Source organism: Anomaloglossus baeobatrachus, chromosome 5 (genome assembly GCF_048569485.1).
Source record: "Anomaloglossus baeobatrachus isolate aAnoBae1 chromosome 5, aAnoBae1.hap1, whole genome shotgun sequence".
NCBI lineage: Eukaryota > Metazoa > Chordata > Amphibia > Anura > Aromobatidae > Anomaloglossus > Anomaloglossus baeobatrachus.
The window spans coordinates 362,260,861-362,549,218 of NC_134357.1; positions in this window are offsets into that span (position 1 = coordinate 362,260,861).

Below are 288,358 nucleotides of genomic sequence, written 5' to 3' on the forward strand. Positions count from 1 at the left end.
GCTAAAATAGCCCAGAAAATCCCCTGATCTGAATTCAATAGAAAATTTATGGAAAAAACTAAAGCTCAGAGTTCAAGGAAGATGCCCATGGAACCTTCAGGATTGGAAGAGTGTGTGGAAGAATGAGCCAAGATCACACCTGAGCAATGCATGTGACTAGTTTTTGCCTACAGGAGGCATCTTGAAGCTGTCATCACCAACAAAGGCTTTTGTAAATAGTATTAAATACATTTCAGTAAGCGTGTTCAAAACTTTGTCCTTAAGTAATATCTCATTCTTAGACATCACTAAATTTATGGATATCCATGGGTTAATTTCTTTGTCTGTGCAGATTGTAGGGGTTGTTACCAACATCTGGTGAGAAAGCACCTTTAGAAACAGATTTACTTAGAAAAGTGGTGACGTGTTCAATATTTATTTCACCCTCTTTATAGCTAAGGGCTTTCCTTTATTATTCTTCCCTTTCCTTATTGACTTATTGTGCATATATTTTAAGTTTCCTCACCTCAGTCCCCGTCTAACTGCACACACCTTTCTCTATCTTGGTTAGTTGTGTGTAGCGATGTCCTCTATGATTCCTTAGGAGGAACAAGAAATCACTTGATGGCCTTTCAGGGATCCATTCCTGAGTTGTGGCTTTTAGTTGTGTGGCTAGAGAAATTATTGGCTACCAGTAAGGGGAACCAGTAAGCTGTTGACGTGGCTGCAGTGTTGTAGGCTTTATTTGTCCCTTTACCTGTGTTTGAGTATGTGCATAACAGTACTCCTTGATGCGGTGATCCAGTTTGGGGATGCAGCATTCAGATACCTGAGAACACATGGAGTGGGGGCAGAATCATTCCCTGGGGTAGGCATGGTGTCAGGGACATCTCCTGGAATCGGGGCTGTTCTGCAGTATGTAGTACAGCTCTTGGATTGTCTCTTCTACTCACATACCTTATACGCTGCTGGGCTGTCCGCACTCTCCAATGTTAGGTTCTCACTAGTCTTTAATGGAGAATCAAACACTAGTTTCTGTGCCCAACTAGCTCCTCCCTTCTTCACCAGCATGCTCAGACAGTCAGTCTCTTCATTGCTACTCCTCTTCTTTCAGGATGTAAAGAGGAGCAAAGGCTGCTGGGAATTATAGTCCAGGGTAGTGCAGGAAAAGAAGCATTAATGTCTGCTGCTGTGAATGTCTGTTTGTCCCCAGCTGTAGATCATATGCCACACTGCAGGGGCTTCTGTGGATTTACAATTGTATATATACTATAGTATTTATGTGATTTTTCTACTTATTTTGTATGTATAGTGTGATACCGGATATGGTATTTACACTCACTGTTGTCTTTTGTCTGTGTTTATCCTTTTAACATATTGAATAAAATGTACATATTTTTATGACATTTTTGTCCACTTTGTCCTCCATTTAACACTATAATAAGTATGTGGTCTTTGAACTTACTGTTGAGATAAGACCTGTCATACAAATGACCATCAGCGATCTAGGTTGGCTCCCCCATACATAGGAGCCCTTGTTTGTTCGAGTGCTTCTGTGTTCTCTATAAGAGGGCCACCACTAGACTTGTAAGACGGCGACTTATCTCAGGAAGAACAAAGCAGTTAGCAGTCTGAATTCAGACATGCCAGATCACTAACTTCCCCAATCAATTATCTGAAACCCATAAACTTTTCTACTATTGCCAAATTCATTGATATTGGTTTATCAAAAATGAATGTGTATGGAGGGCTTCACTTTCTTTGCTATTTCACGTTTTTTCCTGAAGTCTTATGGTCTTTATTGTTTGTACTATACATAGTCCTATTTCGGGGGTGAATCTGTGAGCTATACTTTTTGTCTGCCAGAAACTAGACTTAGGAAAGTATGTAAAACTGTAAAAATGTCTTTATGATGGAAGGGTGAGACCTCCTGCACTTCCATATGTACTTCAATGGAGATTGTTGGCCTATGAGTACAGTAGCAGGACAGTCTTGATTTAGAATATTGTGCTGACATCTGCTTCCTGCTTCTGACAGAGAGGCAGCCGGGCCGCAGCGTTTTAGAGCGTTATCGAATGTACATTTAATCCCACACACACCTGCCATCTCCCCAAGATAGCTATAATTTATCCATCTCCTCTGTTTGTGTCATGCTTCATTATAAGACTATTCAGCTAAGAATCTACGGCCTTACACAAGGCTTTATTGCCAAGACTCATTATGTAAGGAACAAGTCCGTCTGCACTGCCAGACCTTTCTCAGTTGATCAGAAGGCAAATATTGAAAGGAAAGCATTGTGGAGAAAGTTGTGTGTATTATATTATGCTTTTCTGGTATTTTAGACTACACATAACACCTGCACGTAGAGGAGGAGAGAGGTATTGGTTATTGGTGCAACCAGTTTAGTGCCTCCACCAACTGAGGAATCCCATAATTTACTTGATGATGATTTTGATTGATGGTGTCTATTACAGCCAGTGATTGGCTGCAGTGGTCACATGTCTGTATCCAAAGCGGGCTTTACACGCTACGATATCGTTAATGATTTATCGTCGGGGTCACGTTGTTTGTGACGCACATCCGGCGTCATTAACTATATCGCAGTGTGTGACACTTATGTGCAACCTAAAACGATCACAAAAGCGGCCAAAATCGTTTGGCACGGAAAGGTCGTCCTAAAACGAAAAATTGTTTTCTTCTGATTAGCAATGTTGTTCCTCATTCCTGCGGCAGCACACATCGCTGTGTATGACACTGCAGGAGCGGGGAACATCTTCTTACCTTTCTCCACCGCCAATGCGGAAGGAAGGAGGTGGGCGGGATGTTTACGTCCCGCTCATCTCCGCCCCTCTGCTTCTATTGGCCACCTGCCGTGTGACGTCGCTGTGACGCCGCACGACCGCCCCCTTAGAAAGGAGGCGGTTTGCCGGCCAGAGCGACTTTGCATGGCAGTTAAGTCCGTGTGACGGGTAAGCGAGGTTGTGCGCGACGGGCAGCGATTTGCCCGTGTCGCACAACCGACGGGGGCGGGTATGATCGCTTGCAATCTTGCTAGCGAGATCGCAGCGTGTAAAGCCCGCTTTAGTATCATCAATGTAGGACAGATAACAGGGGCCTGGGAAACAGCGATGTATCAGTAAATTGAGTAGAATACCTCATTCAAATGTGACTTTTCTCTTACGGAAAAAAATAGACCGACTTTTCTCTGTGGTTTGGATCAGATTTTCATCAGTGTTTCCATTTTTACCATCAGTATATGGGTACATGTTCTATCATTGGAAAAAAAAAAAGGTAGATCTCGTTTATGAAAAATGGACATCTGGATAGGTACATAATCCATTTTATATTGAGAGGCTAAACGATTCCATGTAGCCCCAGCCTTAAACCAATGGGAAGGGAATTTGAAGCTCTGTATCACAAAAACTGAATGTTGACCACTAAAAACCTTGTGACATCACACGCTGCTTCACACATGACTTTTCAACGGCCGGGACACCACCGGCCGGGGTGCTCCATTGTGTATCACGTTCCCCTTTGTCACCCGCTCCGCACAACTCACCGCTGGTGCAGTTAACCCTGCAACCTCACCGCTCCAGGGAACTCCCAACATCACCGTGAGTCACATGGACCACCTGCCGAATATATCTGCAGCCATGATCTGAGTAAGTAATACTCCAAAGGGTAGTTTACACGCTGCGACATCGCTACCGATATATCGTCGGGGTCACGTCGTTAGTGACGCACATCCGGCGCCGGTAGCGACATCGCAGCGTGTGACACAAATGAGCGACGATCAACGAGCACAAAAACGTGAAAAATCGTTGGCAGGTCGTTCATTTCCTTAATATCACTGCAGCCACCGGTAAGATGTTGTTCGTCGCTATGTGTGGGAGCGACGAACATCTCCTTACCTGCGTCCACTGGCAATGCGGAAGGAAGGAGGTGGGCGGGATGTTACGCCCTGCTCATCTCCGCCCCTCCGCTTCTATTGGCCGGCCGCTTAGTGACGCCGCAGTGACGTCGCTATGACGCCGAACGCCCCCCCCCCCTTGAAGGAGGGATTGTTCGGCGATCGCAGCGACGTCGCTGACAAGGTATGTGTGTGTGACGCTGCCGTAGCGATAATGTTCACTACGGCAGTGATCACCACATATCGCACACACGACGGGGGCAGGTGCTATCGCGCACGACATCGCTAGCAAATGCTAGCGATGTCGCAGCGTGTAAATCACCCTTTATTTTGTGGTCCAAATATTTTTGTGCAATCAAGGGGTTACGGAGGCAATATTACCATTAACACCTTTACCAACATCATATTTAAACACCCTTCTATTAAGGGCTTTCTGGTCTAGCATCATCACATATAGTATTTTGGACGCACAGTGTTCTATTTTTTATTACATTTTAAAGGTAGATCTCGTTTATGAAAAATTAACATCTGGATAGGTACATAATCCATTTTGGTAAATTATATTAAGTGGCTAAACGATGCCATGTAGACCCAGCCTTAAACCAACTGCAAGGGAATTTGAAGCTCTGTATCACAAAAACTGAATGTTGACCAGCAAAAAGATATAATTCAGTAAAGAGTTTTGTTACTTAAAATGACCTCATTATAAAAAATGGAGATTCACTTTGCTTTGTGTCTCCGCATTTCACAATTTTAAAGATCTTTATTTGCAGTGAGTGAATAGGAAGACTGTTGTTTATAGCTAAAGGCTGCATACATAACAATCTCTCACTTTTCTAAAAAGAAAAATAGTAGACAAACCAGCACTACATTTGTAGCATCTTCTCCAGTCTTCTACAGTTGTTAGTGTTTTTGTCATCTTAGTTTTTTACTGACAGTACACCGACAGATATCCTATGGAATAAGTTTTTTTTCTAGTTTGTTCCAATTTACTTAGCAAACTCCCATTAAAAATTTAGGGAAAACTGTCCGTTTTTTTTTTAAATGAATACCTAATATCACATTCTTTTTTAAAAGTAAAAGTTACAAATTTTGAACTTTTCACACCATACCTGCAACTGTTTACTTGTTAGACGCCAATATCAATCTTTTATAGCGGAATTAACAGCGCTCCAGCATGAGGATACATCATTATATGCCCCTGTCCGCCACTCTGGGATCACAGGATTGTGGGGTACCAATGGTTTGCTATATCAGCTCAAGGTCTGCTGAAGATCCCCATGCCCACCATCATGGAGCTCCATTATAACCTAAAGGAGTCTGCGATTTTTACTATATACAGCAATACCATGGTATTGCTGTATACAGTGTGTCCACCCATATCCTGTCCACCACCATTAACTTGAGAACGGCGGCAGCTATAGGCATAGAAGTGGTGTCTAGGTATAGTAAAGTATCTATGCGCTACGCAATGAAAACACCTATAGTATCACCTGGTAGAAAACAACGGAATTAGCATTTTTATCTCGAAAACGGAATGAGATAGAGAAAAAAAGTGAATTACAAAGTTGTAGGGCATCATCAATTCAATACGAATCGACACCTTTCATACAGAAATGCTATGATTAGAATGTGTAAAACTCACAAGGCTGCGGACGTGAAGCGATACCTCATGGAAACCTTCCTACAAGTCATTGGGTATGGTAGCTGCATGGAGTGGCCTCCACGCTCACCTGACCTGACCCCATTGGACTTCTTTCTGTGAGGTCACATCAAACAGCAGCTGTATGCGACCCCTCCACCAACATTGCAGGACCTTCAACGACGTATCACAGATGCTTGTGTAAATGTGTTACCTACCATATTGCACAACGTGCAGCAAGATATAGTATGCTGTCCAGAGTCCAGATGTGCATTGCAGCTGACGGTGGCCACTTTGAGCATCAAAGTTAAATGAGCGCCATATGTGGGACCAGCATTCAATGTTTTGGGGGGGTCATAGGTTTCTTATTCATAGCATTTCTGTATGCAAGGTGTCGATTCGTAATGAATTGATGATGCCCTACAATTTTTTAATTCACTTTTTTTCTCTATCTCGTTCCGTTTTCGAGATAAAAATGCTAACTCCGTTGTTTTCCACCAGGTGGTGCAATAGGTGGTTTCATTGCGTAGCGCATGTCTACTTTACTATACCTAGACACCACTTCTATGCCTATAGCTGCCGCTATTCTCAAGTTATTGGCGGTGGACAGGATATGGGTGGATGTGTTGAGGACAAGAATTGAGTATATAAAAATACTTAATTCAGCCATTTCATAGACTCCGGTATATAGTTTAGTAAATGTAAACTAACGCACATATTTATGAATGTCTTTGTTCCTTAACACAGTATATATCAGCATAAGTAATTTTAAAGATGGCTGCCATTTCCTGTCTACACCCGAGGCGATATACAAAATAAATTCCTGGAGCCTGGACTGACCGATCCAAGAAGGATGTGCAGATCTCTCTACGTCATGAAGCCCCGACCTACGATACTTGATTGGACTAAAACTTTTGTTTACACCGCTTTTACTTCGTGGTCTAGCTGTCCAAGAATAAAGATTTCAGTTTTGCCTCAGCTCCTGTCGTGAGAGGAAGAGTCATAATTGATTCCAATTAATTATTATTCTTTTTCGCTGTGCACAAACAACATTTTAATTGGGAACAACGGTCAGATCGAAAGGGATCACTTGTATCCCATCCTTAACACTTGGAGTCACTGCTGATATCCACCGTAAGAAAGATTGGCCGAACTTCTATCTCGGATCCAGGGGATCATTTCCTAGTACCCACAGGCCGCCGAAACAGGAGCTGATCACTCAAAATCGCAGGTAAGTGTCATATATAATGTATATGAGTACTACCTGTGATTTCGGCGATCTGTGGCGAGGGGTATGATCTCTGAACTGAGGAAGGGGTTGACGCTATTGACCCTTAGCGGGTCTGAATCTTTCACCGGTAGTTTAAGAACAAAGGGACGGACTCAGACCCCCTAGCGTCATAGGGTCCGTGGGTCATACGATCTGACCGTTTGGTTTTTTTTATTGCTAGTTGTGAACGGAGGTTTTAGTTTTATAGTAAAAGTGTAGATTCTACGCTCTGATTTACTTTTCAAAGAGTTAATTGTCTGTTGCTAGCTATAGAGTTGGTGGAGAGAAGCCCAGCGTGCCTGCAGTCTTTTACACAAAAAGCAGGGGGGTCAGTCCCCCACTGGCTACTTGAGCAGGGACAGACTGCAACTCTACGTCCCTGCATTTCTCCACTAAGAGGAAAGCAAGAAAAAGGTGGGGGTCACTCGCTCACACAGCTACATTCTTTAGCTGAGAGGGCAGCATTAAGGGGGGTCAGTGTGTGTTGGCCATTGCCCACCGGCTGCTTGAGATAGAGCGGAGATCGAATTACGCAGCCTACATTCTTTCGCTGAGAACAGAAGAGAGCAGGAAGCAAGGAAGAAGGGGGGTCATGTGCCCAGCAGAGAGGCAGAGGGAGAGGAAATGGAGCCCACACAGACACAGCTGCTGTCTTTGTTCTGTGGAGGAGAAGGGGGGTCAGTGTGTGTTAGCAATCCCCCACTGCCGTGGTCTTTGCATTGAAAGGAAGAAAGGAGGTGTCATATACCCATAGCTGCTTGCAGTGAGGAGAAAGGAGGGGTCAGTGGGCTAACATACAGGATGTAACAGCAGCCTTTGTGTAGCAAAAGCAAGCAAAGGAGTTATAATGATTTGAAAGAAAGACAAGTGTTATCTGGTTTGGATTGGAACAAAAACTAACGGGTTCATGCGTTTTTCAGTATTTACAATTGAGTTTCTTTTTGAACAGAAGTATGAGAACTAGCGATTCCCCTGTGTTGCAGATGACACATCCACTGTTTATTAAATATTAAATATTAAATATTGAATAGATAATAAACGAGGCGGGAAGGGTTCTGTTAACTTAAAGTGGAATTAGCGTATTCCCCTGCGTTTTAGACGCCGGACACTGTTTGCATTTTGATACACAAACGAGGCGGGAAAGGATTTCATTTTAGTTAAATTAAGGGTGCTGGAGTTAGCGGATTCTCCTGCGTATTAGACGCGAGTCACTGTCTGCGCTTTACAAACGCGGACGAGGCGAGAAAGAACTCTGTTGGAACCGGCCGGTCCAATTAGAGCACTGTATACTCTGTTCAAAAAGTAAATATGTTGTTTTTAGTAGGAGCTGAGAATGCTGTCGCCCTAGTTACAAAAAAAAAGAGCGGGAAAATATATAAAAGATTGTAAAAACTTGTGTAAAATCGTTGGACTACCACTAGATGGCAGGCTGCAACCCATGTACTGAAGTTCAGATTAAATCTCCAGTGAGGGTATACTGGAGGACAAAGACCCTATTCACTGTGTGTTGCTGTTTGTAGAATCACTAAATGTTTTTCTCTAGCTGTGCCTCATTGTTCTTCTCTAGAAGTCATTATATCTGGTATTAATCAAGTCTCTCTTTTTATGTTGGAATGCAAATTGGTTTACAGGCACTAAAAAAGTATCCCTGGTTCACTACGTAGTTCCATCCACTCCCAGTTCACCCAGGGAGTCACAACATGGATGCTACACCTGGAAGTCAGGTGCCTGGAACTTCCTGTGGCAGCCGTCTTGCTACACCCACTGATGGCAGTACACCTTATAAGCCACACCCCTCTCAATGACTCTTTGTTCAAAGCTCTCCACCCATCCCCGGTGGGAGGTGTTCTCTGGTATATATGACTAACACATTTGAATAAGTATAAATAGTATATTTGTTTACTCAGCTATCCAATACATGCAAGTCAAAGATAAGTAAGTGAAATTTTTACTGAATTGATAAATAGTCAGAGATAAGAATGGAATGTGTCTTTCCCCAATAGTGACGTAAGTTTGGTTTAACCCTTAGAGTTCAGGATTTCCCATTTTTAGTTTACTGTTTATACCTGAATAGGGAATATTAAATTTCATGGGATGTGCGATTTAATTTCTGTGTTGTTTTGTTTTTTAATGGCGATTTATTTGAACAATATATTTTTATTTTGTGACTCTATCACCTTTTCTGTTTTTATGATTATTTCTAAACAATTTATATATTTTTGCAGGTTAGTCGCCCAGTCACAGCTGTCATTTAATCATGTCACAGTTATTTCTACTATCAAAGGTTTTTCTTTTCTTTATGGATACAGTGTTGTTTATCGTAAGGTTTTAAAATTCCCCAGCAATGTATATTGTTGTAAGATATACGTTATTTTCAGTGTTTGTTCATTATAGGTTTTAGTATGTAGCTAATTTATTACCTGCTGTTTTATTTTTCTTATAGGGAATACCAGTATAAAAACTCTGAATTTTGCCATATTGGTAAATAAACAATTAAACAAGGGAGGAATAAGGTATTAATTATATTCTCCAGTTTCTTCGAGGGCGCAGGAGGCATATTAGATAGGTTTTGAAGCTGACCTTTTTCCCATAGGCTATGTTTATTAGATTACTATGAGGTATATCTGTTAACTGAAATGGGAAAAATCTTGTTTTATATGTTTATTTGTTTGTTTATTTATTTAGTATTTTCAGTCATGTGAAGTATAGATGACCACTAACTGTATTATGGTCAGAGTTAATGTTATAAGAATGATCTAATCTGTATTTCTTTTAGTTTTGTTTTTATAGATGGAACAAGATGTTGGTCGATTCTACACTGGATATGCTGCGGTTTGCACAACATGAGGTAGTCTAAATTCGACCACTCCCTCCAATCCTATCGATACAGGAGGCAGTGACGTATTAAATGCCTCTCTAGATGGGTAGAACAGGAGTGGGTAAGAGTATTTAGAGGTGTATGTAGGTTGTAGATTTTTTCCTGTTGTCAAATAAGCTAGGTACGCCAGAAAGAAAGTCTAGATCTGAGCTGATGGAATCGGATGGAGATCCCCGCACAGGTGCAGCTGACCAAGAAGCAGTGAACGGGCCTAGAGTTGAGGAGTCCTTTACCATGCATAAAGACCATGCCTCGGTGACACCGGTCACGTCCGTGACTTCTGTCACTCCTTGTGTTCTTAAATCCCTACAGGAACAAGCAAATCAACAAGGAATGGAGTGTGACATGCAGGGAGCCAGCTGACTGAGGAAGGTCTGTGGAAAAAGGGTGATAAGCTTTCTCTGCCATGAGAGCTCTTCTTAATGATGGCCCAGGTAACATCTGTGAAAGACAATTGTCAATGTGTGCTTTGGTGACACCAGGGTTCAGTACCCAGGTGGGTAGACTCACTTAGTCTTGTAAGACATGTGCCTAGAACGAAGTGAGGAGGAGAATTGTAAAGAGTCCACAGAAACACCCTGCACCTGCTCTACCCATTTTTTTAGGGACTGCAGACTGATTATAGATGTATATCATGAGCACGTTGTATGCAAGTCTGTGTGTGTTGTGTAAATTTCTCTCCAGGTTTGGTCAGAGGCATTCCAGTGCAGAAAATGACATTATTGCTGAGAAGCACATAAAGGTGGTATGTAAAAAAAAAATGTGTTTACAAAAAGTGTATATTTTATAGAAAAGTGGAAACTAGTAAATCATGTATAAAATGTATTTGTTTTGTTTTGTTTTCTTTTTGCAATAAGCAGGTCTTTATGTAAGATGTTGTCACGCTCCCCGGGTCCTCACCCCCGTTCCCCGGCTCACCTGCCACGCTCTCCGCTCCCCAGTCACCGGATTCCGTCCGTCCCAGGGCTCCGGGCCCCCGATCCCGGCGCCCGACAGCTTCCCTGGACCTGGCCGGCTCCCCTGCGTCCTCCTCGCAGCCTCCTTCCCTGGCTTCTGGCACCCGGGCGGCGCGCATGCGCATTAGGGCGCGCGCGCGGTCACTGACCCTTTCTTAAAGGGCCAGCGTCCATTAACAGGAAATGAGGTTGCACAGGTACAGGGTATATAGGGGGTCATTGTCCAAGGGGGCGGGGCCTGATCTTCGTGTTCCCTGAGCTAGGAGTCAGGTCTCTTGGTGTTTATGTGCCTGTACTCACCTATCTGTCTTTGTAGAGCCGTACCTGCCTCGCCATCCAGTCTGCCGTGTCCTGATCCCCGCACGCTGTCCGTCTGCCATCTGACAGTCCGTACCATCCCGGATCCCTGCGGTGACCCGTCATCTTGCTCCAGAGGTTCCGGACCCCGCCTGATATCACCTCGGCCTCCGAACCTGAGCTACGTCACCAAGACCACCTTCTGTGACTCCGTGGTCCCTGGGACTCCTCCGCTGCCTTCTCTTGCACGGACTGTTCTACTGCCCATCAGTGCTTCAGCTGCCGGACTCCCTACCACCATCTCAGCGAGTTCGGTCCAGTGGATCCACCTCCTGGGTCTGCCCGACCGCCCGGCCGTGACAGTAAGATCAGGCCATGGATCCCGCTGCAGCACTAATGGCTCTGCAAGAGGAACTCCAACGCCAGCGTGAAGTCCAGACCCGCATGCTGCAATTCATGACCTCCGTGGACACCCGCCTGTACACATTACAAGCATCAATGACGCCTGCGGCACCCAGGTCCCCCGCCAGGCAAGCCATGGCCCCCGCACCAGTGGCAACCTCGTCAGATGCTTCCCGACTCCGTTTGGCGTCACCTCCTCGTTATGCTGGAGATCCCAAGACCTGCAGGGGCTTCATAAATCAATGTTCCCTTCATTTCACGCAGCTGCCACATCTGTTCGCCTCCGACCAAGCCAAGGTCGCCTTTATAATGTCCCACCTAGAGGGCGAGGCGCTGGCGTGGATGAACCCCTTGTGGGAGAAGGAGGACCCCATGACCAAGGATCTTCAACAGTTCCTGCAGGCATTCCGCAGCACCTTTGACGAGCCGGGACGCGCTTCTGCCTCTGCTTCATCACTCCTCCGCCTACGTCAAGGAACACTGACGGTGGGCCAATACGCCATCCGTTTTCGCACTTTGGCTTCAGAACTCGGGTGGAATAATGAGGCCCTAACAGCCGCCTTCTGGGAGGGACTCTCGAGTCGCATCAAGGATGAGTTGGCGGGTCGGGACGTGCCCTCCACCCTAGATGCCCTGATTGCCCTAGCAACTCGTGTGGACATACGTTTTCAGGAGCGCTCCAAAGAGCTATCTCGTGAGAGACGCCCGTTACGGCATTCATCTCCTCCTCAGAAGCCCTCCGTACCTCAGTCATCAACAGCTGGGAGTCCCGTCCACGAGCCCATGCAGATTGACCGAGTGCGTCAGTCTGCACAACGTAGAGCAGAGCGGCTTGCCCAGGGTCTCTGCTTTTACTGCGGTGAGGGCACACACCTCCTCCGTTCCTGTCCGGAAAGGCCGGGAAACTCCAAAGCCTAGGGTTGGTAGGAGAGGCCACCCTAGGTGCTGGGACTCTCTCTGATCCGGTCACATGGACCGTGCAAGTGACAACGGGAGAGACGCGGTTCACGGCTGAGGCCTATCTTGATTCCGGGGCAGCAGGCAATTTCATCCAGCAAGCCACCGTGGACAAATACCAGGTGCCTGTTATCCCACTCAACAAGCCCCTGGTGATTGCCTCTGTGGATGGGAGACCCCTTTCTGACACCATCTCCTGGACCACCAGGCCGGTTGAACTGCGCATCGGTGCTCTCCACACCGAGAACATCGCCTTCTACGTCCTTCCGCACATGTCCCATCAGATCCTGCTGGGCCTTCCATGGTTACGGACTCACGAACCATCAGTCAGCTGGGGCACTGGCGAAATCACCCGCTGGGGTGCTTCGTGTCATGAGAGATGCCTAAAATCCACACAACCCATCCGACGACCTCCGGTTCCTGAGAACCTACCGGGGCTGCCCTCGGCTTATTGGTCCTTTGCTGATGTCTTTGATAAAAAAGAATCCGAGGTACTGCCGCCACATCGCCCCTACGATTGTGCCATCGACCTGCTCCCTGGAACAACGCCACCACGAGGACGGATATATCCTTTATCTCCAGCCGAAACAAGGGCTATGTCGACTTACATCTCAGAGAGCCTGGCTAGGGGATTCATTCGGAGATCCTCCTCTCCTGCTGGAGCAGGTTTCTTCTTTGTCAAGAAAAAAGAGGGCGATTTACGTCCCTGCATCGACTACCGGGGTCTGAATCAGATCACTGTTAAGAACAAGTACCCTCTGCCGCTCATCCCCGAATTGTTTGACCGGCTTAGAGGAGCTCGTCTGTTCACCAAGCTGGATCTTCGGGGTGCTTACAATCTGGTGCGCATCCGCTCTGGTGACGAATGGAAGACCGCGTTTAATACGCGCGATGGACATTATGAGTACTGCGTGATGCCCTTCGGCCTGTGTAACGCCCCTGCCGTCTTCCAAGAACTGGTGAACGACGTGTTCCGAGATCTCCTCTACACCTGTGTGGTAGTATATCTAGATGACATCCTTGTCTTCTCTCCGGACCTCCCAACCCACAGAGAGCACGTACAGCTGGTTCTACGACGACTAAGAGAGAACCGTCTGTACGCAAAGTATGAGAAGTGTGTCTTTGAGCAGTCTTCTCTCCCCTTTCTGGGGTACATCATCTCTGAGACTGGACTGCAGATGGATCCCAAGAAGGTCTCCGCCATTCTCAACTGGCCTCCCCCTTCTGGACTGAAGGCAATCCAACGCTTCCTGGGATTCGCCAACTACTACCGCCAATTCGTCCCTCACTTCTCTGCTCTGACTGCTCCACTTTCCGCTTTGACTAAGAAAGAGGCAAATCCAAAGGACTGGTCGCCTGCGGCCGACGCCGCGTTTGGCTCTTTGAAGCGGGCTTTTGCTTCCTCGCCTGTACTTCACCGTCCGGAGTTGAACCGCCAGTTCACCTTGGAGGTGGATGCCTCCTCCTCAGGAGCCGGAGCAGTGCTCATGCAGAAGTCCTCCTCCGGGAAGATGGTGACTTGCGGATTCTTCTCCAAGGGCTTCTCAGCGCCTGAACGCAACTATACCATCGGGGACCGAGAGCTCTTGGCAGTCAAACTGGCACTGGAGGAATGGCGCTACCTCCTGGAAGGTGCAGTGTATCCCGTGATCATCTACACGGACCACAAGAACCTAGAATACCTGCGGTCCGCTCAGCGACTGAACCCACGGCAAGCCAGGTGGTCCTTATTCTTTGCCAGGTTCGACTTTCAGCTTCACTTCCGACCCGCGGACAAGAATGTACGCGCTGATGCCTTGTCCAGGTCTTTCATGCCCATGGAGCAGGAGGAAGAGACTACCCAACCCATCATCTGTCCTAGCAACATCATTCCGGTGGCCCCTGTTACCCTAGCCCAGATACCGCCCGGGAAGACCTATGTCTCCGATACCGACAGGCAAAAAGTGTTACACTGGGGTCATGCCTCAAAAACAGCCGGGCATGCTGGTCAGAAGAGAACATGGGGTGCGATTGTACGCCATTACTGGTGGCCATCCCTTCGCACGGACGTCGCTGCTTTTGTCTCTGCCTGCTCCTCCTGTGCCAGGAACAAGACGCCCAAACACTTGCCCCATGGCCGTCTTCTGCCTTTACCGATACCCTCAGTCCCGTGGCAACACATAGCAATGGACTTTATTACGGACTTGCCATTATCCTCCGGGCACACAGTCATATGGGTCGTGGTTGATCGATTCTCCAAAATGGCCCACTTCGTTCCTATGGCCGGACTGCCCTCTGCTCAGGAACTCGCGGAAGCCTATATACATCACATCTTCCGCTTGCATGGCTTTCCATCCCACATAGTGTCCGACAGAGGAACTCAGTTCACCTCCCGCTTCTGGAGGGCGCTCTGCAAACATCTGGGAGTGACTCTGGACTTTTCTTCTTCTTACCATCCTCAGTCTAACGGCCAAGTGGAGAGGGTCAATCAAATCGTGACCTCATACCTACGTCACTATGTCAACGCCCATCACGACGACTGGTCCTCGCTTCTGCCTTGGGCTGAATTCTCCCATAACCACCACGTCAGTGAGTCATCCTCCGAATCTCCCTTCCATGTTGTTTATGGACTCCAGCCCGCCGTCCCATTGCCTATATCCCCTTCATCGGATGTTCCGGCTGCCGATACTGCAGTTCGTGACTTTGCTACCATTTGGGACTCTGTCAAAGCGTCCCTTGGGCGCGCTTCCCAGCGGATGAAGAAACACGCTGACAAGAGACGTCTGGATCCTCCGTGTTTCTCTCCTGGTGACCTGGTCTGGCTTGCTTCCCAGTACATCCGATTGAAGATACCTTCCTACAAGCTGGGTCCTCGCTACATCGGGCCGTTTAAGGTCCTCAGCAAGATCAATGAGGTATCCTACAAGCTACAGCTCCCGGCCACGATGAGGATACCCAACTCCTTCCACGTCTCTCTGCTCAAGCCGGTTGTCCTTGGTCCCTTCTCCGCTGCTGCCAGTCCGGCCCCTCCTCCTATTGCCGATGATGACATCTATGCGGTAAGGGATATCGTGGCCATGAAGACCGTACGAGGTCGACAGTTCTTCCTGGTGGACTGGGAAGGGTATGGTCCTGAGGATAGGTCTTGGGAGCCCAGGGAGAACGTGGGCACTCCTCTTATCCGTGCCTTCATGTCCCGGTTGCGGGGAGGGGGGCGTGGGGGGGGGGTACTGTCACGCTCCCCGGGTCCTCACCCCCGTTCCCCGGCTCACCTGCCACGCTCTCCGCTCCCCAGTCACCGGATTCCGTCCGTCCCAGGGCTCCGGGCCCCCGATCCCGGCGCCCGACAGCTTCCCTGGACCTGGCCGGCTCCCCTGCGTCCTCCTCGCAGCCTCCTTCCCTGGCTTCTGGCACCCGGGCGGCGCGCATGCGCATTAGGGCGCGCGCGCGGTCACTGACCCTTTCTTAAAGGGCCAGCGTCCATTAACAGGAAATGAGGTTGCACAGGTACAGGGTATATAGGGGGTCATTGTCCAAGGGGGCGGGGCCTGATCTTCGTGTTCCCTGAGCTAGGAGTCAGGTCTCTTGGTGTTTATGTGCCTGTACTCACCTATCTGTCTTTGTAGAGCCGTACCTGCCTCGCCATCCAGTCTGCCGTGTCCTGATCCCCGCACGCTGTCCGTCTGCCATCTGACAGTCCGTACCATCCCGGATCCCTGCGGTGACCCGTCATCTTGCTCCAGAGGTTCCGGACCCCGCCTGATATCACCTCGGCCTCCGAACCTGAGCTACGTCACCAAGACCACCTTCTGTGACTCCGTGGTCCCTGGGACTCCTCCGCTGCCTTCTCTTGCACGGACTGTTCTACTGCCCATCAGTGCTTCAGCTGCCGGACTCCCTACCACCATCTCAGAGAGTTCGGTCCAGTGGATCCACCTCCTGGGTCTGCCCGACCGCCCGGCCGTGACAGATGTTTTCTGGTTTAACACAGGCATGTACAATTTTTATATAATTGAATGAATAGTGTGATAAACAGGTGTATTTTCCAATTCCAGATCTTAAATCAGAACTATTAGCATATGGTCTCCAGTCAGGAGACTGATTGATCCTAAAGGACAAGCGAGAAAGATCCATGAGTCAACACTAGAGGAGCCGATCCAACCGCAGAAAAATCTATGGATCCACACCTCGCATTGCAGAAGGGTCGATCAACCAGAGCTGCACTGAGCGTTCTGCTCATACTTATCCTTTTCAGAAAACCCTGTACAGTTTCAGACCATTATTGCCAGAACAGTTAGAAGAGAGGACTTAGAGAACCTTGAGACATGGGAAAGTCCAACTACAAAGGGTGAGGACTCGCCTAGGAGTCTTTGGTCTCAAACCGGTGAAGAAAACCCCTTTCCCCTTTCCGCCCATGCCTCAACGTTCAGTTAGGCAGGTTTTTCCAACAGATCTTTCTACCTCTCTTCCTAAGGGAACACAGTACCCTTAGAATTCAGAAATGGCAGAAGTAAGTCTTTAGGGGGGACTGTTGAGGACAAGAATTGAGTATATAAAAATACTTAATTCAGCCATTTCATAGACTCCGGTATATAGTTTAGTAAATGTAAACTAACGCACATATTTATGAATGTCTTTGTTCCTTAACACAGTATATATCAGCATAAGTAATTTTAAAGATGGCTGCCATTTCCTGTCTACACCCGAGGTGATATACAAAATAAATTCCTGGAGCCTGGACTGACCAATCCAAGAAGGATGTGCAGATCTCTCTACGTCATGAAGCCCCGACCTACGATACTTGATTGGACTAAAACTTTTGTTTACACCCCTTTTACTTCGTGGTCTAGCTGTCCAAGAATAAAGATTTCAGTTTTGCCTCAGCTCCTGTCGTGAGAGGAAGAGTCATAATTGATTCCAATTAATTATTATTCTTTTTCGCTGTGCACAAACGACATTTTAATTGGGAACAACAGTCAGATCGAAAGGGATCACTTGTATCCCATCCTTAACAGATGCACTGTATAGTACAAGTAATCAGATAATCACAGGATCAAGTCAATTAAAATTACTCCAATACACTTAAGGCTATGTGCGCACATTGCAGTTTTAGACGCTGCGTTTTTGCCGCTTAAAACGCACAAAAACGCACTTGCGGCAAAAACGCAGGGGTGAAAACGCATGTGTTTTTACTGTGTTTTGGTGTGTTTTTGGCTGCGTTTTGCTGCGTTTTTGATCATTGCGTTTAGCGGCGTTTTTCCAATGCATTGCATGGGTGGAAAACGCAGTAAAATGCAGAAAAGAATTGACATGACCATTTTTTTTTCAGCTCAAAAACGCAGCTAAAAAAAAAAAGCTGTGTGAGGACAGCAAAAATGAAAACTCATAGACTTTGCTGGGGAAGCGAATACATGCAGTTTGGAGCACAAAAACGCTCCCAAAAAATGCGCAAGGACACCATGAAAAACGCACTGTGCGCACATAGCCTAAAAGTAAAAGAAAAGGTTTTCACAATAAAAAACAAAAAAATTTGAATTACCTCCCCCCTTTTCCCCTATTAAAAATAAGGGTATTAATAAAATACACATATGTAGCATCAAAGCGTCCATAAAAGTCAAATTTATAAAAAATATAAAATTAAAGGGAACCTGTCAGGCGCAAAATGCACCCAGAACCATGAACAGTTCTGTATACATATTACTAATCAATGCCTAGCCGTCCCTGTATACACTAACATAGCTAAGGGGATCTTTAAAAAAAGTATTTTTAAGGATTCTTTATAATATGCTAATGATGCCAGTGAGTAGTTGTGAGGGCGTTACTTAACCCAACTAGTCTGCCCTCTTAGCATGTTAGTACGCCCACAGGGGCGCCTTAACACTCATTAGCATATTATAAAAGATCTTTAGAAATCCTTTTTTTAAAGATCCCTTTATCTATGCTAGTGTATACAGGGACGGTTAGGCAGGGATTAGTAATATGCACCCAGAACTGCTCTACGATCTGGGTGCATATTACACCTGACAGGTTCCCTTTAAGCACTGTGAAGAGAAAAAAAATCAAGGCTCCACAGCCTAGTTTCTTTGGTCGCTGCAAGGCCACAAAAAACTGCAGCAAGAAGAAATAAAGAAAAATAATATATATTCCAAAATGGTATCAATAAAAACACTGTCTTCCTGAGCAAAAAACAAGCCCTCACACAGCTCCATTGACTGACACATGAAAACTTTATGGGTCTCGATAAATTTTCACACACTAAAAGAAGAATGTTTTTACAAATATCCATTTTTTTTCCAATAATAAAAAAAAATGGACGAGTTTGGTATCGCTGTAATCATAATGACCTGGACAATCATGATGTTAGGTTATTTTTTACCACACAATGTACATCTTAAAAACAATTCCCAAAAAACAATGTCACAATTGTGGAATTTTTTTGCAATTTCACCACATTTGGAATTTTTTTCCTTCTTTCCAGGATGAAAATTTAATTCAGCAAGAGGGTAAAATTAGTCCAGCGATAAATTTCCCGGTCTCTCTGAGAAGTCGCAGCTTCTCCCAGAGGATCAATCCTTCTCTCCTCAAGTTCTCAAACAGACTCCCTCATCCCCTCAGGTAAGCAAAAAGGTTGGGTGAATCCCAAGACCCTTCCCCCAGACTTAGGGCCAGGAACACTACAGGGGGTGATTACCTATAGACAATACAATTTACACACAAGCAATACAAATAATGGACAGTGAACCAAGCGTAAAATATGAACCTACACAACATGATACACAGTACACCATAACCCACCATCACATCCACTCCCTTACAACATCTTCTGTCACAGTTAGAAGATACGGCGGTGGTGGAGATGGAAGCAGAGAGCCGGTGCTGCACTCACATCTCCCATTGCCAAAGTTTCTACCACACGGTATCCAAGTCGTCTTCAGAGAGAGTAGCTATGTAAGAAGCTGGGTGGCACGGTGGCTCACTGGTTTGCACTGCAGTCTTGCAGCGCTGGGGTCCTGGGTTCAAATCCCACCAACAACACCATCTGCAAGGAGTTTGTATGTTCTCCCCGTGTTTGTGTGGGTTTCCTCTGGGTTCTTCGGTATCTTCCCACACTCTAAAGACCTACTGATAGGGACTTTAGATTGTGAGCTCCAATGGGGACAGTGTTCCTGATGTATGTAAAGCGCTGTGGAATATGTTAGCGCTATATAAAGATTTATTTATATTTATTAAACTGTAGTAAGTCACTGCAGTGTTGCCCCATGTGACAGAGCCTGTGACTGAGCAAAACAGTGCAAGCTGTAGAGATAGGCAACATAAATATACCCCTCAGTTTATTTAATGTATATGGATATATATTTAAAAACAACATTGTAAATACCCTTTTCAAAATAATACAGAAAAATTGAAATTATTTGGCTAATATTTCTTGTTTATATACATCCCCCTGACTGTTTTGACCCTGTGGGAAACAAAGGGATTGAGAAGGGTTACTATAGTAATGGATAACCCCCTTGTTAGAACTGAGACTTACCATTCACACAGGGATGAACAAACCAGGAGAGATGTAATACCTGGAATCAACAGGTCCCTGGTAATAATAGCAAAATACCTAAATCTGACCATGATTTGTCCCTTTGGCATGCAAAGACTACGAAATGGTACCACCACTCAAAGCCAGCTAGCTCTGAGTGACCTTATCTGTACCTTCAACTGTTAACAAAGTGTTACACTAAACAACAATAAAATAAATGAAGTGCACACAGGCAGATGGTGAGACACAGGGCTAAAAACGTGTTAACACAGTCATACAGATAAGACTGAGGAAAGCGAAGGAAACTCAAAAGACAAGGAATGTGTGGAAACCTCCCAAATCCCAAACATAAAAGAAAGCAGAAGAATGGTGGGAAGGAAAACACAAGCAAACTGGAGGTAAAAGCAATAGCAATTGTTCAGCAAGAGTATCCTTAAGGGGTACTTCTCACATAACGAGATCGCTAGCGAGATCGCTGCTGAGTCACATGTTTTGTGACGTAATAGGCGTCTCATCAGCGATCTCGTTATGTGTGACACTAAGCAGCGATCTGGCCCCTGCTGTGAAATCGCTGATCGTTACACACTGTTCTGGTTTATTTTCTTCAAAGGCGATGTCTTGCTGGGCAGGACACATCGCTATGTTTGACACTGTGTGACAGGATCCCAATGACAGCAGAGATCGTTATACAGGTCGCTACTGCGACCTGTATTGTTACTGAGTCGTTGGTAAGGTCTGACTGTGTGACATCTCACCAGCGACCTCCCAGTGACTTACCAGCAATCCTTATCAGGTTGCATCGTTTTCGGGATTGCTGGTAAGTCGCTAATGTGACGGGGGCTTAACTGAAGAGCTGGAACTCCAAACATCCATCTATCCAGGAATATAGCTAGCAGTGAGTGCATGAACATGATTAATATAAATAGCCCCTCCCAAAATGTGATAGGGCGAACCAAACAATGAAGTGAACACAACTGAATAGAAATAAAAAGGAAAGCAAAGGAAAGGAAATACAAAAGAACAATCAGCAATAAGACAGGAAAAACATGCTCACAACCAGAGTGTCCTGGATTCGAGCAATGACACCCCTTTAACAATGTTCTATTTTGTATATAGACAGCACAAGGTCCAACAATACACTTGTGTGCATTTATTCAAGTGTATTTTACAGTATCTGCAGCTATTTCAGCTCACGAGGCCCTCAGTCTATTTTAGAGATCTCTGTCAGATTGGGCACTGTAATTGTAACAAGGACCTTAGAATTTGGTCATGTAAATTCACTCCTTCACTCAGACTATTAGCTTCTGGATGCAAACAAGAAGGTTAGCATTTACTGACTGCAAACAGAGAGCTTCAGAATATATATATATATATATATATATATATATATATATATATATATTATAAAGTTGCGGAACTGTTCATTCTACAACGATTACAATTTATTTTTACAGCCCAGGTAACTCCATTTCATGGTTCTTTAATGCAAAATCTAAACAGGTAACTGAGCTCAAGAACAACAGCTTTCTGAGCACCACGCAATCATTAATTATTCACAGAACACATGTTCTAGTTTAGAATAACTCGTGTTTACCTGATTGAACATTTGGAAAGAGCCAATGCAAAGTAAAATTGGTAGATGGCATTAAAATCTGCTTTATTATGCTATATTCCTACAATGAGCTTTTGGTGAATTTTTGATATTGCAGACTTTATGAAGCATTTCCGCACCTATTAATTAAATTTACTTGCCTTTTTGATGCTGCGTTTTTAATCCTTGTTGGTATGTCCTGTTTTAAACAAAGCTGCTTTGTTTTTGTTACATCCTGATAATTGGCTTTGACAAAACTCTATTGATATACTTATGGACTGTTTATGTTTTTATGCATTTCCGTAGTGCAGATGCACTAAAAATGCATGAGCGTTTCCACATCTAAAGCAAGTCTGTGGGGGAAAAAGTGCACAGAAAACTCAGTGTATTCGCAAGAGAAATTGACATGTTGTGGATTTGAAACACACACCACAGGTCAGATTGTGCAGAGTAAAAAGAAGCAGAGTGGGCATGATATCTCTATAAATCCCATCCATTTTGCTGGAACTGTTAGATGCTGCATTTTTGATGTAGTAAAAATACATAGCATTAAAAATTCAACAAAAACTCATTGTGGCTCTCTGTATTGTAGTTATTGATGATGTAGTGGAGCTGGCAAGCTTGAAAATTTATATGCAGTACTGCAAGGTAACCTTGAACGAATGTTGTTCTGCCATGTATGGCAACCTGATAATCTCATTCATTGCAATTTCCATTACAACCCCTAGATGTCATTGTTACCCTTTGTATTGTTGGATTTCTCTTTAAGCGAAGTGTATTGTGGTTAAAGAAACGTCCCTTTGTACTCTGAGGAGAAGCCTGCAGCCATTTTTCTTCTTGGGTTTGTTAGGAGAAGACCTGTTGCATTGTTCTCTTATTTCTACATTCACCCCTGCCTTGTGTAATCCGGTGAGTCAGAGGCAAATCACATGTGTTATTGTGTTACAATATTAGATAGAAGACTGTGAATTCAATGCATTATACATTGTAATTCTACACCTTAGCGCTGTCCTTGCTCTGCTTATATAGATAAGATTCTGTCTGTGTGAGGTAGCTGCAGGTGGCCTTTGCCCTAGATTCTCAATACAACTGCATCTTATGTTAATGTTATGCTATGTTAACACCTTATTTAACCATATACTGACTGTACACTTTCTTGTTATAGTTTTTACCCATATTCACCTTGTATCTTGGATATTCTGTATGCACTGTATACTCCGTATATCCTGCAATCAAGTTCATGCTACCAGCTAATAAATCAAGACTACTGAACTCATACAGTCTGTGTATTGGAAATGTGAACGAGGGTTTAGCTGTATGCCAGAGATTCACACGGTTACGTGAAAGAAGGCAGAACAGTTGTTAAAAATTCCCACTGTATAATTACTTTACCATGTAAACAGACTGCCAATCACCCTATCAACAAGCAAAACTCTTATGCTTGTTTCTTAATTTAAACACTTGTAAAGGGTAAAATAGATTCTACAACACAACAGTTGGACATACACCCTACTATTACCTGTACAGACTAGAAGGCCCCTAGCCACATGACTAAAAACCATATTCGGACTTGGATCCCAGAAAGGCCTTTGAGCAGTTTTTCGTTCCTCTGGAGGAACCAAAAGGGAGGTCATTATGCACAACTAAACTTGAAAGAGAAAGTGTGAAGAGGTAGATGGGGACCCAAGGTGAGAAATTTATTGCATGTGCACAAGGGAGAAAAAAAGGAGAATTATAAATGAGAGTAAAGGAAACCTTCTACCAACCTAATTGAGGAAGAAGGAAAGGTGTAGGGAAAGTAAATGAGCAAACACCGAGCAGTAACACAACTAGGCTATGCCTAACAGGCAAAATCCTTTTGTTGCAGGGCTGTAACTCCTTACCTGAAATCCAGCTAGAAATATTGCCAGCAAAGAAGGCAGGTGCAAAGTGAGTACAAATAGCCTCACCCTGGATATGATACGACAGAGGCAAAATAGAAAAGTCAGAACACCTAACCAGCAGCAAAGCAAGGAAAGAAAAGAAAAGATATGGGGACAATGAGCCAGAGACTGAACCGGTTGTAGCTAGGCAGAGAAGGAAACCGACTCCATAGAAAAAAGTCACCGGATCGAGTCCTCAAACCCAGGTGTTAACCTTTGTCAGGCTGCATAATTTTACAACGTTAACAGCGACCCCTTATCTCGGAAAGGGGTGGAGATATTTTATTGAAATTTGGCCAATATATTCTGGACCAAAACTGCAGAGATGTCACGAAATTTCAGCCCTCTACGACTTTTGGAAAAAAAAATATATTGCAATTTTAAAACGGAATAGTTACAATTGTACCTACTCAGCCGGACGAAGGGTAAAGGGGAACTTCTACGCCATCTATTGGAGGGGAGTTCCTTATTATTAAAGTCAAAGTATTAATGTCAACTCTGACTATTAACAATTAATATACAATATTAATTACGCCTTAACGCTTTCTGTCTCTGTGCTATTAATATCTCTAATTGAGACTAATTCATGTAGTAATAAAGAATATTAATTACACACACCACAAGTCTATAGTTATTATTTTTCCTAGATAAAAATTCTAATAACATACCAATAGCACACAATTTAACCCACAATTACCTAATAATATTCCCACACACACACACACACACACACACAATTACAGCTCATCTGCCTTACACTTGCTATCCCAATATGGAACGAGGGGTTAAGGTTTAGTGTAGGGAGGGTTACTGCTACTGCTGGGGGACACGAGTGGAGAGGAAGCAAAGAATGGCTGACAGCGAAAGGTGAGCAGAGTGGGGAGAGAGAAGCTGAGAGAGAAGGCTGAGGCTGACAGGAAACAAAAAGAAGAGACTGAGTGCTGCCGCTGTCAGATATTTAAACCCAGCTGGTCATGCTCTTGTGTTATCCTGCATGAGTATCAGTGTGGTAAACTTTGATTTTTCTGGCAGCCTATTCATCTTTTGACATGGTATTTAGCCATGTCAGCAGTTGGGCTGTTAGCAGCAGATGGATGTTGTCCATCTCCTTTGATATGCCCAGACTAGAATTGCTGGTCCAGGGTATATCTAGACAGTAGGGGAGCATCAAAGGGATATTTTAATATATATTAAAATTGGAACACTTACCTTTACAATCCCTCTATTGTTGAGAGTGTGACAATTAAATTTGAGGGAAATGTGTTGGGATATACAGTGAGGAAAATAACTGTTTGATACACTGCCGATTGTGCAAGTTTTCCTACCTATGAATGGAGAGGCCTGTAATTTTTATTGTAGATACACTTCAACTGTGACAGCTAGAATAAGAAAAAAATCCGGAAAATCTCATTGCATGATTTTTAAATAATTAATTTGCATTTTATTGCATGTAATAAGTATTTGATATAATAGAAACAAATAATTTATAGAATATTTGGTACAGAAACTTTTGTTTGGAAGTACAGAGGTCAGATAATTCTTGTAGTACTTGACCAAGTTTGCACACAGTGCAGCAGGTATTTTGACCCACTCCTCCATAGAGATCTTCTCCAGATATTTCAGATTTTACGGCAGTCACGGAACAACATTGAGTTTCAGGTCCCTCTAAAGATTTTCTATTGGGTTCAGGTCTGGAGACTGGCGAGGCCACTCCAGGACCTTGAAATGCTTCTAACAGAGCAATTGCTTAGTTGCGCTTTGAGTGTTTCGGGTCATTGTCATGCTGGAAGACCCAGCCACGACCCATCTTCAATGCTCTTACTGAGGGAAGGATGTTGTTGGCCAGTATCTTGCAATACATGACCCCATCCATTCTCCCTATGGTGCAGTCATCCTGTCCTTTTTGCAGAAAAGCATCTCCAAAGTATGATGTTTCCACCCCCATGCTTCACAGTTGAACAGTGTTCTTGGGGTTGTACTTATCCTTCTTCGTCCTCCATGGTGAGTGGAGTTGATGCCAATAAGTTCTATTTTGGTTTCATCTGACCATGGTCATTGGCGAACTTCAAACGGGCCTGGACATGTACTGGGGGGACCTTGCGTGCCATGCAGGATTTTAAACCATGATGGCATAGTGTGTTACTAATGTTATTACTTGAAACTGTGGTCTTAGCTCTTTTCTGGTCATTGACCATGTCCTTCCATCTAATTCTGGGCTGATTCCTGACCTTACTAAGAATCATCCTTACACCACAAAGCGAGGTCTTACAATAAGCCCCAGATCAAGTAAGAGTGACACTCATCTTGTGTGTCTTTCAATTTCTAATAATTGCACCTGTGACGCCCTGGCCTATCAGGTCGTCACAGGGTATTGTGCAATGTGCCCTCCTGTGCAATATCAACCTCCTCCTTGGCTATGGGTCCCCAACTTATGGTGTTGCCAATATCAGCCAATCAAAATCCTAGGAACACTCTGCACCACACCCACCACACACACCAGTGGACGGCCTGTGTCACTTGGGGGGTTGGTAAGGGGAGATCAGGAGTATCAGGAGTAGGTCAGTGAAGTGTAGGAAGTGAAGGAGAGAGGAGGTCAGGAGCCGGGCTCCTTGGAAGTAACTAGGTGGCAGACGGTGGTCTGGGCCTAGTAGGAGCTGGACCCCCGTTCGCAGGGGATCGTGACAAGGGGCACGGAACTATTGAGGAGGACAGCCGGCGGCCTTGTACCATCACCGGGCTGGGACCTGGGCACGACGGGGTTCGTGCACCCTTGGTCAGGGAGTAGCTTCAGGCAACATGACAAGTTACCCGACGAGAACGGAGCCTTCAAGATCCACTCTCCACCCACTCCAAAATCGGGGTACTAGCACAACAAGGGGGATAGGACTTTCCACAAATACGGTCCAGGAAATTCCAAGCGTGAACCCTGAGAGCAAGCTCACACAGTTAGCCACACTGGGGAGCGAGACCCGACTAGTTTTATGCTACCGAGGCCAACCAAGAAGTGAACTAAGTGCCAGGAGGAAGGTCACAGATCACCAGGCAGCACCATTGGGGATGGGACTCAAATTAGCTCCTCTCAGCGGCAGCGGTGTCCAGAACTTTGGTTTACCAAGTTGTCGGTGTCAGCTTTATGGACTGAGTGAAAACGCAAGTGACCCTTTAACTCCCAACGGCACTCTACAACTCCATCACTGAGTCCCGGGGCATTCCCCCTACCCATGGAGGGGTTAAAACACTTAGCTGCCCACTTCATCGCCCACGGGTACTCCGAGCTGCAGCAGAGGTACTCCACCTTACCACGCACCACAGGTGGCGTTGCGAACTTTAAATATACAATCCCCTGTAAATACCCCCTTTATTTGAGTGGCTGCACGACCCCCGGGTCCGGACGCCCCTCGAGCCACCGTGGATCCGGATCCGAGCAGCCCGGCTGCTCACACGGGGGCGGCACACACCAACAGTTGTTGCCTTTTCACCAAGCTGCTTGCCTGTTGTCCTGTAGCCCATCCCAGCCTTGTACAGGTCTACAATTTTGTCCCTGGTTTCTTTAGACAGCTGTTCGGTCTTGGTCATGGTGGAGAGGTTGGAGTGTGAATTATTGAGTGTGTTGACAGGTGACTTTCATACAGGTAGCAGGTTCAAACTGGTGCAAATAATACAGGTAATGAGTGCAGAGTAGGATGGTTTCTTAAAGGAAAAAAAACAGGTCTATGAGAGCCACAATTCTTGCTGGTTGGTAGGTGATAACATGCTTATTTCATGCAATGAAAAGCAAATTAATTATTTAAAAATCATACTATGTGATTTTCTGGATTTTTGGGGGGATTCTGTCTGTCACAGTTGAAGTGTATCTATTGCAATAATTACAGACCTCTCCATTCTTCGTAGGTGGGAAAATTTGCAAAATCGGCAGTGTATCAAATACGTATTTTCCCCACTGTAGATTTACTGTATGTATCTGCATGAATGAGCATACATGGAAATATATATATATATACATGTACATTGTGGGATACTTCCATTTATAAGAGGCATACAAAGACACTGGTTTATCAGATGAAATACTTAAGTCATTGTTTTCAGCGGTACATTGTCCTGTGTAAACAGGACTTGCGCTGCCTAGAACAATGACAGCCTATACGCACTTGAGTGATCTAGTATAGATTGCTTAGACCACATCATTTACTTTGGTCTGTTTGTGTAAACGGGCATTCAAACGAATATTTGAACATTAAAAATTTACCGTTTGGAGGTTGTATCATGCCACCAGTTAGTCTGAGTAAAACAATTTTTAGTTGAATTTTATTTTAAAGAGATTCCACTACTTTAAAAAGTATTGTCAATGAGCTCAGGGTGGAGTAATAAACATAATATCCCCTAAAATCCTCTACTTTTTAGTGCTTGCTTCTTTCGTACATTTATGATACATACTTTAATTTTACATAAATTTTTCAGATAGTGACACCTCTTTCAGTTTTTTGGGGTTCTGGGCATTGGTTCAGTCTGACAGTATAGCCTTTAAGTTGCTCATACACTTTAAACAGCTCTCGGCCAAATAATCATTTGGCAGTTTGTTTGGTCAGCAGTTATCTCGCCCATCTTTACCATACACAAAAGAGCTCAGTCTGCTGACTGCACCTGTGTGCTGTATGGGAGCCAGTGCCAGACTCCTCAGGTTCTGACTTATCTCTTAGAGAAGAAATTGAACATGTTGGATCCTAATCCCCCCCAACATAATATGTCGGGTAAGAGTTGGGCCTCCATACACATTAGACTGTCGAACAAAACGATCGATATCAACGTGCATAGGCAATGTAAAAGCCCCGTTACACGCAACAACATCGCTAACGAGATGTCGTTGGGGTCACGGTATTCGTGACGCACATCCAGCCTCCTTAGAGACATCGTTGCCTGTGACACGTACGATCGACTGCTAACGATGCAAAATACTTACCAAATCATTGATTGTTGACATGTTGTTCATTTCCAAAATATCATTGCTGCTTTTAGACGCAGGTTGTTCGTCGTTCCTGAGGCAGCACACATCGCTATGTGTGACACCCTAGGAACGACGAACAATAACGTATATGCGTCCTCCGGCAACGAGGTAAGCGTGACTTTCTGCCCCTGCGCTTCTATTGGACACCTGCCGTGTGACATTGCTGTGACGCCGCATGAACCGCCCCCTTAGAAAAGAGGCTGTTCGCCGGCCACAGCGACATCGCTAGGAAGGTAAGTACGTGTGACGGGTACTAGCGATATTGTGCGCCACGGGCAGCGAATTGCCCGTGACTAGAGTTGAGCGATGTTCGAGGTTCGCCAATTTCATGTTGGAGTGATTTTGGGGGGTGCTCGAGATCGAACTCGAGCTTTTTGCTAAAAGCTCAACAGTTCGAGTTAGGTTCGAGTTAGGTTCGATCAACATAAACGTGGCTTTTCACAGTAAGGCTATGTGCACATGTTGCTGTCTGCATGCGTCCTGCGTCCCCAGCACAATCCCTCTCCCTTTCCTACTCACCGATGACGGGCGTCTCGCTGCACGGCTGTCACAAATCTGCGGTGTCTTTTCCTCTTTAGAAAATGGCTGCCGCTTCAATAGTCGATTAATTATTTCGGGCTTTCCTCGCCCACCGGCGCTCATGATTGGTTGCAGTCAGACACATCACAAGCTGATTGACAGCTGTCTCACTGCAACCAATCACAGCCGCCGGCGGGCGGGTCTATATCGTGTAGTAAAATAAATAAATAAATTAAAAAAAAATGCGGTTCTCCCCATATTTGATACCAGCCAGGATAAAGCCACACGGCTGGAGGATGGTATTGTCAGGATGAGGAGCACCACGTTATCGGGAGCCCACCACCCTAACAATATCACCCAGCAGCCGCCCGGAATAGCCGCATCCATTAGGTGCAACCGTCCCGGGGGACTCCACCCAGCTCATCCCGAATTGCCCTGGTGTGGTGGCAATCGGGGTAATAATTAGTTTAATCATGCCAGGCGTCTCCTTGAGACACCTTTCATGATAAAACTGAAAGTGAAATTAAAGATAAACACACGGCGAAAATTCCTTTATTTGGAATAAAGGACAAAAAACACCCTTTTAACCCCTTTATTAATCCCCAAATACCCCTCCAGGTCCGACGTAATCCACACGACACTGTCAGCTCTGCTACAGAACACGAGTGCTCTGTATGAGTTCCACGTAGCAATGAAGTGAATTGCGCAGTCAGCAGAGACTTCAGCAATTCAGAAGTCAAGATTATCAAATCTGCCTGTCTTTCTCATTAGAGGCAATAGACTGGTGGATAGAGTGCTCGCCTAAGAAGCATAATGTCACGAGTTCTGGTCCTAGTCCTGATAAAGAATTTAATTTTTTTTTTTAATTTTTTTATTTTTAATTTTAAATTATAATTATTATCTATTTATAAAGTGAAAGTAAATAAACACACACCGCGAAAAATCCTTTATTTGGAATAAAAGACAAAAAAAACACTGTTTCACCATTTTATTAAAATCCTCCAATACCACTCTAGGTCCGACGTAATCCACACGACACTGTCAGCTCTGCTACAGAACACGAGTGCTCTGTATGAGCTCCACGTAGCAATGACGTGAATCGCGTGGTCAGCTGAGACTTCAGCCATCCAGACTTCAAGATTACCAGATCTGCCTATCTTTATCATTAGAGGCAATAGCTGAGTGCATAGAGCCCTCGCCTAAAAAGCATAAGGTTGCGAGTTCTAGACCCAGTAAAGATTTTGTGCTGTACCTGGCTAGCATACAAAAACATGGCAAAGCCCACATAATTTTTGGGGGGCAAAAAACTCCTGCATACAGTCTTGGATGCAGTATGCTGAGCCTTGTAGTTCTGCAGCTGCTGTCTGTATGGAGGAGAGCAGACAGCAGCTGCAGACCGACAAGGCTCAGCATGCTTCATTCACTAGTGTATTATTTATTTATTATTATTATTTATTATTATTATTTATTTATAGAGCACCATTAATTCCATGGTGCTGTACATGAGAAGGGGGTTACATACAAAATACGTATACAAGTTACAGTAGACAGACTAGTACAGAGGGAAGAGGGCCCTACCCTTGCGGGCTTACATTCTATAGGATTATGGGGAGGAGACAATAGGTGGGGTGTAGGTCAGGCGGCGGCTCCGCACGGTGGTCGGGCGGCAGCTCCGCACGGTGGTCGGGCGGCAGCTCCGCACGGTGGTCGGGCGGCAGCTCCGCACGGTGGTCGGGCGGCAGCGAGTTCATTGTAGATTGTAGGCATTTCTGAACAGATGAGTTTTCAGGTTCCGTTTGAAGTTTGCAAGGGTAGGGGATAGTCTGACGTGTTGAGGCAGCGAGTTCCAGGAGACTGGGGATGCTCGGGAGAAGTCTTGGAGTCGGTTGCGTGAGGAGCGAATGAGAGAGGAGGAGAGGAGGAGATCTTGGGAGGACCGGAGGTGACGTGTTGGAGTGTAGTGGGAGAGTAGTTCGGAGATGTACGGAGGGGAAAGATTATGCACAGCTTTGTAGGTCAGTGTTAGAAGTTTGAATTGGATGCAGGAGAGCAGACAGCAGCTGCAGACTACAAGGCTCAGAATACTCCATCCAGAACTGTATGCAGGATTTTTTGTCCACCAAAAAAATTATGTGGGCTTCGCTGGGAAGTGGGCTGGGAACCAAAAATATAGGGAAGCCCGTTTTTTTAATTATTTCATGAATTTCATGAAATAATTAAAAAACAAAACGACGTGGGCTTCGCCATATTTTTGTAGGCTAGCCAGGTACAGCAGCCCCCAACCCCTAGCTGCCTATTTGTACCCGGCTGTGAACTAAAAAAATAGGGAAGTCTTTTTTTTAATTATTTCATGAATTTCATGAAATAATTAGAAAAAAAATCAACATGAGCTTTGCCCCATTTTTGTGTCCAGCCGGTTAAAACTAGGCAGCTGGGGAATGGAATCTGCAGCACAGGTTGGCCCGAGCTTTCTGGCCCCCTCTGCTGTGAATTGCAATCCGCAGCCGCTCCAAAAAATGGCGCTTTCATAGAAGCGCCATCATCTGGCGCTGTATCCAACTCTTCCAACAGCCCTGGAGCCGGGTGGCTTGCTGGGTAATAATGAGTTAATACTAGCTTTGTTTTACTAGTTAGTATTAAGCCAGAGATTCTTAATGTCAGGTAAGTTTCACCCGGCCATTAAGAATCTCCAATAAAGGGTTAAAAAAAGACACCACACAAATAAAAAATACTTTAATAGAAATAAATACACAGACACACTTAGAGACTCCATGTTTATTACTCCCTCTTATCCCTCCACGATCCATGCTCTTCTGTCTTCTTTCTCCTTCAACCCATGCAGTGCTGCTACATCAGCAGCGCTGCATGGGAGGAAGAATGCTGCTGTTCCCGTGCAGTGTATTCACTCAGTGAGTGAGAAGCAGCTGTGTGTTGTAAGCGGTGACGTCACCGCTGACAGACGCGTTGCTATAGCAACGGTGATCTTTGTTATTGACCGGCTGTGGCATCCGGTGAATAACGGAACGAGGAAGCAGAACGGGGAGCCGACCGTGTGCCAGAGCATGTCATCGGTACACGGATATACACAAACGATCACCGCGTACTGGAGAGATGCACTGACCGGACCTAGCATGATGTCAAAGCCATGTGACCAGTCTGTAGCCAATGAGACAATAGACACGTGACTGGTCACATGGCTATTTTGACGTCACGATAGGTCCTATGCTGGTGCTGGTTACCGGGAGGACGCAGCGATTATCGGAAGGAAAAGCGGCGGGAGACAGAGTGCAGGACGCATCGCGGGGACAGGTAAGTGTTATGGCAATGTTTATTAACTGTATGTGTACATTTATAATGTGTTTTTATGTGTTTGTGTTTGCCTCCCATTGGTTTCAATGGGGTTTGAGAGGTTCGTCGAACGACTCGCCGAACCGAACTCGAACGCGGCCTCCGTTCGATGAACCGAACTGAACTTGAGCCTCTAGAGGCTCACTCATCTCTACCCGTGACGCACAAATGACGGGGGCGGGTGCTTTCATGGGCCACATCGCTAGCGATGTCGCTGTGTGTAAAGTGCCCTTTAGTCTTATGTGTATGCAGGGCTTTAGACCAGAGAAGGTGTAAAATTTTTGAGCAACATTATTCACCTAATTTGTGGGTTATCTACATCTTCAGTCTGTTGTCTTACACATGATATGCATCCCCTCACGGTCGACATGGACAGCAATGATACACCACCCTTCTGCTTTGAATTGCTGTAGTCATTTAATTCCCACGATTCCAAGTATGGCGTCCTTCTCTTATAATCAGCAGAATCAAAAACCAATTACGCATACAGTGATATGCAGAACATTGTAAATTGGATCACGGAGCGCTAATGAATTTGCAATAAGTGACAATCTTACATTCATAGCATACCAACTTACCAAGCCAGTGGAACAAAATAGCTCATATTGAATTTCACAAAGAGAAACCTATCGAAATGGAACCATTAAACTGTACAAAGAATCACAGTCATGTAATGTAATCACTCTGACAGACAAATCGTATGCAACCAGCAAACTGAGAAAAAGAAAAGATATCGAACTAATGAGTATTTACCGATTCAAGTCCAGAGCTGTTTTATCCCCATCATAATAAGAAACATTCTGGCCTCGATTCATTATTGCTGGAGTAATTTGCTCCTTTTTAGTGGCTTTAGTATTCGTGCCTTATTCTCTGTACTTTTTGCATCACTTATTATGCTATCTTTCTTAAGACTTTAAATACTTTTCCTTCACAGCTTTGCTTATTCACATGTTCTAGATAGATTTGTGAAATGCTACTTTTTTCAAAAGTAGCAGTTTGGCGCATCTCACTACAGTTTCCCCATGATGTAAGGTTTCTGGTGGAGTTTTTAATTTGGCACATTTTTGAGAATTTTGCTGGTGATAAACTCACATATGCAGGGCTACTGATAAGTCTTTGGCTTTACCTAGAAAGAAACGAGATAGAATGATGAAACTCTTCATTCATTCCACATTCTCTCTACTGATGTCAATACACTTCTTTCCTCGGTATTCCAAGTTTTCTAAGCCTAGCAAAAAGAAGGATTTTGGTTGTGCCTCAAACCAGGCATCCATAGCAGCCATGGTATCAGAAATGGTGTGAAATTTGGTAGCCTTGAGGTGTTTCTTCAGGTTTGAAAACAGGTGTTAATTGGAGGGAGCTAGATCTGGTGAATAAAGTGGGTGGTCATCCAGATGGAAGCCCAGCTCTGCCAGTTTTGGTCGCTTGCGCAGTGTGAACGGTGGTGTTGTCTTGCAGGACCAAGATTCCTTTGGTCAGCTTGACCCACCTTTTGGCCTTCAGAGCTGCCTTCAATTGGTCCAAAAGTTCAATATAATTCCTTGCATTGATGGTGGAACCTTTTTGAAGGTAGTCCACTAGCAGCACGCCCTCCCTATCCCAGAACACAGATGCCATCACCTTGGTGGCTGATTTTTGCACCTTGAATGTCTTTGGACAAGGAAAACCACTGTGCCTCCACTCTTTTGACTGCTCTTTGTTTTCAGGGTCATAAAAATAAATCCAGGTCTCATCCATAGTGACCAGTCGATCCAGGAAGTTCTTATCAGTCCGCAAACACTGACAAATGAGATGGGAAGTTTTCACTCGTATGCTTCTCTGATCTGTTGTAAAACATTTGGGGACCCACTTTGCAGATAGCTTCCTAATGTCCAAATGAATGACACAAAGACATTCACAGGAAATCCCCATGATGTCAGCTATTGCTTTAGCTGAAATTTATCGATTCTCCAGTATGAGGTTGTGCACAGCATCGACGATCTCTGGAACAACCATTCTTAAGGCCCTGTCCACACACAGAGATAAATCTGCGGCAGATCTGTGGTTGCAGTGAAATTGGGGACAATCAGTGCCAGGTTTGTGGTTGTGTACAAATGGAACAATATGTCCATGATTTCACTGCAACTACAGATCTGCCAAAGATTTATCTCTGTGTGTGATGGGGCCTTTAGTCGTCCAGGACGTTCCTCAACATTGGTGCTGAAGTGTCCCATTTTAAATTTGGCAACCTAGTTCTTAACTGTGGAATATGAAGGGCATTGATCCCCCAATGTCTGTGACATATCACCATGAATATCCTTGAATATCCTTTGCGGACTTTCCTTGCAGAAACAAAAATTTTATCACTCCTCTGCTCTAAGTTGCTGCATTTTGTTTTCCCGCGTGCGTAGACCACTGTTGCCATAAGCAACAAGCACAACATTTTGAAAACATATATTAGACACATAAGGCTTTCATGTGATGTAACAGAACAACTACAAAAACTATTGAAACACTGAACAGTTTGACATGTGCATTCAAAAGTTTAGAGATGATCACATTAAGTTAACCTGAAAAAGTTAGAGTGCGTTATAGGATCAATATACAGTGGGGAAAATAAGTATTTTATACATTACCGATTTTGTACGTTTTCCCACCTACAAAGAATGGAGAGGTCTGTAATTTTTATCGTAGATACACTTCAGTTGAGACATACAGAATATAAAAATCCAGAAAATCACATTGTATGAATTTTAAATAATTAATTTGCATTGTACTGTATGAAATAAGTATTAGATCACCCACCTACCAACCAGTTAGAATTTTGGCTCTTACAGACCTGTTATTTTTTCTTTAAGAAGCCCTCCTACTCTGCACTCATGACCTGTATTAATTGCACCTGTTTGAACTCGTTACATGTATAAAAAAAACACCTGTCCACTCAATCAATCAAACTCTCCATCATGGCCAAGACAAAAGAGATGTCTAAGGACACCAGGGACAAAATTGTACACCTGTGCAAGACTGGGATGGGCTACAGCACAATAGGCAAGCAGCTTGGTGAGAATGAAGCAGTTTTGTTGCAAATATTAGATAAGGGAAGAAACACAAGATTGTCAACCTGTCAATCTTACTTGGGCTGGGGCTCCATGCAAGATCTTGCCTCATGGAGTAAGAATGATTCTGAGAAAGGTCAGGAATCAGCCCAGAACTTCAAGGGAGGACCTGGTAAATGACTTGAGGAAAGCTTGGACAACAGTCTCAAAGATTACTGTTATTAACACACTACTCTGCTCAAGCCAGCACATGTCCAGGCCCATTTGAAGGTTGCTAATGACCATCTGGTTGCTGAAGATAAGGCATGGGAGAAGGTCATGTAGTCAGATGAGACCAAAATAGAACTTTTTGGTATCATCTCCACTCAATGTCTTTGGAGGAAGAAGAAGGATTAGTACAACCCCAACAACACCGTGCCAACTGTAAACCATGGTGGTGGAAACATCATACTTTGGCATGCTTTTCTGCTAAGGGGACATGATGTCTCCACCGTATTGAAGGGCGAATGGACGGGGTCATGTATTTCAATATTTTGGCCAACAACCTCCTTCCCTCAGTAAGAACACTGAAGATGGGTCGTGGCTGAGTTTTTCAGCATGACAATGACCCGAAACACACAGCCAGTGCAACTAAGGAGTGGCTCCGTTAGAAGCATTTCAGGGTCCTGGATTGGCCTACCATTCTCCAGACCTAAACCCAATAGAAAATCTTTGGAGGGAGAGGAAACGCAATATTGCCCAGCAGCAACCCCGAAACCTAAAGGATCTGGAGAAGACCTGTATGAAGGAGTAGGCCAAAATCCCTGCTGCAGTGTGTGCAATCTTGGTCAAAAACTGCAGGAAATGTCCGACCTCTGTAACTGCAAACAAAGGTTTCTGTACCAAATATTAAGTTCTATTTTTCTAGCGTATCAAATACTTATTTTATGCAATTAAATACAAATTAATTATTTAAAAATCATACAATATGATTTTCTGGATTTTTTTGTTTATTGTGTCGGTCACAGTTGAAGTGTACCTACGATAATAATTACAGACCTCTCTATTCTTTGTAGGCAGGAAAACTTTCAAATCGGCAAGGGTATCAAATACTTATTTTCCCCACTGTACATGAGCAAGTATTTAAAGGGACTCTGTCAGCAGGTGTTTGCTACCTCATCTAAGAAGAGCACTGGATTGCAGAAATCTGCTGACAGAGTCCCTTTAAACCTGTCCAATTCCAATCTCATGGCAGCACTATCTATTATAACAACTGGCTCTACCAGTCCGATTCCCACACAGCCTCTTGATGGACCTGCATCCTTTGGAGGGAAACGCGTTGAAGCCATGCCTAAGAACCTCATTAAATGGAATTACCTTGCTTTATGTTTGTGTTTAGCCCCATATGTAACTTGTGGCTTTTAGTGCATTATACGAACCCATAGTGCTTTTTTCATTTTAAGCTATTGCACACATTATATATGCCTATCATGACGTTGCATTTTTGCTTAGGTATTTTACACATGTAAATATTATTTTACATGGTGTTATGTGTTACTATAGAGGTAGTTATCTTTTTTATTTTTATTGCTGTTGGGTTTGGTTTAGTGAATATAATATGTACAATTCATCAATCTGGATGGGTGCTTCAATATAGGGCTACAGGAACGAGGGAGAGTGGACGTTAAGTGGAGGGGGGGAGGCAAACTTACGTTTTTTATTTTGTGCCAAACCCTGGGTCAGTGAATATCACAATACAAAATAAAAGGGACTTGAATAAATTGAAAATGATGAATTGGGACTAGAGCTCTATGTTTGCATATTGGAATTTGTAGTAACAATATGTGCCGCCCCCGTGCCAGCAGCATGCCGCTGCTCAGGTCCGGACCTTCCGGTGGGTGGCTCGAGGGTCTCCGGACCCGGGGGATCCCGCGGACTCTCCGAATGAAAAGGGTCGGGGGGTGGTGGACGTATATGTACGGGCTGGGCCGTACTAGGTTCGTGATGCCACCCACGGTCTGTGGTGATATTGGACACCACCGCTGCAGTTACGGGGCACCCAGGGGAGATGTTGTGCAGCAAGTTGTTAAACCCTCCGTGGGCAGGGATGGTGGCCCCGGGACCCGTTGGGGTTGGTAGTGCAGGGAGATGGGCGACCGCAGATGGTGGTGTACTCACTATTAAGGAAACACACGAGTCTCTGGTAAACCAAGGTGATGGTGGTCGGTGCCCACAGCCGGCTGCGTTCTGGTTCCCCCACCCAGCTGGTGGTCTCTGTCTTTCTCCTGCATCTTTTTTAGAATGGTGGACTGCCTGTGCTTGCAACTTCAGGAGTCCGCTCTCGGCTGGTTGTCGCTTAAGGAGCCCTTGCCCGCAGACGCTGGCCCGTGGGATCTCTGAGCCGTGGCGGTGGCCTGTTATCCCCCTAGGTGGGCTGTTGCCCTCAATCGGGAATTTGGGTGGGGCAGGACCTCTAGTCATGGCCACAATCAGTTAATTAACCAGTTCCAGTCGCTTCTGGACCTAGCTTCAGGGTCTGAGTACCCCCTGTGTGCTCTGGTTTCCGAGTCGGTTCCCCGGGTCGGTACCGGCGGGCTACAACCCTGTCGCGGTCCACCTCGGTTCCACTGAGCCATCTTCCCAGCTCCTGCAGAGGGAGACCACCGTCTGCCTCCTAGCCAAAGGCACCAGGGCTCCTACCCTGGTACCTGTCAGTTTTCCTTCAGGCCTGAGACACAGGCCTGACCTCCACTCCTCACTCACTAACTGAATGAACTACTATGTTGTCTGTACTGAACTAAAACTGAACTGTCTGCTTTCCACCTTCAGGCTGTCTAGACTCCTTGGTGGGCGTCTTCCAACCACCTGGTTCCGCCCCCTGGTGTGTCTATCAAGTCCCGAGGGAGGTGACTAGGGTTTTGAGGTTGGCTGATGTCACCTGTGAGGGAAGGGTGTTGTGTTGGGCCCTATTTATGACTACCTGGCCTGGCCAGGGTGTCACACTCCCCCTTGGTTAAACACAGACCGTCCGCGGGCTGTCCGACCACAACCGGTTTATTTTGTTTAACTGCAAAAAGATAAAAGGATTTTTAAAACATATACAATTATAATAACATATTTACATTTATGAATATGCTGGTTTCTTCCCTTGACGGGAGGCAGGTTACTTAAACGTTGCATGAACACAATTTTATTAACCGGGATGGGACGGGACCGGGTCCTTTTCACCTTAACCCACCCAAGCAAATATAGCCTTGGTGCCACCGCTAAACACTGGTGCGCACCCTTTTTCCCCAGTCCAGGAAACGGGTTCGGGTCCGGGTGTTGCCCAAACGGTACGGGTAATAAGTTCCTTACCTGGCAGTCTCTCTCAGAGGCCCCACATCCAGGGAACCCCTGACCCGGAGGGTAGCAACCGGTTTCCATGGTGACGGGACCTCGGCCTACTCTGCCGCAGGCCCTTCCTCCAACCAGCCTCTCCGGAGACTGCGGCATGATGAAAAGGGTGGTCTGGGGCTATTTACAAGACCCAATAGTTTTTGGGTTGGCCTGCAAGTTCTCAGCCATGTCTATTTATGTTAACGGCAGTAAAACAACGGGGAACATCAACAGGGACTTGCAGAAAGGTAGCCGGAAACCGCTACCACTTAATATTCGGCATATTTGGGGTATTCGGGACTGGAAGGAGGCGGAGAGGGGTGGCCATACCGTGGGGCACTTCGGGCTACCCTCCTCCGGACATCTAGGGCAAACCACCCCCTCTCTCCGCAGTGCCGGGTGTATGTCACCAGCTCTCCGGGCTCCATGTCCCGGTCGGGATGGCCGATGGGGAGATGCGGGTACACGTCCCTCCGGGACACAAAGATCTCGGCCTCCATGCCCGGCTCAAAGATGAATCGCCATCCTCATCGGGGGTCAAAGTGCCGGACTTGGCCTTCATGTGTCGGGCCCCTCACCTGGTAGGTGGTGTTCCTAAGATTGTCCTTTTCCTGCATGGTTCTGGATAAGACTTCTGCCTTTCTTTTTTCACGGGCCACGATTTCTCGGCCTAGCTGCCGCTCCCAATATGGAGCGTCTGCGGCCTGCTCCAGAGTGACCTGTGCGGGGGCCGAGCCCAGCTGGAGCACCTCCGTGCTGGCTACGACCGGCACCTTCGGCAGTGGAGGGTCCCGCTGTGACATGGCTTGTACGGCTGCCCCGCAGGCACATTTCTGCTGCACCTCAGCCGAGGTTGGGAGTCTGGGAATGGCCAGCATTCTTTGTCACGCCGGCTTCCAGTCGGGGACCGCCTCTGCCTTGGCTGGGCGGACTGCTGGGCCATTAACGTCTCTGGCACGGCCTCCTCCAGGATTGGTGGCGGGTCCAGAGCAAGATGGGGCACCTTCTGGATGCTGGTGGTACGTGGAACCGGGGCCGGTGTCGGGACAGTGACGGGCTGGCTGTCGGCAGCTTCCTCGAGCTGGTCCTCGTGGGCCGGTGGGATGGACTCCACTGCCGGTGTTGGTGGCAGCGGACTGAGCGGGGGGTCGGCAGCAACTGGTACAGACGGCGAGGGAGGCAATGTAGAGGGCAGGGCAGACCGGGTCCCTCAGCCTGATCGGCCGGTCCCTCGGGGACATAGGGGTGTGGGTCACCCGCTCCTCTAAGGTTGCCTCTACTTTGCATGCCCGCACGGCCGCAGACAGCTCCTCCATCTCGGCCATCCACTGCTCCAGCATAATGCGCGCCTGTGCCTGGATCCGGCGATACATCCGTGCGGTCTGGGCTTCTACCCATGCTGCTGTCCCGGGCACGAGCTCCTGCACTCTTGGCTTGTTGGACGGGTCGGCCATGTTGCTCTCACGGGGTCCAGGAACCAGAAGGGTGGCAGGGTCCTGGAGTCCCTGCCCTTTATCTGCTCGGTCACATGTCGCAGAATCTTCACCCGCCCCCCCTTGGTCTTTTCCTGGCACTCCTCTTTTAGGCCGGTAAGTTTCGTTTTGCGACTTCCGGCTTTGCTTTTCAGCCGTGTTCCCAGGGGGCAGGGCTTCAGCTTTCGCGCCCTTTTCGTGGGGAAGAAGTCTCTGGGCGGGAATCTTTGCGCTAAAAGATGGCGGCAAGATTGCGGTTTCTGGAAATTTTTCAACGGGTCACCGCTGACTTCAATACAAGGCGCACTTCCACAAGGTAAGTGGATTGGTAAGTATCCTGTTCGTGACGCCAAGATTTCAGGGTGTGCCGCCCCCGTGCCAGCAGCCTGCCGCTGCTCGGGTCCGGACCTTCCGGTGGGTGGCTTGAGGATCTCCGGACCCGGGGGATCCCGCGGACACTCCAAATGAAAAGGGTCGAGGGGTGGTGGATGTATATGTACGGGCTGGGCCGTACTAGGTTCATGACGCCACCCACGGTATGTGGTTATATTGGACACCACCGCTGCAGTTACGGGGCACCCGGGGGAGATGTTGTGCAGCAAGTTGTTAACCCCTCCGTGGGCAGAGATGGTGGCCAGTTTTCCTTCAAGCCTGAGACATAGGCCTGACCTCCACTCCTCACTCACTGACTGAACGAACTACTCTGTACTCTGTACTGAACTAAAACTGAACTGTCTGCTTCCCGCCCTCGGGCTGTCTAGACTCCTTGGTGGGCGTCTTCCAACCACCTGGTTCCGCCCTCTGGTGTGTCTATCAAGCCCCGAGGGAGGTGACTAGGGTTTTGAGGTTGGCTGATGTCACCTGTAAGGGAAGGGTGTTGTGTTGGGCCCTATTTGTGACTACCTGGCCCGGCCAGGGCATGACAAATATATTGGAATAGGCAGTTTTAAATGGGGAAAAAAAGACCTACAGTTATTATCAACAAATCAGGTATCAAATTATTACAAAGTAATTTAAGTTATGGTGACAAGTCTTGACCATTTATGGTAATGTAGTACTAACTTTTTTGTGTTATTTACATGGTGTTTTTTTGCCACAGCTAACAATTAGGTAGTGGCACAATTAGCAGTAATGGTGGGATATTACTGCAAGATGCCGTTAAGAAAAGTAACTCAGTGAAATTCACACGTCACTTGTGGGGGTGGTCGTGGTCTCTGCACACCGAGTAGTCTTACAACGTGCACTAACAGTGAGTTCTCCTGCCGACTTGTTACTTCTGATCAGATCCAGGACAAAGTGCACTGCCACTGTGCATATATCGGAAAAGACAATCTATGCATGCTTAGTAGAGCAGGGACTAGCCCAGCCTCTGAAACGAGTGTCACTGATGATGCTTTGCTTCGCAGAAGGGGCAGAGGTTGCATCAATGACCACAGCCACTGCCCCCTGATGACAGTGAGTATCCCAGCATGCACTGGCATTATCGATTAAAGTGTCATCAATAATGATGAGCGAGCACTAAAATACTCGATTGCTCAGTACTCAAGTCAAACAGGTCAGATGCTCAGATGTACTTGATTAGGTTAACAAGGGTAACAAGTATAATGGAAGTAAATTGGAAACTCAAGCATTTTTTTTGTAAGACCTCTCCACACCAGTAGGAGTAGGGGCGCAAGAAAATCACTGAAATGGTCAGAAACAGTGCTCAAATGGAATGGAAATAGCATGGGGAAGATGCTGGGATGCATCTCTGATTCCCAGGTCTCTGAATATTGTCAGAATATTAGGCTGTGGGCCCAAGTAGCAAATTTAGCTGCATTTTTAAGTGCAGATTAGTCACAAAACCTGAAGGGAATCCTGATGCCAGCAAAGTTAATGAGACTCCTCAAGTGTCATGCACACGTTGGTTATTGCAAAATTTGGTACAGAAAATACTCTACTTTTACGGACTGGCAATAAAACATACAAACAGAAGATAAAATGGGTTTTACAGGAAAAAATGTTAGAAAACATTCTTTCATTTATGATGATTTGTATATATATATATATATACAGTTAGGTCCAGAAATATTTGGACAGTGACACAATTTTCGCGAGTTGGGCTCTGCATGCCACCACATTGGTTTTGAAATGAAACCTCTACAACATAATTCAAGTGCAGATTGTAACGTTTAATTTGAAGGTTTGAACAAAAATATCTGATAGAAATTGTAGGAATTGTACACATTTCTTTACAAACACTCCACATTTTAGGAGGTCAAAAGTAATTGGACAAATAAACCAAACTCAAACAAAATTTTTTTATTTTTAATATTTTGTTGCGAATCCTTTGGAGGCAATCACTTCCTTAAGTCTGGAACCCATGGACATCACCAAACGCTGGGTTTCCTCCTTCTTAATGCTTTGCGAGGCCTTTACAGCCGCAGCCTTCAGGTCTTGCTTGTTTGTGGGTCTTTCCGTCTTAAGTCTGCATTTGAGCAAGTGAAATGCATGCTCAATTGGGTTAAGATCTGGTGATTGACTTGGCCATTGCAGAATGTTCCACTTTTTTGCACTCATGAACTCCTGGGTAGCTTTGGCTGTATGCTTGGGGTCATTGTCCATCTGTACTATGAAGCGCCGTCCGATCAACTTTGCGGCATTTGGCTGAATCTGGGCTGAAAGTATATCCCGGTACACTTCAGAATTCATCCGGCTACTCTTGTCTGCTGTTATGTCATCAATAAACACAAGTGACCCAGTGCCATTGAAAGCCATGCATGCCCATGCCATCACGTTGCCTCCACCATGTTTTACAGAGGATGTGGTGTGCCTTGGATCATGTGCCGTTCCCTTTCTTCTCCAAACTTTTTTCTTCCCATCATTCTGGTACAGGTTGATCTTTGTCTCATCTGTCCATAGAATACTTTTCCACAACTGAGCTGGCTTCATGAGGTGTTTTTCAGCAAATTTAACTCTGGCCTGTCTATTTTTGGAATTGATGAATGGTTTTCATCTAGATGTGAACCCTTTGTATTTACTTTCATGGAGTCTTCTCTTTACAGTTGACTTAGAGACAGATACACCTACTTCACTGAGAGTGTTCTGGACTTCAGTTGATGTTGTGAACGGGTTCTTCTTCACCAAAGAAAGTATGCGGCGATCATCCACCACTGTTGTCATCCGTGGACGCCCAGGCCTTTTTCAGTTCCCAAGCTCACCAGTCAATTCCTTTTTTCTCAGAATGTACCCCACTGTTGATTTTGCTACTCCAAGCATGTCTGCTATCTCTCTGATGGATTTTTTCTTTTTTTTCAGCCTCAGGATGTTCTGCTTCACCTCAATTGAGAGTTCCTTAGACCGCATGTTGTCTGGTCACAGCAACAGCTTCCAAATGCAAAACCACACACCTGTAATCAACCCCAGACCTTTTAACTACTTCATTGATTACAGGTTAACTAGGGAGACGCCTTCAGAGTTAATTGCAGCCCTTAGAGTCCCTTGTCCAATTACTTTTGGTCCCTTGAAAAAGAAGAGGCTATGCATTACAGAGCTATGATTCCTAAACCTTTTCTCCGATTTGGATGTGAAAACTCTCATATTGCAGCTGGGAGAGTGCACTTTCAGCCCATATTATATATATAATTGTATTTCTGAACATGTTTTTGTAAACAGCTAAAATAACAAAACTTGTGTCACTGTCCAAATATTTCTGGACCTAACTGTAAGGCAAAATGAAAAAAAAAATGCTTTCTCCGCGCTTCAATATCTGAGCCATCTGTCAGCGTATTTCACTGTCACTTATGACTTCAGTAGATGATATAGTAGAGGGAAAAAAAAACTACACCCACCAATAGACATCGGTAAATTTCATTTGTAACATTTTACTACCTTATCTGGGAATGTGGTGTGTGACATGTAGATGGGATGCTGAAACTCATAAAGCCTATGCGGACAATGCAAGAACTACCAAAAATTACTTCAATACCCCCTTTATTAGACATAAAAAAGGGCCACATGAACATTTTGTTAAAATTGTTAGGTAGTAAGACTCCTGGACTCATAAAGCCTATACAGTAAATGCAAGGGCTGGCAAAGATTCAAAGGATGAACTGCAATACACCCTGAAAGACACATTATGGAGGGCTTCAGAAAATATTTTTTATTCACATTTTAAAGGAATGGGACGATTAGACTGAGAAAGCCTATGCAATAAATTAATGGTCTGCCAAAAATTAGTAAGAAGGACTGCAATACACCCTCCAATACACATAGAGGAGATCCTCAGAAACCTTTATCCATTTTTGATGGAGTGGAACGACTAGACTGGGAAAGCCTATGCAATAAATGCAAGGCCTGCCAAAAATTAGAAAGAAGGTTTGCAATACACCCTGAAAGACACATAAAGTATGTGTGGCGACCCTGAGGCTTCAGTCGCCACACATACTTAAGATAAGATACTTAAGATAAGTACACTAACCTTTTACCTAGTAACAATAGCCTTGAAACTTAGAATGCATAAATCACAAAGAAAAAAATTCTCAAAGTATTTGGCTAAAAAGTGTTTACTTTATTAAACAAATAGTTAATTAACATACAAACATAGAACTAGACAATATAAAATTCAAATGCAAAAGCTGCTAGTACCAGTACTGTGGTGGATTATTTAATATAATAAATACATTTCATAAATAGTATATAATGCAATGAATTTTTAAACAGCTGTAAATGTGCAAACACGCATTGTGCAAACTGCACAGCAGTAGTAGAAATATATTATAATCTGAGCACATAGATAGCAAATATCCAAGATAGAGACTACTTTACTTACAAAAGGAGTGCTTCCACCACGTCTGGTCACCTCAACATATGTTTTAAAAATGGTATCTTCGTCAGGAGGTGTGGTCTCAGTTCTAACATGGGAGGTTTATAAAGGGCAACCAGGTGTTACAGAGGGGCTTGACTTTCTCTCCATCCTCCCACTTAGATCGGTTCACGGCAGGGAAGGATCTCCATTTGTTTGCCAGAAAGCTTGTCTTTAAACGTCATTTTGAAGAAGAGACGGATACACTGGATACCATCTTTGAAACTGCAGAGGAAAGAGAGGCAGTCCACACGTTGGAGAGTCTAGCCAATGAGGAACAGGACTCAATGGTAAGAGAATTACCTATACTACTGGGCTTAAAATCCAAAAAATTTCCTAGTCTAAACGTATGCCCAGCAGTAGACATATTTGTTAAAACTGTCACTGCGGAAATTGAGAAATTGCCACATTTTCACATAAAGAAATCCAATCTATCCATGTTGGAGATAAAAGCATTGGAGGAATTAGCAACCTGGTCTGATGTCTTTAATCCTGCGGACAAGGGGGGGAACTTGGTCATCTGGCCGAGGTGCCTCTATGAGAAGCAGGCTTTTAGCCAACTATCGGACCAGGTATGCTATAGAAAACTGCATAGTGATCCATTACCGAAATTTCAACAGGATCTCAATAGGATCATGATTGAGGACTCCAATAAGGGGATCATCTACAAAAAAATCTGTGATGCTATTATCTCTATCAAACCAAGACTTCCAACTTTTTACCTGACACCCAAATTACATAAAAATATGCTAGATCCCCCAGGAAGCAATACTGTCAGGAAATGGTGGATTATGTGAAAATGTGTGTCAATTGATTGCGTACTATCTGAAGCCAATAGTGTCTAGCCTCCCTTCCTATATAAAGGGTACAACAGCAGCTCTTGCAAACTTTGACAACATATATCTGCAGGATGACATGATCATGGCCACTGCAGATATAGAGAGCTTATATACGTCATATAGATGGGTTAAAGGCTGTATCATGGTTCCTGAACAACAGTAATCTGGATCCATCATTCATAGAGCTTCTCTTGACCTTGCTTGAGTTCGTACTCACGCATAACTGCTTCACCTTCAAGGATCAGACCTATCTCCAGCTCCAAGGGACAGCAATGGGGGCGGCTTGTGCCCCCCTCATATGCTAATCTGTTCCTTGGAGCTTGGGAGAGGAATCAGTTTATCTCTAATCTCTCAGATCAGATAGGGCATGTCCATAATTGGATACGCTACATCGATGATGTTTGCTTCTTGTGGGAGGGTACATCATCGGAACTCCACATTTTTATGAATCAGCTCAATCAAAATAAGATTAATATCAAATTGACTTATCAGTTTGGTATCAGATTGAGCTTTCTTGATATAGATATTAAAAGAACTGAAAGGGGATACTTGGAAACATCAATCTTTAGACAGCCGACTGCGACCAACAGTTTATTGAGAGCTGATTCAGCACCTCCATCTAGTACCATCAGAGGGATCCCCTATAGTCAATTCCTTAGGGTGAGGCGGGTGTGCTCTACAGATGACGAACTCCGGCAACAGTCGAGAGAGCTCTATGAGAGATTTAGAGCCCGTGGATACAGCCAACGGATGATACAACATGGCTTTAACAAAGCAAAAAAAGCACCAAGGGATGACTTGTTGTATCGTGACAAGTCACACAAAGGGATGGCCAATGACTGTGTGAGACTAATTACCACCTTTAATCGTCAGTGGGAAGACTTTCGTTCCATTATTAACAAGCATTGGAACATACTCTTCACAGACCCCCATCTTGAAGAAAATTTTGTCTCCCAAACCTATGATTACAGTCAGGCGAGCTAAAAACTTCGGTGACATATTAGTCAAGAGTCACTATGTGGCTGCTCCAAAACACAAATTACCATCTGAAAATGAAGGCTTTTTTCCCTGCAGAACATGCAAGGCATGTCAGAATTTAATAAAAAGTAAGACATTTTCAAACTCTAATGGCACCCGGACCTACCAGATTCTCCATCACATGACCTGTGCCTCCAAAGGGGTCATATACTACGCGACATGCCCTTGCAAAAAAATCTCAGAGTTCGAGAGCACATACGTGACATAGAGAAGGCGAAGGCAGCACAAACTTTTGAGCAATTAAAAACTTTGGCAAAACATTTTAAAATCTGTCACAATTCTGATGCCTCCAAACCTTATATTATGGCCATTGACCAAGTCTCTCTGGGTAATAGAGATTGAGACATGTTTAAAGTCTTATCCCAGACAGAAAGTCAATGGATATACAGGTTAAACACAATCTCTCCCAAGGGGCTAAATGAGAATTTCGGATTTGCCTCTTTTCTGTGAATATTAAAAAATACTGTGAATATTTGCGATCAAATGCTTTTTTTCTAAATATTTTGCTCTAAATATTTTTTCTCCAAAAAACCACATAACATAGACCTATTATTCTATCTGTTTAACATAGATCTAATCCTATGTGAGATTGGGATGTTTTAACTTGTAGGTTTTTATCTGTATTGGTTTTAATTTTTCTTTTTCTATGTACAGTTAGGTCCAGAAATATTTGGACAGTGACACAAGTTTTGTTATTTTAGCTGTTTACAAAAACATGTTCAGAAATACAATTATATATATAATATGGGCTGAAAGTGCACACTCCCAGCTGCAATATGAGAGTTTTCACATCCAAATCGGAGAAAGGGTTTAGGAATCATAGCTCTGTAATGCATAGCCTCCTCTTTTTAAAGGGACCAAAAGTAATTGGACAAGGGACTCTAAGGGCTGCAATTAACTCTGAAGGCGTCTCCCTCGTTAACCTGTAATCAATGAAGTAGTTAAAAGGTCTGGGGTTGATTACAGGTGTGTGGTTTTGCATTTGGAAGCTGTTGCTGTGACCAGACAACATGCGGTCTAAGGAACTCTCAATTGAGGTGAAGCAGAACATCCTGAGGCTGAAAAAAAAGAAAAAATCCATCAGAGAGATAGCAGACATGCTTGGAGTAGCAAAATCAACAGTCGGGTACATTCTGAGAAAAAAGGAATTGACTGGTGAGCTTGGGAACTCAAAAAGGCCCGGGCGTCCACGGATGACAACAGTGGTGGATGATCGCCGCATACTTTCTTTGGTGAAGAAGAACCCGTTCACAACATCAACTGAAGTCCAGAACACTCTCAGTGAAGTAGGTGTATCTGTCTCTAAGTCAACAGTAAAGAGAAGACTCCATGAAAGTAAATACAAAGGGTTCACATCTAGATGCAAACCATTCATCAATTCCAAAAATAGACAGGCCAGAGTTAAATTTGCTGAAAAACACCTCATGAAGCCAGCTCAGTTGTGGAAAAGTATTCTATGGACAGATGAGACAAAGATCAACCTGTACCAGAATGATGGGAAGAAAAAAGTTTGGAGAAGAAAGGGAACGGCACATGATCCAAGGCACACCACATCCTCTGTAAAACATGGTGGAGGCAACGTGATGGCATGGGCATGCATGGCTTTCAATGGCACTGGGTCACTTGTGTTTATTGATGACATAACAGCAGACAAGAGTAGCCGGATGAATTCTGAAGTGTACCGGGATATACTTTCAGCCCAGATTCAGCCAAATGCCGCAAAGTTGATCGGACGGCGCTTCATAGTACAGATGGACAATGACCCCAAGCATACAGCCAAAGCTACCCAGGAGTTCATGAGTGCAAAAAAGTGGAACATTCTGCAATGGCCAAGTCAATCACCAGATCTTAACCCAATTGAGCATGCATTTCACTTGCTCAAATCCAGACTTAAGACGGAAAGACCCACAAACAAGCAAGACCTGAAGGCTGCGGTTGTAAAGGCCTGGCAAAGCATTAAGAAGGAGGAAACCCAGCGTTTGGTGAAGTCCATGGGTTCCAGACTTAAGGCAGTGATTGCCTCCAAAGGATTCGCAACAAAATATTGAAAATAAAAATATTTTGTTTGGGTTTGGTTTATTTGTCCAATTACTTTTGACCTCCTAAAATGTGGAGTGTTTGTAAAGAAATGTGTACAATTCCTACAATTTCTATCAGATATTTTTGTTCAAACATTCAAATTAAACGTTACAATTTGCACTTGAATTCTGTTGTAGAGATTTCATTTCAAATCCAATGTGGTGGCATGCAGAGCCCAATTCGCGAAAATTGTCACTGTCCAAATATTTCTGGACCTAACTGTATATATTTTTTCAGATCTTTTTGCTATATGCTGTTATAAAATCATTTGTCTCTCAGAATGAAATCTGTGAAAGTCGTGACGTCCTCTTCAAAAAAATCTTCAAAAAAATCTCATAATGCCAATATCTGTTTGTAATATGTTTATTGTAATCACAGTTTGTGACTAGTTTATATGCTCGCATTTTATTACTGCATGTGTATGATGACCATATATATATCATATTTACTAAATGTTTTTCTAATATACATGCAGTTTTCCTTTAAATCAACTATATTTCTAGCCAGCTTGATAAATGCTTGCTTTTAGCTAGTTCCATACTTAGATATTCATTGATTTATCATTATATATGTCGATATCTAATTAGCACTATTTGAGATCCATTGCGAGTGAGGAGAGCATCCCCTTGAGCCTGTCCTCTGGGAGGTGCCTTTGCTTCAGCATAATAGGAGCGGGTGCGTCTGCCTGGTCGCTAGGCGACGGGAGACACAAACCTCGGTCAGTCCGAAGCTTGGCACTTCACTACACGGAGCACGGCTCAACGCGCATGCGCCGTGCAAACTCCCTCACATGATCTTCTAGTACCGTAACTGATATACCACGTGTGCGCTCCACTCACTAATGGGGTGGAACGCAAGGTTTATCTGCGTTGCTAATAGGCTGGAAAGCTGTATCATTAGATATACGAACGTCACGCTGACACATTGTTCCAGCTGCTATGTTAATGAATGCAGCTGATTACATAGACACATGATCTAATCACATGACAATGAGTGGCTGGTTGCCCTTTATAAACCTCACATGTTAGAACTGAGATCACACCTCCTGACGAAGATACCATTTTTGAAACATGTTGAGGTGACCAGACGTGGTGGAAGCACTCCTTTTGTAAGTAAAGTAGTCTCTATCTTGGATATTTGCTATCTATGTGCTCAGATTATAATATATTAATGCTACTGCTGTGCAGTTTGCACAATGCGTGTTTGCACATTTACAGCTGTTTAAAACTTCATTGCATTATATACTATTTAATCTGTGCACATAGTTTTTGAATATAGCTACACATATTCTCTGTTTGCAGCTTGCACAATAAATGACTGCTATGTGCAGCTCATAATAATTGAAAGGTACAAACCTGCACTTCATCCAATATGCATACGTTGTTGTAGACTGCAACTACACATATATATATATATATAAATATAATCTTAACATTTCAATGAACATACTGATGCTGTGACTAGATCACGCTAATAATAATGAGATTTATTTATTATATTAAATAATCCACCACAGTACTGGTACTAGCTGCTTTTGCATTTGAATTTTATATTGTCTATTTCTATGTTTGTATGATAACTATTTGTTTAATAAAGTAAACACTTTTTAGCCAAATACTTTGAGAATTTTTTTCTTTGTGATTTATCGCCCTTAAGATGTAGTACTCATCCCTGGTCAGGAGAGGTTAATCGCTGGTGTTTCTCACAATCACACACAAAACACAGTTAGATGCTTTCCCACCAGGGGCTGGCCTGGGTTAGATAGGGGGTTGGCCATCACGAAGTAGGGGACTTTCCCGGTCACTGGGACAACCACCTGGTGGGCGGACACCACTTGGGGAAAAGGGAAGGAGCATCTTCACACACAGTCAGTCAACTCTGGGCCCAGCTTGGGGTGAGAGGCACACCTGAGACCTCGGTCTAATCTTCTTTTACCTCACACTTCTGGTAGCGCCATAGGACCTGCAGCTTGGAGCATACAGCTCAGCCCGGGTTCTCTGCAGCTACACGGGATTCCAGGGTCTGCAGCGAGTGCAGGAAACACCAGTGACCCATTCCATATTCCACCTACACTGGCATAGGAGGGACCCTGACCAGAAAGGACTCACAGTGGGAACACCAGCGGTGACCTCGAATTGCTCGGGATTGACTGGGGCCCATCACGGCGGTGATCAGCATCTTCCAGGTAAAACCAGGACTGTGAGTAAAGAAAACCTTGAACTAGAAGAGATTGTGTCTGCCTGTCCTTGCCGGCGCCCCGCACTTCGGCGACCGCCATTTCTGCTCCCCTGATCATCCTACCTGTGGCCCGCTTCACCTGTGGGGAGCAGAAACATCTTAGCTGCTACCATCTGCCCCGGAGGACAGCGACAGCAGCGGCGGCTAATTCCCTGGCCGCATAACGCAGGTGGCATCAACAAAACAACCTCCATCATCATCATCCCCCCACCTTTTTTATTGTACGCCTCGGGCCCATGAAACCGGGCGAAAGGGCCACCTGTGACATCCCCAGACTCGACATCACCAGGCCTGGCGACGTGTAATTTAACCCCTTGCCCGTGGGTGCTATATACGCCATTAGAAAATGTTTTTTTCCCAATTTTGAAGGAGTGGAACACCTAGACTTGGAAATCCTGTGCACTAAGTGCAAGGCCTGCAAAAATTAGAAGGTGGGACTGCAATAGACTGTAAAACACACGTTGAGTGGGCCTCAGAAACCTTTTTTTTTCCAATTATGAAAAAGTGGGCCTTTTAGACTTCAAAATCCTATGAACTAAGTGCTAGGGCTGAAAAACATTTATTGCGGGGGGCATATACGTACAGTGCCTTGCGAAAGTATTCGGCTCCCTTGAATTTTTCAAATAGTCTATAAACAATAGTTGATCAGCTCACCAGATCCAAACATCATTCAGCGTCCTGCAGGATAAGGTGTGGAGCTCGGACAAAGATCTCTGGGCCAACTCCCAGGTAACACAGACTAGTATACTTAACTCCCAAGTGTCCGGCATACAACTAGCATATGAGATGAAGAGGACTGTTCACACCATAGGGATATTTTTTGTAGCTTTTATTCACATTAAAAGCATCGCATTAATGTTAATAAAAGCTAAAAAAAAATATCCCTATGGCGTGAACAGTCCTTTTCATCTCATATTATTGTTGGATGCCGGACACTTGGGAGTTAAGTATACTAGTTTGATTTTTTCAACCTTTTCCCTCATTTCAGGCTTCAAACATAAAGATAAAAATTTTAATGTTATGGTGAAGAATCAACAACAAGTGGGACACAATTGTGAAGTGGAATGAAATGTATTGCTTATTTTAAACTTTAAAAAAAAAATAAAAAATAACAAAAGTGGGGCGTGCAATATTATTTGCTCCTTTTAAGTTAATACTTTGTAATGCCCCCTTTTGCTACGATTACAGCTGGGAGTCGCTTGGGGTATGTCCCTATCAGTTTTGCACATCAAGAGACTGAAATTCTTGCCCATTCTTCCTTTGCAAATAGCTCGAGCTGAGTGAGGTTGGATGGAGAGCATTTGTGAACAGCAGTTTTCAGCTCTTTCCACAGATTCTCGATTGGATTCGGGTCTGGACTTACTTGGCCATTCTAACACCTGGATACTTTATTTGTGAACTATTCCATTGTAGATTTTGCTTTATGTTTGGGATCATTGTCTTGTTGGAAGACAAATCTCCGTCCCAGTCTCAGGTCTTTAGCAGACTCCAACAAGTTTTCTTCAAGAATGGTCCTGTATTTGGCTCCATCCATCTTTCCATTAATTTTAACCATCTTCCCTGTCCCTGCTGAAGAAAAGCAGGCCAAAACCATGATGTTGCCACCACCATATTTGACAGTGGGGATGGTGTGCTCAGGGTGATGAGCTGTGTTGCTTTTATGCCAAATATATCGTTTGGCATTGTACCCAAATAGTTCAATTTTGGTTTAATCTGACCAGAGCACCTTCTTCCACATGCTTGGTGTGTCTCCCAGGTAGCTTATGGCAACCTTTAAACAACACTTTTTATTAATATCTTTGAGAAATGGCTTTCTTCTGGCCATTCTTCCATAAAGGCCAGATTTGTGCAGTGTACGACTGATTGTTGTCCTATGGACAGACTCCCTCACCTCAGGTCTAGATCTCTGCAGTTCATCCAGAGTGATCATGGGCCTCCTGGCTGCATCTCTGATCAGTCTTCCCCTTGTTTGAGATGAAAGTTTAGATGGATGGCCGGGTCTTGGTAGATTTGCAGTGGTATGATACTCCTTCTATTTTAATATGATCGCTTGCACACTGCTCCTTGGGATGTTTAAACTTTTGGAAATCTTTTTGTAACCAAATCCGGCTTTAAACTTCTCCACAACAGTATCATGGACCTGCCTATTGTATACCTTGGTCTTCATGATGCTCTCTGCGCTTTAAACAGAACAATGAGACTATCACAGATCAGGTGCATTTATACGGAGACTAGATTACACACAGGTGGCTTATATTTATCATCATCAATCATTTAGGACAAACATCATTTTGGAACAATGGCGGCAATCTGACATCCCACGGTGCGTTTTGGAGAAAGAAATCAGCTGTGAGCTCCCAGCATTACGAGTGCTTTGATACTCGGGACCCATCTGTCCTTGCTGGTTGAGCTCAAAATCGGGAAGGATTATTAGCTTTTTACATCCTGAATGATGGGTGATTGATTGATACACCATTAGGATGGGGAATATCCTTTTCCTTCTCCTTCTTTCCACAAGAAGGATTATAAGCTAGTTATATCCTGGGTGATTTATTGATACACTATTAGGATGAAAAAACATCCTTCTCCTTCCCCTTCTTTCCACAGGACTGCTGTAAGCCTGCACACTGTAACAAAGTGGAGATTGCTACAGGTAGTCATTTCTTCTTCATCTGTACCAGAAGTCAGAGTGGACCTAAAACACTATTCAAATTATCTATCTAGGAATTAAAGCCTTTTGCCGCCAATACAGTACTCTGATACATCTGAGAGCAGGAACTAGCCAATGGGAAACTATAACATCTGGCCGAACTAGAGTGAACATTTTTACCATTCCATATACCAATAAGGGAATAAGACTTTCCTCGTGACAGAAAATAGTAGTCCCCTTTTTGTGTCCTGTTTAAGGAGTGATTCTTATTTGATCCCCTGATGATCCCCTGTATTGCGTTAGGGGAGGAGAAACGCGTCGGGAGCGTTGAGGGTGTCCATAAGATAAGTGGACCTCTCGACTCTTACCAAACAATTCAGTGTTCCTATAATAGGGAAAGCATACCCAATCAAGTACATTTGACATCTAACACATATTTGTTAGTGTTGTATGTCTGTGTTTTTGTGTTGTATCACACTCTTCATCACATTTTTCTGGTGGTAGTTACCGCCGCTAGAGGCTAATTAGGGACAGTGAGGGTGAGTCATCTGGAGCGGGGATGTCCAAAACATTAAGACACCCTTCGCTGTCAGGAAGGGGAAACATAGTGTCTATATAGATTAGTCCCATCCTAATATATATTGAAAGACATCTAAACTTCCTTTCTTTCAATTGACCATATGTCCTGGGCTATCCTCTGGGGCGGGTATAGCACTATTTGACACCTGCACTTTTTATGTTTGTCCATATGTCTGTGGTTGTCATATGAGAGAACAGTATAGGTGTTCTTTTTAAATATTTATGAAATAAAAATATCTTTTATTAGGGTAGTTAATTGAGTGGTGTTTAAGGACAACATTGGATCATTCAGAGATCCTCAATGAACTTCTGGAGTGAGTTTGCTGCACTGAAAGTAAAGGGGCTGAATAATATTGCACACCCCAATTTTCAGTTATTTATTTTTTTAAAAAGTTTAAAATAAGTAATAAATTTTGTTCAACTTCACAATTGTGTCCCACTTGTTGATTCTTCACCATAACATTAAAATTTTTATCTTCATGTTTGAAGCCTGAAATGTGGGAAAAGGTTGAAAAATTCAAGGATGCCGAATACTTTCGCGAGGCACTGTATGTATATATGTAAAAAAATTGTAGAGTTATGCCTCATACACATCCAAAACATTATCAAGGAGAGCATCACACACACCCTGTAAAAATTAAAAGTGAGGGCCGCACTATGATATGGTGGAGGAAGATACAGAAAAAAAGGGGAAAAACGGGTTTTAGCCGCGCTAAAAAACCACTGATGTTGAGTTGATTAAAATTTCTTTTTATTTCAGCATTTCCAACGCGTTTCCGAGACAAAGTCAGCATTTCCAACGCGTACGGGGCCGCTGCTTAATACCACGCTGACACTCAAATGCGATTCAAGGGGTTGTGACTGGCACAACCGAAATAGGTGAGTGTTTTCCCTACTTTACATTCAATCAGAGTTATATCGGGTAAGACCCTATCTGCGCCTTCTCTCTCCCCCCACCTTTAGTACCCAAAAGCTCATGGTGGAGGAAGAGGAAGAAAAGAAAAAGAAGAAACCATGAACTTTATGCCATTTTTTGAGTGGAAAGGGGTGCATGGAAATACAACAGAAGAAAAAGGAACAATTAAATTGGCTTTAGGTTTCGCTGCTGTCATCCGGTGGGTTTGAGCAGTCGGGTCCAATCCAGGCCTTGTTCATTTTAATGAGTCAGTCTGTTAGCATTTCAGTTTACAGGTGGATTCACCAATTAGTTATTGTGCTCCCGGTGGCACTAACACTCGCTCTGACAAAATGCTAGCGGCAGAGAAAGGCCAGCACCTCCAAAGCGTAGAGTTCATTCCATGTGTCCATCTTGGAGAGCCAATAGTTGTACTACACAGAGGAATCACGGAGGACACTGGCACAGTCAGCCAGGTAAACCATCACCATCTTCCAAAACTTATCCCTCCTTGTGAGACTACCCTGCACATTAGGGCCTGGGCACTAAGAGGGTCTAATGAAATTGCCCCGGACGTTTAGCCCATATGCAAAGTGTCCTGTTTAAAAATGATAACCAAACATTTGAGTAGACACAGAAGAGGGATGGTTACTCTGATTATGGCATCATTGCCACTAACCGTTGCCGATAACCATCTTGGTTGATTCCTCAAAGTTTGGTAGAGCCTGGTAGTTAACTACTGACCTCTGCTTCTCACAAAACTTTGCTAAATTTGTAATGTGGAGTTTCAACATGTGGACATATCACACCCCAGTCAGTGAGATGGCACTTGCAAGCACTCATGCATCAGTCAGAGGTGAATCTGGCACCTGGGGAAAGAATTCTGTTTAGCGCTCCTCCTCCCACATGCTGTTTGAGTAGTCGACCTGTGACCACTCATTTATATGGGATTTGTACACTTAGTTATGTGCCGATGAGATGCACTTCATACTTCTCACTGCCGGCACCAGAGAATCTTGACAGCATGCACTGCACATGCTATGAGAATTCAGAAGTCTGCAGTCACATAAAAAGACTGCAGACTTTCATTACAAACTTGGACAACTTCTTTAATGCTCCTAAAATAAATAAAAACATAATAATCCTTAACTTGTCTTAACTTGTCAGATAGCACTATACTTCATTAACATAGCCATGTATAACATAATCTTACAAGATACAGATTGTTACATGTGTACATAAGAACAGAAACATAGCATCACAACCCTCATCAGTACATAAATACAGCACCAGAACCCCCTTGAGTGCAAGTGAATAAATATTATTGCAATGTCAGGCCAGACCCATATACATTTGTATTGCATGAGCCGACAATGCCCAGTCCAGTATGTCCTTAACAATGGTAAGGAGATATTGGGAGTTATCAGTCATCATCAGACTATGGACCATATTGGATTCTTAGTACTGATGAGAATTAAGGTACTGTCACACTAAGCGACGCTCCAGCGATCCCACCAGCAACCTGACCTGGCAGGGATCGCTGGAGCTTCGCTACACGGGTTGCTGGTGAGCTGTCACACAGGCAGATCTCACCAGCAACCAGTGACCAGCCCCCAGCCAGCAGCGACGCATGGAAGTGTCGCGGGCGGAGGGGACATGCTTGCCACGCTCGGGTCCGGGGCTTCTGCTGCTGCTGCTCGGTGGCTCGAGCGGTGGACCGGACCCGGGGACTCGAGCAGCGCTCCTCACCCGTGAGTGAAAAGGGGGTGGTATGTTTAGGGAGATTGTTCGTGACGCCACCCACGGGTCGTGGTGATAATGGCACCACTGCTGCTGGTAACGGGGATCCCGGGAGAGATGGTAGGGTGCAGCTGAGATGTTGTCCCCTCCGTGGGCAGGGGTTGGTGATCCCGGGGCCCGATGGTGTAACCGGGAGGCCGGATGGCTGGGGTGCAGGGACTGCGCGGCGTGGTGCCAGACGGCACTGGTGTACTCACTCAGACAATCACTGACAGAGTCGTAGGTAAACCAAAACGGCCGGATGGACAGGTCCCGCAGCCGGCTGCAGTGCTGTTGTTGTGCTCTCCCCGGACGGCTGATGGTGGCTGTCTTTCCCTGCACCTTTGAGAATGTTCTTGACTCCTGTGGTTACCCACCGGTAGTCCGCTTCCCGGTGTATAGGTGCTGTAGGAGCCCATTTTGCCTGCAGACACTGGCACTTGGATCTCTAGCCTGTGGCGGTGGCTGTATATCCTCTCTGGGTGGACGGTTGCCTTCAATCGGGACTTAGTAGTTGGGAAACCCCTGGGGTTCCTGTCACATTCGGATTTGACTATTTACGGTGGCTCCAAGCCTGGTCGGGGTCCGATGGCCCTGCCTGTGTGCTTAGCTTCACTCCGTTCCCCGGTCCTGTACCGGCGGACCGACGCCCGACCCCGGTCCTTAGGCTCTGCGGAGTTCCACCAACTCCTGCAGACGGCCACCATCATCTGCCAACCTTGCTGTCAGTGTCTGGGCTCCAACCCAGACACCTCAAGTGTTCACTCCTCTTACTTTCACCTCCAAGACTAAACTGACACTTTTCCTGCCTGCCTCCAGGCCTGTGAACTCCTCGGTGGGTGGGGCCAACCGCCTGGCTCCACCCCACCTGGTGTGGACATCAGACTCTGGCAGGAGGCAACAAGGGTTTTTGATTGACCGTTGTAACTGCCTAGGGTGGGGGTGTGTATGTTGGTATGTATGTGACTACCTGGCTAGTCCAGGGCATCACAGAAGCGATGCTGCGCTTGGTAACTAAGGTAAATATCGGGTAACCAACCCGATATTTACCTTGGTTACCAGCGCACACCGCTTAGCGCTGGCTCCCTGCACTCCTAGCCATAGTACACATCGGGTTAATTACCCGATGTGTAGTCTGGCTATGTGTGCAGGGAGCAGGGAGCTGGCACTGACAGCGTCACAGTGGCGGACACTGGTAACGAAGGTAAATATCGGGTAACCAAGGAAAGGGCTTAGTGGTTACCCGATATTTACATTGGTTTCCAGCGTCTGCAGAAGCCGGTTCCCTGCTCACTGCACATTTACTGTTGCTCTGTCGCTGTCACACACAGCGATGTGTGCTTCACAGCGGGAGAGCAACAACTAAAAAATGGTCCAGGACATTCAGCAACAACCAACGACCTCATAGCAAGTTGTGCCTCAGCAGCGATGTTGCTAGCGATGTTGCTTAGTGTGATGGTACCTTTAGTCAGTAATACAAATTAACATTTGATCTAGGTACCTCATAGATGACATTGTCTCTGATTGGAGTAGTTTTCTTTGTTTTCTTCATCTTCATACCATAATGACTTCTTATCCACAGGTCGTCTGCAGACTTCCATCTTCTCCACACTTCTGCAGCACATCCTGACACTGTGGCTGTAAAATTCAAAGAATGATTAAAATGTTCTTGAATAAAAAATATCTTCCCCCCTGCACAAAATATTTATGGTACAAGTACATTCCCTCCACACTGACCTCTCTGTTCCATACTGATCCTCCTCTTCACACTGTCTTCTACACTACCTCCATACTTTTCAGTCTTTATACTGTGCCGCATCATGAAACTCCCCCACCTTGACGTACTGTCCACTCTTGGCTGTGCCTTTACACTGTGCCCCCATTATATTCCCTCAATATATGTCCACCCCTACACACTCTATCCAGTTTCTAATCTGTGCCTTCTCACACTTCCCCCCCTTAGTGTCTCCTCTCACATCACTCGCTAACCATACTGTCTCCTCACATATTTACCACGTCACTCTTCATACTGTCTCCTCACTCATACACCTGCTCCCATATTGTGTGTGCACCCATCCCATCCTATCCCCCTTGCTCCAGATACTGTGTATGCACACATCCCTCCCTCTCAGGCCTGAAACACACATCCGTGCCGCCGGTAAGTGTTTGGTACGTTTTTGCACGTACCGGCGGCACGTGCACACGTGCACCAATGTTACCCTATGGCAACAGGCACACACACGTAAAGCCACACGGAACATGTGTCCGTGTGGTTTGTACATGTGTGCGGTTTTTTAGACGGATGACATGTCCGTGTTTTGCCAGCATCACGCAGACATGGACCCACTAAAGTCAATGGGTCTGTGTCTGCACATACGTGACACAGACCATGTACGTGTGCTTTCCGTATGGTCCGTGTGCAGTTTTTATTTTTTCAATGGTGAAACGGCTGAAGAAACACGGACTGCACACGGACATGACACATACGTATCTCACGCATACACGGACATTCCACACGCATGCACGGCAAGCATATGCCATCACAGTGATGTCATACGTACTGGAGAAACGGACATCCAACACGGAACATGGACCCGAAAAACGGACCGCAAGACATGCACATGTTTTCAACGGACGTGTGTTTCAAGCCTCATACTGTTTTCCCATACATGCCCCTCCTCACTTTACATACTGTCTACACTCATCTCTTCCTTGCTCACTTTTCATTCTGTGTCCTCAAATTTCTCCCTTCCCTCTCACTACCCATATTAAGTATGCATGCATCCCCCTCTCATATTCTTTCATTATAGTTCCCCCCTCGTTATCCATACTGCATCCACACTCATCCTTCCTCGCATCATGCTTTATCATACATCTCCCCTCACTCCTCATACTGTGTCCTTAAATTTCTTCTCCGCACTCACCATACTGTGTCTGCACCCATCCCAATCACTTCACTCCCCAATACTGTGTCCAAATAAATCCATCCTGCTCCCCATACTGTCTACATTCATCCCCCAATGATCCCCATATTGTATAGAAACAGGAGAATAGGAGTATTTGTGCAAAAATGGAAACTTTATTAAGACAAACACAACAAGAAGTTATTAAAAGTAGAATTCTACTATATCAAAAAGGGGGAGTAAAGTATGCAATGGGTCATAAAAATTACAACACATGATAACCCTCATATAAAGACAGAAATTAATGTACCTTTAATTAAAATGAGAGGGTAAATACTGTCTGAGGGAAAGGTATACCACACTAGACCCATACATGCTGCAACATACAGATACCAGGGACTGGGACTGGGCCTCAAATCACCATGGCCTCCCCAATCAATGGTAAGGGGGAGCCATGGTGACCAAAAGATCCCCATATTGTGTCTGCACCCATCATCCTTGCTCTCCATAATGTGTCTGGACCCATATCCCCCTTGCTCCCCATACTGGTCTCCACCCATGCCTCCCTCAATCACCATACCTAGTCCACACCCATCCCCCCTAACTCTTCATACTGTGTCTTAATGTCCCCCTTCACTCACCATACTGTCAGCACCCATCCCCCCTCACTCCCCCTACTTTGTGCTCAAATTGACCCTTCGCTGTCTATTCTGTATCAGCACCCATCATCCCATCACTCTTCATTCTTTTTCAGCATCCATGCCCCCTTGTTTGTCAAACTATGTAATCAAATAACTCCCCAATTACAATAAATCTTCAGTGTCATCATATTCACTGGAGCATTTACCACCAACGCTGTGTGTGCCTCAGTGGTGTTGGCGAGTGACATCAGCAGCATTATCAGATGAGCTGATCACGCTGCAGATGTCCTCCTGATTCAGAAGTGCCAATGGTCAGAGCTTCAATTGTATTCATGTCTGAAAGATGCAAGTACAATTGATGACTGGGAGTTGACGCGCTGCAATTTCTCTGAGATGCCTGTTAGCTTGAACGGCCAACTCCCACTATGGGGGCAGTAAAGTGCAGCCATTGGTGAGACACCTCAGACCTTTCCATCAGGTGGCCCGACGGAACAACCCCTGCAGGCTGCACCTGGGGAAAATACCCTGTTTGTTCCCCCTGGATACGCCACTGCCATCAGCTGAAAATCATCTTGTGGAGAACTTAAGAGTGTCAGGAAGGATAACCCCACACACACCCCACATGTTGCCAATGGAAAGCTGGGCAAAGTTGACCAGCCTTGGCACAAGGTTGACTTGGTGTTGATACTAATGCTGCTAAGAGCTGTATTCATACATGGTTTTTGAAGTTTTCCTCAACTGTCTTTCTGCATCAGTTTAGTGAGAATAGTAGTAATCAGTAAGCACTACCATACTCGAGTGCTCTGTACTCATAAAGAGCAGTTGGATGCTTTGATGGGTTCGATGTGTACCGAGTATAATAGAAATCAATGGGCAACTCAAGCATTTTTCTGGAAGATCACTCATCATTAGTGAAATGTGAGAAAATGGCAAATGTGAAACCACTTTTTATTCTATTTTGTTTAGAAATACCAAATATTTGATACAACAGTATTTTATTTGCAATAGTAGTATAAGAAAATATAGTAGTATAAGAATATATATATATATATATAAATAAAAAAAATTGTTATTGTTCTTTTTATATTATTAGTTTTATCTTATAGCCAATTTTTGTCCATTTTAATTGTTTTATGTATTTTTTATTTGCGCTTAAACAGCAGGAATTTTGCATCTATTCGTTTACTTTCCATGTTCAGTTTCTAAACCAATAAATCTTCCTTTTATTATGTGCCAATACATAATTTATTGCTATAAGCAAAAAGCTTCTGCTTGGTTTTGTGCAAATGTTTTCAGGAATAATCTGTTTGCCTGTGGAAAGATATATGTAGGCACATTCCTCTAGTGCCACTGAAATAAATCAAAGCAAGAAATATTATACTAGAGGATATAAATGTCTTTGATAAATCATAGCGGCATTTGTCGGCAGGATGTCTGTTTTGGGCGCCAGTAATTAAATGTTCAATCAATTCTAAATAAAATCCCAGTCACTACAGAATGAAACCTGCAAAAATGTGATGAATGCGAAGAGATGTTAGGGCAGTGAGTAGTCACTAACTAAGAACTTCCCAGCAGAGAGGATACAAGGTAATAAAATATAGAAATGTGTTCACACATGGTTGAAAATATCCTATTAAGCGTAACAGGATTGCATACACCTACAATAACAAATATTTATTTTTTTTACTTTTATGATACCAAGAACCTGATGTACTGAGATTGTTACAATTCATATCTGTACATATCCATATGGCGTTAATTCCAAAAGGAGGATCAATTTCATGGGAAGCCATTTCCCCTTTTTCATAGTTTTTGGGAGTGTGGGCAGAATCTCATGCAATCCCAGGGGAAACAAACAAAGCCATATTTATAACCATAACCACTGTTTTGTCTTTAGTTACTGTATAATATACAGTGTTAACAATTTACACTGTGTGTATACTTACAATTTACACTTTAATAGAAACACCTGTTCTTTCACATTTGGTGCAAACTTGTACAGTGGCATGTAAGAGGTTGGGCAGCCATTTTCAAAATGACTATTATTGTGAACATTTATACAAAAAGACTGACCCGCACATCCAACAGGTGTGAACAGGTGCTAGCTGAAAAACCCATTATAACTACGAAACATATACAGCTGCAAACTAAAATGCTAACAATGAAAAAGTGAACTCTGGTTTTGCATTACAACATAGGAATATTTGAATATTTGAAAAAAGAGATGTTCAGCTTATGTATTGGCCAATGCATGTGAGCCCGATTACCAATGGCAAGGTAACCTCTGTATATTGGGAACCTAACTTAAAATGCCACTATCTGGGTAAAAAACATCCATGTCTGGGCAAAATGCTGCTATCTGCGTTAAAACCTCTATATCTGGGCAGCTAGGCTCCTGCTAAAAGGGGAGTGAATACAGCCTGGTTATAGGGCGGAGTGCTCAATCAGAAAGAGATGCGCTACAATTATACAAAAAGACTGACCTGCACATCCAATAGGTGTAAACAGGTGCAAGCAGAAAAACATATTATAACTACGAAACTACAAAACCCTGTAACCAGGCTGTGTTCACTCCCCTTTTAGCAGGAGTCTAGCTGCCCAGACATGGAGGTTTTAATTTGAAATGCCACTATCTGGGTTAAGTTCCCAATATACAGAGATTACCTTGCCGTGGTGAAAGCCATAAAGTTAAAGATAAAGTGATTGCAGTGAGATCTTTTCAAGTGCTGTTACAGGATCATATTGAAATGGAGCAAAACTTTTTATTACTAACATACAACGCATTTCAAGCATGCTCTGTCCTCTTTATTAGGTTAGAGTGTTTGGAAAGATCGCACTGCAATGACTTTATGACTGGCCCCATGTTGGGAACTGCGATTTGAGCTGTGGCCAGGATCTTCCGCCTTCTTTCAGAGTTGTGCTTGAATGGTACAACTGAACCAGGTATCGGCTGGTGCAAATGTTTGGGCACCCTTATAGATTTGTGTGCTCAGATAACTTTGACTAAGGTTTCAGACCTTAATTAGTGTGTTAAGGTTATGGCTTGTTCACTATCATTGTAAGGAAAGGTCAGGTGATGCAAATTTCACAGCTTTATAAAAAGTCAACCTTCTCGAACCTTGTGCTAAAAACAGCAACCATGAGTTCTTTGAAGCAGCTGCCTAGCACTCTGAAAATGTAAATAGTGGAGGCCCAAAAAGCTAGTAAAGCATTTTCAAGTTTACCTTTCCTCATTTTGAAATATAATTAAGAAATGACAGTTAATTTGAACAGTGGAGGTCAAGATAAGGTCTGCAAGACCATGCAAAGTTTCTGTGAGAGCTGCTCTTAGGATGGCTAGAGAGGCAATTCAGAAACCCTCAGTTGACTGCAAAAGACCTTCAGGAAGATTTAGCAGTCCCTGAAGTTGTGGTACATTGTTCTACTGTTCAGAGACACCTGCAGAAATATGGCCTTCATGGAAGAGTCATCAGAGAAAAACCTTTTGTGCATCCTCACCATAAAATTCTACATCAGAAGTACGCAAAAGAACAGCTAAACAAGCCTGATGAATTTTGAAAACAAGTACTGTGGACCGATGAGGTTTAAATAGAACTCTTTGGTCACAATGATAAAATGTATGTATGTAGAAAAAAAAAGTACAGAATTTCAGGAAAAGAACATCTCACCCACCATTAGACATGGAGGAGGATCAATCATGTTTTGAGGTTGTGTTGCAGTCAATGGCAGATGGAATCTTTCACAGGTAGAGAGAAAAATGGATACAAATAATTTTCAATATATTCTTGATGCAAACATAACTCTATCTGTAGGCACAAGCTGAAGGTTTTACAATGGCCCTCACAGTCCTCTGATCTGAACATCATTGAAAATCTGTAGCAAGACCTCAAAAGAGCAGCACATGCAAGACAAACCAGGCATCTCACAGAACTGAAAGACTTTTCCAAGGAAGAATGGATGAAAATCCCTCAAACAAGAATTGAAAGACTCTTGGCTAAGCATTTACAAGCTGTGATATTTGCAAAAGGGGGTGCTACTAGCTGTGCAAGGCCCATTTTCCTTTTTTGCTAACTTTATAATGTAAAAAATTTAAATATATTATTTATTTTTGCCTAAAATACAAAGGAAAGTGTCATCTTTTACTTCATACTTTTTAGAAATCATTTCATCTTCAACTTGCTTAACTGTACACAATAACAGGATTTTGCCCAGTAGTGCCCAAACTTTTACACGCCACTGTATGAGTATAAGACATCCTGTAACGTGGCATTCAAAGTGAGTAGACAAGTTTTTCAAAGATGACTTTGAGTGTGGATTCACTTAGAATAGGAAAATTGAGTGACCTGAACAACTTCAGTGCTAGACTAGGCGCTTTCATGCTGTGACAATCAGGGTTCCACCAGGCACAGGGCAACACCCAATGAACACCGCCACAAACAGAGTACACCAGGAACATGGTACAATGGTGGGCCCTGGCATTAGGGATAAGGGAGCGGAGACACATCCTGCACTCACCTGCAGCTGATACCTGCACTTCCAAATGTCCCTATATGGGTTTTTTCATCCCGATTACATGCCCAGGCTCTCGCTTGCTCTGCTCTCACTCTGGCTAGTGAGAAGGCTGGCAACAGCACTAGTCCAATCACTGCACTAATAAAACATGAGGGTAGGTAGGCAGACAGGGGAACACTGACAAAAGGATATAACACAAAATACTCAGCTGCAGCCAGAGACCAAGGCTGCAGACAAACCTACTTCAAACAGCATTAGCTACAGCAGCTCCTAAATGCTTCCTTCATCCATTGTGCACAGAAAAGAAATATAAGATTCTATTTTGAGCATCAGGTGATGGATCATGTGACTATTTAAAGGTAATGGGAGTGGGCACAAAGTGGCCGCATATGAGGTGAATTAAGTCTTGCTACACCAATAGAAAGCAAATACATTTTTTTAGAAAGAGCCACACAAGTTAATGTCGAGCTCATATCCCAGAACTGTCAGAAATATCACATGGACAGAAGACATTCATGACAGGAGCAGACAGTATTTCGTAAACTGCCAACCTTGTAGTATTTTCTTTTGCAACAGTGTCAATAGTAATCAAAGAATGGTGAAATTGTAAAAAAAATCCAGTGAAAAAATATCCTGTAATTATAATAACTCTGTTAACCAGGTGAAGAGGATATTGAGAATTATTCTGAAGAACAGTCAATCGATGTACAGCTCCTTGCAAAGGTACTGCTGCTAAAAACAGTGTATCCAAATGCACAACTTGCCATTCCTTCGCGTGGATGGCCAAATTTGAGTGCCACTGTGGGATAAGGAAAACAGAAAGACATGACCCCTGTGGTTTAAAGAGTCCACAAATGGACTCATTTACCTAGTCAGATGAATCCAGATATTTGTTGCATCATGGTAATATGAGGATCTACTTTTTCCCCAAACAGCAGGAATCAGTGAACTTTTCCTGATAGGTGTTAACAGTTCAGGCTGGTGAAGGAGGTGTAATGGTATGGTGAATGTTTTCTTGGTACACTCTGGTTTCTCTGATACTTGTGAAAAAATGTTTGGATAGTAAGACTTATCTAAGAATTGCAGGTACCTATTAACACTGATCAAAAATTAAGAACATTCTAGATATTAAATATTTCTTTTTATGTAACACCCCTTTAAGCCACCTCCGTGGACAAGGTGTCTGATGGTTTTCACCTCAATCTGGTACAGTGCCTCTGTTATGAACATAAAGACTCTCACACACGAGTAACAGAAAAAGAGAAGACCTTCTACAGCGAGATGCCGCACCTGCACCTAACTGGTTTCTGTACTAGAAAGACCCTAGCCTCACAGCTCAAAATACCACCTCAGACATGTCTCCTTAAAAGGACATCAAGGGTTTTTTCTGTACCTCCTGAAGGACCAGAGAAGAGACCGTAAGACGCTGCCAACACGGGGACAAGAAGGTGTGCAGGATGATACAAAACACCAGAGTGAAAAAACTAAAACACATTCTTATAACATATCGATGGAAGGATAAAGAGAATCACAAATAAGTAGAAGAAGTAGAAAACTTCCAAGAAACCTAAGAGAAGTGAAAGAAAAGATGCTGAAAAGAAAGACAAAGCAGCTCACTGCAGGAGTTAAACTGGTGTTTACTCAACAAGGTAAACCCCTTAGATGTAGGACTGGAACTCCGAAACACAAGTCCACTTAGGGCAATGATGGCTAAACTTTTGAGCTTGGTATGTCAAAATTCATAAAAAAAACAAGCATAACTCGGGTGGTGTGTCACTCGTCAAAAAATCCATAATTTGATGATATTTGTAGCTCTAATAATAAAAAGTTAAGAAAACGTATATCTCCTCTCTCCCTCCTCCCCAGCAGTCATTATCATGACTTCTGGGGGAGGGGGAGAAAAGATAATTACTGCTGGGGGGAGGGGGGAGAGGAGATAATTATTTACTTTCCTCTTCCCCCCAGCATTCATTATCTCCTCTCCCCCTCCCCCCGGCAGTCATAATAATGTGCCCCTCTTTGTCCCCTGTAGTAATGTGCTCATCCATGTCCCCTGGAGTAATGTGCCCATCTTGTCTCCTGTAGTAATGTGCCCATCTTGTCCCCTGTAATAATGTGCCCATCTTGTCTCCTGTAGTAATGTGCCCATCCTGTCTCCTGTTGTAATGTGCCCATCTTGTCCTCATCCTGTAGTAATGTGCCCATCCTTGTCCTCTGTAGTAATGTGCCCATCTTTGTCCTCCATCCTGCAGTAATGTGCCCATCATTGTCCTCTTGTATTAATGTGCTCATCCATGTCCCTTGTAGTAATGTGCCTATCTTGTCTCCTGTAGTAATGTGCCCATCCTTGTCTTGTGTAATAATGTTCCCATCCTTGTTCCCCCTCCTGTAGTAATATGCCCATCCGTGTCCTCTGTAGTAATATGCACATACATTTCCCCATACTGTAATAATGTGCCCCATCCTCGTCCTCTGAAGTAATGTGTCCATCTTGTTCCCATCCTGTAATAATGTGCCCATCCTCATCCTCTGTAGTAATGTGCCCATCCTTGTCCCCTTCTTTTAGCAATGCCTCATCCTGTAGTAATGTCCCCTATTTATGCCACAAAAAAAAAAGATTCTTCTCACCTGTCTTGTGTTCCCTCAGTGTTCTCATTTCTGCTTTTGCAGCCTGCAGGTCACCTGATGATCACCAGCATAGGGATGCAGCCATCTGCACTTTACTTCAGATAATTTCCACCGCCGCACAGAGGAACTCTCTGCAAAGCATTACCTATAGCAGCCACCAGCCAATCAGCTGTGGCTGCCTTTGGTGAAGCTCTGACGAGAGGTCCTGTGAGCGGCAGTGGAAATCGCCTGAAGTAATAGGGCCGCGATCGTCAGGGGGCCTGCGGGCCGCAGGAAGGTTTTTCAGGGGCTGCTTGTGACCCTAGAGCCACATGTTTGAGACCTCTGGGTTAGGGAGAGACATGTTACGTACTGCGTGGTACGTAAGCACGCATCACTCAGGAACCTGATAAAGGTACAGAACACAAATCACCAGTGGACACATCCCGATCTATAAGACAAGCTGCATCCGCCAATGATTTAGTTAGGACTGCATATGTGCCTCCCATCCCCCTAGGACGGTTATTTCGGAATAGTTTAGCCGCACATTCTGTTCTAGTGTCATAGGTTAGCCATCACTGACCTAGAGGTATAGCCAAAAAGGAAGTGCAGTGAAAGGTAAACATATAAAATCAAACCCAGAATGCGATATGGCAGGCCATAATGGGAAAATATAAGAAAAAAGACAAAAAATGCGATCAACGCCCATCGATGAAATAGAGAAAATATCTTTATTTAAGAAAGGTGCAGGTGACAGCGTGTTTACACAGAAAAACATACAGGAGATGTGCATTCCAGCAAAAATTAATATATGACAGTTATAAAAGGACTGTACACAATAGTAAGGTACCCCAATAGATAACACCCAACCAAAATGAGCACATTAATGAGTGAGTCCACATAGGAGGAAATAGGAATGTCAAGGAATATACAGTAAGGACCAGTATGCATCATACAATTGAAGGCTGAATGGAAAAACCTCATGTGCTCTCCTATGCATCCAAAGTGAATACTATTATATGTATAGGGAGAAACAGAGATATACCCCTTAAAATTCAACTTTATTCCAATTACTTTAAAATTATCCATTAACCACAGTGCAAAGAAAAGGGAGGAGGGTAAAGATCACACTCTAATAGATACACCTCCCTCCTGTCTACTACCTGACGCGGAGGTCGGCACCCTAAATGGATACGAAAACGGCGCCCCCACTCTCCGGCGGCTATCCCTAAAAATTCCCTACCTTGCCCTCACAAAGTCATGAAAAAGTGATCAAAAATTAATTAATTAGGCCATTCTACACATCATGCTATCCTGCTGGCACAATTTCCATCTGGCCTCCTGATGACCCCTTTGGGAGAAACGCGTCGAGGCATTTTCTAGGATGCACATATGGCCTCTGCACGATAAGTGTTTATTTTGACTACCTCATTTATTAACCTGGTTGCCCAAAACCTGGTTGCACTTTATATTGTATTAGCACTTTATCCAAAGGCTGCTTTGTTGAGCATATGCACTTTATTAAGCATATGCACTTTATCTGTTAGCAACCCAGGATTGTAGCTATACTTTTTGTATAACCCCTGCTAGATCAATTTTGAATAAGGGTTTTGCACTTTATATTGCATTAACACTTTATTTTGTTGAGTATATGCACTTTATCAAGCATACGCATTTTTATGTCAGCAATGTAGCTATGCATTTTGATTGAATGTATTTTATGTGCACCTTAGTTATAGTATAGGCACCCCTTCTTTATCTTTAGGGTGTAGTAGGGCAACCTAGGGTTAGTCAAAACACAGTGGGGGCACCATATTATGTACCATTAGGGTTCCGCCCCGCCTTAGTCATACAGAGGATAGGAGGGATTTACAACTATCGCGATCCCACTCTATTTCATTTTCTTGTGTGATTATATTCCAAAAAACCTCCTATGTGAGTTGGAATGTTGTATATATGTGTGTCTTAATACTCTGTCCACTAGTACAAGTTATGTACACCTTGCCCATATATTTTTGATCACTTTTTCATGACTTTGTGAGGGCAAGGTAGGGAATTTTTAGGGATAGCCGCCGGAGAGTGGGGGCGCCATTTTCGTATCCATTTAGAATGCCGACCTCTGCGTCAGGTAGTGGACAGGAGGGAGGTGTATCTATTAGGGTGTGATCTTTACCCTCCTCCCTTTACTTTGCACTGTGGTTACTGGATAATTTTAAAGTAATTTGAATAAAGTTGAATTTTAAGGGGTATATTTTTGATTATGCAACACTTTCCCTTTGTTATAATTTTTGGAGAAGCAGAGATGTCAGAAGAAAACAGATACCAAAAATGATTGATCAAACAATTAAAGGTAATGTAAAATAGCCTATTGTGCTCACCTATGCAACCAAAATAGGTGATGTAATAAGCGGATGTGCATAGGAGAGAACGGGAGTATCAAGGAGATAAGAGGATCAAAACTGATTATACAATCAGAGACAGAGTGAAAAGACCAGTTAAGCTCACCTATGCAGAGTCAGGGTTGAAGGTGCATGCAGAAATGGCGTCCACCCTAACATCCATTTCGGCTGGAAAGCCTTCGTCGGGGGGGGCTATAATGGGAAAATGAAAAACACCTGGAGAGGAGTGAACCAAGAAAGAAATAAGGAATATAAAAATTTAATTAGAGCCAACACCATTTGCACAGGGAAGAAAAGTCAATAGTGCAGCAGACAGAGAACCCAACCATGCAGCAACAGGTCATGAGATCAAATCCCCAAACAGAGCCATGACAGTACCCACCTTCTCCTATGTGCCACTGGACTCTCAGAAGCCTGTACCATCTGATGACGTTGATGGACTCCCTCCCCAGGCGATATGCATGAAGGTACACCGTATCAACCCAGTAGTTATCCTCAGGACCATAACCTTCCCACTTAACAACATACCGTAGATGGTGCCTGACCTGCCTAGAATAAAGACTTTGCTCTTGCTCATACTCCCAATCCCCTTCCAAATCCACCTCAATTATGTCTTGTGGACCAGATTTCCTCTCAATTTTTGTTAAAAGGGAAGAATGGAAAGAATTATTAATTTGTCAAGCAATAGGAAGTTGTAACTTAACCATCACAGTATGTAAACATTAAATAACGACCTACAAATTTAGATACATTCTTCATGTCATGCCTCAGTTTCAGGACTTGATCCAGTGAATGCTTTGCGGCATAGTCAGATTCCTTGCCTGCTGAGCCACAGCCTGGTTATTCTCGGTCTGATTGCTGAGCATCCTCTCATTTTTGCTTTTCTTCATTTGCTTTCCTGCTAGACAGGTGTTTTTCACTTCCCATTTTGTCTTCGCTCTTACACGGCTTGGGTGGGGCTATTTATACTCACCTTGCACCAGCCTTGTTTGCTGTCTTTATTCCTAGATATATGGATGTTTTGAGTAACAGTTCTTCAGTTAATGGTAATCTTGCTAAATAATCACTTTTGCTTTTTCCTGGTTTTTTTGTGACTTTCCCTTCAAGGCATTCTTCCCTTTCTTTTACATTTGGGATTTGAAGGGTTTCCACGTATTCTGTAAGTCTTTTGAGTTTCCTCAATTTTCCTCCGTCTACCCTGTATGACTGTGTTAACATATTTTTAGCCCTGTGTCTCACCCACTGCCTGTGTACACTTTATTTATGTTAATAGTTGTTTTGTGCAACACTTTGTAGTTGAGGGTGCAGTTAAGGCCGCTTAGGATCAGCTGACGTTGAGTAAGGGCGCCATTTCACAATCTTAGGGTGCCAACCTATGCAGTGAAGCAAGAACAAATCAAGGTCAGATTTAGGGCTTATTGTAGTCTGACAAGGGACCTGTTGATTACAGGGTTTTCATCTCTTCTGGTATGTTCTTCCCCATGTGAATGGTATGTCTTAGTTGTAACACTTTCTAGACGTGACCTTTAAGAGTAGATCCTTTGAGAATAGCCATACAACTGCCCCCACTTTAAAGATGGGAGCCTTTCTACGTCTGTGGTTGGCACCTCTTTTGGCCTATTCAATAGTTGCTTCTAGCAGCTTCTAGTAGTCCTTGTAGAACTATATAAACCAGCCAGAGCTAGCGAGGTGCTGAGAGTGCGAGGTACTGAAGTAAAGGGAGGCGACTGAAGATAAGTGTGGCATAGTTTTAACACAATCTCATAGTGGTGATAACTGTAGCTGTTTAAGAAGAGAAGAGTCGCCGTAAGCTGATCGATTGCTGGGACTTGCCGGGTCTCGCTGTTTGAGGACATCGCAAAACCGCGCGCCTGACGGCGCGCGACTTTCGCCTGTCATACGCTACATCAGCATTATGGAAGAGAAGAAAATCCACATGGTCACCTGCAACACATGCTACATGTTTACGGATCTGCCGCACAAAAAATTCAACTTCACCTGTCAAAAGTGCAAACTTGTTGCCCTCTTAGAGGAAAAGGTGCGGGGACTGGAAGAAAGAATAGCAACTTTGAAGCTAATTAAAGAACATGAGGACTTCTTGGACGAGGCAGAAGCAACAATTCAGGATATGGAAAGTGAGAAAAGCTTCAGAACACATACAGAGGCTGAAAAGTGGACACATGTGACCAAAAGAAGCCAGCGGATCAAGTGGTCGGCACCACCCACACAGCTTAGCAACCAATATGAAGCCCTCATGCTGGAGAATGAAAATGGCACAGCTCAGGATGATACCGTCTCTACAGGAGAAGACACAGTATCATCAAAAGAAGTTACTTTGTCAACAAAAGCAGAAACAAAAGACACTCAAAAGCACTCAGGAGCAACAAGCAGTGCGTCCAGAAAGAAAATAAGAGTGGTAGTTATGGGCGACTCACTACTAAGAGGCACGGAGGCAACTATCTGCAGGCCGGACATAACCGCACGAGAAGTATGCTGCCTCCCTGGAGCAAAAATCAAGGATGTGGCCAACAGGATACCAACTATCCTCGGATCCAAGGATGAATACCCGTTCCTATTGATACATGTAGGAACAAACGACATGGCAAGAAATGATCTACCAACTATTTGTGAAGACTTTGAAATTCTGGGGAAGAAAATAAAGGAACGGAACGTACAGGTTGTTTTCTCATCAATCCTCCCAGTCGATGGCCATGGTGTCAGAAGATGGAATAGGATACTAGATTTGAACAACTGGCTACGACGGTGGTGCAGGCAGCAAGGATTTGGATTCTTAGACCATGGAGTGAATTACCTCTACGATGGACTTCTCGCAAGAGACGGGATACACCTCACAAAACCTGGGAAACACACGTTCGCCAGAAGGCTTGCCACACTCATCAGGAGGGCTTTAAACTAGAAGAAGAGGGGATGGGAGAAAAAACAGCAGACAAGAACATGCAGCAGTAGGACAAACTAATCAATGATACTAGATGCCGTAAAGAGGACCCAAGACAGGGTACTAAGAAGGAAGCTGAGAAAAGGGGAGCAAAACTTCTTTCCTGCATGCTGACCAATGCAAGAAGCCTGACCAATAAGATGGAGGAACTGGAGCTGGTAATGTATGAGGAGAAATACGACATAGTAGGAATAACTGAGACATGGTTAGATGATAGTTATGACTGGGCGGCTAACCTGCAAGGATATGAATTGTTTAGGAGGGATCGTAAAAAAAGGAAAGGGGGTGGAGTCTGTCTATATATAAAGTCCAGTTTAAAGCCCAGACTAAGAGAAGATATTCAAGAGGGAAATGAAGAGGTGTAGTCTCTATGGGTGGAGATACAAGGAGGGAAAACTAATAAAATCCTCATAGGGGTTTGTTATAAGCCACCAAATATAACAGAAACCACTGAAAATGTATTATTGAAACAAATAGACAAAGCAGCAAATCACAATGAGGTGATTATTATGGGGGACTTCAATTACCCCGATATAGACTGGGAAACTGAAACCTGCGTATCTCAGAAAGGAAACCGGTTTCTGTCAGTAACTAAGGATAATTATCTGTCCCAACTTGTGCCGGGCCCAACTAGAGGGGCAGCCCTTCTGGACTTAATTTTAAGCAACAGGCCAGATAGAATAACAGACGTACGAGTGGATGGGCACCTAGGGAATAGTGACCACAATATAATACAATTCCACTTGTCCATTAGTAAGGTGCCTTGGAGGGGGGTTACAAAAACGCTGAATTTCAGGAAAGCAAAGTTTGATCAACTTAGAGAAGACCTTCGCCAAATTGATTGGGACAATGTCCTCAAAAATGGGAGCACAGAAAATAAGTGGGAAATTTTTAAATCGGTATTAAACACCCACTGCGAGCTAGCCATACCATACAGAAATAAAAGGGCTAGGAACAGGAGAAAACCAATGTGGCTAAATAAGGATGTAAACGGGGCAATGAATAATAAGAAAAAGGCATTTAAAAAGCTAAAACAATAAGGCAGCGAGGAAGCATTAAAAATATATAGAGAAAAAAATAAAATGTGTAAAAAACAAATATATTTAGCAAAAGTAGAAACTGAGAGACTCATTGCTAAGGAAAGCAAAACAAATCCCAAACTATTCTTTAATTATATAAACAGAAAAAAGATTAAAATTGATGGTGTTGGCCCTTTAAAGAATAATGAGGGTAAAATCATAGAAAGCGATGTGGGAAAAGCAAATGTTTTAAATACTTTTTTCTCAACTGTGTTCACACAGGAAAAGCATATGCCAGGGGAAATGCAGAGTGATCATGTAAATGCCCCATTAAGTATGACCTGCCTAACCCAGGAAGAAGTGCAGAACCGACTTAGTAACATTAAAATTGACAAATCACCAGGCCCTGATGGCATTCACCCTCGGGTATTAAGGGAGTTAAGTAATGTGATAGACAGGCCTCTATTCCTTTTATTTAAAGACTCTATAGAAACTGGGTCTGTTCCACTGGATTGGCGGCTAGCAAATGTGGTACCAATATTCAAAAAAGGGTGCAAAAGGGAACCTGGAAACTATAGGCCGGTAAGCTTAACATCTGTTGTGGGTAAAATGTTTGAAGGGTTTTTAAGGGATACTATTATGGAATGTCTCAATGTTAATAACTGTTTAACTCCATATCAACATTGGATTTATGAAGGATCGCTCCTGTCAAACTAACCTGATCAGCTTCTATGAGGATGTAAGCTCTCACATGGACCGAGGAGAATCATTGGATGTCATTTATCTCGACTTCGGTAAAGCATTTGACACTGTCCCACATAAAAGACTGCTAAGTAAAATGAGAAAGCTTGGGCTAGGGGAAAATGTGTGTAGATGGGTAGGTAGCTGGCTTAGTGGTAGAAAACAAAGAGTGGTTATTAATGGTGCATACTCAGATTGGGCCAGGGTTACTAGTGGGGTGCCACAGGGGTGGGGTGCCACAGGGGTCTGTATTGGGCCCCCTACTATTTAATATATTTATTAATGATCTGGTGGATGGTTTACAGAGTAAAATATCAGTATTTGCAGATGATACAAAACTATGTAAGGTAGTTAACACAAAGGAGGACAGTTTGCAACTACAGATGGACTTGAGTAAATTGGAGAATTGGGCTGAAAAATGGCAAATGAGGTTTAACACAGATAAGTGTAAGGTTATGCACATGGGAAGGAGAAACAGATGCTACGATTACTTACTAAATGGGAAACTGCTGGGGAAATCAGACATGGAAAAAGACTTAGGCATCTTAGTGAATAAGAATCTAAATTGGAGTGCCCAGTGTCAGGCAGCAGCCACCAAAGCAAATAGGGTGATGGGATGCATTAGAAGAGGTCTGGGGGCACGAGATGAAAACATCATTCTCCCTCTGTACAAATCACTAGTCAGACCACACTTGGAGTATTGTGTGCAATTTTGGGCGCCGGTGCTGAAGAAAGACATTACTGAACTTGAAAGGGTTCAGAGGCGGGCTACTAAAATAATAAATGGAATGGGTGCATTACAATACACGGAAAGGTTATCAAAATTAGGTCTATTTACTCTAGAAAAGAGAAGACTTAGGGGAGACCTAATAAATATGTACAAATATATCAGAGGGCCATATAGAGATCTCTCCCATGATCTGTTTGTACCAAGGACTATGACAAGAACAAGGGGGCATTCTTTTCGATTGGAGGAAAGAAAATTCCTACATCAGCATAGAAGAGGGTTCTTCACGGTAAGAGCAGTGAGGCTCTGGAACTCTCTTCCTGAGGAAGTGGTGATGGCCAACTCACTGAATGAATTTAAGAGAGGAATGGATGCATTTCTTGTTAGCAAAAGTATAGAAGGTTATAAATAGCATAATCTTACAGGTAGATAGAAGAGCGACCAAGATTATTAGAGGAATGGGTGGGCTGCAATACCAAGACAGGTTATTAAACTTGGGGTTAATTAGGAAAAACAAAGGCTTAGGGGGATCTAATCACAATGTATAAATATATGAGGGGACAGTACAGAGACCTTTCCAAAGATCTCTTTACACCTAGGCCTGCGACTGGAACACGGGGGCATCCGCTACGTCTTGAGGAAAGAATGTTTAATCATAATCACAGATGAGGATTCTTTACTGTACGAGCAGTGAGACTATGGAGCTCTCTGCCGTATGATGTTGTATTGAGGGATTCACAAGTAAAATTTAAGCAGAGCCTGATCGCATTAATTGAAAAATATAATATTACCAGTTATGTATATTGGATTTTATGACAGGGTGTTGATCCAGGGAACTAGTCTGATTGCCGTATGTGGAGTCAGGAAGGAATTTTTTTCCCCATTGGAGCTTATTTGACACATTGGGGTTTTTTTGCCTTCCTCTGGATCAACATGTTAGGCTACGGGTTGAACTAGATGGACTTAGAGTCTCCCTTCAACCTTAAAAACTATGAAACTATGAAAAGACCCTTTTCGACCTCCTTCCAGACCCTAATTAATCGGGAAGAAAATCTCTCTTCTCTGACATGGAGAACTGTAACCTTTAAAAGTTCCCCAAAACTGGATGAAAAGCCCCATAGCAAAAATAAGTGAGTTTCTGGTAGCCGTAGAGATAGGATTATTTCACCCTGTCTTCCTGATTATAGGAAAAAAAAACATCTCAAATACAGCTCTACCTCTGGGTTCATCCATTCTCTTTGCCCATTAGTCTCGGGATAATAACCTGAGGGGAAAAAAAGCTTTATACCAAATCTGGAGCAAAACTATGCCAAAAGCTAGCCAAAAATTGAGCCCTTATATCAGAAATAATGCTTTTGGAAATGCCATGCAACTTAACGATATGAGAAATGAACAAAGTTGCTAACCTCTTAGCACCTCTTTGCCAACTTAGCAGTTGGCAACTTTTGAAGTGGACCAGGTGAACAATTTTGCTACAATGGTTTACCACCACTCATATAACTGTATCACCTCAACAGTTGGCAAGTCGGTGACAAAGTCCTTGGACAAGTGGGCCAGGGCTGTGATGAACATCATTAGGCAAGTAATAACTTGCTAGAGCTTGATGTGGGGCTTTAGCCCTGGCACAGACTTTGCATTCACTAAAATAGTCTTCAATGTCCCTACGAGCATTCTGCCATCTAAAGGTCCTAGATAGAAATCTCCAAGTGGCAGAAGAACCCAGATGCATAGCTAAAAGGAATTATGCACTTCATTAAATAGAACTTTTCATGGCCATAATGGTTCTGTGATGCTGATTTACTGGATACCTGCAATAAAGGAATCTGATCTCTGGATGCTGAATAATCTTCCTTTAAAGTTTTCATGATGACGTCATCCGTGAATAACTTGTGCATCGGTGAGGAACTTAGGGGGTAGGGTCTTCTTCTCCTTTTCTGCCCTCCTGCTTACCTCTATTTCTTCTGAATGTCACTGATTATATAAACAAAAAAGGAAAAGAAACTGACTCACTAGTCCAGTGTAATTAGTAAAATAATATTTTTTTAGTGCCACAAATGCAAGGTTAAAAATAGAAAAGAAAACCCGCATACACAATAATAAATAAAGAGGCGCCAATTATGGATGAGGATAATGTGAATAAATGACAAATAGCTATGTTACAAATACATGTGTAAATGTAAAACAACAAAGTTATGTATAAAAATGTGAGACCAATGATTAAGGTCATCATATAAAGTGCAAAAAGATTGAGGTATATAAGCTGAAGAACAAGCTATAAAGTACCTGTGGCAGAAAAAAACTGAGTTTTTCTGTCAGATTCAAGCATAATTTAGAAATAAAAAACAGTTGTGTGCGAGTTACCATACAAAAATGCACTGATGTAGTAACTGAGAACAATGTGGCAAAACTAACACTAGATAAAAACATGACAATTAGTGATGAGCGAACTCGAAATGTAAAGTTCGTTGTTCATACCGGACACCTAATGTCTGGTCCAGAACCCCCGAACACAGACTGTTTGGGCTCACCAGCCGAATAAAGATTGTTGAAAGACTACTGCGTGGCCAATCAACAAGCTTTTAGGCTGTGGGCACTTCCAGAGTCATCACAGAGTCATCACCGCCATGCCACTTGGTGCAATACGTGACCCTGAGTGTATTAGGTCAGATCACAGTCTGCCATTCTACTTTCTGATTCTGGTGCCGTGAAGACTACCCTAATACAATCAGGTTAAAACAGCTCTAATATAGCCTTGTGCAAATAGCTTGAATACCGCCTGGTACAAACTACTTGAATACCGCCTGATGCCAACAGCTGCAATACAGGCTGGTTTAATCAGCTCTAATACCGCCTGGTGCAAACACCTGAAATGATGCCTGGTGGAAACAGCTCTAATACTGGCTGGTGCAAAGAGCTCTAATATACTGTAACTTGGTGCAGTACTGCTCTAATGCCACTTGGTGGAAACAGCTCAAATACCAGCCGGTTTAATAAGCTATAATACCGCCTGGTGCAAACAGCTCTAATACTGCCTGATTTAATCAGCTCTAATACCGCCTGGTGCAAACAGCTCTAATACTGCCTGATTTAATCAGCTCTAATACCGCCTGGTGCAAACAGGTCTAATATCAGCTGGTTTATTCAGCTGTAATACTGCCTGGTGGAAACAGCTGTAATACCAACTGGTTTAATTAGCTCTGATACCGCCTGGTGCAAACAGCTCTAATATAGCCTGGTGCAATACTGCTCTTAGGCCATGTGCGCACGTTGTGTTTTTTAATGCGTTTCTGCAGCGTTTTAATGCAAAAATGCATGCGTTTTGATTTCCAAGCAAAGTTTATGGGGAATTGTGATTTCTTGTGCGCACGATGAATTTAAAAATGCAGCGTTTCAGTTGCAGAAAATTTGACAAAATCTCTGCGTTTAGAGAAGCAGCATGTCAATTGTTTTTGCCATTTTGGCTGCGTTTTCCTAATATTGGAGTCAATGAGATCTTTCAAAACGCATCCTAAATCAAAATCCTAGCGTTTTACATGCTTTTTTGATGCAGAATGCATGCTTTTTTGACCAAATAAACGCATGCGTTTTTGTCATTAAATTGAAGTCATGATATGTCCCTTTATACACACACATACAGTCCGACAATTAAATTAATGAAAAACAATATTTTAACGTTATTTTAAAACAAAAATAACAATATTTAAAACAATATTTTAGTTATAAATATTAGATCACAGTTATTTTATTAAAATTAGCTATTTTGTGTATGATTTTAATCATGATCTTTGTTTTCATTTTTTTACATTTTTTTCATAGTGTTTGACTGCTAAAACTTTATTTAGTCGTGTATTTGTAATGAAAACGCATGTGACTTTAAGCACTGAAAAAGCATGTAAATCGCGGTCAAAACGCGGTTAAAACGCATGCATATTTTAAGCGTTTTTATGCTCCAAACCAAATTTGACAGAGACAATTTCTGCCAGAGGATGCATTTACAACTGCCAGTAACTGGACGCAAAGTGCGCACGCAGCCTAATACCGCCTGGTGCAAACAGCTCTAATATAGTCTAGTGCCATACTGCTCTAATGCCGCCTGGTGTAAACTGTACTAATACCGCTTGGTGCAAACAGCTCTAATACCTTCTGGTTTAATCAGCTCCAATACTGCCTGGTACAAACAACACGAACAAAACAGCTCAAATAACTCATGGTGCAAACAGCTCTAAGGGTATGTGCGCACGTCGCTTTTTACCTGCTTTTTACCTGCTTTTTTGCTGCTTTTTCTTCTGCGCTGTTTAATGCCAAAATGGATGTGTTCTTCTATTCAAGCAAAGTCTATGGGAATTTGGGTTTCTTGTTCACACTATGTTGTTCAAAATGCTGCCTTTTTGAGGCAGAACTTTGGTCAAAAACTCAGCTTTTCAAAGAAGCAACATGTCAATTGTTTTTGCCATTTGCGTTTTGAACTGCAAAGCTGAGTTTTTGACCAAAGTTCTGCCACAAAAAGGCAGCATTCTGAACAACATAGTGTGAACAAGAAACCCAAATTCCCATAGACTTTGCTTGAATAGAAGAACACATCCATTTTGGCATTAAACAGCGCAGAAGAAAAAGCAGCAAAAAAGCAGGTAAAAAGCAGGTAAAAAGCAACGTGCGCACATACCCTAATACCGACTGGTTTAATGAGCTCTGATACTGCCTAAGGCCTGCGACACACATCCGTGCCTCCGGTATGTGTTTGTCATTTTTTACACGTACCGGCGGCACGGAGACACGTTAAGCAATGCTACCCTATTGTAGCAGGCACACACACGTAAAACCACACGGAACGTGTGTCCGTGTGCGTTTGTACGTGTGTGCGTTTTTCAAAGCGCTGACATGTCAGTGTTTTCTCCGGCAGCACGGGTGTCACACGGCCTGCACCCGTACCACACGGGTGTAGTGTGGATGCGGTCCCGTGTGACACGCGCCGGAGAAAACACACATGTCAGTGAAAAAACCCCAAAACATTAACTCACCTTCTCCAGCCCTCCTGTCTCTGCCGCTGCTGTCACTTTCTGCCGACCGCCGCTAATTATTCTCATTTAATATTCACTTCACTGCCTGGCAGTAGCAGCAGCGGGGAGACGGGAGTGCTGGAGACCGAGGATCAGCACCACGGACAGCACCGCGGACAGCAGGAAGGACCAGGTGAGTATGATAATTACCGGTTCTACGTGTGCTATCGCAGATAGCACACGTAGAACACACGTGGCCCGCACATACCAGAGACACGTACTTACCTGCACGCAACTCGCAGGGGAAATACGTGTCTCTCGGCACGTGCGTGAATTTCACGTGAGTGTGGCAGAGGCCTAATGCAAATAGCTCTAAGGGTATGTGCGCACGTTGCTTTTTACCTGCTTTTTACCTGCTTTTTTGCTGCTTTTTCTTCTGCGCTGTTTAATGCCAAAATGGATGTGTTCTTCTATTCAAGCAAAGTCTATGGGAATTTGGGTTTCTTGTTCACACTATGTTGTTCAAAATGCTGCCTTTTTGTGGCAGAACTTTGGTCAAAAACTCAGCTTTGCAGTGCAAAACCCAAATGGCAAAAACAATTGACATGTTGCTTCTTTGAAAAGCTGAGTTTTTGACCAAAGTTCTGCCACAAAAAGGCAGCATTTTGAACAACATAGTGTGAACAAGAAACCCAAATTCCCATAGACTTTGCTTGAATAGAAGAACACATCCATTTTGGCATTAAACAGCGCAGAAGAAAAAGCAGCAAAAAAGCAGGTAAAAAGCAACGTGCGCACATACCCTAATACTGCCAGATAAAAACAGCTCTAATATCTCCTGGTACAATACTTCTCTAATTCTGCCTGGTGCAAACAGCTCTAAAATAGCCTGGTGCAAACAGCTCTAATAAAGGCTGGTTTAATTAGCTGTAATATCTCCTGGTACAAAAAGCTTGAATGCCAGTTGCTTTAATCTGTTCTAATACTGCCTGGTGCAAACCGCTCAAATACCAGTTGGTTAAATCTGTCCTAATACTGGCTGGTGCAAAGAGCTCTAATATCAGCTGGTTTAATCAGCTCTAATACCGCCTGGTGCAAACAGCTCAAATAACATTTGGTGCAAACAGCTGTAATACCGCCTGGTTAAGGCTGCTTTCACACCTCCGGTTTCTGCAATGCGGCACAATCCGGCACTTTGCAGGAAAATCGCAACCGTTTTTTTTGCTGCCGGTTGTGTTTTTCCTGCATAGACTTTAATTAGTGCCGCATTGTGCTGCATGGCCTTGCGTTCGGTCCGTTTTTTGCCGCATGCGGCAGATTTAACCGATGCGGTGGCTGGATGGAACGTTGCCTGGCACGTTTTTTCGTGCGGCAAAAAAAACCGCATTGCGCCGTATCCGGCAGATGCGGCGCATTTTTCAATGCATGCGGTTTTTGCCACTGCGCATGCTCAGTAGCATGCCGCAAGCGGCAAAAACCGGACGGGCCGCATGGGAAAAACTTATGCAAAGGATGCGGTGTTTTCACCGCATCCGTTGCATAGCTTGCACAGCCGGATTGAGCCGCACAGCTCAAGCCGGATGTGTGAAAGCAGCCTTAATCAACTCTTATAGCACCTAGTGGAAACAGCTCTAATATAGCCTGGTTTAATACTGCTCTAATACTGTCTGGTGCAAACACCTCTATTATAGCCTGGTGCAATACTGCTCTTATACTGCCTGGTGCAAACAGCTCAAATACGGGCTGGTTTAATCTGCTCTAATACTGCCTGGCAAAACCAGGTAGTCACAAATGTGTACACCTTCCTTATTACCACCAGAAACCCATGACGTATCTATAAGGGATAAACGGGTCTCCAGTGACAAACTTCCCCTTAATTTAAACATATTAGTAACGACACAGACTCCAACTTTATTGCCGAATGGCCACAGCTTTATTCAACAGTATATATGTACCAAACTTGTGGCTCAACATGCCACCCCATTAACACCTGAACCTGTACATATATACATATTCTCCACAAAATGACACCTGATAGGTCCATCCGAGAGCCAAACCATCATTCCTATCCCCCGGCCGTAACCTCCAACCGGCCCAGGGGACCACCTCGGCCGTGACCAAACCGACCCGAGGTGTAGGGTAATTAACGTTCCATCGTTAATTACCCCTCCCCAGAACCTGCAGGACCTCCGCCTACAAGTTCCCATCCAACTCAAAGCCACTCCCCCTGAGTGGCTTCATACCAACAAACCTACTGTCGGTACACCAAACCTCTCTGAACGGACCTATCACCCCGCCACAGACCGGCCAAGTGACACCTTACTTGGCCCGGGCCCCCCACACCCCCAATGCTCGTTCCTTTCCATCCTTCAAACCCAACTTCCACAAATCCAACCGCCATCCGTGAGAATGGACCCCATCACGCCTCAAATACTGCTCGGTGTACTTCTCCAACTCCTCGAATCGAACCACCAACCTCCGTTCCACGCTCCAAACCTGCCCATCGCCCGGTTCCATTTTTCCCAGGCCCTGTTAATCCGGTCCACTCCTAAAACGCCACTGCCTTCGGGCTACCATATCGGACCTCACAATCACCATGCCATGGAACGCCCTCCACAAATGAAGTAAATCCACCTTGCTCTCACTTTTAACTCCCACACCATCCACGCTCCAAAGTCATTCCCCCCCCACCTGCAGCATTAAAACCACAGGTTCCTTGTCAATCCGGCTATAATACACCAATTCAGGGCGAACTCTACTCCAAGTCATGCCCCGAACTCCGAGCCATTTTTTACACGGGCTTCCTACATCGCCGCTCCGTACAAAGAGACTGCCCACCAAACCGTCCTCAATAAAGGACCCCCCCCTGTCACCAAACATCACCTAATCAGATGTGGTCTAATATACAAACTAAACCCGGAGGAATCCCAGCTCCCAATCCACCGGGTCCCATCCTCACTCAGCCCCCCCACTTAGCCGCTTCCGTCGCTGCCCCCATCCGAAAGGAGTGGGCCCATAACCCTTGGCGACTCCCCCGGCCTTTACTAAAGCCTTCTTCAACACTGCCATACTGGACTCACGATAAGGCATATCCATCCACATGTCTAAAGAAACACCGGGGTAGCCACCCCACACCTGCAAGAATTCCACCACCTGACCCACCGGGCATAGGTGGTGCCCTGGCAATTCAAACAATGTCACCAGACGTCCCCCACCTAATTGGTCTGTCTATCGAGAACCATACCGGCACTCACGCCATCCTTACCAAGCGTAACAACCTCTAATAACAGCCCGCCTACCGCATGCCTGGCAGGGCTACCAAATTCCCTGATGCAGAAAACCCCAAAATGCCAATACGAAGGCAACCTTAAACAGCCTCGTACCTAATCGGACGAGCATATATACCCCCAACCACATCACCAACCAATCAACGACGGAAACAATAGTGGCCGTCTCCTGTCTCGCGACCACGCGTCCTTTGAAAACCCTTTATCCCCCACCGCACCAGACAATCCTTTGCCACGTCCCGAACCCCATGCATTTTAACAAGAAGGCCAACACCGCCCAACTTGTAATCATCACCGAAACGGACCGGCCTGCTGAAAAATTCCCAGCTAATCAATGACAAAAACCCCCAGCACTCAGCCTGTCTAACCAAGCTCCATAAAAGCCGCCTTCTCCAATTCCTCCCATTCTCGCCACACAGCCTGACATCGGCACAAGTAGCCTCAGTCACCGGTCTCCTGATTCCCTCAAATGCTACCCGACGCCAGGTCACACAGCCATGCCGGGCATAGTTCTCCCACCTTGTCCGCTCCAGGCACCATTCGCCTGAACCTGTTGAACTGAAACCGAGAGCGCATCAGCCACTTCACTTTGCACTCCGGGCACATGCTGCGCCACCACGCGCCTGTTGGGTTCTAAACAACCCCAACCCAGATGTCTCAAGTAGCACACCACCGGGAGCGATTTTGAAGACCATGAATTGATCGAAATACACCACCACCATGTCAGTACACTGCACACCAAGCTTCTTGCCCGCAACTTCTGGGCCCCAAAACTCCAATACCACTATGCTGGGGGAACATTTCCACCAGCGCCAAATATGTCACAAACCCCTTTTTCCACCCAAAGCCGTGGCCATCAGCCCACACACCGATGCGTCCTAAAATTGCCCCAAAACGTGATGCCCCCGCCGCATCAATAAACAGCTCCGGCTGGCTATCTGATACTGCCCTGCTCACCCATAGCGTCCGTCCGTTGTATCATTCAAGGAATGCAGCCCCACACCAGCAAATCTTCTTTCATTGTCATTGACACTCTGACACATAATTTGTAGCAATCACCCCTGCCATTGCGCTCGCCAGACGCCTGCTAACTATTCGCCCCATAGGCCTAGTGCGACCGGCAAAATTCAACTTCCCAAGGACCGACTAAAATCCTGGAACCGCACCTTCTTAGCCCCAGTGCAACAACTGCACCGACACCTTCAAACACGCAGCTCGTCCTCCGACAATCGGCATACCATAGCCACCGTGTCAATTTCAAAGCCCAAGAAACACAAGGACGTCACTGGCCCTTCTGTCTTCCCCCCGTGCCACCGAATCCCCAGGCTTCCTGCAATGCGTTCTCATGTAAATAACAGCAAGGTACAAACCGAGGAGCCCACTGGGCCCACGCAAAAGAAATCATCCAAATAGTGTATCACTGAGTGGACACCCGCCACATCCCTGACTACCCATTCCACACACGAACTGACGCTTCAAACTAAGCGCACGAAATAGAACAACCCATGGGCAGGCACTGATCCACATAGTATTGCCCATCCCACCTGCACCCAAAGGTGCAAAAACTCTCCGGGTGCACCGGAAGTAACCGTAAAGCTGCTTCCACGTCCGCCTTGGTCATCGGGGCCCCTTGCCCACTACCCACACTAACTCCCACGCCTTGTCAAATGATACATAACAGACCGCCGGCACTCGGGTGAAATCCCGCCGTTCACCAACAACCCAGCCGGGTAAGAGAGATGATGAAGGAGCCGGTACTCGTTCGACTCCTTCTTGGGTACCACTCCCAGCAGCGCAAACCCTCAAGTTGGGGGGTGACGGGTCCTGGACCAGACCCGCCATCCATCCCGCTCCACCTCCTTCTGCAGCCTTTCCGTCACCACCTCCGGATGTCCTTTTTTGGACCCCGAATTACCCGGGCGAAACTCCGGCGCCCCAAAATCAAGCGGAACCCGGAAACCTACCATAAAACCCGTAGCAAACAGCTCCGCCGCCCGGTCATCCGGATATCTATTTAAATAGGGACGCATCCCTCGACCCTCACTAGCGTCCTTCCTGTTACCAAAAAACCTTCCCCCGACTTTTCATTCCCCCTTTGAAACACCTGTCCAAAGAGTGGGAAAAAATTCCACAACCGGAACACTCGTGTTTGAACCGACACGCTGCCCCCAAACTTACATTGCCCCTCACTAAATTTACAACACGCCCCTACACCCGGGCCCCCGTGCCCCTGCACCCGGGCCCCTGGCACCACCTCAAAAAGGGGGGTTCGCCGGAGCCGTTATCAAGCGCATCCCCAAACATATCTTTTTGTGTTCCCACCAGATGCCCGGCCGCGCAGCCTTCCAATGCCAGCTAGTAAGCGTCCTCGGGATCAACCTACACCTCCCCCTTTTTTTTTTTTTTTTTTTGAACCTCCTTATCTCTTAGATTCACTTGCCTTCACCGTATCCAAATTAAACTTTCCAAGGGAAGCAGTGAAAATATTTCCCCCTACTCCCTTTTTCTTATCTACTCCCTCACCTCCTTTTTTAAATGCCCCCCTAACGGACTCCCAAAGCACCCGTAACTTCGCTCCGTGCCCTATCATCCAAACGCACCACCTCATCATCCTTTTCCACTTCCTCGCTAACCCACGCCACGGCCGCCGCGCCGTCCGCCTGACCCGCAACGACCGCCGGCACAACCTCCTAAGTCTCTACCTCGCGCACCGGTACCACCGGCAGCCACCCTGACCGTGGGACCCACCCACGCCCCCCGCCAGGGACCCAGGCCCGCTGCGACCTGACCGCCCAGCCGACGATCCCTACAACACCCTTCGCAGCTGCCCCCAAAACTCCGCCCCGGGTAACCCCGACTGACCGACCGCACTAAACCCCCCGGCAAACCACTCCCCGCGGTGGAACCCCCCGTCCCCGCTAACACTACCCACAACATTAAACATATTGATTGTTCTCTCACCGGGCTGCCTCTGAACCGAATCCGGAGCAGCCGTACCGCGAACATCCTGCTGCCGTTCATCCGTCCTGCCGCCTCCTCCGGTCCTTCTTCCTCGCCCGAATAAGAGGAGCTGCTGAAGTCCGCTGGGGGGACCAGCGAGGGGACAGCCCGCACCTTGCGGCCGTCAACCCCCACGGTCACCGCACCCTGCTCCTCCGTGCACCTCCTATTTGTCCTCTGTTTCCTGCCGCGGAGCGGCGTCCTGCCGCCATCCTTCGTTGCTGCCCCCTCCTGCTGCACCGCTGTAATCTCTGTAGCCCCCGGTGGTCCCCCTCCCTGCCGACTGCAGGAAGGCCGTGCCTCTCCGTCCGGATGCCAGGAGCCCCCCCCAGCCTGATCCCTGCTGGGAGGTACCGTAATAACCGACCGCCGCAAGGGCCCTGACGACCGCAAGACCCTGCCACCAGCACCCTCCGACTACCGCTCCGATCCGTCCCTCCATCCATGCTCTCTCCCCTGCCGTCTGCAGGGAGTCTCCCCGTCCGCTCTGTGGTGCCGGGCGCCACCCCCAGCCCGCACCTCACTGGGGGCTGCCGCTGCTCTGGTCCGTGGCCGTGCAGGCCGCAGACCGGAAGTAGGCCTCGCCTAAGCTCCGCCCACCCCCGGCCCGCGGAATCTCCGACGAGGATTCCTCCAGGCGGCCGGAGACACGTCCAAAGGTGAGGTGCACTCCGCTGCCCCGGAGGGTCCCCGAAGGGGCTCCTAAATCTGTCTTCTCCCCCCCCGACGGGGGAGTAACGCTCCGGCGGTCGCGCCCGCCGAGCGTGCAGCGCAGCTCCGGGCGCAGGAGCAGAGAAGCCGCTCCAGCCCTGCAGACACGTCCTCGCCGATGTCCTCAGATGCTCCCCCCCCCCCCCAGCTCCAGCACCGCCACCATTCTTCAGTCAGGGAGGCAGCAGCGCAGGGGGGACACGCTGTCTGTAGGTCAAAAGGGGCAGTGACCTCTGCACAGCCCCCTTTATACCCACACACCAACCCTCCCATATCCTGTCCCTCACCCAATCCCTTTTCCCGACTCTCCCACCAATCAGGCAGCCCCTATGTGCCTCCAACCTTAGCACTTAACTCTTTCCTACCCTAACCCTCCCGATCGTCATGGGCCTGTTCACCCCTATGGGGCTCTCTGGCCGTCTCACTTAAGGCCACGTCTCACTAAGCAACATCGCTATCAACATCGCTGCTGGGTCACGAGTTTTGTGACCAAACAGCGATCTTGCTAGCGATGTTGCTGTGTGTGAAATCCAGCAACAACCTGGCCCCTGCTGTGAGGTCGCCGGTTGTTGCTGAATGTCCTGGACCATTTTTTAGTTGTTGCTCTCCCGCTGTGAAGCACACATCACTGTGTGTGACAGCAATAGAGCAACAACTGAATGTGCAGGAAGCAGGGAGCCGGCTTCTACGGACGCTGGTAACCAATGTAAATATCGGGTAACCAAGAAGCCCTTTGCTTGGTTACCCGATATTTACCTTAGTTACTAGTGTCCGCCGCTCCCAGGCTGCCAGTGCCGGCTCCCTGCTCCCTGCACACGTAGTCAGAGTACACATCGGGTAAATAAGCGAAGCGGTTTGCTTATTAACCCGATGTGTACTCTGGCTAGGAGTGTAGGGAGCCAGCGCCAAGCTCTTGGTTACCTGATATTTACCTTAGTTACCAAGCGCAGCATCGCTTCCACGCGTCGCTGCTGGCTGGGGGCTGGTCACTAGTCGCTGGTGAGATCTGCCTGATTGACAGCTCACCAGCAACCTGTGTAGCGACGCTCCAGCGATCCCTGCCAGGTCAGGTCACTGGTGCTTAGTGTGACGGTACCTTTAGGCATAACACACAGCCATTAAACCCTAGCCACCCCCCTCATGATAATAAGGACACACCAGTGGGCGGGATCAGGTGGATGAGAATGCCCACCTAGGGGTCCTGAGGTGTCAGAGGTGGGAACACGACAGATCAGATCAGTAGAGAGTGTGTAGAGAAGTGAAGTCCAAGTTGAAGTGCGGAGAGCTGACAGCAGTGTAGTCCGGGGTAGGAGCCCTTGGACTATCCGGCTAGGTGGCAGACAGTGAACAGGACCACAGGTGACGGAGATCCGGTCGCGGGAGACCTAAAGTGGACCAAGGCAGGGTTGTAGCCCGCCGGTACCGACAGCGGGAATCTGATCCGGAGGCCGTGCACAGTCGGGGTGCCTGGACCCTACGGCGAGGAAGGTTGCAAGCCCCTTTCCATTTGACCAGCTGGGGACAAGGTTCCAGATTTTGTCCCATTAACTGCCCAGATAGAGCGAAACGGAAGCCCAACACGGAACCAGAACCCACTGAAATCCCAAGGGTCAGCTTTCGCGGGCCACAGCTCCCAACACATACAGAACCGGGAGAGGACTTCTCCGTTCCATGTGAAGTCGTCCAGAAGGAAAGACAAACACAAAGTGCAGGAGGAAGGGATACCTGTTCATTAACCTGGGTGTGGGACCTGAATGCACACTCCTAAGGCAGCTGGCCACTGGCAACTTGATTTACTACTGGACTTGTGTGAAATTACTGAACTGTGAGTGTAAATCATTGTCCCCTGGCCCAGCCCGGCGTGCCACCTCCAGCTGCCATCAGTCCCGTGTTCCATCCTCGGGACCCGGGACTACACCTCCCCTACCCGTGGAGGGGATCCCATCTTGCTGCCCTGCTCCATCAGCCCCGGGGGTGCCCCATCACCAGGCAGCGGCAGTGCCACCATCCCTTACCGCAACCCATGGGTGGCGTCACAGACACAACACCTCCCTTGTAAATATCCCCTTTCCGACGGTTGTGAGGACGGGCGGCCGTGCGAGCCCGGGTCCGGTCACCACTCGAGTCCCAGCAGCGTACCTGTATCCGGGGAGGGCCCCCAGAGAAGCGGCAGCGGCCCCCACCCGCAACACTACCAGTTGTAATACTGTCTGGTTTAATCAGCTCTGGTGCAAACAGCGCTATCATAGCCTGATGAATAACTGCTCTAATACCGCCTGGTGCAGACAGCTTTAATATAGCCTGGTGCAATACTGCTCTAATACTGACCTGGTGAGAACAGCTCCAAAATAGCCTGGTCCAATACTGCTCTAATACCGCCTGGTGCAAGCAGCTCTAAAATAGGTTGGTGAATATGTGACGCCCTGGCAAAGTCAGGTTGTCACAGAAAGAGTTAATCCTCCTTGGTAATCTGATCTCACACTGGTGCAGCAGGGCAAACCACATCCCCCAGGGTAAGAGAAAAGCAGAGCAGAGGGGAGGGGCTGGAGCAGAGTGTGTGGAGAGACAGACGGAAGAGGAGTCTGGAGTTGTAGCTCCCAGGCTGATAGTGAAGCGTGCTCCGAAAGGGCCGGGACAGGCTGTTAGTGAGGAAGGGGCCAGAGGTAGCCGGAGCAGGGTAGTGGCCCGCCGGTACCTAGGGTGACCCGGATCACTGCAGGGGAGTGGATTCCCCGTTCCCGGCTGAGGAGAAAGAGGAAGAGAGGGGAGAGAAAGGCACCTGGCTGCAGGGAAAGAACAGGAGCTGCTGCACCGTGTGTGGGACACGAACACCCCCCGTACCGAAGGCTGCGGACACCGGCAATTCCTAGTTTACCAGTGACTCTGTGTGAAATACTTGTGAGTACGCCCGTGCCCTCGGGCACTGCACCGCAGCACTGCGCCCTGCTCCCTGCTTATGCCATCACCGGGCCCCAGGACAACCCACCCCCTGCCCACGGAGGGGAGAACTAACATCTAGCTGCTCCATACCATCACTCCCGGGATCCCCGTCCAGAGCAGCGGTGGTGTTCCAATCTCACCACAACCGTGGGTGGCGTCACGGACAATCTCCCTTACCAAATCCCTTTTTACTGTGGAGCCTGGGATCACAGACCGGGTCACGCCACCGTGATACCCACAGAAGTGACCTCGTGGCCCGGATCTGAGTACCCCTGATCCCCGGGCGACACAAATACTGTACTAATACAGCCTGGTGCACACTGGTGTAATCTAGGCTTGTACATTCAGTCCTAATACAGTCTCTCTTCTAATTTGAATATTTTGTGGGGAAAGCATTAAATAGGACACATGGATGTGGCCATGGTGCTACTGGTTGTTGTGATGGAGCCGCTACAGGGAGAGGTCGTGGTTGATCTATGCCTGCTACGCGCCCAAATTAAACACTTTCTGCAGATGACAAGATGTTCCTCAGCATGCCACAATATCCAGCAACACAATCTTAAATGCTTCATATTAGCAGGAGGCAGTGTTTCAACAACATGGTGGAAGAGTATCTGTCCACAAGTCTCCACATATTAATTGATCAGTTTTCCACATATAGTTCCAGTTCCTTCTCTTCAACCTCCACCAGCTCCCCTCTTAAACATTGCCCCAGTATCGACAACAAACAAAATAGAAACTAAGTTCTATTCCATTATTCCTAATTGTAGTATTCAGACATGGCGGTCTGCTGTGAACAATAATTCTGCAAACTAAATGCTTCGGGCCAAAGGGACACTGAGTCAACAGCATTTAGGAGCCACCTAAAGGGAAAGTGGCTGGGACTGGCGGTAGCAGGCTAGCTGGTGGACCACCAGCTCGATCCCAAATCCAACTATGAGCTTTTTAATTGCAGCAGCTGTAGTGTACGGTACTAGATTAGGAATTTAGGCTTTGTAGGGAGAATTGTAAAAACAGGCAATTAAGAATTATTGCTCTGAGGTGCAACTCTAAGGCGGGCTTTACACGTTGCAACATCGGTAATGATATATCGTCGGGGTCACGTCGTTAGTGACGCACATCCGGCACCGTTACCGACATCGCAGCATGTAAACCCTAGGAGCGACGATCACCGATCGCAAAAACGTCAAAAATCGTTGATCGTTGACACGTCGCTCCTTTTCATAATATCGCTGCTGCCGGTACGATGTTGTTTGTCGTTCCTGCAGCACCACACATTGCTATGTGTGACACCGCAGGAACGACAAACATCTCCTTACCTGCCTCCACCGACAATGCAGAAGGAAGGAGGTGGATGTTATGTCCCGCTCACCTCCGCCCCTCCGCTTCTATTGGCCGGCCGCTTAGTGACGTCGCGGCGACATCACTGTGACGCCGAACGCACCTCCCCCTTGAAGGAGATATTGTTCGGCGGTCATAGCGACGTCGCCGACCAGGTATGTGTGTGTGAAGCTGCCATAGCGATAATGTTCGCTACGGCAGCAATCACCATGTGCGACGGGGGCGGGTGCTATCGCGCTCGACATTGCTAGCAATTGCTAGCGATGTTGCAGCGTGTAAAGCCCGCCTAACAATCCTGGCTATGTAGTTGAAAACATACTATGTAGGGGAATCTTTGAGAATTGTGGCTCTGTGGGGTAACTCTAAGAATCTTGACTATGTGGGTGAACTTAGAAAACAGATTCTGGGTCATTTTTGAGAATTGTTGCTCTGTGGTGGAACTCTAATAATCCTGAATATCGGTGAAAAAAAGCTATGTAGGGGCATTTTTGAGAATTGTTGTTCGGTGGGGGAACTCTAACAATCTTGACTGTGTGGACTATGAGGAGTGCCTTATACTATATGGAAGACTTTGGGGTGTGCATAATTTTATATGGAGAACTATGGGGATGAATTATGCTATTTGAAAGACAATGGAGTACATTATATTATATGGAGAACTATGAGACATGCCTTCTTCTATATGGAGGGCTGTGGGGGCCCATTATACTATATAATATACTATATGGAAAGCTACGTGGAGGCCATTGCACTATTTGGAGGGCTATGAGAGAGCCTTCATAAATTATGGAGGGCTATATGAGGGCCATTACTTTATGCAAGCAATTATACAATGCGAAGGTTTGTGTGAGACTTCATCATACTGTATGGAGGGCTGTGTAGTGGCTATTTTACTGTTTGGAGGACTAGTGGGACCATTACTGTATGTAATCCCATGATACTGCATGTAGGGCAGTGTGAGGTCACAGTTGGGGTCACCTTACTTTGCCTGGTTAGTTGAGGGTGATTACTGTATTCTACAGGCTTCAGTAGGAGGGAAATTACTTTGTAAGGGCTGGAAAGTTTGGGGATATGCTCTTCTGTGACAGAGCCAAAAATTATTCTTAGTATTTTTGGGAGGTGGGGCAATTGGAACTTCTGCTGTGGGACCCCATGATTTCTATGTATGCTCCTGGGTCCCATGTATTAATCTATATATATAATTGCCTTATTCTGTCTGTCTGTCTGTCTATCTTGCTCCAAAATTGTGTCCTTACAGTGACAACCGTCGGATTGGCCGCTGGGCTCGGCCTGGCCCCGCCCCCAACACGGATTGGCTGCTCGGCTCGGCCTGGCCCCGCCCCCGCATGGATTAACCGTTTGGCCAGGCCCGCCCCCGCACGCGATGCCCGCTAGGCCACGCCCCCACACGCGATGCCCACTAGGCCACGCCCCCCGCACGCGATGCTCGCTAGGCCACGTCCTCCGCACGCGATGCCCGCTAGGCCACGCCCCCGCATGTGATGCCCGCTAGGCCACGCCCCCCGCACACAATGCACATTCGGCCACACCCCCCGCACACTATGCCCGCTCGGCCACGCCCCCCGCACACGTTGGGCACCTGTACACCACCCCCCAGGACTACTCCTCCCATTATACTCCTCTTTCCCCAGGACTACTCCTCCCATTATACTCCTCCTATTATACTCCTCCTATTATACTCCTCTCTGAGGGGTTCGCAGCATAGGGGATGGAGCACGATGGGGAGTGCAGCAAGGGGGATGGAGCACGATGGGGGGTGCAGCAAGGGGGGATGGACCACGATGGGGGGTGCAGCATGGGAGGTGGACCACGATGGGGGGTGCCCAGAATGGGGGAATGAAACACGATGGGGGGTGCACAGCATGGGGGATGGAGCATGATGGGGGGTGCAAAATTGGGGATAGAGTACGACAGGGGGTGCGCAGCATGGGGGATGGAGCATGATGGGAGGTGCGTAGCATGGGGGATGGAGCACGATGGGGGGTGTGTAGCATGGGGGATGGAGCACGATGGGGAGTGCAGCATGGGGGATGGTGCACGATGGGGGGGTGCAGCGTGGGGGATGGAGCACGATGGGGGGTGCACACCTCCCCCCAAAACACACACACCGCCACACACGCACTGCACAACACACCACACACACACTGGGAACCACAAACACTGCCCTACACAGACACCCACACACACAGACAACGCCACACACACACACAACACCCAACACACAAACACCACGGCACACACAAATATTCGCACATACCGCGCAACACACAAACTGCACAAAACATACCTCCCCCCAAAACACACACACGCACCTGTATTGCAAATATAAAAATGGCTATATTTTGAGTCTATACATTATGTTAAACTATAACATATTGATTAGTCAGACAGACAAAGTGTACATGGTTACAAAATCTTGTATATACTTAAGGATTTCTGTGTGTTTGTCTTGAATATACAGACAGACAATATACCATTGTAACAGAAACCTTATGATTTACTTACATCAAATATCTGATGGTTTTGTGTGTTTGCTATCCATTGAAATAGAAACTCTGATCTATTTAGTTCAACAATCTGATGTTTTATGTGTTTGCTATATACACAGACAGACAATATATCCATTTACCTAGCTCAAATACCTGATGTGTATTCTTAGGAGATTTGAATGTCTGTGGGTTTATTACCCCATTGTCTGATGTGTGGTGTATCTCTGATTCATCTATGCCCAATGACTGGCCATCAAAGGGCATGGATCAATAAGACTACAACACATTAACTTTAAGGCTTGTAATATTGTTCAAGCCTCTATAAGATCAGATGAAGTATAGCACAGACAGAAGCTCGTGTTACCTGTACCGAGACGTCCGGTCAGTGTTGGGGTTTTCCAGGAGTCCTCTGTTTATGTCATGCTTCTCTGATTCTTAATATTCCAGACAGATGATGTCCAAAGCTCCTTGGTGATGTAAGTATTTAACTGTACTTAACCTTTGTATGTTGATTATACAAAAGTGTACGCAATATCATACTTTTCCTTTAAGTTTGTATTTCATATTAACCTTTATAATAAAATTACTTATTTGCCTTCTTTAAAGCCGTATCTGAACCTTAGTGTTAAAAATATTAGCAAAACAGCACCCCACACCCACACAAACTGCGCAACACACACAGCACCACACACACACAACGGTACAGACACACAGTGCTCCACAAACAACGCAACACACACAACGCAACACACAAACAACACCGCTCTCACCCCCCGCCACACCCAGAAAACACCCAGAACATGTACAGCGCCCTACACAAACACTTGGCAACTACACACAACAACATCTATATATATAACAAAAATCATAGAATACCCGATGCGTAGAATCGGGCCACCTTCTAGTTATATAATAAAGTGGCCATTCAGTATACACCTTCAGCTACTGCCAACCTTAGGTTGTCAAGGAAGGCATATTTAAAGCTCTAAAAATCTTCAAGCGAAAATGTAGATGTTCACCATTCCATTGTTGAAGACCAACAACTGGAAGCATAATCACGGGCAATGAAGAAACTCAAGAGGGACCATTAAAAACATGGATGTGGTAACTATTTCCCTGTAAAGGGCAACCTGGCAGTGGCATGGAATTCCTCCACTGGTGTACATCAGTGCCCCATCCACACGAAACAGCACAAATGAAAATTGTAACTAGCCATGGATAAATAGAAGAGCCACTTTACACTCTCCCTCCAAGAGCTTCAAAGGGATCTAATCCAACCATTAAGTATCCTGGTTTGTACTGACAAGGGGCAAGTATTGCAGAACAACTGTCTGAGAGTCATGTTGCAAGGCTTGATAAAGGGTTTGACAGTGAGTGGGTTTGCCTGCGTAGCTATCTCCAGTAGATGATGCACGGGCATGCTGTTTTTCAGCCAAAGCCATAAGTGGAGCTTGGAGCAAGGAGAAGTATAAGTCCTACCTTTATATTTCCCATTAGTTTTGAATCCACTCCTTACATGGCCTCAAAAATTTCACCAAAGCTGGACCAAAAAGTGCCCCAAAAACTACTTGTGATTCCAATCTTAAGAGAACTTAGTGATGACTGACACCGCTATTTGCAATTCATTTCCATTTCCAAACTGACTTTTAATTACTTATCCAATGTGTGCAGAACTGAATTGACTAAATCCCCAGCAGAAGCCTACTAATTAACACTTCTGTCTGATATATGTGGCATTTGTTAGGACTAAATGCATGAAGCATCTTTTGCTAAGACTACAGTTTGTCTCCTCGGTTCACAAGCTGCTATACCCTTATTTCACAGTAATATTATTAGTGTGGGGTCTAATTATTCGTATTTATTATAGCGTCACCAACCTCAGTAGCACATTAGCCTTTATTCACATCTTGAACGTATTTTTAATCCCTAACTGTGACCATTAATTCCATCTGACGGGAAAACATTGTTATGAACACTTGAGAACACTTATCCTCTAAGGGATAGAACAAGGTACTCTTAGACCCAGAATAATAATAAAACAAACAAAAAAAATATTATGCAAGATTAAAATTCAAAAACATTAAAATATGCAATGTATCCTCAAAAGGGGACATCACCAACTCCAGGTGTGAATAATCCTATACACGGGCTGTTGAGGGAATAGCAGTGGTCAAATGTCTGTATAGCTAAAAAACGTCTATTTGACTTTGGCTGGATGAATGGTATATAGAAGGCTCAAACAAAATTTTCTTTAGTAGTCAGTTAAAATTAGATGGGTACAATAAAGATAGCACTGGCAAACAAAAACATCAGATTTGACTATAGTATTAATACATATGACTAGCATAGCACCTGCAATATAGAGAACAAGTTACAATATTACCACTAAGGTGCAATGACAGCATAATTTCTAGTGTTTCCAATGTATCTGTAGCCCATAAATGTATAGTAAAACCAGGTGACTGAACATGAAGGAATAAATAATCCCTGCAGTGGGGGGTAAATCGGACAGTCACTGATGGATATGTGCTACAATCTTAGACCAACAATGTTGTTAATATTATTATTATTATTATTAATAATAATAATATTTATTTATAGAGCACCATTGATTCAATGCTGCTGTACATAGGGTTACGTACAAAATACATGTACAAATTACAATAGACAGACTGGTACAAAGGGAAGAGGACCCTGCCCTTGCAGGCTTACATTCTATAGGATATTGGGAAGGATACAGTAGGTGGGGTGTTGGTCGGGTGGCAGTAGCTGTGGTGATGGTGGTGACGCAGTGGGGTCATCGGAGAATATAGGCATTTCTGAACAGATGAGTTTTCAAGTTCCGTTTGAAGTGAAGTGTAGCAGATAGTCTGATGTGTTAAGGCAGCAAATTCCAGAAGACAGGGGATGCTCGGGAGAAGTCTTGGAGACGATGGCATGAGGAGCGAATGAAAGAGGAGGAGAGAAGGAGATCTTGGGAGGATCGGAGGTTATGTGTTGGATTGTAGCGGGAAATTAGTTTGGAGGTATACGGAGGAGACAGATTATGGATGGCTTTGTACGTCAGTGTTAGTAGTTTGAATTGGATACGGTGGAGGATTGGGAGCCAATGGAAGGATTTACAGAGGTGAGAAATGGGGTGGTATTGAGGAGAAAGATGGATCATTTGGGCAGCAGAATTAAGGATGGACTGGAGAGGTGGGAGAGTGCTAGTGTGCCGCCCCCACGTCAGCAGCTGGGCTGCTCGGATCCGGATCCGCAGTGGCTCGAGGGTCTCCGGACCCGAGGGTCATGCGGCCACTCAAATAAAGGGGAATTATGTACAGGGGATGGTATAGACAGTTTGTGACGCCATCCACAGTGTGTGGTAAGGTGGAGGACCACTGCTGCTGTTGGGAGCACCTGGTGGCGATGGAATGGCAGCCAGGTGTTTAACCGATCCTGGGAGACACGGAGCAGAGAAATTCACAATCGGTAGTCGTGGTGCTGGATGAGGCTGTGCTGATTTGGTAGGTCAGTAAACACACAGACTGTGATTAAACCAAACGTCCTGCAGTACCGCTGCCGCTGAGGGGGAGCATGTCTAGGTGACCGTTCCCTGTGATGTTGCATGGTGTGTTCCAGTCTCTTCCAACCCTCCGGGAGCCTCTACCCTTCAGCCCCTCACTGTCTGACGGCTGCTTCCTCACGCTGTTCTGGGAGCTCCAACTCCACAGTCTGCTCTCCCCTGAGAGCTACCACTCTCCTTGCTCCCCAGCCGACGACTGACTAGTCACCTCCCACTCAGTCTGCTTAACCCTTCGGTGGGCGACCCTTTCCTCACTGGACCTGCGCCCTGATGTGTGTGTGGGATCTGCATGTTGGTCTTAGCAACATCACTGGGTGGCACCTGGAACCAAGGAGGAGATGGGTACTGCACGGAAAGGAAAATTGTGCAATACCCTGTGACGACCTGATAGGCCAGGGCGTCACATTCCCCCTTGGTTAAACATAGCTTGTCCCCGAGCTACAGGACACATCAGGTTTTATTTAAAACTGCTCCTGTAAGGAAGAAAAAAGGGATAACATGGTATAAACAGTTTCCATCCCTCACAGGGGAGGCACACTTCCCAAAACTGTAAAAAGACTCAGAGTCCACACTCCCAATGTCCCGGATCCCATTAACACACCACCCAAACAACCTTACCCTCTGCATACTATCCACGGGTCCCTGACCAGGTTAAGATCCCGGGTGTTGTAACAGACGACTCTGGTAATAGTCCTGAGCAACCTGGTAGCCGTTGCCCCTTGCGCCAACCCCCACCGGGGCCTCCTGGTGCCGTTTACCAGCACAGCACCGTCTAAGGCCCTGGCTGTCTTTCTCCTGTAACAACGGGTGGAAAAAGGTTCAACAAGGAGGGCGCAGTATACTTACAGCAGAACTTCCTGTCATACTCCACCTGGGGGACCAGATGGTCTTCTCCAAGGAACACGGGAAGGTTCAACAAGGGTGACAGTCCATACAAAACTTTTCAAACTTTTTATGAACTTGCGGGTAGATGTACCGACTGCTCCGCAGCCGGGGTTGCAGGGTCCGGGTGCTCCACCTCTGAGGACAGACCCGGTGAGGCGGCCGGGTCTGGTCTCGCCGGTGTCTGGATGACCGCTGCCGTGACTGGAAGCAGGATCGTGGTTGGGATCTCCACAGCTGGAACTTTTTTGTAGATGCACCAGGGGTTCCGCTGCCGAGGTTGGTGTAGGCAGCTCGGCGTCCGCCGAGGATGGGGTAGGTGATGGTGAAGTGCTCACCACGAGCGGGGGCGGTCCGGATCCCTCAGCCACTGTGGCCGGATTTGGACAATCTATAGGGACTGGGTAACTGCTTACCATCTCTTCAGGTGGGACTTCAATCTCACGGGCTCGCACCACCACTACCAGGCTCCTCATGTCTTCCCTCCAGTGGTTCAGTATAAACAGGTCCGCGTCCGCATTCTCCTGCACAGCTGCTCCATTTCCTCCTCTATCCATGTCGCGGTCCTAGGGACAGCACGTTCTGGTGACCAGTCTCGTTCCGCCATCTTGCCACTGCGTCTTCCAGGAATGTTGTCGCAGAGTCCTGGCGTCCCTGCTCCACTTCCATTCTCTTTACATTCCGGCACGACCCCTCGGTCTTTTCACAGCACTCTTTCAGGCACTGTGGCCCTCTGGGAACTTCTGGTTCCAGCCTCACCTACAAGATGAAGGGCGGGGCTTAGGCTTTGAGCACTTTATCGGGGAAGACAGCGCTCTGGCGCGAAAAGATGGCGGACAATTGCGGAATTGGCGGTAAAAGGACTCTTGACTCGCGGCCCTCGACTTTCAAGGCGCACATCACCCAGGTAAGTGGGTCCTGCTCGTATCCTGTTCGTGACACCAGAAATTGAGGTGTGCTGCCCCCACGTCAGCAGCCAGGCTGCTCGGATCCAGATCCGCGGTGGTTCGAGGGTCTCCGGACCCGGGAGTCGTGCGGCCACTCAAATAAAGGGGAATTATGTACAGGGGATGGTATAGACAGTTCGTGACGCCACCCACGGTGTGTGGTAAGGTGGAGGACCACCGCTGCTGTTGGGAGCGCCCGGTGGCGATAGAATGGCAGCCAGGTGTTTAACCCCTCCGTGGGTAGGAGGAATGCCCCGGGGCTCTGTGATGATAGGGGGAGCTGTGGGCTGTAGGCCTGGGAGACAAGAAGCAGAGAAACTCACAATTGGTAGTCGTGGTGCTGGATGAGGCTGTGCTGATTTGGTAGGTCAGTAAACACAGAGACCAGTGATGGCGAACCTATGGCATGCGGGCCACCAGGGGCATGCAGAGCCCATTCTGCTGGCATGCGTGCTGTCGCCTGATGCTGCCGCTTTGATCTGCTGGTGTGATCGCGCCGGCAGATCAAAGCTGTGTTGGAGCGGAGGAGACATTTCTCCTCGCTCTGACACTCCTCCTCCCCTGGCTGCAGGTCTGTTGCCTAGGAGATGGAGGAGCATCAGCGAGCGGCACCAGTGTAATGAGGTCTTCTGGCCACGTGGGAACTGAGGACCCAGCGGTGCGCAGCAGGTGAGCGTGTGCAGGAAGGTAAGTTGTGTGTTGCTTTTTTTTTATAACTCGTGTGCGGCTGTGCCAAGATGGGGATGGGGGGCCAGCGCCAGCATGGGGTGGGGGAGATCACACATGCCAGCATGGGGTGGGGGAGGGGGAGCACACATGCCAGCATGGGGTGGGGGTGGGGGAACACACATGCCAGCATGGGGTGGGGGAACGCACATGCGAGCATGGGGTGGGGGAGGGGGAATGCACATGCCAGCATGGGGTGGGGGAACGCACATGCCAGCATGGGGTGGGGGGGACACACATGCCAGCATGGGGGGGGGCACACATGCCAGCATGGGGGGGATGACATGCATGCCAAGATGGGGGGGAAATGCATGCCAGGATGGGGAATAATGTATGCCAGGATGGGGAAACATACATGCCAGGATGGGGAAACATGCATGCCAGGATGGGGAAAACATACATGCAAGGATGTGGAAACATGCATGGCAGGATGGAGGAAACATACATGCCAGGATGGGGAAACATGCATGCCAGGATGGGGAAAACATGCATGCCAGGATGGAGGAAACATGCATGCCAGGATGGGGAAACATGCATGCCAGGATGGGGAAAACATGCATGCCAGGATGGAGGAAACATGCATGCCAGGATGGAGGAAACATGCATGCCAAGATGGAGGAAACATGCATGCCAGGATGGAGGAAACATGCATGGCAAGATGGAGGAAACATGCATGCCAGGATGGAGGAAACATGCATGCCAGGATGGGGAAAATATGCATGCCAGGATGGAGGAAACATGCATGGCAGGATGGGGAAAACATACATGCCAACATGGAGGAAACATGCATTCCAGGATGAGGAAAACATACATGCCAGGATGTGGAAACATGCATGGCAGGATGTGGAAAATATACATGCCAAGATGGAGGAAACATACATGCCAGAATGGGGAAAACATGCATGGCAGGATGGAGTAAACATGCATGCCAGGATGGGGAAAACATGAATGCCAGGATGGGGAAACATGCATGCCAGGATGGAGGAAACATTCATGGCAGGATGGAGGAAACATGCATGGCAGGAAGGGTGAAAACATACATGCCAGGATGGGGAAAACATACATGCCAAGATGGAGGTAACATATGCCAGGATGGAGGAAACATGCATGGCAGGATGGAGGAAACATGCATGCCAGGATGGGGAAAACATACATGCCAAGATGGAGGAAACATGCATGCCAGGATGGGGAAAACATGCATGCCAGGATGGGGAAACATGCATGCCAGTATGGAGGAAACATGTATGGCAGGATGGGGAAAACATACATGCCAGGATGGGGAAACATGCATGCCAGGATGGAGGAAACATGCATACCAGGATGGAGGAAACATACCACGATAGGATACATTTACCAGGAAGGGGAACATTTACCAGGAAGGGGTACATGCTAGGAAGGGGGACATTTACCTGGATGGGGGTACATTTACCTGGATGGGGGTAAATTAACCAGGATTGGGAACATTTACCAGGATGGAGGACATTTACCAGGAATGGGGTACATGCCGGGATGGGGGAACATTTACAAGGATGGGCAATATGTCAGGATGGGGTACATTTACCAGCATGGGGGAACATGCCAGAATAAGGTACATTTACCAGGATGGAGGACATTTACCAGGATGAGGTATATTTACCAGGATGGGGCCATGATGGGGACAAATATACCAGAATGTAGGAAATATATATCAGGATGGGGGACATGTTTACCAAGAAGTGGCCCAGAAAGGGGACAGAACTACACAATGAAGGGGAGGAGAGCAACTTGCACGTCTTTATGGGATTTCAAGATGTTCAGACTTTGAAATGTAGATGTGGATTACAGGGTGGCATCTGATTGCATTCCATGCTAAAATCAATGTCTAATAGGCTGCAATTTTTTCCAGAAAGATCAACTGCTGTGTCTGGAAAGGGCAGGGGCTCAGCTTCAATGTGTGGTAAGCAGGCATGAGCGTGATGCCCCTGCTGAGGAGAAGAGAAGACGGCAAAGGTAAGGTTAAAATCAATTATTTACATGATAGGATTGGTTGGCACTTCAGAAAAAAAATTGGGTTTAGAGCTACAGTTTGGGCACTCGGCCTGTAAAAGGTTCGCCATGACTGACATAGACTGTGATTAAACCAAACGTCCTGCAGTACCGCTACCGCTGAAGGGGAGCACGTCCAGGTGACTGTTCCCTGTGATGTTGCCTCGTGTGTTCCAGTATCTTCCAACCCTCCGGGAGCCTCTACCCTTCAGCCCCTCACTCTCTGAGGGCTGCTCTCTCACGCTGTTCTGGGAGCTCCAACTCCCCAGACTGCTCTCCCCCTGAGAGCTACTTGAGAGTCACCACTCTCCTTGCTCCCCAGCCGACGACTGACCAGTCACCTCCCACCCAGTCTGCTTAACTCTTCGGTGGGCGGCCCTTTCCTCACTTGACCTGCCCCCTGATGTGTGTGTGTGGGATTTGCATGCTGGTCTTAACAACATCACTGGGTGGCACCTAGAACCAAGGAGGAGATGGGTACTGCGCGGAAAGGAAAATTGTGCAATACCCTGTGACGATCTGATAGGCCAGGGCGTCACACTAGCAGGGAGTCCACAGAGGAGGATGTTGCAGTAATCAAGGCTGGAGATTATGAGGGCATGTACTAGCATTTTTGTAGATTGAAGATTGAGGAAAGGACCGATTCTGGAAATATTTTCGAGATGAAGATGACAGGAGGTGGTGAGGGATTGGATATGTGGTATAAAGGGCAAGGCAGAGTTGAGGGTCACTCAGAGGCACCGAACTTGGGGTACTGGGGAAAGCGTGATGTTATTTATTGTAATAGATCAGTTAGGGAGTGTAGGTGAGATGGCGGAAATTTAATTAGTTCAGTTTTGGCCACATTGAGCCTTTGGAAGCAAGAGGAGAATAAGAAGGCTATGGCAATAGACACTCAGGGATTCTGGACAGCATAGATGTGACATCTGGGCCAGAAAGGTAGATCTGAGTGTCATCAGCATATAGGTAGTACTGAAAACCATGAGTTGTCTCAGGTCAAATGTATAGATGAAAAAAAGTAAGGGTCCCAGGACTGAGCCTTGAGGGCCTCCAACAGGGAGAGGATGGGACGAAGAGGTTGTATGGGAGTGGGAGACACTAAAAGTGCGGTGGAAAAGGTATGAACAGATCCAAGAGAGGGCAAGATCTCTGACGCTAACGGAAGAGAGGATCTTTAATAGGGAGTGGTTGACAGTGTCAAAGGCTGAGGACAGGTCTAGAATTAGCAGTATAGAAAAGTGATTGTTAGCTTTGGCAGTAAGTCATTTGTGATTTTAGTCAGGGCAGTTTCAGTAGAATGATGTGGACGGAAGCCATATTGTAGATTGTCAGAGAGTTAAGGGGGCTTTACACGCTACGACATCGCTAATGCGAACTCGTTGGGGTCACGGATTTGGTGACGCACATCCGGCCGCATTAGCGATGCCGTTGCGTGTGACACCGATGAGCGATTTTTCATCGTTGCAAAAACGTGCAAAATCGCTCATCGGTGACATGGGGGTCCATTCTCAAAAATTGTTACTGCAGCAGTAACGAGGTTGTTATTGCTCGTTCCTGCGGCAGCACACATCGCTCCATGTGACGCCGCAGGAACGAGGAAGCTCTCCTTACCTGCCTCCCGGCCGCAATGCGGAAGGAAGGAGGTGGGCGGGATGTTACGTCCCGCTCATCTCCGCCCCTCCGCTTCTATTGGGCGGCCACTCAGTGACGTTGCTGTGACGCCGCACAGACCGCCCCCTTAGAAAGGAGGCAGTTCGCCGGTCACAGCGACGTCGCCGGGCAGGTAAGTATGTGTGACGGGTCTGGGCAATGTTGTGCGCCACGGGCAGCGATTTGCCCGTGTCGCGCAACAGATGGGGGCGGGTACCCACACTAGCGATATCGGGACCGATATCGCAGTGTGTAAAGTCCGCTTTAGGCTGGAAACACATCTATGCGAGTAAAATTGGTCCGAGTTGGCTGAAAAAAACTCGGCTCATTTTAGTTCACATTAGGTCAGTGTGCAATGCAAGTGCGTTCCTTTTTTTTTTAAATTATTTCAAGGATAGCAGAGCGTGTGTAATGTGTGTTTGATGCGTATGGGATCCGTTTTTACTATGTCATCTGCCATTCAGCTCTGCTACATGGCCGCTGACAGCAGACACAGACAGCCATGTAGCAGAGCTGAATGGCAGATGACAGCAGACACAAACAGAGCCACACGATCAGAATGAACTCAGATGAACTTCACCCGACTTTATTGTCATGCCGCGGCTCTGTGTCGCGTCCTGATTAGTGGTCACCCGTGAAGGACTCACCGGTGACCGCTAATCACCTGAGTGATTGAATTGAGCAGCGCGATTAGCACTGCTGTCACTCAGGTTACCCCCGGCCAGCTGTATTCTCCCCCGTGACCGCAACTCACCTGTGACTTCATCGCTGTCACTCGGGTGACTTGTTGTCACTGTTGGAGGATCCAGCGGTGGCCGCGAGTAACCTGACTGACATCATCAGCTGATCGCGATACTCACCTCAGTTGCTGCGTGGAGCTGACAGGAGCGGCGGTGTCTTCTGCAGCTCCTGTCACCTTCATGTAGCAGAGCTGGAAGCGACGCGGGACCTCCGAGGATTACGTCGGACATGGATGGGTTTTTTAATAAAGTGGTGAACGAGGGTCTTTGTTATTGTTTATTATTTCAAATAAAGGATTTTTTACTGTGTGTGTTTATTAACTTTAATTTACAGGTTAATCATTGGGGGTGTCTCATAGACGCCTGCAATGATTAATCTAGGATTTAGCGCCAGCTATGGGCTGCCATTAACTCCTTATTACCCCGATTGCCAACGCACCAGGGCAAATCGGGAAGAGCCGGGTACAGTCCCAGAACAGTCGCATCTAATAGATGCGGCCATTCTGGGTGGCTGCTTGCTGATATTGTTAGGCCGGGGGGCTCCCCATAACATGGAGCTCCCCATCCTGAGAATACCAGCCTTGAGCCGTATGGCTTTATCTGGCTGGTATTAAAATTGGGGGGGACCACACGCCGTTTTTTAAATTTTTTTTAATTTATTTTACTGCACAGCATAGACACGCCCACCGGCTGCTGTGATTGGTTGCAGTGAGACAGCTGTCACTCAGCGTGGGGGCGTGTCTGACTGCAACCAATCATAGGCGCCAGTGGGCGGGGAAAGCAGGGAATACGAGATTGAATAATGAGCGGCCGGCTTTTTCAAAAGAGGAGAAACCGCCGGAGCAGTGGGAACGCCGTGCAGCACCGCGCTGGTGATCGGGGATCGGTGAGTATGAGAGAGGGAGTATGAGTTTAAAAAAGGGGGTAGAGGGATAGACCGAGTTGGACAGAGAGAGAGGGCCAGAGATAGTGACCGACCGACAGACCGATCGACAGAGAGAGAATAGAGACCGAGAGGGAGAGACCGACTGACAGAGAATAGAGATTGACAGACATTATGAGACCTCCCTCATTTCCAGTGTTTTAGGAAACATGCGAGAAATGTATTTAAAAAATCGGATGTCACTAGGATGGTGTGAGTGCCCGTCCAGTGATATCCGATTATTACACGCTCCCATAGACTTGCATTGGAGAGACTCGCAGGTGAAACTTGCCAAAACGCAGCATGCTGCGATTTTTTTCTCAGTCCGATTTGGACTGAGAAAAAAATCGCAGATGAGAGCTGAATCATTTACTAACATGTGTCCGAGTGCAATGTGAGATTTTCTCGCATTGCACTACTGCGAAAAACTCGCAAGTGAGAAGCCGGCCTTAGATGAGTGGTGGGAGGAAATTTTGAAGCGATGAGTTTTGAAGCGAACGGGAGCAGCGATATGGGGCGATAGCTAGTAGTAGAGGTTGGGTCGAGGGAAGGTTTCTTTAGGATGGGTGTGATTGTTGTGTGTTTAAAAGCAGAAGGGAAGGTTCCAGATGTTAAAGATAACTTGAAACGATGGGTTAAGGCTGGAATAAGCATAGTGGTGAGGTTTGGGAGGGGATGGGATGGGATGGGGTCAAGTACGCAGGTAGTAAGGTGCGCTTTTGAGAGAAAACGTGCAAGCTCTCTTTCGGTGATGTTGGGGAGGAAGTTTATGGGGGAGGGGCCACTAGTGGTCTGTTATATGAAGGGGTTGTGGTGATTGAGCAGAAAAGACCTGCTCATTGTTAGGCTCTTTCACACGTCCGTGCACAACACTGATGTGTGACATCACAGCCTCATCTGTAACTGTATGCCATCTTAGGTAATAATTCTTCTACGGAAGAGTCCTTCCAAAATTCAAGATATAGATTTACATAGAATAGACAAGCTATTATAATCACCGTTGTTACTTTTACCCTTTAGAAAGGTCCTGGTGCTGCCATTATCACCCAACTGGCAATGGAAATATTCATGCTGATTGCCAAGAAGATTACTCTTAAATCCACATCTCCCCATGTGCGTGGATAGCAAAGCAGTAAAGACACTAGTATCCTAATGGAACAAAGTAAAGGCAAAATTAAAATAATAAGTTGCATAATGCTTTTTTGTCAAGCTGAATAACTGCCTACAATGAAGATTTTCCTGACTGGTGTCACTTAACATCTCATATATTAACATGTCTTTACCACCCTGATTTTGTAAGATTATGCATGCACACTGTTCGCGTAAATGTGACTCCTGACTTTTAACAGGCATTATATTCTGATATGAATCCTTCACCCATTTGAAGAACTGATCCATTCGTCGGCGTAGGATGATAATTTCCAATGCAATTTTCTCTTCACTACAATGTCTTGTTAGGTGTTCCCAACTTATAAATCCCATCATCATCAGACAGCCAGCAGCTGGCAGGGCATAATGGCTACAAAAATCAAAATCCACAAAGAAAAATAGAAAAGCTACAATCACTCCTCAAGACTGTATGTAATCTCAAATTCTTATAAAGAATAAAGTAAGCGTATAGCGTGGATTTTTCTTGCAAAATATGCTTGATTTCTTTTCTTCTTCAAACAGCTTTGTGTGAACAAAGTCTATGGGTCCATAGTACAGATTGGTGGGGACTTCATGTACCCCTCTATAGGCTCTATGCACATGTAGAAGGTGGTCGAGCTCTGCAATGTAAAGTATATGGTTATGTACAGTGCAATGTATTTTGTTTATTTCTAAATATTTGTAATGACTATATGATATATGTGTTTCACTTTTTGTATTGAATTACTGAAATAAATTAGCTTTTTTATGATATTCTAATGTATCGAGATGCACTTGTATATTATATAGAGTCATTACAGAGTGATCTATTTCAAGTGTTTATTTCTGTTAATGTTTATTGCTTACAGTCAATGAAAACCCAAAAGTCAGTATCTCAGAAAATTAGAATACCGTAATTACCACAAAACACCTGCAAAGGCTTCCTAAGAGTTTAAAATGACCCTTTAGTTTGGTTCAGTAGCCTACACAATCATGGGGAAGACTGCTGACTTGATAGATATCCAGAATGCAGTCATTGACACACTCCACAAGAAGTGATCTATTTCAAGTGTTTATTTCTGTTACTGTTGATGATTATGGCTTACAGCCAATGAAAACCCAAAAGTCATTATCTCAGAAAATTAGAATAATTACCACAAAACACCTGCAAACGCTTCCTAAGCATTTGAAATGGTCCCTTAGTCTGGTTCAGTAGGCTACACAATCATGGGGAAGACTGCTGACTTGACAGATGTCCATGTCCAGAAGGCAGTCATTGACAGACTCAATAAGGAGGTTGAGCCACAAAAGGTCATTGCTAAAAAAGTTGGCTGCTCACAGAGTGCTGTATCCAAGCATATTAATGGAAAGTTAAATGGAAGAAAAAAGTGTGGCAGAAAAAGGTGCACAAACAACCGGGATAACCACAGCCTTGATAGGATTGTTATGAAAAGGCCATTCCCAAATTTGGAGGAGATTCCCAAGGAGTGGTTTGCTGCTGAATTCAGCGCTTCAAGAGCAACCACGTATCCAGGATATGGGCTATAACTGTCGCATTCCTTGTGTCAAGCCACTCATGACCAATAGACCACGCCAGAAGTGTCTTATCTGGGCCAAGGATAAAAAGAACTGGACTGTTCTCAGTGATCCAAGGTGTTTTCAGATGAAAATATATTTTGCATTTCATTTGTAAATAAAGGTCCCAGAGTCTGGAGGAAGAGTGGAGAGCCAACAATCCAAGCTGCTTGAGGTCTAATGCAAAGTTTCCACAATCAGTGATGGTTTGCGGAACCATGTCATCTGCTGGTGTAAGTCCACTGTGTTTTATCAAGACCAAAGTCAGCACAGCCGTCTACCAGGAAATTTTAGACGACTTCATGCTTCTCTTTGCCTTTTTGGAGATGGAAATTTCATTTTCCAGCAGGACTTGCTGGCATCTGTCCACACTGTCAAAAATACCAATAATAGTTTAATAACCACAGTATCTCTGTGCTTGATTGGCCAGCAAACTCCCCTGACCTAAACCCCATTGAGAATCTATGGAGTATTGTAAAGAGGAAGATAAGAGACACCAGACCCAGCAATGCAGACAAGCTGAAGGCTTCTAACAAAGCAATTTGTGCTTCCATAACACCTCAGCAGAGCCCCGGCTAAGTATTGAGTGGATTTACTGTACATACTTTTCCGTAGGCCAACATTTCTCAGTTTAAAATAATTTTTTCAGTTGATCTTATATACAGTAATATTTTAGTTTTCTGAGATAATGACTTTTGGGTTTTCATTGGCTGTAAGCCATGATCATCAACATTAACAGAAATACACACTTGAAATAGATCACTCTGTGTAATGACTCTATATAATATATGTGTTTCCCTTTTTTTATTGAATTAGTGAAATCAATTAACTTTTTGATGATATTCTAATTTATTAGGATGCAGTTGTAATATTGCAGCTAATTATATATATTTTACTAAAATTATTATTATTAATTCTCTGACCCCGATGACTAACTGATTGGTCCAAAAGAAGGAAACAAAAACACATCAGGATACCAATCTGTGTCATAGGGGAAACATTTCTTCTTGACCCCTAGAAAAAGTGATCAGTCCTTGAACTGTGGATCAAACCTGCTATTATAACCACTAATGTTACTATGTTTATTTTAATACTATTATTATTTTTTAACATTATTACTATGATAGCTATTATTACTATTATGCTTGCTACTTTTAATATACTGGTGCAATATTACTATTATGCTGAAATGATTAGTGCATTGTTCTTGTCTTTTCATACTTACTTTCCAGTATTTGTCAGATATGTTGATATCGCTTAATTGGTCCTAGTAGAATTGTCCAGATGATGTTCCTCTTTACTTACAAATAATGGTTGACATAATGACTACCTGGTCCTGCTTCTTGACACGTTTCTTCTGATGTTTCTTTTGCGGCTTCCTCTGGTGCTAATTGTGCTAATTTTAATTTTGATGTTCATTTTCATTTTCTTATTTACTTGCTTCTGTTCTTCTTGCTGAATTTCTTCACTTTTTTTTGTTCTAACCAACATTGGCTTTGCTTGTCTTTCCATGGTCTGAATATTTATGGATTGTGTGGGTTGTTCTTCATACTCATATCTTGGCACATACCGTATTTTTCAAATTATAAGATGCACTTTTCCTCCCAAAAATTTGGGAGGAAAGTGAGGGGTGCATCTTAAAATCCGAATGTAGCTTACTGGGGGGATGGTGGAGAGGGATAGCAGGAGTTAGGGGCAATGCTGCAGCAGCTGTGCAAAGTCTGCGGCGGCTGAGCAGGGTAGGGTAGGCGGCAACTGTGCATGGTCTGCGGCAGCTGGATCTACGGCAGCTATGCAGGGTCTGCGACAACTGTGCATGTCTGTGACAAAAACAAGTTCCAGCTCACCACTCCTCTGCATAGAATTCCATTTGGGTCGGTGCACGGTATCCGTGGTTGGCATCCACAGCTGACATAATCATTAGAAGGAAAAACAGGGAGGGAAACAAATCCAGCACTGTTGTCTTTAAAAATCTTGAAGTTTATTAGGTCACATTAAAAAAATGTTAATGGATCAACAAAATCGTTCCATATGCCTTTCCACGCCTTATGTGTTTCAGAGAAAAAACTCCTTAATCATAGGCAAATACCATGTGCATTTCTGTGGTGGCAGTGCATGGTCAGCGGTGGCTGTGCAAGGTAGTCGCCCCAGCACCAGCACAGCTGCCTCAGCACAGCCACCACCGCCAACAGTTTCTGGGACTGCATCTGGGACACCTGCTGGCTACACCACCCTCAGCATCGCCCTGCTCCACGATCGCCCCAGCCTCCTGTCACTCCGGTCCACCACCAATGCTGCCTCCCTTCGTGGGGTGCATCTTATAATCTGGTGCGCCTTATAAACCAAAAAATACGGTACTTCTTCTCGTCTTTTAGGCTGGCATGAGACACTAAGAAGACAGCAGATTAAAAGATAAAGAAGATTAATTATACAGTCATATGAAAAAGTTTGGGCACCCCTGTTAATGTTAACCTTTTTTCTTTATAACAATTTGGGTTTTTGCAACAGCTGTTTCAGTTTCATATATCTAATAACTGATGGACTCACTAATATTTCTGGATTGAAATGAGGTTTATTGTACGAACAGAAAATGTGCAATCCGCATTTAAACAAAATATGCAAAACGATTATTCCTGGCTCACCGCGTAATATATTAGGTGCTCAGAAAAAAACAGCAAGTCTAATAGAAAATAATTCCGGCACACTTGGAGAATATATGAAGAAGAGAAAATCTTGAAATGCTTAAATGGTTTTATTTTGTGCATAGATCAAAAAAGTGATGATAATTCATCCGTCCGACGTTTCGACCATTTGAAGGCCTTTATCAAGGACAAATTTATCTAATATAACAAGAACATACGCACCATTAGTGCATGAAAAATGTACAAATCAGCATAGCATGATTATGGCGTTCATTGTAACAACAATCTCTGATGACATCATGATAGCACATAACCAAACAAAGACATACATATGCTTATACAATCCATGTGTTGAAAAAAGTAAAATAAAAAATAAAAACCTAACAAAGGAACAACGCTCATGAAGAATACACTTGTTATTTGACCAATGAGGGCAACATCCCATATACAGGGACTCATTAAACACATTATCCATACCTACTTGGCCAATAATACCATAGACCAGAAACTAGCCGATTTTCTCATTAAAGCCCACCCCATCACACCGGTGTTTTATACCTTACCCAAGGTTCATAAAAACATGAGCCATCCTCCCGGTCGCCCGATTGTCGCTTCAACAGAGTCCGTTTTATCGCCCCTTGCCATCACGGTTGAGAGAATCCTTACTCCTCTTATACCCAACATCAAGTCGTACCTAAAGGATACTTCTGACTTCTTGACACAATTACAATCTGTTGGGTCGTTACCTCCTGAGTGCCTTCTGGTATCCTTTGATGTCAACAGTCTTTATACTAGCATTCAACATCTTGATGGCATACAGGCGGTAAAATGGTTCTTGAATAGACATAGTACTCACTCTTCGTCACAAAACCAATTCTGTATTGATCTTCTTCAACTGGTTCTAGAAAATAATTTCTTTCTGTTCCAAGACCAGTTTTATTTGCAGAAACGGGGGACCGCGATGGGTTCAAATTTGGCACCCCCGTATGCTAATATTTTTATGGCACATTTTGAAGAATTACACATATACAATCATCCACTATGGTTGGAACATGTAATTACATGGAAAAGGTATATTGACGACATCTTCCTCATTTGGCGGGGTGATGTCGCTTCTCTATCACAGTTTCACACTGAGATTAATTCTTTCACACAAGGTCTCACCTTTTCCATTCAATTTGATAGCCATAATATTAATTTCTTGGATACCATGGTGACATCGTCCGACGGCATCCTTAGCACTGATTTGTATGTGAAACCGACCGACCGTAACAGTCTTTTGCATTTTACAAGTTGCCATCCCCGTCACACTAAACAAAGTCTTCCCATTTCCCAACATCAGCGTGTGGCGCGTATTGTATCAGACCCAGCACAACGTGATTTAAGATCCTCAGAAATGAGTATGAAGTTTCTCCAGAGGGGATATCCTATTGACATTGCCAATAGGAGATCTTCTCAAAGACCCACTACTGGGAAGAACATCCCACGTATTCCTTGTATAAACACTTACCATCCTTTCTCTCCTCTTATTAAGAGCATAGTCTGCAAACATTGGCCGCTTCTGAATAAGGCTTATCCAGAAGTAAGCGAATTTAGTGTACCCCCTTTATTTTGCAACAAGAGGCCTCGTAATCTCCGGGATAGTTTCGTAAGGGCTGACATAGGTTCCAGTAAGACTGTACCGAGGCAAACTTTTCTCTGTACTCCCAAAAAAGGCAATTTTCCATGTCACCACTGTATACAGTGCAACAATCTCACCAGGGGTGACACCTTTACTCATCCCCTGTCAGGACGAATTTTTTCCATACAGGGGTTCTTTACATGTGAGTCCTCCTTTGTAGTTTACCTTATTAAGTGTCCATGCGGTCTCGGATATGTTGGGGAGACCACCCAACATGTCCGAGACCGGATTAGTAAACACAAATCCACTATAAGGTGCAAACAGATGATGCTCCCTATCCCGTACCATTTTATCACATATGGTCACACAATTGCGCAATTGAAGTACCAGGTGCTGGAACAGGTACCCATACCTAGAAGGGGTGGTAATAGAGTACGTACCCTGAAGGAGAGGGAATCTTATTGGATATTTACCCTGAATACGCTGGAACCAAGAGGTCTTAATAGGGAACACGACATGTGCATTTAATTTAGTACAGTATCCGATAGGTTTCATTTTTATGTTATTCTATATATTTACTTTATTAATTGAGTTCGGTCGACTTTTGTTGCTTTTCAGCCTCTGAATGGTCATTTACAATATGATTGTCAAAAACCCAGTATAAGGATAAGTGAGAATATTATTCTACTATACATAGTGACATGTATCTTTTTCTAATTATTTTTTCTTTGTTCCAGGCTCCACCTCCTACTTGATCCCTTCACCGTCCTTGCACCAATCCTGGGTCACCACAGCCACGGTCATCTATAAGGGACCATCACCATGCTTCACTGTTGTTGTGCACTCTCTATAATGTAGTCCATAGGTACGTCCTTACTGACATGTGCTCTGTACCTGGCTCATGCGTTAGTGTAAAAGGTCTAACACAGCGCACTTGCCATGCGCAATCCACAGGCCAGCACACCGTTATCCTTTATTTTAGGATCCCACACATTCACTTATTGTTACACATCGCATGTTTGTTTCCTCTGTTTGGTGTCTTGTGCCCTGCTGGCGCGCGGTGCCAATTAAGGGGCGCTGTGTGCGTGCTGGGCACAGCCTCTTGTCATGTTTACCTCCCTGTCACCCACTATTGGCCTGTGTTCCATGCTGGGCGCGCGTGCTGGGCCACTAGGTGGCGCTGTGCGCGCTCTCGGTGCGATTCACGGGCCAATCCCTGGTTTCCATACACTCCTCTGACACACTTCCTCCCATTGGGCTGGTGCTGCGCTCCGGGCGCATGCGCGGTGCGGCACGCCGCACTGCGCATGCGCGGCGTGCGCTCCACCGACTCACACTGCGTTCCACCATCCAGGAAGCAGGATGGTGGACGCTGCACTGCTCCCACTACATAAGGACACGCCACCACCGCACAGTGCACGTCTCCCTGGGGCCCATACCCTATATCACCAACGCAAGGTATGTGTATTTACCTCTTTGAGCCATAGCCTGATGGAACAGCATATTTATGTATTCTCCATATTTCATTTAGATACGTGACACCATATATGGCTCACTAGCCTTACCCTGTCTCTAATACTTCCAATACCTCAGGTATGTGTCTATATCAGCCCATTATTTACTTCACATATACTATTTTATACTTAAATTCATACATTTTCCATAGGGTCTCTTTGAGAACCCCACAAGGAGTCCTTTTCATTATATGATTCCATACACGTTCACCTTGTTGGAACAATATTAAGGTAATATTGATACATCTTTGATCCTACCACATGTACCTTATACTGGTTTTCCTATCCCTCTTGTAACTCCTGATGTTCATATATTTTGTCCATAGCACTGATGTTACCCTGAGGCCATTGTGAATTCCTCAGTGCAAGTATCAGTATACTATCTCTGCATTTTTCAGGTAGTTTTTTGCCTTCTCACCATTTGTTGTATAATACACAGAAGTCACTGTATATGTCTCTTTTCCCTACTTTATGCGGTAATGCAAGTATATGTGACTCTCTTGCCCAGAATATTCCTCTGTTTCTGAGGCAACTGAGAAACCATCAGTGAAGGAAACACGAAACTTTCCCCTATGCTCTCAGGTATCTACCTTTGACAGCGAAACAGTTTTTCCAGGTAGATTACTTTCCTTCAGGATGCATTATTTCACTTTAATTATATGGTTTAAATAATCCATGTATCATTCTAATGCGCATATTTATATCCACTTGCATTTAGAATTGTCTATATCCCATTCCCTCCGAAAAAGGTCACCACTACTGGTCATCAATTTACTTCAGTGCATAAGGTATAAGTGGGGAAAGACACACCTGTAGATAGTTATTGTGGAAGAATTCAACCCTTCTGATTTGCATGATTGTATGTCATGTATACGATATTCATTTGTTTTTGTCTCCTACATAGGATCACATCTTTGCCCATTTCTTTGACTGCATTATGATGTCTTCATAGTCTTGAACATATACCATACAGTTGTTCATATAGGTGGGTCATTACTGCCCTCATTGGTCAAATAACAAGTGTATTCTTCATGAGCGTTGTTCCTTTGTTAGGTTTTTATTTTTTATTTTACTTTTTTCAACACATGGATTGTATAAGCATATGTATGTCTTTGTTTGGTTATGTGCTATCATGATGTCATCAGAGATTGTTGTTACAATGAACGCCATAATCATGCTATGCTGATTTGTACATTTTTCATGCACTAATGGTGCGTATGTTCTTGTTATATTAGATAAATTTGTCCTTGATAAAGGCCTTCAAATGGTCGAAACGTCGGACGGATGAATTATCATCACTTTTTTGATCTATGCACAAAATAAAACCATTTAAGCATTTCAAGATTTTCTCTTCTTCATATATTCTCCAAGTGTGCCGGAATTATTTTCTTTTAAACAAAATATGACTGGTGCAAAAGTATGGGCAGCTCAACATAAAAGTGACATTAATATTTTGTAGATCCTCCTTTTGCAAAAAAACAGCCTCCAGTCGCTTCCTGTAGCTTTTAATGAGTTCCTGGATCCTGGATGAAGGTATATTTGACCATTCCTGTTTACAAAACAATTCCAGTTCAGTTAAGTTTGATGGTCGCCGAGCATGGACAGCACGCTTCACATCATCCCTCAGATTTTCAATGATATTCAGGTCTGGGGACTGGGATGGCCATTCCAGAACATTGTAATTGTTCCTCTGCATGAATGCCTGAGTAGATTTGGAGCGTTGTTTTGGATCATTGTCTTGCTGAAATATCCATCCCCTGCGTAACTTCAACTTCTTCACTGATTCTTGCACATTATTGTCAAGAATCTGCTGATACTGAGTTGAATCCATGCAACCCTCAACTTTAACAAGATTCCCAGTGCCGGCATTGGCCACACAGCCCCAAAGCATGATGGAACCTCCACCAAATTTTACTGTGGGTAGCAAGTGCTTTTCTTGGAATGCTGTGTTTTTTTGCCTCCATGCATAACGCCTTTTTGTATGACCAACTCAATCTTTGTTTCATCAGTCCACAGGACCTTCGTCCAAAATGTAACTGGCTTGTGCAAATGTGCTTTTGCATACCTCAGGCGACTCTGTTTGTGGCGTGCTTGAAGAAACGGCTTCTTTCGCATCACTCTCCCATACAGCTTCTCCTTGTGCAACGTGCGCTGTATTGTTGACCGATGCACATTGACACCATCTGCAGCAAGATGATGCTGCAGGTCTTTGGAGGTGGTCTGTGGATTGTCCTTGACTGTTCTCACCATTCTTCTTCTCTGCCTTTCTGATGTTTTTCCTGGCCTGCCACTTCTGGGCTTAACAAGAACTGTACCTGTGTTCTTCTATTTCCTTACTATGTTCCTCACAGTGGAAACTGACAGTTTAAATCTCTGAGACAACTTTTTGTATCCTTCCCCTGAACAACTATGTTGAATAATCTTTGTTTTCAGATCATTTGAGAGTTGTTTTGAGAAGCCCATGATGCCACACTTCATAGGAGATTCAAATAGGAGAACAACTTGCAAGTGGCACCTTAAATACCTTTTCTCATGATTAGATACACCTGCCTATGAAGTTCAAAGCTCAATGAGTTTACAAAACCAATTTAGTGCTTTAGTAAGTCAGTAAAAAGTAGTTAGGAGTGTTCAAATCAAGAAATTGATAAGGGTGCCCATCTTTTTGCACCTGTCAAATTTTCTTTAAATGCGGATTGCACATTTTCTGTTAGTCCAATAAACCTCATTTCAATCCAGAAATATTACTCAGTCCATCAGTTATTAGATATATGAAACTGAAATAGCTGTTGCAAAACCCCAAATTGTTATAAAGATAAAAGATTAACATTAATAGGGGTGCCCAAACTTTTTCATATGACTGTATTCTACTGGCCCTGCCCATATAACTTAAAAATATGAGATCCATAGTGCTGTGCCTCACCCTCACAGTACTTTTAAATCAGTGTAACGCTGAAGCTGCTCCTTGGTGCGTCTCCTCCCTTTTGAGATGCAATATCAGACATCAGGGGGTGTGGCCTGCTCCTTGCTGTTAGTATCAGCCAGCCCCCTAATAATAGATTCTGGTGTTCTATCTGAAACAAGGACCGTGGTGGACCGTGGTCTGCTCTATCCTCTTAGTAACAACTAGCCCCCTGATCAGGGCCGGATCCCGGTTTTTGTGGAGGCCGGGCGAAAAAGTCTCAGTCGCCCCAAAGCACACACTGACAATCACATACACAGATATGCACACATACAAGCATACATACATATACATAATTGAAGACAAATTCACAGAAATACATATAAACAGTCATAAATACATCACAGGAGGGACTTGGGGCTACAGTATATGCATCGCAGGAAAGGCTGGGGGATACAGTATATACATCACAGTGAGGGCATACATATTACTGAGGGGCATACACATTACTGAGGGGCATACACATTACCGGAGGCATCGACGTTACTGGGGGCATAGACGCTACTGGGGGGCATACATATTACTGGGTGCATAGAAGTTACTGGGGCATAGACATTACTGGGTCAAGGATGTTACTGGAGGGCATAGACATTACTGGGGGGCAAACACATTACTGAGGGGCATACACATTACTGGGGTGTGGGGCATACACCTCTGGGGGCCCATACAGCTCTTGGGGGATCCATACAGCTGTGGGAGGGGAACTTACAGCTCTGGGAGGGACACTTACAGCCTTAGGAAGGGCACTTATGTGGGGGGCTCATATAGCTCTTGGGGCACATTCAGCTCTGAGTACCCATACAGCCGAGGGTAATATACAGCTCTGGGGGGGTCCACACAGCTCTGGAGGCACATACAGCTAGGGGGAAGGGCACATATAGCTTAGTGATACTGCCTAGAGCTGCGGATCCTCTATCTCTTCATCAGTAGGATTGGAGCGCAGCACACCGAATGGTAGCTCCACCCACAGATGAACTTCTATACACATGCACCCAGAGTTCAGCAGGGAACGCTAGGTGCAGGTGCCAGGTTTAAAGGACCGGCAGCCAGGAAAGTGCGGCTGCCTGCTCGAACACTGCGGTACCTGGAACTCTGCAAGTGGGCTCCCCCTGGCTGTCAAGGGCCCCAGCACTTTCCACCAGCTTCCCTCACAATTATTTAATCATGTTCATGTTTCTATGCAAAGTTTTGTGGTAAAAACGAACATTTAGTCAATAGCAGATTTAACATAAAATATTAATTTATTATGTCTAAGCATGTGATGAATATTTAAAGGGCTTGTTTGGGACTTTAATAAAGATGACCTATCCCAAGGTTATGTGAAGTGTTTGCTACAGCTTCAGAGTCTAACATGTGATGTGTAGGCTGCAGTCCCAGCATCTCTGTTGTAATTTATAGTCTGCAGCCCCTGTATCTCTCATGGGATGTATAGGCCGCATCCACAGCATCTCCCATGTGATATATAGATTGTAGCCCCAGCATCTCCCATATGATGTATAGGCTGCAGGTTCAGCATCTACCATCTCCCATGTGTTGTAGAGGTTGCTACCCCAGCGTCTCCCATGTGATGTGTAGGCTGCAGGTACAATGTTTCCCATATGATGTAGGCTGCTGCCCCAGTGTCTTCCATGTGATGTATACACTGCAGGTCCAGCATATCCAATGTGATGTATAGGCTGCAGCCAAAGTGTCTCTCGTGTAGTATAGGCTGCAGGCTAGAAACTCCTATGTGATGTATTGGCTGCAGCCCTAACTTCTCCCATGTAATGTATAGGCTGCAGGCCTAGCATTAATGGCAGATCCAGTGGCTGCTATAGGGCCCAGTCGTGGGATGTCCGATGCCAGCAACGGCATTGGACCCCTTCTCGGCATCGCACTTTCAACTTTATCGACATCGCAGATGCCGATATAGTTGACAGCACTGATGGAAGAGGGTTTGAGAAAGGGAAGACGTGGCCACAGTCAAGGCCAGTTAGGGAACCCTGCACTAACCTTGAAAGGTACGGAGCATGCTGCTCACCCCGGGGGGGCTTAGAGAGTTGTACGATTAGAGAGCCATTGGGGCCCAAAAGCAGTTCAAGGTGTAAGGAAGAGGGGGGAACTGAGACACAGAGCAGTTCCAAAATAGCAGGGGACAAGTCGAGAAAGAGTACCCCAGAAACAGAATTAAAACCATGAGGATTGAGGCCATGTCTGTCATAACGGTGTGAAGAATAAACTGAAGAAGTTTGGTTGCCAAGTGAAATCTGGTGTTGCGTGGTGTCAGGGCCGGGCGGTCGGGCAGACCCAGGAGGTGGATCCACTGGACCGAACTCTAAGATGGTGGTAGGGAGTCCGGTAGCTGAAGCACTGATGGGCAGCAGAACAGTCCGTGCAAGTGAAGGTAGCGAAGGAGTCCCTGGGACCACGGAGTCACAGATGGTAGTCCGGGTGACGTAGCTCAGGTTCGGAGGCCGAGATGATGTCAGGCGGGGTCCGGAACCTTGGGAGCGAGATGACAGGTCACCGCAGGGATCCGAGATGGTACGGACTGTCAGATGGCAGACGGACAGCGTGCGGGGCTCGGGATTCAGCAGGACTGGATGGCGAGGCGGGATCAGCTCTAGAAGAGAGATACGTAAGTATGGCAGGAAAACACAAGGAGACCTGACTCCTAGCTCAGAAAACACGAAGATCAGGCCCCGCTCCCTTGGACAAGAACCCCCTTTATACCCCGTACCTGTCTAACCTCATTTCCTGTTAATGGGCGCTGGCCCTTTAAGAAAGGGTCAGTGACCGCGCGCGCGCCCTAATGCGCGTGCGCGCGGCCCGGGTGCCAGAAGCCAGGGAAGGAGGCTGAGAGGAGGACGCAGGGGAGCCGAGCAGGGCCTGGGAGGCCGTCGGGCGCCGGGATCGGCGGCCAGGAAGCCCAGGAAGGACGGGCACAAGGGACTGGGACGCGGGGAGCGTGGCAGGTGAGCCGGGGAGCGGGGCAGGGGACCCGGGAAGGGGAGCCGAGGACCCGGGGAGCGTGACAGTACCCCCCCCCCCCACGCCCCCCTCCCCGCAACCGAGACATGAAGGCACGGATCAGAGGAGTGCCCACATTCTCCCTGGGTTCCCAGGATCTATCCTCAGGACCATACCCCTCCCAGTCCACCAGGAAGAACTGCCGGCCACGAACAGTCTTCATGGCCACGATATCTCTTACCGCGTAGATGTCGTCCTCAGCAATAGGAGGAGGAGCCGGGCTGGCAGCAGCGGAGAAGGGACCAAGGAACACCGGCTTGAGGAGAGAGACGTGGAAGGAGTTGGGTATTCTCATCGTGGCCGGAAGCTTCAGTTTGTAGGAGACCTCATTGATCTTGCTGAGGACCTTAAACGGCCCGATGTAGCGAGGACCCAGCTTGTAGGAAGGAATCTTCAGTCGGATGTACTGGGAAGCAAGCCAGACCAGGTCACCAGGAGAGAAACACGGAGGGTCTAGACGCCTTTTGTCAGCGTGTTTCTTCATCCGCTGGGAAGCGCGCCCAAGGGACGCCTTGACAGAGTCCCAAATGGTAGCGAAGTCACGGGCTACAGTATCAGCAGCAGGGACATCCGAAGAAGGGGATATAGGCAACGGGACGGAAGGCTGTAGTCCGTAAACGACATGGAAGGGAGATTTGGAGGACGACTCACTGACGTGGTGGTTATGGGAGAACTCAGCCCAAGGCAGAAGCGTGGACCAGTCGTCGTGATGGGCGTTGACATAGTGACGTAAGAAGGATGTCAAGATTTGATTGACCCTCTCCACTTGGCCATTAGACTGAGGATGGTAAGCGGAAGAAAAGTCCAGAGTCACTCCCAGATGTTTGCAAAGAGCCCTCCAGAAGCGGGAGGTGAACTGAGTTCCTCTGTCGGACACGATGTGGGAAGGAAAGCCATGTAAGCGAAAGATGTGTTGTATATAGGCTTCCGCGAGTTCCTGAGCAGAGGGCAGTCCGGGCATAGGGACGAAGTGAGCCATTTTGGAGAACCGATCCACCACGACCCATATGACTGTGTGTCCGGAGGATACTGGCAAGTCCGTAATAAAGTCCATCGCTATGTGTTGCCATGGAACTGAGGGTATCGGCAGAGGCAGAAGACGGCCATAGGGCAGGTGTTTGGGCGTCTTGTTCCTGGCACAAGAGGGGCAGGCAGAGACAAAGGCGGCAACGTCCGTGCGAAGGGATGGCCACCAGTAATGGCGTACAATCGCACCCCATGTTCTCTTCTGGCCTGCATGGCCGGCTGTTTTCGAGGCATGACCCCAGTGTAACACTTTTTCCCTGTCGGTCTCAGAGACATAGGTCTTCCCGGGTGGTATCTGGGCCAGAGTGACAGGAGCCACCGGAACAATCTTGTTAGGAGAGATGATAGGTTGGATAGTCTCTTCCTCCTGCTCCAGGGGCATGAGAGACCTAGACAAGGCATCAGCGCGTATATTCTTGTCCGCGGGTCGGAAATGAAGCTGGAAGTCAAACCTGGCAAAGAATAAGGACCACCTGGCTTGCCGTGGGTTCAGTCGCTGAGCGGACCGCAGGTATTCCAGGTTCTTGTGGTCCGTGTAGATAATCACGGGGTACACTGCTCCTTCCAGGAGGTAGCGCCACTCCTCCAGAGCCAGTTTGACCGCTAATAGCTCTCGGTCACCGATGGTGTAATTACGTTCAGGTGCTGAGAAGCTTTTAGAGAAGAAACCGCAAGTCACCATCTTCCCGGAGGAGGATTTTTGCATGAGCACTGCTCCGGCTCCTGAGGAGGAAGCATCCACCTCTAAGGTGAACTGGCGGTTTAACTCTGGTCGGTGGAGTACAGGAGAGGAGGCGAATGCTCGCTTCAGGGAGCAAAATGCGGCGTCGGCCGCAGGTGACCAGTCCTTTGGATTAGCCTCCTTTTTGGTCAGAGCGGAGAGAGGAGCAGTCAGGGCGGAGAAGTGAGGAATAAACTGGCGGTAGTAGTTGGCAAATCCCAGGAACCGTTGGATTGCCTTCAGTCCAGAAGGAGGAGGCCAGTTGAGAATGGCGGAGACCTTCTTGGGATCCATCTGCAGCCCAGTCCCCGAGATGATGTATCCCAGGAAAGGAAGAGAAGACTGCTCAAAGACGCACTTCTCATATTTGGCGTAGAGACGATTCTCTCTCAGTCTTTGTAGAACCAGCTTTACGTTCTCTCTGTGGGTCTGGAGGTCCGGAGAGAAAACAAGAATGTCATCCAGATAAACTACTACACATACGTAGAGGAGGTCCCGGAAAATGTCGTTCACCAGTTCTTGGAATACGGCAGGAGCGTTACACAGACCGAAGGGCATCACACAGTATTCATAGTGCCCATCGCGAGTATTAAACGCGGTCTTCCATTCGTCCCCAGAGCGGATACGAACTAGGTTGTAGGCACCCCGAAGATCCAGTTTGGTGAACACACGGGCTCCTCTGAGCCGATCGAACAGTTCGGGGATGAGCGGTAGGGGGTACTTGTTTTTTATAGTAATCTGATTCAAGCCCCGGTAGTCAATGCATGGGCGAAGGTCACCCTCTTTCTTCTTAACGAAGAAGAAGCCTGCTCCCGCAGGAGAGGAGGATCTCCGGATGAATCCCTTTGCCAGGCTTTCCATGATGTAGGTGGACATGGCCCTGGTTTCGGCTGGAGACAACGGATATATCCGTCCTCGAGGTGGTGTTGTTCCTGGGAGCAGGTCGATGGCGCAATCGTAGGGACGGTGTGGCGGAAGTACCTCAGACTCCTTCTTGTCAAAAACGTCCGTGAAGGACCAATAGGCCGAGGGCAGACCCGGTAGGTTCTCAGGAACCGGAGGTCGTCGGACTGGTTGTATAGACTTTAGACATCTCTCATGACAGGCAGAGCCCCAACGGGTGATTTCGCCAGTACCCCAGTTGACTGAGGGTTCGTGTGTTCGCAACCAAGGAAGTCCCAGCAGGACTTGGTGGGACATGTGTGGAAGGACGTAGAGAGCGATGTTCTCGGTGTGCAGAGCACCGATACGCAGTTCCACCGGCTTCGTGATCCAGGAGATGGTATCAGAGAGGGGTCTCCCATCCACCGAGGCAATCAGTAGGGGCTTCTCGAGTAGAGTAACAGGCAGCTGGTATTTGTCCACCGTGGCCTGCTGGATAAAATTGCCTGCTGCTCCGGAGTCGAGGTATGCCTCAGCCGTGAAGCGCGTCTCTCCTGTTGATACTTGTACCGTCCACATAACTGGGTCGGAGAGAGTCCCAGCACCTAGGGTGGCCTCTCCTACCAACCCTAGGCTTTGGAGTTTCCCGGCCTTTCCGGACAGGAGCGTAGGAGATGTGTGTCCCCTCCGCAGTAAAAGCAGAGGCCCTTGGCGAGCCGCTCTGCTCGACGTTGGTCAGACTGTCGTACTCGATCAACCTGCATGGGTTCGTGGACAGGAATCCCAGCTGTAGATGACTGTGGCACAGAGGACTTCTGTGGCGGAGAGGAGTGCCGTACCGCACGTCGCTCACGAACCAGCTCTTTGGAGCGCTCCTGAAAACGAATGTCCACTCGCGTGGCTAGGGCAATCAGGGCATCTAGGGTGGAGGGCATGTCACGACCCGCCAACTCATCTTTGATGCGACTTGACAGTCCTTCCCAGAAGGCGGCTGTCAGGGCCTCATTATTCCACCCGAGTTCAGAAGCCAAAGTGCGGAAACGGATGGCGTATTGGCCCACCGTCAGTGTTCCTTGACGTAGGCGGAGAAGTGATGAAGCAGACGCAGAGGCGCGTCCCGGCTCGTCAAAGGTACTGCGAAAGGCCTGCAGGAACTCTTGAAGATCCTTGGTCATGGGGTCCTCCTTCTCCCACAAGGGGTTCATCCACGCCAGTGCCTCGCCCTCCAGGTGAGACATTATAAAGGCGACCTTGGCTTGGTCGGAGGCGAACAGATGGGGCAGCTGCGTGAAGTGAAGGGAGCATTGGTTTATGAAGCCCCTGCAGGTCTTGGGATCTCCAGCATAACGAGGAGGTGACGCCAAACGGAGTCGGGAAGCATCCGACGCGGCTGCCACTGGTGCGGGAGCCGTGGATTGCCTAGTGGGAGACCTGGGTGCTGCAGGCGTCATTGATGCTTGTAATGTGTACAGGCGAGTGTCCACGGAGGTCATAAATTGCAGCATGCGGGTCTGGACTTCACGCTGGCGTTGGAGTTCCTCTTGCAGGGCCAATAGTGCTGCAGCGGGATCCATGGCCTGATCTTACTGTCAGGGCCGGGCGGTCGGGCAGACCCAGGAGGTGGATCCACTGGACCGAACTCTAAGATGGTGGTAGGGAGTCCGGTAGCTGAAGCACTGATGGGCAGCAGAACAGTCCGTGCAAGTGAAGGTAGCGAAGGAGTCCCTGGGACCACGGAGTCACAGATGGTAGTCCGGGTGACGTAGCTCAGGTTCGGAGGCCGAGATGATGTCAGGCGGGGTCCGGAACCTTGGGAGCGAGATGACAGGTCACCGCAGGGATCCGAGATGGTACGGACTGTCAGATGGCAGACGGACAGCGTGCGGGGCTCGGGATTCAGCAGGACTGGATGGCGAGGCGGGATCAGCTCTAGAAGAGAGATACGTAAGTATGGCAGGAAAACACAAGGAGACCTGACTCCTAGCTCAGAAAACACGAAGATCAGGCCCCGCTCCCTTGGACAAGAACCCCCTTTATACCCCGTACCTGTCTAACCTCATTTCCTGTTAATGGGCGCTGGCCCTTTAAGAAAGGGTCAGTGACCGCGCGCGCGCGCCTAATGCGCGTGCGCGCGGCCCGGGTGCCAGAAGCCAGGGAAGGAGGCTGAGAGGAGGACGCAGGGGAGCCGAGCAGGGCCTGGGAGGCCGTCGGGCGCCGGGATCGGCGGCCAGGAAGCCCAGGAAGGACGGGCACAAGGGACTGGGACGCGGGGAGCGTGGCAGGTGAGCCGGGGAGCGGGGCAGGGGACCCGGGAAGGGGAGCCGAGGACCCGGGGAGCGTGACACGTGGGTTATGGACACCAGTGGGGTGATGGACCCCAGCCTGAAGAAACCAATAAGTGTCATGCACCCCACCCAAAGTCACACCCATATAAGGAGTCCCCTTGGCATGCCTTTCTTCACAGTGATTGCTCTTTTCAAATGATGTGTCCAAAGTAGGCAAGTCAAAGCTTAATGATCCTTGCTTCGAGTGACATGTCTTGCTTGATTTGTGCCAAAATAGATTTTTGTTCTTCTTGCCATCTATTACATTGCTAACATTTTTCTCCAGCACCACATTTCAAAGACAGTAATTCTTCTGTCTTGTTTGTTATTTGTCCATGTTTCACATTCAGGGCCGGCTCCAAGTTTCATGGGCCCTGGGCGAAAGAATCTTAGTGGGCCCCATGCACACACAGACACACATACACAGATATGTACACATACAGGCATAGGTACACATACATATTTAACCCCTTAACGACCCATGACGTACTGGGTACGTCATGGATCGTGTGCCGGTAAGCCCCGCCCCCTGCTGCCGGCAGGCGGCGGCGATCTGCCCACATATCAGCTCTTATCAACAGCTGACATGTGTGCCTGCTAGCCGCGGGTGGAATCGCTTACACCCGCGGCCATTAACCCCTTACATTTCGCTGCCAAAATCTGGCAGCGATATGTATATGGGCGCCGCCATGACAGTCAACTTACTCCGCCCCCACCGGAAGTCACGTGATATGATCACATGACTTTCGGTGGTTGCCATGGTAGCACAGGGTCATGTGATGACGCCTGTAGCTAACATGACTCACTTCCTCTCAATGCCGGAATATAGCCGGCATTGAAAGTAAAGCAGCAAATCTGCAGTTCTCAGCTCTGTAGCTGAGATCTGCAGATAGATAATAGCGATCGGATTGCTGATCGCTATAGCCCCCTAGGGGGACTAGTAAAATAAAAAAAAAAGTAAATAAAAAAGTTTTAAAAAATTAAAAAAAAATAAAAAAACCTAAAAGTTCAAATCACCCTCCTTTCACCCCATTGAAAATTAAAGGGTTAAAAAAATACACACATATTTGGTATCGCCGCGTTCAGAAATGCCCGATCTATCAAAATATAAAATCAATGAATCTGATCAGTAAACGGCGTAGCGTCAAAAAAATTCCAAATGCCAATATTACGTTTTTTGGTCGCCGCAAATTTTGCGCAAAATGCAATAACAGGCGATCAAAACGTAGCATCTGAGCAAAAATGGTACCATTAAAAACATCAGGTCGAGACGCAAAAAATAAGCTATCACTGAGCCTCAGATCCCGAAAAATGAGAACGCTACGGGTTTTGGAAAATGGCGCAAAATGTGCGCCACTTTTTTTGGACAAGCTTGTGAATTTTTTTAACCCCTTAGATACAAGTAAACCTATACATGTTTGGTGTCTACAAACTCGCACTGACCTGAGGCATCACATAGATACCTCAGTTTTACCATATAGTGAACACGGTGAATAAAATATCCCAAAAACTATTGTACGATCACACTTTTTTTGCAATTTTTCCGCACTTGGAATTTTTTTGCCGTTTTCCAGTACACTATATGGTAAAACTTATGGTTTCATTTAAAAGTACAACTCTTCCCACAAAAAACAAGCCCTCATATGGCAAGATTGATGGAAAAATAAAAAAGTTACGCCTCTCGGAAGAAGGGGAGCAAAAAACAAAAACGCAAAAACGGAAAGTGCCCGGGGGCTGAAGGGGTTAAAGACAAATTCATAAAAATACATATAAACAGACAAAAATATATACAGAGTCAGGTACACTGACATACTTAGATACACACATCATACATATAGACACGTTACAGATATTTTTTAATAAGGCTAAGGACACACGGCGAGTAAAACAAGGCCAGTAGAATGCGATAAAAAAAATCGCATTCCAATCGGACCCATGTTACTCTTTGGGGCCGCTCCCATGTGTGATTTTTTTTTATCAGCTCTAATTGGACCGAGAAAACAATCACAGCATGCTGTGGGTAGAATCCAATTAATTTTCTCTAGCACCCATACAAGCCTATGAGTGTGAGAGAAACATCGCACTGCACTCGCACTACAGCAAAGTGCAGTACGATAAACGCATCAGCTGACAATTGAAGAGTTGGGGAGCTTATTCCCTTCCTCTTTTCCGCATCACCTGCCCTCTCCTCCGCAGCTATGATGTGATCGCAAGATCATATTACAGTTGCATGACACTCGGTTTACACTCCAGCAGAGTGGAAGCCGAGTAGCATGCGATGCACTCGCAGTAGTGCTCGTGTGGCCCCAACCTAATCGGAAGCCAGCAGCTGCCTCACTCATCTCTTCCACGTGTCTCCCATCCAGCTTCTTCTGGGCATGCGGCTGTGTGGGACACTCTGCTTGATGGCCATCACCAACAGACACTAAAGGGAGCATTACACGCTGCGATATCGGTAACGATATATCGTCGGGGTCACGTCGTTAGTGACGCACATCCGGCACCATTACCAACATCGCAGCATTTAACACAAATGAGCGACGATCAACGAGCGCAAAAACATGAAAAATCGTTGCTCGTTGACACGTCACTCATTTCCTTATTATCGCTGCTGCTGCTGGTACGATGTTGTTCGTCGTTCCTGGGGCAGCACACATCGCTATGTATGACACCGCGGGAGCGATGAACATCTTCTTACCTGCCTCCACCAGCAATGCAGAAGGAAAGAGGTGGGCGGGATGTTACATCCCACTCATCTTCGCCCCTCCGCTTCTATTGGCCGGCCGCTTAGTGACGTCGCTGTGACGTCGAACGCACCTCCCCCTTGAGGGAGGGATTATTTGGCCGTCACAGCGACGTCGCTGCATAGGTATGTGCATGTGACACTGCCGTAGCGATAATGATCGCTACGGCAGCGGTCACCACATATCGTTACAACAATGGGGTCGGGTGCAATCGCATGCGACATCGCTAGTAATCGCTAGCGATGTCGCAGTGTGTAAAGCACCCTTAAGATGTGTCTTCGTTGCCTGTGAAATGTTCCTTGATTTGAAGACCCTGTCCAGTGACTTCATTGTTGATTTGTCCATAGCTATTCTCCTATTAACTCCCAGTATTGTTGCTGCATCTTCATTGATCATCGATACTAGTAGTCCTTCCAGTTCATCGCCGTACATCTCAAAAGTTTCCTGATCATACCTGACAGTAGTCAAAATCTTTGTCTTTTTTGTGTTGAATACAAAACCCATGATCGAGCTTTTCCATTTTCATACCCATAAGTCCTTCATTTCATTTAGGTTTGTTGCTATCAATGTTGTATCATCTGCATATTTACTTCTCTTGTGTAACTTTTTATTTAAGTAAATGAAAAAAATTCTTAAATTTGTAAAAAAAAATTGGTTTGTGTCACCATTTCTGAGACACGTAGCTTTCTATTTTCCTATGAATTGAGCTGTATGAAGAGTTTATTTTGTGCTGGGAGCTGACATTTTAATGGATAATATTTTGATGTAGATATAGTGTTTATCACTTATTACTGCATTTGTTAGCAAAGTGCCATGAACAAAACAACAAAAGTGCAATTTTGGTGTTGTGAGGTTTTTTTTTACCTTGTGTCATTTACTGTATAAGCTAAATACTTTTATGTTTTAATAGATCAAACTTTTAGGGATAAGACAATACTTAATATGTTCAATTTCGAAAATGTATTTCTAATTGGGGAAAGGAGGGTGATTTGAATATTTAAGTGCTTTGATAATGTTTTTGATATTTAATAAAAAATTCTTTTCACTCTTATCTTTATTTCACATATTGGACTTACCTACGATCATTCGATCGCTTGTTCTATATAACACAATAAAACTGCATTACAGTATTTACAGAAAATCACGGTCTCCTATGTTGCATTATGAGAGTGAACAATGGGCACATGAAATGACACCCCTGCAAGATCATGCTCTTTAAATGTTGTCGGTTAACGGGTTAACAGCTGTGTATGGTGCTAGGTCCAATGGCTGCTGTTAGAAACACATGCTGACTATGTAACAGAGAACCTGAGCCCCTTTCATACACCGGCACCCACTCTATAATGGAATAGTACCTCATGGGGTGGGATTGGTTTAAAATGTTTTCCTACACCTTTTCCTTAATGATACCAAAGTGTTGAGCCCTGGTGTCCATGACCATACAGAAATGGGTTGTCAAGTAGCTGCAAGGCAAAAAAAAAACTGCATTGAAAAGACATACGTAAGGAAGAATTAATGGAAAAATTGTTGCCAGATCACACTGACTGCTTTATGTGTAGATTGGCTGTACAGGGAGGTTTGACTAGTAGTGATGATAGAAAGTCTAGGGTCTTTATAATCTGATCATGTCAAAGGGACACATCACTATGATGCTATAGGTTAAAGGCACTAGATTATGTGATGGGGCGTTGATCCAGAGAACTAGTCTGATTGCTGAATGTGGAGTCGAGAAGAAATTTTTCAGGGAGATATTAGGCTAGTTTCACACATCCGGTGGTAGTGCGGCAACTTCCGGGTCACATGCTCTGGTCACATGACAGCATGGAACCAGAGCTTGTCGCGCTGCCATTGTACTGTATATGTGGTATCCCACAAAGTGGTCATCTTCTTGGGATACCAGAAATATAGAGTATTTCGCACAAATGTAATTTTCTATGTATATTATGTACTGTAGGATATTGTGAAAACCTGGTGACAGGCAGCACTCAAAGGGTTAAGTTTCCCCTGTGCAGTCATCCAATGACTGCAGTGGTAGGTGTCCCATGCAGGGGGGAGGAGCTAACTCTGACTACGCGTGGGAGGATAGGGTCGGCTGGGAGACAGGAGTTGAGGAGAAAAGTTGCCCCTCAGGGGTCTGCCTGTCTGGTGTGGTTGAATTTACCACAGTATGTGCGGAAAACACTGACCAGCTGTCATCTGTAAATACTTATCTAAATCACCAGTAATGAGACTGTTCATCACCGAAGCGGAGTTGTTTTATGATTAAATATTAACAACAACAATAACAACTATTACCACCATCAGACTCAACCGTGTCCCACACAAGGTTACCACATATACACTGTACTAGAGTTCGCCGAATCCGGCAAACCGGCTAAAAGCCGGATGTGTGAAACTAGCCTTAGTGTCTACCCCATGGGTCTTTTGTCTTCCTCCATATCAGCTTCCTCTAGATTTAGTTAGGCTATAGGTTGAACTTTATGGTCTTAACCCCTTCACGACCTAGGATACAACGGTTTGTCCTAAATCATGAAGTGGTGCTTCGGTGAACCAGCGGTGATCCCCACACATGTTTGCTGACTTGAGCAACAGACATGTGTGCCTCGCAAGCGTAGGTGGATTGCAGATTAACCCCTTAAATCGCGCTGTCAAAATGTGACAATGCGATTTAAATGGCGAAATTGCCTTTCACTGCCGCCATCAGAGGTCTTATGACGCGATCACGGGAAGCCAATGGTTGCCAAGGTAGTGACGGGTTATGTGATGTCTCCTGTCACTATCATGACGAAGTTCATGTTACAGCCGACAGAGCAGTGCAATAAGAATGCAGCAGTGCTGCTCTGATCATCGGAAATTAATCAGCGATCAGACTGCTGATCCTTATAGTCCCCTAGAGGGACTAATAAAATAAAAAAAAGTAAAAAAAGTTTTAACAAATTAAAAAACATAAAAGTTCAAAATTACCCTCCATTCGCCCCATTGAAAATGAAAGAGTTAAAAAAATAAAATTTATACACATATTCGATATTGCCGAGTTCAGAAATGCCCAATCTATCAAAATATAAAATCAATTAACCTGAATGGTAAATAGCGCAGTGGCAAAAAAATTCCAAACGCCAAAATTACGTTTTTTGATCATTGCAAATTTTGCGACAAAAATGCAATAACAGACGATTAAAATGTAGCATCTGCCCAAAAATGGTACTGTTAAAAATGTCAGCTCCAGACGCAAAAAATAAGCCATGCCAAAAAGAAAAAAAGGAAAAACCAGCAAAACATCCACAGATCAGGAAAAAAAAACAACAGGGGAAAAATAAGCCATCACTGAGCCCCATATCGCGAAAAATTAGATTGCTACAGGTCTTTGAAAACGGTGCAAAAAGTGCGCCACTGTTTTTGGATAAACTTCAGAATTTTTTTAACCCCTTGGATAAAAGTAAACCTATACATGGATGATGTCTACGAACTCGTACCAACTTGATGTATCACACTGAAAAGTCATTTTTACCATATAGTGAATATGGTGAATAAAATATCCCAAAAACAATCATGCAATCACACTTTTTTTCGCAATTTTTCTGCACTTGGAATTTTTTTGCCGTTTTCAAGTACACTATATGATAAAACTTATGGTTTCATTTAAAAGTACAACTCGACCCACAAAAAACAAGCCTTGACATGGCAAGATTGACAGAAAAATGAAAAAGTTACGGCACTTGGAAAAAGGGGAACAAACCCCCCACCGCCCCGAAAAATGGAGAATCTCCCGAGGTTGAAGGGGTTATAGGTGTTTTACTCACTAAAAGGGTTAATTTTACAGTTAACTTTAATCAATAGATCTTAGAATAGTAATAATTTCCACAATTGGATGTGTTTAAGAAAACAAATGTTCCTTTGCTGAGATAATCTTATATATGTCCATGCTCTCTGTGCTGTGTAATGGCCGTGTCTGGCCGTACAGGGGCATGGTGTGATGAAACCACAAGTCCAGGGCAGGGAAGGATGCAAAAGAGAGATTAAGGACATTACAGCTCTGAATCACAGCTGAATCTTTTTGTGAGGTAACGCATTTCTCTGCCTGTCTTTAAAAAATGTTTTACCTCAGAGAAAGAATCATTTGTGATCCCATGCTGTAATGTCTATATACTTTTTTATGTCCTCATGCTTAGGAGATGTGGTATGATCAGACATGTCCCTGTACGGTCAGACACGGCCATTGCACAGCACATAGCTATAGCAGGGACACATATATAAGATTATTTCAGCACAGGTACATTTTTTTTAATCACATCCAATTGTAGAAATTATTATTTTTCCAAGATCTATTGATTAAAATGAACTTTGTTCATGGGACAACTCCTTAAAGTCTACCTTCAACTTTAAAAGCTATGAAATAATAAAACTTTTTAGTGATCTGTGTGAGGGTCTTAGGCGGGCTTTACACGTTGCGACATCCCTACCAATATATCGTTGGGGTCACATCGTTAGTGACGCACACCCGGCGCCGGTAGCGACATCGCAATGTGTAAATCCTAGGTGCGACGGTGAACGAGCGCAAAAGCGTAACAAATCACTGATCTGTGTCACGTCGTTCGTTTCCATAATGTCGTTACTGCTGCAGATACGATGTTGTTCCTCGTTCCTCGTTCCTGCAGCACCACACATCACTGAGTGTGAAACCGCAGGAACGACAAACATCTCCTTACCTGCGTCCACCAGCAATGTGGAAGGAAGGAGGTGGAAGGAGATGTTATGTCCCGCTCATCTCCGCCTCTCCGCTTCTATTGGCCGGCTGCTTGGTGACGTCGCGGTGACATCGCTGTGATGCCGAACGCACCTCCCCCTTGAAGGAGGGATTGTTCAGCGGTCACAGCGACGTCGCCGACCAGGTATGTGCATGTAAAGCTGCCGTAGCGATAATGTTCGCTACGGCAGCAAGCACCATGTACGACGGGGTCGGGTGCTATCGCGCTCGACATCGCTAGCAATTGCTAGCGATGTCACAGCGTGTAAAGCCTGCCTTAGAACCCTAACCACACTGGAAAAACATCTTAGATCACACTATGACTTGTCAAAAATTTGTACAAAATGTACTATTACAAGTGCTGTTTTGGAGGATGCTGATATATGCGCACCAAATTTTGATTTGATTTAGATATCTCTTTTTTCATTCCATTTGCCTTTTGTTAAAGGGGTTGTCCTGGACCATAACATTGATGAACTATCCTTAGGATAGTCTAACAAATATACAGCTGTACTCTGAGATGCTTAGCATGCAAACATTGAATAAGGGAATTTGTATATTCATTACTACTGAGGAAATAAATGTGAAAATGTAGACACTTAGCTCATAAAAAAGACCTTTTTATGTGAGCCCAGCAGCTAGCATCAAGGCGTATCTCTTTGCTGGGTCACTGCCTGTATGCCTCTACCCAGGCTGAAAAGCATACAATTGTATGGGCGGCAGTAACCTGCTAAAAGAAAATGAAAACTTGCCTTAAGGTGGTGGGAAGGAGTGCTCACTAAGAAGGCATGACCCTATAACAAAAAATAAGAACACTTATGGCATTTCCTAACAGATACATGTAAACAGGTGCAAACTGAACACAAAATATACTCTAACAAATACACAGCTGCACTCTGAGATGCTAAGGAGTGCAAACATTGAATATAAGAACTTGGACATGCATTTCTGCTAAGGAAATATATTTAAAGATTGAGACACTTAAAGGGTACTTTACACGCTGCGACATTGCTAGCGATCTCGTTAGCGATGTAACACGCCAGATCGCACATACAATTTGCCGAGATCGCACATATGACCGGCACTAAAAAATGACCTATGTGCGATCTCGGCAAATCTTATCTGCGATCTGGCGTGTCACATCGCTAAAGAGATCGCTAGCAATTTCGCAGCGTGTAAAGCACCCTTTAGATTATAAAAAGGCCAGTTTTGCGTTCCACCAGTTAACATTTGTCTGCCATCAGTTTTCTCATTTTCTTAGGATAGGTCATCAATGTCTGATCGGTGAGAGTGTGACACCAAGCACTCCTGCAATCAACTGTTTCCAGTGCCACCACCGGCTAGTACTACTAATAATAATAATAATAATAATTTTATTCATTTATATAGCGCCATTAATTCCATAGCACTTTACATACATTGGCACTTGTAGAGCTGTACAGCACATCTTTGTCCACGGCATATCCACCCCTATTCAAATCAATTGGGGGTGGATGTGCAATAAACAGCGGTGGCCATTATTCCATGCAAAGACTGCTCTATTTATTCCTTAAGTGGCATCGAAGGGAAAACTATTAAGTTTTGCTCAAGCTGGTTTTATGGCTTCTGCTTTGTTTTTGACTTTATATGTGACATAACTGTCAACAAGATCTCTCAATGTCAGTTGGAGGAACAAAGCCCTACATTTACAAAAGTGAATAAAAATGATTTTTAATTTCTTTCTAATAAAATAAATAGATTTCTATAAATTGTAACTTGTTAATAAAAACACCAGTTGTTGCCCTGCCTTTCATTATTGGTAGGACTGGTGGAATTTGGTAGGCATCAATATATATTATTACATTACTGCACATTATTAGAAACTTATTGCATTTATTGTAATTACAGATGATTGCAGCTGGTATATCTGTCACAGGTGTGTCACGGGTGACAGACAGTCATGTGGTTTCTGGCAATAGAAGGTCACAGCAAAATGCTCCCTGACTTTCTATTGTTCTTCCTGTTAGTATTCATTGTAATAGGTAGCTTTCCTGCTGGATTCATCTCCTCACCTTTTGGACCTCACCTTCCACCCAGCTGCTGATCATCAGTATTTTCTTGGTGCTTAAATACCCCTTCTTCCATGGACTGGTGCTGATGGTAATATTCAGTTCATTCTAGCTCTGGTTTCAAGCAGGTTGCTTGCCCTCATCTGTAGTATCATTGCTGAAACTTTTCTGAACTTCTACCTGAGTCATCTGTGGATAAGTAGTTCATGTATTTTCCTCCTGTGTGTCCTCCTTGTGTTTTCCTTTAGCATTTAGTGGGGTTGACGAAGAGCTCATACCACCCGTCCTCTATTTAGGGTCCAGCACTAGGGACACCAAGGGTCACGTATCTGGCTCAGTGCATAGGTGCAGAACTTATCTAGGGTGGTGAGGGACCCTAGGGTCCAGCAGTAGGTTTGGTTAGGGGTCATCATCTCCTGCTTCCCTAAATGCAGGGTTCCCCTTGTCTTAACTTTTGCCGCTCGCTTGGTACTTCCCCGTACCTAGCGTGACATTGTCTTCATAAATGCCGGACAATCAGCTGTTACCACGTAAGTAGTGAATGGCTGACTACGAATACCTCGATAGACTATGCCAGAAGCTTCTGTTAAGCAGAACATTACATGTAGGGTAATTTAAAGTGTAAAGGGATTGCATGAGATTTAAATATTGTATTTATTTTAGAAACTGCGTCATTCATGTCCATGTAGAGCTAGCAATTCCTTTAGGAAAAAAACAAACCATAATCTCATGTTTCACACCATCCTTGTGAACGCTGTGATATATTATCTGTTCAGATAGCTTTACAAATTACATATTTGATACTAGGTATTCCATCATTGATCTTTTCATCTCATGGATGAAACCATATTTGTTCTGTGCTGTCAAATAACACATCTCTGCGTTTCATCTTTTGAGAATTGACATAAACCAAGCCCGACAACCCAATGCTTTGTTGAGGGCACCTCTTTGTGAACTTCAGAAAAACTTTAGTATCAAAGAGAATGAAAATTCACTACTTAGTGCGTATATCATTCACTAGATGAAAAGACTTCATAGCTTTTAGGGAAATGATGTGTACAAAAGATGGCTTCAGTCACTTCACTTCTGAGCATTTCGTAGTTTGGTCCACAAAGGGTGGGATTCGTTTTATCAAGGGTTCCCAACTTCCCTGTTTGTGTTAAGAAACCACACTCATGGTGTCAACCACACCTATTTTCACGCACTTTCCTCAACCATACAAAACAAGTAATGGCCGCTAAAAGTAAAAACAAAAAAAGTAAAAGTCTCATTGTCTCATGTCAGCTCCACATTGTTCCAGTCACTTCTAAATATGGTGAATAGAATTAAAGGGTCTCTACAAAATTTTTAAAATTAGCACTAAAAGAACCTGCTCAAATTGGAAAGGACGACCTCCTGTCCATCTGAGAACAAGGGGGTTTATTATCGAAATACAGAGGGTTGCAGACTAGGAATGAGGTCAGACAATGATGGGGATTACGTTTTTTTCTTTATAAATAGAGATGACCGGACTCATGGAAGAGTCGTTCAGCAGGTTTTGCCGGACTTTTGAAAAAATACGGTTTGGGACCTGAACTTGACCTGAACCCCAATGGAAGTCATTAGTTGGGCAGTTCGTTTGTGTCTCCTCCCAGATGTAGCCAACCATAAACAGATCACCTCCGTGGCGGGTGAGTGGGCTTTTTCTTTTTTTTTAGTGCACACATCAGATTATGCTGTTGTTACCTCCAGCCATTCAAACACTGCAAGCTGCTCGCAGTGGGCTGAGCACCGAGCGCACTGATACTTGAGTGGTTTGCATACGTAAAGCACCTGATCTCTGAATGCGAATTTTGTTTTTTTCTAAAGTCTGTGTTCGAACACTGAATCTAGGGTTTGCTCATCTCTATTTATAAGCAACTTGGATATGGATCAAGTAACACAAAATATCACACAGAGCTTACCACAAGAAAATGAAAATATACATACACCCAAGGTGAGGCTGAGATGAATATGCTGCCTCAGCAACACTTTCCAATGTATCAGGAGACAGCAGAAAATGTACCTAACAGAAAACCCAAACAACACTAGTATGAAATATCCAATCTAAGTAACAAGTGAAAATCATTGAGTGTACAGTAGGACCTGTTGCTGAATCAGCACAATGACTAACAAACTTAACTATATTACTATCCTCCCTTTTCTCTTCGCACACATACACAATAACAGGCTACCCAGTTGTCAAATGCTTTATACAACTGCAATCTTTGCATGAAATCAAGTTCAGTCCTGTATAAATGGCTGCAGCCTGCTTAAACCGCTTTGGCAGAAAAACTGAGGAATGTGTACACACTTCCCGCTAAAAAAACATATGCGCAGGGCCCAAGCTCAGGACTTACGGTACCACAAAAACAGTACAGGGGTATCAGATCAATGGAAGTTCTGGTAATTCCCAAAGGAGTGACGAGTTCTTTGGTGGCTGACAGTCACTCGAGAAAAGTAACGTCAGGAACAGGATAAGCAGTGAGGTTATGAGCCAGCAACAGCCGGGGATGTCATTTCAGTTACAAATCCATCCAGCAGCAATCTCTGCTCTCCCAATGTGAGATTTATACACCAACAAACTTAGCAGATAGTCTCTATCAATCCTAATACATTAGCCCAACGAAATGAGATCCAGCCACCACAGATCTGCACTCTGCTCTCTTCCACTTTCTGTTTCTTTCCACTCAGAGTCTTTTTCACAGTCTGATCAGAGACCCCTCTGGTGGACAGGAGGAACACTGCACTTGTATCACAATCACACTGTCACACATTTGCCACCTCATTGCTTCTGTTCCACCTAATTTTTGTTTTCAGCAGCCACAGGCTAAATATGTACAAAATATGGCCACACCATGACCAGATCACATATTAGTACCACACAATGACCATATAATACCATACACAAAGAAAGAATACTGCCACACGATGACTGGACCACATAATAACGAATTGTACAACATACAAGGTAGAAATACAACTACACCATGACCAGACCGTAGTGTCTAAATAATACCACATACAGGGGAAAAATACCAAGTGAAAACATTTTTATTTTTTCATCAATTATAGCAGTTTGAGGGCTTGTTTTTTGTGGAATGAGTTGAACTTTTAAATCATACCATTCATTTTACCATATAGTGTACTGGAAAATTGGAAATTAATTTCAAGTGTGGTGAAATTGCAAATCAAGTGCAATTCCACATTTATTATTATGTTTTCTTTAATTTAGCATGTTGACTATATGGTAAAACTGACCTGGTAGTATTATTCTCCAAGTCAGTAAAAGTATGTACAGTCATGACCAAAAGTTTTGAGAATGCTACAAATATTAATTTTTACAAAGTCTACTGCTTAAGTTTTTCTAATGGCAATTTGCATATACTCCAGAATGTCATAAAGAGTGATCAGCTTAACAGCAATTACTTGCAAAGTCAATATTGACTAAGAAAATGAACTTCAACCCCCAAAACACATTTCAACATCATTGCATTCCTGCCTTAAAAGGAGCAGCTAACATTGTTTTAGCGATTGTTCCATTAACACAGGTGTGGGTGTTGATGAGGACAGGGCTGGTGATCAATCAGTCATGATTAAGTAAGAATGACACCACTGGACACTTTAAAAGGAGGCTGGTGCTTGGTATCATTGTTTCTCTTCAGTTAACCATGGTTATCTCTAAAGAAACACGTGCAGCCATCATTGCTCTGCACAAAAATGGCCTAACAGGGAAGAGTATCGCAGCTACAAAGATTGCACCTCAGTCAACAATCTATCGCATCATCAAGAACTTCAAGGAGAGAGCTTCCATTGTTGCCAAAAAGGCTCCAGGGTGCCCAAGGAGGACCAGCAAACGCCAGGACCGTATCTTAAAACTGTTTCAGCTGCGGGATCGGACTACCAGCAGTGCCGAGCTAGCTCAGCAATGGCAGCAGGCTGGTGTGAGTGCTTCTGCACGCACTGTGAGGCGGAGACTGCTTGAGCAAGGCCTGGTTTCAAGGAGGGCAGCAAAGAAGCCAATTTTCTCCAGAAAAAACATCAGGGACCGACTGATATTCTGCAAAAGGTACAGGGAGTGGACTGCTGAGGACTGGGGTAAAGTCATTTTCTCAGATGAATCCCCTTTTCGATTGTTTGGCACATCTGGAAAACAGCTTATTAGGAGAAGAAGAGGTGAGCGCTACCACCAGTCTTGTCTCATGCCAACTGTTAAGCATTCTGAAGCGATTCATGTGTGGGGTTGCTTCTCAGCTAAGGGAATCGGCTCACTCATAGTCTTGCCTAAAAACACAGCCATGAATAAAGAATGGTCCCAGAATGTCCTCCAAGAGCAACTTCTCCCAACTGTCCAAGAGCAGTTTGGCGCCCAACAATGCTTTTTCCAGCATGATGGAGCACCTTGCCATAAAGTAAAGGTGATCACTAAATGGCTCATGGAACAAAACATAGAGATTTTGGGTCCATGGCCTGGAAACTCCCCAGATCTTAATCCCATTGAGAACTTGTGGGCAATCATCAAGAGACGGGTGGACAAACAAAAAACAACAAATTCTGGCAAAATGCAAGTATTGCTTATGCAAGAATGGACAGCTATCAGTCAGGATTTGATCCAGAAGTTGATTGAGAGCATGCCAGGGAGAATTGCAGAGGTCCTGAAGAAGAAGGGTCAACACTGCAAATATTGATTTGCTGCATTAACTCATTCTAACTGTCAATATATCCTTTTGGTACTCATAATATGATTGCAATTATATTCCTGTATGTGATGTAAACATCAGACAAACACAATTAAAAACCAGAGGGCAACAGATCATGTGAAAATATAATTTTGGTGTCATTCTCAAAACTTTTGGCCATGACTGTAGATACCAAATATGTATTTTATTATTTCGGTGGTGCAAAAAAAAAAATTTGTAAAACAAAATTGCTTTTGGTGTCATTTTCCAAAAATCTTAATGTTTTTATTTTTTCAAGATCTGGGGCTAAGTGATGGCAAATTTTACGTTTTTACTGATACCATTTTTGGGAAGATATAATGTTTTCATCACCTCTTATTGAATTTTCTTGCAATGTTGTGTTGGCCAAATTCTGCCGTTTTGATGTTTTTTTGTAACTCCATTTACTGAGCAGATCAATTTATTTTATATTTTGATAGATTGGATATTTCTGAACTCATTGGTATTAAATATTTGTATTTTTTATTTATTTTATTTTTAATGAGGCAAAAGGGGGATGATTTGAACTTTTGTTTTTTATTTTATTTTGTTCATGGTTTTAAAAACTTTTTTTTTGAGATTCTACCAAATCCACCCTGGCCTTCAGACGTCCTCACCTTCAGAGGTAATTCTGCAATTAGGGATAGGTAGGGTAGATAGGTGCCCTTATGCCCGTTACTTCCTTTCCGTTCTATGACATTAGCTAGGGTACCCCTAGCCTGAGGATCAGTCCAGGTGCCCATATTCCTCTTACCTCCTTTCTGTTCCGTGAAAATGCAGTGACCGTAGCGACTACGAGCAAAGAGCTCTTTGCTGGAGCTATGGTGACCCCCTTACCCCTATCTTGTTTGAGGAGGATAGGGCTTCCAGGGGAAGTGCTTGAGAAGCCAAGACTCAGTTTATCTGAGGGCCTGTGTCTTGATCCCTACCATAGTAAATGAACCCCTTGGAAATCCTCCAGCGAAAGTGAAAGCAAAGGAACTGAACTTAAAAGACTTTATTGCTGAGTATCTGAAACTGTATCAAGAAAATGTACTTAAGCAATGTATCCGCTTGCTCACATGTGAAGTTGAATGTTTTGAACTAAAGAAATGGTTGGTTGAGAACTGATGGCCTCCATGTCTGTCTGCATTGCGGGAGGGACCTGATTTGCCTGAGACACTAGCGATATGCAGCCGCTTGAAAGGTATTACCTTTGGAGCACCCCAAAGGGTCTTGAGGAATACTCGTCACCGGGCCGGTGAGGGTCAGGGGATGTCACGGGTGGCCCTGCCCTGTTTTGTGACCCCAAGGTGTCCACAAAAGGGGAATGGAGGATGGGATGGTGGGATGATGAGGAGAAGGGGTTGTAATTGTCTCGAGACGCCACCTGTGGTGTGCGGCCAGGGAATAGCCGCTGCTGCGGGTGCTGTCCTCTGGGGCGGATGGTGTCACAGCCAGGATAGTTCAGCTCCCCACAGGTAGAGCTAGGTCCCAGGGAGGATGATGGGGGTGGTAGTAGTGACTGTTGGCGCCGGAGCGCGGGGTGACGGTGCCTGGAATGAAGGGCTGACTCAGTAATTGCGGTTCAAGGTTTTTACTCACTATCCAGTTGTCACCCTTAGAGTGCCCGTCTCTGCCATGATGGGCCCCAGCCGATCCTGGATAATTCAGAGGTCACCGCCGGTGTTCTCACTGTGTGTCCTTTCTGGTTGGGGTCCCTCCAATTCCATGGATGGAATGTGGAACAGGCTGCGGGTGTTTCCTGCACTCTCCGCAGACCCTGGATTCCCCAGTTGCTGTAGAGAGCCCGGGCTGAGCTGCCTGCTCCAAGCCACGGGTCTTGCAGTGCTCCAGAAGTGTGAGGAAGAAAATGCCTGGACCGAGGTCTTGACTGTGCTCCTTACCCCAAGCTGTACCCGGTGCAAAACTCCTCAAGTCTGGAGACGCTCCTTTCTTTTCCCCAAGTGGTGCCCACCCCCCAGGTGGTTGTCCTAGTGACCGGGAAAGTCCCATGCCTTGTGATGGCCACCCCCCTATCTATCCTACGCCAACCCCCGATGGGAAAGCACCTAACTGTGCGTAGTTTGTGAATGTGAGAAATACCAGCAGTTAACCTCTTCCTTACTCGGGATGAGTACTGCGACTTAAGTGAGATGCAGTACCCTGTTGCGACTAAAGCCTCAGGGGCGCCACATCTGCACCACACAAACCCTCGCACCCAACCAGGTTCATCATGACACCCAGGGGCATGGTGGCCCTGTGAGCAGGTGGGCAATTGCCCCAAGGGCCGCTCTCCCAACTGCTGTACAAGGCCGACCACCTGCTGCATAATGTCATTATAACACATACATGACCGTGCACAGTGAACTGCGCACGGCAGTGTCACCTGTACTGTGATGCCGAGGGGCTGGCACTGACACATTTACAGGCGGAGACAGTGTCAGCCGGTTGCATTACAGTACAGGGGATACGGTCACGCATAGTTCACTACTACTTCGCGTGGACATGTGTGTTATAATCACGTCATGCCAGGGCCGCCATCAGGGCATTACTGCTCTCACTGGTGTATGGGTCCCGGTGAGCAGAAGCAAGGAGAGAGACACTGCCGCTCACAGTAAGCTGCCCTCCCCCTCCTGCTCTGCACTAATCTATGTGAGCAGTGCAGAGCAGGGGAGGAAGCTACCCGGGAGATGAACGAAGGCTGTTGGAGCCTAGCAGGTGAAGTGAGTAAATTCAGGACCTTTCAGGTCATGTACCTGACCACATGACACATGACCACATGCAGCTGTTCAACTGCTGCAGCCTCCGTGCAGGTCCCAGTGGTTCCTCTCCTGCTCTGCACCAATCAGGAACTGCAAGATGTGGTAATGTATAGTGCGTGTATAAGTAAATGTGCCTGTTGTAGGGCTGTGTGTCTAAATGTGCAGCATTTAACAGAGTTGTGTTTGATAATAGGTGCATGTAGTGTGCCTGTATCATAGCTGTGTATTTAGGTGCATCCAGTAGGGCTATGTGTTTGTATATGTGCATGTAGTAGAGCTGTGTGTGCCTATATTTCAATGAAGCAGAGCCATGTATGTTTATGGGCCTGTAGCAGAGGCATGTGTTATGATCTGGTAACCGTGGACGATTATGAAAAATCACATTAATAAGGAAAAAAAAAAAACCACAAGAGTATTTGGAAACTGAGCTGACCGCAATTCCCTATCTATCAGACAACAGTAGAAGTAGCAGTGGGATGTTCCTAACACACCTAGACACCTTGTCACTGCCTAAGAAACTTGCTACACCTCAAAGATACAAATGAGGAACCCTAACTTGCCTTGGAGTAGTCCCCAAAGAAATAGCAAGGCCCCAACATGCAACAATGGTGATGTAAGAAAACACAATGCACATGTAGAAAATATAGATCAGCAAAGGTGAGGCCCAACTTACTAGATAGAACAGGACAGATAACTGATTGCGGCCAGCAAAAAACCGTGAAAAAATACCAATCTTCTGATAATAAAAAATACTGAGACCACACGGACTCTCCCTTACTATATCAAGTACTCTTGTGCTTGACACTTTAAACAGAACTGCAGATATAATGGGAAGAAACTAAATCACAGAACAAGTAATTTTCTAAAGTTTGCACTTTAGAAAATTACTTGTTCCGTGATTTAGTTTCTTCCCATTATAATCCAAAACTGACCAGGGAGCAAGCTCCCTTTCTTGCTGGAGCAACTCACAAAAGCAGAAAGACAGATCCTCACATACAAGAAACCAAACACAGAACCAAATGGAATATGCAGAAACACTCTTAAGTGCAAATCCAGCAATTAAGCACAGAAACAGTAAACTTATCTGGAGTAGATTGAGGCACCAAATAAATGGGAAAATTAGAAGGGAAAACTCCCAGCCATCTTCAGAAGCAGGCAGGAACATTTAACACCGGCGACCACCAGGCACACAATGCTCTCCTAAATAAACTAGGCTGATCTGCAGTAGGATTTCCTTGATTCCCAATTAATTCCATCACCTGTCTGAATCACAGATTCCAACTCAGCTTCATTACCATTCCTGGCCACCAGAGGGAGCTCCACACCAGTACCCACTTGGATGACATTCACAATAGGCGTGTGAGTCTATTGGCCTGTAGAAGAGCCGTGTGTGTCTATGGGCCTGTAGCAGAGCAATGTGTGTCTATGGGCATGTAACGGAGCCATGTTCATCTATGAGCATGTAGCGGAGCCATGTGCGTCTATGTGTATGTAGCGGAGCCGTGTGCATTAGTGATGAGCGAGTACTAAAAAGCTCGGGTGCTCGAAGCTCGGGCCGAGCCTCCCAAGATACTCGTGTACTCGGGCCGAGCAACGAGCCCAATGTTATCCTATGGGAGACCCGAGTATTTTTGTGAAATGACCCCCCGGCAGCATGTAGAAACCCTAAAAATGTCACAAAAGTCTCAGAAGAGTGCTCAAATGACATGGCAACAGCATGGGGAAGACCCCTTGAAGCATTTATCACTCAAAAGTCACAGCTGTGAACAATTTTGTCCGCGTTTCACGCCATTTTTACGGACTCACCAGAAAACCTTCCAAAATGACCCCAAAATGATTTTTCATGGCAGAAATGTTAAGGGCACATACCCAATAGTGAGATAGAGCTGGTGTATGTTACTTTTTGAGATTAATACATGAAAGATTTTACGTGAAAACATTGTGTGGCACTCCGATGTCCCTGAGAAGAGACGTACATGAAGGCCTCTTGAGTCTAATGTGTCCATTTTAAGGAAGTGGGTGTATTATAGTATAGCCCTTAGGCAGGGCAGCCAAAAATTGGGAGGCTCCACGTTGTCCCTGGGTAGAGACGTGCATGAGGGCCTGTAAACCTGAAGTGCCCATTGTCAGGAAGTGGGTGTATTATAGTATAGCCCTTAGGCAGGGCAGCCAAAAATTGGGAGGCTCCACATTGTCCCTGGATAGAGACGTGCATGATGGCCTGTAAACCTGAAGTGCCCATTGTCAGGAAGTGGGTGTATTATAGTATAGCCCTTAGGCAGGGCAGCCAAAAATTGGGAGGCTCCACGTTGTCCCTGGATAGAGACGTGCATGAGGGCCTGTAAACCTGAAGTGCCCATTGTCAGGAAGTGGGTGTATTATAGTATAGCCCTTAGGCAGGGCAGCCAAAAATTGGGAGGCTCCACATTGTCCCTGGATAGAGACGTGCATGATGGCCTGTAAACCTGAAGTGCCCATTGGAAGGAAGTGGGTCTATTGTAGTATAGCCCTTAGGCAGGGCAGCCAAAAATTAGGAGGCTCCACGTTGTCCCTGGGTAGAGACGTGCATGAGGGCCTCAAAACATTAAGTGTCCATTTTAAGGAAGTGGGTGTATTATAGTATAGCCCTTAGGCAGGGCAGCCAAAAATTGGGAGGCTCCACGTTGTCCCTGGGTAGAGACGTGCATGAGGGCCTCAAAACATTAAGTGTCCATTTTAAGGAAGTGGGTGTATTATAGTATAGCCCTTAGGCAGGGCAGCCAAAAATTGGGAGGCTCCACGTTGTCCCTGGGTAGAGACGTGCATGAGGGCCTCAAAACATTAAGTGTCCATTTTAAGGAAGTGGGTGTATTATAGTATAGCCCTTAGGCAGGGCAGCCAAAAATTGGGAGGCTCCACGTTGTCCCTGGGTAGAGACGTGCATGAGGGCCTCAAAACATTGTTCCCATTGCAAAGGAGCGGGTCTCCTGTCGTTGTAATGTCCATTCTGCAAAGAATGGGCGAAAAAATTTACCACTGGGGGTATACCTGAAACAAAGGCCTAAGTATTGCAATTTGTAACGGTCATCATCATGGTGGCGCATGAGGAGAAGGAGGAGCAGTCCAGCGATTATCCAAAGTCCAGAAGTGTGTACCCATGGGTGAGTGGAGGTACATGGCAAACTTTAAATTCCGCTCTCATTTGCTGGTGGTGTGGTGAAGTCTGGCCCAATCCAACCCTTGTTCATCTTGATCAGAGTCAGCCTGTCAGCATTTTCAGTTGACAGGCGGGTGCGTTTATCTGTAATGATTCCACCTGCGGCACTAAAAACACGCTCTGACAAAACGCTAGCAGCAGGGCAGGCCAGGACTTCCAAGGCGTAGAGAGCCAATTCATGCCACGTGTCCAGCTTGGATACCCAATAATTGTAAGGCACAGAGGAATGTCGGAGTACAGTTCGATCTGCAAGGTACTCCTTCAGCATCTGGGCAAACTTAGGATTTCTTGTGGCACTACCCCGCACCTCAGGGGCTGTGGTACGTGAGGGGCTGAGAAAACTGTCCCACATCTTAAAGACTGTTCCCCTACCTCTGGCGGATTGGACTTGTGACTCTCTCGGCTGTACGCCTCGGTTGTCCACTGATTCCTGACCTATGCCGCTAGCGTTTTGTGAGGGGAATGCTTTGCCTACTTCCGTGAGTATGGCCTTCTGGAACTGCTGCATTTTGGTTGACCTCTCCTCCACGGGAATAAGAGACAAAAAGTTCTCCTTGTAGCGTGGGTCTAACAGTGTTACCAACCAGTAATGATTGTCGGCCAAGATGTTCTTAACGCGAGGGTCACGAGACAGGCAGCTTACCATAAAGTCAGCCATGTGCGCCAGACTCTTAACAGCCAGGACTTCAGTAGCCTGACCAACAAGATGACTGAACATGCTGTCCTCCTCCTCCTCCTCCTCCTCCTCCTCCTCCTCCTCATCTACCCTGTCCTCTGGCCAGCCACGCTGAACCGAGGATATGACTGGTGTGCATGTCATATCCTCAATTTGGCCGGAGAGTTGCTCCATGTCTTCATCCTCCTCCTCGTCATAGTCCTCCACTGCACGTTGTGATGAGACGAGGCTGGGCTGTGTGTTATCACCCACACCCACTACTGTTTCTTGCTGCAACTCATCGCGCTCCGCCTGCAATGCATCATGTTTGTTTTTCAGCAGAGACCGTTTTAGAAGGCAGAGTAGCGGTATGGTGACGCTAATAATGGCGTCATCACCACTCACCATCTTGGTGGAGTCCTCAAAGTTTTGGAGGATGGTACATAGGTCTGACATCCATCTCCACTCCTCAGGTGTTATGTGTGGAGTTTGACCCATTTCCCGACGGCTTAGGTGATGCAGGTACTCAACAACTGCCCTCTTCTGCTCACATATCCTGACCAACATGTGCAGAGTTGAATTCCAACGCGTGGGGACATCACACACCAGTCTGTGAGCCGGAAGATGCAAACTGCGCTGAAAGCCGGCAAGGCCGGCTGAAGCAGTAGGTGACTTTCGAAAATGTGCAGACAGGCGGCGAACTTTTACCAGCAGATCAGACAGCTCTGGGTATGACTTTAGAAACCGCTGAACCACGAGGTTGAGCACATGGGCCACGCATGGAACATGTGTCAGCTGGCCTCGCCTCAAAGCCGCCACCAGGTTCCGGCCATTGTCACACACGACCTTTCCTGGCTTTAGGTTCAGAGGTGTGAGCCAGTGATCTGCCTGCTGTTTCAGAGCTGTCCACAGCTCTTCTGCATTGTGGGGTTTGTCACCTATGCAGATTAGCTTCAGCACAGCCTGTTGCCGCTTCGCCGAGGCAGTGCTGCAGTGCTTCCAGCTTGTGACTGGTGTGGAGGGTACAGTGGATGAGGATGCGCAGGAGGAGGAGGAGGCTGAAGAGCATGACATTCCGGAGCTGTAGAGTGTGGGTGAAACACTGACTGAGGTAGGGCCTGCAAACCTTGGTGTGGGAAGGACGTGTTCCGTCCCTCGCTCAGACTGGGTCCCAGCTTCCACAATATTAACCCAGTGTGCCGTCAACGAGATGTAGCGGCCTTGCCCACAAGCACTTGTCCACGTGTCTGTGGTTAGGTGGACCTTGGGTGAAACAGCGTTGTTCAGGGCACGTGTGATGTTTTGTGACACGTGGTTATGCAACGCGGGGACGGCACACCGGGAAAAATAGTGGCGGCTGGGGACCGAGTAACGTGGGACAGCTGCCGCCATCAGGTCACGGAATGCTTCTGTCTCCACCAGCCTAAAAGGCAACATTTCCAGCGCAAGCAGTCGCAAAATGTTAGCATTTAGAACTGTGGCATGTGGGGTGTTGGCAGTGTATTTGCGCCTGCGTTCAAAGGTTTGCTGAATGGATAACTGAACGCTGCGCTGGGACAAGGACGTGCTTGATGATGGTGTTCTTTCTGCGTAGGCAACTGCAGGTGCAGGAGTGGAGGAGGCTTGTTCGCAGGCAGCATGGACAGGGGATTGGCTCGCATGCACAACCAGCGAAGACGTAGCAGTGACATCAGCAAGCACTGCTCCTCGACTCTGTTGTACTTCCCACAAAGTCGGGTGCTTGGCTGACATGTGCCTGATCATGCTGGTGGTGGTCAGGCTGCTAGTTTTGGTACCACTGCTGATGCTGGCACGGCAGGTGTTGCAAATGGCCTTTTTTTGAATCATCTGGATCCAACTTAAAAAACTGCCAGACTCGGGAAGACCTAACATTTGTACAGGCACCTTGTGTCGTCGTGTTGTTCCGGGGAACGGTTGCCTGACTTCTGCCTGGGGCCACCACCCTGCTTCTTACTGCCTGTTGTGATGCTACGCCTCCCTCCCCCTGTGCACTGCTGTCCTCGCTCTGCATATCCTCCTGCCAGGTTGGGTCACTTACTGGATCATCCACCACGTCGTCTTCCTCTTCCGCACCCTGCTCCTCCTCCTGACTTCCTGACAATTGTGTCTCATCATCGTCCACCACTTGTTGAGACACGTTGCCAACTTCGTGAGAACGTGGCTGCTCAAATATTTGGCCATCTGTACAGACGATCTCCTCATGACCCACTTCAATATGAGCTGGCGAGAGGCCAGAATGTGTGAATGGAAACGTGAACAGCTCTTCCGAGTGTCCAAGTGTGGGATCATTAATGTCCGAGGAGGACGTGTACTCAGCCTGGTGGTAGGAAGGAGGATCAGGTTCAGAAATGTGCGGTGCAGTATCACGGCTACTGACACTTGACCGTGTGGAAGACAGAGTGTTTGTGGTGGTGCCAATCTGACTGGAAGCATTATCTGCTATCCAACTAACAACCTGTTGACACTGGTCTTGGTTCAAGAGCGGTGTACTGCTGCGGTCCCCAAGAATTTGGGACAGGACGTGCGAGCGACTAGATGTGGCCCTTTGTTGTGGCGAAATTAGAGCTTGCCCACGACCTCGGCCTCTGCCTGCACCACCATCACGTCCACTTCCTTGTTCCTTGCCAATGCCCTTGCGCATTTTGCAATGCTGTGCACTGCTGACGTGTATATTCACTACTTGTGCGTTATATCAAAGTTTCTGGAAATTGCACACAAGTGCACCTGTACGCTGCCACCAACAGGCACACACGTGCGGTTTTAAAAACCAAGCACGGACGCAATAAGAACCTAACAGGTTTTTTTGGGGAGCGACAATTACAGACAAGTCAGACACTATCTGGACTGTTTTACACTGTGTACACCAGCCCCAGATATGATGAAGGCTGGTATACGGTCACCACTACCCTGCCTGCCTGCCTGCCTGTATACTGGTACAATAGTCCTGACAAGGACTCTTTTGGTCACTAGCCTGTATTCAGACCTGGCTATACCCTGCCTGTATATAGCAACAATAGTCCTGAGAAGGACTCTGCTACTGTACTCCGACCTGGCTATACCCTGCCTGCCTGTATACAACTAGAATAGTCCTGAGAAGGACTTTTGGTCACACTGTTTGCAGCCCTGCAACTGAAAAAGCTATAAAGGGCCGCAAAGCTTTCCCTGAATCAGCGACACTCTCCCTGCACTGACAGTCTGGATAGCTGTGAGCAGAGCACAGCGCGCCGGCCGATATAAAGGCTCGGTCACGCTGTGCAGGCCGGCCAATCACTGCAATTCCACAACTAACAGGGCTGTGGCATTGCAGTGGTCTGCCAGCCAATCCCTGCATGAGGGCTGGCTCTCAAAAGAGCGCCAACATTCAGAAATGAAGACCACGAGTACAGCACGAGTATCGCGAGATTACTCGGTCCCCGCCGAGCAGCCCGAGTACAGCGATACTCGTGCGAGTACCGAGTAGTTACAAGCATGCTCGCTCATCACTAGTGTGCATCTATGGACATGTAGCGGAGCTGTGTGCATCTAGGGGCATTTAGCAGAGCCGTGTGCGTTTATGGGCATGTTGCAGAGCTGTGGGCGTCTATAGGCATGTAGCAGAGCTGTATATGTCGATGGGCATGTAGTGGAGCTGTGTATATCTATGGGCATGTAGTGAAGCTGTGTATGTCTATGGGCATGTAGCAGAGCCGCGTAGGTATAATATATATACACTGCAGAAAGACACTAACAATAAATTTATTAGCTCCATATTCTACCCTAGTACATTTAAAATTAGTAATAATGACCCCTCCCCTTTACACCGCCAGAGTAGTTTTAATAGGAAAAATGTTTTTTTTCTATTCTCTGCTGTGTAAACCTGGGGTGTGTCTTATGGTACAAAGCATCTTATAGTCCAAAAAATAAGGTACTCATCTTTATTAAACCACGGGAACCCAGTAATAGCTGTAGCTACTTAAACATATGGCCTCAGCAGAAGTGGACAGCTGTGTGTGATATCATCAGTGATGTCTGATGCTGCCGGCTGCCCTCTGTTCCTCTGCCCATTATTGTGAAGTTTGTACTGTGCATGCCCTAAAAAGGCTGCTATGCGCAGTATATACGCAGGACCGTCCCGGAAGACGAAACATGTCCCCATGAGGAGAGAGGGTCCTCCGATCACTGCCGAGCACCAGGACTCCATTGAACCTTGTGTCTTCAGCGTCGGAGCCACTCATGGCTCGTGAGTATAATCTGTGTGTGTGTCTGTCTCTCGGCTCATACACAGCACTATACTGTATATACAGGTGCACACTACAGCCCGTATTACGTCAGTATATACTATATGTATATAGTGTGGATGTGGATGTGCAGTATAGTACTGTGTATATATTAAACACAGCCCCCAACCCCCATATTATATACAGTGGGTACGGCAATTATTCAGACCCCTTTAAATTTCTCACTCTTTGTTTCATTGCAGCCATTTGGCCTAATTCTGACGTATCGGGTAGTCTAGAATGTGTATGTAGGTTAGAAGATTGAATAATAAGGTAATGAATGGACTGGATGGGTTAAGTTTAATTTAGTATTCTTATAATTGTTTATTGGTTTTAAAATGACAAACAACAGAAGGAACAGTTTTAATAGATTAGTCTAATGTTTAATGATGTCCATGGCTTGTAATGAAAGAAGGCCATGAACAGTGTAAAGTTAAGTAAAAATATGCTAATGCTGTGATGTGGCCCAATGCTGGTATGTGCCCCCATCATGCGGGGTAATGTGTGCGGGGGGGTGGAGCCCAGCGGGGCCATGGCACTGAGGACGTCAATGCCGTGGGCTGCATGGCTAGGGACAGGTGACTATCCAGGTGTGTGTGTGTCAGAGCAGAGTAATGTGTGTGTGTGTATGTGTGTGTGGCGGAGCCGAGCGGGGTAATGTGTGTGTGTGTGCGTGTGTGTGTGGCGGAGCCGAGTGGGGTGGGTAATGTGTGTGTGTGTGTGTGTGTCGGAGCCGAGCGAGATAATGTGTGTGTGTGTGACGGCGCCAAGCGGGGTTATGTATGTGTGTGTGTGTCGGAGCCAAGCGGGGTAATGTGTGCGGGGGGTGGAGTGTGCGGGGGACGGACTGCAGGGGGGCGGAGCTGAGTGGAGTAATGTGTGCGGGGGCAGAGCCAAGCGGAGCCATAGCGCTGAGGACGCCAGTGCTGAGGACTGCATGGCTGGGGACAGGTGACTATTCGTGTGTTTGTGTGTTCAGTGTATACATGCGTAGGGCGGTGTGCGGGGGGGTGTAGCCAAGTTGGGTAATGTGTGCGGGGGGCGGAGGCGAGCGGTGGGTATGTGTTGGCTGGGTGTCATCATGATTGACTCCTGGCTCAGCTGGAGCTGAGCCTTTTTTTTAGTTTCACTTCTGATGCAGGTCACGTTAGGGGTTAATCCTTTCTGCCTCGTTCTGGAGGTCAGGCTGCTTTATTAGGGCACTGTTTCTCTTGGACTTCGCCAGTGATACTTCTGGCTCTGCTGTGTTCTGCTCTTGAGTGACCTGTTGTCTGCCCTGCCCCCGCCTGACCTCCGTGTTCACCTGACCTGTTAACCTCCTCTGTTCTCTGTTTCCATCAGTGTCTCTCCCGCTGTCTCCCTGTTCGTTCCTTATCTGTTTACCTTAATTCTGTCTTGTCTTCCCACTCCCTCTCGCTTCTAGGCTCTGATTTCCCGGCTACTGACTATTTACTTCCCTCTGACTATGTTTAGACTTTGCCCTTGTGTACTTACAAGACCTCATGTTGTGACACGGCTTTCTGACGATTCTACTGCCATCTGGTGGGCTTGACTAGTATTACCTCTGCTAGGGAATTCCCTGCTCATACGTTTCCTCCACTTTTACACCCCCTAGTGGTTTACTAGCTAACTACCTTCTCAGATAGTTTCAGGAATCCTCTCAGTCCCACATTACTGCGCTGTACTGCTATTGTACATCTTAGCGTACAGCGTGACATTATCACTGGCCATTACATTTTTACCCCTATGGATCCGTTACGTATCCTCATGGATCAGATGTCTAATTTGACTCAAATGATCCAGGACTTATCCATTGAGCATAGAGCCCTAGCCTCTTCCCATACTCAACTCCAGGGGGAGCTTGCTGCTGCAGTAAAGGCTTTCCAGGGTTCCATGACTCAATCACAGCCCGGTCCCGTAGATGTGTCATTCCATTCTCCAGAACCCACGGTCATGCTCCCGGATAAGTTTTCCGGAGAGAAGGAGAGGTTTCACACGTTTCGGGAGAGCTGTAAATTACATTTTTCTCTTAGACCCCGTTCCTCTGGGGATGATAGTCAGTGGGTGGGGATAATAATTTCCTTGCTTAGGGAGGGACCTCAGACTTGGGCCTTTTCTTTACCTCCGACAGCCCCTGAGCGTATGTCTGTGTGTGTCGCCCTGGGCTAGCCAGGGGACACAGATAACAACACCACTACACCCCACACTCCAGGTAGGCACACCTGCTAACCAGAAATCCTTGTTGCCTCCCTCCAGGAGTCTGTGATGCACACCAGGGGGTGGGCCAGGCGGTTGGCTCCGCCCACCAAGGAGCTCACAACTCTGGAGGCAGGAAGTAACCAGGCAGATAGCCCCGGGCAGGGGAAGAGTGAAGTCCAGTGAAGGGCTAGAGTAAACAACCAGAAGTGAAAGTGAAGGAAAGGAAAGTGGAAAAGGAGGAAGGCAAGAAGTGGTGACAGAGCAGAGAGAAGGAGAAGCCTGAGAGCCCCGCTGTGTGTAGGGCTAGAACAGCAAGGTCAGCGACGGCGGTGCCTGTCCGGAGGGGGACCGTTTGGAAGTTCCTGGAAGGACCCCGTTGGCTGTGTGCCCGGTGGTCTGGAGCAGTGTTCCGAAGGACAGTCAGCACCAGGGCAGGGGCCTCTCGGACCCCGGCAAGGCTAGGAGTCGCCCAATTTGCCGAATCCGTCAGCGAAGGGGACGCAGATCCCCCAGCAACAAAGTCCCGATTGACGGCAACAGCCCGACCATTACCGGGGAGACACCGCCACCGCCAAGGCACCAGTTTCCCCAGGGCCAGCGCCTGCGGGCAAAGTGTAGAGCTCCTCCGGCCCAGATTGCAGTCGGGGAGCGGGTAACCGGAGGGAATCCACCGCTACCATCAGTCAAACAGGTGCAAGGAAGAGAGACGTCACCGTCACCTACCGGGAGTGCAGGTGCAACCGTCTGTGGGACCGTCCTACCAGCCGTTGGTTTACCGTACAAACTGTGTCCGTGTCTCAGGCTGAGTGAGTACCACAGTGCCGCAAGGCATAGCGCTGCCCCCGCGTCCCTGCGCCCTCCAGGCCCTACACTTCACATCTCCTCACCGGGCCCCGGGATCACCAACCCCTACCCACGGAGGGGCAACACAACACCTGGCTGCTCCCATCACCATCCCCGGGACCCTCACACTGAGCAGCGGTGGTGCCATCACCACAACCGTGGGTGGCGTCACGAACTATAATCCCAACTAACACCCCCTTTTCACTCACGGGCGAGGAGCGTCGCTCGAGACACCCCGGGATCCGGCCCGCAGCTCGAGCCACCAGGAGCAACTGCCGGACCCGAGCAGAAGGGGTGAGCGCGGTGTGCTGACACCCTCCTCCCCGCCCGCGACAACTTGGCGCTGTGAACAGGATCTTACCGCTCTGCCGTCTGGTAGAGGTGCGCCTTGTTACCGCCGGAGGTATCCGGCAGAAAAATTTCAGAAGTCGCCATCTTTGGCGCGAAAAGTTCCCGCTCGAGCGTCTTCTCGAGCAGTGGAGGCGCGAAGGCCAAAACCCCGCCCCGAGAGAGGAGGGGCCGGAAAGAGCTAAGGTGGACGGAAACAAGATGTCTGCGCCCGACGAAGCCGCTGGAGGAGCGGTGGTCGCAGCCGCAGCGGCACCCGCGGATGGGAATGGGCCTGCCCAGGTCCCGGCCGTACTGGCGGGAGGTGCCGCGGCCCCCGCGCTTGCTCAGGTCATGCCGTTTTCCTTGCCCTATGCGCCCGGAGCTGCATGGCTACCGCAGTATGACGGGAAACCGGATGCCTTGCAGGCCTTCCGGAAAAAGCTTAACCCGTTGCTAGAGCTGTACCCCCTGACTGCAGCGATAGTGCTAGGCCAGCTAACCGGTGCGGCGGAGCAGGAAGCGGAGACCTGGGCCGAGGGGGACCGGCTCTCTGTAGCCACCATCTTCGAGAAGCTACAGACTGCCTTCGAGACCCGGACTGAAGCTGAGCTGAGGATGCAGTTTTACCAGTGCCGGCAACGAGCTGGGGATAGCATTCGGGACTATGCTCTACGTCTGCAGGCCGCCCTCCGCACGCTAAAGCGGGTGAACGCTATTAATGAGGCGGATAGCAATAAAATGTTAGTGGAGCAATTTGCGCAGGGGATGAGGTCCCCTGAGGATCGTAAACAACTCCGGCTGTGGGCCCTGGAACAACCTGATGTGGACTTCGCTGTGCTAAAGGAGCGGGCTATCAAAGCACTACAGCCCCCAGCTGCTGAAGCTCTGGAACCCGTCCTGTGGCCCGTCGAGACAGCTCCCGTTGTGGCAACCCCAGCCAAGCCAACCTCCTTACTACCCGCAGCCTCGAGCAGCACAGTGGAAGAACTGGCAGCCCAGGTCCGTCGCCTGGACGGAGACCTTGCCAAAATCCTTGCTGCGCTTCAACCTCTGACCAGATCTCAGCCCCCAGCGCAGATACAGCTTGCTGACAGTCCCGAAGATGTTCCCTGGATGCAGCAGAGAAGCGCTAACAACCCGCGGAGCAGACCTCCAATCTGCTACAAGTGCCGTAAGCCGGGCCATGTTTACCGACAGTGCCCGTTAAACGAGCAACCCCTGGGGCCCCGGGCCAATCCTCAGGAGTAGAACACCGTGGCCCCCCGGACTGGCGAGACCGATACGTCGGGGCCCGCCCTATCATCCCTGTGGCTGTGGACGGCATACCCGTGATGGCTCTCTTGGACACTGGATCACAGGTAACGACCATACCGTACACATTGTATCAGCGATATTGGGCCACAGACGAGCTAGCGCCTCCAGACAATAGTATAAATTTGATTGCCGCTAATGGACTTCCATTGACCCAGGTGGGGTATAAAGAGGTGGCTATGACAGTGGGGCAAGCTGAACTGCAACACCAGGGTATGATTGTGATCATGAATGAGCCTAGTGATCATAACCCGAAAATAGTGTTGGGAACCAATGTGATGGAACACTGCATGGCTGATGTGCTGAACCTTTTGCAGCAGCTAGCCGCCACGGCGGCGGGGAGCCGGCAGAGGGCTGTGCAGCGTGAGATCCGCGCCCTGATGTACCGCCAGCATGTAAGCTCAACCGGAGGGGAGATTGGTGGAGTGCGAGTGATGGATGTTGCTCCATTGACTGTGCCCCCTAGGAGTGAGATGATGATCTGGTGTAGGGCAGCAGTAGGGCCTCAGGGGCGTGACTACCCTGCGATGATGGAGCCCATGCCTTCCGAGCACTGGCCCACTGTAGTGGCCGCCCGAGGGGTGGTAGATGTGAAGAAAGGGAGAGTGCCTGTGAGAGTGTTGAACTGTGGGGAGGAAGAAGTCAGGCTCCCCCGGTATGCCACCATTGCCAAGCTGCTCACCCTGGACCCTCACACTATCCAGGAAGCCCGTCCACCCACACTCCCACCTACCACCAGCACTTCCCCACCCCAGGGGGACACCAAGGAGTGGCACCAACAGCTACATGTGGGCACTGATGATACCCCTACACATCACAGGGCAGGGGTACACAGGGTAGTGCAGGAGTACGAACAGGTTTTCAGTAAGCACCCCCTAGACTTTGGGCAGATCAAGGGGGTCCAACACCACATTCCCACGGGTGAACATCCCCCTATCAAAGAGAGGTACAGACCTATTCCCCCTGCACATTATCAGTGTGCCAAGGATATGTTGAAGAATATGAAGGAGGCAGGGGTTATTCGGGACAGTTGTAGTCCCTGGGCCGCTCCGTTGGTACTGGTCAAGAAGAAGGATGGTACCATGCGGATGTGTGTGGACTACCGGAAGATCAACCAGATAACCCATAAAGATGCCTATCCATTGCCTCGTATTGAAGAATCTTTGGCTGCACTGAGAACTGCAAACTACTTCTCGACCCTTGACCTCACCAGCGGATACTGGCAAGTGGCCGTGGCCCCCGAGGACCGGGAGAAGACCGCCTTCACCACCCCGATGGGGCTATGCGAATTCAATAGCATGCCGTTTGGGCTGTGCAATGCCCCCGGGACTTTCCAACGATTGATGGAGTGCTGTCTGGGACATTTAAACTTCGAGACCGTCCTGCTGTATTTGGATGATGTGATTGTTTATTCCCAGACGTATGAGGCCCATCTGGAGCACCTGGCCGAGGTGTTCGCGTCCCTTGCCAAGTTCGGGATGAAGTTGAAGCCCTCGAAGTGCCATCTGCTGAAACCCAGGGTGCAGTATCTAGGACACGTGGTGAGTGCGGATGGTGTCGCCCCCGACCCTGAGAAGATCACTGCCATCCAGAGCTGGCCGAGACCAACCACAGTGAGGGAAGTAAGGCAGTTCCTGGGTCTGGTGGGGTACTATCGGTGCTTTATAAAGGGGTACACGAAGATGGCTGCCCCCATGCAAGATCTCCTCGTGGGACAGACCAAAGGTGGTAGACCTATTGGAGCCCCACTGTTGTGGGAGGACAAGCATGAGGAGTCCTTTGGCCAGTTGAAGGCGGCCTTGACCGGAGAAGAGGTCTTGGCGTACCCTGATTATGGGCGCCCGTTCATCCTCCACACAGACGCCAGTAACGTGGGGCTAGGAGCGGTCTTGTCCCAGGTCCAGGATGGGAAGGAGAAGGTGATTGCCTACGCCAGCCGAAAACTCCGGCCGACCGAAAGGAACCCTGAGAACTATAGCTCCTTCAAGCTCGAGCTATTGGCGTTGGTGTGGGCTATCACAGAGCGGTTCCGCCACTACCTGGCGGCGGCGAAATTCACCGCGTTTACGGACAACAATCCGCTAACTCACCTGGACACGGCCAAGTTGGGCGCGCTGGAGCAGCGGTGGGTAGCCCGGTTAGCCAACTATGATTTCACCATAAAGTACCGAGCTGGTCGTGTCAACATCAATGCAGATGCACTCTCCCGGATGCCCCATTTGTCAGAAGAGGGGTGTGAGGATGACGACCTCGAGGAGATTGAGTTGCCTGCGTTTCACCAGCCGCCTACTGAGAGGGTACAAGTATGTCAGCAACGGGCGGACCTGGACCCGCGGCCCAGTCAAGAGTGGCAGGACGCCCAGGACCAAGCACCGGCTGTCCGCCTTGTCAAGACCCTGGTGGAACAAGGTGCTATGGGAATAGACCCTGCCGCTCCAGCCGAAGCCCAACGCTTGTGGAAGGAACGAAAACGGCTCTACCTACACCAAGGGAGGCTGTACCGTGAGCTGATCAACCCAAAGACCCATGAGAAAATATGCCAGTTGATCGTTCCTCAAGCTGAGGTTGCTACCGTCCTGCGGGCATACCATGATGGTGCTGGCCACTTCGGGTGGAAGAAGCTGGAGATGCTGTTGCGGGAGCGGTTCTATTGGAGTGGGATGCGTGAATCGGTGGAAGCCTGGTGCCGAGAGTGCGGTCCTTGTACACTGAGGAGAAAGGACGAGACTAGCCAGAGGGCACCGTTACATCCCATAGTCACCCATCAGCCGCTGGAGCTGGTCGCCCTGGACCATGTTAAACTCACCCCTAGCCGAAGTGGGTACACCTACGCGTTGACCATGGTAGACCACTACTCAAGATTCATGGTGGTAGTCCCCGTTAAGGACTTGACTGGTCGAACCGCTGCCCGAGCGTTCCAGGCCTATTTTTGCCGACCCCATGGGTACCCCGAGAAGGTGCTGACTGACCAAGGCCCGGCTTTTGAAGCAGAAGTGTTTCACAAATTCTGCCAGTTGTACGGCTGCAAGAAGATCCGGACCACTCCGTACCACGCCCAAACCAACGGCATGTGCGAGAAAATGAATCACTTGGTCCTGGGGCTCCTCAAGACGCTACCGCTGGAAGAACGGAACATGTGGCCGGAAAAGTTACCCGACTTGGTCGACATGTACAATAATATCCCATCCAGCTCGACGAAGTGCACCCCAGCGTATCTGATGAGGGCCCGGCCTGGCCGCCTGCCGGTGGATCTGGAGATGGGGTTGGAGGCTCCGGAAGCACTCCCTTCAACGGCAGAGTGGGAAAGTCGGAGGAGGGCCCAGTACCGGCAAATCCAGGAGTATGTGGAGAAAAACCTCAGTCGAAGTCGAGAACAGCAAGAGCATCGGTTCAACCAGAAGGCGCCTGCAGGTCCTTTCCAGCCTGGAGATGTGGTGCTGAAACGGAAGAGAAAAGCCCACAAACTGGATGACCAGTGGGAGCAAATCCCTTACGTCGTACAACCCACCGAGTGGGACAATGGGAAGACCTACCAGATCAGTCGTGACCAAGGGGGCACCCTGGCCACAGTTTCTCGGGACCATCTGAAGAAATGCCCCCCAGCGTTAAAAGCAGAGGCTGAAGTACCGGTTCCTCCACCAGTGGAAAAGGCAGCAGAGGTGATCCACACTGTCATGGGTGACTTCCCAGCAAACTGGCCTACACAGAACGGCGCGGTGATACTTCCAGTGATACTGTTCCCACAACCCGTGGATGAAGAAGTAGTGGAAGCGGTTAACCGTGAGCCAGAACCAGTGCCAGTGCCCAGGGATGAACCTGTACCCAGCCCCCCTGCACCTCCGCCTGCCCCACACTAAAGCAGGGAGGAGGAACCGATTGTTCCCTCTACCCCACTGTCTAGCACCACTGACACCGGGCCCCGAAGGTCCACCCGTTCCAACCTAGGTAGACCCCCACTTAGGTACAGGGAGACTGTTCTATGAGTAAGAGGGGCCCGCAAATGTAAAAGAGTGTTGTGTGCTTGTTTGAAAAAGTTTGTTGAAAGTTTTGAAAAATGAAAAACACTGATTGAACCGAGTTTTCACCTAATTGTCAGCTGTGATTTGCAACCGGCTGGAGCCGGCACCGTTGTCCCCGTGGGGACCGTTAAAAGTTTAAAAATGCATGGGAACTAGCCATGGACAAGCCCGTGAACTCTGCAGGGCAACCACAAACGTTAGTGGCTTGTAAATATGTTGGGTACCGTTACCGTTTCCGCAATGCCGCCTCCGGAGAGGCAGGTTGGAGGGAGGGCCCTGAGCAGAGCAGGCCAGGGCCCAGCCACCAAAGGGACCGGTGGCTACCCTCTGGAGGGAAGGACAGATCCCGCTCGGGTGACTTGTGCTGGACTGTGGGTCAAGGGGTGCTGCCTGGGTTTTAGGGGCAGCATCAGGGCCAGGTTGCTTGGGTGGGAGAGAGCGGAAACCGTGACCGTACACCGTTGCAACGTTAAAAGTAAAATGTGCCTCCCGTCTTGGGAAGAAGTTATTAAAAATGTATTTATGTTATGTTTAACCCTGTTATCCCCTTTTTACAGAAAAATAAAACCGGTGTAGGACGGCAGCCCGCGGACGGTCTGCATTTTGCTAAGGGGGAATGTGTCGCCCTGGGCAAGCCAGGGGACACAGATAACAACACCACTACACCCCACACTCCAGGTAGGCACACCTGCTAACCAGAAATCCTTGTTGCCTCCCTCCAGGAGTCTGTGATGCACACCAGGGGGTGGGCCAGGCGGTTGGCTCCACCCACCAAGGAGCTCACAACTCTGGAGGCAGGAAGTAACCAGGCAGATAGCCCCGGGCAGGGGAAGAGTGAAGTCCAGTGAAGGGCTAGAGTAAACAACCAGAAGTGAAAGTGAAGGAAAGGAAAGTGGAAAAGGAGGAAGGCAAGAAGTGGTGACAGAGCAGAGAGAAGGAGAAGCCTGAGAGCCCCGCTGTGTGTAGGGCTAGAACAGCAAGGTCAGCGATGGCGGTGCCTGTCCGGAGGGGGACCGTTTGGAAGTTCCTGGAAGGACCCCGTTGGCTGTGTGCCCGGTGGTCTGGAGCAGTGTTCCGAAGGACAGTCAGCACCAGGGCAGGGGCCTCTCGGACCCCGGCAAGGCTAGGAGTCGCCCAATTTGCCGAATCCGTCAGCGAAGGGGACGCAGATCCCCCAGCAACAAATTCCCGATTGACGGCAACAGCCCGACCATTACCGGGGAGACACCGCCACCGCCAAGGCACCAGTTTCCCCAGGGCCAGCGCCTGCGGGCAAAGTGTAGAGCTCCTCCGGCCCAGATTGCAGTCGGGGAGCGGGTAACCGGAGGGAATCCACCGCTACCATCAGTCAAACAGGTGCAAGGAAGAGAGACGTCACCGTCACCTACCGGGAGTGCAGGTGCAACCGTCTGTGGGACCGTCCTACCAGCCGTTGGTTTACCGTACAAACTGTGTCCGTGTCTCAGGCTGATTACCACAGTGCCGCAAGGCATAGCGCTGCCCCCGCGTCCCTGCGCCCTCCAGGCCCTACACTTCACATCTCCTCACCGGGCCCCGGGATCACCAACCCCTACCCACGGAGGGGCAACTCAACACCTGGCTGCTCCCATCACCATCCCCGGGACCCTCACACTGAGCAGCGGTGGTGCCATCACCACAACCGTGGGTGGCGTCACGAACTATAATCCCAACTAACACCCCCTTTTCACTCACGGGCGAGGAGCGTCGCTCGAGACACCCCGGGATCCGGCCCGCAGCTCGAGCCACCAGGAGCAACTGCCGGACCCGAGCAGAAGGGGTGAGCGCGGTGTGCTGACACCCTCCTCCCCGCCCGCGACATGTGGATAGGTTTTTTGACGCCCTAGGACTTATTTATTATGAACCGGACCGGGTCATGGTGGCAGACGACAGGATCATGGGTCTCTCTCAGGGTAGATGCACTGCAGAGTGGTATTGTTCTGAGTTCAGGCAGTGGTCTACGATGGTTTCCTGGAATGATTCTGCTCTGAGATGCCAGTTTAGGAGAGGACTCTCTGATCATCTCAAGGACGCTCTGGCCCTTCATCCTCCACCCAGTTCTTTGGAGGAGGCCATGACCCAGGCAGTACCATAATCTCGTGAGCGCGCAAACCTCACCAGCGGTCACGCTGTGCTCAGGGTAGTGTTAGACTGTATGGGCTGCTTCCAGGGATGACGTCCCTTTTGTCACATGATAGTATTTTGAACACGCCCCTATCACGTGACAAAAGGGACGTCATCCCTGGAAGCAGCCCATACAGTCTAGCACTACCCTGAGCACAGTGTGACCGCTGGTGAGGTTTGCGCGCTCACGAGATTATGGGCGGGTACTTGCTGATAACAATCACAGCCCCGCCCATAATCACTTGCCTGCGCACACGTCACCAGCGGTCACACTGCTCAGTCCCGTGAGACTGGCACTAGACATGCGCGGGGATGGCTGGAGCAGTGGGCGGTGCATCAGCTATGGAAAGGAGCGATGGGGGCGCCATACAGGACCAGGAGGCAGAATAACGGACGGCAGAGAGCCCGCCCCCGTGTCACATTTACAGTATCTGAATACAAAAAGGTACCACTTTATAAAGTCCTTATTTTGGTCTCACATGGGGCACAATAATAAAGGGGACCTTTCTAGAATGCAGCCCAGGAGCTGCAGAGGGGGAATCTTTTAGGTTTTGGGCGAAATTTCTGCTGACAGGTTCCCTTTAAGAAGAAGGATGGTAGCCTACGCCCTTGCCTCGATTTTCAGGAACTTAATAAGATCATGGAGAGAAATACCTATCCACTTCCACTCATCCCGGACCTCTATAATCAGTTATCTGGAGCTAAATGGTTTTCCAAGCTTGATCTCAGGGGAGCCTATAACCTCATTCGCATTCAGGAAGGGGATGAGTGGAAAACGGCATTCCTTACCTCAGAGAGCCTTTTTGAAAACTTGGTCATGCCTTTCGGCCTTACTAATGCTCCTGCAGTGTTTCAGAATTTTATGAATGATATTTTCTCTGAATTTATTGGCCGTTTTATGGTTGTGTACCTAGATGATATTCTTGACTTCTCGTCCAACAAAGAGTGTCATATTGATCATGTACGTACAATACTTCATAGGTTACGGGAGAATTCCCTATTTGCTAAACCTGAAAAATGTACTTTTTGTGTCCAAGAAATCACTTTTCTAGGTTTTATTCTGTCTGCTGATGGTTTTCGGATGGATCCCAGAAAAGTACAAGCCATATATAATTGGGTGCAACCCAGAGACCTCAAGGGTCTGCAGCGTTTTCTGGGTTTTGCCAATTATTACAGGAAATTTATTAAAGGGTTTTCTCAAGTGGTCAAGCCACTCACGGATCTCACCCGCAAGGGGGCTGATCTAAGGGAGTGGTCACCGCAGGCGATAGAAGCATTTCTGAGGTTAAAGGAATGTTTTATGACTGCTCCTGTACTTGTTCAACCTGACCTCTCTCAGACGTTTATTGTGGAGGTTGATGCTTCAGAGGTGAGTGTGGGGGCGGTGCTCTCCCAAGGACCCTCTACTTTAACTAATTTAAGACCGTGTGCCTTCTTCTCCAAAAAATTTTCTTCTGCTGAGAAGAATTATGATGTGGGGAATCGAGACTTGTTGGCCATAAAGTTGGCCTTCGAAGAATGGAGGCATTTTTTGGAGGGGGCTGTTCATCGGATCACTGTTATTACGGACCATAAAAACCTGTCTTACATCGAGTCTGCTAAACGGTTGACTCCTAGACAGGCTAGGTGGTCACTTTTTTTTTCCCGTTTTCACTTTTCCATTACTTTTCGGCCCGGTTCTAAGAATGTTAAGGCGGATGCGTTATCTCGGAGTTTGGATCCGTTTTCACCTCCCGAACCTCCTTCCTCCATTCTTCCTCATGGGGTAGTCGTTGCTGTTTTATCCTCCGGATTGGAGGCTGAGATTCGTGTTGCACAGGCATTCGCCCCTCCTTCATTGTCCGATGTCAAATTGTTTGTTCCTGTCCAGTTTCGAGTGCTTTTTTTTGTGCTTGGTGGTCATCCGGGGGTCTCAGCTACTCGTAAGGCTATTGCCAGGTTGTTTTGGTGGCCCTCTATGTACTCCGATGTCGCCGTGTTTGTGTCTGCTTGTGATGCGTGTGCACGTGCTAAAGTTCCCCAGAACCGGCCGGCCAGGGAATTAGTGCCCTTACCAATTCCGGATAGGCCCTGGACTCATTTGTCCATGGATTTTATCACTAATTTACCTGTTTCCGCTGGCAAGACTGTTGTTTGGGTGGTGGTGGGCAGACTGAGAGAACTAATCAGTCATTGGAACAAATTCTGCGGTGTCTGGCTACGTCTCAGCAGGACGATTGGTGTTCCTCACTGCCTATGGCTGAGTTTGCTTTCAACAACTGGGTCCATCAGTCCACGGGTACTACTCCATTTTTTTGTAACTATGGATACCATCCCCATTTTGGTGAATTTTCCGGACTTTATTCTGAGTGTCCTGGGGCTGATTCTGCAGTTCAGCAGTTGGAGGAGGTTTGGAGGGAGGTCCGGCATAATGTTGAGGTGGCTTTAGGGCGGCAAAAGCGCTCTGCTGACAAGAGACGATCGGTAGGATTTAATTTTCAGGTGGGGAATAAAGTTTGGTTGTCTACCAAAAACATTCGTCTGAGAATTCCTTCCACTAAGTTGGGTCCAAAATTTATTGGTCCGTATGAGATCATCGAGATTGTCAACCCAGTGGCTTTTCGTCTGTGGTTACCGCAGTCCTTTCGCATTTCTAATGTGATTCACAAATCTCTGCTCAAGCCTTTTGTTCCTTCTGTTTCCGAGTGTCCTCATCCCCCTCCTCCCGTTTCGGTGGATGGTCAGATGGAACACGAGATTGAGCGCATCATCGATTCTCGGCGGGTCCGTAGTTCGCTTCAGTACTTGGTACATTGGAGGGGTTACGGACCGGAGGAGCGATCCTTGGTTCCGGCACGATCTGTCCATGCTGACCGACTTACTCGTGCCTTTCATAGAAGGCTTCCTGGGAAACCTGGGGGTCCGGTGGCCCCCCCTTGAGCAGGGGGTACTGTCATGATTGACTCCTGGCTCAGCTGGAGCTGAGCCTTTTTTTTAGTTTCACTTCTGATGCAGGTCACGTTAGGGGTTAATCCTTTCTGCCTCGTTTTGGAGGTCAGGCTGCTTTATTAGGGCACTGTTTCTCTTGGACTTCGCCAGTGATACTTCTGGCTCTGCTGTGTTCTGCTCTTGAGTGACCTGTTGTCTGCCCTGCCCCCTCCTGACCTCCGTGTTCACCTGACTTGTTAACCTCCTCTGTTGTCTGTTTCCATCAGTGTCTCTCCCGCTGTCTCCCTGTTCGTTCCTTATCTGTTTACCTTAATTCTGTCTTGTCTTCCCACTCCCCCTCGCTTCTAGGCTCTGATTTCCCGGCTACTGACTATTTGCTTCCCTCTGACTACGTTTAGACTTTGCCCTTGTGTACTTACAAGACCTCATGTTGTGACACGGCTTTCTGACGATTCTACTGCCATATGGTGGGCTTGACTAGTATTACCTCTGCTAGGGAATTCCCTGCTCATACGTTTCCTCCACTTTTACACCTCCTAGTGGTTTACCAGCTAACTACCTTCTCAGATAGTTTCAGGAATCCTCTCAGTCCCACATTACTGCGCTGTACTGCTATTGTACATCTTAGAGTACAGCGTGACACTGGGTTGCCGGTGTGGGCTCCTGGGGGTGCAGCACTCACCGGGGAGTCAGGGCTCAGAGATTCAGAGATGAATAGTCCAATGGTGGGCTGCCGCAACTTGAGGGCCACTACTTTGTGATTGCCCACCAGGCTATATTGTGCCATCCAGCCCCTGATGACACCATTAATAATATCCCCCTTCCTGTGGGGCTGGATGGGCATTCGATAACAGTGCCTTCTCTGTGACTTCTGCCCCAAGCCTCCCTCACAGGCTGAATCCCAACCCTGTACAAAGCATAATATGAACATATCTGGAAATGCTGTACGCATACTCTTTCAGTGTCTACTCAACAGAGGCCAGTATTATAACAGCACACTATTTTATCTAGGCAACCATCATTCTTACAGCTTCATTGGAGTCAGGGTACCTGGCTGCCTCCAAGACTTAATTTACTCCTAGATGGCCTGGAAATTCAGTGTAAAATGTTTAGTAAGAATGGTATCGGACTAATTGGAGGTATAGTTACTATAGACAGGAACGAAACTAGTGGTCGTGAAAATAGGTAGCATGCTCATAAAAAGACAGGGTTTTGGTAATGTAGTCAGACATTCCAGTAGTCAGTAATAAGGGCCATGAATGTAAGGCATATGTTGCTGCCGCTTATCTGGGCCCGCTCGGATCTGGGTTCGCTGCTGCGGCTCGAGTGGTGACCGGACAAGGGCTCGCACAGCCGTCCGTCCTCACAACTGTCGGAAAGGAGGGATATTTACAGGGGAGTTGTTGTGTCGGTGGCGCCACCCATGTGTTGCAGTGAGGGATGGTGACACCGCCGCTGCCTGGTGATAGGGCGCCAGGGGCTGATGGAGTGGGGCAGCAAGATGGGATTCCTTCCACGGGTAGGGGAGGTATAGTCCCGGGGCCCTTGGTCGGTACACGGGAGCAATAGCTGCTAGAGGTGGTGTGCCGGGTTGGACCGGGGGTCAATGGTGTACTCACAGTTCAGTGATCTCACACAAGTCCAGTGGTAAACCAAGTTGCCAGTGACTGGCTACTGTTGGAGGGTGTATTTGGGTCCCACACCCAGGTTTAGTAAACAGGTGTAAACGGTAATAGAAAATGAGTGGGACTCAGCACCAATATGGATGAATAAAAATCTTCATGGTTTATTTGAAAAGTTTAAAAATAGAGAAAAGGGTCACAAATCATCCAAAATCGCCATGCGACTTGCCGTGCGGCTTGACGCGTTTCGGACACAAAAAGGGGAATTTAAAAAATTCCATTAATACATCTTTATATAGAAAACCGCTTAGTGGGAACACTATCTTGCATGCAAATAGCAATCATGCTAAACATACCATAAATAATCTACCCCTTGGCGAATTCCTCAGAGCACGCCGGCTTTGCTCTACAGATACTGCCTACTCCCTGGAATTGGAAACTATGAAGAAGCGTCTACAATACAGAGGTTATAAGAATAAGATCCTCTCTCGTGCTGAAAAAACCGCTGGAGAAAGAACCCGCAATGATGTACTCTCTGACAAAGTCAAATCTGATGAAAAAAACTGCCGCATTGTCTTCTCTACTCCTTACAGCGTTGATTTTTCTGAAATAAAAAAAAGGTTTTTTACGCTATATTCCCCTTCTCCAACAGGATCCGGAGTTAGCTCAAATATTATCCAATGGGGTCAATGTCGTGGCCAGGAAGGCCAAAACCATAGGCAATATGATATCTCCTAGTCTTTTCATTTCTCAAAATAAAACAGAGACCTGGCTTAGTACAAAAGGCTCCCACAAGTGCGCTGTGCCACGATGCGGACTTTGTAAATTTATGAGAAAAACGCTGTCTTTTCCAGTGGGTGACATTTCCTATAACATTTCCACTTTCATAAATTGCTCTACTACATATGTTATATATAAGGCCTCTTGTACCATATGCTCGAAGGACTACATAGGCTGCACTTCCAGGCCTCTCAGAAAAAGGATATCCGAGCATACCCACATCCCACTCCCAACTATTTCTTCGAATCCGCCGAAATATAAAAGATCTATTTCAGGTCTCACCAGACATTTTCTTGACCTTCACAACGGTGATTTTTCCACTATGAACATTGTAGGCATCGAGCAAGTCAAAAAACCTCTAAGAGGAGGCGATTGGTTTCGTGAACTTCTCTACACCGAGGCCAAATGGATATTACGGCTCGATACCCGGCATCCAAAGGGACTTAATTATCGTTCCGATCTACGCTATGTCATATGATTATTGTATATATATATATGAAATATAATCATATTTTTTTTTTTTTTTTATTCTACCTCACCTCCAATATCAATGGCCATATGAACATTTTGTGTGATAGATATATACTGAGGAAACAATCAGAAGATATGAATATTAACACAAAAGGATAATGTGAATTTATTGGAGAATTACTCATATCTCAGAATAGGATATAAATCTCATTAATAATTCTCATAACTGAATTCCTGGATATCCTATGTTTTATAAGTTTCTTCCATCGTACACATGTGTACACACTGCACACATGTGTACATAGAGCTCATATAGCTACACATACAAGATATAGAAATAAAAATAAAAACTAAAATAAAAATATTATATTTTTTTTTTTTTTTTTTTTTTTTTTATAATTCTGAATTCCTGGATATCCTATGTTTTATATGTTTCTTCCATCGTACACATGTGTACACACTGCACACGTGTACATAGAGCTCATATAGCTACACATACAAAATATAGAAATAAAAATAAAAACTAAAATAAAAATATTATAATTTTTTTTTTTTTTTTCATGTCTATAATATATAAAATCCTATACTGGAGACGATATAATATCTAGTCCACATACATGTATTTCTATTTCTATCTATCTTTTTCTTTGCTCTGCACCCACAGAGCACATGCATTTATATGCATGTGTACACATACCATCTATATAAGATATATCCACTTATTATAATATCTGCATGAACATCTTTTCATAGACCAATGAAATAATCTTTTTTGTTTCCTTAGTGAAATAATTGCTATACGAAATATATGGGTGGGTGGAATGGTGCACATATACACATGTATGCTTGCATTGACCTTATTTTGAGGTCTTTTTGTAATCTAAGAATTGTTTTTCATGAATTCCCCAGTAGATATACATACGCATATGGGGTTAAGAGATTACAATGATATACCAACCCTCTTACTAATTTGCATGTTTTCGGGTGGACTCCCTTCCTGTTTTCCATCTTGCTCTTGTATTTCATTACTTCTTAAGGTGCTATATATATCTCTTGCCTCCCATCCTACATGGCTTACGATTAAGGACTGTTTTTAAATTCCCCTTTTTGTGTCCGAAACGCGTCAAGCCGCACGGCAAGTCGCATGGCGATTTTGGATGATTTGTGACCCTTTTCTCTATTTTTAAACTTTTCAAATAAAGCATGAAGATTTTTATTCATCCATATTGGTGCTGAGTCCCACTCATTTTCTATTACCGTTTACTCTGAAGCTGGACCTGCCTGTCCGCAGGACTACGTGCATCAACCGCAGACTGGAGGATCTTACATGGGTGAGCTGAATACTTTTTTTCTTTACTTAGTAAACAGGTGTCCCTTCCTCCTGCACTCTGTGTTTGTCTCTTCTGCCCCGGTCCACTTAAGGTCTCCCGCGATCAGATCTCCGTCGCCTGTGGCCCTGTTCATTGTCTGCCACCTAGCCGGGTAGTCCAAGGGCCCCTACCCCTGACTACACTTCTCTGTCAGCACTTGACTACTTCACAACTCCAACTTCCACTGTCAACTTTCAGTACTGTTCTCTCTTGACCTTCGACTTCACTTCAACTGACGTGTTCCCTCCTCTGACCCCTAGGTGGGCGCTCTCATCCACCTGATCCCACCCACTGGTATGTCCTTATTATCATGAGGGGGTGGCTAGGCTTTAATGGCTGTGAGTTGTACCTGGGTGTGGGTTTTGGTGGTAACAAGGAGGGTGGACACTTTTGTGACTACCTGGTTTTGCCAGAGCGTCACACATACAGAGTGGGGAAATAGGTGTAAAGCTAAAAGCTCAGGTAACAGATTAGGTAACAGAGCGAGGAGTATGGTATATGGGATAAATGTGAGCATAACTGGCCAAACCAAGTTTGTTCAATAAATCTGATTTTGTCTGTACATAGTGAATGAAATGTTTCCAGCCAACTATTGCTAGTATAGGTGCAGGCATGTGATTAAGGACTCATGCGCACGTAACTGCTGAATATTCTGCAGTGATTTGACAGCACATGTGCGCGTCAAATCGCTGCAGAAACACTGCATAATGGATGCAGTTTTTTTGTACAAAAAAAGCCGATTTCATGCGCTATGGCTGTTGCCCCCACCATAGACAGAGTGGGAGCTGCATCCATAGCACACAGAATAATTGACATGCTCATTTTATGAACGCATGAACGATTTGGGTCAAAATTTTAGCACCCAAATCGCTGCGTTCATAAAAGTATCATGCGCACGTGTCATGCACAATTTTCATAGATTGTGCTGGGGACACAGGACACATGTATTTACGCTGCAGTGCTATACGCAGTGTAAATGCATGTGTCGCGGGCGGGGAGGGCGCTGCGCTCACTAACGCTCGGGTCCGGCGCTGCTGCTCGGTGGCTCAAGCGGTGGGCCGGATCCGGGGCCTCGAGTGGCGCTCCTCGCCCGTGAGTGAAAGGGGTGATTTGGTTTGGGGATTTAGTCCGTGACGCCACCCATGGTTTGTGGTGAGGTTGGGGGCACCACTGCTGCTCTGGACGGGGATCGCGGGAGCGATGACAGGGAGCAGCCGAGATGTTTCTCTCCCCTCCGTGGTTAGGGTAATTTGGTGGTCCCGGGGCCCGGTGATGGTGACTGTAAGGTGGATGGCGGGGTTTGGTGAGGTGCAGGGTCGCGGGGGCAGCGCAGTACCAGGCGGCACGGTAGTACTCACTCAGCCAATGATGCAGACGGAGTCTCTGATAAAACAAACGGCTGGATTGACGGGTCCTGCAGCCGGCTGCGATGGTCACTCCTGGTAGGTTGGCGGTGACTGTCTCTCCCTGCAACTGTGATGTGTTTTCGGCTCCGATGGTTTCCCACCGGTAACCTGCTCCCCAGCGGTGTATTTGCCAGAGGAGCCCCTTTTTGCCCGCAGGCTCTGGCCCTGGGAACTCTAGCTGTGGCGGTAGCTGTATTTCCCTTCACGGCTGAGCGGTTGCCTTCAGTCAGGTATTTGCTGCTGAGAAACCCTGGAGGTTCCTGTCGCTGACGGATTTGACCGGTTTCACGGCGACTCCAAGCCTGGTCGGGGTCCGTAGGCCCTGCCGAATGGTGCTGGCCTCTCTTCGCTCCCCGGTACGGTACCGGCGGGCCACCACCCGTCCCCGGTCCTTACGGTTGTGCGTCAAGTGGCCTCGCCTGCAGACGGTCTGCCAACCTTGCTCTTGAGTGCCTGGGCCACGTACCCGGACACCGTCAGTCTGCTCTTGCTCCTTCACTACTCCTTCTCGCTCCTCCACTTCCACTCTCCCTAACTCAACTCACTTCCTTTCCCGCCTCCAGGACTGTGTGCTCCTTGGTGGGTGGAGCCAACCGCCTGGCCCCGCCCCACCTGGTGTGGACATCAGCCCCTGGAGGGAGGCAACAAGGATTTGTGTGTGTTACTGATGTGCCTAACCGGGGTGTGGGGTGTGTTGTTGTAGTACCTGTGACGTCCTGTCTTGTCCAGGGCGCCACACATGAAATTACGCAAAGTGCGCACAAGCCCTTACTCTTGCACAAGGGCCCATTGAAAATCACCTTTTTTCCTGTAGGCCAGCCCGAGACTGAATATTAGAGTTGAGCGCAGTTCGCGGTTCGAGGTTCTCCAGTTCGCGGCTCGAGTGATTTTGGGGGCTGTTCTAGATTGAACTAGAACTCGAGCTTTTTGCTAAAGCTCCATAGTTCTAGATACGTTCGAGAACGGTTCTAGCAGCAAAAAGACAAGCTAATTACTAGCTGGCTTACCGCTGTAATAGTGTAAGTCACTCTGTGACTCACACTATTATGAAATTTCAGCGTATAGTGTGCGGGAACAGCGCATTCAGATCACTGCTGTTTGGATAATGGCGATCGCCATTTTTTTTCCCCTTGTCTTCCTTCCCTAAGCGCGCGTGTAGTGGGGCGGGCCAGCATGTCAGCCAATCCCAGACACACACACAGCTAAGTGGACTTTTAGCCAGAGAAGCAATGGCATGTGTGATAGGATGTCCATGTCACATGTCCATGCATTATAAAAACGGACATTTTCCTCCAGCACGCCATTATCTGCTTTCTGCGTCTTGGTGTCAGTCACCGCTGGCGTAGCTCCTGTCTCCGATACTGCTGTGTACGCTCTACACACAGCGCTATACAGAATAGGGATAGAAGTTTCTATTAGTCCTTGTAAGGGCTAATACCGGCAGGGTCAGAGCCATAGGTGACAGTAAGGTCCGTGAAAACAGATTTTAACTGCTACACAAGATGACAGCGTCTGTGTAGCTAAGGTCAGGGATTTCCTCGCTGCATTTCCCCATTAGGAGGGATAGAAAGGGAGGCTTCCTTTCCTCTACCCAGACCCACAACCCTGCCACTGTACCCTCCTGCCCTTTGCACACTCAAACTCATTGTTACTAAGCCATTTTACTAGCAAACACTGAGGAAACTTAGTGGCATCCTAAACGTGGCTGTTGGACTTCCATTAGTGTCCCACTGGTGCAAACCTATGTGCAGCACCTCTGCATTGCACACTCAAACTCATTGTTACTAAGCCATTATACTAGCAAACTATGCTGCCAGTTTAAGGGCCGTAGTTGCATTGTCAGGGATAGTTATTGTTGTTTATTCTGCTGTTAATAAAGATAGACCACCGCTGCAATCTACACCACCTCTCAATTTTTACTACCACATTTTAAGTGCACAATCTTGTCGCAATCAAAATGAGTGGCAAAATGACAGATGCTGATGGAAAGGGGAAGAGGCGTGTTGGAAAAGGAAAAAAAGGGTTTGTCCGTGGGGAAGGTGACAAAGCTCCATTAACATCTGCTGAAGATAGACCATCTTCCAGCAAAAGTAAGATGTCTACTACTTACCGTGGACAATCCGATGTGCTCCCTTTTTTACGGACACGAACAACTTGAACAAAGGTAGATGATGGCCAAAAAAAGAAAATGCTTGAATGGATCTCAAGTGGTCCCACAAGTGCCCTCTCCTCCACCTCAACTACCGCATCCAAAAAACACCAGTCCTCTGAGTTGTCATCCCAATCACACTTGCTTTCTCCCAGCTCTGAAGTCTCCATCCGTCCTGCACAGTATGGTGGAACTGAGATGGCTGAGTCTGCAGAGATGTTCAGTCACACTATAGCCTGGGAATCAGAGGTCTGCTCCCAAGCTACAGTGAGTACAGACCAGGAAATGGTCTGCAGTGATGCCCAGAACCTTTGTGACTCAGATTCAGGCCGTGATGACCAAGTTTCTGAGCATAATGTTGACCCTTATTCACAAACTGAAACACCTGTTGTAATAGACAATGAGGGACATGCTGATGACGATGAGACGCAGATACCAGATTGGGATGACAACTTTAATATTCGGTCAGGGCAAGAAGAGGCTCGGTCTGAGGGTGAGGGGAGTGCAAACACAACAATTGATGAGGAAGTTCTAGATCCCACTTACTGTCAACCCACAGTCAGGCCCTCGAGGAGGTCAACAGAGATGGTGGAGGAGGATGCAACTGACGACGAAGTTACCTTGCGCCTTCCTGGACAGAGTCGGAGTACTGGTAGCACGTCTACAACTGCATCCTCAGCCACCACTGTGCCTCTGAGCACTAGTCGGGGTGGATCAGCAGGTCGCATGCCCTCTAAGCCTTGCCTAACCTGGTCCTTTTTTGACATAGCAAAAGATCGCCCAAATTATGTGATCTGTAAAATTTGTCGTGATTCTGTTAGTAGAGGGCAAAACCTCAGCAGTTTGACAACTTCTTCCATGAATCGTCACATGAATAAATATCATATGTCCCAGTGGGAAGCTCACCGTGCTGCAATGCGGCCTATCGGAGCGAACCATCCACCGCCTGCCCCTTCCAGTGCATCCGCGCGCTCTTCATCTTCTAGGACTGTGGGGACAGCTGTCACACCTGGTTTTCCACGCACAACTTCCACCACTGTAACCGCAACATGCAGTTTGCTTGGAATGTCGTCAGTTGGTTTGGAAAGGGAAACAAGTGCGTGTGTACAGCTCTCTTAGACATCGATAGCACCAACGTTGGATGAAGGCAACATCATGTCTAAGCCTGCACTTTCCTCACAAACCTGCATTTTTCCAGGGACACCCTACTCAACACCGTCTACACACAGCAGCCAGATCTCTGTCCCTCAGATGTGTACAAATAAAAGGCCATTTCCTGCGACCCATGACAAAGCTAAGAGGTTGACTTTATCCCTCTGTAAGCTCTTGGCTACCGAAATGCTGCCTTTCCGCTTGGTGGACACACAGGATTTTAGAGACATTATGTCTGTCGCTGTGCTCCAGTACCAGATGCCCAGTCGCCACTACTTCTCTAAGAAAGGTGTGCCCGTGCTACACCAGCATGTCGCACACAACATCACCGCTTCCTTGAGAAACTCTGTGTGTCAACGGGTGCATTTCACCACCGATACTTGGACCAGTAAACATGGACAGGGACGTTACATGTCGCTGACTGGGCACTGGGTAACTATGGTGATAGATAGTGAAGGGTCTGCTGCACAAGTCTTGCCGTCCCCACGACTTGTGTGTCAATCCTCTGTCTGTCCAAGTTCCGCCACTGCTTCTGCCTCCTCCACCTCATCTGGGTCCTCCACCTCCGCCCCAAGCCTGCCTGATCAGGCCACCAGCGTTCTCACTGCGCAGAAGGAATCACGCACCCCTCATTACTATGCTGGCAGCAGAGCGCAACGGCATCAGGCGGTCTTTAGCTTGACATGTCTTGGAAATAGGAGTCACACAGCGGATGAGTTGTGGGCAGCTCTGGAGACTGAGTTTAATAAATGGTTGTCTCCACTCAACCTGCAGCCTGGTAAGGCTATGTGCGACAATGCTGCAAACCTGGGTGCGGCCCTTCGCCTGGTCAAGGAGACACACGTGCCTTGTATGGCTCACGTGTTGAACTTTGTTGTCCAGCAATTTTTAACACACTATCCCCGCCTAGATGGCCTTCTGAACAGGGCACGAAAACTGTCTGCTCACTTCCGCCATTCAACCACCGCTGCTGAGTGACTTGCATCGCTCCAGAAGTCTTTCGGCTTGCCGGTTCATCGCCTGAAATGCGATGTGGCGACACGCTGAAATTCGACTCTCCACATGTTACTGCGACTGTGGCAGCACCGCCGAGCCCTGGTGCAATACGTCATGACGTATAGCCTGGGCCAACGGGATGCAGAGGTGGGGCAGATCACCCTGATGGAGTGGTCTCAGATCAAGGACCTATGCACCCTTCTGCACAGTTTCGACATGGCGAGGAATATGTTTAGCGCTGACAATGCAATTATCAGCATGACAATTCCAGTCATTTACATGCTGGAGCACACGCTAAACACTATTCGGAGTCAGGGGGTGGGACAACAGGAAGGGGAGGAACTACAGGAGGATTCATATGCGCAAGACACAACAACATCACCAAGGTCCAGACGTTCATCATCACCAACGCGGCAGGCATGGGACCATGGGGGACAGGGATCAACAAGGGCGCATGGTAGCAGGCGAAATGTTGAGGAAGGTGCAGGAGAACATGAAGAAATGGAGGACGAACTGTCCATGGACATGGAAGACTCAGCGGATGAGGGAGACCTTGGTCAAATTTCAGTTGAAAGAGGTTGAGGGGAGATGTCAGAGGAAGAAAGAACGGTTAGCACCTCTATGCCACAAACACAGCGTGGATTTGGTCCGCATGGCTGCGCAAGACACATGAGTGCCTTCTTGCTGCACTACCTCCAACATGACCCTCGTATTGTCAAAATTAGAAGTGATGATGACTACTGGCTTGCCACACTATTAGATCCCAGGTACAAGTCCAAATTTTGTGACATAATTCCAGCCATAGAAAGGGACGCATGTATGCAGGAGTATCAGCAGAAGCTGTTACTCGATCTTAGCTCGGCTTTTCCACCAACCAACTGTGCAGGTGCAGGGAGTGAATCTCCCAGCTGTAACTTGACAAACATGGGACGGTCTCGTCATCTTCAACAGTCTACCCGTGCCAGTAGCACCGTATCTGGTGCTGGTAACAGCAATTTTATTGAATCTTTTCATAATTTTTTTAGACCCTCCTTTGCAAGGCCACCAGAGACAACAAGTCTGACACATAGTCAACGGCTGGAGAGGATGATACAGGAGTATCTCCAAATGAACATCGATGCCATTACTTTGCAAATGGAGCCTTGCTCATTTTGGGCTTCAAATCTTGAAAAATGGCCAGAGCTCTCCACTTACGCCTTGGAGATTTTGTCGTGTCCAGCTGCCAGCGTTGTCTCTGAATGTGTCTTCAGTGCTGCTGGGTGTGTGCTGACAGATAAGCGCACGCGTCTGTCCAGTGACAATGTGGACAGACTAACGTTCATCAAATTGAACAAGTCATGGATCCACAAGGAATTTACTACCCCTGTGTCATCCTGGGGAGAGTAAATGCTTGTGTATCTTGAATGTGCTTGATGCAAATCTAGCTGTGAAGTGTACAACTAGGGCACAAGTGCTGCCACTGATGGGGTGTCTGTGTGGCCCAATTTTTGGAAAAAAGGGAGACTCTTCTTGGACTAACCCTTGCTGTGTTTTTAAAAATGATCCAAGATGCACAGCGCTGGGATCAGGAAAGACTTTGCTACCTACCCCGGTGTCATCCTGGGGACGGTTAAGTATGGCGTATTTTTGAATGAGCTTGATGCAAATCTAGCTGGGAAGTGTGCAACTGGGGCACAAGTGCTGCCACTGAAGGGGTGGGTGTGTGTGTGGCCCAATTTTTGGAAAAAAGGGAGACTCCGCTTGGAGTAACCCTTGCTTACATTGTTTTTAAAAATGATCCAAGATGCACAGAGCTGGGATCAGGAAAGACTTTGCTACCTACCCCGGTGTCATCCTGGGGACGGTTAAGTATGGCGTATTTTTGAATGTTCTTGATGCAAATCTAGCTGTGAAGTGTACAACTGGGGCACAAGTGCTGCCACTGAAGGGGTGGGTGTGTGTGTGGCCCAATTTTTGGAAAAAAGGGAGACTTCGCTTGGAGTAACCCTTGCTTACATTGTTTTTAAAAATGATCCATGATGCACAGAGCTGGGATCAGGAAAGACTTTGCTACCTACCCCGGTGTCATCCTGGGGACGGTTAAGTATGGCGTATTTTTGAATGTGCTTGATGCAAATCTAGCTGGGAAGTGTACAACTGGGGCACAAGTGCTGCGACTGAAGGGGTGGGTGTGTGTGGGGCCCAATTTTTGGAAAAAAGGGAGACTCCGCTTGGAGTAAACGTGCGGTGTTTTACATGATTTTAGAAGGGCGTGCCATGCCTATATCTGTGTCTCCTTCTCTTTTTCCTTGTCCTGCTCATTTGTTTTCGCGTATATGTCCTTGTCACTTTCCCATGTGTTTGTGTTGTGTTGTGAGTTGTTTGTCACCTTTTGGACACCTTTGAGGGTGTTTTCTAGGTGTTTTTATGTGTTTGTGATTGCCTGCCATTGTTTCCTATGCGGTTCGAGTGGTTCGTCGAACGTTCGCCGAACCGAACTCGAACGAGACCTCCGTTCGGCGAACCGAACCGCGACCGGTTCGCTCATCTCTACTGAATATGTTCATTCTTTCTAAGGGGGTTTAAGTACTTTTTCATGCAGGATCCAGGAACCTACCTGAAGAAGACCTCATGTGCACACACACCCAAATAAAAGTACCGTAACCGAATGCTGACTTTCCTTGATTGGTGCATTCTACAGGAAATGTAGCCATTTGTGTAGAAGGACTCTTTGACGCAGTTCACACCTGATTGTTTAGTTCATTTTCATGTGTAAAGCAACCATACAAGTTAGATGGAAAGTGAAGCAGAATTTTGACGTTAATGAACACAAGATAAAGCGCAGTTCATGGAACTTTTTGTTCCGTATGGAATCAAAAATTGAACCAGATGGACTCCATTCTGCTTCGGTTTGAATCTATTTTGTAATGAGACTCATATTTCTGTTCCTACATCAGAACAGAGTAATAGAATTGAAATGCAGGTGAGAACAGAGGATTATATTTTATAGATGTTTTACCTCCCATTAGCAGTATTTGTACTTATTTGGTGAAATCTTCTTATTATTGTGAGAGAACAACAATAATCCGCAATTACATTTGTATCATATTGTAATGTAACATCTGATTTCATTTTATGGTAAAACTAAGACTTTAAATGTATTATTCCTTCATGACATGAGTGCAGTAAAAGCATACTGATCATGGAAGTCATTATGCAAATCCCCCAAAAAGCCAATGAATCAGGAGCGACACCTTCAGAAAGTGGAAAATCAAGGTATTTTTGTAACAATGTAAAGTAATTTATTCTTCCTTGAACTATTATGTGCTACATCCATAATATGGATCCGAAAATCTTTAGCTGAGTTACGCTATTTTAGTAAATCCTGACACAAACATACAGCAGTATCACCCGACTTAACCTTACTTATGGTGACCTGAAAGTACAATATACAGTATATGTACTGTGTGTATATATATATATATATATATATATATATATATATATATACAGTACAGACCAAAATGTTGGACACACCTTCTCATCTCTAGAACAACTGTTAAGAGGAGACTTTGTGCAGCAGGTCTTCATGGTTAAATAGCTGCTAGGTAACCACTGCTAAGGACAGGCAACAAGCAGAAGAGACTTGTTTGGGCTAAAGAACACAAGGAATGGACATTAGACCAGTGGAAATCTGTGCTTTGGTCTGATGAGTCCAAATTTGAGATCGTTGGATCCAACCACCGTGTCTTTGTAGAAAAGGTGAACGGATGGACTCTACATGCCTGTTTCCCACCGTGAAGTGAAGCATGGAGGAGGAGGTGTGATGGTGTGGGGGTGCTTTGCTGGTGACAGTGTTGGGGATTTATTCAAAATTGAAGGCATACAGAACCAGCATGCCTTCCACAGCATCTTGCAGCAGCATGCTTTTCCATCTGGTTTGCGTTTAGTTGGACCATAATTTATTTTTCAACAGGACATTGACCCCAAACACACCTCCAGGCTGTGTAAGGGCTATTTGACTAAGAAGGAGAGTGATGGGGTGCTACGCCAGATGGCCTGGTCTCCCCAGTCACCACACCTGAACCCAATTGAGATAGTTTGGGGGTGAGCTGGATCGCAGAGTGAAGGCCAAAGGGCCAACAAGGGCTAAGCATCTCTGGGAACTGCTTCAAGACTGTTGGAAAACCATTTCTGGTGACTACCTCTTGAAGCTCATCAAGAGAATGCCAAGAGTGTACAAAGTAGTAAAGAAAACAAAAGGTGGCTACTTTGAAGAATCTAGAATATAAGACATATTTTCAGTTGTTTCTCACTTTAAGTATTCCATTCCACATGTTTTAATTCATAGTTTTGATGCCTTCAATGTGAATCTAAAATTTTTAGAGTCATGAAAATAAAGAAAACTTTTTGAATGAGGAGATGTGTCCAAACTTTTGGTCTGTACTGTATACATATGTGTGAAAAAAGGAACAGTCACACACTGCAAAACCACATAAATACCCCACTTAATAAAATATTTTTTGGAGGTATTTAGAATATTAAAATGGCTATTGTAATACTAGCCCAGCGCCCCTTCACGGCACCCTCCTTTGCTGGGTCCTACTCTAAACTGCATCTTTCTGGGCTTTAAAAACCTACAAGATCAGCAGGTGAACACAAAAAAGCTAATGAAGCTGCCAGGGGCTAGAGTGCAAATCCAGCAAAACAGAGCATCACTCCCTGTTACATGCAATCTATAATGAAAACAGAATGAAGAGTATTTTTGTGGTTTTGCACAGATACGCACCCGTTTACATTGGTAGGTGCTGTCAGTCCAGTTTGAAGTCAGGCTAGTACCAGCATGGGAAATGGGAAACCGGCAAGGGAACCCCTGTTTTTATTATTTTTTCATTATATATATATATATATATATATATATATATATATATATATATACTGTATATATACACAGTTCAAAAGTTTGGGGTCACCCAGACAATTTTGTCTTTTCCATGAAAAATCAGACTTGAAATAACAATTTTCTCTTTCAATCTCTGCTTTTGTCAAAGAATGCTTTCTTTGCAGCAATTACAGCTTTGCAGCCCTTTGGCATTCTAGCTGTTAATTTGCGGAGGTAATCTGGAGATATTTCACCCCATGTTTCCAGAAGCCCCTCACACAAATTAGATTGGCATGATGGGTACTTCTTGCGTACCATACGGTCAAGGTGCTCCCACAAAAGCTCAATAGGATTGAGATCTGGTGATAGGGCTGGCCACTCCATTACAGATAGAATCCCAGCTGCCTGATTCTTCCCTAAATAGTTCATGCATAATTCGGAGGTGTGCTTTGGGTTATTGTCCTGTTGTAGGATGAAATTGGCTCCAATCAAGCGCTGTCCACAGGGTATCGCATGGTGTTGCAAAATGGAGTGATAGCCTTCCTTATTCAAAATCCCTTTTACCTTGTACAAATCTCCCACTTGACTTTTGTATAGTGGAGTTCCGATGACCCCTTATTTCATCTCTTTATCCACCACCCCAGTAAAACTTAACTACCATATAATCACATGTAATAATGTAATTATAATCACAGACACGAATTTGGATGAAATGCCCACAGCAACGTTTATTTAACATAAATAAAAGAATAAACATTAATAGGGGTGTGGTCCTCGAAGCCCATAAATCTGGTGATTAACAAATAACTTAAACATTTCCTTCCCCTTAAACCACACTTACTCCCAGCCGCAATCACCAACTTGGGAGCACCAATGTAAAAGGGAAGGGGGAAGGGTTAAATCACCACACACGGGACCCGACAATCCATAGCCGGCGTTCCCCCAAAATCACCAGACCACCACTCAAACCAAGAAATTAAAGGGATCCACATCTCCCTGGACCCCCAATCCAATTTACATCAACTTCGAGGACCCACCCCAACTGCCACAATGAGATCACTTTGACCCCCTCAAATGCTCGAGGCCCCCTCCTCCTGGCAATGCCATATGCCATGGCCCTCCCTTTCCCCTCCTGGATACCCAAGGACCATAAATCCATCCCCACTGCATTTAGGTGGACCCAATCAGCCAGCCAATAATCCTGGTCCACCACCTCCAATCAAAATGGCGTACATCCACTCCACCATTCCTCACCACAAAAGCTGAGATTGCCCGGTTAATCTTAATCCGGGTTTTGGTAAGCCTCTCCACAGACTGGGCCCTATGCCACGTCTGTCTCGGGACTATCTCTGACCAGACCGTCTGAAGTCCTGGCAAAGATACCCAAAGTCGCAACAAATCATGTGTAATGTCCCGGATTAGCTCCCGGCCTGCCACCATCCCCATATTGTTCCCACCCACATGCAAAACTAAAATATCAGGGGCACGATCTGGACACCAGCCTCCTCTGAACTAACCTGGTCCGACCCCAGCAAAAAACTCTCAAAGCCTGACATACCATGAAATGTTTTGGCAAATCTGTCCCATTCCGTAGCTTATAAAACCGAAAGCTAATCCTGCCACCAACCTACCCACCTTCGCCAGTGACCAACCCCAAAACGACCACTGTCCTATCCAAAGCAACAACACGCCTACCTGGTCCTCTTCAGACTGAAGCAAACCAATACTCAACCCATTCCTCCCATTGTCGCTATGCCTACTGGTAAGCAATCCAGGTCGACTCCGCCAATGAATCCTTGATCAACTGTTCAACGGCCCTGAAACCCCACTCCTGAGTTCGGCAGGGCATTCCAATCCCATGGCCATAGCCTGTGGGGCCAATGCCCTGAAACGTTCCCATTGAAAACGAGAAAGAGCTTCAGCAATAGAATTCAGCACACCCGGCACATGAGAGGCAGTCACACAAGCATTAATTGACAAACAGGCCAACACCTATCTTTGAAGAGCCCTAACCACCAGGGGTAAGGAATGCGAGATGTTATTTATAGCCAACTCCACCCCCATGTTATCACAGTAAAACCGAATTCACCTATTATGTAACTGCTCCTGCCACAATGTGACCGCCACCAAAATTGGGAAAATCTCCAACAATTCCCTGTTTTTTAGCAAGCCCGATGAACACCAAGCATCTGGCCACTGCTCCACACACCACTCCCCTCTAAAATAGGCCCCAAAACCGTGACCCCCAGAAGCATCAGTAAACAAATTCAACTTCGAATTGCCCACCTGGTGTTACATCAACAAAGAGCGCCCATTGTACTCCACCAGAAACTTTCCCCAAACCTCCAAGTCAGCCTTAACCTCCGCCAATAACCAAACATAATGGTGCGGTGCCACCACCTCAGCCGTAGCACTAGCAAGACGACGCGAAAAAACCCGCCCCATAGGCATCACCCAGCACGCAAAATTAAGCATTCCAAGTTCCGACTGAACCTCCCGCAAGGTAAGTTTCTTGACCTTCAGGGCCCGAGCGACTTCCTCCCTGAGAGCCACCACTTTGTCTATCGGTAGTCGAAACTCCCATCTCTGAGAATCAATAACAATGCCCAGAAAATAAATATACGTCGCTGGTCCCTCTGTTTTCCCTGGTGCTAATGGGACCCTAAAATGCCCAGCCACCAACTCTATTGTCGAAAGAATATTCTGGCAAACCAACGAGTCTCCCTTGCCAACACAGAAGAAATCATCTAGATAGTGAATAACAGACTCCCAACCGGATACATCTCTCACTACCCATTCCAAAAATGAACTAAAGGATTTAAACAACGAACAAGACAATGAACAACCCATAGGAAGACATCTATCCACAAAGTATACCCCCTCCCAAAAACAGCCAAGCAAACGAACGCTGTCAGGGTGAACCGGTAGTAAGCGAAACGCAGATTCCACATTCGTCTTTGCCATCAGAGCCCCTCTGGCACAACGCCGAACCCAGTTTGCCACCTCGGCGAATTACGTATACGGCACAGAGCATAACGCTGAATCAATCCCATCATTTACCACTTCCCCCCGCGGGTATGACAAGTGGTGCATAAGGCGAAATTTATTCGCCTATTTTTTTGGAACCACCGCCAAAGGTGAGACCACCAAATCGGGAAAAAGCGAGGAGCTAAAAGGCCCTGCCATACGCCCCAACAACACCTCCTTCCCCAACTTTTCCCACAACACATCGGGATGCTGGCTCACTGACTGCAGATTCTTAAAATTCTGACACCCCGCACCCACCGCCAAAGGAATCCGAAAACCCGACTCAAAAACCCTGATCATTAACTCCACCTCCTCCTATTTGGGAAGCCTATTTAGATAGGGGAGCATCGCGTGAAGCCTCACCAGTGTCTTCCCTTTTGTATTAGTTGGCCCTGACTATTTGACCTTATTACGCCAGAAACACTTTGAGGCACCGTGAGAGGTTTCACTACAGTGTGAACAATGGTGTTTGAACTTACAATTCTCCCTGAACTTGCATAGGCCCTCATTAAATTGCCAGCACAAACCTGTTTTTTGGGATTCCCACTGTCCCGCTGCCCATCCGCCGGATTTCTGCCCTGCGCGCCCCCCTGCCTGGCCGGGGAAGGCGGTTAACCCCTGAAAACATTGCCTATACCTCGTTGGCGCCATAACCCTTAACCAGAGACCAATGTACTTTTGATCCCACCTTATGGACGGACGAATAGCTTTCCACTGGCGAAACTGCTCATCATAGCGCAGCCAGGCTTGCCCCCCATATACCCTGTAAGCCTCTCCAATCGAATCCATATAACAGAAAAGGTGTGAATAGTTGTCCGGTGCCTTCTCCCGTATCACACTTGCCAAGATCGCAAAAGCTTGCAACCAATTTGTGAAAGTTTGCAGGATCAGACGCCACTGGCGCTTCTCCTCATCCTCCTTTTTATTGTCATCTTTTTTGGGCTTATCCAAGTTAAATTTTTCCAACGGCAACAGGGAAAATATTTCGACAAATTCGTCCCTCCAAATTTTTTCCCTAACTTCTTTCTTCAAATGCGACCCCAGTGGCCCCTCAAAGTAAACGTACACCTCCCTCCACGCTTTATCATATAATTGAATCCTATCTTTCCCTTTCTCAGTCTGAACCGAAACTGAAACAAGCTCCACCGCCCTGCCTACCCCCGCCTGGCCCGCTGACACCAACCCAGCACTCGAAGCCCCCGAGCCCAACCACACCAAAACACAACCACCCGTTGCCCTACTGACAAGACATCCACAACCCCCACTAGACCTGACAGATCCCCCTATCCAACCGATACCGAACCAACCCCAACACCCTACACCGCTGGACCCGACAAACCACCCTGAACACCAGTAGTAAAAGGAGACAAACAAAACATAGACAAACTCACCAGGCTGCGCAGGAGCTGTGATCCCACCAGCCAACAATCTGGAATCCCGCTGCCCGACAGTATCCAAAGGTGGTATGATGTCCTCCTGCCGACTGTCCTCTCCTCCCACAATAGGTGACAATAGCCATGGATCGGCTGGTCCCAGTCGCCATCCAGGCGAAGTCCAAGCTGCTGCACCCGGAACCAGACCTCCATGCTGCTGATGGAACCCAGAGCCTCCAGACCCCGATCCGCTGTCCTCTGGCCAGGAACCTGCCTCACCTGCGCAGCTACCGATGTGTTTAAGCCAAGCTGTCTGACAGGTGCATCACCAGTGTGGCCCGCCACCGATCCTGGATCCTCTAGAAGTGAAGCAGCAGGCCTCCCCTCCCTGTTGCAGGCTGAGGCTGAGGCCTACTTGCTGCCTCCAACCTCAGCCGCGCCCTTGAATTCATTCCGGGGTGGGGGCGGCTTCCACGGCCTGTCTGCTCCCCCGGTTCTGGCCGTGTACTTTACCAGCACTAAAGCAACTCCAGACCATTATATTAAATCCACCATGCTTGACAGATGGCGTCAAGCACTCTTCCAGCATCTTTTCAGTTGTTCTGCATCTCACAAATGTTCCTCTGTGTGATCCAAACACCTCAAACTTCCATTTATCTGTCCATAATACTTTTGTCCAATATTCCTCTGTCCAATGTCTGTGTTCTTTTGCCCATATTAATCTTTTCTTTTTATTAGCCAGTCTCAGATATGGCTTTTTTTTGCCACTCTGCCCTGAAGGCCAGCATCCCAGAGTCGCCTCTTCACTGTAGACGTTGACACTGGCATTTTGTGGGTACTATTTAAAGAAGCTGCCAGTTGAGGACCAATGAGACGTCAATTTCTCAAACTAGAGACTCTAATGTACTTGTCTTTTGCTCAATTGCGCAGCGGGGCCTCCCACTTCTCTTTCTACTTTGGTTAGAGCCTGTTTGTGCTCTCCTCTGAAGGGAGTAGCATACACCGTTGTAGGAAATCTTCAGTTTCTTGTCTATTTCTTGCATGGAATAGCCTTCATTTCTAAGAACAATAATAGACTGTCGAGTTTCACATGAAAGTTCTTTTTTTCTGTCCATTTTGAGAGTTTAATGGACCCAACAAATGTAATTCTCCAGATTCTCAACTAGCTCAATGGAAGGTCAGTGTTATAGCTTCTCTAATCAGCAAAACTGTTTTCAGCTGTGCTAACATAATTGCACAAGGGTTTGTAAGGGATTTCTAAACATTCATTAGCCTTCTAACACAGTCAGCAAACACAATGTACCATTAGAAGACTGGAGTGGTGGTTGTTGGAAATGGGCCTCTATACACCTATGTAGATATTGCATTAAAAACTAGATGTTTGCAGATAGTCATTTACTACATTAACAATGTATGGAGTGTACTTCTGTTTAATTTAGAACTAGCTTCATTGAAAAAAAAATGTGCTTTTCTTTCAAAAATACATATATACAGTATATATAAATAAATATATATATATATATATATATATATATATATATATATATATATAAATATATATATATATATATATATATATCAGCTGTTGTAGCTCATCAGCTGATATACACACAAGACAAGACCCAAGGTGTAGACTATATAACACACAAGACAAGACCCAAGGTGTAGACTATGTAAAGCAACCACGGAAACAATCCAACATATAGTGGCAGGATGCAAAATGCAAGCAGGAACAGCGTACACCGAACGCCACAACCAAGTAGCGGGAATTGTATACAGGAATATCTGTACAGTGTATGGGCTAAGTCCCCCTACGTCCAGTTGGGAGACCCCAGAAAAAGTGGTGGAGAATGAAAGGGCTAAAATCCTGTGGGACTTCAAGATCCAGACAGATAAGCAAGTGGTAGCTAACCAACCAGATATCGTGATAGTAGACAAGGGTCAGAAGACAGCAATGATAATAAATGTGGCAGTGCCTAATGACAGTAACATCAGAAAGAAGGAATATGAGAAGCTGGAGAAATACCAGGGCCTTAAAGAACAACTGGAGAAGATGTGGAAGGTGAAGGTAACAGTGATTCCAGTGGTGATAGGAGCACTTGGAGCAGTGACCCCTAAGTTGGAAAAATGGCTGCAACAGATTCCAGGAGCAACATCTGAGCTCTCTGTCCAGAAAAGCGCAGTGCTGGGAACAACTGAGATCCTGCGCAGAACCCTCAAACTCCCAGGCCTCTGGTAGAGGACCCGAGAATGAGGAAGGACAAATAACCACCCACAGGGGGTGAGAAGGTAGTTTATATATATATATATATATATATATATATATACATACCTCCCAACTTTTCAAGAAAGGAAAGAGGGACAAAGTATGCGGCGCGCACAGCGCGCCGCGGCAAACTTTGACCACGCCCCTAGCCACACCCCTAGCCACACCCATTTGGAAGTAAGGGTCATTCAGCAGATGCCCCGGACTGTTCATTCATATTTATAGCAGTCAGAATTTTTTTATATTTCTGTGTCACTATATGACATGTTGCTTATTTGTGCCTATCAATCTGTGTTCACACGTTGCATAAATTCTATCTCTGTTTCTGTCTGCACCAAACTACACAATAACTATCTTCTCTGTTTTTTCCATTTTTGCTGCATTTTTTTCTGCCTTTTCTCCATTATTTAATGTGTTTTTGGTTCAGATGTGAATCTGCGTTTTTAAGTGTTTTTATTGTACAGAGAAGCTTTTTCCTGCATTTTTTTAAGCTCCACATAGAAACCTCCAGAGAACCCCCCCCCCCCGAAAACCGCAGAATTCAGCAGCGTCTTTTCATGGAATCACATCCACTTTAGGGTATGTGCGCACGTTGCTATTTACCTGCTTTTTACCTGCTTTTTTGCTGCTTTTTCTTCTGCGCTGTTTAATGCCAAAATGGATGTGTTCTTCTATTCAAGCAAAGTCTATGGGAATTTGGGTTTCTTGTTCACACTATGTTGTTCAAAATGCTGCCTTTTAGTGGCAGAACTTTGGTCAAAAACTCAGCTTTGCAGTGCAAAACCCAAATGGCAAAAACAATTGACATGTTGCTTCTTTGAAAAGCTGAGTTTTTGACCAAAGTTCTGCCACAAAAAGGCAGCATTTTGAACAACATAGTGTGAACAAGAAACCCAAATTCCCATAGACTTTGCTTGAATAGAAGAACACATCCATTTTGGCATTAAACAGCGCAGAAGAAAAAGCAGCAAAAAAGCAGGTAAAAAGCAGGTAAAAAGCAACGTGCGCACATACCCTCACTTGGACAATTAGGGTGGAAACACATCTATGCGAGTAAAATCGGTCCGACTGGGCTGAAAAATACTCGGCTGATTTTAGTTCACGTTAGGTGCGAGTGCAACGCAAGTGCGATGCTTTTTGCTCGCGTGTGCGACGCGTGTGTGTTGCGATTGTGATGCGAGTTATCTGCAAGAGTTCACTTAATTTAAATGATCGACACATGGAATTTGCCTATTTAAATGTTCCAGCCCCCCACGTGGCTTTGGGTCTCATGTGTGCTTTGTATTCATCGCAAGACTCTGGATTTCGTTCTGCATTGAAGCAATATCCTATTGTCATCTAAAAAAGGAACAATGTCAAATCATTTGACATTCAATACAACAGAAAGAATATTGCTTCATTGGGTACTTTCACGCCGTTTTGGAACATACTATCATGAACCATCCCTTACATCTATGCGAAGATATTGGCTCCATCCAATTGTCCGTCGCCGTGCAACAAGAGGTCATTTTACCCGTCTTTATAAAAAATTACGCGAACACAGTGACAAGTTTTATGCCTACTGTCGCATGGATTTGACTACATTTGACTTCATCCTCACAGAAATTCGTCCTGATATAACCAGACAGAACACCCGTTTTCGAAAAAGTATATGCCCAGAGGAACGGCTATTGCTTACATTACGGTATTTTTTTATTTTTTTAGCAAATCATTTATAAATTAACATCACGATACAAATGATGCCAAATTTAAATTGATGAAATATATCTGAATGAATTAATCCATATTCTCTATATACAGATATCTCTCTACTGGACTTTCATATGCTGCTTTGCATCTTGAATTTTTACTTGGAAAGTCCACTATATGTTCGATTGTGTCAACAACCTGTGCAGCAATTTGGGATAACCTGCACAATACAATGATGCCTGAACCAACAGTAGAAATGTGGCTTCAAATATCAAAGGGCTTCACTAATAACTGCCAAATGCCAAATTGCATTGGAGCAATTGATGGCAAGCATGTCCGAGTTCGCAAGCCTCCAAACTCAGGATCGCTTTATTACAATTATAAACATTATTTCTCTGTCGTTCTTCTGGCTGTTGCCGATGCGACATACCGATTTACTTTAATGGATGTTGGTGCCTATGGTGGTGCTGGGGATTCCCAAATTTTCTCACAATCCACTATGTGTGCACGTATGTTGCAATCTACTTTACATATTCCTTTTCCACAAATTTTAGAGGGTACTCAGGGACCCGCCATACCTTATTATTTTGTTGGTGATGAGGCATTTAAATTGTCAAGCAATATGATGCGACCATATCCCAGACGTACATTAACTCCTATGCGACGCATTTTCAATTACAGACTCTCGAGGGCCAGAAGGGTAGTTGAATGTGCTTTTGGGATAATGTGTGCTAAATGGCGAATACTGTACACACATATCCAGCTAAATGAACAAAATGTTATTAAAGTAATTAAAGCAATAGTAATTCTGCATAATGTGACACGAACAAAAGAATGTCTTGATGCAGTAAATCAAGATATTCCTTTTTTTCAAGATCCCCATTTGTTAATTCGTTCACAAAATGTTGCTCAACTTTGGTCAGGGATAAGAGTGCGCAATCATCTATGTAATTACTTCAATACAGCTTCTGGATCAATTCCATGGCAACCAAACTTAAATAACGTTTAAAAAATATGATAAAAAAAACTTATGATGGTTAACCAAATAATGTTTATTTTTTTTTTTTTTTTGGTCCTTTTAAAAAACATGCAAATCCAAATTAAAACTAATAAACGGTATCATGCAGATAATACTTCTTATCCAATAAGATACATAAGGTATAATGTTCAAATTTCCCTTAATAAACTGATTCTTGGTTTAAATAACAAATGTTTTGCTTCACCTATATGTTTTGGTATACATAAATGCAGGAAGATATATTGTTTGTTTTATAACACACTTATTTGTTATATTCACAAATAAATAACTAATGTTACACTCATAAATTCATGTATCTAGGTGTTACATTGGTAGATCGTTGCATCTGGCTTGCTGGGGTTTGCATCTTGTGGTCCTGATGCTGTTCAGGGCGTGTGCTGATTGGTTGAACTAGATTGTTGTCCTTGCTCGTGTAGCTGCTTGGAGTATGATGGCTGTATGCTGGTTCAGAGAAATGTCTTAATGAAATTTCCCTAGCATTGGATGATGCATGAGTATGGTCATAATGTTGTTCTTTTTGGTTACTATAATGTATATTTGAATTGATGTTTGGATTGTATGTTTGTCTTACTACATTATGGGCATTATCAACAATATTCATGTGTAGGTTGTGTGTTATTTCATTTGTATGTTCATATCCTGACATATTGTCGCGATTAGACACACAGACACTTGGTATGTGTGGTGGCTGTGGCAGGGTGTTTGATGTTATTGCATCTCTATTTGGAGTGGTATTGTCTAGTTTATTTTCTTCAGATAATTGCCAGCGTTCGATGTAATTGAAAATTAAATGTGGTGTATTGGGAGGGGTACATGCGTCAATTATGGTTTGCATACAGCTTCTTGCACGCAGCCTTACTCCACGTGGAATTTGACGCAAATATTGAGCAAGGCTGCGTGAAAATGCCTCCTCTCCATCGTCATTGATGGTTCGAGACAGGTAATCAAGCACCCCATTATCAACCTCTCTACGAGTATTGGTGACATTTTTTCCTTTGCGCCTTCTACCCCTGGTGTATGTTGGTGCATGATGTGTCGAGATATCTAGTGCACTGTTTTGATTTGAGGTTTCAAAATCATCATCTTTTTCATTAGTTACATCATTTGGATTACAATCATTGTTTTCCTGGGATCCAGCCACAATTGGTCCTGATGAGGCTTCATTTTCAAATTCATGCATGTTATCTTGTACATCTCCATCCTCATGATTTGTCTCCCTTTGTGTGTCAGATTCTGATATTGTGTCTTTATCTGTCAAATTTGATTCCGTGCTGAAAATGTAATGTATGGAGACATTTTAATTTTGTGAAAAATTAAAACAAGGATTTTTACAATTACTAAATTATGTTCATCACAATTAGTGCCATTTGTCATGCAGCGACATTATTAGCATTCTTTGTCTCGATGTGAAAATAATGTTTGCATGTGCTTGTGTTTGACGTTGTACAAAGATATTTTGGGCCAAAAAAAAAAATGCACTTGCGAAATTTATTTTCACAATGTGAACGAGATCGCTAACAATGTCGCAACGGCCTAATTACCAGTGAATGTTCATGATCTGAGCAATGTTTTTTTTTTTTATAGGATTTTTTGGATTGTTTGACTCAAAATTATTTAACATTTTTTTTTTTTGTAAAAAAAAAAAGGAAATAAATTAATTTACAAACGCTATTTTTAACTATAAATGAAAAAAAAAACTTACGGACATAAATCAACAATTTGATGTAAGAAATTAAGTCGCTCATAATGTATATATGGCCTCTTATTAGATGCTGCTGAACCACTTGCTGCACGACTTTGCTTTTCCCTCCTGAATTGGTCCCGTACACTTCGCCATCTTTTTGTGATATCTGTAACTTTGTTTTTTAATTTTTTAGATTTGAAAAATAAATTAAACAAAAAAAAAATTAGATTTCACTGAAAACAAAAAAAACCTCTAATCGTTTTTAACAAATCATTTATACAATAAAAAATGGGAATTTAAACTATAAAAAAAAAAAAAAACTCACTCATTCGCAGTTGTGCATCTAGGGTACTATTGTTGAAATGCGGAAACATTTTGCGACAGATCCATAACCAGGAGGCATCGCGTGCAGCCCGGTCTGCATACGAATTGTCCCGCTTGTCCCATAATTCCGGACGTTCCTGAACGAGCATTATGAGCATTTCAACATTGATGTACCTAGCCATGTTGGATATGCATCCGTGGAGCAATTGCCATGTGCTTTTGGAGAGGTAATATACACAAGTGCAACCTAATTAAAACAATGACGTGCGATGGCACAGACATGTGTTAATTAATTATTTAAAATAGGACCAGCCCAACTCGCATATTTGAACGGTGTTGTGCGTGTGTGTGCCTTCAAAAAACACGCTTCCATAGGGAATCATTGAGACAAATGGTCTGAGAAACTCGCAAAAAAGCAGCATGCTGCGATTTTTTTCTCGGTCCGATTTGGACTGAGAAAAAAATCGCAGATGAGAGCTGAATCATTCACTAACATGTGTCCGATTCCAATGCGAGTTTTTCTCGCATTGCTCTACTGCGAGAAACTCGCAAGTGAGAAGCAGCCCTTAAACACAGCAGAATAAATGTGCAAAGAAACAGCAGAAAAAAATGCAGCATTTACACTACATGTGAACACGGACTAATTGTCCAAGCAAAGTGGATGAGACGTCCTGAAATCTCCACTCCTGGTGCGTGGAAAGACACCGCTGAACTGTGCGCATTTGGTGTTTCTTTCTTTATAAGCTTCAGGATTCACATCAGCAACAAACATGTATCAAATAAGGGGGACAATGTATAAAAAATACCGCAAACACGCAATAATCAGAGAACATTGTTATTGCACTCGTGGCGCGGACACCTGCAGAAAAAATGCCGCATTTACGCTATGTGTGAACACGGCCTCAGTGATCCATTTTTATTACATTTTTTATGGGTTTTAATAAAGAAAAATAATAAATTGCGCCTTTTTTTCCCCACCATTTACCGATCCCCATAAACAATCTGATCGCTGTGTTGTTCAGGTCATTACGATTACAGGGACACCAAATATGTCCATGTTATTTGCTGATTTGTGATGTTTATTATTTTATAAAAAAGTGCAATAAAATTACATTATTCTATTTTTTTTTATTATTTTTAGTAACTTTATTAGGAGAAAAAAAAATCCTCTTTTCCTCTCCCTCTAGAATACAGGAGATAGAGACACTGCTCTGTACAATGGAGCTGTGTCCTGTGTAATCTGCTGTGTAAGAGGCTGCATTGTAGGTTCATTTATGTGAAATCCTCCCTCTGACATCATCAATCCTAGTGGCTCAACAGCTAGAGCAGCTAGGAAAGCCAGGAGGTTGCTGGACACAAGTTTTGAACGTTGCTGGTTTGAATCCAAGGTGGTGAAGATAAAAAAATTGTATTTGTATTTTTTTCCTCATTTCTTTATAGTAGTTTTATGGGAACAAATGAATCTGACTCTTTCACCAACATTGAGATACAGTATTTATCTATCTATCTCTATCCCTCTATCTATCTATCTATGATTCTATCTCTCTATCTATCTATCTATCTATCTATCTATCTATCTATCTATGATTCTATCTATCTATGATTCTATTTACAGTACAGACCAAAAGTTTGGACACACCTTTTCATTCAAAGAGCTTTCTTTATTTTCATGACTCTAAAAATTGTAGATTCACATTGAAGGCATCAAAACTATGAATGAAAACATGTGGAATGAAATACCTAAAAAAGTGTGAAACAACTGAAAATATGTCTTATATTCTAGGTTCTTCAAAGTAGCCACCTTTTGCTTTGATTACTGCTTTGCACACTCTTGGTATTCTCTTGATGAGCTTCAAGAGGTAGTCACCAGAAATGGTTTTCCAACAGTCTTGAAGGAGTTCCCAGAGATACTTAGCACTTGTTGGCCCTTTTGTCTTCACTCTGCGGTCCAGCTCATCCCAAACTATCTCGATTGGGTTCAGGTCTGGTGACTGTGGAGGCCAGGTCATCTGGCGTAGCATCCCATCACTCTCCTTCTTAGTCAAATAGCCCTTACACAGCCTGGAGGTGTGTTTGGGGTCATTGTCCTGTTGAAAAATAAATTATGGTCCAACTAAACACAAACCGGATGAAATAGCATGCTGCTGCAAGATGCTGTGGTAGCCATGCTGGTTTAGTATGCCTTCAATTTTGAATAAATCCCCAACACTGTCACCAGCAAAGCACCCCCACACCATCACACCTCCTCCTCCATGCTTCACAGTGGGAACCAGGCATGTAGAGTCCATCCATTCACCTTTTCTACAAAGACACGGTGGCTGGATCCAAAGATCTCAAATTTAGACTCATCAGACCAAAGCACAGATTTCCACTAGTCTAATGTCTATTCCTTGTGTTCCTTAGCGCAAACAGGTCTATTATGCTTGTTGCCTGTCCTTAGCAGTGGTTTCCTAGCAGCTACTATTTTACCATGAAGGCCTGCTGCACAAAGTCTCCTCTTAATAGTTGTTCTAGAGATGAGAAGGTGTGTTCAAACTTTTGGTCTGTACTGTATATTTATATAGATAGATAGATAGATAGATATTATATATATATATATATATATATATATATATATATATATATATATATTTGTTTGTGTGTGTATGTCTATAAACACCTAATTGAGCTGTGCCAAAAAAGTTACTTGATGAGTACAAGGACATATAGTACTGTATATCCTCTGGTCCAATGCAATATAAGTGGCCCACATGGGCTAATAAAAGTCCTTTATTTTTACATATGGGCTGTGTCTGGTATTGCAGTGCTTGGAGCCTGCTTTTTTTATTCAACCCTAACCCCCCCCCCGGGGATTTTCCAAAACCCGTAGCATTCTCATTTTTTTGTGATCTATGGCTCAGTGATGGCTTATTTTTTGCGTCTCTAGCTGACATTTTTAACACTACCATTTTTGCACAGATGCTATGTTTTGATCACTTTTTATTCCATTTTGCGCAAAATTTGTGGCGACCATTTTAAATTTTTTGCCATTACGCCGTTTACCAATCAGATTAATTGATTTTATATTTTGATAGATTGGGCATTTCTGAACGTGGCGATACTAGTGATGAGCGAGCATGCTTGTAACTACTCGGTACTCGCACGAGTATCGCTGTACTCGGGCTGCTCGGCGTGGACCGAGTAATCTCGCGATACTCGTGCTGTACTCGTGGTCTTCATCCCTGCATGTTGGCGCTCTTTTGAGAGCCAGCCCTCATGCAGGGATTGGCTGGCAGACCACTGCAATGCCACAGCCCTGTTAGTTGTGGAATTGCAGTGATTGGTCGGCCTGCACAGCGTGACCGAGCCTTTATACCGGCCGGCACGCTGTGCTCTGCTCACAGCTATCCAGACAGTGAGTGCAGGGAGAGTGTCGCTGATTCAGGGAAAGCTTTGCGGCCCTTTATAGCTTTTTCAGTTGCAGGGCTGCAAACAGTGTGACCAAAAGTCCTTCTCAGGACTATTCTAGTTGTATACAGGCAGGCAGGGTATAGCCAGGTCGGAGTACAGTAGCAGAGTCCTACTCAGGACTATTGTTGCTATATACAGGCAGGGTATAGCCAGGTCTGAATACAGGCTAGTGACCAAAAGAGTCCTTGTCAGGACTATTGTACCAGTATACAGGCAGGCAGGCAGGCAGGGTATATATAATTCCTAGTGGTGACCGTATACCAGCCTTCATCATATCTGGGGCTGGTGTACACAGTCTAAGGCTAAGTTCACATTTCCGCTAAAATCTATCAGTCACAATCCGCTGCTCTTGTAAACAGCGGAATCCGTTTAGTGGATTCCGCTGCTCCCATAGACTTGTATGAGCAGCGGATTGTGACTGATGATGCTGCGTTGCACCCTCCGCCCGACTGATCAGTCGTGGAACGACTGACCGCCGGGCGGGGGGAACGCAGCATGTAACGTTTTTTGAGCAGCGAGATCCGTCGGATTTCGCTGCGCATGCTCTCTGGCTCCCTGCACACGTCACCAGCTTTGGTTGGTTACCCGATATTTACCCTGGTTACGGTGCAAGGAGCCAGCGCTAAGCGGTGTAGGCCCGTAACCAAGGTAAATATCGGGTAACCAAGGTAAACATCGGGTGCTTTGCTGTTACCCGATATTTAGGCTGGTTGCGTGTGCAGGGAGGCCGACACTTCCCCGCTCGGTCCCGCCCCCTCCCGCACTCCGCACATGTATGTACACACACACACACACACACACACACACACACACACACACACACACACCTGTCCCCAGCCATGCAGACAAGCACTGCCACTGACACCCTCGTCTGGCCCCGCCCCCTGCTCGGCTCCGCCCCCTCCCGCACTTTGCATGTGCACACACACACACATACATACATACATGCACATACACACACTCACTCACACATACACTCACCTGTCCCCAGCCATGCAGACCGCAGCACTTCTACTGACATCCTCAGCGCCTGGCCCCGCCCCCCGCTCGGCTCCGCCCCCTCCCGCACTTTGCATGTGCACACACATACATACATACATGCACATACACACACTCACTCACTCACAGATACACTCACCTGTCCCCAGCCATGCAGACCGCAGCACTTCTACTGACATCCTCAGCGCCTGGCCCCGCCCCCGCTCGGCTCTGCCCCCGAACTCCGCCCCCCGCACACAACGGAATCCGACAAAGAATTCTGTTCTTTGTCATCCGTTGTACAGCGTTGAACAGCGCATCAGTCACATGCGTCAAGCGACGCATGTGACTGATACAAATCAACGGAAATGTGAACTTAGCCTTAAACAGTCCAGATAGTGTCTGACTTGTCTGTAATTGTCGCTCCCCAAAAAAACCTGTTAGGTTCTTATTGCGTCCGTGCTTGGTTTTTAAAACTGCACGTGTGTGCCTGTCGGTGGCAGCGTACAGGTGCACTTGTGTGCAATTTCCACAAACTTTGATATAACGCACAAGTAGTGAATACACGTCAGCACAGCATTGCAAAATGCGCAAGGGCATTGGCAAGGAACAAGGAAGTGGACGTGATGGTGGTGCAGGCAGAGGCCGAGGTCGTGGGCAAGCTCTAATTTCGCCACAACAAAGGGCCACATCTAGTCGCTCGCACGTCCTGTCCCAAATTCTTGGGGACCGCAGCAGTACACCGCTCTTGAACCAAGACCAGTGTCAACAGGTTGTTAGTTGGATAGCAGATAATGCTTCCAGTCAGATTGGCACCACCACAAACACTCTGTCTTCCACACGGTCAAGTGTCAGTAGCCGTGATACTGCACCGCACATTTCTGAACCTGATCCTCCTTCCTACCACCAGGCTGAGTACACGTCCTCCTCGGACATTAATGATCCCACACTTGGACACTCGGAAGAGCTGTTCACGTTTCCATTCACACATTCTGGCCTCTCGCCAGCTCATATTGAAGTGGGTCATGAGGAGATCGTCTGTACAGATGGCCAAATATTTGAGCAGCCACGTTCTCACGAAGTTGGAAACGTGTCTCAACAAGTGGTGGACGATGATGAGACACAATTGTCAGGAAGTCAGGAGGAGGAGCAGGGTGCGGAAGAGGAAGACGACGTGGTGGATGATCCAGTAAGTGACCCAACCTGGCAGGAGGATATGCAGAGCGAGGACAGCAGTGCACAGGGGGAGGGAGGCGTAGCATCACAACAGGCAGTAAGAAGCAGGGTGGTGGCCCCAGGCAGAAGTCAGGCAACCGTTCCCCGGAACAACACGACGACACAAGGTGCCTGTACAAATGTTAGGTCTTCCCGAGTCTGGCAGTTTTTTAAGTTGGATCCAGATGATTCTAAAAAGGCCATTTGCAACACCTGCCGTGCCAGCATCAGCAGGGGTACCAAAACTAGCAGCCTGACCACCACCAGCATGATCAGGCACATGTCAGCCAAGCACCCGACTTTGTGGGAAGTACAACAGAGTCGAGGAGCAGTGCTTGCTGATGTCACTGCTACGTCTTCGCTGGTTGTGCATGCGAGCCAATCCCCTGTCCATGCTGCCTGCGAACAAGCCTCCTCCACTCCTGCACCTGCAGTTGCCTACGCAGAAAGAACACCATCATCAATCACGTCCTTGTCCCAGCGCAGCGTTCAGTTATCCATTCAGCAAACCTTTGAACGCAGGCGCAAATACACTGCCAACACCCCACATGCCACAGTTCTAAATGCTAACATTTCGCGACTGCTTGCGCTGGAAATGTTGCCTTTTAGGCTGGTGGAGACAGAAGCATTCCGTGACCTGATGGCGGCAGCTGTCCCACGTTACTCGGTCCCCAGCCGCCACTATTTCTCCCGGTGTGCCGTCCCCGCGTTGCATAACCACGTGTCACAAAACATCACACGTGCCCTGAACAACGCTGTTTCACCCAAGGTCCACCTAACCACAGACACGTGGACAAGTGCTTGTGGGCAAGGCTGCTACATCTCGTTGACGGCACACTGGGTTAATATTGTGGAAGCTGGGACCCAGTCTGAGCGAGGGACGGAACACGTCCTTCCCACACCAAGGTTTGCAGGCCCTACCTCAGTCAGTGTTTCACCCACACTCTACAGCTCCGGAATGTCATGCTCTTCAGCCTCCTCCTCCTCCTGCGCATCCTCATCCACTGTACCCTCCACACCAGTCCCAAGCTGGAAGCACTGCAGCACTGCCTCGGCGAAGCGGCAACAGGCTGTGGTGAAGCTAATCTGCATAGGTGACAAACCCCACAATGCAGAAGAGCTGTGGACAGCTCTGAAACAGCAGGCAGATCACTGGCTCACACCTCTGAACCTAAAGCCAGGAAAGGTCGTGTGTGACAATGGCCGGAACCTGGTGGCGGCTTTGAGGCGAGGCCAGCTGACACATGTTCCATGCGTGGCCCATGTGCTCAACCTCGTGGTTCAGCGGTTTCTAAAGTCATACCCAGAGCTGTCTGATCTGCTGGTAAAAGTTCGCCGCCTGTCTGCACATTTTCGAAAGTCACCTACTGCTTCAGCCGGCCTTGCCGGCTTTCAGCGCAGTTTGCATCTTCCGGCTCACAGACTGGTGTGTGATGTCCCCACGCGTTGGAATTCAACTCTGCACATGTTGGTCAGGATATGTGAGCAGAAGAGGGCAGTTGTTGAGTACCTGCATCACCTAAGCCATCGGGAAATGGTTCAAATTCCACACATAACACCTGAGGAGTGGAGATGGATGTCAGACCTATGTACCATCCTCCAAAACTTTGAGGACTCCACCAAGATGGTGAGTGGTGATTACGCCATTATTAGCGTCACCATACCGCTACTCTGCCTTCTAAAACGGTCTCTGCTGAAAAACAAACATGATGCATTGCAGGCGGAGCGCGATGAGTTGCAGCAAGAAACAGTAGTGGGTGTGGGTGATAACACACAGCCCAGCCTCGTCTCATCACAACGTGCAGTGGAGGACTATGACGAGGAGGAGGATGAAGACATGGAGCAACTCTCCGGCCAAATTGAGGATATGACATGCACACCAGTCATATCCTCGGTTCAGCGTGGCTGGCCAGAGGACAGGGTAGATGAGGAGGAGGAGGAGGAGGAGGAGGAGGAGGACAGCATGTTCAGTCATCTTGTTGGTCAGGCTACTGAAGTCCTGGCTGTTAAGAGTCTGGCGCACATGGCTGACTTTATGGTAAGCTGCCTGTCTCGTGACCCTCGCGTTAAGAACATCTTGGCCGACAATCATTACTGGTTGGTAACACTGTTAGACCCACGCTACAAGGAGAACTTTTTGTCTCTTATTCCCGTGGAGGAGAGGTCAACCAAAATGCAGCAGTTCCGGAAGGCCATAGTCACGGAAGTAGGCAAAGCATTCCCCTCACAAAACGCTAGCGGCATAGGTCAGGAATCATTGGACAACCGAGGCGTACAGCCGAGAGAGGCACAAGTCCAATCCGCCAGAGGTAGGGGAACAGTCTTTAAGATGTGGGACAGTTTTCTCAGCCCCTCACGTACCACAGCCCCTGAGGTGCGGGGTAGTGCCACAAGAAATCCTAAGTTTGCCCAGATGCTGAAGGAGTACCTTGCAGATCGAACAACTGTACTCCGACATTCCTCTGTGCCTTACAATTATTGGGTATCCAAGCTGGACACGTGGCATGAATTGGCTCTCTACGCCTTGGAAGTCCTGGCCTGCCCTGCCGCTAGCGTTTTGTCAGAGCGTGTTTTTAGTGCCGCAGGTGGAATCATTACAGATAAACGCACCCGCCTGTCAACTGAAAATGCTGACAGGCTGACTCTGATCAAGATGAACAAGGGTTGGATTGGGCCAGACTTCACCACACCACCAGCAAATGAGAGCGGAATTTAAAGTTTGCCATGTACCTCCACTCACCCATGGGTACACACTTCTGGACTTTGGATAATCGCTGGACTGCTCCTCCTTCTCCTCATGCGCCACCATGATGACCGTTACAAATTGCAATACTTAGGCCTTTGTTTCAGGTATACCCCCAGTGGTAAATTTTTTCGCCCATTCTTTGCAGAATGGACATTACAACGACAGGAGACCCGCTCCTTTGCAATGGGAACAATGTTTTGAGGCCCTCATGCACGTCTCTACCCAGGGACAACGTGGAGCCTCCCAATTTTTGGCTGCCCTGCCTAAGGGCTATACTATAATACACCCACTTCCTGACAATGGACACTTAATGTTTTGAGGCCCTCATGCACGTCTCTACCCAGGGACAACGTGGAGCCTCCCAATTTTTGGCTGCCCTGCCTAAGGGCTATACTATAATACACCCACTTCCTGACAATGGACACTTAATGTTTTGAGGCCCTCATGCACGTCTCTACCCAGGGACAACGTGGAGCCTCCCAATTTTTGGCTGCCCTGCCTAAGGGCTATACTATAATACACCCACTTCCTGACAATGGACACTTAATGTTTTGAGGCCCTCATGCACGTCTCTACCCAGGGACAACGTGGAGCCTCCCAATTTTTGGCTGCCCTGCCTAAGGGCTATACTATAATACACCCACTTCCTGACAATGGACACTTAATGTTTTGAGGCCCTCATGCACGTCTCTACCCAGGGACAACGTGGAGCCTCCCAATTTTTGGCTGCCCTGCCTAAGGGCTATACTATAATACACCCACTTCCTGACAATGGACACTTAATGTTTTGAGGCCCTCATGCACGTCTCTACCCAGGGACAACGTGGAGCCTCCCAATTTTTGGCTGCCCTGCCTAAGGGCTATACTATAATACACCCACTTCCTGACAATGGACACTTAATGTTTTGAGGCCCTCATGCACGTCTCTACCCAGGGACAACGTGGAGCCTCCCAATTTTTGGCTGCCCTGCCTAAGGGCTATACTATAATACACCCACTTCCTGACAATGGACACTTAATGTTTTGAGGCCCTCATGCACGTCTCTACCCAGGGACAACGTGGAGCCTCCCAATTTTTGGCTGCCCTGCCTAAGGGCTATACTATAATACACCCACTTCCTGACAATGGACACTTAATGTTTTGAGGCCCTCATGCACGTCTCTACCCAGGGACAACGTGGAGCCTCCCAATTTTTGGCTGCCCTGCCTAAGGGCTATACTATAATACACCCACTTCCTGACAATGGACACTTAATGTTTTGAGGCCCTCATGCACGTCTCTACCCAGGGACAACGTGGAGCCTCCCAATTTTTGGCTGCCCTGCCTAAGGGCTATACTATAATACACCCACTTCCTGACAATGGACACTTAATGTTTTGAGGCCCTCATGCACGTCTCTACCCAGGGACAACGTGGAGCCTCCCAATTTTTGGCTGCCCTGCCTAAGGGCTATACTATAATACACCCACTTCCTGACAATGGGCACTTCAGGTTTACAGGCCCTCATGCACGTCTCTATGCAGGGGCATTGGTGAACTTCACAATTTTGGACTGCCCTGGCAAAGGAAAATACTACAAAGACTCACTTCCTCAAAATGGGCACATTAGACTCAAGAGGCCTTCATGTACATCTCTTCTCAGGGACATCGGAGTGCCACACAATGTTTTCACGTAAAATCTTTCATATAATCTCCAAAAGTAACATACACCAGCTCTATCTCACTATTGGGTATGTGCCCTTAACATTTCCGCCATGAAAATTCATTTTGGTGTCATTTTGGAAGGTTTTCTGGTGAGTCCGTAAAAATGGCGTGAAACGCGGACAAAATTGTTCACAGCTGTGACTTTTGAGTGATAAATGCTTCAAGGGGTCTTCCCCATGCTGTTGCCATGTCATTTGAGCACTCTTCTGAGACTTTTGTGACATTTTTAGGGTTTCTCCATGCTGCCGGGGGGTCATTTCACAAAAATACTCGGGTCTCCCATAGGATAACATTGGGCTCGTTGCTCGGGCCGAGTACACGAGTATCTTGGGAGGCTCGGCCCGAGCTTCGAGCACCCGAGCTTTTTAGTACTCGCTCATCACTAGGCGATACCAAATATGTGTATTTTTTTAACCCTTTAATTTTCAATGGGCCGAATGAGGGGATGATTTGAACTTTTAGGTTTTTTCATTTTTTTTTTAAATTTTTTAAACTTTTTTTTAATTTTTATTATTTTATTTTAGTAGTACCCCTAGGGGGCTATAAGGATCAGCTATCTGATCACTCTTCCATTTCTCCAGATCACAGCTACACAGCTGAGATCTGTAGAATAGCAGCTCTCCTCTCACACACGGTAGTCTGCCGGCAGTGAGTAAAAGTGACTCATGATAGCTACAGAAGACATTAGATGACTCTGTGCTACCAGGAAAACCACCACAAGTCACGTGATCACGTCATGTGACTTCCGATGGCGCTTGGTAACGTAATGCTTACCGCGGCGTGCTGTTACATCTTGCTGTCAGAATTTAACAGCGACATGTAAAGGGTTAATAGGCACGGAGGAGCGCGATTCCACTCAAGCCTGGCAGGCACACATGTCAGCTGTTGAAATCAGCTGACATGTGCGTAGATCGCCGTGGACTGCCCACAGCAGGTGGTGGGGATTACCCTCACATGATCCATGACGTACCCAGTACGTCATTTGTCATGAAGAAGTTAAAAGGAATCTGTCAGCTCATTCTATCCACCAAACCGATTATATGGCTGTGCAGGCCAGTGGTCCCCAATGCCAGTCTTCAAGAGCCACCAACAGATCATGTTTATAGGATTTCTTTTATATTATCAAGAGATAATTCCATCATCTGCTAAACCAAGGAAATCCTGAAAACATGATCTGTTGGTAGCTCTTGAGGAGTAGAGTTAGAGAACACTGGTCTAGGCTGTAAGAATATAAAGTACCGTATTTTTCGGATTATAAGTAGAGATGAGCGAACCGGTCGCGGTTCGGCTCGAGTTCGGTTCGCCGAACGGACGTCTCGTTCGAGTTCGGTTCGGCGAACGTTCGACGAACCGAACTCGAACCGCATAGGAAACAATGGCAGGCAATCACAAACACATAAAAACACCTAGAAAACACCCTCAAAAGTGTCCAAAAGGTGACAAACAACTCACAACACAACACAAACACATGGGAAAGTGACAAGGACATATACTCATGCGAAAACAAAAGAGCAGGACAAGGAAAAAGAGAAGGAGACACAGATATAGGCATGGCACGCCCTTCTAAAATCATGTAAAACACCGCAAGGTGACTCCAAGCAGAATCTCCCTTTTTTCCAAAAATTGGGCCCCACACACACCCACCCCTTCAGTGGCAGCACTTGTGCCCCAGTTGTACACTTCACAGCTAGATTTGCATCAAGCACATTCAAAAATGCGCCATACTTAACCGTCCCCAGGATGACACCGGGGTAGGTAGCAAAGTCTTTCCTGATCCCAGCTCTGTGCATCTTGGATGATTTTTAAAAACAATGTAAGCAAGGGTTACTCCAAGTGGAGTCTCCCTTTTTTCCAAAAATTGGGCCATACACACACCCACCCCTTCAGTGGCAGCACTTGTGCTCCAGTTGTACACTTCACAGCTAGATTTGCATCAAGCACATTCAAAAATACGCCATACTTAACCGTCCCCAGGATGACACCGAGGTAGGTAGCAAAGTCTTTCCTGATCCCAGCTCTGTGCATCTTGGATCATTTTTAAAAACAATGTAAGCAAGGGTTACTCCAAGCGGAGTCTCCCTTTTTTCCAAAAATTGGGCCACACACACAGCCACCTCTTCAGTGGCAGCACTTGTGTCGCGGGCGGAGGAGGGGACGCTGCGCTCTCCCACTGCTCGGGTCCGGCCGCTGCTGCTGCGGCTGCTGCTCGGTGGTGGCTCGAGCGGTGGGCCGGATCCCAGGGACTTGAGCGGCGTTCCTCGCCCGTGAGTTAAAAGGGGAGTTTGATTGTGGGGATTTGGTTATTGTCCGTGACGCCACCCACGGTTGTGGTGATCTTGGTGACACCACCGCTGCTCTGGACGGGGATCCCGGGAGCGGTGACAGGGATCCCCGTGCTTTGTTGTTAGTTTCTCCCCTCCGTGGGTAGGGGGTTGGTTGTCCCGGGGCCCGGTGATGGGGTAGGGATGGATGGCAGGCGGGTTACGGGGCCTGGTGAGGTGCAGGGTCGCGGGGGCAGCGCTGTGCCGCACGGCACGGTGGTACTCACTCAGCCAATGATGAGGACACAGTTCTCGGTAAAACACAAGGCTGGATGGACGGGTCCCACAGATGGCTGCGGTGTTGTTTCTCCCGGCAGGTTGATGGTGACTGCCTTTCCCTGCACCTATGTACTGTAAATGGTTCCAATGGGTTCCCACCGGTAACCCGCTCCCCAGTTGGATATGGGCCGGAGGAGCCCCTTTTGCCCGCAGGCTCTGGCCCTGGGAACGGTAGCCTTGGCGGTGGCTGTGTTTCCCTCTCACGGTTGGACTGTTGCCTTCCGTCGGGACTTGGCTTCTGGGAAACCCAGGAGGTTCCCTTCGCTGACGGATTTGGCAAATTCACGGTGACTCCTAGCCTTGCCAGGGTCCGTAAGCCCCTGCCAGATGGTGCTGACTTCTCTTTGTGTACCGGTCCGGTACCGCCGGGCCACCGCCCATCCACGGTCTTTACGGTAGACTCCGATAGGCCACTCCTGCAGATGGTCACCACCGTCTGCCAACCTTGCTGTGCCGCCCGGGCCACACACCCGGATGCTGTCAGATAGTTGCTCCACTACTACTTTCCTCCTTCCAGTTGTACTTCCAAAACTAATCTGCCAACTTTTCCCGCCTCCAGGACTGTGAACTCCTCGGTGGGTGGGGCCAACCGCCTGGCCCACACCCCTGGTGTGAACATCAGCCCCTGGAGGAAGGCAACAAGGGTTTGTATCTGACTTCGGTGTGCCTGACCAGGAGTGTGGGGTGTTGTTCTCTGTGGCCCCTGGCTTGTCCAGGGCGCTACATTCCCCCTTAGTAAAATGCAGACCGTCCGCGGGCTGAGCGTCCATCACCGGTTTTATTTTCACAACTGGAAAAGATAACGGTAAAACAGGGATTACAAATAAAATAACATCTTCCCACATTGGGAGGTACTCTTACTTTAAACGTTGCTAACGGTAACGGCTTCCGCTCTCTCCCACCCAAGCAACCTGGCCCTGATGCTGCCCCTAAGCAAATGGGCAGCACCCTTTGACCCCAGTCCAGCACAAGTTACCCGAGCGGGTTCTGTCCTTTTCAGGGGACCCACGTCCATGGGGAACCCCTGAAACCCCCGGAGGATCGCCACCGGTTCCGGTGGTGGCTGGGCCCCAGCCTGCTCCAATGCGGGCCCTTCCTCCAATCTGCCTCTCCGGAGGCGGTAACGGTGAAAGCCACAAAACAACATTATTTACATGCCACAAGTTTGTGGTTGCCCTGCTAGTTCTCGGGCTTGTTCGTCGTAGTTTCTACGCATAATTTGCAAACAGTCCCCACGGGGACAACAGTGCTTCGTAGCCAACGGGCTACCACAAACAAAACTGTAGGGTCCCAACGGAGACTTGCCGTAGGGTCCCGACGGGGACCGTCAGCTGGGTCCCAGGGGCCATCCACAACACCTAGCTCCGGTACAACTTCCTCCGCAGCTTTCCCACAGTCCACCACCGAACAGCACGAGCCCTCAATGCCACCCACACACAGGGGTGGCACTGTCCCACAGGACTCCATTTTCAGCTGCCGATGATGCGGGTATGACTGCCCCTCCAACCGGACTGCTTAGCCTTGAGGGCCGTCTGGAACGTCAACAGAGTCCCAATGGGGACCGACAGCAAGGTAACCGGGAACCGCTACCATGCTTGAACTTTTCTTACTTCAAGGCCCGCCATTTGCAGGGCACTGCCTGCCAAATGCCCCCACTGCCGACAGTACTTGCAGCGCGCCATCCATGTGTCTCCGAAGGCGTGGATGACGAGCGGGGCCTCATCTCCTGACAGGGACTCCGTATCTTCCCCTGAGCTACTTCCATCTGTCGTCTCCTGTTCTGAGCTGGCTCCACCTGGGTCTTCTGCGCCGCCCGCCATTCCGGTCACGGTCGGGCGGGTTGCCGGGGCAGGCACCCTTCCCGCGGCAGGCGGGCCGCTGTCAGCTGCCACGCGGGGAATTACTGCTACATTCTCGGGGCCCACGGAGCAGGGGCTGCAGCCATCTCACCATCCTTTGCCCCCGCGGGCGCCGCCGCTCCATCCGGCGGTTCGGGGCTTGCATCAGACCCAGGAGCCGACATCTCCATCCCATTCCCCCTTAGTCTCTTTCCGGCTCCTCCTCTACAGGGGTGGGGTTTTGGCCTTCGCGCCTCCACTACTCGAGGAGGCGCTCGAGCGGGAATTCTTCGCGCCCAAGATGGCGGCTTCACAAATTTTTCGTCCGGACACCTCCGGCGGTCACACAAGGCGCACTTCCACCAGTTGGTAGAACGGTAGGATCCTGTTCGTGACGCCAAGTTGTCGCGGGCGGAGGAGGGGACGCTGCGCTCTCCCACTGCTCGGGTCCGGCCGCTGCTGCTGCTGTGGCTGCCGCTGCTCGGTGGTGGCTCGAGTGGTGGGCCGGATCCTGGGGACTCGAGCGGCGCTCCTCGCCCGTGAGTGAAAAGGGGAGTTTGTTTGTGGGGATTTTTTTATTGTCCGTGATGCCACCCATGGTTGTGGTGATCTTGGTGACACCACCGCTGCTCTGGACGAGGATCCCGGGAGCGGTGACAGGGAGCAGCTTTGTTGTTAGTTCTCCCCTCCGTGAGTAGGGAGTTGGTTGTCCCGGGGCCCGGTGATCGGGTAGGGATGGATGGCAGGCGGGTTACGGGGCCTGGTGAGGTGCAGGGTCGCGGGGGCAGCGCTGTGCCGTACGGCACGGTGGTACTCACTCAGTCAATGATGAGGACACAGTTCTCGGTAAAACATACGGCTGTATGGACGGGTCCCACAGACGGCTGCGGTGTTGTTTCTCCCAGCAGGTTGATGATGACTGCCTTTCCCTGCACCTATGTACTGTAAATGGTTCCAATGGGTTCCCACCGGTAACCCTCTCCCCAGTTGGATATGGGCCGGAGGAGCCCCTTTTGCCCGCAGTCTCTGGCCCTGGGAACGGTAGCCTTGGCGATGGCTGTGTTTCCCTCTCACGGTTGGACTGTTGCCTTCTGTCGGGACGTGGCTGCTGGGAAACCCAGGAGGTTCCCTTCGCTGACGGATTTGGCAAATTCACGGCGACTCCTAGCCTTGCCGGGGTCCGTAAGCCCCTGCCAGATGGTGCTGACTTCTCTTTGTGTACCGGTCCTGTACTGCCGGGCCACCGCCCGTCCACGGTCCTTATGGTAGACTCTGATAGGCCACTCCTGCAGACGGTCACCACCGTCTGCCAACCTTCCTGTACCGCCCGGGCCACACACCCGGACGCTGTCAGATAGTTGCTCCACTACTACCTTCCTCCTTCCACTTGTACTTCCAAAACTAATCTGCCCACTTTTCCCGCCTCCAGGACTGTGAATTCCTTGGTGTGAGGGGCCAACCGCCTGACCCACCCCTGTGGTGTGAACATCAGCCCCTGGAGGAAGGCAACAAGGGTTTGTGTCTGACTTCGGTGTGCCTGACCGGGAGTGTGGGGTGTGTAGGTGTTGTTCTCTGTGGCCCCTGGCTTGTCCAGGGCGCCACACTTGTGCCCCAGTTGTACACTTCACAGCTAGATTTGCATCAAGCACATTCAAAAATACGCCATACTTAACCGCCCCAGGATGATACCGGGGTAGGTAGCAAAATCTTTCCTGATCCCAGCTCTATGCATCTTGGATCATTTTTAAAAACAATGTAAGCAAGGGTTACTCCAAGCGGAGTCTCCCTTTTTTCCAAAAATTGGGCCACACACACACCCACCCCTTCAGTGGCAGCACTTGTGCCCCAGTTGTACACTTCACAGCTAGATTTGCATCAAGCACATACAAAAATACGCCATACTTAACCGCCCCAGGATGACACCGGGGTAGGTAGCAAAATCTTTCCTGATCCCAGCTCTGTGCATCTTGGATCATTTTTAAAAACAATGTAAGCAAGGGTTACTCCAAGCGGAGTCTCCCTTTTTTCCAAAAATTGAGCCACACACACACCCACCCCTTCAGTGGCAGCACTTGTGCCCCAGTTGTACACTTCACAGCTAGATTTGCATCAAGCACATTCAAAAATACGCCATACTTAACCGTCCCCAGGATGACACCGGGGTAGATAGCAAAGTCTTTTCTGATCCCAGCTCTGTGCATCTTTGATCATTTTTAAAAACAATGTAAGCAAGGGTTACTCCAAGCGGAGTCTCCCTTTTTTCCAAAAATTGGGCCCCACACACACCCACCCCTTCAGTGGCAGCACTTGTGCCCCAGTTGTACACTTCACAGCTAGATTTGCATCAAGCACATTCAAAAATACACCATACTTAACCGTCCCCAGGATGACACCGGGGTAGGTAGCAAAGTCTTTCCTGATCCCAGCTCTGTGCATCTTGGATCATTTTTAAAAACAATGTAAGCAAGGGTTACTCCAAGCGGAGTCTCCCTTTTTTCCAAAAATTGGGCCACACAGACACCCCAACAGTGGCAGCACTTGTGCCCTAGTTGTACACTTCACAGCTAGATTTGCATCAAGCACATTCCAAATCCACAAGCATTTACTCTCCCCAGGATGACACAGGGGTAGTAAATTCATTGTGGATCCATGACTTGTTCATTTTGATGAACGTTAGTCTGTCCACATTGTCACTGGACAGACGCGTGCGCTTATCTGTCAGCACACACCCAGCAGCACTGAAGACACGTTCAGAGACAACACTGGCAGTTGGACACGACAAAATCTCCAAGGCGTAAGTGGAGAGCTCTGGCCATTTTTCAAGATTTGAAGCCCAAAATGAGCAAGGCTCCATTTGCAAAGTAATGGCATCGATGTTCATTTGGAGATACTCCTGTATCATCCTCTCCAGCCGTTGACTATGTGTCAGACTTGTTGTCTCTGGTGGTCTTGCAAAGGAGGGTCTAAAAAAATTATAAAAAGATTCCATAAAATTGCTGTTACCAGCACCAGATACGGTGCTACTGGTATGGGTAGACTGTTGAAGATGACGAGACCGTTCCATGTTTGTCAAGTTACAACTGGGAGATTCACTCCCTGCACCTGCACGGTTGTTTGGTGGAAAAGCCGAGCTAAGATCGAGTAACAGCTTCTGCTGATACTCCTGCATACGTGCGTCCCTTTCTATGGCTGGAATTATGTCACAAAATTTGGACTTGTACCGGGGATCTAATAGTGTGGCAAGCCAGTAGTCATCATCACTTCTAATTTTGACAATACGAGGGTCATGTTGGAGGTAGTGCAGCAAGAAGGCACTCATGTGTTTTGCGCAGCCATGCGGACCAAGTCCACGCTGTGTTTGTGGCATAGAGGGGCTAACCGTTCTTTCTTCCTCTGACATCTCCCCCCAACCTCTTTCAACTGAAATTTGACCAAGGTCTCCCTCATCCGCTGAGTCTTCCATGTCCATTGCCAGTTCGTCTTCCATTTCTTCATGTTCTCCTGCACCTTCCTCAACATTTCGCCTGCTACCATGCGCCCTTGTTGATCCCTGTCCCCCATGGTCCCATGCCTGCCGCATTGGTGATGATGAACGTCTGCACCTTGGTGATGTTGTTGTGTCTTGCGCATATGAATCCTCCTGTAGTTCCTCCCCTTCCTGTTGTCCCACCCCCTGAGTCCGAATAGTGTTTAGCGTGTGCTCCAGCATGTAAATGACTGGAATTGTCATGCTGATAATGGCATTGTCAGCGCTAAACATATTCGTCGCCATGTCGAAACTGTGCAGAAGGGTGCATAGGTCCTTGATCTGAGACCACTCCATCAGGGTGATCTGCCCCACCTCTGCATCTCGTTGGCCCAGGCTATACGTCATGACGTATTGCACCAGGGCTCGGCGGTGCTGCCACAGTCGCTGTAACATGTGCAGAGTCGAATTCCAGCGTGTCGCCACATCGCATTTCAGGCGATGAACCGGAAGGCCGAAAGACTTCTGGAGCGATGCAAGTCGCTCAGCAGCGGTGGTTGAACGGAGGAAATGAGCAGACAGTTTTCGTGCCCTGTTCAGAAGGCCATCTAGGCGGGGATAGTGTGTTAAAAATTGCTGGACAACAAGGTTCAACACGTGAGCCATACAAGGCACGTGTGTCACCTTGCCCAGGCGAAGGGCCGCACCCAGGTTTGCAGCATTGTCGCACACAGCCTTACCAGGCTGCAGGTTGAGTGGAGACAACCATTTATTAAACTCAGTCTCCAGAGCTGCCCACAACTCATCCGCTGTGTGACTCCTATTTCCAAGACATGTCAAGCTAAAGACCGCCTGATGCCGTTGCGCTCTGCTGCCAGCATAGTAATGAGGGGTGCGTGATTCCTTCTGCGCAGTGAGAACGCTGGTGGCCTGACCAGGCAGGCTTGGGGCGGAGGTGGAGGACCCAGATGAGGTGGAGGAGGCAGAAGCAGTGGCGGAACTTGGACAGACAGAGGATTGACACACAAGTCGTGGGGACGGCAAGACTTGTGCAGCAGATCCTTCACCATCTATCACCATAGTTACCCAGTGCCCAGTCAGCGACATGTAACGTCCCTGTCCATGTTTACTGGTCCAAGTATCGGTGGTGAAATGCACCCATTCACACACAGAGTTTCTCAAGGAAGCGATGATGTTGTGTGCGACATGCTGGAGTAGCACGGCACACCTTTCTTAGAGAAGTAGTGGCGACTGGGCATCTGTTACTGGGGCACAGCGACAGACATAAGGTCTTTAAAATCCTGTGTGTCCACCAGGCGGAAAGGCAGCATTTCAGTAGCCAAGAGCTTACAGAGGGATAAAGTCAACCTCTTAGCTTTGTCATGGGTCGCAGGAAATGGCCTTTTATTTGTCCACATCTGAGGGACAGAGATCTGGCTGCTGTGTGTAGACGGTGTTGAGTAGGGTGTCCCTGGTGGAAAAATGCAGGTTTGTGAGGAAAGTGCAGGCGTAGACATGATGTTGCCTTCATCCAACGTTGGTGCTATCGATGTCTGAGAGAGCTGTACACACGCACTTGTTTCCCCTTCCACACCAACTGACGACCGACCTACCAAGCAAACTGCCTGTTGCGGTTATAGTGGTGGAAGTTGTGCGTGGAAAACCAGGTGTGGCAGCTGTCCCCACAGTCCTAGAAAATGAAGAGCATGCGGATGCACTGGAAGGGGCAGGCGGTGGATGGTTCGCTCCGCTAGGCCGCATTGCAGCATGGTGAGCTTCCCACTGGGACATATGATATTTATTCATGTGACGATTCATAGAAGAAGTTGTCAAACTGCTGAGGTTTTGCCCTCTACTAACAGAATCACAACAAATTTTACACATCACATAATTTGGGCGATCTTTTGCTATGTCAAAAAAAGGCCAGGCTAGGCAAGGCTTAGAGGGCATGCGACCTGCTGATCCACCCCGACTAGTGCTCAGAGGCACAGTGGTGGCTGAGGATGCAGTTGTAGACGTGCTACCAATACTCCGACTCTGTCCAGGAAGGCGCAAGGTAACTTCGTCGTCAGTTGCATCCTCCTCCACCGTCTCTGTTGACCTCCTGACTGTGGGTTGACAGTAGGTGGGATCTAGAACTTCCTCATCAATTGTTGTGTTTGCACTCCCCTCACCCTCAGACCGAGCCTCTTCTTGCCCTGACCGAAAATTTAAGTTGTCATCCCAATCTGGTATCTGCGTCTCATCGTCATCAGTATGTTCCTCATTGTCTTTTACAACAGGTGTTTCAGTTTGTGAATAAGGGTCAACATTGTGCTCAGAAACTTGGTCATCAAGGCCTGAATCTGAGTCACAAAGGTTCTGGGCATCACTGCAGACCATTTCCTGGTCTGTACTCACTGTAGCTTGGGAGCAGACCTCTGATTCCCAGGCTATAGTGTGACTGAACAGCTCTGCAGACTCAGCCATCTCAGTTCCACCATACTGTGCAAGGCGGATGGAGACTTCAGAGCTGGGAGAAAGCAAGTGTGATTAGGATGACAACTCAGAGGACTGGTGTTTTTTGGATGCGGTAGTTGAGGTGGAGGAGAGGGCACTTGTTGGACCACTTGAGATCCATTCAAGCATATTCTTTTTTTGGCCATCATCTACCTTTGTTCCAGTTGTTCGTGTCCGTAAAAAAGGGAGCACATCGGATTGTCCACGGTAAGTAGTAGACATCTTACTTTTGCTGGAAGATGGTCTATCTTCAGCAGATGTTAATGGAGCTTTGCCACCTTCCCCACGGACAAACCCTTTTTTTCCTTTTCCAACTTGCCTCTTCCCCTTTCCACCAGCATCTGTCATTTTGCCACTCATTTTGATTGCGACAAGATTGTGCACTTAAAATGTGGTAGTAAAAATTGAGAGGTGGTGTAGATTGCAGCAGTGGTCTATCTTTATTAACAGCAGAATAAACAACAATAACTATTCCTGACAATGCAACTACGGCCCTTAAACTGGCATCATAGTTTGCTAGTATAATGGCTTAGTAACAATGAGTTTGAGTGTGCAATGCAGTGGTGCTGCAAATAGCTTTGCACCAGTGGGACACTAATGGAAGTCCAACAGCCACTTTTAGGATGCCACTAAGTTTACTCAGTGTTTGCTAGTATAATGGCTTAGTAACAATGAGTTTGAGTGTGCAATGCAGAGGTGCTGGAAATAGCTGTGCACCAGTGGGACACTAATGAAGTCCAACAGCCACTTTTAGGGTGCCACTAAGTTTCCTCAGTGTTTGCTAGTATAATGGCTTAGTAACAATGAGTTTGAGTGTGCAATGCAGAGGTGCTGCACATAGGTTTACACCAGTGGGACACTAATGGAAGACCAACAGCTTCTTTTAGGATGCCACTAAGTTTACTCAGTGTTTGCTAGTATAATGGCTTAGTAACAATGAGTTTGAGTGTGCAATGCAGAGGTGCTGCACATAGGTTTGCACCAGTGGGACACTAATGGAAGTCCAACAGCCACTTTTAGGATGCCACTAAGTTTACTCAGTGTTTGCTAGTATAATGGCTTAGTAACAATGAGTTTGAGTGTGCAATGCAGAGGTGCCGCACATAGGTTTGCACCAGTGGGACACTAATGGAAGTCCAACAGCCACTTTTAGGATGCCACTAAGTTTACTCAGTGTTTGCTAGTATAATCACTTAGTAACAATGAGTTTGAGTGTGCAATGCAGAGGTGCTGCACATAGGTTTACACCAGTGGGACACTAATGGAAGACCAACAGCCTCTTTTAGGATGCCACTAAGTTTACTCAGTGTTTGCTAGTGTAATGGCTTAGTAACAATGAGTTTGAGTGTGCAATGCAGAGGTGCTGCACATAGGTTTGCACCAGTGGGACACTAATGGAAGTCCAACAGCCACTTTTAGGATGCCACTAAGTTTACTCAGTGTTTGCTAGTATAATGGCTTAGTAACAATGAGTATGAGTGTGCAATGCAGTGATGCTGCAAATAGCTTTGCACCAGTGGGACACTAATGAAAGTCCAACATCCACTTTTAGGATGCCACTAAGTTTACTCAGTGTTTGCTAGTATAATGGCTTAGTAACAATGAGTTTGAGTGTGCAATGCAGAGGTGCTGCACATAGGTTTTCACCAGTAGGACACTAATGGAAGTCAAACAGCCACTTTTAGGATGCCACTAAGTTTACTCAGTGTTTGCTAGTATAATGGCTTAGTAACAATGAGTTTGAGTGTGCAATGCAGAGGTGCTGCACATAGGTTTACACCAGTGGGACACTAATGGAAGACCAACAGCTTCTTTTAGGATGCCACTAAGTTTACTCAGTGTTTGCTAGTATAATGGCTTAGTAACAATGAGTTTGAGTGTGCAATGCAGAGGTGCTGCACATAGGTTTGCACCAGTGGGACACTAATGGAAGTCCAACAGCCACTTTTAGGATGCCACTAAGTTTACTCAGTGTTTGCTAGTATAATGGCTTAGTAACAATGAGTTTGAGTGTGCAATGCAGAGGTGCCGCACATAGGTTTGCACCAGTGGGACACTAATGGAAGTCCAACAGCCACTTTTAGGATGCCACTAAGTTTACTCAGTGTTTGCTAGTATAATCACTTAGTAACAATGAGTTTGAGTGTGCAATGCAGAGGTGCTGCACATAGGTTTACACCAGTGGCACACTAATGGAAGACCAACAGCCTCTTTTAGGATGCCACTAAGTTTACTCAGTGTTTGCTAGTGTAATGGCTTAGTAACAATGAGTTTGAGTGTGCAATGCAGAGGTGCTGCACATAGGTTTGCACCAGTGGGACACTAATGGAAGTCCAACAGCCACTTTTAGGATGCCACTAAGTTTACTCAGTGTTTGCTAGTATAATGGCTTAGTAACAATGAGTATGAGTGTGCAATGCAGTGATGCTGCAAATAGCTTTGCACCAGTGGGACACTAATGAAAGTCCAACATCCACTTTTAGGATGCCACTAAGTTTACTCAGTGTTTGCTAGTATAATGGCTTAGTAACAATGAGTTTGAGTGTGCAATGCAGAGGTGCTGCACATAGGTTTTCACCAGTAGGACACTAATGGAAGTCAAACAGCCACTTTTAGGATGCCACTAAGTTTACTCAGTGTTTGCTAGTATAATGGCTTAGTAACAATGAGTTTGAATGTGCAATGCAGCGGTGCTGCACATAGGTTTGCACCAGTGGGACACTAATGAAAGTCAAACAGCCACTTTTAGGATGCCACTAAGTTTACTCAGTGTTTGCTGGTATAATGGCTTAGTAACAATGAGTTTGAGTGTGCAATGCAGAGGTGCTGCACATAGGTTTGCACCAGTGGGACACTAATGGAAGTCCAACAGCCACTTTTAGGATGCCACTAAGTTTACTCAGTGTTTGCTGGTATAATGGCTTAGTAACAATGAGTTTGAGTGTGCAATGCAGAGGTGCTGCACATAGGTTTGCACCAGTGGGACACTAATGGAAGTCCAACAGCCACTTTTAGGATGCCACTAAGTTTACTCAGTGTTTGCTGGTATAATGGCTTAGTAACAATGAGTTTGAGTGTGCAATGCAGAGGTGCTGCACATAGGTTTGCACCAGTGGGACACTAATGGAAGTTCAACAGCCACTTTTAGTATGCCACTAAGTTTACTCAGTGTTTGCTAGTATAATGGCTTAGTAACAATGAGTTTGAGTGTGCAATGCAGAGGTGGTGCACATAGGTTTGCACCAGTGGGACACTAATGGAAGTCCAACAGCCACTTTTAGGATGCCACTAAGTTTACTCAGTGTTTGCTAGTATAATGGCTTAGTAACAATGAGTTTGAGTGTGCAATGCAGTGGTGCTGCAAATAGCTTTGCACCAGTGGGACACTAATGGAAGTCCAACAGCCACTTTTAGGATGCCACTAAGTTTACTCAGTGTTTGCTAGTATAATGGCTTAGTAACACTGAGTTTGAGTGTGCAATGCAGAGGTGCTGCACATAGGTTTGCACCAGTGGGACACTAATGGAAGTCCAACAGCCACTTTTAGGATGCCACTAAGTTTGCTCAGTGTTTGCTAGTATAATGGCTTAGTAACAATGAGTTTGAGTGTGCAATGCAGTGGTGCTGCAAATAGTTTTGCACCCGTGGGACACTAATGGAAGTCCAACAGCCACTTTTAGGATGCCACTAAGTTTACTCTGTGTTTGCTAGTATAATGGCTTAGTACCAATGAGTTTGAGTGTGCAATGCAGCGGTGCTGCACATAGGTTTGCACCAGTGGGACACTAATGGAAGTCCAACAGCCACTTTTAGGATGCCACTAAGTTTACTCAGTGTTTGCTAGTATAATGGCTTAGTACCAATGAGTTTGAGTGTGCAATGTAGAGGTGCTGCACATAGGTTTGCACCAGTGGGACACTAATGGAAGTCCAACAGACACTTTTAGGATGCCACTAAGTTTACTCAGTGTTTGCTAGTATAATAGCTTAGTAAGAATGAGTTTGAGTGTGCAATGCAGAGGTGCTGCACATAGGTTTGCACCAGTGGGACACTAATGGAAGCCCAACAGCCACTTTTAGGATGCCACTAAGTTTACTCAGTGTTTGCTAGTATAATGGCTTAGTAACAATGAGTTTGAGTGTGCAATGCAGAGGTGCTGCACATAGGTTTGCACCAGTGGGACACTAATGGAAGTCCAACAGCCACTTTTAGGATGCCACTAAGTTTACTCAGTGTTTGCTAGTTTAATGGCTTAGTAACAATGAGTTTGAGTGTGCAATGCAGAGGTGCTGCACATAGGTTTGCACCAGTGGGACACTAATGGAAGTCCAACAGCCACTTTTAGGATGCCACTAAGTTTACTCAGTGTTTGCTAGTATAATGGCTTAGTAACAATGAGTTTGATTGTGCAATGCAGAGGTGCTGCACATAGGTTTGCACCAGTGGGACACTAATGGAAGTCCAACAGCCACTTTTAGGATGCCACTAAGTTTCCTCAGTGTTTGCTAGTCTAATGGCTTAGTAACAATGAGTTTGAGTGTGCAACGCAGAGGTGCTGCACATAGGTTTGCACCAGTGGGACACTAATGGAAGTCCAACAGCCACTTTTAGGATGCCACTAAGTTTATTCAGTGTTTGCTAGTATAATGGCTTAGTAACAATGAGTTTGAGTGTGCAATGCAGAGGTGCTGCACATAGGTTTGCACCAGTGGGACACTAATGGAAGTCCAACAGCCACTTTTAGGATGCCACTAAGTTTACTCAGTGTTTGCTAGTATAATAGCTTAGTAAGAATGAGTTTGAGTGTGCAATGCAGAGGTGCTGCACATAGGTTTGCACCAGTGGGACACTAATGGAAGTCCAACAGCCACTTTTAGGATGCCACTAAGTTTACTCAGTGTTTGCTAGTATAATGGCTTAGTAACAATGAGTTTGAGTGTGCAATGCAGACGTGCTGCACATAGGTTTGCACCAGTGGGACACTAATGGAAGTCCAACAGCCACTTTTAGGATGCCACTAAGTTTACTCAGTGTTTGCTAGTCTAATGGCTTAGTAACAATGAGTTTGAGTGTGCAATGCAGAGGTGCTGCACATAGGTTTGCACCAGTGGGACACTAATGGAAGTCCAACAGCCACTTTTAGGATGCCACTAAGTTTACTCAGTGTTTGCTAGTATAATGGCTTAGTAACAATGAGTTTGATTGTGCAATGCAGAGGTGCTGCACATAGGTTTGCACCAGTGGGACACTAATGGAAGTCCAACAGCCACTTTTAGGATGCCACTAAGTTTCCTCAGTGTTTGCTAGTCTAATGGCTTAGTAACAATGAGTTTGAGTGTGCAATGCAGAGGTGCTGCACATAGGTTTGCACCAGTGGGACACTAATGGAAGTCCAACAGCCACTTTTAGGATGCCACTAAGTTTACTCAGTGTTTGCTAGTATAATGGCTTAGTAACAATGAGTTTGAGTGTGCAATGCAGAGGTGCTGCACATAAGTTTGCACCAGTGGGACACTAATGGAAGTCCAACAGAAACTTTTAGGATGCCACTAAGTTTACTCAGTGTTTGCTAGTATAATGGCTTAGTAACAATGAGTTTGAGTGTGCAATGCAGAGGTGCTGCACATAGGTTTGCACCAGTGGGACACTAATGGAAGTCCAACAGCCACTTTTAGGATGCCACTAAGTTCACTCAGTGTTTGCTAGTATAATGGCTTAGTAACAATGAGTTTGAGTGTGCAATGCAGTGATGCTGCAAATAACTTTGCACCAGTGGGACACTAATGAAAGTCCAACATCCACTTTTAGGATGCCACTAAGTTTACTCAGTGTTTGCTAGTATAATGGCTTAGTAACAATGAGTTTGAGTGTGCAATGCAGAGGTGCTGCACATAGGTTTTCACCAGTAGGACACTAATGGAAGTCAAACAGCCACTTTTAGGATGCCACTAAGTTTACTCAGTGTTTGCTAGTATAATGGCTTAGTAACAATGAGTTTGAGTGTGCAATGCAGAGGTGCTGCACATAGGTTTGCACCAGTGGGACACTAATGGAAGTCCAACAGCCACTTTTAGGATGCCACTAAGTTTACTCAGTGTTTGCTGGTATAATGGCTTAGTAACAATGAGTTTGAGTGTGCAATGCAGAGGTGCTGCACATAGGTTTGCACCAGTGGGACACTAATGGAAGTTCAACAGCCACTTTTAGGATGCCACTAAGTTTACTCAGTGTTTGCTAGTATAATGTCTTAGTAACAATGAGTTTGAGTGTGCAATGCAGAGGTGGTGCACATAGGTTTGCACCAGTGGGACACTAATGGAAGTCCAACAGCCACTTTTAGGATGCCACTAAGTTTGCTCAGTGTTTGCTAGTATAATGGCTTAGTAACAATGAGTTTGAGTGTGCAATGCAGTGGTGCTGCAAATAGTTTTGCACCAGTGGGACACTAATGGAAGTCCAACAGCCACTTTTAGGATGCCACTAAGTTTACTCTGTGTTTGCTAGTATAATGGCTTAGTAACAATGAGTTTGAGTGTGCAATGCAGCGGTGCTGCACATAGGTTTGCACCAGTGGGACACTAATGGAAGTCCAACAGCCACTTTTAGGATGCCACTAAGTTTACTCAGTGTTTGCTAGTATAATGGCTTAGTACCAATGAGTTTGAGTGTGCAATGTAGAGGTGCTGCATATAGGTTTGCACCAGTGGGACACTAATGGAAGTCCAACAGCCACTTTTAGGATGCCACTAAGTTTACTCAGTGTTTGCTAGTATAATAGCTTAGTAAGAATGAGTTTGAGTGTGCAATGCAGAGGTGCTGCACATAGGTTTGCACCAGTGGGACACTAATGGAAGCCTAACAGCCACTTTTAGGATGCCACTAAGTTTACTCAGTGTTTGCTAGTAAAATGGCTTAGTAACAATGAGTTTGAGTGTGCAATGCAGAGGTGCTGCACATAGGTTTGCACCAGTGGGACACTAATGGAAGTCCAACAGCCACTTTTAGGATGCCACTAAGTTTACTCAGTGTTTGCTAGTATAATGGCTTAGTAACAATGAGTTTGAGTGTGCAATGCAGAGGTGCTGCACATAGGTTTGCACCAGTGGGACACTAAAGGAAGTCCAACAGCCACTTTTAGGATGCCACTAAGTTTACTCAGTGTTTGCTAGTATAATGGCTTAGTAAGAATGAGTTTGAATGTGCAATGCAGAGGTGCTGCACATAGGTTTGCACCAGTGGGACACTAATGGAAGTCCAACAGCCACTTTTAGGATGCCACTAAGTTTACTCAGTGTTTGCTAGTATAATGGCTTAGTAACAATGAGTTTGAGTGTGCAATGCAGAGGTGCTGCACATAGGTTTGCACCAGTGGGACACTAATGGAAGTCCAACAGCCACTTTTAGGATGCCACTAAGTTTACTCAGTGTTTGCTAGTATAATAGCTTAGTAAGAATGAGTTTGAGTGTGCAATGCAGAGGTGCTGCACATAGGTTTGCACCAGTGGGACACTAATGGAAGCCCAACAGCCACTTTTAGGATGCCACTAAGTTTACTCAGTGTTTGCTAGTTTAATGGCTTAGTAACAATGAGTTTGAGTGTGCAATGCAGAGGTGCTGCACATAGGTTTGCACCAGTGGGACACTAATGGAAGTCCAACAGCCACTTTTAGGATGCCACTAAGTTTACTCAGTGTTTGCTAGTATAATGGCTTAGTAACAATGAGTTTGATTGTGCAATGCAGAGGTGCTGCACATAGGTTTGCACCAGTGGGACACTAATGGAAGTCCAACAGCCACTTTTAGGATGCCACTAAGTTTCCTCAGTGTTTGCTAGTCTAATGGCTTAGTAACAATGAGTTTGAGTGTGCAACGCAGAGGTGCTGCACATAGGTTTGCACCAGTGGGACACTAATGGAAGTCCAACAGCCACTTTTAGGATGCCACTAAGTTTCCTCAGTGTTTGCTAGTAAAATGGCTTAGTAACAATGAGTTTGAGTGTGCAAAGGGCAGGAGGGTACAGTGGCAGGGTTGTGGGTCTGGGTAGAGGAAAGGAAGCCTCCCTTTCTATCCCTCCTAATGGGGAAATGCAGCGAGGAAATCCCTGACCTTAGCTACACATGCTGTCATCTTGTGTAGCTGTTAAAATCTCTTTTCACGGACCTGACTGTCACCTATGGCTCTGACCCTGCCGGTATTAGCCCTTACAAGGACTAATAGAAACTTCTATCCCTATTCTGTATAGCGCTGTGTATAGAGCGTACACAGCAGTATCGGAGACAGGAGCTACGCCAGCGGTGACTGACACCAAGACGCAGAAGGCAGATAATGGCGTGCTGGAGGAAAATGTCCGTTTTTATAATGCATGGACATGTGACATGGACATCCTATCACACATGCCGTTGCTTCTCTGGCTAAAAGTCCACTTAGCTGTGTGTGTGTCTGGGATTGGCTGACATGCTGGCCCGCCCCACTACACGCGCGCGCTTAGGGAAGGAAGACAAGGAAAAAAAAAAAAAATTATCCAAACAGCAGTGATCTGAATGCACTGTTCCCGCACACTATGCGCTGAAATTTCATAATAGTGTGAGTCACAGAGTGACTTACACTATTACAGCGGCAAACCAGCTAGTAATTAGCTTGTCTTTTTGCTGCTAGAACCGTTCTCAAATGTATCTAGAACTATCGAGCTTTAGCAAAAAGCTCGAGTTCTAGTTCGATCTAGAACAGCCCCCAAAATCACTCGAGCCGCGAACTGGAGAACCACGAACCGCGAACCGCGCTCAACTCTAATTATAAGACGCACTTTGTCTCCCACAAAGAAAATGAGGGGTGTGTCTTATAATGCGAATGTAGCTTACTGAATGGTGATGGTGATGTGGTCGCAGGAGGCAGGGCAATGCTGCAGGCTGTTAGCTGCTCTGTGCTGTGGGCGGGTGGTGCGCTTCTCTGTGCTGCGGGGGCGTTGCACTGCGGGTTGTGCTCTGCTCTGTGCTGCGGGTGGTGTGCTGCAGGCAGTATGCTGCTCTGTGCTGCGAGCAGTGCTCTGCTCTGTACTACGGGTGGGCTGTGCTCTGCTCTGTGCTGCGGGGGTGTTGCACTGCGGGTTGTGCTCTGCTCTGTGCTGAGGGCAGTGTGCTGCAGGCGGTATGCTGTTCTGTGCTGCGAGCAGTGAACTGCCCTGTACTGCGGGTGAGCGATGCTCTGCTCTGTGCTGCGGCAGGCAGTGCTCTGCTCTGTGCTGTGGGCTGGTCTCTGCTCTGCATGCCAGGCGGGCGGTGTGCTGCGCTGTGACCTGGGGTAAGGCAAACACCATCCTGATTAATAATAATAATAATAATAATAATATTAGGAAATATCTTTAATTAGATATGTAGTATAGTTCTCCTGATATAGCCATGTCTCTTACCTCATGTGTAGGGCATTGTAGTTTAGGTATCCATAATTACAACCACAAGCCACTACCATGTTTTCCCAAAAATAAGACACTGCTTTGATGCGTTCCACTGCAAGTTCTAATGTGGCGCCCTGGACTAGCCAGGTCGTCACAAGTACTACAACATGCACCCCCACCCCGAGATAGGCACATCAGCCAGACACAAAATCCTTGTTGCCTCCCTCCAGGGGCTGATGTCCACACCAGGTGGGGTGGAGCCAGGCGCTTGGCCCCACCAACTGGGGAGTTCACAGTCCTGGAGACAGTAGTCAGTTAAGCTTGGGCAGAGCTCGAGTGCAGTTAGGGAAGTGGAAGAGTGAGGAGTAAACTGGTAGCAGAGGAGCAAACTGACTGTGTCCGGGTACGTGGCCTGGGCACCAAGAGCAAGGTTGGCAGACGGTGGTGGCCGTCTGCAGGAGAGGCAGATCGACGCGGAACCGTAGGACTGGGGACGGGTGGTGGCCCGCCGGTACCGAACCGGGGAGCGCAGTTAAGCCAGCACAAACCGGCAGGGCCTGCAGACCCCGACCAGGCTTGGTCCGCTAAATAGGTCAAATCCGTCAGTGACCGGAACCCCAGGGGTTTCCTAACAGCCAAGACCCAATTGAAGGCAACCGTCCAACCAGCAAAAGGAAATACAGCTACCGCCACAGCTAGAGTTCCAAGGGCCAGAGTCTGCGGGCAAAAGGGCTCCTCCGGCACATATACACGCTGGGGAGCAGGTTACCGGTGGGAAGCCATCGGGACCGAACATACACAAAGGTGCAGGGAAAGGCAGCCACCACCAACCGTCCGGGAGAAACAACAGCAGCCGGCTGCGGGACCCATCCATCCAGCCATTTGGTTTACCAGAGACTTTGCATCCATTTGTGGCTGAGTGAGTACTACCGTGCCATCCGGCACCGCGCTGCGCAGTCCAAGCGACCCTGCACCCATCCAACCCTGCCTCCCCGACACCTCACCGGGCCCCGGGACCACCAACCCCCTACCCACGGAGGGGAGAGAAACATCCCAGCTGCTCCCTACGTCAATAGCAGCAGTGGTGACCAACCTCACCACAACCCGTGGGTGGCGTCACGGACCAAATGCCCAAACCGAACTACCCCCCCCTTTCACTCACGGGCGAGGAGCGCCGCTCAAGTCCCCGGATCCGGCCCACCGCTCGAGCCACCGAGCAGCAGCAGCAGCAGCGCCGGACCCGAGCGTGGTGAGCGCAGCGCCCCGCCGCCCGCGACACTAACACTCCACTGCACTGCGTCCCAGGTTCCTCTGCCGGCCAGAGGCAATCGGTATCGCCGGAGTGTGTGTGTATGTGATGTGATATGTCATTGTGTGTGCGATCTGATGTGTGTGTGATCTGATGTGTGTGGGTGTGCGATCTGATGTGTGTGGGTATGCATTTCACTGCAGGTCCTCCCATTGGAAGTCTGGTGAGTGTGATTGCGAGGTCTGTCTTCTCTCTTTTGGGGGAGTCTGCTTTCTATAATGAAGTGTCCTGCAGCATTCTTTAACTTTTTTAGCTGCATGGACACTTCATTATTAAGAGACTAGGGCTTATTTTTGGGGTAGGCTTATATTTAAGCTTTACGCAAAAATGCTGAAAATTCTTGCTAGGGCTTATTTTCAGGGTAAGGCTTATTTTCACAGAAACACAATAATTGTCACTTTAAGGCTTGGACATAAGCATGTGTGCCGCCCCCACGTCAGCAGCCGGGGCTGCTCGGATCCGGATCCGCGGTGGCTCGAGGGATCTCTGGACCCGGGGGTCGGGGTCGCGCGGCCACTCGGAATAAAAGGGGGAATATTTACAAGGGAGGATGTAGAAAGTTCGTGACGCCACCCGTGGTGTGTGGTAAGGTGGAGTACCACTGCTGCAGTTAGGAGTGCCCAGTGCCGATGGTGGGGGCAGCCTGGTGCTTAACCCCTCCACGGGTAGGGGGAATGCCCCGCGACTCGATGAGGGCGATGGGGAGGTGCCGTTGGGATGGTAAGGGTCACTTATGTACTCACTCAGTCCAATAACGCTGACACCGACAACTGTGGTAAACCAAAGTTTTTGACACCGCTGCCACTTGGAGGGAGCACGCCTGGATCCCGTGCCCGTTGGTGTTGCCTGTTAGTCTGTGACCTTTTCCTTAGTATCTTTTCTTCTAACTGGTCCCTTTAGCATAAAGCTAATCCCGTCCCGCTCACCAGTGTGGCTAACTGGGTGAGCTTGCTCTCAGGGTTCATGCTTGGGATTTTCTGGACTATGTAGTGGGGAAGTCCTATCCCCCTTGTTGCACTAGAACCCCGATTTTGGAGCGGGTGGAGAACAGATCTTGAAGGCTCCGTCCTTGTCGGGTAAATTGCCAGGATGCCTGAAGCTACTTCCTGGCTTAGGGTCCACATACCCCGTCGTGCCCTGGCCCCTGCCTGGTGATGGCACAAGGCCGCTGGCTGTCCTCCTTGACAGTCCATGCCCCTTGTCATGATTCCCTGCGACCGGGGTCCAGCTCCTACCAGGCCCAGACCAATGTCTGCCACCTAGTAGTACCAAGGAGCCCAGCTCCTGACCTCTCCTCTTGAGAGTCACCACTCAACACAATGTCTCCTGACACTCTTGACCTCCCCTTAACCAACCCCCCCACTGGGCGACCCTATTCCCTTCAGGCTATCCACTAGCGTGTCTGGTGGGTGTGGTGCAGAATGTTCCTAGGATTTTGATTAGCTTGTTCTTGGCAACACCAAAGGTCAGGGACCCGTAACCAAGGAGGAGGTGAATACTGTGCAGAAGGGCAGATTGCACAATACCCTGTGACGACCTAATAGGCCAGGGCATCACACATGCATACCTAAGCTGCAATGCCCTGCACATGAGGTAAGAGACATGGCTAATCAGGAGAACTATAATACATATCAAATTGGAGGTATTTGCTAATATTAATATTATTATACTTACTACATATTGGGATAGGATCTTGGAGATAGGAATAACCTTTTAAGTCTTGAAATGCTCTGGGCGGGATGGAGCACTACCACTTCCAATGCCATTCTCAGCCTATCACCTCCCTCCCCTAGGTGACTGACTGGCTGCAGCAGTGCTAAACTGTGCTCCACCTAGTAGAGATTGCAATTATGTCTCATTGTCATATTACTTATAGAGTAGATTTCATAGCAGTACAGCAGGTTTTGGTTTATTAAAATTGCAGAAATATTTGTATTCTTATAGCCTACATAGTCATGTTATCAGTTTGAGGAGAGATTCCCTTTAAGTGTGTGTATTGGGGGCTAAAAATCATTTAGCAATGTGTACATATAAAAAACGCTCCCCCGCTTTCCTTCCATAGTCTCTGTGTTCTTTTTGTTATGGCTGCAGAACAAGTTATCTGAGAATCCATCAGTGAGCTGGTATTTCTGAAGTGTTTGTAACTCTTTTCTGCCTTTTTCTGAGCGCGTTTCAACTGATTTATGACCACATACAACATCAAACTTGAAAGTTCAAGATTAACAGTTTTACAGATATTCTCTCAAATGTTTTTGCAACAACATCTTAAAAATAGCTCACGTAGTTCATGAATTTTGACACAAGCTCAAAAATGTGCTTTATTGCTGTCTTTTGCTGTTTTTGTAACTTTTTAGCACAAAAAGTTGAAAAATTCTTTAAAATGTTGCACATTAGGGTGGCTTTACATGCTACAAGATTGCTAAAGCGATCTCATTGGGGTCATGGAATTTGTGACGCACATCTGGCTGCTTTAGCGATGTCGTTGTGTGTGACACCTATGAGCGATTTTGATTTGTCGCAAAAACGTTCAAAATCGCTTATCGGTGACATGCCCCCCTATTCCCAATTATCGATGCTACTGCAGTAACGATGTTGTTTGTCGTTCCTGCGGCAGCACACATCGCTATGTGTGCTGCTGCTGGAACAACAAACATCTCCTTACCTGCGTCCACCGGAAAAGGAGGAAGGAAGGAGGTGGGCGGCATGTTCCGGCCGTTCATCTCCTCCCCTCCTTTTCCATTGGGCGGCGGTTCAGTGACGCTGCTGTGACGCTGAACGAACCGCCCCCTTAGAAAGCGGTTCGCCGGTCACAGCGACGTCGCTGCACAGGTATGTGCGTGTGACGCTGCCGTAGTGATAATGTTTGCTACGCAGCGATCACCACATATCATGCCACCGACGGGGGCGGGTGCTATCGCGCTCGACATCGCTAGCCGATGCTAGCAATGTCACAGCGTGTAAAGCCCGCCTTAGTCTTCTTCACCTGCACCAAAATGAATGCAAAGAAATGCATCTGTACAAAAACAGCTGGATAAATAAAGATGAGGAGGAAAAATAAAAAAGAGAAAGACAATTTCAAAAATGACATACAACTTAGACAATAAAGCGCAAATACTAAAGCCACTAATAAAGAAGAAATTACTGCTGAAAAGTGAAGAATGATGAATCGAGTCAAAAGAGTGCAAATTTATTCATAAAAACTAACTGCAAAAACAATATTTAGCCCCAAATGCATGAATTGAAAGGGGGGGTTATCGATATAAAATGATGTGGTGGCTGGAACTATGCTGTGGTTTCTTTTCCTGAACCCACAGGCTTACTCACACACGTGAGTGAACTAATATATATTTACTGCTTGACTATAACCCTCGTACCACAGCTGTTTAGCACAGAGCAGGAGACTGACAGTGGCACATTAGGGGCATCATTATACGGATTTACATCTGTTATTCAATTGTTTACTTGTATGTAAAAGCTCCGCAATGTTCAGGGACTGAAATCAGGTAATTTCATTCCAGAAATTTGTCTCTGCATTTTCTCACTCTTAATGGTGCCCAAAGAGGATACACAATAAATAAAAATCAGTCAAATAGCCATGTAAAAACTTAGCTATAATTTTCCATTACCTACCTCCAAAGCAGGTGGAATTTGGGCTACAAAGGGCCCATATACTAATCTTGCACATGGACCCTCTTATCTCTACGCTTGTCAGTGTGTGTGTAGGAGGGTGGTCTGCGAACCCGCACCCCCTGAATAAGTCATTGATTTTATATGTCATTTATGTATTATGTATAAGGTGTATTTATCTGTTTATTTAGGTAAACTGGTTATGTGGCGCCCTGGACTAGCCAGGTCATCACAGGTACTGCAACACACACCCCCACCCCGAGGCAGGCACATCAGCCAGACACAAAATCCTTGTTGCCCCCCTCTAGGGGCTGATGTCCACACCAGGTGGGGTGGAGCCAGGCGGTTGGCCCCACCCACTGAGGAGTTCACAGTCCTGGAGGCGGGAGAAGGAAGAGAGAGTTGAGTTAGGGAAGTGCAAGGGAGAGGAGTGAAGGAGTGAAAAGGAGTAAGCTGACAGTGTCCGGGTGTGTGGCCCAGGCACTAAGAGCAAGGTTGGCAGACGGTGGTGGCCGTCTGCAGGAGAGGCAAATCAACGCGGAACCGTAGGACCAGGGTCGGGCAGTGGCCTGCCGGTACCGAACCGGGGAGCGAAGTGAAGCCAGCACACACTGGCAGGGCCTGCGGACCCCGACCAGGCTTGGAGTCGCCATTAAGAGGCCAAATCCGTCAGTGACCGGAACCCCAGGGGTTTCCTAACAGCCAAGACCCGATAGAAGGCAACCGTCCGACCAGTAGAAGGAAATACAGCTACCGCCACAGCTAGAGTTCCAAGGGCCAGAGCCTGCGGGCAAAAGGGCTCCTCCAGCACATATACACGCTGGGGAGCGGGTTACCGTTGAGAAGCCATCGGGACTGAACATACACAAAGGTGCAGGGAAAGGCAGTCACCACTAACCATCCGGGAGAAACTTCGGACCACGCCTTACCATGCCCAGACCAATGGCATGTGTAAAAAGATGAACCATCTGGTCCTGGGTCTCCTCAAGACGTTACCGCTACCGTTACCGGTTGATATGTACAATAACATCCCTTCCAGCTCTACCAAATGTACACTAGCGTACCTGATGAGAGCTCGGCCAGGACGGCTGCCAGTAGACCTAGAAATGGGTTTGGAAGCCCCAGAAGCCCTCCCTTCGACTGCTGGATGGGACACTCGGTGGAGGGCGCAGTACCGACAGGTCCAAGAATACGTAGAAAAGAACTTGTGCCGGAGTCGGGGACAGCAGGAGCAGTGCTTCAACAGGAAGGCTCCTGCAGGTCCCTTTCAGCCTGGGGATGTAGTACTGAAGCAAAACAGAAGAACCCATAAGCTGGATGACCAATGGGAGAAGACCCCGTATGTTATACAACCCACTGAATTGGAGAATGGGAAGGCCTACCAGATTAGTCCTGACCAGGGGAAGACTTCGGCCACGGTTTCCAGGGATCACCTGAAGAGGTGCCCACCACCGTTGAGGGTGGCAACTGAAGTTCCGGCCCCCAGACCGGCTGGGGAGAAAGAAAAAGAGGTAATCCACACCATGATGGGCAATTTCCCAGCAGATTGGCCTATGCAGAACGGCACAGTGATTCTTCTCGTCATACTGTTCCCACAACCTGTGGAGGAAAAAGAGATGGAAGTAGCCGCCAATGAACCAGTGCCCAGGGATGCACCTGTACCCAGCCCCCCTGTGTCTCCGCCTGCCCCACACGATAGACGGGAAAGGAAACCAGTTGTTTCCTCCGCCCCACTGCCTGTCACCACTAACATTGGGCCCCGAAGGTCCACACGCCCCAACCTAGGCCGACCCCCGCTTAGGTACAGGGAAACTACCATTTAGGGGTGTTATACGTTGAGTGTGTAAATAAGTAAATGAATGAATCAGACCGAGTAAATAACCTGATTGACACAGTGATTGACCCTGCTGTTGCCGGCAAGTTGTCCCCGCAGGGACCCTTTGTTACCGTTGGCATGAGGAACTCTTCATGGACATGCCTGAGAACTTGCAGGGCACCCACAAACTGGTGGGATTGTAAATAAGTTGGGGGCATGTTTTCCGTTGCCGCCTCCGGAGAGGCAGATTTGGAGGATGGGCCTGGAGGGAAGTGATGGCCCAGGCCCGCCACTACCACAACCGGTGGCGATCCTCCGGGGGTCAGGGGTCCCCCATGGACGTGGTGTCCCCTGAAGTGACAGGCGGGTGCGAAGCACCGTACCCGTTCCCGCTCGGGCAGCCTGGATCTGGACTGGGGTCAAGGGGTGCTGCCCACTTCTTAGGGGCAGCATCAGGGCTAGGTTGCTTGGGTGGGAGAGCAGAAGCCGTCCGTCTGTTATTATTAAAAATGTATATATATATATATGTGTTTTGCAACGTTTAAGTGACATGCCTCTTGTAAGGGAAGATTTGAAATCCATACTGTGTTGTTTTTATATCTTTACAATTGAAAAGAAAAATAAAACCGGTGATGAACGGGCAGCCCGCGGACGGTCTGCATTTAACCAAGGGGGAATGTGGCGCCCTGGACTAGCCAGGTCGTCACAGGTACTGCAACACACACCCCCACCCCGAGGCAGGCACATCAGCCAGACACAAAATCCTTGTTGCCTCCCTCCAGGGGCTGATGTCCACACCAGGTGGGGTGGAGCCAGGAGGTTGGCCCCACTCACTGAGGAGTTCACAGTCCTGGAGGCGGGAGAAGGAAGAGAGAGTTGAGTTAGGGAAGTGCAAGGGAGAGGAGTGAAGGAGTGAAAAGGAGTAAACTGACCGTGTCCGGGTGTGTGGCCCGGGCACTAAGAGCAAGGTTGGCAGACGGTGGTGGCCGTCTGCAGGAGAGGCAAATCAACGCGGAACCGTAGGACCGGGGTCGGGTGGTGGCCCGCCAGTACCGAACCGGGGAGCGAAGTGAAGCCAGCACACACCGGTATGGCCTGCGGACCCCAACCAGGCTTTGAGTCGCCGTTAAGAAGTCAAATCCGTCAGTGACCGGAACCCCAGGGGTTTCCTAACAGCCAAGACCCAATAGAAGGCAACCGTCCGACCAGTAGAAGGAAATACAGCTACCGCCACAGCTAGAGTTCCAAGGGCCAGAGCCTGCGGGCAAAAGGGCTCCTCCGGCACATATACATGCTGGGGAGTGGGTTACCGTTGGGAAGCCATCAGGACCGAACATACACAAAGGTGCAGGGAAAGGCAGCCACCACCAACCATCCGGGAGAAACCACAGCAGCCGGCTGCGGGACCCGTCCATCCAGCCGTTCGGTTTACCAGAGACTTTGCGTACATTTGTGGCTGAGTGAGTATAACCATGCCATCCGGCACCGCGCTGCGCAGTCCAGGCGACCCTGCACCTTGCCAGCCCTGCCTCCCCGTCACCTCACCGGGACCCGGGACCACCAACCCCTACCCACGGAGGGGGAAAACAACATCACAGCTGCTCCCTACCATCGCTCCCGGGATCCCCATCACCAGCAGCGGTGGTGCCCAACCTCACCACAACCCATGGGTGGTGTCACGGACTAAATCCCCCAAACCAACCACCCCTTTCACTCACGGGCGAGGAGCGCCACTCGAGTCCCCGGATCCGGCCCACCGCTCGAGCCACCGAGCAGCCATCGCAGCAGCGCCGGACCCGAGCGTTAGCGAGCGCAGCGCAGTGGCGTCCTCCCCACCCGCGACAGTTACATTCATGTGTTTATGTGTGCAGTGCTAACAGTCACCACTAGGTGTTTCCAGTTCTGGGTTCCCTAGTTGTAGGGGAAAGATTGGGTTTCAGGACCAGGGCCAATGATGATAGGTTAACTGTAGAAGCCTGCTCAAAGTGAGGGGAACATAGTGAAAGGTATTTCCTGTAAGGCTATGTGCCCACATTGCGTACAGTCACTGCAGAAATTTCTGCAGCGATCTGAATAGGACACGTGCGCTTCAAATCGCTGCAGAAAATGTCCGTAGCGAAAAAAAAAAAGCCGATTCCATGCGCTCTGCCTGCAGCTTCTGCCATAGACAGAGCAGGGGCTGCCGGCAAAGTGCACAGAAGAAGTGACTTCTTAGAACGCGCGCTTCGGGCAGCAGCCAAAGTGGTGCGCTCTAAGATGCCACGTGCGCACGGCCCCTGCACAATCTCCATAGATTATGCAGGGGACGCAGGATGCATGCAGTTACACTGCGCTACAAAGCGCAGCGTAGCTGCATGTGATTACGCAACTTGCGCACATAGCCTTATAGTGAGTGTTGAGTAGGATAAGCCAAGACAGAAGTAACGTGCAGGAGGAAGCAGAGGTTACCAGAGTTGGATTGTTGCTTAAGTTCCATGGAGACAAATTGAAAGACAAGTGAGAGACTTCCTTCCCACCAAGCAGGCGAATGTGAACAGCGCAGACAGTGGCCGAGCAGTTTGTCACAGGCCCCTAGAGAAGAGAAAGAGGCCACCCGGCTAAAGGCCACTAGCACAAGGAAACAGACTTTAGGAGTGACTCCAAAGAGGTAGCATACCCATGCAGGATACTCTAATAACAGCGATTGTTATTGTGACATCCTGGACACCCAGGGGTCACAGGTCACTACGCACACCACATACACCCCCACCCCAGTAAGGTACCATCAGTAAACCAAAGACCTGATTGCCTCCCTCACAGTCAGACAGGCACACCAGGTGGGCGGAGTCAGGCGGATAGACATGCCCTCCGAGGAGTCTGCTGGCCTGAGGCAGGAAAACACAAGCAGATCGAGATTAAGTTTGGAAGTGAAAGAAGTACAGTTCTGCGTGGGGCCTGGGTTGGAGCCTAGGACCCCCGATCAGTCAGGCAGGCAGACGGTAGTGGCCGCCTGCAGGAGACCGGGAATATGACCGATGGAACCGTAAGGGACCGGGACAGGGTAGTGGCCCGCCGGAACCGAACCTGGGAGCCAACTGGATACCGGAGCACCAGGCAGGGTACTCAGACCCCGAACTAGGCTATAAGCCACCACCATAGTCAAATCAACTGATTGCGGTCTGGACCTCAGAGGTTCATTCCCACCTAAGTCCCGATTGAAGGCAACAGCCCAACTCGTCCGGATAAGAGCCACCGCCAAAGGCCATAGATCCAAAGGTCCAGCGTCTGCGGGCAAACGGGCTCCTACGACACTTATATGCCGGGGAGCGGACTACCAGTGCCCAGGCACAGTAGTCAAGATACATACACAGGTGCAGAAGAAAGGCAGACATTGCCAACCAGAATGGAGAAGCTGCAGCCGGCTGCAGGCCCTGTTCATCACCCCGTTTGGTTTACCAGGGCCTCCAGTGTCTTGTATCAGAGTGAGTACACCAGTGCCCTCAGGCACCGCACCGCGCTGCACTGCAACACTGCGCCCTGCACCCTGTCCCTCGCCAACCGGGCCCCAGGACCAACATCCCCTACCCACGGAGGGGTCAACACCTAGCTGTGCCACCACTAGACCGCTCCAGGGAGTCCCCGTATCTTCACCGCAGCGGTGGTGTCCACAATCACCACAACCCGTGGGTGGCGTCACAAACAATCATCCCAAAACCAAATACCCGCATCCCCCTTGCAGAGCGACGTGACCCCCGGGTCCATGAGAGGCTAGAGCCACCACCCGTAGAACGCGAGCACGGATCCGGCGGCTCGGCGGCCGCAGCCGAGGCCGCGGGGCGGTTCATTATACGCCACAGGCGTCCTCCCTCTTGGGTCAGTCAGTGTGCCTCCTGCCCGAGATACATTCTGTGGCTGCCGTTCATAGTGTTTGGCCCAATCCTCCGCTTTGTTACTGTGGCAGTTCAGCTGCCAGAATCTAAGTGTGGAAAGCGGGTTAGTGAGTATGCGCGAGCTGAGTCTTTTTCTGAGTTAGACTCTTTGGCCAGTGCGCATGCACTTTGGCCGTCGGACATCAGCAGTCCCGATGACGTGGCTCTCTGGATTGGCCGTTGGACATCAGCTTCCCCAATGATGTGGCCACTATGGATTGGCCGTGGGGCATCAGCTACGCTGATTTGGCATGATCTGACTGGGCGGTGCTTATGTTATTTAGGGACGCTGCTGACGTCGGACAGCGCTCAGTCTTTGCTTGCCTTGCGGCGGTAGAATCTGTTAGGCAGGTCTCTCCACCTAATAATTATAGTGGTCTCTCTGCTTACCAGCTATTGAGTAATTTTAGCGGATAACTGCACTGGTTAAGTATGTTAGTTACCGCAGTACTCCACATATATACCGGCAGCGATAGTGTTGGGATTACCACTGCTATCTTTAAGTCTGCCTCTCCTCTAACTGTGTAACAGCACAGGTTTAATGTACTGTTACCCAAGTGCTTTCACCTTATCAGCCAGTAGAGCTGGTTAAGCGCACTGCTGCCCTGAACTTTATTATTTGTCGCAGGTGCTACTGTGCAGGTTTGCATATAGTGGCTATGCTGCATTTACATTTCTGTTTGATGGTGTTAGTGTGTAAATAACACTGACCGTTTGCACCTTATTAATTTGAACCTTATTATACTGGTCTGCAGTTGTCCGTCAGCTCTCTGGGCTTTTAGCAGTTATATTCTATCCATAGCTCGGTAGACCCCAGGTTGTGTTTAAGATTGCGATAGATTTAAGAAGCGATACACATAGACGTGTGTGATTAGATACCCAGGGACATAGAAGAGCCAATCTTCTCCTCACTTCTTGGTGAACATGTCTGGTGCCACAATGAAAGGGCCAGTCTATTAACCCCTTCACGACCGGCCGATTTTTCGCTTTCCGTTTTTTTTCGCCATTCTTTTTCTAAGAGACGTAACTTTTTTATTTTTCAGTCAATGGGGTCATGTGAGGGCTCATTTTTTGCGGAACAAGCTTTACTTTTAAATGAAACCATCAGTTTTACCATATAGTGTACTGGAAAACGGCAAAAAAATTCCAAATGCAGAAAAATTGCAACAAAAGTGCAATAGCGCTATTGTTTTTGAGATATTTTATTCACTGTGTTCACTATATGGTAAAACTGAAGTGTGGGTGTGATGCCTCAGGTCAGTGTGAGTTCGTAGACACCAAACATGTATAAGTTTACTTTTATATAAGGGGTTAAAAAAAAATTGGAAGTTTGTCCAAAAAAAGTGGCACACGTTTTACGCCATATTCCGTGACCTATAGTGTTCGCATTTTTCGGGATCTATGGCTCAGTGACGGCTTATTTTTTGCGTCTCGAGCTGACGTTTTTAATAGTACCATTTTTGCACAGATGCTACGTTTTGATCGCCTCTTATTGCATTTTGCGCAAAAGTTGTGGCGACAAAAAAACGTCATTTTGGCGTTTGGAATTTTTTTGACGCTACGCCATATACTGATCAGATTAATTGATTTTATATTTTGATAGATCGGGCGTTTCTGAACGCGGCGATACCAAAAGTGTGTATATTTTTTATTTTTTTAACCCTTTAATTTTCAATGGGGCAAATGGGGGGTGATTTGAACTTTTAGGTTTTTTTGTTTTATTTTAATTTTTTAAAACTTTTTTTTTTAACTTTATTTTTAATTTTACTAGTCCCCCTAGGGGACTATTGTGATCAGCAATCCGATCGCTCTGCACTATCGGCTGATCACAGCTATACAGCTGTAAACAGCAGATACGCTCATGTTCTTTTTCACTGTGCCGCGGGCACAGCGAAAGTGAAAGCAATTCATGTGTAGTACAGGAGTCATCACATGACCCTGTGCTACCATGACAACTATCGGAAGTCACGTGATCGCGTCACGTGACTTCCGGTATCGGGCGGTAAGTAAATGTTTACCGCGATCGCGCTTATAATGGCACTGTCACATATTGACAGCGCCATTTAAGGGGTTAAACGGCACGAGCAGATAACGATTCTGCTCATGCCTAGCAGGCACACATCTCAGCTGTGAAAATCAGCTGAGATGTGCACCGATCGCAGCATGCTGCCAGCAGCAGACCACGGGCAGTAACGTTATGACCGCTAGGACGTAATTTTACGGCCCGCGGTCGTTAAGGGGTTAAGATGTCAGTGCCTGTACGAAAACTTGTTTGAAGTCCGTCGAAAGCAAAGTGGATCTTTGTTTGAAACGTGTTGTCAGAAGTGTAGTTTTTAACTGTTGTGGACTCATTATTATTATAATTATTATTATTAATAATATTTATTTATAGAGCCCATTGATTCCATGGTGCTGTACATGAGAAGGGGTTACATACAGAATACATACACAAGTTACAGTAGACAGACTAGTACAGAGGGAAGAGGGTCCTACCCTTGCAGGCTTACATTCTATCCTTAGTGACTTTAAACGCGGTACTGCACAGTGTGAACCAAATGATGAGAAGCTGTCCTGTGGTGGAGAAGTACCACTGCGACATGGTAAAGCTTCTAGACACACTCAACCACCCTTGTCTGTAGGATGCTGGGGTGAGGACATAGAGCTCCTCGCCCACAATTGCTGCCCTGAACACGCTTCTCTCATGCTCGTGTTTCGTTATTGGGCGACCATTGTAAGGCAGTGTAGTATACAGTGACGTGTGGTAATGCTTTTATATGTCAGTGAGCAGTTTTGCCATTTACTTCTAATCCTGAACAAACCTGTTAAAAGTAATAAGTAATTTAGATAGAATTATGCCAAACAAGACACTTACCTGTATTATCAGCAGCCCCAGTCAACTTTTTCATAAAGTTTAAGCTCATTGGGTGACACTCAAGTATGGTGGCTTGTTCTCCATTTTCTAATGTATTCCTACCATTTCTTTCCTCTCTTGTAAACCTTTTTATCAATAAAATGACATAATTAATATCTGAGCCACGAGCATGCTAAACATTTGCAGTCATTTGTCTGACTCCTTTTATTGTGGGTAATAGTGGGGTCCTAAGCTCTTAAGCATATTTGTCCATCCAATTCAATACTTCTAGAAAAGCATGGTCTTGTAGCCCTGACTCCCCTCAACATGTTAAAACTGATTTGTGGTGTACAATCTAATGTCCTGATTTTTATATTCTGCAATTTCCCATCCATTTACAATTTTTTTTAGGTTGATGGCTCCTCTTCTGCTAGCTCTACATGAGCTGGAACTTCCTTTCTGTCATTTCCCAGCATACATTTAGGGTTGCCATCTTGACTTAAGTTTTGGGTGGACAGCTTATGAAAAAATCATGGACAGACAATATTTTTTACTGACATATTGTAAAATCATAATAAAGCATTATAATGATAAATGATACATTACATATATTGCTTGTCCTGAAAGCCCTTCTCTATGTTATGCCTACATGATGCTTGACAGATAAAAGCGCAGGAGCAGAGAGACAAAGAGCCGGCTCTATCCTGTAATCCGGCTGATTTCTCTGCTGCTGGTGTGGCGCCCCTGAGGCTTCCGTCGCCACAGGAACATTGCACCCCATCCAGTGGTGTGATGTCCCATTCTGGGTAAGGAAAGGAGTGAACGCCGGTCCCCAGGCAAATCTACACTACACCCATTGTTAGGTACACACTGGGACCAGGGACAGTGGCAGAAACCCTCCCATGCTGCATGCTGGGAGGGGCCGTAAGACCCATCCCTGCTCCTATAGGGTACAGCTTAGCAACTGGGGAGGTGGGAGGAGCCACCAGAGAGTAGACAAGGAAAGGAAGGTCAAGTGTAGAGAGTGAAGTTGAAGTTGGAGAGGGAGGAAGGAGGAGGAGGTCTGCGGGAGGCAGACGAAAAGAAGAAGCAGAAAGAAAGCTCTAGTCAGATAGGAGCTAAGAGAAGAAAGTGACGCTTCCTGGTGAAGAACCTGGGACTCACAGGGTCCAGGTGACACCAAGCAGAGGAAGAGAAGGGATTCCAGGGCCACAGAGAGCTTTTGAGCTGGTGGCCTGTTCCACAGGAACATCGGTGGAGGGATCAAGCTGCAACAGGGGACGGTCCCTAGAAACCGGAGGAGTGAAAAATCATCTCCAACAGTAAAAACCGAGGCCCAGGGAAAGTTGCAAACTCCCCGGGCCACAGCCCACAGCAGAACCTCTAGAAAGGGGGCAAATAACCGTCAGGCGAGCTCCCAGCCCGGAGGCTGTTGTGGAGGCCGAGCCAGGTCCATCCTACAAAGGCAAGGTTTAAAAAAACTGTGGAAATAGAAAGCGCAATAGGGTCTTACCCGGTATATACCGAGAGCAGTGAAAGATTTACACTCACCTCACCTCAAAGAGTTGTGCCAGTCACAACTCCTGTATAAGCATGTGGTATTAAGGTGAATTCTGCTGCAGCCCCCGTGGTAGATAACAGAGAGTAATAATGGAGAAGGGGTTTTATGCCGCGCTATTCACCAGGCACAAGGACAAGAAGATATTCAATGTTCCTTTATTGTAGATTGAGTCTACGCGTTTCAGGAGCTCTGCTCCCTTCATCAGGACATGAGGCACAAAATTGACATATCTGCTGCTGATTCACAAAACGCAGCATAAATACAAGACAAGGAGAAAAAAAAAAGGACATAAGCAACGCCCCCAAAATAAAAAAACTGGCGGGCTGCAATGACGCACATAACAGGAAAACATTAAAAAACATCAAAATAGAAAGCATTTCATGGAAAAGGATAGACGTTCCTATACAACATGTTACAAATCGATAAAAACAGGATATTATGGGTTAAATTAAGGTGAAGTGTATAAAAAATATATATAAATAATTAATTCAGGGGTTATCAGAATCTTATTTGTACTAGAACCAGTTATCCCATACGGTTAGTATGCATGGATAGGGGTGTGGAGAGCCCTAACTGTCTGTACCACCTGGGAATTGGACCCTGGCCTGTGCTGCTTTTCAGCTGTCATAGACTTTAAATACATGGGGAAAGAAAAAAACAAAATGTATACAATGTTCATTATGTTTATTAAACAATTCACTGAGAGTAGTTGCTTTTATATGGAAGCATCTAGTAAACAAAAGGGAAAGAAGAGAACATGATTAAGACCTGAGCGTCGAAACGCGTTGTTCTGTAAGTCATCCGACATATGCTGTACCTGCTGTTTTTTATTTTATTTGTCATAATAAAGTGGATTTTTAATTAAGCTTCTCCTGGCGCTGGAAATTTGCTGCTTTTTTCTATAATTGTACGGCTGCCTAGCCATATTCCGTGCGCAGGAATTGGATATTATCAGCAGGACGGTTGGTGAGCTGGACTTTTCTCTTTTCTTGAAAAGGGAAAGATGTTATATTCTAAGAGGAAGAAGTCGGGAGAAAGTGATTCCTTTCACATCGCAGGTTCCCAGAAGCAGGTGGCAGAGTCCCCGTACTGCGCCAGTGTCCGTGCACTGTGGCTGAACTGGAGGTTAGTTGAGGTCAAATTCATTGATAAAGGATCAGAGTTCACAGAGCTAATAGAATTGTGAGCTCAGGGACGGGGAGGGTTACTTGTCATAAGTGAATTTAGTGTAAAACTGACAGTCCGACCAAGGTTTAACTGGTCAGAATGGTAGCGCACATAAAAGGAAATTAGCAGGCATTATTCAGGAATTTGGGGTTCACAGTTCTGAACTCCACACTAACATGTAAGTCCACAATATTTTTCAAAGAGGGAAAATCAGAACCTTCTTTCATATATATATAGAGGGACACTGAAATATATATAATGAATATAAATTATACAACCTATATAACGTTATGCAGCAAGAAAAAGAACCTGGGATCTATAAAGGAATGGACCAAATTGGTATATAAAAATAGTGGACACATACATGAATTTCATATATATAGAGGGACACTGAAATATATATAATAAATATAAAATATACGACCTATATCAGGTTATGCATCAAAAAAAAAAAAAAAGAAAGAAAAAAGGGGAAAAAAAATCATGGAATTTGTAAAGGAATGGGAATTGGTATATAAAAATATAAAAAAAATATATACATTTATAATTTTAACGATAAAAATTATATTTCTATTAAAACCTCAATTATATAAATAGTGAATTTAAGGTGAAGTGGATTAAGAGCATGTAAGCAGGTCACCTAATGAAACAGGTCGGTGACTTCATTGAGACCTACTGGCTTCAAGGTGTTTAGCTTGTAGATCCAGTAGGTCTCTTTTCTGTTCAGGACTTCAACCCGATTGTGAATTTGAGGGGGAATATGGTCAATAGGGGTGACTTTTATTCTGGCATTTTTCCCATGCTCAATTGTAGTGTGTCTCGATAACCCATGTAGCATAAAACCAATTTTAATGTTATGCCTGTAGGAATTGATCCTGTTATGGAGTTCCTGTATTGTTCTCCCAACATATAATTTGCCACACTTAGGGGTGCTTCACACACAGCGAGCTCACTGCCGAGATCGCTGCTGAGTCACGCTTTTTGTGACGCAGCAGTGACCTCATTAGCGATCTCGCTGTGTGTGACAATGAGCAGCGATCTGGCCCCTGCTGCGAGATCGCTGCTCGTTACACACAGCCCTGGTTCGTTTTCTTCAAAGGTGCTCTCCCACTGTGACACACAGATCGCTGTGTATGACAGCGAGAGAGCGACAAATGAAGCGAGCAGGGAGCAGGAGCCGGCATCTGGCAGCTGCGGTAAGCTGTAACCAAGATAAACATCGGGTAACCAAGGTGGTTACCCGATATTTACCTTAGTTACCAGCCTCTGCAGCTCTCACGCTGCCTGTGCTGCCGGCTCCGGCTCTCTGCACATGTAGCTGCTGTACACATCGGGTTAATTAACCCGATGTGTACAGCAGCTAGGAGAGCAAGGAGCCAGCGCTCAGTGTGCGTGGCTCCCTGCTCCCTGCACACACAGCTAAGCGGTGTGCGCTGGTAACTAATGTAAACATCGGGTAACCATACCCGATGTTTACCTTAGTTACCAGTCTCCGCAGCTTCCAGACGGCGGCTCCGTGCAAGCGCAGCGTCGCTTGCACGTCGCTGCTGGCTGGGGGCTGTTCACTGGTCGCTAGTGAGATCTGCCTGTTTGACAGCTCACCAGCGACCATGTAGCGATGCAGCAGCGATCCTGACCAGGTCAGATCGCTGGTCGGATCGCTGCTGCATCGCTAAGTGTGAAGGTACCCTTACATTCTATTAGATAGATGATAAAGGATGATTGACAAGTAAGGTGGACTTTGATGGGAAAAGACTCCTCTCCCATGGAGGATTTTAAATTATATCTATTGTGTGAGATAGATCTACAACACAGGCAATTCTTTCTGAAACATTTGAAGGAACCTGCCATCATACCAGAGTTGGGTGTTTTAACTCCTATTGTAAGGGCTCTTGGTCTACTCGGGGCCAGAATGCTCTTTAAATTAGGAGCCCTTCTGAAGGTAATACCTGGTTTCCCAGGAATGTTACCCTTCAAGAAAGGGTCGTTCAAAAGGATCCCCCTTATTTGGTCACAATCTTTACTATAAGTGGTAAGAAAATTGGAGGTAAAATTCTTATCATTGATCTTGGTAGGTTTTGTACCTGGTTTTATTAGATCTGCTTGTTTGAGCAGCTTCGAATCTCTATATGCCTTCTTGATAAGTGACAAAGGATATTCCTTTTCAATAAAACGGCTCTTCATGATGCCGGCTTGTTCATGGAAATCCTCGTCAGAGGTGCAATTCCGCCTAATCCTTTTATATTGATTCTTTGGTATATTAGTGAGCCATTTTTTATAGTGGCCACTTGAAAAATTAATATAACCATTACAGTCTACTTTTTTGAAAAATGTTTTGGTCACGATTTCCCCTTTATGGTGTGCGAGGGTCAAATCTAAATAATCTATTTGATCTTTCTGGATCACTGAAGAGAAAGTGAGACCCCAATTGTTATTCCCCAAAAAATCAACAAACTCTTGTATATTATTATCACTGTTATTCCAAATGAAAACCAGGTCATCGATGTACCTTTTATAAAGGATGATGTGTTTAAAATATGGAGAGTTATATATGAAAATCTGCTCAAAACATCCCATGAATAAATTTGCGAAAGTCGGTGCGACTTTTGAGCCCATTGCTGTCTCGCACCGCTGGTGATAGATGGTATCCATGAAGGTGAAGAAATTATTAGTTAAGATGAAGTGCATCCCCTTTAAAATGAACTCTTTTTGTAGTGGGGGCAGTCTATCGTCCATCAATAAATATTGTTTAAAACACTCCATTCCTAATTCATGGGAAATATTAGTATATAATGCAGATACAGCTAATGTCACAAAAAGGTATGAATCACCCGAGGAGATCTCTCTAGTGAAATTAATGAGATGTATGGAATCACGAAGATAACTTCGGAGCCTGGTGACATGAATATTCATAATTTTGTCAATGTAAGTCGCTAAGTTGACCGTAAGGGAATCAATCCCAGAAATGATTGGTCTACCTGGAGGGTTGGTAAGATCTTTATGTATCTTTGGGAGATGGTAATAAAAGGCCATTTTTGGATGTTTATTTTCTAAAAACTTTCCTTCCCTATCATTGAGTATATTATTCCTAATCGCTCCCTGTATAAGAGCTTGATATTTATTCACGGCTACTGTATATTTATTTATATCTGGGATTTCATAATGGACCTCATTAGAGAGATAGTCCTGCAGGATCACTCCCCCACCCTTATCAGCAGGCCTAATGATCAGATTATGGTTCTCTTTGAGGGTTTTTATTGCCCTCTGTTCATCAGTGGTAAGATTGTGTTTGTTTGATTTCCTATTAAATTTTAGTTTTTTCAGATCATCTAACACCAGGTCGCAGAAAGTTTTCTACCCTATAAACAGTAAGGCTATGTGCGCACGTTGCGTACTAGCCCTGCAGAAATTTCTGCAGCGATCTGAAGAGCACACGTGCGCTTCAAATCGCTGCAGAAAATGTCCGTAGAGAAAAAAAAAAGCCGATTCCATGCGCTCTGACTGCAGCTCCTGCCATAGACAGAGCAGGAGCTGCCGGCAAAGCGCACGGAAGAAGTGACATGTGACTTCTTAGAACGCAGCGCTTCGGCAGTAGCCGAAGCGCTGCGCTCTAAAACGCCACGTGCGCACGGCTCCTGCACAATCTCCATAGACTGTACAGGGGACGCAGGACGCATGCAGTTACGCTGCGCTACAAAGCGCAGCGTAACTGCATGTATTTACGCAACGTGCGCACATAGCCTTAGGGTCACCACATAAAAACTTTCTGCGACCTGGTGTTAGATGATCTGAAAAAACTAAAATTTAATAGGAGATCAAACAAACACAATCTTACCATTGATGAACAGAGGGCAATAAAAACCCTCAAAGAGAACCATAATCTGATCATTAGGCTTGCTGATAAGGGTGGGGGAGTGATCCTGCAGGACAAGGATGCCTATATTAGAGAAGCCCTTAGAAATCTCTCTAATGAGGTCCATTATGAAATCTCAGATGAAAATAAATATACAGTAGCCGTGAATAAATATCAAGCTCTTTTACAGGGAGCGATTAGGAATAATATACTCAATGATAGGGAAGGAAAGTTTTTAGAAAATAAACATCCCAAAATGGCCTTTTATTACCATCTCCCAAAGATACATAAAGATCTTACCAACCCTCCAGGTAGACCAATCATTTCTGGGATTGATTCCCTTACGGTCAACTTAGCGACTTACATTGACAAAATTATGAATATTCATGTCACCAGGCTCCGAAGTTATCTTCGTGATTCCATACATCTCATTAATTTCACTAGAGAGATCTCCTCGGGTGATTCATACCTTTTTGTGACATTAGATGTATCTGCATTATATACTAATATTTCCCATGAATTAGGAATGGAGTGTATTAAACAATATTTATTGATGGACGATAGACTGCCCCCACTACAGAAAGAGTTCATTTTAAAGGGGATGCACTTCATCTTAACTAATAATTTCTTCACCTTCATGGATACCATCTATCACCAGCGGTGCGGGACAGCAATGGGCTCAAAAGTCGCACCGACTTTCGCAAATTTATTCATGGGATGTTTTGAGCAGATTTTCATATATAACTCCATATTTTAAACACATCATCCTTTATAAAAGGTACATCGATGACCTGGTTTTTATTTGGAATAACAGTGATAATAATATACAAGAGTTTGTTGATTTTTTGGGGAATAACAATTGGGGTCTCACTTTCTCTTCAGTGATCCAGAAAGATCAAATAGGCTATTTAGATTTGACCCTCGCACACCATAAATGGGAAATCGTGACCAAAACATTTTTCAAAAAAGTAGACTGCAATGGTTATATTAATTTTTCAAGTGGCCACTATAAAAAATGGCTCACTAATATACCAAAGAATCAATATAAAAGGATTAGGCGGAATTGCACCTCTGACGAGGATTTCCATGAACAAGCCGGCATCATGAAGAGCCCTTTTATTGAAAAGGAATATCCTTTGTTACTTATCAAGAAGGCATATAGAGATTCGAAGCTGCTCAAACAAGCAGATCTAATAAAACCAGGTACAAAACCTACCAAGATCATTGATAAGAATTTTACCTCCAATTTTCTTACCACTTCTAGTAAAGATTGTGACCAAATAAGGGGGATCTTATCAAGACACTGGGGGATCCTTTTGAACGACCCTTTCTTGAAGGGTAACATTCCTGAGAAACCAGGTATTACCTTTAGAAGGAGACAGCTTCAGACAGAGACACTTGAAAGAAGGGTACCGGCTTTCCTTCCAGGAATTACCCAGGATCGGCGGAGGTCCCTGACAGTGGGTCTCAGCAGTCCAGAGGCACTAGTGTGCTTAAACCCAGGAAGTGTGAGTAAAGACCTTGGAATTGCACCTTCTGGTGTTGTCTCAGTTATTGTCGCCTGCATAGACTTCCATCACACCATAGACTCTCACGAGCACCAACTGTGCCCCGGGGTACCGCTCCACCTGTGGAGAGCAGTACCATCCTTGCTGCCATTCCATCACCCCGGAGGCCTCATACAGCAATGGCGGCTTAATAGCCGCATACCACAGGTGGCGTCACGAACACAAACTTTAATCAACCTCACTGAAGCCATATTTTATTGACACCCACCAGGGCCACGGAGTCGGGCCCCGCCACCACTGACGACCCCCGGACTAGTCCGGCCCGGCACCGGGTGTCCCATAGCCCTGGGGTGGGCGAGTCACTGGCATGGATTACATTTATCGGCACAGTGTCATGTGTATGGCAGCCAGTAGGAGACAGAAGGGGCCAGCACTTTAAATTCTTTATTAAACAGCCCAACATAAAACCTTCATATTTTGGCCTTGACTGGTCTGGCACACATCTGCAAACCATCATATGGTCCCGCTCCAGGCTGGGCAACAGCTGCACTGGAACTGAGAGCTCCATCCCGATCCCACCCCTGGTTTCTGGGAGGGACCAGCACTTTAAAGCGCACTAATCAGCAGGATTTTCCTATATAAACTAAAGCCAGTGCTATACTGGTACTTATCATGATGATTATATACATAACTTTAGTTGTCAACTCTGATATGTAGTTTTTGAAACACAAGCAAGTAAAGTTTGTAAAATGAACATCTTTTTTACTGGCAGCAGCTGCCGAACAGCTAATAGCTGGGGTGGGTTTTCATAGGAATTTCCGCCCCTCTGCCTCTTGTTCCTCCACCTATCTTTTATTTATGCTAATTCTATTATAGAAGCAATTTACTTATGGTTGAGGCTAAATCAAAGTGGCTAGAAGGACCTTGCTGATGTCATACACATGTAACCAGAAGGGGCGGGGCCTCAGCCAACATAGCTAATACCAGGAAGCAACATTATTTTTCTGATGACTGAGGCCCCGCACCTTCTGGTCACATTGGTATGACGTCACCAAGGTCCTCTAGCTACTTTGATTAAAGTGAACCTGTCATCAGAAATTTAGCTATAAAGCTAAAAGTTCCCCCCTCTGCAGCTCCTGGGCTGCATTCTAGGAAGCTTCCTATAGTTTTTGTGGCCCCTTTTATTCCAAAATAAATACTTTACAAACTTTTACCTTTTCGTATGCAAATTTCTTAAATCTTCCATGGGGGCGGGCTGACTGATGTACGTTGCTGTTCTCCTGCCGATCTACGCCGCCCCTGAACGCTGAATTTGAAACCTCAGGACGCCGCCCCTGGGCGCCCGTGGTCCCGCACATGCGCTGTGCTACTGTAGCGGTGCCGTGCACTGCGTGCACGTGTGACCGCTGGTGACGCTTTTGCGCGGGCACCGACTGCTCCGTCCGCTCCTCCCATCTATTTCCTGCTGCTGAGCAGGATGGGAAGGAGGTGACGTCCGGTCATCTGGCCAGCGAGCGCTTGCGCAGAATGCTGGAGGAAGAGGGGAAAGTGCGGTCATGAGGTTATGGGCGGCACTTGCTGATGACACTCACAGCGCCGCCCATAACCTCGTGCCCGCGCAAAGTGTCACTAGCGGTCACACGTGCACACAGTGCACGGCACCGCTACAGTAGCACAGCGCATGCGCGGGACCACTGGCGCCCAGGGGCGGCGTCCTGAGGTTTCAAATTCAGCGTTCGGGGGCGGCGTAGATCGGCAGGAGGACAGCAATGTACATCAGGCAGCCCGCCCCCATGGAAGATTTAAGAAATTTGCATACGAAAAGGTACAAGTTTGTAAAGTATTTATTTTGGAATAAAAGGGGCCACAAAAACTATAGGAAGCTTCCTAGAATGCAGCCCAGGAGCTGCAGAGGGGGGAACATTTAGCTTTATAGCTAAATTTCTGATGACAGGTTCCCTTTAAACTCTATCTATAAGGGAATTAGCATAAATAACAGATAAGGGGAGAAACAACAGGCATGGGGGCAGGAAACACTATCAAAATCCACCCCAGCTATCAGCTATCAGCTGATCAGCAGCTCCTGTCAATCAAAAAGTTGCTAATTTTACAATTTTACCAACTTTATTTGCTTGTGTTTCAGAAACTATACATCCGAGCTGACAACTAAAGGTATGTAAAGAATCAGCCTGATAGTACCAGTATAGCAGTGGATTTAGGTTATATAGGAAAATCCTGATGATTGGTGCAGTTTAAAATGATTTCTCACAGGTAAGAAAGTTTTTATAAAAATAATGCTAACTTGTAAAAAATTTTTTATCACTATAATGTCAAGAGAGATCAAGATTTCTGAATGCACATTGTCTTTAAATGTCACAAACTTTAGAAACCAAATACTATTTTCATTTGCTAAAAATATGGTCCCATATCTACATGGCATCATCCTGACATCCGTGTTGCACGCACATGTTCTAGCCATGTTTTTCACACATACCACACATGCCCATTATAATCAATGTCCATATTCTTTTACGAACCGTGTGTTCGTGCAAAGATTATGGTGACGTCCTTTTTTTTTTTCGGGCAGCATGGATGAAAAGCACCAACACAAGTCTATGGGTGCGTAAAAAACATAGAAAGCACATGGATGGCATCCAAGTGCCATGCATGCGCTGTCCGGATTTAATAATGCAATGTATGGGAGATGCTTTGTCATTTTTTTTATTTATTCATCCGAGAAAAACACTGATGAGACCTGTACAATTGTTTTTGCAACCATGCAAACCACTGACATCTGATGCTGACAAGAAATCAAATAACTAGAGGTGCGCTTAAAGAAACCTCTAAAACTACCCTTCACATTTTTGTGTTTTATGTTTATTTTGGCCTAATCTGCAGCATAAAAACAATACAACGAAGACTGCAGATTAAGGCTGATGACTAGTGCATTATCATCGCCACCTGCTGGCTCTAAGTGGTTTTACATATATAATCTGTGGTATATCTTTGTCATACAAGCATAAGTGAGATAATGATGACAATGCACGGTATCTGTTATATGGAAATGTTCCCTACCAATGCAAAATACATAACCCTCACCTACTAATCTTATTTTTGGACAAAATCTGCACTGATATACAGGCAAATATGCAATTATATTTTGCTAGTTAAAGCCTCATGTGTGATAGTTCTGAATTGGAACATTCAAAATGTAGAACAACCTTGTGCATGAAAAGTACAGCCATATGCTAAGTAGCAGGTCACATATTCAGGATCGTAAATACAAATATGTTTACTGTATAAAAATGATGTATATATACACATATATCACCCAAAATGAGAAGTCTATAAATTATTTACATAATAAATTAGGTGGAAATCTTGATATATATATATATATATATATATATATATATATATATATATATATATATATATATATATATATGACACCATTTAATTGATAATAACCATATGAAAGGAAAGTGCTCTCGAAACCATAATAATAGCAATAAAATATAATTTAACAATATAATAATAATCGCAAAAAATACACATTGTGGCTCAACACTAGCAGTTACAGAAATAAATAAATATGATGTAAAAATGCACAACCAGCACTTATTAGATAGTAACCAGATTATATAGTTCAAACAATAAATTAAATAAATATGAAATTGTATAATCAATATTCATTAATTAGTAGCAAAAATTGAATAAAAATCTATTATGCATCGTGCCCAATGGCCACTGTAAAAATAATTACATACATAATCAAAGTCCAGAAAATAAATGAATTACAAAAAGTATAAGCACTCCAGAGTCCAAATAAATATCAATAAATTAATTTATCAATATTTGTACTATAAATTAATAACTAGATCACAATAAAATTTTCTTGTGAATTTTTTTTTTTGTTGTATAAAAAGGAGATCGGAGTAAGTATACACAAATCTCACAATATATTAATCTTGATCATACTATTATAAATGTAAACCACAGCTATTATCCTGGCTGTAAAAGTGCTGGTGCAGAGTATTGGGAAAACAATAGTTCATACAAAAATCATGAAAGACATAATAGAAATAAAGATATCCCACCCATGTTTTACCTGTATCCACGTGGAGCCACAGACCATTCTCTACGCGCATTTCAGCGTTGGGTCTTCTTCCGGGGAAGTGGCAAAACCCTCAATCTAATAACACTATATAGTGCTGTTGGCCAATCATGGTGAATAATGCAGTGATGTTCACGCTCCAAACGGCGCATGTGAACGCCGGCATCCCTGTTACCAAGGAGACCCCAAGACGCGTACTGAACCGCTGACATGAGTTCCGGACTCCAGCCACATCATTTACATCATATTTATTTATTTCTACATCTATTAGTGTTGAGCCACAATGTGTGTTTTTTGCAATAATAATAATAATAATAATAATAATTATTATTATATAGATAATTTTTAATGTTAATATATTCCAAATAATTGTAAATATTTTTCAATAAATTATATTATTATTATTATTATTATTATTATTATGGTCTCGAGGGCACTTTCCTTTTAAATGGTTATATATTCAGTATAGTGTAGATGCTCTGTATTATATTTACTTAGATTCTACTGGGAAAATAGTGGATTTTAATAGTATAATTGCACCTTAATTAACACTAGTAATCCTTGATTACCTGCCAATGTATTCTCCATGGGGTAATGAAGGAAAACTATTGCCAGGAGTCAGAACTAGATTTCTACTAAATTAAATCTGTAATTTTTATACAGTGCAGGCCAAAAGTATTTGCACCCCTGCAATTCTGTCAGAGAATACTCAGTTTCTTCCTGAAAATGATTGTAATCACAAATTCTTTGGTATTATTATCTTCATTTAATTTGTCTTCAATGAAAAAAAAAAAAATTGTCATAAAGCCAAATTGGATATAATTCCACACCACACATAAAAAAGGGGGTGGACAAAAGTATTGGCACTGTTTGAAAAATCATGTGATGCTTCTCTAATTTATGTAATTAACAGCACCTGTAACTTACCTGTGGCACCTAACAGGTGTAGGCAATAACTAAATCACACGTGCAGCCAGTTGACATGGATTAAAGTTGACTCAACCTCTGTCCTGTGTCCTTGTGTGTACCACATTGAGCATGGAGAAAAGAAAGAAGACCAAAGAACTGTCTGAGGACTTGAGATTCCAAATTGTGAGGAAACATGAGCAATCTCAAGGCTACAAGTCCATCTCCAAAGACCTGAAAGTTCCTGTGTCTACGGTGCGCAGTGTCATCAAGAAATTTAAAGCCCATGGCACTGTGGCTAACCTCCCTAGATGTGGAAGGAAAATAAAAATTGACGAGAGATTTCAACGCGAGATTGTGCGGATGGTGGATAAAGAAGCTCCACTAACATCCAAACAAGTTCAAGCTGCCTTGCAGTCCGAGGGTACAACAGTGTCAACCCGTACTATCTGTCGGCGTCTGAATGAAAAGGGACTGTATGGTAGGATACCCAGGAAGACCCCACTTCTTACCCGAGACATAAAAAAGCCAGGCTGGAGTTTGCCAAAACTTACCTGAGAAAGCCTAAAACGTTTTGGAAGAATGTTCTCTAATCAGATGAGACAAAAGTAGAGCTTTTTGGGAAAAGCCATCAACATAGAGTTTACAGGAAAAAAAAAGAGGCATGCAAAGAAAAGAACACGGTCCCTCAAGTCAAACATGGCGGAGGTTCCCTGATGTTTTGGGGTTGCTTTGCTGCCTCTGGCACTAGACTGCTTGACCGTGTGCATGGCATTATGAAGTCTGAAGACTACCAACAAATTTTGCAGCATAATATAGGGTCCAGTGTGAGAAAGCTGGGTCTTCCTCAGAGGCCATGGGTCTTCCAATGACCCAAAACACACTTCAAAAAGAACTAGAAAATGGTTTGATAGAAAGCACTGGAGACTACTAAAGTGGCCAGCAATGAGTCCAGACCTGAATCCCATAGAACACCTATGGAGAGATCTCAAAATGGCAGTTTGGAGAAGGCACCCTTCAAATCTCAGGGACCTGGAGCAGTTTGCCAAAGAAGAATGGTCTAAAATTCCAGCAGAGCATTGTAAGAAACTCATTGATGGTTACCGGAAACGGTTGTTCGCAGTTATTTTGGCTAAAGGTTGTGCAACCAAGTATTAGGCTAAGGGTGCCAATACTTTTGTCTGGCTCATTTTTGGAGTTTTATGTGAAATGATCAATGATTTTATTTTTGTCCCATTCTCTTTTGTGTTTTTTCATTGCAAGAAAAATAAATAAAGATAATAATACTAAAGAATTTGTGATTGCAATAATTTTCAAGAAGAAACAGTATTATCTGACAGAATTGCAGGGGTGCCAATACTTTTGGCCAGCACTGTATTCCTCACATTTCCTTATCCAACCATGTGAAATTAGAAAGACCATGATAGATGGAAAGAAGAGAGAAAACAGACACAGTTTGTACAAGCTTGTAAAGCTATTTAGCAAAATAATAATTTGCGAAAGAAAAATGATGTGTGGTCCCTCCATTAGGTGCGCCAATTCTGGCACTGGACCCAGCTCTTCCTTTTGTCCTGGTGTGGTGACAAATGGGGTAATAATGGTGGTGGTGATGACAACTGTGAATTGCCAATTGGCATCAAGCCGTGCTATTAGTAATGGGTGGGCGACATTTTTTTTTTTTTATTTGAGCAAAAACCCCTTGACTACAGCCCTCGTTCACCAATTTATTTTTTTTTCTACTTTTTTTTTCCAAAAAGAAAAAGTTCCACTGTAATCCATAGTGAGGTCCCACAACAGTCCCCAAAAGCGAATCTGAAAAGACATAAAAAGAGAAAATTATTCAATAAATCAAGACAAAAGACACACATATATATATATAGATAGATAGATAGATAGATATAAGTTCCGTCGCTTATCCATGTTATGTAAATAAAAGCCTGACTTTAAAGTCATCCATTGGTTTCATAAATTGCTCTTTTGAAAGCTGAAACCCTCTCAAATTTAGGTTAGGTTATGAAAATAAAGTTGCTGCAAAGCAATGATATTGATCATTTAATGAACACAGAAAGGTCAGATTTTGGCCAGACAAAAGATTTGTCGCCCACAGAAAGTAATGTGAAATTCAAAAAAATAATTACCTTCTAATACAAAGATATGTTGCATAACATTGCTGAATTAAGTTGTGGTGCTATTAAAGCCATATTTAATATTTTGTGTGACTTCCATGAGCTTGAAGAACTCCATCCATGCAGTTCAACAATGAGTCATACAATTTATTGATGAAGTCATCAGGAATAGCAAAGAATGCAGTCTTATATGCCTCCTAGAGTTCATCTAGACTCTTTTGTCTTCCAAGCTTCCGCTTTCATCCTACACCAAACATGCACAATGATGTTCCTTTCTGGTGACTGAGCTGGCCAGTCCTTCAGCACCTTGATCTTCTTTGCCAGGAGGAACTTTGTTGTAGAGATGGATGTATGAGATGGAGCACCATCCTGCTGCAGAATTTGACCCCTTTTATGATTGGGAATGTAAGAGGTAGCTAATACTTCTTGATATTTTAGGCTATTGATATTGCCTTCCACCTTGCAAAGGTTTTGCACACCCCCATACTGAATGTAACCCCAGACCATGATCTTTCCACCACCAAACGTAACTATTTTCTAGATCCATACGGGCTCCAGTAGGTCTCCTGCAGTATTTTCAGAGGCTGTGGTGTAATTCAACTAAAGATTCATCAGGGAAATCCACCTTCTGCCACTTTTCCAGCATCCATCTGTTTAGCAGGCTGTGGGACTTGGCAAATGCCACACATTTTTTTTTAATTGCCTATTGTTTAGCGATGGCTTATGGGCACTGATTCGACCATGGATGCCATTTCGAGACAGAATCCTACAAACTGTTCTAGTTGACACAGGGACTTGACTGGCTTTGGATTTTCTAACCAACAAACGTTCCTCCTGAGCAGTTGTCTTGCGGGGTCTGCTGGACCTGGGCTTGTCAAAAACATCTCCAGTCTCTTCAAATCTTTTTTTAATTCTTTGTACTTGACGCTGAGACACATTAAAGGTGCCAGCCACCTCTGCAGTAGATCTGGTCTTCAGCTTCTTGATAATCAAGGCTTTGGTCGCAGGGTGGATTTTTGGCATGTTGTCAGAGGTCAAGTTGCAGTTCAAGTGAAGGTCTGGGATGCTAGGTTTCTTTTTATACACACCCACTAATTAACTGATCATTTAGTGAGCAGAGGTGATAATGTAAACTAGGATTGGCAACAAGGCGACAAAACGTTTGTCTTGCCAAAATCTGACCTTTCTGTGTTCATTAAATGATCAATATTTCAGCTTTGCAGCAACTTTATTTTCATAACCTAAACCAAATTTGGTAGGGTTTCAGCTTTCAAAAGAGTAATTTATGAAACCAATGGATGAATTTAAAGTCAGGTTACAAGCTTTTATTTACATAACATGGATAAGCGACAGAACTTCTGTCAGGGACTGTACAGTACATTCATACACATGGACACACACACACATATAAATATATATATATATATATATATATATATATATATATATTTACTGTATATATACATACACTGCTCAAAAAATTAAAAATTAAAGGGAACACTTAACCAATCGAATATAACTCCAAGTTATTCAAACTTCTGTGAAATCAAACTGTCCACTTAAGAAGCAACACTGAGCGTGATCATGAAATGTGGAAATACAAGTGCATGCTGGAGGGACGCCCTACTGACGTTGTTGCCACCTGACAGCAGGGGTTTAGTGTAAGCCTAAGGCAGAAAAGGAGGAAGAAGTCACCAACATAGCTGGGGCACCAACACCACCTCAGAATCTAGGGTTAGCCTGGCTGAAATGAGGAAAAACTTTCTCAGCATTCCACAACATCTAGCACCACCATCTGATACAGTCCGTATTAGCAGGAGGCAGCGTTTCAATAACATGATGGAAGAGTTGTGTCCATACATCTCCACATACTGAGTGATGTGCTTATTTAACTTCTGGGTCTCCACATTGGACACATGGCCTGTGCTTGCCCTTTATACCTTGGAGATGCTGGCCTACCCTGTGGCAAGTGTATTGACGGAATGTGTGTTTAGCATGGCGAGGGGGGTGATTACACACAGGCGCATCCGCCTGTTCATTAGAGTTGATCGATGTTCAAGGTTCGCCAATTTCATGTTCGAGTGATTTTGGGGGGTGCTCGAGATCGAACTCGAGCTTTTTGCTAAAAGCTCGACAGTTCGAGTTAGATTCGAGAACGGTTCGATCACCAAAAGCAGAGCTTTTTACAGCTACAGTGCGCAGGGAGCCATCGCTGGCAGCCTGCAGTAAGCTGGTAACCAATGTAAATATCGGGTATCCAAGCAAAGCGCTTTGCTTGGTAACCCAATATTTACCCTGGTTGCGTGTGCAGGGAGCCGGCAGTTCCCCGCTCGGCTCCGCCCCCTCCTGCACTCAGCATGTACACACACACACACTCACTCTCACCTGTCCCCAGCCATGCAGTCCCCAGCACTGACATCCTTAGCGCCACATGGCCCCGCTAGGCTCCACTCACCTCGCACTCTGCCGCCTGCACACATGGCCCCGCTTGGCTCCACCCACCTCGCACTCCACACACATTATCCCGCTCGGCTACACCCACCTCGCACTCCGCACACATTACCCCACGTGGCTCCACCCAGCTCGCACTCCGCACATATGGCCCCACTTGGCTCCACCCACCTTGCACTCCGCACACATGGCCCCGCTCGACTCCACCCACCTCGCACTCCGCACACATTACCCCACTTGGCTCCACCCACCTTGCAATCTGCACACATTACCCCGCTCGGCTACACCCACCTCGCACTCCGCACACATTACCCCACTTGGCTCCACCCACCTCTCACTCTGCACACATTTCCCCGCTTGGGTCCACCCACCTCGCACTCCGCACACATTACCCCACTCGGCTCCACCCACCTCACACTCCGCACACATTACCCCACTTGGCTCCACCCACCTTGCAATCCGCACACATTACCCCGCTCGGCTCCACCCACCTCGCACTCCGCACACATTACCCCGCTTGGCTCCACCCACCTCGCATTCCGCACACATTACCCCGCTTGGGTCCACCCACCTCGCACTCCGCACACATTACCCCACTCGGCTCCACCCACCTCGCACTCCGCACACATTACCCCGCTCGGCTCCACCCACCTCGCACTCCGCACATATTACTCCGCTTGGCTCCACCCACCTCGCACTCCGCACACATTATCCTGCTTGGCTCCACCCACCTGGCACTCCACACACATTACCCTGCTTGGCTCCACCCACCTCGCACTACGCACACATTACCCCGCTTGGCTCCACCCACCTCGCACACATTACCCTGCTTGGCTTACCTGCGGTGATGAAGTCCCGCCCTCCCGACCTCAGTGCTGTCACTGTCCTCCATGGCCGCCGCTTTTCACATCTCCTCTCGCTGCTGACCCGAGACTGTGACTAGTGGTGATGTCACAGGCTCCCACGATACTAGGCTCTGAAAGTGGCGGTCATTGAAGTCAGTGACAGCTCTGCTATCAGCAGTACAGGAGACCATCACCGCAGGTAATTTACCTCGCTCCTGACAGCAGCACTTGTCATGCGCTGCAGTGACCTGGGCTGACCTATTTGATGTTAGCTCAGGTCACTGCATTGCTCTCCCAGCCAATGGGGAACATTCTGTTCTTCATTAACTGGGACAGTGACTATGGTATGGATCGTCATGGGAACCCCTTGGATTACAGCAGACCTGGATTTATGTTTCTTTCTAATAAATTGGTGAAAGAGGGAATGTTTTGGGGAGTGTTTTTTCAAATAAAAATGTGTTTGTCGTCTATTTTTTTTTTTATTAGTGACTGGGTTGGTGATGTCGGGTATCTGATAGACGTCTGACCTCACGAACCCCAGGGCTTGATGCCAGGTGACATTACACATCTGGTATTAACCCCATATATTACCCCATTTGCCACCGCACCAGGGCAACGGGATGAGTTGGGGCGAAGCACCAGGAATGGCGCATCTAATGGATGCGCTACTTCTGGGGTGGCTGCGACCTGCTATTTTCAGGCTGGGGAGAGTCCAATAACCATGGACCTCCTTAGTCTGAGAATATCAGACCCCAGCTGTCCGCTTTACCTTGGCTGGTGATCCAATTTTGGGGGGACCCCCACATGTGTTGGTTTTTTTTTTAATCATCTATTTAATTTAAAATAACAGCATGGGGTGCCCTCAGTTTTGGATTACCAGCCAAGGTGAAGCTGCCAGATGTGGTCTGCAGGCTGCAGCCATCTGCTTTACCCTAGCTGACTATCAAAAATAGGGGAAACCCTACGTAATCTTTTTTTTTTTTTTTTTTTTAATTTGTTTATTTTTTTGGCTAAATACAAGGCTAAGCACCCCTTAGTGCCACATGAAAGGCACCAAAGGGTGCAAATTTACAAAATGCAGGAGAGTGGGACATGATGTGTCTTTCTGCCATTATAATGACTGAAAAGACTGATATGAAGTGTAAAAGCACAGGAAAATCACCAGAGCGCTCTACGCTGTGAAAAGCAGTAGAAAATGGCACTGGAGTGAACATGTCACTGCCTCACGTAGGCTGAAGCTATGGATCCTGGGTAAATTTATGTATTTTCCCTCCTTCAGTTTTTTGGCAGTACGCAAAAAAACGGAAGGCAAACGGATGACAAACGGATGACATACAGACCATAGACGGAACGGAAACGGATGCCACACAGATGCACCCGTGAAAAAAATGGACCGTTTTTTGCGGACCGCAAAAACGGATTGGTAATGTGAATGTAGCCTTATTCTGATCTGCCATTTATAAACAGCAGGCAGAAATAAGTGAATCGCGCCCCCCAGCGTCACAAAATCTCCGGGTTTTCAGGGGGTAGCTGAGAGCCTGGAGATCGTGATTCTGGCCGATTTTTCCGGTCCCCACTCACGTGATCACCGGTATACACCGTATACCGATGATCACGTTACAGTAAATGACAGCGCCGGTAAAAAATTATTAATCTTCCATCTGGTATAAATCTCCTCCCCGATCCCCTCCAGTCTCCCGGTGTCGCCAAAGTGCCCCCCTCCTCAACCCCCTCCCGGAAATCTAAGATGGCCGCGCGCACAGCAGCGCGCCGGCCGCATTCACCCTACTCCTCTGATTTCTGTCGCATGTGCCATGACACATGCAACAGAAAAACCCCTCCCCAGGCCCTGCCAGGTCACCCCCTATAACCTCACCAGTGTTCCCCTGTGTCCCACGGTACCTGTGCAGTGTTGATCCCCCGTGGCCCCCTCCTTCACAATAGACGCTGCCACATGCACAGAGCGGCTGTCAGCTCAGCTTCCTGTGTTCAGACACAGTGAGTGATGGTAACCATGCATCTGTAAGCTACTGCAATGCCCTGCTCATGAGGTAAGGAACATAGTTAATCAGGAGAGCTATACTACATTTCTAAATGGAGGTATTTGATTTTATAGTTGCCCTGCTGAACGACTACCAAACATGAGAGTCCGTTATACGCCACAACAAAACATGTCTAAATAGCAAGCTCTGTTGTTTAGTATTCATTCAGCTGGATAACTGGACTTAAAGGGGTATTCCATCTCCAAGATCCTATCCTCAATATATAGTAGGTGAAATAGCAATAATATCAGCAAATACTAATGTTTGGAAATGTAAAATAGTTCTCCTGATTAGGCATGCCCTTACCTCATGAGCAGGGCATTGCAGCTTTGGTAGCAACAGTTACGACATGGACTCTGCTGCTGTGGACCCGGGGAGAGTGGGTGCAGATTCTTTGCACCCACACTCCTCACATGGAGAGTCTGCACTCCTAGAAAATGGGGGATACGTTCCCTGAGCATGTCCCCCCATATTCTAGACGGTCCAGAGTCATCGTGGGACCGCCTTATTTTTTTTCCTTACAATAAATTGGTGAAAGAGGGAATGTTTTGGAGAGTGTTTTTCAAATACATTTTTTTTTGTCTATTTTTTTGTTAGTAATGACAGTTTGTGATGTCGGGTATCTGATAGACGCCATGACATCACAAACAGCTGGGCTTGATGTCAGGTGACCTTACAGCTAGTATCCACCCTATTTATTACCCTGTTTGCCACCGCACCAGGGCACGGGATGAGCTGGGGTGAAGCGCCAGGATTGGCGCATCTAGTGGATGCGCCACTTCTGGGGCACCTGCGGCCTGCTTTTTTTAGGCTGTGAAGGGCCAATAACTATGGACCTTCCCACCCTGAGAATACCAGACCACAGCTGTCCGCTTTACCTTGGCTGGTGATCCAATTTGGGGGGGACCCTACTTTTTTTCTTGTAATTATTAATATTTATTAAATAATTATAAAAAAAAGCGGAGCGCTATGTCATTTTTTTAAAGGTTTATTTTTACAGCACTGTGATCTCCAGCAATCAAAATACAGGGAAGCCCAGGGAAACAAAGAGACTCCATGTTTGTTACCCCCTCTCACCCCTCCACGATCCTGTTCTTCTGTCTTCTTTCTCCTTCAGCCCATGCAGCTCTGCTCCATCAGCAGCACTGCATGGGAGAAAGACACTGCTGCTCCCCATGTAGGCTTTTCACTCCGTGAGTGATCAGTGCTGCTGGCTGTTAGCGGTAACATTACTGCTGACAGACGGGTTACCATAGCAACGGTGCTCCGATCACGTGATTCCAGGTGCCGCTGCGTGCTGTTAGCGGTGACGTCACCGCTAACAGGCACGTTGCTATGGCAACGGTGATCTCCGTTATTGACCGGCTGTGTCAGCCGGTCAATAACGGAACAAGAAGCAGAACGGGGAGTCGACCATGTGCCAGAGCAGGTCGCCGGTACATGGCGATACACAAACGTGCACCGTGTACCGGAGACATGCAATGACAGGACCTAGCATGACATCAAAGCCATGTGACCAGTCTGTAGCCAATGAGATAATAGACACGTGACTGATCACATGCTATTTTGACATCACGATAGGTCCTGTCATCACTGCTGGTTACCGGGAGGACGCAGCGATTATCCGATGGAAAAGCTGCGGGAGACAGAGTGCAGGACGCATCGTGGGGACAGGTAAGTGTTATGGCAATGTTTATTAACTGTATGTGTACATTTATAATGTGTTTTATGTGTTTGTGATTGCCTCCCATTGTTTTCAATGGGGTTCGAGAGGTTCGTCGAACGGTTCGTCGAACGGGGCACCGTTCGATGAACCGAACCAAACTCGAACTCTAGGGGGGTGGCTCATCTCTACTGTTCATAGCCAATGTAGGCACATTTAGATTCATTAAAATGAACCAGGCGTTGATCCCACAAGACGTTTCTGTACTTTTTGCTGACTACAGAAATATAGCAGCCGCAATCAGCCATTATTATTTTTCACTGCAGCTTGTTAATTCATTTGCCATCACAATGTTTGAGGCCGTCCCAAATTAAAAACAAACGATTGAGGGACAGTGTTAGACTACTCCTCTCTCTTCATACTCAGAAAACAGGCCGTGTAGGGAGACTCTGCAAACAGGCTCCGTGGGGGTACTCTGCAATAGGATACTCTGAAAACACGCTTTGTGTGGGCACTCGGCATACAATACCCTCACAGCGCTTTTTTTACGAGTACCCCCACAGAGTCTGGTGCAGAGTGTCCCATAGAGCCTTTTTCAGAGTACCCCCACAGAGCCTTTTTTAAGAGTACCACCACTGAGCCTTTTTCAGAGTACTCCCACAGATCCTGTTTTCAGAGTACCCCCATAAAGTTTTTTAGGCGTACCCCCACTGAGCCTTTTTAAAAGTACCCCACAGAGCCTTTTTTCAGAGTACCCCCCATGAGCCTTTTTTCATATTACCGCCACAGAGCCTGGTGTAAAGTTTCCACCACAGAGCCTGTTTCATCAATATGCAGAGTGAGAAGTAAGAGGAGTAACTTAAGACTGTTCCTCATTCGAAACGCATCCTGTCCCTACGCTAGTCAGAGCACAATGTTGGGCACCACCCATGATCTGTCGGTTATACAGCCTCATGTGGTACGCCGATCAATCAAAGCCATGCCAATACTTGGCATGATTGGGAAGTGCCCACAGCCAAAAAGCTTATTGATTGGCTGTGGTGCATCCTTTCAAAAAACTTTATTCAGCATCAAACACTGAACTCGACTGCAGACTTCTCTGAGCAGTCCATGTTCGGATTTGAGCACCGGACAGGTACGAACCCCAAACTTTACAGTTAATGTTCGCTCATCACTAATTACAATAATAACCTTTTTAAGGAACTTTTTTAAAATAAGCACCAGAAATCAACAATTAACAGACATACAGTATTTGGTATCCTTGTAATTGTAAAAACCCATAAAATATAGTGAACAGATCCTTAGGGTGAACAAACGCACTTGTACACTTGTATATCAATTTAATACTAATTTAATGCTAAATGTCCTTGTGGTATGCCCACCTATACCCCAGTAATGCTCTCTATACACCATTTGTTCTATACTTGGTCTGGATATATGTAAACCAGGTTTTGTTAGACATGGTACACAATTACGTGGAGGCTGATACGGAAAATGCAACTGAAAAATGAAATAAAAGCTGCAAATGTTTTCTTAGAATATATATTATAAATATGAGCCTCTCTGATTTCTGCTAAGCAGCTGTTATTAACAGTGAAAGTCAATATGTTTTAGATCGCTCTTCATGAGAGACATCAATAAATTCTCATATGCATCATTCACAGCTGCTTAATTTTAATATTGATAGATACAGATCAGTGGCTAATATGTTTTGCAATGTTTCTACTGTTATACCTACGCTTTCTGTTATAATGGTTTAAGTCTTCCCTAAAGTGTTATACAAAACATGCAAATGGAGAAATAAACCATGAAATCTATGACAAGAATTTAGCAGAGAATAAATCACAGAGGGGAAAGTTCTGTGAAATATCAAAATGAGATAATGGTAAGAGCTTGTGAAAGAGGACCCCGACTGCTTTCAAGAATGAAAGAGCAGTAAGTGTGTGACCCTATTTAGTCAAGAATCTTTGTAACATGAATACTGAAATGCTTCTATAGACGTGATATGAAATCAAAGACATAATTTAAAGAAGCACTTCTGTCAAAGTTTTTATCCTCTTACTACATTGCAATCATTATATAGCACTCTTTACTTACAATTGCTCATTTTGCCCTTCTACCCAGTTATTTCTTTGCTTTACATTGTGCATATGACATCATGTGATGAAAAACAGACCAGCTAAATCCTTCAAAACGCTGTAGAAACAGAACGTCACTTTTCCTTGCACGAGTCATCATTGGAAAGACAACATTTTTTCAGTGACCTAGATTCATAGTTCTAATAATGACTCATGCAGGGAAAAAAGACTTCCTGTTTCTACATAGAGCTTTGAAGTCAAGAAGCTTTGTAAATTGAATATTGAAATGTTATATAGATGTTATATGAAATCAAAGACATAATTTAAATAAGCACTTTCATCAAAGTTTGTATCATCTTAATACATTGCAATCGTCATATACTGTAGCACTGTGTACTTACAATTGCTCATTTTGTCCTTCTACCCAGTTAATTCTTCTCTTTATATTGCATCTATAACATCATGTGATGAAAAACAGACCAGCTAAATTCTTCAAAACTCAATGTAGAAAGAAGTCGCTATTCCTTGCATGAGTCATCATTAGAAAGACGAAAAGTTTTCCGTGACCTAGATTCATAGTTATAATGCAGAGAAAATATTCTTCCTGCTTCTGCATAGCGCTTAGAAGAATTGTTAGCCTGTTTTTAATCATGTGCTGTCATAGACCTAATAGAAAAATTAACCTGGTAGAAAGGCAAAATGAGCAATAGTAAGTACACCGTGATTTGTATTATAGTAATTTTAATATATTAAGAGGATAAAAACTGCAATTGGTGTGCTTCTTTAATTCTCGCAATGGGCAAACTCAGACATTATTAAAGGTAGATGTCCACTTTTACATTACGCTGCATGTATTAAGCTGTAAATTAATAAGACTATAATAAATGTTCAAATTCCTCCGCAACGCCATACATAGAGAAAGCTGAAGCAATAGGAAAATTCTAAATAGACCAACTAAAATGATGCTTCCTTTTGCCATTCAGGATAGCAGTGCTTACTACTTGATTCCCTCTTCACACACAATCTATGATCCTCTGGCCACCATCCACTTGCCTTGGTTGTATATAGTTGCCCTGAAGATGAAACCTCTCAGGCAGGGCTGTATTTTGCCTTCGTGCTGCCCTAGGCACTTTAAGTGGTCGCGCCCCTTATCGACAACGTAAAACTGAGTTTTCGCACACGACATCTGTTTAAGGCAGATCTACTCTGTAAAACACTTTAAGGCTATGTGCGCACGTTGCGTACAGTTCACTGCAGAAATTTCTGCAGCGATCTGAAGAGCACATGTGCGCTTCTAATCGCTGCAGAAAATGTCCGTAGTGAGCACCGATTCCATGCGCTCTGCCTGCAGCTCCTCCCATAGACAGAGCAGGAGCTGCCGGCAAAGCGCAGGAAAGAAGTGACATGTCACTTCTTTTTACGCAGCGCTTCGGCAGAAGCCGAAGCGCTGCGCTCTAAAGCGCCATGTGCGCACGGCCCCTGCACAATCTCCATAGACTGTGCAGGGGACGCAGGACGCATGCAGTTACGCTGCGCTACAAAGCGCAGCGTAACTGCATGTATTTACGCAATGTGCGCACATAGCCTAAAAAGTATCAATGAGAAACGAAGGGCACTAACCCCCCCCCCCCAATGGGGATCACCACGGGCACATCAAAACATAGCATGGGTATAAAATATTTCCACCACACCGTCCCCACTTATATACTGTGACTGTCACACTGCCCCTAATAAACTACACATTGCCCTCCCTTATAAATTATACCCACCACACCTTCCTCAATTATGAAATATGATCTGCACATTGTCCTCACATCATGCTGCCCCCTCCTCACAGTGTCCCATGCATGCTGCCCCCTCCTCACAATGTCCCATGCATGCTGCCCCCTCCTCACAATGTCCCATGCATGCTGCCCCCTCCTCACAGTATCCCATGCATGCTACCCCCTCCTCACAGTGTCCCATGCATGCTGCCCCCTCCTCACAGTGTCCCGTGCATGCTGCCCCCTCCTCACAGTGTCCCGTGCATGCTGCCCCCCTCCTCACGGTGTCCCGTGCATGCTGCCCCTCTCCATGAGCTCCTAATGCTGCCTTCCTCTTTTCCATAATGACACCTCCATGCTGCCCCATTCATCATACTAAGACCACCACACTAGCGCTTATGCTGAGACCCACACACACACACACACACTACCCCACTCTTGATATTGACTCCCCCTACATTGTTCCACTCCATACTGAGCCAACACATGCTGCCCCCTTCTCCATAATGAGCTCCCAATGCTGCCCCCCTCTTATTCTGAGTCCTTACACTCCCCCGCCATCGATATTGTCATTGCTCTATCCCTCAACCCTTGTCCTCTGTCTCTAGCATTGGCCCCTCTCTCCCATTCCCCCAGCAGCAGCCTCTCTCCCCCCAGCCTCCTTCAGCATCAGCCTCCTCCAGCATCAGCCTCTCTCCTCCCAGCCTCCCCCAGCATGAGCCTCCTCCAGCATCAGCCTCTCTCCTCCCAGCCTCCCCCAGCATGAGCCTCCTCCAGCATCAGCCTCTCTCCTCCCAGCCTCCCCCAGCATGAGCCTCCTCCAGCATCAGCCTCTCTCCTCCCAGCCTCCCCCAGCATCAGCCTCCCTGCTCCCAGCATCAGCCTCCCTCCTCCAGCCCCCCTCCTCCAAGCCTCCCCCAGCATCAGCCTCCCAGCCTCCCTGAGCATCAGCCTCCCTCCTCCAAGCCTCCCCTCCCAGCCTCCCACAGCATCAGCCTCCCTCCTCCCAGCCTCCCCCAGCATCAGCCTCCCTCCTCCCAGCCTCCCCCAGCATCAGCCTCCCTCCTCCCAGCCTCCCCCAGCATCAGCCTCCCTCCTCCCAGCCTCCCCCAGCATCAGCCTCCCTTCTCCCAGCCTCCCCCAGCATCAGCCTCCCTTCTCCCAGCCTCCCTCAGCATCAGCCTCCCTCAGCATCAGCCTCCCTCCTCATCAGCCTCCCTCCTCATCAGCCTCCCTCCTCATCAGCCTCCCTCCTCCCCCTCCCAGACTCCCCAAGCATCAGCCTCCCTCCTCCCAGCCTCCCTCAGCATCAGCCTCCCTTCTCCCAGCCTCCCCCAGCATCAGCCTCCCTTCTCCCAGCCTCCCCCAGCATCAGCCTCCCTCAGCATCAGCCTCCCTCCTCATCAGCCTCCCTCCTCATCAGCCTCCCTCCTCATCAGCCTCCCTCCTCCAAGCCTCCCCCTCCCCCTCCTAGCCTCCCCAAGCATCAGCCTCCCTCCTCCCAGCCTCCCTCAGCATCGGCCTCCCTCCTCCAAGCCTCCCCCAGCATCAGCCTCCCTCCTCTCCTGCCTCCCCCAGCATCAGCCTTCTTCCCCCAGCCTCCCCCAGCATCAGCCTCCCTCCTCCCTCAGCATCAGCCTCCCTCCTCCAAGCCTCCCCCTCCCAGCCTCCCACAGCATCAGCCTCCCTCCTCCCAGCCTCCCCCAGCATCAGCCTCCCTCTTCCCAGCCTCCCCCAGCATCAGCCTCCCTTCTCCCAGCCTCCCCCAGCATCAGCCTCCCTTCTCCCAGCCTCCCCCAGCATCAGCCTCCCTTCTCCCAGCCTCCCCCAGCATCAGCCTCCCTCAGCATCAGCCTCCCTCCTCATCAGCCTCCCTCCTCATCAGCCTCCCTCCTCATCAGCCTCCCTCCTCCAAGCCTCCCCCTCCCCCTCCCAGCCTCCCCAAGCATCAGCCTCCCTCCTCCCAGCCTCCCTCAGCATCAGCCTCCCTCCTCCAAGCCTCTCCCAGCATCAGCCTCCCTCCTCCCAGCCTCCCCCAGCATCAGCCTTCCTCCTCCCAGCCTCCCCCAGCATCAGCCTCCCTCCTCCCCCAGCCTCAGCCTCCCTCCTCCCCCAGCATCAGCCTCCCTCCTCCCTCAGCCTCCCTCCTCCAAGTCTCCCTCAGCATCAGCTTCCCTCCTCCAAGCCTCCCCCCTCCCCCTCCCAGCCTCCCCCAGCATCAGCCTCCCTCAGCATCAGCCTCCCTCAGCATCAGCCTCCCCCTCCCAGCCTCCCCCAGAATCAGCCTCTCTTCTCCCAGCCTCCCCCCCAGCTTCAGCCTCTCTCTCCCCCCAGCCTCAGCCGCTCTCTCCCCCCAGCCTTAGCCTCTCTCTCCCCCCAGCTTCCCCCCCAGCTTCAGCCTCTCTCTCCCCCCAGCCTCAGCCGCTCTCTCCCCCCAGCCTTAGCCTCTCTCTCCCCCCAGCCTCCCCCCCAGCCTCAGCCTCTCTCCCCCCAGCCTCAGCCTCTCTCTTCCCAGCCTCCCCCAGTCTCAGTCTCTCTCTCTTCCCAGCCTCAGCCTCTCTCTCTTCCCAGCCTCCCCCCAGCCTCAGCCTCTCTCTTCCCAGCCTCCCCCCAGTCTCAGTCTCTCTCTCTTCCCAGCCTCAGCCTCTCTCTCTTCCCAGCCTCCCCTCAGCCTCTCTCTTCCCAGCCTCTCTCTTCCCAGCCTCAGCCTCTCTCTCTCTTCCCAGCCTCCCTCTCTTCCCAGCCTCCCCCCAGCCTCTCTCTCTTACCAGCCTCCCCCAGCCTCAGCCTCTCTCCCCCCAGCCTCCCCTTGCATGATTACAGTGAACAAAAAGAGGCATCGCAATTTGCAACGATCATCAACTAACCTGTAAGGAGCCCATACATTCTAGGCTCTGCCTCTGCCTTACCTGCTCCGGTGCTCGCCGCACTGCTCTGGCTGGCTCCTCTTCTGGCTTGCTCCAGCTGCAGACGCGTCCTCCTCCGCGGCGTGTGTCATCTGCAGGATTGGACGCTGCAGCATGGGGCAGTGAGTGAGCTGACTGTCGCGCCCCGCGCGCCTCTGACCCCGGAAGTGCAGGCCATGGAACTTCCGGGGTTAGTCAGCTCACTAGGCCTGCCGCACCCCCCCCCCCCCCCCGGAACACAGCCGAGTGTAACGGAGGGAGGGACGGGGGGCGGGGATGTAAAAAAAAAAAAAAACATAAAAAATTTATATATTTTTTTTTTTTTTTTTTTTGCTGCCAGAAAGTGCCGCCCCCCGCAACGTGCCGCCCTAGGCATGGGACCACGGGTGCCTAGTGGCAAATACGGCCCTGCTCTCAGGTTCTCTGTATCCTGTTCCAAAAAATATGTAGCTACGGGAGATGAGTGAATTTGAAACAAATCAAATTTCCCCCCCAAAAATTGTGATTTGCAAAATGGAATTGCTTGAACTGTCAATTCCCACATGATCTCCTGAGGTCTTATCAGAGGCAGAAGAATCGGAGGCCAAAAGAGTCAAAGTGAAGTGTGGAGGAACTGTGGTAGCAGAACAGGTAGGGACAGCTCTGTGAAAGGTGAGCATAGTCTTTATTTGTTTTTTTCCCCTTCCCTTCTCTCCATTTGTATGGGGTATGGAGAGCCCTTATGGTATGTTTTTTTTAGGACTTTCAATTAATGACAAAATAATTCTGTCCAAATCAAATTTTTTGATCAATTCAAACAAAATGACCCTGAAACAATTTTTTTAAAATTTGTTTTGTTTTGCACTATTTCACCAAGTGCACTACAATAACCACATGATCATCCTTCTTGGTATGCTTGCTATTCCCTATTAATGACACTGTATTCAGTATGATTCCCTGTGATTATACTCTGTGTCCTGGATCCCGTGAAATTTTGTTGGATTGGCAATATCTACCAAACACAAATAGTTAACTAGTGGGTACACTAAAATAGGTAGAATGATAGTAATCAGAGAATCTTTGGACTTCCACATTAAAGGGAATCTGGCAGTTTACACATGCTGCCCAATCCACAAATCAGCAGTCTTCAGTCACACAGAGTGCAAACTTTTCTTTTCAGTCCACAAAATCCCTTTAATACAAAATGTTTTGCTTACAGGGAGCCTGACAGCTGATAGATGTGACTGGAGACTGACGGATCATGACAATGTGTGATGCAGACACTGCTATGATTAATTTGTGTTCCCTGGGTGACTGGATGGACAACTGACCACATGTAAGATTTTCATTCATGCAGCTATGTGCCAACTAGCCGTGTTCTGCTTCTCGAAATACTGTAGAAGTGAACTGAGTAAGGCCTGATGAGACTAGTCTGCATGTGACTGCAAGTATGCAAATTGCACAAATGTGGTCATGTGACCGCCCACTCACCTTGCGCACACTGTTAGGAGTTGGCAGGTGCAAAGAACCCCACTAATCGCTGTTAAACCGTAATGTTTACCATGGCTCTTTTATACTTTAGATATCAATTACTATAGCTTTCCTATTAGTGCATATGAGAATCAGAAATAACTTTCTTATGATATGAGGGAATAATAGTAATGAGAGAGATCAGCAGTATCTGTAACGGCATTTTAGGCCATTGCCCACATGAAATACAGTAAGACATGTTAATTAGGGATGATCAAATATACAGCGTTGCGAATATTTTCTAAATAGGTCGCCGCTATGCGAATATTCGATGCGCAATGTAAGGCTATGGGAAGCCCAAATAGTTCCGAACAGTCGTTATTCGGGTTTCTCATAGACTTACATTGAACATCGAATATTCGCGAATAGTTAAATAGCGGCGACCTTTTCGGAAAATATTCGCAAAGCCGTATATTTGAGGTATTCGTTCATCCCTAATGTTAATCTTCTCCCTTATGATCATCAGGGAAATGTGTAATGCGTAAAGGGGGCTTTACACGCTACGATATCGTTAATGTTTTATCGTCGGGGTCCCGTCGTTAGTGACGCACATCTGGCGTCATTAACGGTATCGCAGCGTGTAACACTTACCAGCGACCTTAAACGTCCTCCAAAGTGGTGAAAATCGTTCACCATGGAGAGGTCGTCCTAAAACCAAAAATTGTTAATGGTTGTTTATAGATGCTGTTCGTCGTTCCTGCGGCAGCACACATCGCTGTGTGTGACACCGCAGGAGCGAGGAACCTCACCTTACCTGCGTCCCGCCCGCAATGAGGAAGGAAGGAGGTGGGCGGCATGTTACGTCCTGCTCATCTCCGCCCCTCCGCTTTGATTGGCTGGCCGCTTAGTCACGTCGCGGTGACGCCGGATGCACCTCCCCCTTGAGGGGGTAAGTGTGTGTGACGCTGCCGTATCGATAATGTTCACTGCGGCAGCGATCACACGATATCTCATGCACTACGGGGGTGGGTGCTTTTGTGTACGATATCGCTAGCATTTGCTAGAAATATTGTAGCGTGTAAAGCCCGCTTAAGAGTAATGAGAAATGGTTTATTAATATTAGCACTAAATTTCCTAGTTATTCACCTAGTTAGGACAAGAACCAGAGTTAGAAGAGGAACTATTTTGTCAGATTCAATTGCTGCAAGTATGTGGCTTAATTCAATATTAATAGACCGCTCAATAATACTGAGTCAGAAAATAATGTGAACTGTGAATCTTGACTGATTTTAGCAGTGATATTAAGGATTCTACTGGTTACACTAAGAGATTAGAAAAGCTTTCTGGTAAACTAATACAGACAGAGATTCGCCCTTTACATAATATTAGCCTAATATATGGGGGATTGACTATACGTCTGATTCTCTTTCAATTTTGGACATTATTTTAATGGGGGTGAGAACCCCCATCTAATGAATATATTAAAAAACCTCTCCCATGAAAGTTTTTTTTTCCATTAAATGTGTGTATATGTGCATGTAGTGTCATGTGAGTGTATTAATATACTCATCTACAGCCTCTTCAGCAGAGTTTTTCTGCTCCTGTTCTCGGTGACCACATTTCAGACTAGCTGGCTCACTCACGTGAGCCAGAAGTCTATTTTAGGGTACACTCACACGAGCGTGAAAATCGGACGAGTGCAATATGAGAAAATCTCGCATTGCACTCTGACCAATGTTAGTGAATGAGGGACAGCAATTGGGCAGCTTGTATTGTATCCTGAATCTGGATGTGAGAAAAGCGGCAGCATGCTGCGATTTTCTGCTACAGAGCCGTATCCCTCCCACCCATTCAAGTGAATGGATGCGAGAGATACATCGGACTGCACTCGGATGTTATCCCAGTGCAGTGCGATATACGCACGGGCTGACAATGGAGGCGATGTTATCCCAGTGCAGTGCGATATACGCACGGGCTGACAATGGAGGCGATGGGAGGATTAACCCCTCCCTCTCCTCCGCAGCGCCCGCACTCAGCTTCACAGCTGTGACCCGATCGCAAGATTGGGTTACAGTGGCATGACACTCGGCTCACGCTCGCAGCAGAGCCTGAGGTCATTAGCATGTCGCATCCGATGCTCTCGCATCAGATGTCATACGCTCGTGTGAGTCCAGCCTTATAGTGTAACACTATGGAGCTTTATTCTGATGCTCCATAGTCTTACATTATAAAAGCCACTTCCGTGTGTTTCACGAAGAGTGTAGTCTGACCCAGAAAGTCTACTGGGTGGTGATGTCATGGAGAAGAGGTGCAGAACAAAGCAGGATACCGGAGGGAGAGGCAGTAGGTGAGTATATTAACCCCTTCCCGACCCTTGACGCACCATATGCGTCATGAAACCTTGTGCCTTCCCAACCTTTGACGCACCGTATGCGTCATTGTGGGTTTCTGTTCCTGCAGCGCTGGTGACCGGGTTCACTGAAATGTCACCAGCGCTGCAGGTACATGAGGACTTGTAGTTGAGCCCAGGGGGGGTGGCTTTGCCTCCCCGTGGCTACGATCGCTCCGATTGGCTGTTAAAAGTGTCACTTTCACTTTCAATCAGAACGATTGTAATATTTCACCAATCAAACTTGGTGAAATATTACAATCCAGCCATGGCTGATGATGCAATATCATCAGCCATTGGCTGGAGCAGAATGACCTCTGTGTCACCTCCCCCCGATCTGATTGGAGCTAGCGTGGAGGTCAGATCAGATCAAATCAGATGTGGAGGGGCGGTGTGACCAGTGGGTGCCCTCCTCCTTCAGCCTCATCCTGTCCGTGGAAGGCGAAGAGCGAGGTCCCCTGCTGCTGCTGCCACCGCCGCGATCTCCTGCCGCCGCTGATTACCGCGCTGCCATCCGGTAGTATTTGTCCCCCACTTACCTCTGCCATCTAATCCCACACCCACCCCGATCTCCGCTCCCCCCGTCATCCGATTACACTCCCCCCCTGACCTCCGCCCCCCCCTCCCCGGGCGTCCGATTCCACCCCCCCTGTCGTCCAATTTCAGCCCCCCACCCCGACCTCAGCTCCCTCCCCTCTGCCCTGTGATCACTCACTGCCCTGCTTCTGCCAGCGTCCTGAGTGCTGTGAGGGCCCCTGCTGCTGCCAGCGAGCACTCCCCCTGCACCACTGATCAGATCACCCCCCTTGGCCCTGTGATCCCCCCCCTGTGCCCCAGTGATCACCCCCCTGTGCCCCAGTGATCACCCCCCTGTGCGCCAGTGAGCACCCCCCTGTGCCCCAGTGATCACCCCCCTCCCACAGTGATCACCCACCTCCCACAGTGATCACCGCCTGCCCTCCGTGCGCCTGACTGCCCTCCTTGCGCCTGACTGCCCTCCGTGCACCTGACAGCTCGCGGCCTGCCCTCCGTGCGCCTGACAGCCCACGGCCTGCCATAGAAAGTTTAACTAAACACTCTCACATACAAACACGCACACTAATAAAGTGTAGTTTTTTTTTTTTTGTTGTTGTTTTTTTACACACACACGCACGCAAAATGTCCCGCTCATCCCGGTCACAAAGGGCGTACTCAGCTGAGGAGGCATATGCCTCCGAAGCTGATAGTGAGGGAGAGGACCCCACTTTTCTCTATTCCTCCCACTCTTCCTCCTCCAGTGACACAGACTCGCCGCCACAAAGATGTCGCAGAACAAGAGATTGTCCGGAGGCCGTGGGAGAAGAGCCGGAGCCAAGTGTGAGTACCCCCCAACCTAGTGCTAGTCATGCCCAACCTAGCACTAGTGCCCCCATCTGGACCCCTGTCCCTGAAAATTTTGCTCCACGGATTCCTGATTTCGTTCCCCAATCAGGAATCCAGTTCGAGACTGCCAACCTCAGAGAAATACACTTTTTCAAAGTCTATTTCTCTGAGTCAATTGTCAGTCTTATGGTGGAGCAAACTAACCTGTATGCCCAGCAATTTTTGTCCGAAAACCCAAATTCATCATATTCTACTTAGAGTCCCATTCACTCAGTAGAAATGATGAAATATTGGGGACTGGTCCTTCACATGGGGATTGTGAAGAAACCAGAAATTCGCCAATACTGGAGTACTGATATTTTATATCAAACTCCAATATTTGGCATGGTCATGACCCGCAAATGGTTTGAGGCCGTTCATAGGTTTCTTCATTTTAGGAACAATGCGGACAGCCTTCCCCGCGATGATCCGAATTTTGATAGACTGTTCAAAATTCGACCGGTCATCGAGCACTTCAGCAACAAGTTTGCTGAAGTGTACATTCCCAAAATGGAAATTTGTGTGGATGAATCCCTCATCCACTTCAAAGGGAGGCTTCAATTCTGTCAGTACCTGCCAAGTAAAAGGGCCAGGTACAGGGTAAAACTCTATAAGCTGTGTGAGAGTACCTCAGGGTACACTCACAGCTTTAGAGTTTACCAAGGGAAGGATAGTAGGATCCAGCCCCCAGAATGTCCACCTACTCTGGGGGTGAGTTGGAAAATAGTGTGGGATTTGATCCACCCACTGCTTGATAAAGGTTACCATCTGTACGTTGATAACTTTTACACAAGCATCCCGCTCTTTCAATCCCTCTCGGCTAGAACTACCGCCGCTTGCGGTACTGTGTGCAGAAACCAGAGGGGTCTCCCTTTGTCGCTAGTTGAGCAGCCTCTCCCTAAGGGATAGAGCCGAGCCCAATGTAGCGGCAACATGGTTGTGGTCAAGTTCAAAGACAAAAGGGACGTCTTTTTCTTGACAACAATCCATGGTCCCGGCACCACGGCCACCACTGTTAGAGGTTCCTCAGCACAGGTCTACAAACCGGACTGTGCCCTGGGGTACAACAAGCACATGGGGGGAGTTGATCTTTCTGATCAAGTACTCCAGCCCTATGGTGCCATGCGGAAGGCGAAGGTGTGGTACAAGAAGCTGGCCGTGCATATCGTACAGATGGCACTGTATAACACATACGTGCTCTCACGATGTGCAGGTCAGACCAACAACACCTTCCTTCAGTTCGAGGAGGCGGTGATAAAGGCCCTCATGTTTGGAGATGAGGAAGGAGCAGGCCCCAGCACCTCAAGAACTCAAGTTTCCCATATGGTACCAGGACATCATTCTCCCGGTGAGGGAATATCAAGAAAAAGGTGCCGGGTCTGCTATAAAAAGGGGATAAGAAAGGAGACGCGTTTCCAATGTGAAAAGTGTCCTGAAAAACCTGGACTGTGTTTGAATGAATGCTTCAGAATTCATCACACGTCCTTGGACTAAACACATCCTGACATTCCCCTACAGAACTCACCCACACCAGCCTGACATACACAACACCACAAACACATCAACCTGATGTACACTAAACCACACACACCAAACTGACATACTCTACACCACACCAACCTGACATACTCTACACCACACCAACCTGACATACACTACACCACACCAACCTGACGTACACTACACCACACCAACCTGACGTACACTACACCACACACCAACACACACACTATGTCAGGTTGGTGTGTGTGTGTTGTAGTGTACATCAGGTTGTGTGTGGTATATACTACACCACACATCAACCTGACATACACTACACTATACCGCACACTAACCTGACGTACAATAAATCACACACCAACCTGACGTAGTGTATGTCAGGTTGGTGTGTGTAGTGTAGTATACATCAGGTTGGTGTGTGTGGTGTACTACACCAGACACCTCAACCTGAAGTAGACTACACCACACACCAACCTAACATACACTACGTCAGGATGGTGTGTGGTGTATGTCAGGATGGTGTGTGTGGTGTAGTATACATCAGGTTGGTGTGTGTGGTGTTTACTACACCAGACACATCAAACTTAGGTAGACTACACCACACACCATGCTGACATACTGTATGTTAGGTTGGTGTGTGGTGTAGTCTACCTCAGGTTGATGTGTCTGGTGTAGTAAACACCACACACACCAACCTGATGTATACTACACTACACACACCAACCTAACATACACCACACACCATCCTGACATAGTGTATGTCAGGATGGTGTGTGTGGTATACACTATACCACATACACCAACCTGACATACACTACACCACACCAACCTGACGTATACTACATACTCTCCTTACGTGACATGGTGTCCGCTAACAATTGGAGCTAATTTTCCATTCAAATTGTTAGCGGACACCATGTTGCGTATGGACAGCCCCTGTGTGCCTAAACATTGGTGCTCTCCCACAAGTGACCCATTATGGAAACTAGACCTCCCAAGGAACTTATCTAGATGCAAAGTAAGCACTTTGAACCCCCAGGTGCTTCACAAATTGATCCGTAAAAATGAAAAAAATACTTTTTTTTTAAAAATATTTTCTTTTAGCCTCAATTTTTTCTTTTTTACATGGGCAACAGGATAAAATGGATCCTAAAATTTGTTGGCCAATTTCTCCTGAGTACACAGATACCTCATATGTGGTCATAAATTACTGTTTGGGTGCACAGCAGGGCTCGGAAGGGAAGGAGCACCATTTGAGTTTTTCAATGGAAAATTAGCTCCAAAAGTCAAAAAGCGCTCCTTGCCTGCCGAGCCCTGCTGTGCGCGCAAACATTTGATTTCTACCATATATGAGCTATCTGTGTACTCAGGAGAAATTGCACAAAACATTTTATGGTGTAATTTTATCTGATACCCTTGTGAAAAAAAACTACCTGGCTGAAGTAACAATTTTGTGTTAAAAAAAAAATAAAATTAATTTCACGGCTCAACGTTTTAAACGTCTGTGAAGCCCCCAGGGGTTCAAAGGGCTCACTAAACATCTAAATAAATTCCATGAGGGGTCTAGTTTCCAAAATGGTGTCACTTGTGGGGAAGCTCCATTGTTTAGGCACCTCAGGGGGTCTCCAAACGCAACATGGCATCCACTAACGATTCCAGACAATTTTGCGTTTGAAAAGTCAAAAAGCGCTCCTTGCCTTCCGAGCCCTGCTGTGCGCCCAAACATTTGATTTCCACCACATATGAGGTCTCTGTGAAAAATTGCATAATAACGTTTATGGTGTATTTTTTCCTGATACCCTTGTGAAAATGCTAAATTTTATAGCTACAGTAACATTTTTGTGTAAAAATTTAAATTTTTCATTTTCTCCTTTCACATTGCTTTGGTTCCTGTGAAGCATGTAAAGGGTTTATAAACTTCTTGGATATGGTTTTGAGTAGAGTGAGGGGTGCAGTTTTTAGAATGGGGTCACTTTTGGGTATTTTCTGTCGCATAGGCTTTTCAAAGTCACTCTAAATGTGGTGTGGTCCCTAAAAAAATTTTTTGGGTAAATTTTGTTGGAAAAATGAAAAATTGCTGATGAACTTTGAACCCTTCTAACTTCCTAACGAAAAAAAAATTGTTTCGAAAATTGCGCTGATGTAAAGTAGACATGTGGGAAATGTAATTTATTAACTATTTTGTGTGACTTATCTCTCAGATTTATGGGCATAAAATTTAAAATTTTGAAAATTGCGCAATTTTCAAGATTTTCGCCAAATTTCCGACATTTTAAAAAATAAATGCAAAAAATATCGGCTTAAATTTACCACTTTCATAAAATACAATATGTCACGAAAAAACAATCTCAGAATTGCCAGGATCCGTTTAAGCATTCCAGAGTTATAACCTCATAAAGGGACACTGGTCAGAATTGCGCAAAATGGCGAGGTCAGTAAGGTCAAAATAGGCTGGGGGCTGAAGGGGTTAATACACGTAATATACATTATATGTACAGTACATATGTAAACAGGTTACATGAATGCAACAGCACAGAAAAGGATGACTCAGTGGTAACTTAAAGAACCAATATTTTGTTTAATAGAAACAGAGAAATAGTGCCTTGAGTATGAGATCAGGGATTGGTATAGGTGGTGATAACTAAAACATATTACAGTATATTACAATAAGAAATTTCGTGATACATTTGGTGATACAGATATACAGAGTATACACACAATATTATGTACACGTTATCATTTCTATTACTAAATAACAGGTTTCGTCAACATTATCTTAATCCTAATCTCTCTATCAGGGAGGCGTCAGTGTCACCCCTCTTTCCATCACTGTCACCAATTATCTAAAATAGGAGGAAAGAAGATATGCATAAGAGGAGATCACCTAGTTGTGCATATCTTCTTTCCTCCTTTTTTGCTCTAACACTACTTGGTATATGTGGCGCCCCTGAGTGTCAGGTACCACAGGGTACTACATCCAACCCAGGATTCCTGGAAGACCAGTGCTGGTAAATACCACAACACACACACAAATCCACGCCCTTTTCCCCAGACTGGGTAATAAGCTAGAGATGGACTTAATGGGTGGTGTGAGACTGTGACCGGGCTAGTCCATGACGGCCGGTACGTCTCGCCCCGGTTGTGCTCCCTCCATGTATAGAAGGCAACTCCACTCCAGGGTTAATCCTGTTTCCCTACAGGCTGAAGTGAGGGTTAAAAGGAAACAGGAACATGGGCGTGGGTCCCTAGTGTGTGAGGGAGTGAACACAACTCCCTGAGTATCTGCCGGAGAAACAAGTGTATGCTGTATTGGACTTGTGCTTTGTGCAATAAACCGTGTGCTGTGACCCTTGGTGCCTAGATCCCGTGTCTTCTGCTATGCAGCCGACCACGCTACCTCACATATGGTGGAGAATGCGGGCATGCCAGCCCGGTGAGGTGTAGCTTCCATTTCTGGTGACCCGGTAGCACATGTCCTGGATTCAAGCGGCTATACTACAGCCGAAACCCGGCGACGCCATGGAGGATATACTAAAGCAGCTGGTTCTGGCCAATGCACCTTCAGCAGCAAGCCTTGCAATTGCAGGAACAAAGACACCAAGAACAGATGGTTCTCCTGGCCAAGTCGATCCGTGCCGGACCGGCAGCAACAACCCCGGGACCGGGTGACGACGGCAGCGTCCGGAAAACGGTGAGACAAGCGTTGCAAAAGATGACCCCGGGAGATGATGTGGAAGCGTTCCTGGCGGTGTTTGAGCGGGTGGCCGAGCGGGAAAAGCTGACGACCCCCCAGTGGGCTGAGGTATTGTCGCACTATCTGATGGGGGAGCCCCAAAAAGCATACCTGGACCTCTGTACCGAGGACGCCATAGACTATGCGACCCTGAAAGCCGAAATACTTGCTCGGTTGGGGGTGAATACCTATGTACGGGCTCAGCGGGTAAATCAGTGGTTCTATGAGGAAGCCAAACCCGTACGCTCCCAGGCCTATGACTTGTTGCATCTTGTAAAAAAGTGGTTGCAGCCTGACACTCTGAGCCCTGTGCAAATGGTGGAAAGGGTAGTGGTGGATCGCTTTGTGCGTACCTTACCCGTCACCATTCAACGGTGGGTAGGACAGGGCGACCCAAGTACCCTGGACCAATTAGTAGGTCTGGTGGAGCGGCATGTGGCTACGCAGGACTTGATACGGGACACTGAGACTTTGCGTGCCGCCCGTCGGTCCGGCCCCTCCAAGCCTCGGGCCAAGGACCCACCGCTGACACCGGTGCGGGAGTCCGTTACCGTCCCGTCTGAGGTCGCGCCCGCCGTCCCTGCAGTCCGGAAGGCTATGTACCCTAAATGACAACTCGTCAAGGAGGTATCCTTCCCTATTAGATGTTGGCGGTGTTAGCGGGTGGGACATATGGAGGCCCAGTGTCCACTCACCACGGAGCCCATGGATTGTGGGGTTACCCGGCGGGGTTCAATGTATGCTCTGGCGGTATATACCGCGGACCTTGTCTCCCCGGAGACTGAGCCCCACTTGTGCCAAATACAGGTGAATTGAAGTCCGGTTACAGGCTTGTTGGATTCCGGAAGCTTAGTGACCCTTGTGCGATCAACCCTAAGGGCTAACATAAAGGCCACAGGACGTACCGTGGGGGTGGTTTGCATACATGGGGACCGACAAGACTATCCCACGGGGGTTGTCACCATCACAGCACCCTGCGGCCAGGTGCAACATGAGGTGGGACTTATGAACTCTCTTCCCTATGACGTGATCCTAGGAAGGGATCTGCCGTATTTTTGGACTCTATGGAAGGGGCCTCCTAAGTCCCTTCAGGTATTGGACCGTCCGGGACCTGAGCCCGACAATCCCGAATCCGGGACGCCTGCCGTAGGGGTCCCCATGATAGGGACAGAGTGTGAACCCGATAGGTTGCCACTAGAGGTATTGGCAGGAGAGGCTGAGATAGTCGAGCCCATCCTGGAGTTGGAGGCGTCCCCGGATACGTTTGGGACAGCCCAACTCCAGGACCCTACATTAATACATGCCCGGAGTCGGGTGACAGTGGTTGACGGGGTGGCACAGCTACCCGGTGCCCAGGTAAGGTACCCCCATTTCGCCCTTAAGCATGATTTACTCTACCGGGTAGATGAAATAAGGGGCGTGGGGGTAGAGCAGTTGGTGGTGCCCCAGCCGTATCGCCGGCGGGTCCTCGACTTGGCTCATAAACACCTGATGAGTGGCCACCTGGGGGTCAAGAAAACGCAGGAGCGAATATTGCAAAGGTTCTATTGGCCCGGGGTCTTCAGGGAGGTAAAACGGTTCTGTGAAACCTGCCCGGAGTGTCAGCTTACCGCACCCCTGGCCCACTTTCGCAGTCCGTTGGTGCCCTTACCCATTATAGAAGTCCCTTTTGAACGGATAGGGATGGATCTGGTGGGGCCCCTCGTAAAGTCCGCTCGAGGGCACCAACACATCCTAGTGATCGTTGACTATGCCACCCGGTATCCCGAGGCGATACCTCTCAGACATACTGCAGCAAAGCTTATAGCTCGGGAGTTGTTTGCTGTGTTCTGCCGGGTGGGGTTGCCCAAGGAGATCCTTACGGATCAGGGGACCCCATTCATGTCTAAAGTGACCAAAGAGCTATGCCGGCTACTCCAGATCAAGCAGTTGCGTACGTCTGTGTATCATCCTCAGACGGATGGTTTAGTGGAACGTTTCAATAAAACCCTGAAAACCATGCTCAAAAGGGTGATTTCAAAAGACGGGAAAGACTGGGATATGATGCTTCCCTATTTGATGTTTGCCATCCGAGAGGTGCCACAGGCATCCATGGGGTTTTCGCCTTTTGAGTTGTTATACGGGCGACATCCCCGGGGATTGTTGGACCTGGTAAAAGAAACCTGGGAGCAGGAGCCCACCCCCCATAAAAGTGTGATTGAACACATTTTAGGAATGCAGAACCGCATAAGCGCGGTCATGCCAATTGTGAAGGAGCATTTACAGGAGGCTCAGGCCGCGCAAAGCGGCCGCTACAATAGACAAGCCACCGTGCGGACCTTTAAACCCGGGGATCGGGTGTTGGTATTAATCCCCACGGCAGAGAGTAAATTCCTGGCTCAGTGGCAAGGCCCCTACGAGATAAAGGAAAGAGTCGGGGTAGTCAACTATAAGGTATTGCAGCCCGGTAGGCGGAAACCTGAACAAATATACCATGTCAACCTGTTAAAACCTTGGCAGGAACGGGAAAGCCTGATGGTTGATTTTTCCCCATCTCCCTCCTCTTCGGGTCGTTCAACCCCGGCTCCAGCGCCCTCCGGAGAGGACGAACCGGAAGTAAGGATTGGAGAAGCCCTCACCAAGCAACAGAGGCGAGAGGCCAGACGGCTGGTTCAGCAGAACCCCGAGGTCTTCTCCGAGCTGCCTGGTAGGACAAGTCTGATACGACATGACATTGTCACCGAGCCTCACCTGAAGGTACGCCTGAAGTCATACCGGGTGCCGGAGGCTCGAAGACAAGCCATATCAGAGGAAGTGAAGACAATGCTACGACTAGGGGTCATCGAAAAATCCCGGAGTGAATGGGCTAGTCCGTTTGTCCTAATACCAAAACCCGATGGCTCCTTAAGGTTCTGCAATGACTTTAGGAGATTGAACGAAATATCCAAGTTCGATCTCTACCCCATGCCCCGGGTGGATGAGCTGATTGATAGGCTGGGACAGGCGCGATACTTCACCACACTCAACCTGACCAAGGGGTACTGGCAGGTGCCACTGACGGAGTCCACAAAGGAGAAAACCGCTTTTGTTACGCCGGAGGGTCTCTTCCACTATGTTGTCTTGCCTTTTGGGTTACACGGCGCTCCGGCCACATTCCAGAGGTTGATGGACTTGGTGCTGGAACCCCACCAGGCGAATGCATCAGCGTACCTTGATGACATCATTATTTACAGCTCCGATTGGCAGTCCCACTTGGAACAGGTACAAGCGGTGGTGGACGCGCTCCAAACAGCCGGATTGACAGCGAATCCCAAGAAATGTGCGTTGGGGCTCACGGAAGCCCGCTACTTGGGCTACGTAATAGGCCAAGGAGTGATTAAGCCCCAAATTAACAAGGTTGAGGCGATCCAGAAGTGGCCTAGACCCCTGACCACGAAGCAGGTTAGGGCTTTCCTGGGTATTGTGGGGTACTACAGGAGGTTTGTAAAGGATTTTGCGGGACTATCGGCCCCCTTGACGGACCTTCTCAAAGGCAAGAAGTCCGTCATGGTACGCTGGACTCCGCAGGCCGAGGACTCCTTCCGGGCCCTGAAGGGGGTCCTGTGCGGACAGCCCGTTCTTGTCAACCCTGATTTCCGGAAGGAGTTCATAGTACAGACTGATGCCTCTGAGGTCGGCCTGGGGGCAGTGCTGTCTCAGGTGGTTCAGGGGGAGGAACACCCCGTCACCTTCTTGAGTAGGAAGCTCACCCCTCCTGAGCGGAATTATAGCGTAGTGGAGAAGGAGTGCCTGGCGATTAAGTGGGCCTTGGAGTCCCTGCGCTATTACCTGCTGGGACGGCAGTTTCGCTTGGTGACTGATCACTCTCCGCTGGTCTGGATGAGGTCCGCCAAGGAATGGAATGCCCGGGTTACCCGGTGGTTCCTTTCTCTGCAGAACTTCTGTTTTACGGTTGAACACCGGGCCGGTAGGTTGCAGGGCAACGCTGATGCCTTGTCCCGCGGCCCGTGTTTGATGGCGGGAGTTCAACCCCGCACGCTTGAACTGAGGGGGGGGGTATGTGAGACTGTAACCGGGCTAGTCCATGACGGCCGGTACGTCTCGCCCCGGTTGTGCTCCCTCCATGTATAGAAGGCAACTCCACTCCAGGGTTAATCCTGTTTCCCTACAGGCTGAAGTGAGGGTTAAAAGGAAACAGGAACATGGGCGTGGGTCCCTAGTGTGTGAGGGAGTGAACACAACTCCCTGAGTATCTGCCGGAGAAACAAGTGTATGCTGTATTGGACTTGTGCTTTGTGCAATAAACCGTGTGCTGTGACCCTTGGTGCCTAGATCCCGTGTCTTCTGCTACGCAGCCGACCACGCTACCTCACAGTGGTCACCTATAGGCTGGGACGCATCCAATCCACTAGTTAGAAGCCTGGGAGTACGAGGGGCTAGTTAGTGGAGTGATGGGAGACGGACATTTTGCCGGACATTCAGTCAGTAGATGTGAAGTGAGTAAGACGTTCAGTCAGAAGTCAGTACACTGACAGGAAAGTATAAGGTGACTGTTCGAGTAAATAGGAGTACGGTTGCCAGGGAGAGTACGGAGCAAGTACTTACTGGACCGCGCACTGACAGGGTACAGATGCAATGCTGGCAACACTCATATGTCTATTTTGAAAAGACAACCTATAGATATGACGCTGAGTATGTGCCCTTAATTTCTTTTGTCCACCATGGGGAGGCCTGCTCTGAGTTGAACCTGTCTTGTTAAAACGCTGTATGGTCTTGGCCACCGTGCTGCAGCTCAGATTCAGGGTATTGGCAATCTTCTTATAGCCTAGGCCCTAGGCCATTTTTATGTAGAGCAACAATTAATTTTTTGCTCAGATCTTCAGAGAATTCTTTGCCAGGAGGAGCCATGTTGAACACCCAGTGACCAGTATTAGAGCGCAGCTGAAAAGCTCTGTTCTGAAGCGCATGGTGCCGGCAGAGAATGTGCGCTCTGCATGCTGCCTCTCCCTATAGACAGCATGCAAACCGCACGGAAGAAGTGACATGTCACTTCTTAGAACGCAGCGATTCGGGCAGCAGCTGAATCGCTGCGTTCTAATATGCCACGTGCACACGGCTCCTGCACAATCTCCATAGACTGTGCAGGGGATGCAGGACGCATGCAGTTACGCTGCGCTGCAGATCGCAGCGTAACTGCATGTAATATGCACACGTGCGCACATAGCCTTAGAGAGTGTGTGAGAAATAACACCAAAGGTAACACATCTGCTCCCCATTCACACCTGTAGCACTAATGAGTCACATGACATCGGGAAGGGAAAATGGCTAAGACCCGCAACACACATCCGTTTAATTTGTACATGTGCGGTACGTATTTGCACGTACCAGAGACACGTACACACGGAGACGCATGTTATTCAATGGTAGATGGCACACACACGTAAAATCACACGGAATGTGTGACCGTGTGATAAGTACGTGTGTGCGCTTTTCTACACGGATGACATGTCCGTTTTTGGCCGGCAGCATGCAGGCACGGACCCGCTTTAGTCTATGGGTCCGTGCCTGCACGTACCGCACACGGAGTAGGTCCGTGTTCAGCACGTTTCGTGCGTGTGCGCTTTTACACTAGCGATCTTATTTTTTGTTTTTTTTAAATTAAAGTCAGTATACTTACCTTTTTTTCTGCTGTTCTCAGTCATATTTACATTGGCGCTTGTTTTTTTTCTTCCCCCGGCTTATACCGCTCCCCGATCACCAGCGCGGCGAGGAACAGCTGTGCAGAGAATACGCGGCAACAATTACTTTGAATATGCCGGCCGCTCATTAATCAATCTCATATTCCCTGCTTTCCCCACCCACAGACGCCTGTGATTGGTTGCAGTCAGACACGCCCCCCACGCTGAGTGACAGCTGTCTCACTGCAACCAATCACAGCAGCCGGTGGGCGTGTCTATACTGTGCAGGAAAATAAATAAATAAATAATAAAAAAAAACGGCGTGCGGTCCCCCCCAATTTTAATACCAGCCAGATAAAGACATACGACTGAAGGCTGGTATTCTCAGGATGGGGAGCCCCACGTTATGGGGAACCCCCCAGCCTAACAATATCAGTCAGCAGCCGCCCAGAATTGCCGCATACATTATATGCGACAGTTCTGGGACTGTACCCGGCTCTTCCTGATTTGCCCTGGTGCGTTGGCAAATCGGGGTAATAAGGAGTTTTTGGCAGCCCATAGCTGCCAATAAGTTCTAGATTAATCATGTCAGGCGTCTCCCCGAGATACCTTCCATGATTAATCTGTAAATTACAGTAAATAAACACACACACCCGAACAATCCTTTATTAGAAAAAAAAACACTAACAAATTGCCTTGTTCACCAATTTAATAAGCCCGAAAAAGCCCTCCATGTCCGACGTACTCCAGGATGATCCAGCGTCGCATCCAGCTCTGCTGCATGAAGGTGACCGGAGCAGCAGAAGACACTGCCGCTCCTGTCAGCTCCACACAGCTAATGAAGGGAATAGCGCGATCAGCTGTATTCAGCGTTGGCCGCGAGTAACCTCAGTGACAGCTCAGCTGATCGCGCGACTGTCTTCATTTACAGATTAATCATGGAAGGTATGTCGGGGAGACGCCTGACATGATTAATCTAGGACTTATTGGCAGCTATGGACGTCTGTGGGTGGGGAAAGCAGGGAATACGAGATTGATTAATGAGCGGCCGGCATATTCAAAGTAATTGTTGCTGCGTATTCTCTGCACAGCTGTTCCTCGCCGCGCTGGTGATCGGGGAGCGGTAAGTATGAGAGAGGGCCGCTCACTTCTGTCACTCGGGGGATTAGCGGTCACTGGTGAATCCTTCACAGGTGACCGCTAATCAGTACGCGGCACACAGACAGAGCCGCGGCATGACAATGAAGTCGGGTGAAGTTCACCCGAGTTCATTCTCATCGCGCAACTCTGTCTGCTGTCAGCCGAGATGTATCAACGACATTGTGCAACACACAAACGGACATTCCACACGGACATTCCACGTACACATACACGGGCATTTTACACACAAACACGGACATTTTACACGTACACACAGCTCGCATACGCCATCACACAGATGCCATACGTACTGGAGAAATGCCCCAAAAAAAGGAACACAGACCAAGAAAACGGACCGTGTCACACGGACGTTTTTTTTGCGGAAGTGTGTTTTAGGCCTAATTGAGTACATTTTAGCCATTTTTGCTTAGGGGTGTACTTACATTTGTTGCCAGTGGTTTCGACATTAATGGCTGTGTGTTGGGTTATTTAGAGGCCACACCAAATTTCCATTGATATACAAGTTGTACACTAACTACTTTACATTGTATCAAAGTGTCATATCTTCAGTGTTATTGAAAAGATTAAATAAAATATTGATAAAAATGTGATTGATGTTCTCACTTGTGATATACTGTATATTTGGCAATTGGGATGGATCTATACTGTATAAATAAGTCCATTCTTAGCTATAGACCAAATCTCCCCTAATTTTTGAAAACTGCAAAAGAGATGTCCTGCTGAGAGTCCCTGAAAGTAATTTAAGTTTATTAATGGTGAGTGATATATTTCTGCTTACTATAGAGTCTAAATGTCATTCTTTACAGAGCGTGTGCTGAAGAGCTGTACACATTTCAGCTGCTGCAACCTATAATTAACAAGCGTCTCTAAATACACATTAGCTTGTGGGCTACAATAGTTATCTCTTACAGAAAATAACATGGCAGCTGTGCAAATATCCAGATGTAATGTCCCAATGTGTAATTTTCCATCAAAGTGAAATATCTACTCTTATATCAACAAACAGAGTGGGGTCAGAGCCATATTAGTCACTCAGAATATGGCAATATTGCAGGCTATCACCTGTTATCTGTGGCCATCATGAGAAGCCAGGCACACCAATTGTTACTTAGCAATTGTGAATAGTACCATGCTGTCTAACAAAAGTGTCTTCACATTCTGTCCTAAGTTGCTGCCAGTAAATGGATTTCACTTACACATTTATATAAATATCTGATTTAATATTAATAATAGGGATGATCGAATACCTCATTATTCGGCTTCGCGAATATCCGACGAATAGGTCGCCTCGCTCTATGTGAATATTCGTAGTGGACTACGTTCGGGTGTCCATCTGCAGAAACGTATATATGCAAAAAATGGCACAAAACAGAGCACACGCTAACTCAGTGCGCTCCATAACAGTGAATGGCCCTGTCGGGCGCATGCGTCCGGAACACGCTTTGCAGAGTGGGGGAGGGGCGGTTCGGACGGATGCTCCGACGGGACCTGTGAGCGGAAGGTAAAACGCAGTGTGAAAGCATCCTAAGTCTATGGGAAGCCCGAATAGTTCCGAATAGTTGTTATTCGGGTTTCCAATAGACTTACATTTCGCATCGAATATTCGCGAATAGTCAAATAGCGGCGACCTATTGGCAAATATTCACGAAGCCGAATATTTGAGGTATTCGATCATCCCTAATTAATAATTTATTACATTGCCTGTGGGACAATTATCGGGCTGTGCTTAACCCCTTCACCCTCAGGCGATTTTCCGTTTTAGCTTTCCTTCTTCCGAAAGTCTTAACTTTTCTATTTTTCTATCAATCTTGAGGGCAAAATGAGGGCTTATTTTTTTGCAGGATGAGTTGTACTTTTGAATAAAGCCATTTGTTTTACCATATAGTGTAAACTGGAATCCGTGCAGTGAAATTGCAAAAAAAGTGCAATTACACGATTGATTTTATGGGTATCTTATTCTCAGTGTTCACTATATGGTAAGACTGATGTGTCAGTATGATGCCTCAGGTCGGTACGAGTTTGTAGATACCAAACATGTATACAAAAATTTCAGATGTTTGACCAAAAGAATTGCGCTTTTGTCACCATTTTCCATAGCGTTTTCATTTTTCAGGATCTGGGGCTCAGTGAGGGCTTACATTTTGCGTCTTGAGCTGACATATTTAATTATTCCATTTTTGAGCAGATGTTACATTTTAATTGCTTGTTATTGCATTTTAACATGTTTTGCGGCAACCAAAAAATGTAATTTTGGCATTTGGAATTTTTTTCTCTCCACACCATGAACCGATCAGATTGATTGATTTTACATTTTGATAGATTGGGCATTTCTGACTGTGGAGATACCAAATATGCATATATTTTTTATTTTTGTAACAGTTTTATTTTCAATGGAGCAAATGGGGGGTGATTTGAAGTTTTTTTTTTTTTTTACAGTTTTTATTTATTTTACTAGTTCACCTAAGGTACTTTATGGATCCACTGGCTGATCTCTTGTGCATTTCTGTTGCTCAGAGCTGCACAGTTCTGATCATCAAAAATGCACTTTTCCTTTAAGAGCAGCTGCTCTGTCGGCTCTTACAGTAGGTATGTCATGGTCTCATCAGGGGTCCTCACATGACCCCAAGCTACCATGACAACCAGTGGCTCCCCGTGATCATGTCACAGGGCCTCCGATGGGGATGGGGAACAGTGCGATCCCCGTTGCGGACATTTAAATTGCGCTGTCATATTTTGAGAGCGCGATCTAAGTGGCAAGCAGAAAATAGTGGACCATAGATCTACCTGCACCTGTTAGCCCCAGATGTCTGCTGATCAAATGAGCAGACCTGTACGGGGATAACCACCAGCTCACCGCAGCAGTCGGCGGTGATTACCGTGATATAACCTATGACGTACCAGTACGTTATTGGTTGTAAAAGGATTAAAGATAATCTTTCACCAGGATTTTGACACAGAACTACAGCAAGGCATAGAGACAGAGGCCCTGATTCCAGCGATGCCACTTTCTGGGCTGCTCACTGTAGTTTTGATAAAATCACTGTATTGTCAGCAGGAGATTATCACTAGAGAACACTAAGACCAGCTGCCAGTAATTCAACTACCCCCCCACCACTGATTGGCAACTTTCTGCCTATGAACTGTGTACACTTAAAGTTGCCAATCAGTGGTGTGGGTGAGGTTATACAGTTAGGTCCAGAAATATTTGGACAGTGACACAATTTTCGCGAGTTGGGCTCTGCATGCCACCACATTGGATTTGAAATGAAACCTCTACAACAGAATTCAAGTGCAGATTGTAAAGTTTAATTTGAAGGTTTGAACAAAAATATCTGATAGAAATTGTAGGAATTGTACACATTTCTTTACAAACACTCCACATTTTAGGTGGTCAAAAGTAATTGGACAAATAAACCAAACCCAAACAAAATATTTTTATTTTCAATATTTTGTTGTGAATCCTTTGGAGGCAATCACTGCCTTAAGTCTGGAACCCATGGACATCACCAAACGCTGGGTTTCCTCCTTCTTAATGCTTTGCCAGGCCTTTACAGCCGCAGCCTTCAGGTCTTGCTTGTTTGTGGGTCTTTCCGTCTTAAGTCTGGATTTGAGCAAGTGAAATGCATGCTCAATTGGGTTAAGATCTGGTGATTGACTTGGCAATTGCAGAATGTTCCACTTTTTTGCACTCATGAACTCCTGGGTAGCTTTGGCTGTATGCTTGGGGTCATTGTCCATCTGTACTATGAAGCGCCGTCCGATCAACTTTGCGGCATTTGGCTGAATCTGGGCTGAAAGTATATCCCGGTACACTTCAGAATTCATCCGGCTACTCTTGTCTGCTGTTATGTCATCAATAAACACAAGTGACCCAGTGCCATTGAAAACCATGCATGCTCATGCCATCACGTTGCCTCCACCATGTTTTACAGAGGATGTGGTGTGCCTTGGATCATGTGCTGTTCCCTTTCTTCTCCAAACTTTTTTCTTCCCATCATTCTGGTACAGGTTGATCTTTGTCTCATCTGTCCATAGAATACTTTTCCAGGACTGAGCTGGCTTCATGAGGTGTTTTTTAGCAAATTTAACTCTGGCCTGTCTATTTTTGGAATTGATGAATGGTTTGCATCTAGATGTGAACCCTTTGTATTTACTTTCATGGAGTCTTCTCTTTACTGTTGACTTAGAGACAGATACACCTACTTCACTGAGAGTGTTCTGGACTTCAGTTGATGTTGTGAACGGGTTCTTCTTCACCAAAGAAAGTATGCGGCGATCATCCACCACTGTTGTCATCCGTGGACGCCCAGGCCTTTTTGAGTTCCCAAGCTCACCAGTCAATTCCTTTTTTCTCAGAATGTACCCGACTGTTGATTTTGCTACTCCAAGCATGTCTGCTATCTCTCTGATGGATTTTTTCTTTTTTTTCAGCCTCAGGATGTTCTGCTTCACCTCAATTGAGAGTTCCTTAGACCGCATGTTGTCTGGTCACAGCAACAACTTCCAAATGCAAAACCACACACCTGTAATCAACCCCAGACCTTTTAACTACTTCATTGATTACAGGTTAACGAGGGAGACGCCTTCAGAGTTAATTGCTGCCCTTAGAGTCCCTTGTCCAATTACTTTTGGTCCCTTGAAAAAGAGGAGGCTATGCATTACAGAGCTATGATTCCTAAACCCTTTCTCCGATTTGGATGTGAAAACTCTCATATTGCAGCTGGGAGTGTGCACTTTCAGCCCATATTATATATATAATTGTATTTCTGAACATGTTTTTGTAAACAGCTAAAATAACAAAACTTGTGTCACTGTCCAAATATTTCTGGACCTAACTGTAGCTCAGTATTCAGACAACTGCTAGATATTCAGCAGATTGAAATGTGATTTTATCAAAACTGCATTAAGCAGCCCATTAAGTTATGCTTTGTTGAAATTAACAAGAAAAAAGACATAAAAATTAACTTTTAATAGGTGTATTAAAAAATGACAAGACGTCATTACATAAAAACATTTCATAAAAAGAAAAGACACACAGTCCAAAATAGCCACCAAGCTTAAATGGGCTGGGGACAGGTGTCAGGAACATTAAACAAGGAACATCCCAAATATCCAACCACAAACAACTAGGATATTAAATCCCGGTGTACTATTGTGCTTTTATGCTGGAACGCTACTACTACGGGCAAAAAGAGGATTTGTTTATATCCTCTGTGGGTAGCTTGCGTTCCAGGCACCCTTTGACCTGTTATGGGTTGATGTGGGCGGCGCTTCTACGATGATGCTGCCGACATCACTTGTAGTGACGTGCTACTTCCGGGAAAGAAATCCCTAGTGAAAATGTCACTTACGTGTCTTCGTTATACTGCGCATGTGTAAGCTCTATAAAATGGCGCTGCCCATAGCTGACAGCGCGGCACATATTGTTTGAGTCCAGTTATGAGGGACGTGCTTGGTGAGTATACTTGGTTTGAAATACCGACCTATTTGTGTTCACTATGATTGGACTCTGGGCTTATTATTGCTGTTTTATTTGATTACAGTCCATTGGGGCAAATAACTTAATGCTCGTATAAGAAATGACAGTTTGCAGAGCATCATTGAAGAAGACTCCCCTGAAGAGTATTTAATACGAAACGCGTTGGGAGGATGCATATTCTCTGCTATCTTTAACAAGCATCAACAAGGCGTGATTTGGTATTTAAGACACCACTGGATGGTGACCAATGTGTTTTTGAGCCTTGGCTTGCGATTTGCTTATGTCCATCATCTGAATGCGGTAAGACCGTTCCTGTTTGTTTTAGGGGACCCACACTATTGTAAGGTGGGATCCTTTCTAAAGGGGGCTTTACACGCTGCGACATCGCTAATGCGGAGTCGTTGGGGGTCACGGAATTTGTGACGCACATCCGGCCGCATTAGCGAAGTTGCTGCGTGTCACACCGATGAGCGATTTTGCATCGTTGCAAAAACGTGCAAAATAGCTCATCGGTGAGATGGGGGTCCATTCTCGATTATCGTTACTGCAGCAGTAACGATGTAGTTCATCGCTCCCGCGGCAGCACTCATCGCTATGTGTGACGCCGCAGGAACGAGGAACCTCTCCTTACCTGCATCCCGGCCGCTATGAGGAAGGAAGGAGGTGGGCGGGATGTTCCGGCCACTCATCTCCGCCCCTCCGCTTCTATTGGGCGGCCGCTCAGTGACGTCGCTGTGACGCCGCACGGACCGCCCCCTTAGAAAGGAGGCGGTTCGCCGGTCACAGCGACATCGCCGGGCAGGTAAGTATGTGTGATGGGTCTGCGCGATGTTGTGCGGCACGGGCAGCGATTTGCCCGTGACGCACAACAGATGGGGGCGGGTACCCACGCTAGCGATATCGGGACCGATATCGCAGCGCGTAAAGTAGCCTTTAGTGTAAGGGTCTTATACTGCTATCAGGAGCCCCACTATTTTGAACCCAATCACCTGACAAAAAGGCGGTTCCTTACGTGGGTGGTGCGGGATTTAGTATCCTAGTTATTTGTGGTTGGATATTTGGGATGTTCCTTGTTTAATGTGCCTGACACCTGTCCCTAGCCCATTTGAGCTTGGTGGCTATTGTGGACTATGTGTCTTTTGTTTTCATGACACGTTTTTATGTAATGACGTCTTGTCATTTTTAAAACACCCATTAAAAGTTAATTTTTAGCTCTTTTTTCTTTCTAAGGATTGTGTTCACCCCTTAGCTATTTTTTGACATTTCCTTCTTATCAGGGGTGGTACTTGTGATGACATGAACTCTCATGGGTTAAAGTTTCTTAAAATTCAGCCAGACAGGATGATAGATTGTTTATAGCCGGGGGATAAGTCCCTCATTGTTTTTACAAGACTCTTTTTGACTCATTTAATTGTGTTGGCCACTGAAAGCCAGATGTACTGTTTCTCCAGACTCTTCCAGTAATCATTGTAATGTAGTTGTGTATTGCTAATGTAATTACCTTAATCATTGTCTAGTCTGTGCATTCCAGACTACATGTATACCCTCAGTCTTTCTGTAGACATCATTTGGATGAACATTGTCCATGCAGCTTGAGATTCATCAGATGGGAGAGGCGATCTTGTCCAACCAATCGATGAGGACGCAGTGTATCCAAGTGGAAGGCTGTGGCTATAAAAGGGATTTCTTTAAGCCACCAGGTGGTTGTTGATGGATGCTGATGGATCCAGTCTAAGCTTTTAGGAGCTGACTAGAGGATCAGGATACCCTGTGGCTTCAATCTAGGGACTCCGGTTCTGATTGGAGACCATATCCACAGTCTAGGGATTTCGACTCCGGCTGCCAGGATTATATCATCATACCAGGACTACCTAAGGAGGACACTCAGGTTGGGACAGTTCAGTCACCTGCTACAGACTTTGCAGACCTCCCACAGCTTCCTAAATCTGGCATTATTCCTGTCTCGGTGGGTGCCCGCCAAAAGCGGGGTGCTGCTGGATTGGAGTAAATAGCCCTGGGACCTCTGAGGCATGGGCATTCTAAATCCCTGGTGAGCCAGTGGAAGGGTGAGACTCTGTTGCCTGTTACATTTGTGTTTTGCTGGTTTTGTTATGTGCCGTTAATTGTTTGGGGATCCAATAAAGTCTAATTATTGTGATTCCCTCACCCTGTGTTGTCTGAGTAGTGTTACGCCCATGGTTAAGGAGGCCGGCGTTCAGTTGGGATGAGCCTTGAGCCTTTCTAAAGGCGGCGGGTTTTAGTGGACGACAGCACCCACTGAGCCCCGTGTCTCCACAGTACTGGTGGTAATATTTGCTGTTAATCTATTGTTGAAATTAGGATCCCCACACATACATTAGTCTGCTCTTAGATGGGATTATATTTTTTTGTGGAGATCCAATGTGCCAGTCATGAGAGTTCTAGTGTAGAAGCCATAGGCAAATCAGGCTGGAAGTTCCCTGGAGGAATGTTAGTGCACATGGACATCTTCTTTCAAGTACAATGACACACACAATGTATTTCCAGCCTTATTACATAGAACTTTGACACTAAATTTGTCATGACTAGCACATCAGATTGCTACAAAAATAGTACTATTTTGATGGTGGACAAACACCTCTACTGCCATGCTGCTCTTTAATATGAAAAAACGTGCTGACTAGTGAAGGGCGAATGTGCTCACCACTGTTAGTTACTTGATTGAGCATCGGATTGTGCCAACGCGGCTCGAGTACCGAACATAATGTGTCAATGGAAAACCTGCATTTCCAAACTCACATGCTCGAGGCTCGTAACAAGCAGTGGTTAGCACACTCACTGATCACTAGTGCTGACAGGTTATCTGTAACCTTGCCTAGGCACACCCTCAAAATGCCCACTTTTGAACACACAACATAAGCCCTGTCCCTTTTTGTGATTCAGCCAGCAAGGTTTTTAGTTC